This window comes from Rhopilema esculentum, chromosome 21, assembly GCF_057945365.1.
Source record: "Rhopilema esculentum isolate cy_ngs chromosome 21, ASM5794536v1, whole genome shotgun sequence".
NCBI classification, from domain to species: Eukaryota; Metazoa; Cnidaria; class Scyphozoa; order Rhizostomeae; family Rhizostomatidae; genus Rhopilema; species Rhopilema esculentum.
Window position 1 is genome coordinate 1213777 of NC_142835.1, and position 235132 is coordinate 1448908.

Consider the following 235132-nt stretch of genomic DNA (forward strand, 5'->3'; position numbering starts at 1 on the left):
TGCCAGTTGGGGAGGAGGTTTATTTTCTGTCATGGGGGCAACCTGGGCTTTCTAGCAACATGAACACATGTAATGTATAGGACGGGTGAAAAATAACACCAGCTTGCTTGATGTAGTTCGATCTGGGGTAAAATCTGCTCTTTGAAAAAGGAGCAATGGTAAGAGTGAATACTTTAAGACAATAAAACAATATAGATTGAACTAATTTGTGGAAAATTTAGGACAACAAAAGTATCAAGACTATAGGTTTTATTTCATCGGAGGTCTTCCTGGAGGTCGGGCAAACTTATGAAACTGCCGCCGCCTTTAATAACATTTCAACAAGAATTTGTTTATAAAATGTTGCTATTGTGTCAATGGTCCATGACCATTATAAAGAAAGGGGTAAGCAATGAACGGAATGGAACATAAATACAAAGTCCAAATGTGAACGTGAATGGCCAATTAACTGAGAATGTAAACTTTACGATGACGATGAAAACTAGAGGGAATAATTGAGATGCTTCGGCTTAGAAATTCTGAATATGTTTCATAATTGCATGCGTATGTTACAGATACTTACGAAAAAGCTATTAAATATAAGTGACATTTATTAAATAATTAAAGAAAAAAGTTAAACAAATAATTGATCTAGAAGTAAGCAAAATAAAGTTTGAAATGCATAGTGAGGATGGGAGAATGGGAGGTAAGGAAAGAAAAACAAGGTATTGTATGCTAATTAAAAAAGATTCAAATGTGTAATGAGGAATAGATTGTAATGTATAAAAGTGAAATTACTGGACCAGAATATGATGGATATAAACAATACTAGGCTATTTGATATTCTATCACAAGACTGTCGCAGACATAGGGAGGTAGCAAATTATTTTTCACGGCTTTTCAGTTTCATGAAAAAGTACCCTAAGAACATACTAGACTGTGCTCATCAAGGGATATGAAACATCCGAAATATTTTTCAATCCGAAATAATGCTGATGAGTGGGAGGTAAAATATCACTACCATACTGGGGTGCACCGAGTTTAGTAATGTGAATGTAGTCGAGTACCCCACCCCACCCCCCCCCCTCCCCCTTTACGTCAATGTGCAACCTTATCGCTTAAAATCAGCGCCTTGTATCCTGGCAAAGTTTTCTTTTGGAATAAAAAAATATACATTTCCCATATCTTTAGGTCAGTAGTAAGATAAAATTACACAATTAACCTCATTCAAGGTATTTGCATTCATTTTCTTTGACAGCCTTGTAATAAAACGATAATTATTTGGAAATTATCTAAAAAATTTAACAAGATTAACCAGAGACGTCATCACAGGATGGACACCACCCATGTCATTTGTAATGGCTAACTAGCTATTCAATGAGAATCTAGAAAAATAGCTTAAAATGATACTGATGATACTTATTTACTTATTTACTTAATGATACTTATTTACTTCTCCCCTTCTTCGATACTTTAGGCAATTTTCGCAATAACCATGTCCGGGAATTGACAACACAGATTTTGAGACGTACTCAACAGCTTTGTATTCTATCAACGATTCAGAACCACGTATTCTAACTGGAATATCCATTTGAAATTCGTTCTAGTTTTCATTCACTACATTCTAGACTGACGAAGTCTCTGGCTATCATTTTATTACATACAGTTACTAAGTAAAGTAACCGGGATACTAGTTTCAGCCTTTAGTCTCGCTCTTTTCTTCAACTAGTGGCCTCTTTTTGGGCAAGTTTATCGATTTTGGAAGTAACAGAGTTATAATAAGTTCTAATACAATCATTAAAGCAAGTAATAGGAAAGGAAAATGGTGGGTCAGTGGAAACCCAATTTTTCGTCCATACCTCACTGACCATGCAAATAGAGCTCCAAGAAGACTAGGAGAAAAAACCCTGCAAAAGGAAAGATGTGATTTGTTATCAACAAGGATAATGAAATTTGTTTATATTTATTCCCAATGCGGGACTGCTGTTAAGAACAAGACTTTAAATTACGTAAATGACCTGAGAAGTAGAGCATAATAATTAGAGAAAGGGAAGGGTGCTTGTTCCATCAATTAGCTTCCTTGATTCATATTCAAACATGAAGTTTCCTATTTACAGCAGTAGAGCAGAATAGCTGACTTCTAAGAGTGGCAAGGCGCGGGCTAAGAAGCTGTTGCACATTAAATTGCCTTCGTAATTTCAAAACTCAAGGCTTTCCAAGCAGCTTAAGTAAATCAAATGTAAATGGCCATTCGTACAGAGCATACAGCTACTTTTCAAGGGAAAACAAAAGCTTTTTCTTCACGTGGATAGAGACAGAGAAACAGTAATTTACAAAAGTGGGCCGATCTTTAACGTTAAGAGCAGAATCTCAAATGCACGCAAAAACAACCAAGGGCTCCATTTACACACAACTGTTCCTAAGTTGTTATTCTTCTTCTCAGGGCCGTTGTGGCTTACGAATTTACCTGATTGTAAAATAATTACCTGAAATTCTTTAGTTGCAGACACAAACCTATGTAATACATGTTGTCAACCTTACTATGTGGCATAAAAATTGAACTTTCATTTATATGATAATAAGGGACTTTTCGGGACGGGCAAAGGCCATAGCTACTACCCGAGGCGGCATCATGGCTGCCGCCGAAGAGGAATAGAAAATTTTCGAATTCTGATGCTTCCAGTTCCTTGAGAAATGCACTTTTTTAAGCAAATTTCATTAAATCAATCCTCCTAATCCTATTGAAAATTGATTTATTTTGCAAACGGACTGGACAGCAGTTAAATTTGCTTTTATTTTGCAAACGGACTGAACAGCAGTTAAATTTGCTTTTATTTTGCAAACGGACAAGGCACTAGTTCTCCATTTTTTAACCCTCTTTCCATCTTGGCATTCCTTTAGAATGTAAAAAAAGTCTAGAGCTCATTGTGAGTTGCATTTGACGCTTCTACAGAGAAACTTTAGGGAAAATGGACACAAGGCACATTTCTACCTGAGTAGGATTGGGTTTTTTGGATTTAGTGCCAACATAAAATCTTAAGGGCATTTACGCTTAGTTTGTTTACCTTCATTCATATCAAGGAATCATATTTAACCAACGGAGCAACTACCTATGCATGATCCTTTATTGATTATAAGACGTAAAGGTCTCTGAAATACCTAGAGCGTTTCTTCCACTAAGCGGATTTTACCTGATAATTCCTATTAAGATACAATTGGGGGTGTGACAGGTTGCTTATCTTCCTAAATAAAATGATATAGGTTCATACCTCATAATTTCTTGCACCGAAAATGCATAACCATTAATGAGGCCAGCATTTTTAGAATAAACGCAGTTGTTGACAAACATGGCGAGAGCAGAACGAACGGAGATATCACTGATCATTCGAATCAACAGCATTATTATTATCAACGCCCAGAGCAGGTCATTACTGAAAATGAAATGAAAATCGATAAGTACCACGAAAGCAACAAAAGACTGATATTCATAAAGCCAACAATCTTCAGAATTCAAAATTTTAAATTGCGAATACTACAAAAAATACCACATTCAAAAGGAGCGTCATACTGACAGACTGAAGTTGAATTGATAAATAGGAGTGATGCATAGGGTGGTTTTAGTGACGCTTTTGGGTGTAGCATAGGGTGGTATTAAGAAGCAACTCTGTGCTTCATGCTTACTGCAATCACCAGAAAGCTGGCTGGAATAATCAATAAAAGCTGTTTGACAAGCAATTTATTCTCAACATGAATCTGTCAGCCTTGCTACCATTGATCGTTGATGCCAAAGACCATTCTGCACGGCCAAGCTCATTCGCAATAACCTAAGGACTGCCCCAGCTACCATTGGTATATCAGTCTCTTTTTAATTAGAATAAAGTCTCAACCCCCCTCGCTTTGGGCTGCTAGAAGGGCTTTAAGGTAACATATAAACTCAGAAAAGAAATGGAAACAAAACAATAAGAAAATTAAATGATTTGGCATTTTTCGCCCTGGCTTTTGGATATCAGGAGTCTGTCCTAAAGCCCAAAGGCTGTCTTCTAAAACATTCAAACTGTAAAAGTAGGTATTCAAATATAGCAGTGGCCTAATACTGCAACTGAACTCACTTCTTGTATGCCTCATTAACAAATGGAAAGCCAGCAGTCATCAATGCAAGCAAAACCAAAAACAACTGGGCAGTCTGTAAGTATGAAATAATTTATTGTTAGTGTGGATGGACAGGCAAAAATATTCAGCCAAAAGTATTCAAAAGTATGTTTATGTTTAAGTAGATTTTACAATTTCTATATTCTAGACGCATTACAAGTCAATGAAACAATCTAGACGCCAAGGCTTTGCAACTGCTAAAGACTTATCGAATACATTGTATAAATAAACAATTTTTTTACATTACCCGGATTCCTCCAATGTAACGCTCAACCTGAAATAAAGCGATATTTAAGTTGAACAAAGTCGCAGGTAAAAAAAATTAACAACGTATAAACACGAAAACTCTTCAAATGAAAGAAAGTGCTGCCATAACTCGAACCTCAAAGGCACCTGGTTCGAGATAGCGAATATTGGAGTATCGGGGGTTAAAGTTATCGGTGGCTCGAGTATTGGGGGCTCAAGTTATCGGGAGTTTAATGTGGCAGCAGTGTCCGCTAAAGTTATAGCTTGGCAGCAAAAATTCCCTTCCGCGGAGCATTGTAGGGTAACAATATGTATTGCCAGGTAAAAAAGATGTATGAACACAAACATCTTTGCGAGGATTAAGCTTTAAAAACTGTTGCTCAATTGGTCTATTGAATTGATATGCCCATCTTCAAATAGCACCACTTTTTATTAGAGAGATGTTCATCTTTACGAGTCAGCGATCAAAACTAAAACTAAAATACATTGGTCTGTTTGAAATCTGAACAAGAAAATTTTCTAAAGAATAAACTGCGTGTGAATAAAAATGAATATATGTTTAAATTTATATACCCTTCCAAATATGATAGGCTGAAGTACTACACTTCCCAAAGCTGGCCACAGCAAAGCGACGCCAATAAGATTGGTTGTAAAGCCAAGGCCACCTAAAAAGCAAAAAACAATCTTTAAAACACACCTTAATTACTACGCAACGATGATTGCTTGGCATGTAGTGAGCAAAGAGTACTTCTATACTGAGAAAAAAATCAACACTTATGACATTAGATCTAAATGAAACAATATCATATTTACTATATTCAAGAAATAATCTATAATATTTGTTAAAGACTCACCTACCAAGACAACAGCTTTAGAAACGAATTTATGCATTTAGCCTTCAAATTTTCGTTAAAATTATCTTATGTTATTGGCATTAGGTACATACCTAGCTTTACACCTGTGGCCATCCACAGTGATGTCAGCTCCTGGAAACCGATAATTACAAAGCCTGACATTCCAAACAGTCCGACACACAGGGATACAAGGCGGTCACTAAAATTAGATAAAGTCTCGGATAAAATATTTTGGCAGCAAGATTTTGAACAATAACAAATAAAAAAAAAATATCCAAGCAATAAAGTTATTGTTACAATCAAATACACAAAAAGGTCCTGAAACTTATTCTGCTTCATAGGCTTTATGTTATCATCATGTTACATCATTAAACATATTCTACTGCATTCAACTTCCACGTTTCATAGCAATTTTCTCTGCTTTGACTCTCATTTTCTTTCAAAAGTACTTTGAGCGTGGAATGTCTGGACGTAGTCAACTGTTCAAAATGTGAAATATGCTTTACTTCAGCTTTCAGTTAAAAGGAACTACTTTTTTACAAGTTCTTGAAAGCATAGCCTACCTCACCAAACCATATAAAGATGTGCTCTTGACTGTTCTCATTACCACACCACAACAGAGGCAATGGCTGTGGCTACGGGCTCTCTTTTCATTTAATAGAAGCTCGTCCCCACTTTGAAGCTTATTATCCAAGTCTTTTTCTTTCAGCTTTATTTGCTGTTCGTATATCATCTCATCCTCATCCTCGTCGCTATCTTTGGCACTTCCCAACAATTTTGCAGTATCTTTCAGTTCTTCTTCTGAGCCATGAGATTTTTTCGCTGCATCCACTCTGCAAAAACAAGTGTCAAGGTTATAATGATTGTATTCACTCGTCTGACTGCATAAGCACCTGTGTGCAACATTCTTAAAAGGTGAACAAATTTTACAAAAGAATAATAGTAAAAAATTTTGACGACTACGATTCTTGAAATTCTAGTTGTCTCAAAACACGGAAAAAATAAAAGGCGATGTTATAAAACCTGTTCTTAAATAAAAGTGTAATATTTAAGAGCTCATTAGGAGAGAACACGAAATTTTAGTTAAAAATTGATTTTATTTCACATGTCAACTTTCGTCAGCACATGACAAACCGGATATTTATAAACTATTTAAAGTAACAATTTTCATTCATCATTTATTACAAGAAGAAACTGGTATTTCCTCATGGATATCTTTTTTAAAAAAAATCTCTTTGTACCAAGAGAAAGGGACCGGTTGGAAATTCCTCACAAAAGTAGTAGAAAGAAAGTAGTAGAAAGCAATAACTTCTTAAGGATGCTGAAATAATGACTAGGACACGAAATAAAGCATGAATACGAGGCAACGGTTTAATTTACATACCTGGAGACGAGTGTTTCTTCAAAGAATATAAACACCGCAATGATTGACACAAGAAGGAAAGCTGAAACGACGATGCTGGGAAGGATGTATTCGAACTGTCTGAAAAATTTTCCAGTGCGACCTAAAAGAAATTGCAAATTTACGATACAAACAATTTTTATAAGAAATAACTTAATTTTTGCTAAGCCTCAATAATCTTAAAAATCTGTGATTCTGTGCCTAAAATCATACTTGGGTCAGTCTTGAAAAGATAATCCACATTTTTACTTCTGTCATTCTTTCTACGAGACCATTGTAAAAAATAAAACAGACCAGCACAATACATGCTTTAAGGTTTTACCTCAAACTTTTTCTGAGTGAAAGTCACGGTTCTTACGTTCATCAAAATACTCGAATTCGAGCCGGTCTATAATTCTTAATTCAATCTTAAATTTCACCAGCTTTGTGCCACAATATTTTTTACAAAATTTATTCCAATAAAAAGGTGTGCAATACAAGATATAAACTGAGGACGTGAAGTGTTGCCAATGATTGTATCTGTTGTTGCAATAAGATTTATGAGAGAGAGCATGTTGCCACTGTACAATCTGTTTACAGAAGGCCTTGTGAATCATGAATCACTTGAGCAGTTTTGAGAGCATTCAATCTATCAAAGCCTCATATTTACTGATCTAGCTTTGTTTAGATCAGTGCTCATATTGCATAAACAAAACATTCATCCTTGCTAAGAATCTGTGGAATATCATTAAAATGGCAAAGATTAAACTATACTCGACTCGAATATTACAATACGCGTGGTTCTTGCCATAATTTTTTGTTTTGCTTTTTTAGTTTATTCCAAAAAAGTTTCAGCATTTCATAAGATGGTTACTTTTCATTAGAAAGTTCTTCGGACAGCTTCGTGCACTTCTTTTAAAACTGCCTAAAACTGCTAAGTAAATATAGACAGAGGCCCACATACAATGACAATAAGAACAACATTTAGTAAGCAGCTTTAGGAGAACAGACTTGTAGGAGAAGTTTGTAGCTTGTGTAAATAAGAAAAAACGTTAACATGAGATAACCAACAAATTGAACAGCTGCATAGCTGAGATAACAAGTTATTAATGACTTGAAGGCGTTTATAGGAATAAACAAGCGGCAACTTGCATGAAGTTGAGAACATTCTCTTGTGAGAAAGCAAATCAAATAGCACTGATCTTTCATCCATTACAAAGATTTTTGCAAAAAAACAACGGAATTCTGTTTATAGGTTTTCCATTGAAAATGATTACCCAGCTAATATCTTGTTCAATACGGAGCTTGAATAAAATAAGGGTATTTACCAGAGGATGTTAACGTTAACTACAAAAACGTAGGGTTTTAAATTCCATGCAAATGCAAAATAATTGCTCATTTCCTTATTCAGAAGCAGCAGAAAGTGAACATTGTTCAATGTGAAATTTTCACAAACTTACCATGACCAAATACCTTCGGATACTTTTTCGTCGGACTCGCCAGAAAACCTACGACAAAAAGTTGACATTTGATGGAAGTATAACCAACATAAATTTCAACAATACTCTGGAAATTCGTCAGGCTTTTATACCGATCAAAAAAATCACAATAAAACGTTAAGCAAATCAAAAAAGAGTTCCCGATCATCAATATTTTATATCGAGTTGACATCACGAAGCAAGGGTATAAATCTATCAATATTTTAAACAAAAATTAGGGCTAGCGTTGTCAAGGTTATAAAACTCTACAGCCATTGCTTAGTCTTCGTTCTCTGTAAAGATCTCTCAACCTAACTTGTACTGTTTTCAATATTTGTTTCTAGCTATGTCTATATGACTAGTCTGCTTTTGGTATCCGCCCGAAGCCTTAGTAATGCGCTGCAAGAACTTTATGCAAAAGGGGCTTACCTCCTAAAGCAGGCCCAAGAACGATGGCAGAATTCCAAGCAGCGAAAATCAAAGATACTCCAATGGCCTACAAAACAAAAACACCCAACTAATTAAAAATATCAACAAATCAATTTTTAGAAGCAATCCTAGTTGAGTGAATTCAAATAATAATATATAAAAAGGTGACTGACTAAATATATAGCAATATCCTAATGATGGTTAACAGAATGTTCACTGGTACAAATCTAGATTTTATAGCAATAAGATACATATAGGAATGGGCTTATAGTAAAATGCAACTTCTTCTCTGATCAAAAGGTATCGAGGCATGCCATTCTCAAATGAGCTAGCTTACCTGATTGGTGTCATCACAAATTTCAGCAAATGCAGCTCGGCCGCACACAATCACGCCTAATAAATTGGATTAATATAAATATGATTAACAAAGAAGAGACTCTTGCTATGAAACACAAATATTTGAATCATCGTTAAAAAGTTGAAAAAAATCAGAAGTTGAAGCTACCTTCTTCAATGGTCTACTTTTTTGATGCACAACGCTAGACATTTTTCACAACAGGAGCCCATATAATATCGTTTAATACCCAGGAAGACGCAACTTGGCTCAGTTAAAACCAATTTCGTGATAATACCATCATGGTTAGTAGGTTGTAGGCAGTAAAAGATGTAATTGTATGCGAATAATGTGATCTCGTCTAAAGCCAGCAAAAACAATGCTACTTGCTTATAAGCAAAATCTACAATTGCAAAAATCGAAAGCAATAAAATTGCTTGTAAAAGAGATTTGGCCCCCCCCCCCCTCTTTTTCTCTAATGGTTTTTCACTGACTGTTGTGTAATGACCCATGATTCTCTGTGTAGATAATTTTAAGGGATCTCTAGCTGTAGAATGCTGCTATTTAAAACGCTGTTACAACAAGTAGATCGTTGTTGAGAAAAGTGTTGCTTTTGTCCATTAGTACAAGTTTAACAGCTTTATAGATATTCAAGAATTTGGAAATTGATTACAAATCATTTATGGTAAAGCAAGAAGTTAAGCAACTGTCCATGATATACAGTAAATCATAATCACCTTTGACCTTTAACACTGAATAATAGGTCAATATGAAGCCTTTGCAGAGGGTCAACTTACCATTAAAAAGCCCTTGTAGAAACCTGGCGGAAATTGCAAAGTACAAGTTCGTTGAAAAACCGAAGAGTAGCGTTGAACAATAGGTTAGCGAGGCTGACACCAGCAGCACAGGCCGTCGTCCAAATTTGTCAGTACAATATCCCCAGAAATACCTACGACGAGAGTTTCGATGATAGAATGAAACATATAAATTCAATGGAGAGTTAAACTCTTTATGTACAATTAAGAGTCAGCCAATGGTGAAAATTAAAGCCAGGAAAATGATTTGAACGTAAAAGAAAGATGAGAAATTCCTAGAATGTGAAAAAAGGATCTGGTTTACCATAAGAAGTGTCCTGGCAAACTCAAAACTGCAAATGGATCTGCCTAGATTTTTTGACAAAAATTTCCCCTTAGATCAGTTCAGATCAGATCTGTACGTTAAATAAGCTCAAGGTCGAGAGATTTTGCAATTTCTTTTAAAAATCTAGTGAGAACGCAATATTTAAAAACGCAAAATCGTGACATGACGAGAATACCAAAGGCTTTAGCAAGGCAATCAAAAGTTTACATGCAGAGAAATTTGGAAACAGACATTATGTAAGTTGACAAAGGCATGAAACGAAATTTGCTTACGTAGCCAAAAACGGTAAAATAGATTCGTTGCAGTCTGCCAAGGAAGATTTGAAATTTACGGTCTATATTAAAAGGGGCTACAATAGGTCATTTGAAATTTAAATCAACTATTTTAATGACATAAAACGCAACATTAAAAATTTAACTAAAAGTTGGTTCACATACCCCCCGACGAATCTTCCAACAAACAGTGAAGATGCAACCATGCCTGCATAGTAGCCTGTGAAGCGAATGATAATCATAACTTAGATTCTCTCAAAAACATTCTATCTTTCCAATTCTCTACAACAATTAAGATAATGGAGTACAAATAATTCAACTGCATTCTATAAAACCATGTCACGATTTTATTGGTCTTGGTTTCTCCATGGATCGTTAACTTGTGCACTTTACCTTACGCAAGGATAGACAGCAGCCTTGTTGACGCTAGCACTTAGGCAAAGCTTTGGTTACAACTCTTGGCAGTCTAGCTAGTCTGACAGTTGATAGAAAACATTTCAATTTCCGTAGCCATCCAGTAATTCTAACCAATTCAAACAAAACAAACGACAATAAATCAAACATTTATTTTGTAGACGTTGCAAGACCAAAAATAAAAAACTTGTTTCAAGCTTATTTCATTAAAATATTTTTTAAAATATTATATTTTAAAATGTAATCTATATATGGGTAGTTTTTTCAAACCACAACCTACTCATCTATCATAACGGTTGTACGAAGGGGTGGAACCAAATTAATGTTTTTGAAGCCCTAGCAGGGGCAGTCTCCTGACTTTGCTCATCTTATTGAAATTATTTAGCGTGTGTCCACCGAAATTATTTCGTTTATTTCAGAAGAGAACGACGACAACTTGATAGTTCTGAACCTCCAGACGCTTTAGGGTTTTCAAAAGACAGAAGTAGCATAATGCATTTGCTTAAGTACTTGAATAAAAACCCGAAGCTATTGTTTACTGCAGCTCAAAATTGTACATGACAGAGTGAAAAAGACGATATCTCAGTCGATATTTTTGAAGGACTCTTACCAGTATCTTTGTCCGAATAGCCAAAACTCTGCAACGAGAATAGGACAATAAAATAGCATGGGTATATAATATTTCAGCCTTTTAAAGGCATAACAAGCCTCGACTTGAATGAGCAAGATTGGATCAAGGAAGATCCTTTGTAAAAAGAACGTTGAAAGAGCGATACAGGGGCCAATCAGGGGGCGCCCAAAAGACAGCCTAAGTCTTTCGCCTTTAATAGTATTAAACAGCATCCGATATTTCCTATGATTGTTGACGTTGTCTGTGTATATTGTTACAATTATGATATGATAATAATTCAATCTCTATGAGGTCCATTTTGGTGACTAGCTATGACGTTATAGCTGCTTTGTGTAAAAACTATGGGATGCAATGCTAGAATATCATTTACTTCCTCGCTGGTAAACGAAAATAGTCTATTGCCACCATTAATTGCTCAATAAAAAGGATTTCCCTCAAATATTCTTCAGGTGTTTTTTTAAGGACAGACATAAAATTTACCAATTGCACATTTAAAAAAGGAATTCACCATAACTTTACTAATTATGGATCGTTTGATTAAAATATTGGTTTTATTATCAACACGATTACAATTAGAGTAATCAATACGTAGCGTGGTCCAGCGATAGATTGCTAATAATAATACTTTTGGCTGAGCCTCCTATTGACAAGAGCAGCCTCCAACTACATATTATATTACGTGATCAGCTAAACATAAAAAGGCGAGGCTTTGCAAGTAAATGAATTTCATTCTCTGAAACAAAATATGAGAAGCAGTAGCTTTCGCAATATAATAGGCTCCATCAGATTACGTTAAGAGATATTACGTTAAGGGACAGTTTTAGGTTGTCAATTTTTGAAGCAGATGCTAAGCTTTTCAAGCCCAAAAGGCAGGCACTTCAACATCATGTCTCTTTGTGGCTATGTGTTAGAGGTAGAATTTGACGAGTTGTAAATTTAAATTTTTGAAAATTGTAAAACAAGGCAAATTTATCAAAACCAACAATGGCGCCTGCACCAGGGAGACACCGGAGCAGTGGCCCCCTTGCCTTTGTGAAAATGAATACTTTTCTTCGTTCTACTATTGTTTGACCCTTTTTTCTTGGTGATTTGCCCCCGTTGCCCTCTTCGAGTGCAGGCTTCCCTGTAAGCCAACATTTCTAAACCAAAACCTTGAAGCACATCTTTGGATTCATGACGCGTTGAGCACACCTTTGAATTCATAACGCTGGCAGCAATTTGTCATAAAACGTCAAACTAGACACAACGTTATTTCGTATCTAGAGACAAAACAATTCATAAATAAAAAACTTTGAAAATTACTTACTTTCACCATGGATGGAAGGTATGAAAATGGTGTAGTCAAAGTTAATTGTGTTGAGAACTAAAAAGAAAATAAAAATGCCAGGTAGTTAATACCATGATACTAAAGTAATTTAGTTTAGGTTGCAAAATGCCAACAGTGAAAACCAAAATGCTGCAAAATACCCAAGTCACATACCGAATTCATTGTATTAAAGAGCGAAAATACACAAATTTCTTAAACAAATAAATATTACTCAGAGTAAAGGGGTTATCTCGTGGAAATGGCCTTGGAGTAAAAAGTCTCAAAAGACGATTTGTGGAATGCAGATAGATGATACTACGACTGTTTGTTGGGGAGACGAACAACAATTTTATAGTACATAACATGCTAGCTTTCTTGAAAAACTAATAATTCAAACAGGATTTTAAACTAATAGAACGTGTAAAAAGCTATGTGCTCAGCTACTTCGTCTGTGATTTAAGGCGGGATAAAATACACTTACGTGACAAAAGTATCAGGATGATGAATAACAAAATGGCGGCTCCAAAACTAGCATTCTAAAATTGATTGAACAAATCTTGTTGTTTTGGCGGGATTTTGGAAATTGCGTCAGCAAAAACGCGATTCCTAGCAAATTCAATTTATTTCCTACTTTTCTATGATAGAAAAGTAGCAAAATATCGGGAAGAAATGGAAAATATCAATGTTTTAGTTTCAATGCCGAAAACACAAAAACGACCAGAAAGAGAACAAGAAGCAATAAAATATTTGGGTCTAGCGAGTCATTTGTTTAAATATTTGGGTCTAGCTGAAACTGCAAGAAAGTTCGCTTGCAGCAAGTCTACAACACATGTTATTTACAAGAACAATCAGTTAACAATGCCGACTGAAATTAAAAGAATGGTAGGCCAGGGTAGGCCGACTATTGGTTGGGCCTAATGGCGTCGGCAACCTGGCGTTGTGTGTGAAGTCAATCAATGCTGAATATTTTGTCCAGTTATTTGTGGAAAATCCCCAGGCAAGTACAGAAACAAGTAATGATTCTTTGCAAAGACCATTTATTTTTAAGCAAAACAATAAACCTAGCTATGTTGTAATTGTAACAAAAATTTCAAAAATAATAACATCATGGTTTTTCAATAACCCTGTCAAAGTCAAAGCCTTGATGCATTTGAAAACAACTAGTTTTCATTAAAAAATCCAAGAAATGAAATCTTCTAAGACAAAAAATAAACTCTTTTAGAATTTTCTTGAGATTTCCTACTGTATCCAAAGATATTTCGTTGCAAAATTAATTCAGCGAGTTCCAGTGCAAATGGCGGCTGCCAGATTTCTGGAGGTCATCCGACAAAAGATAGGATAAAACAAATTGTACTTGTCTAAAAAGTCTATTTTTTACAATTTATTAAATTTGCAATTGAAAATCTCAACCAGCAATCTCGTTATGTTCCACTGGTTTTTTATGTTGTTTTTGAGCAAAAGGTTAACCACATATTGCTTTGACGCGATCGTCCTAATACTTTTGTCACGCAAGTGTAGTTAGCTGTCACGTAAGTGTTTTGAATTGCTAGCTGTAGCAATTTAAACTGAGCGTAACCATTGACCCTGATAAAAATTTTAATCAACAATTTCGATAAAATTAAATTCGTTTGTTTATAAAATAAAGGCGAAATATTTGAAGCAACGAACTAATCAGTTTTAATATGTTTCCTTGTTTTTTTCCTGCAAATGTGGCAAATCTGAGAATTTTTAAGATATATATGATTAAAAAGCGAGTTTATTCATAACTTTCAACATTTAACACAGGTTATTGCTGTTTTGGTTGCCAAACCGTATTGCTGATACTTTTTATTTCGGCTAGTCTGTTGGGTTCAATCTTTTTTCAAAACTTCTAGCGACATACCTTTGGCTAAATGCCAGAAAAGGCAAGTTTGCCAGAAACCGGTTATGGCCGAAACCAGTTTTTCTGGACATAAATAGGTTTGACGATAACATGATATATATGACCTAGTTCTATCTCAATAAGTATTCTTCTGAATTTTTATAGGACGGATTGAAAACATTTTTGCACATTTCACCAGCGCTAACTGGTTGTAGCCTACTTATGGCTTCACTGTCGTTCCCCAAGCCTCCTAGCCTGGAACATTTCTTATATTTTCTCAAGTAAATCAAGAGTTATCTACTATATACAACACAGTTTTTAAGTTTACATCAAAATGAAACTACACCAACAAAATAGCAACATCGAAAACACTTAAATAATCAGCCTTAATATCTGATATTATGAGAAATGGAATTGACGACCAAAAGAGGTATGGCCAGCGGCGGCGCCAGCTACTGCAGAGTGGGAGGGTAATGGGTGTTGCCCGTGAGGCCATGCCCCATTTGCCTCGTTTCAGTGTTTTTTATCAGGTCAAATTTCCTTAGGAAATATAATCTACCCCTAACTAGTGCTTTTTCATCCGTTTTTAGACGAAATATGTAGGCCATGTTTCGACAAAGTAATTACCCCTCCCCCCCCCATACAACTCCTTGGTGCCGCCACTGGGTAAGGCAGACATAGGCGTAGACTTGAATTTTTTTCAGAGGAGGCTCAAAAAATTAATGAAAATTCCTAATGGCAGCTGCTGATGTCAATTTGTCCATAGCTATTATCACGTAAGCAAAGATCGCACATTGCTTTCCACTCTGATGCTTTCAGCCTGGATCTGACCAATTGTTCACAATAATTTCATACTTTATTTTGCTGTAAACGCAATTATCTAATGCAACAAATGTTATGCGTCAAAACCAATAATATAACAAACTAATCTAAAAATTGGTAAAGCACTTCCTTATTTTTCAGGGGGGGCGCAGCCCCAGCAGTTCTGACGGAACCCCCCCCCCCCCTCTGTTTTCGTCAGGAGGGGCTGAAGCCCCAGAGCCCCCCTGAGTTTACGTCCATGATGGCAGATAGATACAGCATGACGATATATACCGAAAAAAAGTGCCACCACCACCACCAAAAGGCACCCTTACTCCCTTATTAAAAATTCTGCTTCAAAAAAGTGAAGTTTTTGCTATCTATGGGTGCTTAGTCAGCAAAATTTAAAACCTGACGGCAAATAGAGGATGGCTTATCAACTTGTCAGCAAATGGAGCCCGGCCACCACTCTAGGGCACAACAACAAGACGAGCGAAGGCCCTGCCTGCCGTCATGAACTTTCTACTGCCATTAAACGAATAAGAGTAGATTACATTCATTTCTGCATTATGCAACAAATATTAATTTTTTTTTTAGCTTTTGAAATTCTTCCTTTTTTCGAGAGCGGCCATGAAATTCTTCCTGTTTTGTTGGCCACCCCACGACTTTTTGCAAGATTTCGGTCCCTTGTAGATACATCGGGGAAAACACAAAGTTCTGTGCCTTTAAGTAGGCATGAGAAACATGAAAAAAGGTCATATTATCGAATAAGTTGTGTCGATTGAAATTTAAAAAGTGGCGTCGTTAGATTAACTAAACGGCTTGCAAAGACAGAAACCAAGCGTCATAGGCCACATCTAGGGTCAAACTGTTCACTAGGTGAAGTTCACTTGCCTAATTAAATAAATGCAAAATGATGATTTTAAATTGAAGTCCGTGGCATCAAGTTCTATAAAGGTTGATTGAAATAACGATCGGTGATAACACAACTAATAATACTAGATCGAAAACATACCAGGATGAGGACCAACGCACATGAAACTTTCGGCTCAAGTCGAGTTGTGCCAGGTGGATAGAGGATTCCAGCAATCTTGTCCTTGATCTTTCCCATGGCTCCTTGAGGTGAGCTTAAACTTTAAGAGAAAGCGGGTTACGAAGACATCTTGACTTATTGTTTGATAACCAGAAAAATCATATACTTATCGCTGAATTATGCTGCATTATGTATGGCCTTTGCTTCCACACTCAACTGAGCAATTTCGTTTGTCATTGTCGAATGATACAATCAAAAGACAATAGCGCTTTTATTCAATTGCTGTAATCAAATACAGACTGTTTTGTCGTAAATAAACAGTAGGGACAATAGGAAATTGGACGTGGGATGTGAATTGCAATGGTAGTCAAGGAGACATGTTTTTTTAGGCTATAATTATATCTGAGATAAGTCAAACTTGTACTCAACCTGATACACATCTTTTATTTACATAATCTTTTCAAATATGTAATGATGTCCTGTATCTTTTATCCACAGTCGTTAGACTTAACATTTATGACCTTTTCAATAAGATTACCTTTATGCTTATTCCGATTACAAACACCTCTAACTCGGGGGTGCAATCATCAAAAGTTGGAAAGGGGGGCTAAGTTAAAGTTAACATCTATAGAAGCCACATCCAATACCATACCCATTGTCACACTCTTCACTACACTTCTGTACTTCGATTTAACCGAACATAAACTGGCTTGTAAAAGAGGGCTGAGCCCCCCCCCCCCTTAAAAAATTTCTCTCAATTTTGACAAGGGATCCGACCCTTCTATGGAACCACTATTTGTGAACAGGCACCGCGGAAGCAGGGGGGGGGGCTGGGGGCTAATACCTCCCAAAATTTCCAAATTGTACTTAAAACCAAACAAAAAATCGCCATATACATTGTTGTCTCATGGTCTGATGAATCTTTTAGATGAAGATTAGCTAAATATCATCCTTTATCACTATGAATTACCACTCAATCAAATTCTAAAATTCTCGCTGCAACGCTAAAATATATCCAGGCCACTAAGTCTAAACGTTTTGATTAAATTGGTAAAACAAACAACATATTTCCTCTCTCCTCTTTCTTGAAATAGTTTTTTGCAATTCTTTCTCGTTCATTTTTTATCTTTAAATTGTAGTTAATTTAGCTTTATATGTTGATCGTAAATTGCCACAGGGTTGCTTTGTAATCCCATGCTCCCAGTGGTATTGTCTGGTAAACTTGTCTTTACTTGTACAGATTTTGCGAGAATATAAAAAATCACCCTGTTCTTGGTGTTAATCATTTCAACCCCCCCCCCCCCCCCAAAAAGAAATCAAACCCCTACATCCGCTTTATGCTCCGCGGTCTTTGCTAGTGGTGTAACGTGATTTAGCTTCCGTAAAACTACCTTTGTCTGGTGATAACTACTTCCGGAACATGGATACTGAAGAAATATTATTTTGTGACGTTATTGCAGCTCCCTTTCCCATACAACCGTATTTGAAGTGGCGAAAGTGGTGCTTCATAACGTGTTTACAAAGCAGAAAAAGTTTTATATACAGAACACATTTAATGAATAATATTTTTTTAATCATTGGCTTCATCAGATACCATCTTCAATCAGAATGTTTACCATATCTACCCTGACCCTCCAACTATCCCAAATCTGAGTTTTGGTCTGTTGTCATGGTCATAGATAAAACAGTGATGGAATCATTGGCTACATAATGCAAAACAGTGAATGTGTTTATAGTAGTTTCGTGCCTTTGTTTCGAAAATAAGCTCATCGACAATAAACCCTTGAGCAAGCAGTTACTGAAAACACTTCATTATATACAGCTGGGTCATAAAAGACATAAAAGTAAAGAAATCAGTTATGCAAATAATTAACTCACCGATGCATCCTACTGATATCGTGTTGTGTGACGTTGCCGATGAGAAATGATAGAAGAATGAAAGTGAAAGCAGCAGCAGCAACAACTGTATGAAACGGGGAAATAATTTGTTCAAAGCATCTGTGTAAACCACAAATGCTTTTTCGATAAATGTTAAAACGATATGTAAAAGGACCTGCAAATGCATCTTTAAAGTGGACACCTTTTAAACACAGCGTAGCGCACAACGCAAACATTCCATTTTGTGTACCTGCTGTATAACTGCACCTTGTGACAATACAAAACAGTTTTGAATGTATATCAGATATTATCGATACAATCAATATTTGAGTTTTGTAAGATAAAGAGTTTAGGATTAAAATGTTTTTTCAATTAAATAAACTTTTCATTTGGTTGTATAGATGATCTTTGCCTGAGCCACCACAATTTGACAGGCATGTGTTAGGATTCAAAGAGAATCAGTAATAGCAGATCGTTAAAAAGTTCTTTGCCCTGGTTAGCATAGTCTCCATTATTCAGTATCCAAAATACAATTCGAAACTATTTCCAGAAAAATTTCTTGAGCAAGGATTGGAAATGAAGCATCCACTTTCCTTCCCCTCCTCCGCATCCACTCATTTTTTGCCACCGCAGTCATCTATCCCCGAATCCATCAAGAGACTCTGGTACCAAGGGTAAAAAATATTCTTATACTGTAAATTCTCAAACAAGCTAAATTCTCAAATATTCTTATACTGTAAATTCCCACCCTTATGTAAGCCCAGGGATGGCGCTAGCGAAATTTCTTAGGGGATTTCAAGTGCCAGGTTGTCAGGCAGAAGATCTTTAACTCAAATAAAACGAAGGCATGCTCTGACATCGACAATAGAAGGGACCTTTCCCCCGTTTATCAATTTTCGAAAACATGCCTGCAGCTCAATGAACGTCATTTAAGGTTCAATACTTTTGTTTGTTTATTCATGAACAAATTTATTAATGTCATTATAAACAAAAGTTTTGATATTTCAATTATTTTGAAGGTCAGTCTGCTTTTTGAAGCCCCTCGGTTTTTTCCAACTTTTGAGTATCACACTATATAGTGATTTCGAGGTAATAGCAGTTTAAAGCAACATCAGAATGAAAAATTATAATGTTATCATAAATTCATAGAATGACCTAAAGCAGGAATTTTCTGAACTCAGCTTATGTCTAGTGGCTCTATTCAGTTTTCCCACTTGGCCCAAAACCTATGTAATGTAGCCATAGCATTAATTTAAAACCATGAAAACAGAAACTCTGCAAAAAATCTGCAAAAGGACAAAAGTTGCATTAGATTTAGGCATCGATTACAAACACCTCTAGCAGTGGCGGACTGGCTACCCTTTGACCCACCGGGAAATACAAGCAAAGGGCGCCAATAGGTGTTCAAGTTGCTTATCTTTGGGGCTTGTAAAAAGGGCCCGGAAAAATTTTGCCATATTTCACCCTTAAAATCCTTTGCAATTGAAAAATTCCTATTTAGAATGTCGGAACAATTGGCATTGGCATGAAGAAGACTCTCTGTCAAATTGACTGTATTTGAAACGTCTACACGGCTGGTCAAATTTGTAGGTATCAAGTGACGTATTGTCCTCAATTTCATGTATCAAATGATGATATCAAATGATAGATTTTGAAAATTGGACTAAAATTCAAAGCCCGTTTTCAGTTAGCGAGACACTCCCTTCCAAGATTTTATAAAGAAAGCAGCTTCTCTGGCCTAGGAGACGAGATTTTTTTCAATTAAACTCGATCTCAAAATCTTTAGAAAATTTGACGAAATATATCACTTCGTTCTCATCAAACGGTAACATAAAATTTGAAAGTTTTAGAGCATATCATTGAGAAATGTAAAGGGGTGCCACAGCACCTGCTAGCCTAATGACTATGTTGCTCCATGCTCCTGCCTCCATGCTACAGTTACATATCATGGCTATTTGATTCCAGTTCATCAACGTGCGGAATTATGATCAGGTGTTGAAAATCAATCCTCAACAAATTCTGTATAATGTTTTTAAAAAATGGTCAAGATTTTTGACTTCAGTTAGTGATAATTTCTTTTGGTGCAAAACTCCTGGTTTTAACGTACAAAAAACAGGATGCCTATGAGTTGTTAGTTGAATTGCAAAACATAATAGCTTGTCACGGACAGGAAATATTGTCCTCTATCATTCATAGAGCAGTTTTCACTATCAAGGGATAGTTGAATGCCCAAATAAAAAAGGACTATTATTCAAAAGAGACAACACAAGGAATATGCACATATTACGGCAATATTTGAAAAATCCTCTTCTCCCTAAACAACTATTTTAACAAACTTTAACAAATAGCCATAATAAGCGTAATTGGCATAACCTTTGTGTAAATCCCCTCTCCCCATCTCTGATTACATAATATGTGAACGTTCCCATACCCAATAGCCAACACATCCAGTAACAGCCATTCTGATTAGAAAGAACACAGGGTAGTGCTCAGCTAATTTTTTTTCAAAAGTGCGAGCCCTCAGTTAAGTGTCTGGCACTAGGATTAATTTGCATTAGCCATAAGATTAGCCATAATTCAAAAACTAATATGGTTAGTCAGAAGTCATTGGTTTCTCAAAATTATTAGTCATCAGTCAATTGGCAAATAGTCTGCTAGTAAGCTAGTGAAAATCCCTATTACCCCCTCAACAGAAATCGAATTAATTCAAATATTGTGCACTTGCTTGAAAAAATTGCAAGCTAACCAAAATTATAAGACGTTTTATACTCTGAGGAGTTTCAGATAAAAAAGCTTCTAGAATGTTTAAAATATTTTCTTTTTTCAAAGTCACTTCCAAAGCAAAATATGTTCTTTACAAGGTTTTCAGAAAATCTGGCAGAATTTGCAGATTGGGAAACTTTGCAATCAATCTTAATATTGCTCAACTTAAAGGTGAAGCTAAACTTTTTATGCTAACGTACTTTGGACAATTGATGATTGTAATCAATTTTAGTTCTCTGCAAAAATATTAGTAAGGGGGGCTAAGCAAACGTTAACATCTAGAAGCCACCCCAAGACCACACCTACTGCCACACCCTATATGCATATAAAAGTTGCAGGCACCACATATACACTCTTTTTTTTATAAGAACAATTTTATAAGAACACGAGCCTCAAAACTGGTCAAAGGTTAAGAACAAATTAAGAACAAGCTGAGGCTGAACTTCTGCAAAGTGCAATTTTGAACAACGTTTTTTCTCAAAATCGAGGATTTTTAGCGATGTGTGGGTGCTTTTTCGTTGAATGTTCAAATTTGTCAGCAATTCAAGGTCGTCTCACTCACTTTGTTGGCAAATGAGGCCTGAACACCTCCTTAGAGTGAAAAAGCTAGCAATAGCACTGCTTACACCCTCTTAATTTAAGAATAAATTAAGAACAATCCAGCCTCAGATTTTCGAAAAAATTAAGAACAGTCAGCCTGAACTTAAATTTACTGGTTCTTATAAAAAAGAGTGTATTAAATTTCAACCTTGATCTTTTAAGATAAGATTATAATCCCATAATGAAAACCGTCTCAAAGACAATATTTGCAAACCTCTTACAGCGACTTATATTGCAGCTTACTATTTACGTATGTAATAGAAAACCACCTCTCATTGATCATATCTGAGTCAATTCAATTGAAAAATCAGATCAACACCAACCTTTGTCTTTCTAGAGAAAAATTACTACAAATAAGATGCTATTGACCTCCATACGAGGTTGCAAAGTTGCTAAATTCCTGATCGATATTGATAATTTTGACTTAAAGGCATTGAGTCATGATAAAATGGATTGGGTATACCCTAAGTGCCAAAATCCGCTGAGTCATGATTTTCATGACTGCCATGCTATTGGTTGACCTGGAACTGGTCACATGAACTCACCTCGTACTGATTGACAAAACAATTTCCATCAATAGCAAGTTGTCAACAACGGATGCAAGTATCACATGAAACAGCAGCGATCACCCCGATTCCAAATGACCCCCTATAGAGAAGGCCTATTTACCATGACTCAATGCCTTTAAGCTACGACAGAAGCTTGAATAAAAGGATTTATATTTACATGAAAAGGCGCTTCAGAGAAACAGTATCTTCCACTTCCGTTTTTAACACTCGGTGCCCAGGCATGTTCAGAACCTACAAGAAAAATGAGACCGAGCTTTTATGCTTTGGTTTCCAAAAACAGAATGCTTCCGCCGTTTTACTTCTTCATCCTATCTCTAGTGCTTTTGCTGATGGATAATTGAGGTTGGGTTAAACTAAAATTCAGTTGTTTTGACCAGGGTTGAACCTTCCACAGGACCCAAACACGACCCCTTGGTAAAGCAGAAATTCTCATTATTTTATTTTATCTATTTTTATTTTTATTTAATCTTTTTTCTCTTATTATTCTAAACAAATATTGTAAATAGTTATTTTTTGCTGTAAGGTATCTCGTGTAAAATAAATATTGATTAAAATCGATAAATACCCTCATTAATTAAAATAGTTCAGCACATTGAAATTTTTCTGACAGGACCCCCGTGAGGCTTCGGAGGCCTTGAAGCAACACCGAAAGACCAGGCCCCCCCCCCTGCGAGCGGAGAGAGCAGAAATCCCAGTACCTTCCATTACCTCCAGGATCAACATTGAGAGTTTTTCAATAAACTTTAACCCTTCCCTAAACCCCAAACTTTAGGTGGAAATTAGGTGGCCCTAGATATTCGAAGTTAGGTTCTATTGATTTTATGACGACATAAAGATAAAATTTTTATAAGAGATTTGACAGTGATTGGCGACTAGGGGGGTAAAGTTTCACCCGGAATAATTTTTGCGGTCAAATCCCTTGCAAGTTTTCAAACTTCCTTTTTCCATAAAATCTAAATTACAAGCACAAAAAAAATTAAAAATTGTATCCAGCCTAAATCTATTGTGATAAAACCAAATCTGAGCTTAAAAAATCGTATAATTAAATTTGGAGAAATTTCCAAAACGAGGTCTATAGCTATCGTATGAATTAGCGGCAACCAGCAATTAGAAAACAACGACTTGATTCGACGACAACCCACTCCGGGAAATGATCCGCGGATCGTGTTGTTCTGATCAGTTCCGTGCGATCCGCGGATCGTTTCAGATTGGCACGTTGACATTTATCTCCACGGGATCCTTGCCTCATGACGCAAGTGCTAAAAAAGTTGAAATGATGTCAACTTTTTTCATCCGTCTGTGGTTTCGATCCATCGCGGATCAGTCATGTGACTATTTTTGCAAACAAAGCGCGTGCGCAACACAAAATCTGATCCGACTGGACTTGCTACAAGTCTCTTTCTATCCATTTATTGCGAAGGAGAACGGAAGAGGAAAGGGGAGAGTCTCTCCAGGGTAACAACCCTAATGACACAAAAAAAACAAATGTACTCTGTCTCTCTCTGTCGCGGAAAGCAGGAAGTTTGCTGCGCAAACGCCTTTCCCACGGTATACTTGCATAATTAACCAGCGTGTTATTAATCAAGGTCGTGTTTTCAGAATTCTCACTATTTATTTTGTCTCGTAATAGATCTACATAGGTTTAATCGTTAACACATTTATTGTTGGTAATATCTTTTGTATTTCCCGGTTGGTTAATTGACTTGGAACGTTTACACGTATCTTTTGTAATTATATTTTCTAAAGGGACCGATAACTAAAAACTAATTGCTTATGGTTTAATGAAGTCAGAGTGTGTTTGAAATGAGCGTGTAATGTATACCATATATTTTTACTCATAAAATGATAAAATACAAAATGTTGTATTGATTGTTGATTGCCTTACTGCAACACACTTTGTTGATTTGTTCGGACTGTTACGATACTCTCTTTGGTGCCATATCATGAGGCTTTGGCGATCATGCTTTGCCACAACTCTCTGTTCTTAGTCATGTGTATTAGATCCATCTCCTTGATTGTTATACCATTTGTTTGGATCCATCCAGCTAGGCTATTCATCCACAGTATTCTCTGCATTCCCCTGCTTCTCTTCCCCTATATCTGTCCAGTTAACTAATAACAACAAAAATAGAGATGTCACGATGATGCACGACATACAAGACTAGTTGCTTAAAGACTCATTGCTAACACTCGAGCCATTGCGCTACCCAAGCATCCCATAATGCATTTTTAGACAGTCTGAAATCAATTTACTGCCATTGAAGACAATTTACTGCCATTGTTTGGATCGTCGCCACGTTAGCAAAAGCCCATTGTTAGCAATGAGTCTTTAACAACACACCCCCCTGTCCAACTGGCCTCTATCCTGGATCACGCACGCTGCTTTGGGGTTTAGTTGATCATTCGTCGTAGGTGCCTTGAAAAATGGATAACGTTAAGTCATTTGGAATATCCATCACAATAGTGGCCGTGATGGCAAATTTCAGCGTCGCCTCTGCAAGTTTGTTTGTCAATGTCTCCGTCACAGGCCTTGGTATTGTGCAAGGCACAAGGAACAACAATGCTGAGATTTTCAAAGGGATTCCATTTGCCGAGGCACCAACCGGTGATCTACGCTTCAAGCCGCCAAAACCTGCAAGATGGAGTGGTTTTAGAAATGCTACTCGGTTTGGCAATGTGTGTCCACAAAGAGAATATTCGTCAAGCAGACTTGTATTGAACGAAGACTGTCTTTATCTAAATATCTATCGGCCCGCAAAAAGAAACGGAAAACTAGCAGTTATGGTTTGGATTCATGGAGGAAGTTATATTTACGGCAGTGCAAGTGATTACGACGGGGAAACATTAGCTGCGCGTAATGGTGTCATTGTCGTAACGATCCAGTATCGACTTGGTGTTCTCGGCTTCTTTAACATTCCAAATACGGACATGAAAGGAAACTTTGGCATGTTGGATCAAATTGAAGCGTTGAGATGGGTTAAGAAACACATTGCTAACTTTGATGGCAACCCAACAAAAGTTACGATATTTGGAGTAAGCGCTGGGGGGACGAGTGTCTCATTGCTCACACTATCGCCTATGATAAAAGATGAGGGTCTGTTTGCTCGAGCTATCGCCCAGAGTGGAGTTGCAAGTAATTTCTGGGCCGTAAAAAAGGTTACGAACGACAAAATAGCAAGACATTTTGGCAGGTTGCTGCAATGTAACGACGTTGAAAAGTTGGTAACCTGTCTCAAAGGTAAGACAACCAGAGAAATAATACTGAAACAAGAGCTGGTGGCAAACACGACGCTTCTTACATCACCGGTTGTAGATGGCCATTTCCTGACAGAGCTTCCTTTAAAACAGGTTGCAAAAAATACCTTACCCAAGTCCCATGTACCACTTATGGTTGGGTTTACAAAGGACGAAGGGACATATTTTGCTGGGGATCCACGGAGTTGCAGCAAACAGTCTTACGAGCAAACTGTTAAATTCTTATTAAAACGTATCTTTGGTAATGAAAATAGAATCTTGGAGACGACCGTTATCCACGAGTATACGAGATACCTTGCGGGTAACCTGGCCCTAAAATGGTTCGACAGCACCTCTGACATTTATGGTGATTCCGCCTTTTATGTTGATACTATAAACTTTGCAGACTCGTGGTTTAGATCGGGGAACGCTGTTTACATGTATTTATTTTCTCATTTGCCAGAAAACTTGGTATTCCCCCAACAAAAAGTAGCCCATGGATTCGAAAGACCGTATGTCTTTGGCTATGCGACTGTAGGATCTGGATGGTTGTATCAGAAAAACTACACAGCTATCGACCGTAACGTAAGTGTTCAATGCATGGAGATGTGGGTGTCTTTTGCAAAACACGGGTTTCCAGGCAAAGGTTGGCCCAAGTACCGTTCGGACACGAGGAATTACTTAAACATAAAAAACCCTTTGACTATAGAAAGTCAACTATGGCCTGACAGAATGGCTTTCTGGAACAAAGTTGTGCCACAGATTATGGCTGGGACAAAGCCTCAAAAATGTGAGGACAAAGCCAAAGCTTCGTCAAAGGCAGTCGAAGGACTCTTGTCGTTGTTGCTTTTATGCTTTTTGTTCAACCAATTTTTTCTATAATCCTGCTCGAAACATATTTTGCCGTTTAAGAAGATTTTAGATCCACCTCTCTTCCATTGAAAATCTGGTCCACGTTACACCCATGTTCGGAATTCGCAACCGGTACGCTTTGCGATCATAATTCAAAGAACTGGCCTAATGCAAAGAATAAGCCATGAGAGCTAAAGGAAAATTTTAGCCAAAAGTGAGAATAAATGTAGTATATGATTCTGTAACTGTGCCTAGTAATCCCTTACATATGCCTTTAGCTTTAGCTTGGTTGCTATGTCAATTATTGAACTTATGTTTGTAGATATCCGTGGGGATATATCAGGTCACGGCTTGGAGGCAGTGTTGCAATTCTTAGGATCATTCTCGAAAATTTTTGGGAAATCTTTAGTGCGTTGGATTTTTTCTTGAATGTTTTTATCAAAAAAAGACCTTGGCAAAAAATTTCCTGCACACATTATGTTACATTTATCAATCCCATTCTTATTATGGTATGCATGAAAATAGTAAAACGTGTTAAGCGGTTGCAAACAGGCACGAAGCCAAGGGCGGGCACGGGGGAGGGGACTCCAGAAAATCTCGTGCACTTTTTGTGAAAATCCTATTGTTTTTTATGAAAATCCCCAGAAAATCTCGTGCGCTATTTGCAAGAGTGAAGTGCCCCTCGTCTTAATTAACAGGCTATTTTTCTTAAAAAGGTTCTTATATAAGACAAGCCTTGCACACATTAACACTGTTTTCCACAGCAAGAACTCTCACTGACAAAGTTAAACCAGCTTTATTTTTCATGTTAAATTTCAACCAATTTCAATGCAACATACCATAATCTATTTTATTTTTAGATGGTTTGATTTGCCAATGTGAATAGGGTATAAGAATACCTGTCCAAAAATCATTCATGCTTTTGTACCAATGAATGAGTCTGGTCAGATTTTCTGGCATGAAAATGTGCGCATGGCCTGTACATTCCTCTAACTTTACGTTTATGTACCATAACACAACTAGTTTAAAAATGACTAGGAAGGGCAATGAGCTATATCGTTTCCTAAAATAAAAAATGATTATGGAATTTTTGATTCAAACATTGTCATGCTGTAGGCTGTTTAAAAAATGCAATTTTCTAGCCCCTGGGGGTTGATTTGTACATCTTCTGATTTGTCTGCTGTCATAAGACAGCCAGTTTTCCGAAACAGCCTAAAAATAAAATGTTCTCTTGACTTTAACTCTTCCCATGCCTCTCCCACCCATTTGGTCATCAGTTCTCTCCTTTCCCTGGCGCCATTTTCTCCATGCCATTTGTTTATATTATCATCCTCCTCTGGCCATCTCTCCATACTTTCTCCAATCTTTTCCTTTAATGTTTTGCCAAAACCTGTATCCATAGGTTGGACTTTGTCTGTATAATTGGCAGGGAGAAGGTATCGATTGTATTGATTTTTTCTCTGCATTCTTTATGGAAAGTTTCAGCAAGTTGAAAGCTGACATTATCAGCAAACAGCACATTTTCTTTCCTCTTTTCTTTCACTCCAGAAGCAAGAGTATTCCTGAGCCATCTCTTGTTCACCTCTTCATCCAAACAGGCACGCTTTTGAAAGTAGGCATCTACTATGTTGTCATATTCTGATTTTTCGTCATCCTTAATGTTCCTTTTTCCTCTAAAAATGATTGATGGCTTCACAGTCTGTTGCCCTGATGCACTTTTACATAGCTGTAAGGTAGCCTGATGATTTCCTAAGCCACTTGATGGCTGGGACACCCATACTTGTTCAGAACCAGTTGTAGCATAAGTTGTATCTTGCCCAACAACGAATGGTAAAGGAGCCTGATCAACATTGAATCGGTTTTCTGGAAGCCATCTGCCATATTTTTCATCAAAGCTACCACCTCCTTCTTTTGCTCTGGACAGCTGTTCTTAGATTCCTATGACTTCTATCACTTCTACCATCATCAGCAGAATCTTTCTTTTTATTAGTTTTTCGTCTTAGTGAGATTTTATGACGTTGTTTAAATCTTTGGAACCAGTTTCCACTTGCTTTGAAACTCATGGCTTCCTTTTCACCATACTTCTGGCTAATCTTGGACTTACAGAACCAAAGTTTGGAAACCTTAACACCTCTTGCTCTTCTGAGCTTAAATTCTTCGACAACTAATCTTGCTGCCAGCGGAAAATGTTCATTCCTGCTTGACCTCTTGGATGGCAACCCTCTTCGTTTTGATACCTTGATGTTACCACTGTTTTCTCTTTGTTTATTTTTTTATGCCCAAGCAAAGATTTTGCTCCGTTCCTTATTCCACTTTATCACCATTGACTTGTTAGGGATACCTCGCTCCATTGCACATTTATGCTATTTGTTCGTTACCTTCGTTTGAGTGAGTGTGTCCAGTAGCTTTAATGTTTGCATTTTAAATTCAATGGTGTAAGACTTTCTTTGATACTGACCCCTCCTGCCACTCCTACTGTTGAAGTAACTTTCTCAAAGTTTTTTGTTGCAACTTCAAGACCAGGATCACTTTCAACATTGACACAAGCATCATCTTTTACCAAATCAACACCATCCCCAACGCTGTCCTGTTCTTTAACTGTTTCCAAAATTGGCAACATTGTTGGTGTGACATCAATGCTTGAACTGAATGTGTTTGTTTATGTACTGCTCAACAGTTAAAATTGCTGTGCAGAATTCACAAGGAACATTCTTTGTTTTGAGTTTGACATTCTGTACCTGGCTTCGTGTTACATCATATGTTCGCCCAGTTCTTGTTTCTACTTGCTTCTTGAAGCCACAGCTAAACAATGTTTTATTCATTTTCTGACTTTGGCGCAAGTAATCAAGTTGACTTAATTTGAATTGAACTTGTTTAATATGTTAAGAGTTCAATGGTTAATCGTTAAAGAACGCTATGCATTTTGGTTGCCTCTGTTTCAGAAAGAGGTTTTAGGCCAAAAATGAAAAGCCAAAATTGAAAAGCCAAAATTGAAAGCTTAATCTAATTTTGAAAATAATCTTTCAATGGCGTTTCATCAGGTGTATGAGATGTTTGTACAGTCAAGTATTCGTGGATACCATGCTTATAAGGAGACAGAGGTATTTGTTGGTGAAGTAATGATGTGTGAACCTGAAGAAGACAATGGGTATGATGAATGTACAGTGTCGGTTTGGAAAGAAAATGGCAAAATGGTTGGTCATGTATCAATTGAATTTTCAAAGATTTTTTGCAACGTTCTGAAGGATTATGGTGAGATATGTATGGGAAGCAAGTATGATGCAGGAGCTGGAAAGGGCCTGGAGTTACCTGTAGACTACAGACTGGTTGGAACTTACAATTACCTGATCAGAGTTAAAAAGGAAATAAAAGCCGATTTCAGTTTGTCTATCAAGTGCATTGCAGTAGAACCATTAAGTAGTTTTCCTTACATTCTTTAGTTTGAAAAGTAACTTTATATGGCTTTATTTTTAGAAAAAATTGATCAGTAAATCAACCGCCTATGAATGTTTCTTTTCTCATCTGGAATTTTTAGATAAATTGACATAAAAGCTATTATGCATATAAGAACCTTCCCAGTTTCAGCCTCCTGTGGGTTCTTATTTAGGGGGTTTAAAAGATTAAATTTCAGGCTCAAGGTTCTTATAAAAACAGGTTCTTTTATGCGGGTTTCTACTGTAGGCGTCGCGTTTACACTAGACCCACGCTATCCGCACGAATTTGAGAGCGGCTATCCGAACAAAATTAGTTCACCTAGGAAAGTGGATTAAATTATTTCGGATAGCTATGTGGTACAGTGTAAACGCTTTTATCCGGATAAATTTTATCCACATCGTATCTTACTCGAAAGCGATTGGCTATTTCATCCAATTTATTTTTTTATGTTTCCCAATCAAGACCTTTCGCCATCTTGGCTGCCTTGTTGTCGATAAATACTCGTGTTAAAAGTGCAGTATCTTGGCAGTCCACGTAAAATTGGCATCTTTCTCAGCTTTCCCTACTTTCGTTGCTAGTTCAGTGTCATTTTATTTCAAGAACAAACTATTAAAACAAACTAGGCCTAATTTGTATTGAAAATATCTTTGGATTTGGTCTAAAAGAGGAGCAGATGATTCTGAAGAGAGAATGAAGTCTTTTTTCGTTGGCGGGAATTTTGTTCTTATTTTGTTGCCCAGAGAAGACTTCATTTTGGGCGTTCTGTGCATGATTTAGCTCATGTGACTGCAGTTATCCGGCACAGTGTGAACGGGATGGCAAAGTGGATAAAATTTGTGCGGCACAGTGTAAACGCAAATCAATCCGAAAAAGTTTTATGCGGATAAATTCTATCCGGCATAGTGTAAACGGGGTCTTTAACGCATATAGTGGAAGGCTGTCGCTCTCAGCGTCCATTCACAGCTTAACGAACCAATCAATGAAATTAAACATGGCAATCTCAAGAGACGACGATGACAAAATTGTTCAGTCGCCCATTTATCAAATATGAAGCAAATGGTACAATCTCAATACTTACAGTTCTGGCTTTACTGACCAAATTTAAATACCACATCCTATCTTTACAGCAAAAATCGGCTTAATAATCAAACGCAAAGTGATTTATCAAAGATGATTATCAGAATTCCCAATCGCTCAAGCAAGCAAGCAAACACTACAAAAAAGCTGATCAACACGCATCACTTTTTGGATATGAATTACCTTATGGGATGAAAAAAATCAGCCAATCAGCAGAAGGAAGCCAAACAGACCAAGACGTATAGGTTAGCTAAGTATTGACTCATCACGAAGGTCGCTGCGATCCTAGGGCAGCCCTTTCTCTCAGAAAACTGGATCTGAAAGACGTATACAAGTGCCTAGAAAACTTAATAGATATCTGTTATTAATACTACGGTATAAATCTAGTGTGTGGGGATGATCTACGAAACAAAAAGTGACACGTGAATCACATTCCAAGAAAAGAAATAAATTTACTTGATTAGAGGGTCTCTGGAGCTAGGCCCAATAAAGCAAAGCTTCCCTTTTTACTGATATCGAACTAGAACGATTTATCTTTCAGTTTGCGCATTACATACAAATTGTGAACATTTATTGATCAACGAGTGCAAATGCCTAATTTAATAAACGAAGTATGTCTTCAAGTAGAAGGTTCGAAGATGGAACATGCAATTAGATTTACTCAGTTCAGTGAGCTTCACCTGTGTTGTGCTTGGAATTCAGAATTCAGCTAACAAGAGGCTCATCATCTGAGAAGCGATTAATCATTGCAGAATCTTCACCTGGAAGAGTAAATGCCATTATCAGGTATGTGCATTAGGAGCTACTACAGTGGTTTGTTATCAAAAACAATAAATAACCAAATCTTTGTTAATGTTTCTGCGAGCAACCTCTCGTCTCATTGCTAGCTAAAGATATCTCAATAGGCCGCATTATCGCAATACCCAAGTAACTAAACCCAATAGCTAATCTATTGGCAGTTTATCAGATTAAGCGTGAAAATCATTGTAATTACTTAGATCATACAGAGTTGCAATGGCTTTAAAGGTGCAAGTAAAGCCAAAAAACAAACGCTTAAGGTAGCCTTGGCCAAAATTATAGACTTTTTAGAAAATACTTCTGGGTGACCGTCTAGGTTTCAAAATTCACAGAATACTTAATATCAAGGAGAGAATTTTCACTACAAATAGTAGTCTCTGCCATGCCATTAAGGATGTTGTATGTACGGTCAAAAATCTCCCCAGGGCAGTTCCATGGTGTTGGATCCTATGAAAAATTTAAAAGTACGGGTCTGATAAGCGGGTCTGATAAGCAATTCTGAAAGCTGACCTTGGTGAAAAGTGACAGCAACCTCATCGTCGTCATCATCCGCTCTATTGTAGCCTCTGTTGGCAAAAGCCATGAAACTTCTCTGTAAATTTCTGTATTTGACCAGCATGACGACGAATGCAACGAATAGAACCAGAACCATCAGCCCAACAGGTATCGCCCACACAAGGGTTCTTTTAGTACTCGAAGAAGATGTGCTTTTGCCCGCTTTATGTGGCTGAGGCTGGGCTCCGGCCTCTAGAATATTGATACTTATATTATGTCTATTATAACAACAACAAATTGGATATCCAATATTCGAATAGTATTTATAGTTAATTAAGACCTAAGTAAGGTCATTCCCATTCTAGCATAATCTTAAATCCTTCATCAGAACATTAATAGAAGTACCATGCTAAAACTGGGGACTTCTATAAAGCCATGAAAAGCAATCACGAACACCATGTTTCATGTGTTTTTATTGTGTCGCTTGTGGTTGTAGCAAGACTTTTATGTGTATTGAAATAACACTATATCTTGGTACTAAAAATGTGCTGTTTATGAAATTTACACAAATATATATATTGTTTCAAAATGTAAGGCTCCTTTCAGGATATAAAAAAATATGAAACATAAACAGCCATTCGCTTTACAAGAGCAGTCCTTGTTATGATGTCATCACAAAATAAAAGATGACGACTTATACAAATACAGAAAAGACTGATAACAGTGTTAAAATGAAACTTCCATTCGAAAAAATAAAAAATTTTCATCATTTGAATAAAACAAAATACTCTGAAGGGCATATCAGCTTTTCAGCCCTGCCTGTCAACCTTCTACGCACCTGGAATAAAAGTTATAGCTTCTGAATCCAGCAGTTTCCTCTCGTCTTTAAGCAAGATCCACACACGAATCTGTTAAAGGTAAATAAAATAAATGGGAAAACCATCCTATAAAATCTACTCACTTTTAAACAGCGAAGAAAACGGGAAGCAGATTTGGTCAAGAAAGTAGGATGGCTGATATTATATTCTGGTACTTCTCTACTCAGATTCCAACTGAGCCAAAACATCTCTCTAGAAATACTTTCACATTTTGCATGCATAACTTCACTACTTTTTGCATGCATAATTTCACAGCAGTGGTTACTATTGAACTACGATTCCGAACACTAGTAAGAAAAGCAGGGGTATGCATCATTTGGTTGCCCTATAAACATTAACATCGCTTACCCTGCATGTATAATTACCACCAATTGTTAAATTGTTAAGCTGCACTGATGTTCCGGAGGCTACAGGATAGACAATTTGTTCCGTATCTGTGCTCTTAGGCTTGGTATACTCACAGTGAACCTGAAAAAGAAGGCATGAAGATTATCAAAAAAGTTCAATTTCCTAAAGCATTTGCCACAAGGGGTTGTTAAAAGCGTCATCCGCCAGTTTAATGCATCAGCAGCTTATAAGGTTGTGAGTTGAAATGTCAAAATTACTAAGAGAAAGAAATCTGTTGCCTAAACTCAAGTTGCTGGCGAAGGTGAAGAATCCGGTTCGGATAATCCGATGCATCTTGTGTCATACACGTCGAGGAGTTTTTGACTGCATCAACGAGTCACAGGTCGCCTAGGGTCAGGGAACGCTCTCCTAGAAATATGACATCAAGCAAAACATGGTACCTCTCCGGATTATTCATGTCCGCCAAGTTGCTGACATGACCGTTACTTTGTTATATAATAATGCCGTACATTTGAAGTTTCTTTCATCGAATCAGAGTCTCACATTTAATTGCAACCAGATGAAGTCGTACCTCTCGTTCTTCCGGTTTGCAATACTTTCCTTCTGTCCAAGATAAAAAGCCAAGATGCCCGTGTAGTGTTTGCTCAAATTTCAAACTTCTTGGCTTCACCAAAGCTGAAAAGAAGTATTGGTTCAAAATATGAAGAATTAAACAGTCTATAAATACTGTCTAATTTTAACACTGACAAATAAATACTCTTTCTGTTTCTGTTATTCACCTGCTAGCTCATATTAATTCAACTTTATATCCTATCACATCGCAATCGTTCTTTCGAAAAATCCTCAATTTTCTATCAAGGCACTTAGTTAGCAGCGTAAATTAATCTCTTTTCTGTTTCTTTAACCTCTTTACTGTTTTCTCCATAAATCTGTAAGCTGCCTGTGTTACAGCTGTTTCTGAAACAAGGGTTGATAAAAAACCTTTGTCCTGTGTGCAACCTGCTTCCCTTCCAGCCCCCTTATTCGGTCTTAGAGCATGCAGATGAATCAGTACATACCTTCATTTGGCTGAGTAAGCACACGAGTAACACTGTATAGCCAATTTCGCTCAGGCAAACCCTTTATTCTAACGCCAAGTGCAAGCATATACTTGCTGCAGCCGTGTAACATCTTTGCTAGTTTATATTCATACGTTCCAGTGGCAACGTTAACTGCAAGTTTGCCTCGGTGATTCTCGTCATTTCTATGAAAAAAGCATACAATAAGTCATCGGCAGGCGCTTTCAGGTACAGGGGGATTCCACACTTTCAATATTCTCATGCTGCCAAGGGCAAAAACACATTGGCTTTTCTTTTTCCTATTTCTGCGCGTTTCAATATCCCGAAACTGGAAGTTGCTACATAAATTACATATAGACAGAGAGGCCTTTAAAATTATCAAAAACGGCTCTGATTGACAAGTTTATACCTCTTTTTAACGTGAGAATATAAAAGTTTTCTTTATAATGCAACTCGATGGCTTGTAACCTAATGCTGCGATAATGTGACCATGAAATTGAGGAAAAGAATGAATAATCACATAATCACTGTCAAAGCATCGCAATCAACAAAATGCTGAGGAACAAACCTATAAATGAGAGTGTAGCCCTTCACATTTTTTATCTTCTTCAGCTCCTTCCACTGTAGATGCACGTGATCGGCTTCTGCTGTCGCAACTAAACCTTCCGCTCTTACAGCTGCACCTGATGAAGCAAGCGGTATTCTTGGTTACCTATCCTGCATTTAGTATTGCTAAATCATTTTGCATCTACAATTCTTGTCACTAAAATATCGCATAACTTCAGTAACATCTCACTCTCCCCCTTGAAAAAATGTTGAATAACAACAGTTTCAAAGCTTGAAATTCATCTAATGTCATTTTTTCAGCAAGGGTAAGTAATAGGCTTTCAACAAACATAGTTTTAGGGGGAGGGGGATATTTCTGTATCTCAAGGTTGGAAACTTTATTTCATCAAAATCTTTCATTGACCGCAGGGTGTTCCAAGGACTTTTGTCAAGGATTGCATTTATAAATGGTCGTCTAGAAGCGAAATCTCCTGCAGCTGGTTTGATGCACAGCAACAATGATCTACTGTTGTTGCACTACTCTTTTTTCAGAAACATTCAACGATCCAGCGTCTTTGCAAAACAATATTACTAAAGAGACTGTTTTGTATACAGATTGAGAAAACATTGTCTTCATTACCGAACATATTGAGCAAGCATTGAACGCTTTAGGTAAAGAAGATTGCTCTTGATAGGCATGTTGGGTAGTGCTCCATGACCTCCAAGATCTAGTTTATAAACCCCCACAGTCCTTAGTGGCAATTTCAAGTTTCACAGATAATCGCATAAAATACAACAGAGTAACGTACAAGAAGAGAGTTTGCTGCTGCGCAGTTCCACCATTTGGGAATGATAACCAATGCGCTATAAAAATTCTGGATCGAGCCTCCTATTGTCTTGAAACACCAAAGTTTGAAGCCGATCAATTTTAAAAGAAAGAGGGTCCCAAAAGCAATACTTGAAGGAAGCCATTCCTCAAAAGCAATAATTGAATGATATGGAAACACAAGAGCTGCAATGCTATGAGCACTGACAAGCAAAAAGGCCACAGAAGCGTGACGTGTGAGTGAAGGTCCTCCACTCACATGGGCTGCCCTGGGGCCATCTTCTCGGATGGCGACACACTTGTTACAATAGAAGCACGATCCAGTCTTTTTTATAGATCAGAGATAGGCTTTAGAATTTGATAATACGCTTTGGAACTTTGTTGTTGCATTAGCGACTTACCACATATGGTCTTATTCTCATCAGAACGGTCTGAGCAAGCTAGTCTACCATCGCATCTCATATCCGCAGACAAGCACACTTCGCCATTCGTGCAGTTGAAGCCGAATGGGAAATCGTAACATGAGAAGTCAGGCTTTCCGGTGGCTGAAAAGCAACAGAAACGAGATACGATGAACGACCGGGGTGCATAAACAATTAGCCAAAAATACACGTATAAGTGTAGTATACAAAAACTGACCTGCGGAATTGATAGAATAATTGCAATTTAGGTATATCGGTTGTGTCTTGTGGTATGTCTAGGAAAAGCCTGAACGTGTTGCATTGAAAATATCGAAAAGGAACTAATGTAGACACTGTATGATCTCCATATATGTATCTTTAGCCAATTATTCCGTGTAATTTTCATAAATTATTGGTATAAATAAGTTATTTCTTCTTTAAAAACAAATTTTCTCTATTGTTAGCTTGAATTTGCTTTTATCTTTGCTCTGCTCTTTAGCTACTAATGCACATGCCTACTTTAAGTGATAATTTCTATAATAATTAAAACCTAAAAATAGGACCAAATTAGATAGCAAAAATAACGACAATATGTAAGAAGACTAAGTGGTGAAAATGAATCCATCAATAAGCCAGCTTGCGAAGTAAAAAAATTCATTAAAAGGCTGCTTCTCTCAATCTGCTTATGAATTCATTTCTTGCACAGTTGTAAAAAAGATGTAAATGGACGAAGAGTATGACGCTGTATGCAGACAGATGTAACAAGTATATAAGTGAACAAGGCATTGAACAGACTTACGACAATTCATTTCATCGCTGGCATCAGTGCAGTCGTTGAAACCATCGCAGACAGAGCCTAAAGGCACACAAGTCGGGTACGACTTGCATCTGAACTCACCAGGGCAGACAAATGGAGCAGCTTCATTGAGAGGGAAGATAACATATTGATAAAATGGCAAAACAAGATCTAAAAATAAAAAGTTACAGAATTTTCACAAGCCTAGTGTCAATTTATTAAAATCTCGACATTTTACTTCTTACAAACACGTTTATTCAGCGTCCACCTTGCAAGAAGTAGTTATTCAAATCGTAACCTGGTAATTTACAAGACAAACAGCAAAATGAACTAATACTCCATGTAATTATACACGCTCGCACAAATTTCAAACGAACTCTGAGCCTTTTTAGATCTGTCAAACTAAAGAGCTTGTTAAGATCCTCTATCCATTTTGCATTTGTTCACAAAGCGAATTTCACTGCCGTTCCTTTGCAATTGGTTTGTTATCAACTGTCATTTTTCTATTATCTCCTCCCCCCTTAAACAATTTTAGCTTTCGATACCTCAGCATGCAAACCAAATAAATGAATAAACAAACGATCATTTTGTGGAGTTGCTTGTTAATTTGCATATGACCAAAAAACAATTTGTGAAGCAAGTGGTAAGCGCTTTTTCAACAAAAGTATACAACACTATGGGGAGCATAGCATGAAATCCACTCAATTTAGAAAAGCAATGTCTTTAACCTTAATTTTTTAACCTTAATTTTCGCCAGGAAAATGGACTGAAATGGGGTGGTGAAAATCTTTAAAGCAACGATTCTCTTTAGGTAGCTACCATAACAAAGACTGAGGCGGGGCTTGAGAAGCGTAAATATACAATGGAAAAAATGTTTGCTTGACTTCTTGAAAAATAAAGGATCAAAGGTGTTAACCAAAGCATACTTGTTGGGCAGATTTTCTCATCATCTCCGACTGGGCTTTCTCGCGGCGAAAGACAATCCCTTTTGCCATCACAAACGAAACTCCGTGGAATACAGCTGCCATCGGAGCAACGAAATTCGCAGCGTGTTGATATTATCCAAGGGCGTTTAGTTGTCAAACCTGCAAAGCAAAGATGTATGAAGAATGAGAAATGCGCCTCTGCATTCAGTATGTCATGCCTCGGTTCGATGCGTGTTCTCGGCTCGGCTCGGTTCGAATGCAGTGGAGAAACTTCTTTGATGGAAGAGTATAGAGAGCAGGCAATAGCATAGAAAGTGGGGCTGAAAATCACAAAGGAGCTTTATAAAACAAACTGAAGGCACTTTCATAATAACTTACATAATATTTCTATTTTCTCATACCTATCTTCGACAAGAAGATATTTAGATATTTATCAAACACATTATTCTTCAAGCTCTAAATCCATCATTAAAAATAACTTACAATTCATTTCATCTGAGTTATCACCGCAATCATTTTTCCCGTCACATTTCTGCATGGACAGTATACATTTGGCAACTGATCTGCATTTGAATTGGTCTGCCCGACAATGAAGAGCTGAAAATATTGCAACATATATAAGCATTGTACTACCAGCAATCTGGGGTAATAGGTCTTCACAATGACGATGGCAAAAAGATGGGAGAGACTGAATGTTGAGTTGGTGTTTTAATTACACCCCCCCCCTCCCCCTCTTCTAGCTATTCCAGTTCTTTTTCTATCTAAATCTTCTGGGCAATGTCAGCGGATAAAACTTGGGAGAGCTCTACATCCTACAAAAATGTCTCAAACAATGTGCAAAAATAGTTTTGTTCCGATAGAGTTTTTAAAAGTTTATTTTGCTATCTATTTTGCACTCCGAATAATCAAAATTTGTTTACAAATCACAATGTCTCGAGTTGTCTAATTTGTTTACAAGTCAAAATATATCTCGGGATGATTCAGTTGCAAAACAATGTTAGGGCAAATCCTTACTGCAGTGACTAGGCTCATCCGAACCGTCGAAGCAATCGTTTCTACCATCACAATAGTGAGAGCTTGGATAGCATCCACTGTTGTCTTTGCATGGTGAAAGACCCGAAGAGCACCTGAGTGGTGTCGTGGAGAGTGGAGTTCTCTGCGTTGTGTCTGAGGAAAGCAAAACAAAATTTAAGGTAGAAGCGATTGCTATGAGCTGCAAAAAATATAAATTGAAATACTTAATGTTCGACTACATTCAAGAACCTGATTCTAATTATTGCTCACAATTATAAAAGATTTTAAATGATAACTTAAAAATTACTTTTTACATTTTTGTATTTAAAGCCTACTGTTCCATGATTCGTGGACAATTTGCTTCCGTTACTGCGCAGGCGCTAGATGGTCGATAGCATTTATCAAGTAACCTCCTATCTTTAATCTGCTTCATGTAAAGGAAAATGCAAATTTTTTATCGAGAAATGCCAAACCGATGTGTTACTGTAAATTATGGCAACTTTGCAAAAACTAGAGAAGAAATAATCGTCTTATATGAATCCCCTTTTTGGCGATGAGAGGGCAAAAATAAATGAATGAATTTGTCAAGGTCAGGCATTGCTCAAGACATTGACCTCAACGGCTGGGTTTTCAATGCTTTGTTCAGCGAGTTACTGGATGCACGTCACCAAACACAAACGCTAGGCATTCATTACAACAAATAATCTACCATCAAAACCCACAACTCCACAGATAATTAATCGTTCAATTTTCACAATTCTTTGCTATGAGCTCAGTAGGCTGAGAACTTAGTAGCCAGCTTTCAAAAAACCTCATAAAAACGTCATAAAAAGTTTTAACATTTTCAGAATTTTCTACTTCTACCGTTTGGCCTGAAAAAGACACCAAGAATTACCCAGAAAAAGTGTATAATCAGTTAAGTATACTAGAAGTTGATTGAAATATGGTCAATAAAAGATTTGACATTTGCCAATGGTATTTTGTTATTTTGGAGTGGTTTTTCAAGTTTAGAACCGATAACAATTTGCGATGATTTGATGGGGAAACAGCCTTTGTGCATGTAGCTATTACTCAAACAATTGGTAGCAGATTTAACTGATATTGCACATTCAAAGGTATTTCATGACGCTCTTTCAGGTTATTTGGTCTAAATCCAAAAATACCAGAAAGATATCTTTATGTCGATGTTGGCCAGACCTGTTCAAAAGGGAGACAGCAGTAAACTGGTCACAGTAAACTGATCTGAAGAACGTCATACGACATATGGTAGTTTTCGTTAAGAACCTACAGTTAAGGCAATTGACTTCATCCGACCAATCATGACAGTCGTTATCCCCGTCACAACGCCAAATTCTAGCTATGCAGCGACCATTGCGACATCTGAACTCACTTGCACGACAGGTACTGTCTGAAAAAGAAATAACATCAAACACTAATGATCCTCTGAAAGGGAGTAAATTTATACATATAGTCACCTGGTGATCGCATTAACGTGAACTACTGAGTATCAAATTAAAACCGTCCTGTTTTATACGCCAAATAGTGTGTACAGCGCTGCCTACACGGCACCCTGCACTCTATGACAGACCGGTAAACAACAATTTTCATGAAATATATATATAAAGACTTGTCGAGCCTAGCCAGCAAACTCAGTGTTTTTTACTAGCGTGCAAGTGTATTATATACATACCCTCCTGAAGTTCACGTTGGAAAAACCCCTTACACGTTGGGAAACGATTTCTCGCGATTAACAAAGCACTCTCCTGTCGGAAAAAGCCCCCCTGCTATGGAAAAATCCCCCCTGCTATGGAAAAAGCCTCCCGCGATGGAAATGTTCTCCTTCTCAACAAATTTGATAATGGTTGGATGTAAGAAATGACCGGGCAGGTTAATTGAACAAAGAACTGACTTGGTCTTCCGATATTAATTTTAATTGTTTTGCTGCTTCACAAATACTCTACATTCATGCAAAATCATCTCAATATATTTTCTAGGGGATAATATTTCAAAGGGTGTAAGTGTAGATGGCGGATATGCTCTTGCCTCGTTTTGGCTAACGATACATTGGAACGGTAAAGCAAAGACACTCACTGCATTCTCGTTCATCAGAACCGTCGCTACAGTCCTTGTCTCCGTCACAAAGCCACCTTCTAGGAATACAGCGACCATTGTTGCATTTGAACTGCGATGCTGAACATGTGCTGTATTCTACAAAAACGGAACGCAAGATTATTTACACATATGACTTGTCAATATGCAAATTAAGTAAGAAGAATAAGATTGACTGATTGCATGCTAACACTTTCAATTTTCATCCAATAAGTCGGATTTTAGAAGTCAGATAGTCGGATAGCAAAAATAGCATCATCGGACAATTGAAACAAAACAAAGATACTGCTGCATATGTTCATTTCAATGGCCTTTTTGAGAAGAAAAGTCGTCAGCTACTCTACCGGCAATAATGATATGATTTATGTTGTTCATATGATGATATATCTATTCTATCTAAACTTCAACTGAAAGCATTAAACATTTTATTCTCTGGTCCTGGTGTCTGATAGGATTCTTCAATGTCTAATTTCGGTTCTAATCAGCAAAGTTAATCGGACTACTTTGTAAAATAATCAACATTGTACAAGGGGAGGGGTCAGAATTTTAGAAACAACAGTGATATATTGGTAAGAAAGCTTTAGTGCGGTTTTGTCTGTTTTGTATGCGATCAAGGGAAGGCGTTCCAACTAAATTGTTAATGAAATTGACGTTAACGAATCCGTACACGAAATTGTTAACAAATTTCAAAAGATATGGAGTTTTGGACGAAAGCCTGTAAAAAACACATCATTCTTGAAATTTGGGAGATTCTTAGTGTTAACTTCCTAGTTTGTTTGTAAATATCAGATTGTTCATCCTCTTCTTGAATGACTGAGATCTGGGAAGGCAGTCAAAGAGAGCCTACGTTCAAAAAAAACTATTGAGTAAAAGATGTGACAGTTTATGACATATTAAGAATACACTTTCTACAGAGCACGAAAAGTGACATAGAGGCTGAGCAGGTGAAAAAATAAAAACATATAAAAAGAAAAATTTCTGAAATAATAGCACAGTTATAAACAATTATAGACATACCACAATTTCTTTCGTCGGAGAAATCATGGCAATCGTTGTCATAGTCACATCTCCAGCGTTTCGGAATGCAATTATTGTTGTCACATTTGAATTCGCTTGGGCTGCAGGTTCCATCTAGACAAACAACGTAAAGGACAATCTTTCAGGACTGATGTAAAAATGGGAAGAACGAGGGGATCTGACAGTGGCCTTGATAGAATGAAAGTGTTTTCAAAATGCTTGCTAGTCTTGCGAGAGCCCTTTGAAAAGAATTGCTTACAGAGACAGTTGATATATCAACAAAATTATCAAAGAAAAAACGTTTGGAAGGAGAAAGAAAAAGAAGGATCACACTTTTCTGACTCAAGACCTTCGCATACAAGTCTTTAAGATATAAAACGTTGCCATGACGCTCACCTGTTGTCACGCATTCACCTTTATTCATCCTGGTCCCCGCAGGGCAAATACAGTGTCGAGTGCCCCCCGAGACAACCTCAATAAGATTGTCAGGGCATGAGCAATTGACTCCACTTGGAGACTGTAGGCATAGGTACGCGCACTTGGCCGTGGCACATTGGCTTGTTCCTGGAAATAAGACACGTCTGTAATACACACACGGTACTGGAACAACTATTAAAAACAATTTTTAAAAATTTGTTTGAAACAATTCCCTGCAAAAGTGTTGTCTAGTTTCTGGTTTCTGTACGACAGTGCGAATGGGTTGAATACCCTTACATCAAAAAATGCACTTTGTTCCTTCTGCCAGAAACCACGTATGCTGATGTTAAGCCTTGCCTCTTCTGATTTGTTGGAATTCTTTGGGAGATTTTCACCACTGAGATGTTGTAGAGGTGGCTCAATTCTAACATCGTTAGAAATTAATAATCATCATTCACTAAGAAGCCAGCTTGCAACTGACTGGAGGTGCAATTATATTCAGTAGCAAATGGATAGTATCAAATTGATAACAAATTGATATTAATTGATTAATTGATTGGTATGATTGATTGATTGATTGATTGATTGATTGATTGATTGATTGATTGATTGATTGATTGATTGATTGATTGATTCACTCACTCACTCATTCACTCATTCATTCATTCATTCATTCATTCATTCATAATTAATTAATTGATAAATTAAATAATTCATTCATTCACTCATTCATATAACCGTTCGTTCGTTCGTTCGTTCGTTCGTTCGTTCGTTCGTTCGTTCGTTCGTTCGTTCGTTCGTTCGTTCGTTCGTTCGTTCGTTCGTTCGTTCGTTCGTTCGTTCGTTCGTTCGTTCGTTCGTTCGTTCGTTCGTTCGTTCGTTCGTTCGTTCGTTCGTTCGTTCGTTCGTTCGTTCGTTCGTTCGTTCGTTCGTTCGTTCGTTCGTTCGTTCGTTCGTTCATTCATTCATTCATTCATTCATTCATTCATCCACTTATTAATTCATTATCGAGTCAAACAGCGGCAAAGTTGTAGCATGCTTCAGTTAAAACTGTCCCTTACCTTGCTGGGACGACGGCCCAAATGCCTTTAATTCCATAATGCCTCTAGCATTGTACTGGATTGTTCGTCTGTCATTCGACGATATCTTTGATCCTCTTTCGATGGTGCTGAGAGACCAGTCATCCCAATATATGTAATTGCCAAGAACAGAAATTCCATACGGGTGTCTGACGTTGTAGTTAAACAGAGTCTACAAACGAGTATGAGTATTGTGTTATAATTAGTAAAATAAAAATATGAACATAAAGTGAGTAATCGTTGTGCTCAGGAATATAAAAATTTTCCATCTTTGCAAATGATTATTTAGTACCATCTTTACTGCGATAATCATGTCGTAGAGCGTGAACGAGAACAAAAGACATATTGCCTATTAGTGAGTTATTTTACATCACTTTCAAGTAACGTTAATGAGGTAAATTCTATCACTGCTGGCATCAAAATAAGAAAATCTATGCAGTGTGCCTTTCAACTACATAACAGCTTTTAGGGTAATAACAAGTGGGTGTCCTTTATCAATGAATTCGAGAACCTTGCCCTTTAGCATGTTGCCAAAATGTCCTAATCTTGCCTGTTTAGACTCTTCATTTGGTTGACCGGAATTCTACCCTTTGAAGCAATAGCAAAACACACTCTAGTGGAAAATGTTACATTAAATCAGGTTATTTCTATTCCAGATAGTTACACTAATAAATTGCTTTTGTATATTGCTAAATTGCTAAATTTAAAGTTGGGCTCTCAAACGATAGTAGTCACTAGAAGGCGAGGCGAGATCATTAGAAGACAAAAAGTGATCTCTGAAACAAAAGAGGTATAAAGAAAAGCCCCTTGGCAAGTAAAGAAAAACGGAATTAAAAAGCACTCACATCTATGCAGAGAAAAGATCAACACTTTCATTTCAATATATAAAAGTTTTGGGAAAATAGCCTAGAAATGGTGCTGATAGCAGGTTAACGCCTCCGAGCTTCAAGCGAAATGGTAGCATTATAAATGAAAGCAACTTGTTGGCTTTATGTCAGTCCTATTTAACATTTCATGTTATACATAAAAAATTCTCTCATAATTAAACGCAGAAATGGGTGAGCGAGAAACAACTTTTTCTGGTGCATTTTACAATCAACATTTAATATTTAACTTTTTATGTACCTGTTTTAACACTACCATTTGGACTTATATGCCGTCTTGTAGCACTTCAGTAAAGTAACCTAAACCAGTCATAAATAGACAGTTTCTTCCTATAACACCCCACGGCGAGAAATCGAGGTTAATCTTTGGCACAGTTTAGCATGTCATTATTCTATTTGTAATCCATAGATATTCAAATGCCTGCACATTGAAACAAGACCCCCAGTTACAGCGGTAAAATAACAAATCTCCACCAACCTGCCTGTTGCTTCCATCAAAATTAGCTACTTCAATCCTGTCCTTTCCAGCGTCCGTCCAGTATATCCGCGAGCCAGTGATGTCAACTGTCACTCCATTAGGCCATACAAGATCTGACCCAACAACCACTTTGCGGTTGGTACCGTCCATGTTGGCGCTTTCTATTCTTGCAGAGCTGCCCCAGTCCGTCCAAAACAGGATTCTGTAGAGCGGTATTTGGTTAGAATAGTTAAACAATTTGTAACTACGCATCTACATCGTGAAAATGAAAACCACAGAAATTGCAAAAATTTATTTCAACTTCAAAACAGAATTTTCTCATGAATTCCTGTAAAATATCAAACAAAGTCCTCGTCGGTAAAAGAACAAACTTTAGGCCACTGTACGCTAGATTTTGTCAAATGTCTGGAAAACTGTTATTTATTTTTCTGTATACATTAAAATTTTGGGACACGAAAACATTTTCGGCCACGAAAACATTTTCGGACAATACGAATTTCGGACAGTTAAAGTCGGACAGTTAAAGTCGGACAGTTAAAGTCGGACAGTTAAAGTCGGACAGTTAAAGTCGGACAGTTAAAGTCGGACAGTTAAAGTCGGACAGTTAAAGTCGGACAGTTAAAGTCGGACAGTTAAAGTCGGACAGTTAAAGTCTCGGATAAAATTTTGTTGGAAAGTTTGATCGTCCGAAAGTTTGGATTATAACGTAACAAAGATTAAACGATTTTGTAGAAGGCCTGCGACAGAGCACGCAAAAATTCGATTTTAAGGTTTTTTCGTGTTACTCTAGCATTTTTTTCATAAAATTAAAATATCACCAAAAAGCCATCAATACAAGTCATTAAACGAACCCTTTCACTGGATTCAGAGCAATGCCCCGAGGACGGCCAAGGTTTTCTGTAAACAACACTTTAGAGACTTTCATATCCGGCATGCTTAAGATCGGATAAGCTCTCACGACACCGATTTGTTTCATTCCAGTGTCTGTCCAGTAAACATTCTCACCCAACCAGTCGTACGCGATTGACTCTACATGAGACCTTGATTCGTTGAAGCCACTGATCTCCTGAACATAGCTAGCTGCAAGACAAAAACACAAGTAGATGAGGAAATTTCCAAGGAACAAACAACAAAAAGGATAGCAATGGAACTGGGAGGGGCTGGCTTCTGGAAGGAACGAAACTGAGCCTGTAAATGTGGTCTGACGAAGTTAAAGGCTTGAAAAGAAACGTCTGCCGGCCAGACTAAACTTAAACTAACATTTCTGCATTAGCCTTGCCTTCATACTTTTCTACCTGACCCAGGTAATGATGGTCTGCAAGTATCACCACAATTTTGATGTATGTAAAAATGATTGCTTACACCTCCTCTGATGTAGTTATACACACTTTATTTAACAAATTCTCCACAATAATTTCATATGAGTGTTTTCTTCCTCGCTCTGTTGGTGTTCAAAGGACGGTCAAAACTACAGCCAAAACCATGATACCAAGGTAAAATGTGATGTGCTCACAAGTTTAAGCCATTTTTAGCTTTGAAACTGATGCATAAATAAGGGATTCATTTCATCTCGGTTGCAAATAAATGAAAGTTCTTTGCATCGATTTCGGGGTTCTAATAAGTAATATCAAGACCATTTCATGTATCATGTTCATTTTCTGGTCAAACTGCCTGCTGTGAAACATCTAGATTGAAGGTAAATTCTGGATACAAACTCTGGTAAAAAATGCCCTCATTAAGCTTCCTTGTGTGTTCTGATCCATAGATGTGGAAACACAGGCATGCACATAAATTTTGTTGTTAGCTTTTTAGCAAAGTTTTGAAACTTTTCAGTCGAAGGAGAGTTGGCAATCAATAGGCAATCCATGTTTTTTTCTCTTCAGGGCTGATTGTGATATGGACTGACAGTAACTCATCCATCACATTTCTGCACCATCTGCATTTCATTTCATGAAGTTGTGGAAAACTATTTTGATGCTGTATTACTTAGCTTCGACAATGAAAATGTTAAATAATTTGCTTCAATTGTCTTCAAATGCTTCAATTTATTTTGACCATACTCGTGCAAGAACAAATTGAATGCGTTGCAACAAATTATTTGCAATGAAAGTGTAACTTACAGCCATTAAGATGAATACGATTGATTTTGTCTGTTGTAATATCAGCCCAGAACAAAACATTCCTTTTGTAGTCGTAGTCCAATGCAATTGCGTTCTTCAGACCGGGGATATTGAAGCTAATATCTCTGTTTGGCAAACCCAGATCAAGTCTATGCAGAGACGTCCGCTTGGCATACCATATAAAGCTGGTAGGATCTAAATTACAAAAATAAGTTACAAAAATAAGTTACAAAAATAAGTACAAAAATAAGTTACAAAAATAAGTTACAAAGTTACGAAAATAACTCATCGAAAGCAGTGAACGCGCTAGAAAATAACCCAAATCATGAAAGGCTATGTTATACGGGAATCTGCAACAAGGATACGTTTTATGTTTTTATATGATCGACAAGGAGGGCAAACAAATGTTATAAACATATTATAAATGGTAGAGATATGGCGGAAAACTTGTAAAGGAAACAGGATGGCAGAAGCGGGCATTTTGTGAAATTTTGAAAAGCTACATGGCAAGCAATGCTTATGGCATGAAATTTTATGCAATGTTACACATTAGTCAAGAAATAATATGTAGAAAAGTTAGCTAACAGGGATGCAATGAAAGCCCGAAAATAGTTGGAGCAATTTGGCAAATAAAATATCTATATGACAAGGAAGCTACTGTGAGCAGTATTGCAGGAGCATCAGTTGTATGGCGGATACATAAATAGTAGAAAAAATAGGAAGACAGCGAAATGAAGTAGAAGTGCCAAGGAAAGAAAGATTACAAGCGGCAGAAGCCTAGGACAGAACAATTCAAGCAACAGATGGATAGAAATCTTACTGTTGAGAGGGCAAGCCGTTGGGGTTGGTGAATAGTACTTTTCTAATCCTCCGGAACATGTGTCTCCAGAAATCTTCCGGAACCTGAAGTGCAAAAATTTGAAATATCTTTACGTTAAGGCCTGAAAAGACAGCAGAGTAAATACTGATAACGCTCATAGGCTTTCTACAAACGTCTTTTCATCTAGCAGTCTTGGTACACCAAGCTAAAATTTCGCATAACTTCAGTAGCATCCCACTCTCCCCCTTGAAACAATTTTGAATAACAACTGTTTCAAAGCTTGAAATTCAACCAATGTCTAACTCTTTCAGCTCGGGTAAGTAATAGCAGGGGCGTAGTTGGAATTTTTATAGACCAGGAAAATCAAGTTTTCAGGGGCACACCATTTTGATGCTGATTGTTTCTAGTTGTCATCACTTAAAATATAATGGCAAAGAGTGTCGCTGAGGCAACGCGGGGCCTCACTTCGTTTGCTTTTTCTCAAGAATCTGATGTTACAAATGATAAAAGCTTAAAAGGAAGAAAAACCCAAGGGACCCACAAGAAGAGTTTCGAGGGGCCTACGGGGGAATTTCCCGCTTCCCGGTGGGCCACCACGCCACTTATAGGCTTTACAACCAACTTTGTTTTGGGAGGAGAGGGGGATATTTCTGTATCTTACGGCCGGAAACTTTTACTTCATCAAAATCTTTTATTAACCGCGGGGTGTTCCAAGGACTTTTGGCAAGGACCCTACGTGTTTTGCTAAACATGTAGCATAACCTCTGTTACAGGGATACGAGAACCAGGAGCGTCATGGCCTCAGCTTTATAGAGGAAAAGGCAGAGGTAGCTAACAATCTAACAACAGGGAGTATTGAAGCTGGGGTCTTTTCAACCTTTGACAAAAACTCAACAAATCCTTACACAGCATTTTAGCCTACAGCAGATACCTTTTTGTTAGAATGACCTACTGTATGTTAACGATAAGTGAGAGTTAAATAATGCAAGGCTATAAACTATACATAATCTAAATTCCTTTTTGATCCCCGGAATGCAGTAATGCACTGTTTTGAATACCTGCTTTTCGTAATTTTTCATTGCATCAACTTTATGGTTTAAAGTAATGAGATGGTGGAAAAGACATATACTGAGTTGAGACGGGGCTTAATGGATATCTTAAAGATCTTACCCTTTCGTCCTATTATAAAACATGCCAGGCCTGCAGTTGGAGGGCGGCTTGGCTGGGTCATAATAATCACCAGGATCATCAATACATCGGGTTCTAAACCAGTCTGTGGATTCCATGTAACCGTAGTCGCTAAAAATAAAGAGACAAGCTGACATCACAATCCAAAAGCACAAAACAAGATTCAAATAGCCACATTAAATGCTAAACAGCCATACTTCAATTGGTTTTACCAAAAACCATGCTTCAATTGGCTGCATATAACTTCTACTTCTATGTCTTTTTACCTTTAATCTTAGACTGAATGATAAATTCAATTCAACTTTAATGACAAACTGCAATTCAACTCAACTTACCATTCAAAGTCTTCTCTTACACAAGGACAATTATATGTAAACACAGGTCGATCGTAATTTTTCCCATTGAAACAAAGCTCTTTTGGCGCCCTCTTTTCAAACATTTGTCTTTTTCCAAGAAGACAATTGTCAGTATCGTTTGCTGGGTCAACCATGGTCCAGTTTTTATACTGGTTTGATGTACAAGGTTGGCCTGTAGAAAAAATAACGGTTCAGAATAGCTGAAGGCCTTCAAAATCTAAAATAATATTATATGAAATAATAAAACAATAAAATAATATAAAATTTAGGTGTCATTAGAGGTTACAAAGGCTGGGAAATAAAATTTTGTAGGGATAGTATTGTAAATCACATCGGAGACATTCGCAGGGGCAAAAAATCTCAATTAGGTATTCGACAGTTTAGAGTGGTTTGGCCAATAGACTTGGTTGTGGTTGCGAAGCGACACATCCACGGGCATGGTATAAAGTTTCTTGTCACTATAACTGACCAAAAGTTTACAAGACCTCAAAATAAAAGAGCGTGAACTTTATGTTAGAAGATGGTATCGATAAAGGGTTTCATTGAGAGGAAATTAGAATATACGTTTTGTGACGATTTCGTTAATCTTACGGAGAGATATGTTAGAGGATAGGTGCCCTTTTCTAGATAGGGATGCAGTTCATTACAAGTCAGGCTGTATAATGAAATCGTCTTATGCATCAAGGAAATAAATAAACATATTTTGTCATGCAATCGATTCGAGAAAAAAGAAAATGCATTCGGTATAGGCATTTGGCAATGCCGACCTAAATGACGAGCCGGATAAGGTCAAGGGCTTTTCATACCAACCTTGTTTCTTGTTTATTGTCGGCAGGCTAGAACTATCGGCAGAATTGGCTAATTCAAAACTTTAGACTTCTTGATCAATCAGTTAGTCGCCTATTTGACTCTTCACATTCTCGATACCTCACACTCTTCTTGGTCATTATTTTTCGCTGATTTTTTATAAAAGCCCCCTACCCCAACCCCACCTACCCCAACAAAAACGTCTAAAAAGTCTTGGCTTGCGTCCACCCAATCCCTTCGTCATAAATGCATGGCCCCTTTAGGAAAATTAAGTTTGCTAATACTGCTCATTATATTTCAGTTTATAAAAAAGCTAATTTATTTTGCCAACCAGTAGACTCACTAACACAGGGATTGCCAAACTTAATAGTCTCCGTTGTCGACAAAATTTTCCTGACCAACGGCCTCTTAAGGTTGGTACTCTTGTGTCGACCTTGCCTGCGCTGGAATAAAAGGATGGTAAACAGAAATGCTACAAACCTAGGACATCCTTCATGTCCACTTGAATCAGAAACCAGGAATGCCTTTGCGAGTAGGACCCAAAGATGGTGAAAATAGTTGTTGTCTCTCCTGGTTCGGTGAGAAGTCCATAAACTCTAGTTTTCACATTTGAAAATTTGAAGGAGTTCCATGTCTCTCCATCGTCCCATGAGTACCTATATTTCAAAGAATGAAAATTACTGTTTTCCAGTCACTCATTAGGTGCTCGATGCCGTATAGACATAGCCGCACACGCTGAACAGGACGGTTCTAAGTTGCTACTCGGAGTTTCACGCTTAATACAATTATCAGGCAACTGAAATACATGAACTGCTACCAGCAGAATGACTTTTACTTCAGAATTTTAAAGTTTAGGAACACAGCAATGCGTTTAGATTGAATAGAAAAATGAAAAAAACTATCTTGAATGCCATTAATAGGTTATTTCGACCCGACTTTCATGACTTTTTCAGAGCTATAAAAAATCAACATACAATCACTGCCAAAATTACTTGGAACCCCAGCACTTTGCGCTGTGCTTTTCTATTTTTCATTTGTTTTCTGAATAAAGGTTGAAAGTATAGGAAGATATCAAACAAGGCACACGAAAAAGCGTACTCCATAACCCCTCTCTTTTTTCTAAAGTAAATCAACGTTGTTCTTCGGGGGAGAGGGGGATGGCTGAATTTGCCTTTTAAAACTGACATTAGCGTTCCAAGACTTTTGGCAGTGATTGTACGTACAATTTATCTAAATGACAAATGCCATTCAACATTTGCGAAAAGGAGTAAAGAATTGAAATTTTGTATTAATGACACTGAATAATGTAAAAGATGAGGGAAGGTTAAGATATGAAAGAAAATCTCACAATAATGAGTCAGCAAGCCCATATCGTTTGATGGCGACTATCATACCACCATGGTCAGCAAAACGATAAAACCAGTGACCTTTGAGGACCTTGAAAGTACAAAGAAACCGATTATACAATGGTACAGAATTTGAATAATTGATAAATAAAGTAAGGGGATTACAGTCACGTCCCTTTGCCATCGATTCTAACCGTACTAAGTGACTGCTAGTCAGTTGCAATTAGTTTATTTACTAACGTAACGTATTCACTTTGTAATTTAAAGAGTATGAAAACGTTATGCCCTTTAAATTAACTGAACATTCACGTATATTCTCTCTATTCGACTATTTTTACCTTCAAAACAAACAGTATATTTTGCTGCAACTTGCATGCGAAGTTAATTTTGCCTCGAAACGTTGCATATACTGACCTCTCTCCACCTTGCACCACCATCCGCTGACAAATATACATTTGGATACGTTTGCAGGCTTTGTCCAAGAGACCCTAATGAAAACGAGGCAATGACAACATGTAATAAGAAGCTGTCTTTGAAAATTAGAAACTTTAGAGACTTCCCATAGAGTAAATATCCAATTATGAGTTTTTCGAGTTAACGACGCAATTATCAACCTTCGTTGCTGAAAGATGGTGTTAAATGAAACATTTTGTTGTTGGATGGAATGCTTATGAAAAGTAGCAAGTTGTAGATAAATATGCAATATGTATATGTTTTAAAAGTTTACAAAACTCTTTGAAGTATTGATTCTATACTAGATGATTAAGCTGAAGGTCTTAAATACAGTTTGAGCAATAACCCGATCATATGCAGAAGAAAAAGAAATTAAAGAAGAACAATATTGGATAGTATACTAGGACCTTACCTTGTGCTATGATTAATCCGGGTGATGACTTCTTCGAAAGCATTGGTTGGAATGTTGAATATATACTGTATGTACCATAACTTTGAGAGAGGTGTAGTGAACAGCCACGCTGTGATGTGAAAAAGGGCTATTAGTAGTGCTTCGGTGTATCAGAGCAGAATTTCATGACAGCAGCCTTATGCCAACGCCAATGAAAGTTTCAGATTAGAGTGATGATTCTGCGTGGTATTCTAGCTTTTAACATGTGATCATCTGTGTCTGACGTACGCAACGGGTCGTTCTGCTAGGTAATTTTTCCTTTTGAAAAGTGGGCTGACAATGATGGCTTAATTAGGTATGCAGAATTATGCAGAAGAATGAAAAAAATTTTTAACAAAAAAACTCACAGATAATTCGCAATTCGTTGGCCTTCCGTATGAATCGACCTTAGGGGCAGACACATTCATCCACTCGCCGCCTTTATCGAAAGTAATCAGCGTCTTCAGCTTGCGATGACCCGGTCGAGCATTGGTCAGCTGGGTCGCAATGTACACTCCATATATACCCTCGACGCGGTACAGGTCGATAAACGATTGGTTCAGACTTGACCTTTGAAAAGAACCACAAATCTTGCCTTTACTCAAAATTAGACAGGTCAAAGCTATCTCAGAGCGCTCATAAACAGGGAAGAATTCTACAGATTGAATCTTCATATAGCTGATAACTAAAGACAAAAGTGAAATTTATCCTGTCTGTCTGGACAGCTTCAACCTTTAAATGCATTAAACTTTCATGATTAAAATATAACTTTTTTCAAGCTACTGTAAGAACTTTTGCTATAAATAATAAGGAAACGATGATTCTTACTTAATTCAGAATGGCTTTTAGTGACTTAATTTGTTTATGTATATATAAATTAAAGTCAGAAAATGCAGCGATCGTTGGAATCAAGGAAATCAAAAATCAAGGGAATCAAGAAGTGAAGGAATCAGAAACTTGGGAAATAAAAAAATTAAGGGAATCAGGAACTTGGGGAATCAGGAATCAAGGGAATCAGGAATCAAGGGAATCAAGAAGTGAAGGAATCAGAAACTTAGGAAATAAAAAAATTAAGGGAATCAGGAGCTTGGGGAATCAGGAATCAAGGGAATCAGAGTTATACAGCATATGTTTTTCAATAACAAAATAAGCTGAAACAGGAAGTGCTTTTTACCTGACAGGCAAAGTTGGGTTGTAATCCTTGTTGTGATACAGAATTCTCTCCAAAGACTCGCTGAAAACAAGGCCTGTTCGATCAGAAATATAGAGCGAGGCACTAGAATTGTGGTCGACTGCCACAAACAATTGATCTTCAGATGCATCTCCGAATACGTAGCTCTGTAAAAGAAATGTTTGTTTTGTGAATTACTTCAACAACTTCTGCAAAGATTCATTAATAAGGCAACTGCCTTTATGAATGCCATTGCTGACTGCTAGTACTTACGACTGGATATTTTAGCATTACTGGCAATTTTCTTGCATACTCTTGCATCCGAATTAACATGTAAGAAATCGCTAATTTCATAAAACTATCGGTAGAGCTTCTTTGACATAATAAGCCATTTAGTTACATGCGTTCAACTACAATCTTACATATTATTGATGACTACTTTAGGATACATCTTCAAAACAAGAAATCAAGAAATGTGTGAAAATCGTGGCACCTTCAAATCGAAGAAAAACGGTGCGAAACTGAAAGATCTCTTCGAGTTCAAGATACAACAGAAACATATCGCAATCTTACCAAGGCAGGGTCTTTTCTTTCTTGCGGAATTTGGGCCATTCTAAAACTGTTTCGTTTGTACGAGATTTGTATATGAACACCACCCATTGTAGTCTGAAAACGATGAGTTTCCGATTGTTCAAATGCAGGAATTATATAGAAAATAGCATATGATTTATTTAAAATACAAAAAGGTATGTAATACAAAAAAACATAATTCAAAGTGTGCAAAATTTGATATGTAGGTTTAAAATCAATAGAATGTTTCATTTTAAATCCAAATTATGCAGAGATATCTTAAGTCTATGTTACAACCTTGTATGTCCTTGGGACTAAGTCACTTTATAAACAAAAAGAAGTTATACAGATTAAGACTGACATGATGCCCACTTTTGCATGACGCCCACGATCTAGTATATATATTTTTGGATTGTGTATTCTAAATCAAGTTAGAAAAGGTCTAGACAAGCTTATCATATCATATCATGACATCCATATCAACAGCCTGAACTCCTTAATTTTATACAAATTTCTGGCCTCAAGAAAGCTGACGTGTTAGTTACTAAGCATATGCCAAGTAAGACTTACATTGCGTTGAGATACGAACATGTATTTGTCTTGCAAGTCAAAATCTTCGACGTTGGTGATCAGTGTCCTTGGATACCAATACCAGTAGTTGTATCGCATAATTGTCGAACGTTGGCCTAAAGACAGGGTGATAATTACAAACGACTTAACTGCTTATCAAACTGCATAATGATGACGTAAAAGCAGCTAAAATACCTGAAAAAGCAGTGTCAAGCAATACCTAAAAAACATGCTTTTGCACAAGTAATCAGGAAAAAATTTACAATTCTCATGTGAAATTCGAGACAGTTAGGTTTGGATTTAATATGACAGCATATGTACTTGGTGGTCCAGCTTAGGATGGGGAGTTGAGCAATGCCGGTCAGTACCAGAAGATAACATGATGTAGAAGCCAGAGTTTAGAGTACCCAAATTTTCAAAAGCCATATTAAGCATTTGTCGTGATAAAGTTTCAGACCTATGAGAATAAACCGGGATTAAAAGCATCTGAAAGTTTTTTGCCCCTGCTCTAACGAAAGCCTTTTTCTCAAAAAGAAGGAACAAGCAGTAGCGTAGTGAGGGGGAACCAAGAGGGGGCGGACGCCCCCCCCCTCCCCCACATCTCTTTGAAAAAGGGCGTTTTTGGCTTCCCAAAGAGTGTTGGATCCAATTTTTTTTCGCTCAACTCGCCTTTTCCCCCTCCCAATCTTATCACCCTGCACACATGGGCCACGTCACTGGGAACAAATAATGTATTGCTCTATAAAAATGCCTATTAGAAATAGTTCAAGAAAGTTGATTCAAGACAGGTGACTAAAAGTGCTGTTAAGTGAGACAGTTTACATAAAAAGAATCGATGTGTTCCATCGAGGAACTTTAGCTCTTTATCAATTTTGAACATTAATCAGTAAAATGTTACGGCAGTTTGTTTAGGGCTAGTATTTACTGAATCGTGTCAAAATCGTCGATTGTAGATCATGTCCGTCGCGATTTGAAGCAAACCGCAAAATAATAGCAAACCACATCGTCTAAATGCGAATCATTGGTTTGAGGCCATTATATTCACTTGTCTTAATGTTTTCGGCAGATGGAATAGTCTAAGATAATCTGACTCAGTTCAGAATACTCCTATAAAGAGGTTTGGTTATTAAGGAGGTTCGAATATTGGTACTTCTGAGCAATCTTACTTAAGAAGTTTCTTGATATTACTTAATTATTTAATAAACAAGTAAGAACGATCTGATTAAATCATGTTGTATAAAAATTGAAGCTAAGCCGCAACTGGTACCTGTCTGCCATATCCAATGCCTTTGAGGACAACAAATATCATTCATTAAGACCTGCAGTTGCTTAGCAATAATTTGAAAAATAAAATTTTATGGCAACTGGGTGGAATTCAAAACAAAGGAAAAGGCACCAGCAACAGAAATTGTAAACTTTAGAAAAAGTAGTTTCCAACTGGTTCAATTAACTGGTTTATTTAGATAGGGCTTCAAGGGGTTCCATCCTAAAAAGTTAGATGGGGGTATTCTGTAGGCAACTTCTAAAAGTCATAGCCAGTGACACACCTATTACTTTAACCAATAAACTTGCATTTGTGTTAAAAACAATCTGTAGTGCATTTTGAAATCAATCAAACTATTCACTGACTCTAAAAGGCTGATAGAAATTGTACATTGTAAAAGTAAAGGGGAAGCTTACATCGCCAAGTAAGACATTTACCCAAGCAAACATGTACTGGCTTGTTAATGGGGTCTGAAATTTATAAAGAAAGCCTGCCTTCCCCAAACGCCTTCAAAACCACCCCTCGCTATTAGCCTAACTTATTAGCCTGGTAATAAGCCTAATCTGCTCAGTATTTGCCTAATTTAGGGTGCAAAAAAGTCAAGGTCTGCACAAATACTAACCTACTTATATATTCTGCCATCCTTACCTATCAACACATTATTAACTGTAGATCTTCAAACTGGTCTCCCTCACATAAGCCCCTCTTGAATAACCCCTCACCCAGGAAGAAAAATTTTTACATGCCAATTTTTGCATTTCAATAAGCCCCCATTGAAGCTTAATCCACATCAGACTGAAATATATTCCATTTTAGTCCAAGGTTGATAACACATTAAATCAGCTAATGAAAAAACCTAAAATAATGTGACATTGATGAAGAGACCACCTAAGAAAATCAAAGCATCAAATTTTAGACTGAAACATCTTTTTGTGCTTTATTTTATACATTGGTTTGATACTTTAGATATAAATATTAAGGAAAAATGCAAATGAAATGAACTAGAAAATTTATGAAAAGATACGGAATGAGCTAATTAGTATGGCAACTTGGAGACCAAATGATAAGTCAAATGATAAGCTTTGATTGTAGCACGGAAAACAGAAACATCATATTAAAGTACTTTACATACAACGTTCTTCAGCGATACATACAACAAACAATGTTGGATTATGACCAGTGGTAACAGAAATTATATCCAGATGTGCAATCGATGATAATGCAAGAGAAAGAATGTCTGATTGGTTTCTTGTTTTCTACCAATCAGAGGCTGCTAGTTTCTCACCTAGTTGAAAAGACCAAGAGAGAAGAGGAACTCTTTCTTTTGACATAAGTTGATATGAATATGGTAAAAATTAATGCAGATACTACTTTTAAGCTTACCAGGTAAACGTCTTTCAACATAGAACTGGCTTGAATAGTCATATGGTTGTATCCCCCTGAAAAAGCAAGACAATGTGGTTCATTTCCAATCCACATGTTTGAGGTAAAAAAGCCTAATGTTGAAAACTTAACTGCATGTTAATAATAACTAAAAGCAAATATTTATATCTTAAGCAAATTTACTGACCTAAATCAACAATTTTGCTTGACCAAGAGAAAGAAAGTCAACCAGTCTCTTGTAGAAAGTCAAGAGAAAGAAAGTCAAACATCACTTAAAATATTCAAGGCTTAGGGCAAAGAACAGCTAATTCTCTCTATCTCTGAATTGTTAGCCTGCAACTTTCAAATCAAGATCTTTACCACTGTTCTTAGCTTTCAATAACAACAGAGGTAAGCTTCCATTACAAGTTACTGCTTGATCAAGCTCTCTGAATTTTTTGAAACAAAAGATAAAAGCAATGGTTTTGAGAAAAGTAGAAGTCAAATTCCTTACCAGTAAAATGATCTGACATAATTAGATTTGAACAACCAGGATGCCCCGAAATTTTTGGAGACATACAACTAAAAAAGTAAGAGATAAGGAATCTGAATGAATTAACCAACAATCCTGTGTATTTGACTACCTTTAATTTGATGCAAACACTTAATTATAGTATCAATGAAATCTTTAGCAAATGGCTTTATGAAGACAAGGTGGATTCCCAGTGTGGGGAATCATATTTGTGAAATTTTCAGTTTAATACCCTGCTTAGATTTGTGTTGGCTATGGAAAACTTCACACAAAATAAAATTTCTGGCTAAAAACTTTGGTGGTAGTTCAAGTAAATAAATCAAGCAAAAATATAGCTATCAGCTATAAACAGTAGCATAGCCAGGGTGGTATAAGAATTAGAGGACAACGGCAAATTGAGCAAGGGGAAATGGGGGTCCACACCCTTTAAAATGTTTTTGCCATTGGGGGTGGGCATATACCCTCTTTTGCCTCCTTCTCGCTAGGCTACTGGCTATAAACATGATATCATATCATCATAATTTATTTCTTAATACTGGTTAAAAGCCATAAACAAATTCAAGGTTATAATGCAATGGATTCTTGCAATAAAGTTGGCTTCACCATATCAGTAAACTCAGAAAGAGTTCAGTACCTTGTTCATTGGATGATCTTCATCATAGGCCAAGAGATATCTGTAGTATGTTGGGTGAAATTTAATTTTGGTTGGTGTGAACGGGACTCTAACAGTCCTGAAAGTATTGCAGCCATCAGAGGAAATAAATATGTACTTGTGGAACTTGGCAGTGATTATGTAGTGTTGATTATTAATGGGACTTGGATAGTAGTCATTCAAAACAGGCAATGTCCCATTGACAATAAACTTGTGTGTTATGTTCAAAAAATTTTTTCCATAATCTGTGGAGACATAAAAATAGTTTGGTCGCTTTGGTGATGGGGTTGGATCCCGCATCAATACAAGCATCACAGAACTATTGGAACCAGCCCAATGAACTTCTGCAACATAATGGCTGTCATTGAAATGGAACTGCAAAAAGAAAAGGATGCTTAAATTTAATGATAAATAAGTTTAGGCTTGTTATTTATATGTCTATTTAAAAGTAATATTGGCCTAAAAAGTTAACTGATATAAAGCGATTTTACAAAAGAAATGGAAATAGGGTTTTTTCAACATAGCATCTATAGTGAAATGTTCTCACTGCAGCAGCAAATTCTAGTGCAATGTACAGAAAAGCTTAACTTTGAAAATTGCATAGTTCCCAGCCTGACAGTACACAAATACAGGCAACTTTCATCATATGATTAAATTCAACATGAAGATTCCAATTCTATGATTACTTTTGACAAAGGTCTGTTGATAGTGAGATGCAACATCAATGATGTCAACTCTGAGCTGGAGCTATATAAAATTGTAGATTTCAACATATTTGTTGCCAAAATACCGTTCACTATTCTTCAAACCCATTTAGGCACATTTTCTTCATTTTCATTAAAAGGCACATTGTACTGGTTACAACTGAGCGATAAATCTAACAAGTTAATTATCAACATCAGTTGATTCTTTAGGTACAAAAGGGTATGACAATGACTTTATTGATGATAATGTTTATCCAGATCAATCTTTGAAAAAAATAGTACACTGAAGTTCTATTAGAAAGGATCTGTTGATAGAAATGAGGCATAGATTAAACCAAAAAACTTAATCAAGCCATATTTTCTAAATTTGTCAGGCTTTTTTGCTGGCATTGTCAGGTTGAATGACTTATGTATACAACAAATGCTTGAAAATTAAAATTTTGTAAATATTAATGCATTTTATGGGAGGATAAAGATCACATTTCCGTGGCTGAACAGCAGCAAACAATAAACAAGTATGACAGCCCATTAAATTACACGAAATGAAACGTTAGAAACTACTAATGTTTGTTACGTAACAAAACGTAAACATCATTGTCGCAAACGACAGCGCCTAGCGGAACTATACGTTTCGAATTCTGCTGATGCATTACATGGAAGCATTGAGTCATTATTTTGGATGACGATATTAATTGCAAATCAATTCCTTCGTTGTAGTACCAAAAGAAAACGAGTCATTCTGTATAACTACTATCAGTCTAAGTTGATGCTTGTCTTGTACTATAATTCATTTATCAATATGATAGGTATTGACATGCAAACATAGGAATGACAGACAGGTCGCAGTTCATAGTCGTGAGGTAAAATAATACGCATAAAGCTGTTTTTGTTTTCATTCGATATTATTTAACGCAACTGCGCTTGAGTTGTAAACTTAACAAAAGACCGTCTAACATCTAAAAGACAGCATACCTTGTTTTTACTCGGTGTTCCTGGAGTTGATCTTTTTGCTCTTTTTCTTGCTTCGGTGAAAATGTTTTGAAATGAACCGACATCGGGTTCATGCTTAGGCCAGTTCGAGAGCTCCTCTCTGCTATCGATAGTAATAACATCCCTCCTCTCGCCTGGTTCTGGTCCATTTCTTGCAAATCGCAGCGTCTTTTTTAATTCTTTCCATTTTACACCTTCACATATAGTTGTGGCGAGGACGACAAGAAATATTGATTTCAAAATGTACATGTCTCCAAATAAACTTCCTCTTCGATTAGAATGTTCCCTCGATGGCCGCTGCGTTGCAACTATATAATACTGCGCAATAGACAAGTCATGTGCAATGGGATGATTCCCCCCCCCCCCCCCCTATTTATATGGCCCCCATGTCAGGGCCGCCGGACGCAGGTTTGAACAGGAGGGCCAAAACGAATCAAAAGGGCACGAATATTTTTTATCCGAAACATTAGTAAGTGTCAAAATGGTACAGATTTCACGGTAATTTAGACTTTTATAAAAATAATGACACACGTTGGACATAGTGAAATTTATCTTCGCTGAAAGCAGACATGGCTATTTACTCCATTTAGGGACCACTCACTCTTGATCATAATTAATTGTATAGCTTCCCATCTCATGTCAACCAAAGTTTTTGAGAGTGTAAATCTTTCTTCCATGTATCATTTAGGCCTCTATTACAATACGCTGTACCTGTTTTCCTTATAATTTGCATTGTAAGTGGATTTGGCCCCGGGTAAGAAGCAGGCACACACTCTTCTTTCTACGTGTGGCAGGCGTAATATGCTCAACAAAAGTTCAGATTTATTGCAACATACCAACGAATCCAACCCAAAATATGAACTGAAAGGAATTTTCAAATTCTTAGTCTCTAAATACTTTCAAAGCCCATTCGAATAATGATTTTGATTTTCTCACTTTTCTTATGTTTAAATAATTAAGTCCCCCTTGGCATTCGCGCCTTTCCATCACCACTTGACATGGGCTCCGAAAAAGGTTGAAAAGTGGGGGGGCCAAGGGAAAATTTAACACCCATAACAAAAGATTTTGAAAAAAACTCTATTGTTTTGCAAAAAAGTGGGGGGGGGGCCAAGGCCCCCCCGGCCCCCCCCCCCTTCGTCGGAGGCCCTGCTTGAACACATAAACTTGTTCGCCTCCGTTGAATATTTTTTGAAAGCTACCAAATTTTATGTTTAAGTCATCTTAACGCAATCGGCTGAAGGTGCGAGCACATTCTTCACTGCCGTAGCAAAATTAATTTGCAACATTGATTAGGTTTGTCTCATCAGTCTTATGAACGAAACAAGTTTTAGCTCTCCTTAGACTTGATCCCGGCGGGCTCAGTCAGTTGGTCAAACGTATTACATGTGAGTTTCGAAAACTTTGAGAAAGGGTAGTCTGGAAGCTAGAATTCTAGGACATAGAATCTTGAAAATAGGGTTGCTTTTTTAATCAGTCAGAGGAAACACAAAAGGGATTTACAGATATGATGTACAGATAATTGTTTAAGTAAACCAACGGCATATTGAAGTACAACTAATTTTGCAGTAGCAGCTAGTCTTGTATATTGTTCTAATCCTAGATAAGAAATTTAAGTCTTTGTTTAAGTCTTTGCTAGCATGCACTCATTGCAGGGACACAACTTGTTCATTTCTTCATAAAAAGTGAGCAATATAATGCAGTTATAGTTTTGCACCATAAGGGATTGTTGTTAAAATCAAATTTAGTGAACTCTGCTTTTTGATAGACCTAGATATAAGTTTAGGAAAAAGAATGATTCAAACATGAATTGGTATCAAAAATTCCTGCTCAAGCTTGAATATTCACAGTGAGTTACACAATTTTGGCAAAGTCAAAGAATAGGGTACATTTAACGCAACCCAGAATCAGAGATAGTGTTCCAGTTTCTACTTTCAGGAACACACACAATATACATTGGACCATTTGCCTGTGCCCACCGAGGACTTGACGCGGACCTTTTAGTGATTCATTTGTTGATGAAAATATTGTTTTACGACTAGTTTTGTCTGTCGTGCATCGTGTTTGTGGTTCGTTATCGTTAACAAGGATGTCTTTCGATGTTTGCTTCAGTCCATTTTGTTTGTCATCGTGCCATTGCTATTTTAGTTTTTTTTAGTCATTTGCTGTTAATTTATATCCTTAGGGTTTTGTGTGCGTCACTCATGTTGTTAAAAACGTATTTTTTTCAGTGCAAGTCCAGTCTAGTCGAAATTTTCGTTGAATGAAGTCGTTATTTTGTAATTGTTGGTTGCTGCTAATTATACGATCGCTTTTGTTTGTTTGTTTGTAACCTTATTTTGATTCGATATTTTTTCTAGCTATACATATATATATGGATATATACACATACAACTAATCTAAATCGAATCTACTGTATAACAAATGAAGAGGAAATAACTAAGGAAATAAATACGTACATACATAAGCTAAATATTTGAAGCAACTTGGAAATGAATGGACAAATATTACAGGATATCGATATCATTATATTTGCAAACGTTGCATTTACAGCTAGGACCATCCCATCTTGTTATCATACGTTCATATCGCTATTGAAGAATCTCGGTTTTTTTAGAAACGTTATTGCGAGCTGGAGTCTGATTTATGAGCTTTACCTGTCCTGTAAAATATGCTATTTTACAATATACTAAAGAAACTTTTTTCGTGAAACTGGCAGTCTCCTTCGCAATTAATATTGTTCATCGCAGGAGCTTGCACTTTTTGCATCAAGACCAAGTGAAAGTTTAAGGAAATTTCAGTGAATGGTCCTCCAACAACGCCCAGATTCAAGTTATTTTACTTAGCTTCTAAAGGCAGAATACATGGCAATGAAAAAATACACGCAATATATTTTTCAAAAAGGGGCACTTGTTTTTACTTTTTGCAAACAGGGGGGCCTGTGCTTCCGTGGTCCCCCTTGCTCCGGCGACCCTGATATGTGTTTGTCTCACGATGCAAATGAGAATAATCTCCAACAAGCCCAGCTTAACGACCAGAGTTTCAGCAAAGTAGTCAAATTAAAGAGGTTAGGATTTCCTAACCCCCCCCCCCCCCCTCTATTTTGTGTGGACTCCAGACAAGCAGCTGTCTGCCTACTGGACTTGTTGGGAAGATTTGTTTATTTTTTTTTATTTTTGACTTGATTTATTGTTATTCAAAGTTTATTGTTGACAGAGTTTTGGTGAAATCAATTGTTATCTTTTTTAAAAGGGCACATTTGCCTCCTCTGCCCCTCCTGGTCAAAGGCAAGGGGGGCGCTGCCACTCCGGCGTCCCTGCCCATGGTGCAAAGACCGAATGTTCGAACAACCAGAGCCCATACGGCATAGCGTTCGATGGCGATCAGCTAAGTGGCAGTTTCTCTATCAACGTTATTTCGCTTTGTTTTTTTACGTCGTTTATCACTATCATACTCACTCAGGGATGTGCCGATTGGGGGGACGTGGGCGGGAGGACGCCCCCCGATGTCTGCAAACTTCAAGTAAGTTGGTCATGCAGCTGAAACCTTAGCATTAGTTATGAAGTTTGACCAAATTTCAACCTGTAATTCATTCATTTTATTGGTCATGGTTGGTCATTGGTCAAAAGTCAAAGACAAATTAAGAACAAGCTGAGGCTGAGCTATTGAAAAATTGTAATTTTGAACAACGTTTTAGCTAATAAACGTGGACTTTTAGCCATTTTTGGATGCTTTTTTGGCAAATATTCAAACTTTTCGGAAAATGAAGGTTTTCCACTTTGTTGGCAAATAAGGCCTGAAAACCTCCCTTAAGCGAAAAAGCTAGCAATCGCAATGCTTACAGCCTATTAATTTAAAACCAAATTAAGAACGATCCGGAAAAAACAGTCAACCTGACCTGATCTCGAATTCACTGGTTCGTCAAAAAAGAGTGTATTGCAAATAACTTGCTATCTTATAATCAATCTTACCTTTTGCAAAATTGACGTGTCCCCCCAGTCAGCCCCATCCCCCCCCCCCCATGGCTGTAGCAGGATCTTTATCGAAGAAGTGTGAAGAAGAGAAAAGAACTTCGTTTATGTTTTCTGTCTCATCATCAAAATCAAAAGTCCACAAATTGACTACGTGCAACAATATATATCCTAAAGTTGAGTGCGTGATAAACACGATAAAGAGGCTAATACTGAAAAGGAGAATATTCCTATTACATGGCGTCGCTACTGAGTGGGTAAGATTTTAAAAGGGGATCCAGAAAATCACGAGATGAGGCACCACATCAGCTAAATTCAGGGACGGATTTAATCAGTAATTTATCAGTATTTATCTTCTTATCAGTAGCGTAGCGGGGGTGGGGGGGGGGAGATATTCCCAAATGTATTTCAAGCTAATCTCAAGGGCGTCGTCGCAAAGATTTTCTGCTCGCTTACCCCGCAGGAAAGCCTCTGTGTTTAGTAATATCCCCTCGTTTTGGGGTTTGTATGGAAAAGTCTTTAACGCTCTTTAGACATTCCTGATAAAATAAAAAATAAAATGCTAAAGCAGTCCAATCCTTAAAAAAACTGGATTCTAAAATGCTTTGCGCCAAGGAAAACGGACTTGGTTAAAAACTTTTGAATACTGTTAATTTATTTAGATATTTGATTACAACTTTGGAGAATCTCTTTTTACACGTAGAGATTCCTCGCCTTACACAATTCAGGATATAAACGTTAGTGGAATTGTGAAGGAAATAGACAGGTGTAGAATATGGTCAGCCACCTATGACGTTGAATAGAGGGAAATTGCAACTTAAAAATGCCATGGTTTTGTCGAACACATTTACACAATGGGTGTTTTTCCAAACTCTTAGTGGAGTGATCAGCAAAAATATCTTCCTCTTTGGCCTACCAATCACAGTTAAAAATCAAATTTTAAATATGGGCATTTCCATCATTTACCAGTGACCAAAATTAGTGTCTAACACATTGTTGCTTAAATCAGCCCCTGCATAGATATCACCCCATATCAAACTAAATCGTTACTGTCGTCAGCATTAATTTATGTTGTGTTCTGTTCAACGTTTTGCACCAAAGCTACGTTTATTGTTTGGATGTGACCTTCGAACGTACAGAAATCTATACACTTGCTCCTGATTGGTTAATATCGGCACACCAGAATGAGGAGAGGGGCGTACTGAAACAGACTCTCTCTTATTTGATAAAAAGTGAGTCTGGTACTCAAGGTAATTTTCAAGATACCTGCAGAAGATCAAAATAAAATGGCAGTTAGGAGAAGGAATTACTAGAAGCTGGGAGTTATCTCTCAAATGTCCTTTTACTCAAGCCTGTCCCCCTTGCCCCTTGGTCGTTTTGGCGTCCCTGCCCCTTAGCCTGTAGTCTTGAGCACAGGATCGTTCTCCCTTCAATCTTACCTTCCAAAAATACAATTAATATTGTGAAAATGTACACAACATTCCTTAGACAATTTGGGTGTGTGCGTACTCCCTTACGACTCTGACGTCATTCAATCTAGGAGCCTTTATAGCCATTTTATTTTATTCCGAGTTTTATTGTTCAGTTTTTTCTATTACAGCCAATCATTAATAACAATCCAAGCCAATCCAACATGGTGGAGCGGAGTGGCTGGTTTAGTTCCTTCCAAAGATATGGCTCCCCATGCTTCCCTGCAAAGAGTGTCCTTTGAAGTCCTTCACCCTATGCAGGAGAGAATTTGCATCTCTAGATTTCGAATGAAATAAACATACTGAAATTTCAGCGAAAATTACACAGCCTCTACCTCGGTAGAAAAAAATTGCTAACAGCCTTGTACTATGCATTAAGTGAGTACAGTGATGTGCCTAGACAATTTTGTTTGGGAGGGGGGGCGTTCAGAAAAAAAGTGACCAACTTTTCTTGTTTGGCCGACTATTTCTCCATAGAAAATTTATTAACAATGAAATAGATGATCATATACACACTTAATGATCACTAGTAAAAGCAAATGATGGCATAGAAGCATGAGGAAATTAAGTTTGCGGAAACTGATATTCCTGGAGTTCGCGTTTTTGGGTGAATCCGTGAGCATCTTTTTGCGAAAAGCAAATTTTAGGGCGCAACAATGAACTACAGCTTCTTTTGAACTCCTCATAACAATAGTTTCAGCTTATAAAATTTCCTCTAATCTATAGAATTTTATAAGAATTGAAGGGGCAAATATGGCTGGAAAGCCGCCGAGATTTCAGAGTCTCTGGGGCAAAATGGAAAGACGATGCCCTTGGGGTAAAATTTTTGGTGAAGATCAAGGCGGTTTGATGAAGGCGGCCCACTATGGTGAGCGGCAGAAAAAGTTTTGCAACTATGATTTTCTAGTGATGGCTGGAAAATGGGTCTGAAACGGTCGATTTACAATATCGACTGAAAACAAAGGATCCTAGGCACAACAGACAAATATTCTATCTTAATTATACTCCATAGTTCTTTTGGGTTTGATTATGACATTAAGATTGGGTATCTTTATCCTGGGTGCCAGAGCCACAAAATTTCGAGCACGGAAATGAAAAACCTTGCGGAGAAGCGTAGGGTAACTTTGAAGGGCAAGAAATTGAACATTGTTTCTTTGAATGAAAGTAGAAATAAAGGAATGCAACTTTATGGATAGACTTTGTTGCAGACATGTCAACCCAAAATTTTCAAAACCTGGAGATTTTAGATTTTTTTCGTAATAAAGCAGGGAGATTTGGCCAAAAACAGGGAGTTCCCAAGAATTTGTTGATCAAGATGAAGTGATAAAAATATTATTATGTTAAATTTATAAACAACATACCTGTAAAAGTCATGGTGGGAAAACAGTTAATGACAAAAAAGTTTCTTCTTCATAATTGTTTTTAGAGTTTTTTTATTAATTCGTAAACACTTACAAAAATGTTGTCATGAAGAACGCCACTGCAACCATTTTTGTTATAAGAATGTAAAAAAATCGGTAGGCCAGGAGAAAGCAACCAAAACCTTGGATCATCCGGCGTAATCGGGATAGTTGACTGGTCTGTTTATTGTCTTTCAAAACGTGAAATTTCTAGCGAAACATGATTCATTTTCGGAATAAACAAGTTAACTTTGAAGTAATCCTTGAAGTAAATGAACTTATAGGCCTCAGGAACTATTTCACCTGATTCTCATACTTCAAAAAGGGCGCACAATTTTCAAAAAAGGGGCGCCAGACTTGCTTCAACTTCGCGAGGGAGGAGCAACTGTCCCTAGTTGCCCCCTAGAGCCGCCACTACCTATCTTTGCCCCAAAATTCAAAATCTGCAACCGATCATTTACTTACAATGAAAACAAAAACTTAACACGGCACTTACGATCCTTTTGCGAACCTTTTATAAATTTTGTGGTACCATGCGCAATAATTCCCAGGGAAGTCAATACCAACCCACTCATGTTTCTTCTCGCCAGATGACTTTTCCAGCATTATTTGCCCCAGTTTCCATAGATTTGTTCATAGTTTTATCCAGCGTACGATAAGATTCGTTGAGCTTTTCATGCTGTTGTCAGTTCTATAAATTCTACGTAACCAGTGCTTCAACGGCAGGTCACGTTGCACTTTGTTTACAACATTGAAAGTCCCGCCATATTCCGAACGCTTTGTCTATTGTTGGATCAACATGCAAATTCTCCTGTCGGAGCTCAAGTTTGATTGACAGATCTATGGTAACAACGCGCGCGTCATCGGCATTCTGGCGCGCAACTTTTTTATATTTTTGAAATTTGTTATTCGAGGAAAAAGATTTTGAAGGGATTTTTCTGACTTTATTTTGATCTGATAGTTGACAAATTACTGGAGGCCAAAAGGTAGCGTTACCGATGACAATCTAGCTGGAATTCACTCAAAGTTCAAAGGATCTTTTGCTTAAAGAAATAAAGAGGATCTGGAGCGAATAGGAACTACATTTGTTGTCGCAATTTGTCCATGGAGAAGGAAAGAACTTGTGAATATTAAAGTCTGAGTCAACAGTGAGGAAACCTCCACCTTTTGTGCCTTGCAGATGGATAACAGAGCTGGGGGAAGTGGTTGATTTGGTAAGTTACTAGTCAAGGTCGTCTAGAAAGGCGCTATTAAACGCGATCTGGCATTAGGCCAAAAGGAGCCATGCTTCATGTACACTCGGATTTACGATCAGAAAATTAGTATAGCTTCCTCTCCCAATATTTTGCGGTGATGCTTGATCAAATTGGGCTTCCTCGCCATCTGTTATCGTGGATGTAGATCAAGTGGATCCTGAGTTCATTCAGGAAAGTAAACACAAAAATGTGATGTCTAAATTTTCACACGTCGCAGGCCGCGAAGTACTTCCCACCTGAACAGTTTTTGCCGCGCTTTGGTTCTGCTTGAAGGGCAGTAACGAAATCCAAAATGAATATTTATGGCGGCCAGTTGTATAAAATCTTCAAATCAGTTTAAGTAACTTTTTGTTTTGAATCGTTTAAAATGGCTGTGCTCATAAGTATCTCATAAGATGTATCTTAACACTTATTGTGAGAAATCTTGACAGATTTTTTCTTTTGTACTACGAGACGAAGGTCGTATATAGGCGCCATTTTGAAAATATCCGATGGGAGATGAAGTCTGCTAATAAACAAAATGGCACAATTTAACCCATTTGAAAAATACGGAAATAGCTAGCCATGCGCCAAGTGAGAAAGTCATGTATGGGGTCAAATTTCAGATCGAAGAAGTGACTGTAAAAATGTCTTTTGTGCACTCTTGTATGCCGGTATTTTTAATATTTGCGATCAACAAATTTCTTCCCGTTTCACTCAAAAAGTATACCATCGACTTCCACTCCGTGATCTAAATTCAAATATATTGATTTAGAAAGTCGATGTCAAAAAATACTAAAAGATTCTATCGTATTGTTTTAGTTTGTTAGGCTACGATGAAGAAACCTAATCTTACAATTTTTGACAGAAAGAGGGCAGCTGTTTTTTTAACAAAATCCCTTGAAACCCTTTTATATTTTTTTCAAGTACGTTTGGCCGTGGATTAAGAATATCAGTATGCTTTTGTTAGCTAGTTATGATAGCAGAGAATATTTTCACAGCGATTGTTTATATTATTTATCATTAGAGCTTTTCAATTATACCCACTGGCTTGAATTGTTCAAGGTTTTTAGGGAATCTTTGAATCTTGAGTACAAATCTTGTTGCCCAGAATATTTCCTGTAGTGGTGATGTGGCTGGCTACTTCAGCTTTGATGTTATGGATCCAAACACATGATCAGATTTGCTGATCGCAAACCAACAGCAAGCTCAATATTATTTATCTTCAAAGTCATTGAATTGATCATCTAAAATGAAAAATTTTTGTTCAGACAGAATAATATTTGTTTCATGTATGCCACAAAATGTTGCTTATTGCCACACAAAATCTTCAGATTTGATATACCATTTGAATGTTATCAGCCATTTTCCTTCTTTCAGTGCAGCAACTTATTAAGTGTACATAATTCTAGGCATTAGTTTTAAAGCAGACTTAACTGTTAATTACAATTTTTCCTGTCTGGAATTTTGGCAATCACAAGTCTAGATTCAACCACAGGAGATGCCAGAATTCACAGCATGGCTTAAAAAGTTAAATCTGTGCTTTAGCTTAGGCTCACCTTTTCTCACTGTGCTATAAAATAATTGTAGAAATAAACACAGTCAATGTCCTTTTTCAAGAGTTAGACTTTGATTCTTGTCAGAAAATTTAACCTCTAGTGCCCCAACCATCTCTGATACAAAACAGATTTATATAACTTTTCGAAAGATTACAGCTATGTTTTCAATTTCACACTGATCATGTTCTTCGAAAATATTTTGATAAAGGTACCATGGTGCTATGCCAGTATTGAAAAGAGTCTCTTCTGAATCCAATGTATTTTTTGTCATGCTTTTACTAGCCAACCTAGATTGGTCTCTTTTTCTCTCACTGAAATTTTGGCTAGTGAAATCTATTTTAGGATCTTGCTGCTCTTGATTCTCAACGGCTTGTCTAATCAAAGAAGTGCACTTAAAAGAAAATAATGCGGTAGCTGTAGCTATATGGTAGGAAGGATAAATTTAGTGGCAGAACAACTTTATTTAAGATAAATAGAAATACAAGTGATTGTTCGATGGAACTAAGGGTTTTTTCATTTTAATAAAGGGCATGAGCCCATAAGAACAATGAAAGTTACAGCCCTGCTCTGTCCAGCTTTCATTTTCTACACACAAGCCTCAGTTCTCCTACCTTAGGCCTTGATGAGAAATAATGCACTTTCCTGTTTTGGTGCTTAGGTTGCTGCATTTATTTCACCAACTGTCATTTGCAAGTTTTTTTCAATAGTTAAAATGTATTATTAAATGACATTCTCAATACTATGCTGTTTTGATTTATTAGAAACTTTAAAAAAACAATTTCATTTTTACTCTCATACTTCACTTTACATCAAAGAATCATATCTGTACATCTTCTTTTGTTCTTTTAACCAAAAGATTGTTATCAGTTAGAACCATTGATCTTTATATCTGTATCGATAAAAGCACATTTAAAAGCTGAAATGATTGGAGGAATTGAATTGATCTTTTGTCCCAATTCACATATATATTTTCTATTTCAGTGAAATAGGATGTCAGTTTAATTTCAATGCAATAAGAGCGAACTAAAGATCACTTATTTTGTTGCCATTCCAAATATATAATTCCAAGAAATTACAAGTAACTTGAATTATCTTTTTCAGGGGTATTATCAGAAGAAGGATTGCTAGAATTATGATGTGGATTGTAAACAATCAAAGATAATAAAAGTTATTGGTATTGTTTGCAATGGCAACCAATGAGCAAACAATGCCAGACTCAAATCCAGAATCAGCTTATGATTATTATGTTAGAAAAATCCCTACATCTTTTCGTGAGCCCGGAACAGCACCGCTCAGAAAACTTAGTGTTGATCTTATCAAGACTTACAAGCATATCAATGAGGTAAATGAATCTAGTTGTTTATTGTTCAACTCACTCTATGTTTATTATTGTATATAAGAAATTTTTTTAAATTTTTTTTAACAATTATTTTCATATAAGTTTGGTTATTCATGGGAAGATTTTTCTCTATATCAAACTCCAAAGGAAAACAGTTTCCTCAAGGCTTCAAATAAATGTCGGTGAAAATAGGCATCTTGTGAAAATAAACATCAAGACTAAATCCTCTTTATTTCCATGTATCTTGTCAATTTTCTTGATTTTTTAATTTTGACATTATCTTGTTGTAGTTTTATCTCTTGGCCCTGGATTTCTCAGCTAACACAATTTCAATGAAATGGGCCTGTATTTTAAATATCTTCTAGTGCCTGTAATTTATTAGCCCAAGATATGCCATAGAATTCAGTTATCAATGATTGAAAAGTAATTCTTTAATGGCCGGTCTTTGTGAGAAGGATAACCCCCTTTGCTAATTAGACAACAGAAATGATGTGTATTGTCCTTTTAAGGTTAAATTTCTATTACCCCCTTTTAAAAGAAAACATTTGTGCTGTGATCTGAAATAAATGTCAAGTCAGTCATGACAAGAAGTGTTTTAAACTTACATCAAGGCTGTCTGGCACATTTTCTCTCATTCTGGTAAATACCAACAGCTTCCAATTTTTGGTGTGTTGTCACAAGTCATCTGCAATAAATGGTTTCTGATGAAATTGAGAGAACTCAGCTCGTGCAATCAATAGAATTAAACTGATCAGCTTAAATATGGTTAAAAAACAGATGTCATTTTTTGCTGATAGGCTATGTTAAATCAAACCATGTACAAGCAATTTGGAACAAGGAATTTGGATTAACATTCATAAACAAGGAATGGAAATGGTCATTAAATTTGACATTTTTAGGGGGGATGCTTATTCGAGCAGGGCACTAATTTGAGGGGGTTCTCATTTAGAGATTTATGGTAAGTATAAATTTTATTTGCCATTAACAAAATATGTTGTGAGGCATCCATTCTGTTACTTACTAAAACATTATTGCCCAACCAACTTGATACTTGTGTTGGACACTAAGAAAACTCCCTAGTGTTCTTGCCTGGCCATCACTGTCTCTTTGGTTTGCAGGAAGTATGGCTCCATATCTTGAAACATGCACCATTTCATGGAGGATTGGTTTGTTTGTATTACAAGAGAAAACTTTTATTTGAGTTTTTGTTCTCCTTAGGTCTACTACTCACAAAAGAAACGAAGAGCAGAAAAGGAAAGAACAGAAGAGGGCCGGACTAAAAAGGAACGCAGACTGTATAACGATGGATATGACGATGAGAACTTTGATTATGTTATACGGCATGGAGAAAAATTCCTCGATAGATATGAAATTGATACACTAATAGGAAAAGGGTCGTTTGGACAGGTACAAATTTTTTTCTTTGCCCTTTAGAATTTTTATATATCTTGCAACGTCTTGTTTATAACAGTTGTTGCATTGGATTTGTCCTTTCTTGGAGTTCCTAAAAGAGGATATAAAATGTGTAGACTATTTAGACAATGAAACTTTTAATTTGTTTATGTTTACTAAGAAAACCTTTTTTCTAAAGAGGAAATTGGTCATAAGTCTAACTTATGTTGCTTGCTCTTGTTAAATCCTCCTGAATGTTGAGACTTTGTTTTCACCAGACTGAAATAAATAGGCGGTGCCCTGCATTAATTAAAAGATGTGTGAAAAGGACCATAGATTTGCCATGTCTAATTTCTTTGTTTTTTAGTTAGAACCTAGATTTGGGAAAAATTAATTGATTGGATAAATTGTGGAATTCAAGGTTGCAGCCTAGAACTTCCTTGCTCTAAACATCTGCTTGAAGCATCAAAGCACTTGTATACTTTTTATGATATATATGTATCACTGTTAAATGGTTTTTGTGCTTGATGCCTTATAAACCATGTTGTATGGAACTTGGAGTAGCAACCATTCTATTTTCTGTACATAAACCATTCTAGATTCTGTACATAAATTTTCTGTTTTATCATAGGTTGTCAAAGCGTATGATTATCAAGAGAAAGAAGATGTAGCAATTAAAATTATAAAAAACAAGAAACCATTTTTGAATCAAGCTCAGATAGAAGTACAACTATTAGAACTTATGAACAGCCATGATCCTGATTCAAAATTTTATATTGGTAAGTTTTCCACCATCATTCTATTCTAGTTTCAAATCCACTATCTTAGTTTAATTAAACAAAAGACAAAACTTACCAGGGTTCTCAGGCTGCCTTACATTTTGCAATGACCAATAACCTATATAAGTAATTAGTATTTTATATTCTGGTTTATTAACATTTAGACAACCTTTTTTTGCATTACCAAGATAATCAGCTTCATTGGTTGAACAACAGCAAAATGGTGCTTCATTGCTTTCTGTTTTGTGCATGTGTTCTAATGGGAAGCTTATTTGTTACAGTCATCTGACACAGTAGCGGCACCATGAAGGGACTGAGGGGGACACACCCCCCCCACTTCTCTGAAGGAACGATTTTGTATTTTGTCTGAACACAATGAGAAAATGTTGGGGGAGGGGTGAAATTTTGGCATATAGTTTTTTGACATGGCTCTTTGATTTTTAATTTGCTTTCATGAAACCAAATATTTATCATGGGCGCTTGTAATTGGGAGAATTAGCGTTCTCTGCTGAAAAATGGCATTTTCTGACAATGGCATTGCCTAGATTTTTCAACGTAGAACCCTGAATTGCTTAGGAAGAAAACACCCAGTTTTAAGCACATTCAAGACCAATTGATATGCAATTTTTATCACTTGTTTTTTTTCTTTACAGTGCGACTGAAGAACCAGTTTATGTGGCGGAATCATCTATGCTTAGTTTTTGAATTACTCTCCTATAACCTGTACGATCTTTTGCGGAATACGAACTTTCGTGGAGTATCACTTAACCTTACTAGAAAATTCGCTCAGCAGCTCTGCACGGCCCTCTGTTTCCTTTCGGCGCCAGAACTGCAAATTATCCACTGTGATTTAAAACCGGAAAATGTACTTTTATGCAACCCAAAAAGAAGCGCTATCAAGATAGTAGATTTTGGGAGTTCCTGTCAGCTTGGTCATACGGTAAGTTATTTTGTTTTTTTGATCTCAAGTATTCTTCTGAGTAAAAGATTTAGTTGACAAAGGCACCGAGAAGAATTCTTCAGAACTTTGGAGTAGAAAATCCACTTAGAGTGGCAAGGTCTCTGCTCCTGTATGAAAAGTTCTAATATGGACTCAAGAAATCGCACAATGAAGCTCGGGACAGTTTTCAAAATGAGGCTGGTAATTGAATTTGTGTATCAAACTCAGGTATTAGATTACAGTTTTGACGAAAGTGACTTGTGATATCAACTGCTCAAGAAAAGGAAGAGTTTATGTGTTCTGACAAAGTCCTGGGAAGCGACTACCCAAAGCAGCATGGAATTTAAAAAAGGGTAAAATTGGGTCTCACGTAGTTTCACCTTATGACTAAAAACCACCTTTTCTTCGCTTCTGTGACGACTTGATGCAATGTTCTGGCTCATGATCGTTTGTGCCATCCCAAAAGGTGCAAACGATTCAAACAGTTTCATCATACTGAAAGATCATCCATCTTGTTTGGTATTTCATGCTGTATTGTATTCATGGTGCCATACACGAAAATACGGTTATGATTTATACTTTTGGTGGAAGGTTTTATAAAACCACTTATTTTATTGCTGTAGGATTGCCTCTACCACTTTGCTTCATTTTTTTCTCTGAAAATGTCGTATCTGGGTTCGAAGAGAAGAAATAGGCAAATTCAAGTATTATTGTTTTCTTTCTTTAAATATATAATTACGATTATATAGCCCCGATTAATATAAAGTGCCTAAACGTAGTCTCAATTTCAAAATAAAAAGTTCCTCGTTTGGCCGTTTTTTTATTTTGACTGGGTTTTGAATAAGAATAATGCATGAAAGTGCTCAAATGCTGTCAACGCATTCACGAAAGTCATAGTTTTCTGTTTTTGAGGTTTATAAAAAAGTAAAGCTTTTCTACAGTAAACAAACTCACCTTGGGTGACATTGATAGTTGACAGCTGTAGTTTAGTTTAATATATATTTTTGGAAATACCTTGCATTTTGTTTGCAGATTTCAAAACAACGTACAGTTAACATATCTGTATTAAACTGCCTAAGTATATAAAAAGATGAGAGCTGCCCATTTCACAACATGATTGGACCAGTGCCGGATAAGCCCCTATAGCTCTCAACGATTTTCGCGATACAACAACTCAATAAGCGTTGTTTTGTGTTTGAACGTCTTAACTGTTGCCAATCACCCTTTTACTGTTTAATGTGATACAATTAATAAGACCGATGTCATTTCATGTCGTTTAAAAGTCGACACTACGGACTATCTCGATTTTAGCAACTCTGTTAAAACGAAACTTGGCTTCAAAATCAATTGATTATCCGCTAAGAATTCTTATAGAATCATCTAATAATCCTCTGCAAGACTGTCATCATTATTAAACAAAATTAAACATCTTAATAAAAGTACATTCTCTTGAATCCAGATTTTTAGCTTTGCTTAATTTCAACCCTGCTTGCGCTTAAATAGATACTAACATGTGTTTTGAGGCTGTAAAGCCAAGCAAAATTTGCCTTTGACCCATCAACCTAGGCCCAAGCGTTACAACTGCATGCAACTACCATTGCTGTTATCACAAAACTAGCAGAATCTGTTGTTTGTTGGCAAAAAAGTAAAAATTGGAGAGAATTCTTTTATGTGTGATTTTTCCCAACTCTTCATTATCCTTTAATTGCGAGGTGTCATTTGTTTTTCGTAGTGAATATTTTCGACAATCGAGGCAATTTAAAGGCTCTTATCCTTAAGTTCTTATACAAATTTTGCTAAGTGTTTACTTATGTTAGTTGAAGTATTTACTCACCGGAACCTTTTTCGTTATCTGTTTCCTGGTGTCTCTTTTTTATTGATATTCTGGAAAAAGTATTTCCAAATTTTCACTATCAGTTTGCGAACAGACTCCCTCGATCCTAAATATAAAACCGCATCGTCATGTTCCTGTTGTGAATTTAATTGTCTACTATACGTGCTAGAGGCAGGCCAAGACACATCTGGTAGAAAGTTACGGGAAAATCCTTTCGTTTTCGGATGGGACGTTTTGTCTAGAAATTTATTCGTCTCTGGTCTCGTTTTGACAATTACTGTAAACTTCTCTATTTTTAGATTTTTCAATTCATATCCTGACTGAGGGCTAGAATCTAAGTCTTTATCCAATTTTTCAAGAGTCTAGCTTTTTCAAACTTTAGGTCGTCGTGAATCTCCAACAGATGCCCAAACGATATAAAAGATTGTTTCTAGACTAAAATTATGACGTGAAATCCTTTATTTTGGCTCAAGAGAGTCGTATCGTACAGTGAAGTTTGCAAGTTTGGCATAGTTTCCAAAACGAGGCCGTAAGGTCGTAATCTAAATTCAGATACTAGATTGTGATTATGCTGATGTTGACCTGTTATAGCAACGTATTTCAAAGCTAGGGTAAAAAACCCTTTTCCCTTTCCACCAAAATATTGAAATGGTCCATCTGTCTTAATCACAGCTTCAAATTTATGTGAATGTCTTGCTCTTCTTAGAATGTCTCAAGCAAAAAATATCTGAAGCAAAACAATGGCTTCAACGCAGGAACTAAACTGTTTAACGCAGTTGTACCAAAAGTACGCCATGGCTGCCATGGCTGGAAAAGGGGCTTTTTCCTCGTAAGACATTGGAAAAATTGACAAGTATTGAGCAGCACCTCTCGCTTCCCCTCCCAATCTGTTCCAAAAAAGTTATCTTTATCCGCAAACAGTTTTCCTGTATTTAGGTCTAGCCCCGAAAAAGGTTTGCATTTAGCGGAACGAGGTCGACTAAACGCGCCGCGCGAAGCTTCCGTACGCGTTTTTGTTGCTATTGAACTCAACAATCAACAAAAAGTAGCAATTATATATTTGTCCAGTCATGTTGTACGAATGATTGATGTTGACATGAATGCGGAACGAGGAAGAAATCTGCCATTTCCGATTGTCAAAGAGGGTAAGGGGGATGTGATTAACTTTATTTTTTCTTTTCTGATATGTTACTTTATTTGCCCCCTTTTCAACGGCTTCCGTAAAAGAAACTCAATTCGCCCCCTAGACATTCTCCTCCGCATAATTCCGCATAAGCATATCGATTCTTTTGGTTGTGTTCTTATAATAGAAAGAATCGTGACATGTTTGCAATTCTTTGCGAGTACCTGTTAGGTGAACCATCGCTTTGCCAATGTTGTTAGCAATTGTTCATCTAAGGCTTGGTTTGGAACAAAACATTCTGCTCTAGATGCATTGAAGAATAGAATCAGAGTGTAGAACTACGGACTTGTTGGAGGGAACTTGCTTTACATTTTACATTACTGCGCGCTCGATATCTCATGGATTTTCGCATGCAGATTTCTTTGATCGTCGATGACGCCGCCGTCCATGGCCTAGAAAGTTTTATCCAAAAGCCTCTAGTCTTTATCCACTTTATGTTTTGCTTTTAAGTTGTCTTTGTTTCATACATTTCTCAATTGTCTAAGATGTTTTGGTGCAGTTATTCTGTAGAAATATTTGTGCAAAATTTGGTTTGTTAGTTGGCCTTAAAGCGGCCAAAACAGCGTGCTTTTTGAAATATCAACATGCATTTTCTCCTAACTCGACCACGTGCTGGTTGAACGGGTGTTTAGTCTGGATGAGTTGCGCGTGGGCGACCTTGCCCGCTTGATGATTTTTAAGTTCTCTCATCCTCTCGGTGTCAAATATTTTAAAAACATACAAATTATCACCGCTTTTAATTTTTTTTACTGAAATGTGCACCTCCAAATCTCTTTTTAGATAATTGTTGCTTATAAAACTGCCCTTATTTCCAAGTTCGCTACGCCTCATTAATTATGCAAAGCCCCGTCTGAATATTATGTTAATTGTGTTTGAATGTATGACTCATCTTTCTCTGAGCCTGAACACGTGGGGCCGACGAGAACAAAGAGATTTCCTTACCTGCAATTTTGCACTCTACAATGTATGAAACACAACATCCTGATAAAGTCAGTGCACTGCAAGCTTTTGGGTAGTCCAGCGAATGTCAGTTTTTAGTTTACAGCTACAGTAGAATCCCACTATAACGAATTCTGTAAAGACCAAGAAAGAAGTTCCTAAAAACGAGCTATCAAAAAGAATAATTTTTTCTTAAATATTCTTGACAAAAAAAGCTCAGTATAAGTCAGTATGGGCCAAATTGCCTCGCTGCATTTTTTCATTCAATTTTCAATAGGGTGATACTCCTTTTTGCTCTTATAATTGGCCAACCGAAAATACACTCTTTTTTATAAGAACCAGTAAATTAAAGTTCAGGCTGACTGTTCTTAATTAATTCAAAAACCTAAGGTTATATTGTTCTTAATTTGTTTTTAAATTAATATGGTGTAAGCAGTGCGATTGCTAGCTTTTTCGCTCTAGGGAGGTGTTCAGGCCTCATTTGTCAACAGAGTGGGCGAGACAACCTTAATTTGCCGCCAAGTTTGAATATTCACCGAAAAAGCACCCGAACACGGCTAAAATCCTCGTTCATGAGATAAAACGTTGTTCAAAATTGCATTTCACAGTTGCTCAGCCTCAGCTTGCTCTTAATTTTTTCTTCACTTTTGACCAATTTTGAGGCTCGTGTTCTAATAAAAATGCTCTTATAAAAAAGAGTGTGAACGTTGTAAATGTTTTCTCTCAAATCCTTTGATCATTAAAAGCACGTTTTTTTAAAAGAACAACCCTTATAAGAAACATCAAACTGAGATTTGCCCGAAAAATAATAACAACATAAGACAAAATACAGGCTGAAATTCAACAAAAGTCTAGAAATAGAATGCCAGCAAAAATTGCAAAATGAGAGAATGGCAACAGGAAAGAAGCGATAAGCAAATTAGCATTAATTACTAAAAAATTCGACAGGCTATGTCCAGAAACTACTATGCATAGGAATTTCCATTGCAGTGATTTAATATTGTGAAATAGGCCATATTCCTGCTTCTTTATCGATAATCAATCACCATGACATCCACTTACGTCATTCACGGCATCACCTAGCACAGGACATTCCCTTCACCATTGTACACATGTCACACATCTATGTCATGCTGATTTCTTTCCAAGTCTAGACCTTTCCTTCTCCATTACATCATCATTACATCATCCTAACTCATCCTTAGTCAGCAATTTGATTTCTGTATCTTAATTTGTATAAAGTTCAGTTCAGATCAGATCCGAGTTCTCTGCACGTTAAATAAGATTCGTCGAAGTAGCATAAACGGTGGAAAGTCAGAGGATAAAGATAGGAACCACGGCAACACTTGCAACATATTAGCGTTCCTATATGCAGGCACCGCGGAGCGTTGAGAAAAGTGGGTGGTCTAAAAAAAGTGGAAAGTCTAAAAAAAGTGGGGGGGGGGGGGGGTTAAAACCTAATAAAAAGAGGCTTTACTGGTAGTTTAGTACTAAATATTGGGCATTTTTTGCAAAAAGTGGGGGGGGGCTAAAGCCTCCCTAGCCCCCCCCCCTGCTCCGTGGTGCCTGATATGCTAATATAAATTAGCCAATTAGATGCATTCTATTGTCATTTTCATGAATTTGTGTAAATCCTTTGGCTCTTGCGAAACTGCCTGCCTGTGTTATTCAGAGCAAATTATTCATAATCATCCAAGAAAATTATTTCCTCAGGAAGGTAAAGGAGGGTAAAGACACTGGGTAAATATTGAGCAAAGTGCACCACACGAGTCGACATTTGGTCACCTCCTGTTTAATAAGATCCTAAATGATATTTTATGCGACCTTAGAAATGGGTCTCTGTGTGTCTTTGCAGCCGATAACGTAGTATCTGTCGGTGCTAAAAATACTGATTATTTTGAGCATTTAAATAAAAGCAAACGAGTACAATGTCTGGTTCAAGTCTGATGAAGTCCCTCATGTTTCAATTCATAAAATCATTCAAAACAGATATAAACGTCTAGATAAATTTGAAACTAACTCAGGCCACAATGTAATATTAGAAATTGAAGTAACAAACTTGCTTTTAAATCTGACATTATATTTACTGTAGATGAAATTTTTGAAAAAGACGCGAAAAAATTTAACGCCTTGAAATGATGAACAAAATTAATTGATGATCATTGAAGAAGTTGGTTGAGGAGTTTTATTCTTGGTCATTTTATAACTACATGTCGTATGAAAAAATAGCTCATTCAATGCACAAAAGCTACCGTGTACCGTCCCACCTCGATCTATAAGGTTCTTAAAGCCTTGAAGTCCATATAACTTGAATAACTTAAATTTTGACGAAGAGTATTGTGGACCTAGAATTCGTTACCTAAAAACAACTTATACCTAAGAATATCTTACTCTGTCCGGATTCCAGTGGCTAGAGCTTTATCCCAAGTATTGGATCAAATCGCTTAGCCTCAAAGGATCCGAAATTTGGAATTCGCTTTTCCATGAAACAAAATAGATCCAACACATGAAACATTTTAAAATTGCACTGAAGACATTTCTTGACGTTTCTTGCAAAAATGCGTTTGTTCATGCACCAATTTGCACAATCTCCGATGTTTTCATTAAGCTGAACTAATATCACTGCTGTCCAAATTATTAAATGAATGATACTATACTACTTAAAAGAAAACCTGTGTTATAGAGGACATGATAGGCCTTTGAGCTGTCATCCTGCCATTTGTGTCTGAAAGAACACTGTATCGAAAGCAGGAGCCAAGACAATGTTTTACAGTTGTGGGATTTAATTTACGTATTATAATTTACTACGTTACCTAACTGCATAAAACTATCATTGGAAACCTTTTTTGTTTGTAAGTGGACGGGTATGCGGGTTTGGGTTTGAAGAGTAAAGAAACAGTCAATTCTGATGAAAATTTAGTTTAAGTTGTCTCTTTATAGAATGACATGCAGAATTCTTCTTTTTGCAGTTATATCAATACATACAGAGTCGATTTTATCGCTCCCCTGAAGTTCTCCTTGGTCTTCCCTACGACATGGCAATAGACATGTGGTCTCTGGGCTGCATCCTCGTTGAAATGCATACAGGCGAGGCTTTATTCAATGGCTCGAATGAGGTTTGTTTTCTTTTTTTCTTGTCCTTAATTTTATTTGCAAAGATACCTGGTTTGGTAAGACCTTTATTAAGGAGATGGTAAAATGTTCATTGCTTGGGTTTTCCTCTTCTACCTAGGCCCTGTCGACTAGGGTGTAGCACAGAGTCACTGACAAAGGCTTACACTGTATTTTACATCAATTGATTCAGCAGCCTTGATGTCTTTCTCAAAACCAGAGATGAATCGGTCTTTAGAACTGACTTGGGCCAGCTCGTTTCCGTGGATGCAGAATTATTATCAGCCAAAATCAAACTGTTTTTATAGTTTTAGTTAAACGCGATAAAAACTTAATGCGTAGCTTTAAGGCCTCCACCGTAACCCCCCGTCCTTGTAGAAAAATGTAATATTCAAATATGTAAAAATGTAAAATTCGTTTTTGTATGCAGGTAGATCAAGTGAATAAAATAGTCGAAGTACTGGGCCTGCCACCGGCCTACCTTTTGGACAAGGCACCAAAAGCTCGGCGATATTTTGAAAAGATATCAGATGGCTCTTATATCGTCCGCAAGTACAAAGATAATCGAAAGGTATGCAACAAATATTGATTGTTTTTCATTCGGGGTCATTGATTGTTTTCATTTGAACCTGCTTGACACTTTGTTTCAGGCGTAACCAAATGACGGATAGAGAGAAACTGATTTGTTGAATAGATTTTGCGAGTGGTTCAAAAGCATTAAGTAATAACGATAATAATACCCCATCGTCGTTGGTAGCAGTTACTCTCCTTAACATGGGTTTGTAACATAGGTTGTGCCTTTGTAACATGGGTTTTTTGAGTGAATTAACGAATATAGTCTGCCTGTTGTTTTATTCATTCTAGTTGTCTAGATGGACGTGTATTTCATCATACTTGCAATCTCCTTTTTGGACATTTCCATTAATGCTCTAGCTATTCATCATATAGACAAGCAGATTTGTTACCCCTTTGTTAAAGGTCAAAACATTGTTGAAATGGCGGAATGATTACCGTCCACAGTTACAAAACTGTTAGCCAAGTCTGTTTCTGCTTTGCTCGGTTTGTGGATGGGTATTTTTCTGCGTAGGTTAGCTAATGCATTCATATCCAATTTCCAGCAATATGTCCCACCTGGTACCAGGCAGTTACACGATATACTGGGCTGTGAAAAAGGCGGACCACAGGGACGGAGGAAAAATGAAAGTGGACATACCTTGCAGGATTACTTGAAATTCAAAGACCTTGTCCTCAGAATGTTAGACTATGATCCAAAAACTCGTATTACGCCATTCCAGGCTTTACAGCATTCATTTTTCAAAAGGACTACAGATGAAAGTACCAATACTACTTCATCAACGTCGCCTGGGGTTACCCAGTTGGGGGGATCCAGTCGTGTTCCTGCAACGTCATCTGGGGCTCACAGTTCAACGACTGTTTCCCGCCCATCATCGGATCCGACGACGGGTGCAGTTAGAAACAGTATCAGTATGGACTGCGATAGCCCGCGGCAAAAAAAGACGACGGATAATCCGCGGCTTCTTAAGCAGGACAGTAAGTTAAAACAAGTTAATGTTGCTAGTTCGAATGAATACTTGAGTAGGACTAATAAGTCGCAGCAAGATCTTGAAAGGACATCAAAGAACTCAACGAGAAAAGAATTCGGATACCACTCGAGTACCAACACGTTTCCAGGCGTTGAAGGAGGCTACTCGACTTACAGTGGACTACATAATCCAATAGGATATTCAAGTGAGCCCTACGGTAACTATCCAATGTCGTGCGGAAACGCGGTTAATTCATACAGCGGATTTATCGATGGTCCTTCAATTTCATCGTACATTGGCGCCCAGCAAATAGACCCAAATATTGCTAAGCTTGCTAGTATGACGCAGCACGGCATGATGAACGCCGAACGGACGGACGAATCTAGGGTTATAAGCGTATGCGTTCCTGATGAGCAACGTATCGGCCACTAGGTAAACGTGTTCGCGTAATTGATTCGGTTCAAAGTTGAAGAATTGGTTTGGATGGAAATGCGCTAAAACTGCGATCCGCCAGGGCAAATGATTGTTGTTGTCTATAGGTTGCTGCAGGATCCTATAAATGGTGTGTCGAGGAAAAGTCAAGAAGACATTAGCTTCAGGCGCTATTTGAGATCTTTGTAACGCTTCAAGTCGGAACCGTTGCTCGGAACAAGTGAGGGACACCCGCGTGTGGCCGATTTGTGTACTCACGACCCGTCATGTACACTGGCAAGTGCAAAAGGCCCGCAGATCCCGCAGCGCCACGTAAATTTTTTGGTAGTGAGACAAACTTTAATTGGTCTAGGTGCTAAAGGCAAGGCCAATTTCTTTGATTTGATGGCAGTTGGGAGAATATAAAGATGAAAAAGAATTATTGTCGACTTAGTTTCGTACGTAACAACTACCTACTAATGTCTTTCTTAGTTAATCATAACACCGGTGACATGAGTAAACAGAATACTTTTGTTTAAGCCCTGATTTCTCTCTTTTTCAAGCATTTTGTTTGGGGTGTGTGTTCTTCTAACTTTCTAACGATTTGTGAAGGGCAATTTTGTTGTTTTTGTGCAATACCGTTAAAAAGACATCTTCGACGATGTATGGCCGGGGGCCTTAACGAAAGCTGATTGCAATCTTAAAAGTTGTCACATCCCTTGCATTCTGTTTGTCATTAAAAAAGAAGCTGCTGAACAACCCCCTCCCCCATCTCCCCTCCCCCTCCTCTGATGTGATTGCTTACTTTCCCAGGAATAGAAAATTTATTTCCACAAAGAACATTTATTCATGAAGATCCATGAAGAACTTTTAAGCCGCGAAACTCTTTGCCACTCGATATTCTTTTGTTTCTAATACGCAGCTTCTCTCAAATTAATAATTATCTGTGCTCTTATTTTTACAAGTATCTTTTTCTTACAAGATTCTTTTAAAGTATGATCATCTTCCGTTTTCTTGTCTTGGTTATTTAATAGCAGTTATCTCCGCGTTTTAGTATGTTTTTATACGGAGCCAATAATTCAGAATATTTGTTTCCAAACCCTCAGTGGCTATCTTAGGATTTAAATTGTTGAAAATAAGTTGTAAATGAAAAACCTAGATGCATTGTTCGAGACTGCTAAGAAAAACTGATAGTGATTTTTCTTTCTACGCAACAAATTATGAGAATTTTTCTTCGTCTACACAGTAGGAACCTTCACATGCGATGTGGCTTTTTCAAATATGCCTTGGTCTCAACGTCTTCCGCAATGTTACCTCCAACCCCGACCTTCCTCACACCCCCCCCCCCCTCTCCGCGCCAATGCCCATCCTACCCAACAGGTTTAACCCTAGCTAACTCCCATACTCTACCATTGTTTTTTCTGTTTATATATATTTCCTTTCTCAAACTTACTCTCGCCTCTGCGTCTATATTATACCAAGATAGAATAAGAGAACTTATTTTATCTTGATCATACTAATACCCTCCCCACTGAATTCCGACATTTTTCGCTCCACTGATTCGTAAGGCAATACCAATTTAACATGATTCGATAGTTTTAAGTCTCTCCTTACCTTGATAAAAGCACAATTTTGTGGTCAAAAATTGAGCTTAACCGTCAACTTTGTTGCCAATCTGTGTATTGACTTGAAATAAAATGTTTCCTTATTGTACCTTTACAACCCACCATCCTGGCAAAATTTAGGTTAACTTAACCAAACCAAACCTTATGTGAAATCAAAACCTTTTCCCTATTTGCTCAATTTATCAGCTATTTTGTTCCCGCGGAAGCTCAGCTGACTCGCATTGTTTTGTGGGATACATTCAGAATAATGACGTCACCTCTAACAGGCTTAAGAAATAGCCCCTGCTAAGAATACATCGTTTTTATAGATTTTCTGTATGTAGATCGTGCTTTTAAGGATATAAATTTTAATTGACTTTCTTTTATAGGAATGTTTGATGTTGTTACAAAAATTGAACTTATTGGAACGATACTGTTGTATTTTTTATTTTGAAAACTTCGGCGGCATAAATCTGTCAGCTCACATGCTATCATTTGAGATGTTCTTAAGTTTGATTGGTATCGCCGTTAATATTCTTTAATATTCAGTAACACATTCTCTAGAGAAACATAAACAGTATACAAAAGGGGAGCTCTTTGAGCTCTTAACAATAACTGGTAATTCAGACACACTTTTCAAGCAACCCCTTTGCTTGACTCATTGACTGATGACTGTTATTTCTTTCAAAGAAAGACCTTACAGAAAAAAATTATCCTGCTATTTTTATTTGCAATTTACGCATATCTTTGATAAACAATTTGGTGGACTCTAGATCTATTTTCAATAAAGGTATTACAGGGACATATTGAAGGTTCCATTGGAACTTGCCCAGAGGTAATAACGAATGCTCGCAAATCTGAGAGCGAACCAAAGAGGTTTGAGCGAAGGGTTCGGTAATGAGGGCAGTGCAGTGTTATTATTATCGCTGAACCACGGGAACAGACTGGAGATTAATGTCTGAAACGGTTTTTCATTTGGGTCACTAAAGTGAGGAAGCTCCAGTTTTAAGTCAATGAAAAGGTTTTTTTTCGATAAAATAATAACTTTATTCAGACAGCATTTTTAACATATTCCATTGCCACGGAGAAATACTTTTATTTTTAAGTTCCCGGTAATGGTCTTTGCAAGTGCCGTGTTAGCTTTTACTACAGAAAAAGGAGACATGTCATCTGCAAATAGACTACCTAACATGATACATTGAGTGAGATTATTATTTTTATGAGAAAGAATAAAGGACCAATGATTGAGCCTGAGGTACACCTGCTAATACACTGGATAGATTACCCGTTTAACACAGCACGTCACATGGCTCAGTGATTAGGATCGCTGACTACAGACCCAAGGGTCGGTGATCTTCTCTGAACCAGACTATTCATAAAATTTCAGTAGAAATGAGCAAGTATTGTCGAAAAGGGGCGTTTTCCGGCGTTCTAAAGGGCGTGGCCTAAAAAAGTTAGGTCACGCCCTTTTCAGCCCTCTTGCATTTAGACTGGTGTGCTGTCACTGGATATGACCAAATTTTCTCTCATAGACAGAAGAGTCGCCAGCTCTCTGTAATTCCAGGCGCAGGAATCATGAGGTGTGGTCACACCGAGAGGAAGGACCAAGACACTGCTTGATAAGGATAGCTTTTCAGTGTTCAGACAACTACCTTCGGAAGCTAGGTAGTTAATAATGCCATAAAAACAATACAGTATTTAAGAAGTGGCGGAGAAGTCTTTGAAGATAACCAACTATGCCTTGACATCGAAGTATTTCTACTAGACTGACATGTCATACTCTGTCCAATGCCCTAGGTAGGACTAGTTTCGCCAATAGAAACGTCTTTAAACTGAAGAATCCATAAATATACTAGATTGCGTGCAGTACAATATAATGCTATAATAACGATCAATGTGAGTAAATTGTACCAGGAACAATTTTTTAAAATAGATAACGAAGTTTCGAGCATAGCCCGTTATCAAGTAAAATTTTATCAATTTTACTTGATAACGGGCTATGCTCGAAACGTCGTTATCTATTTTAAAAAAATTGTCCTGATACAATTTCCTTACATTGATCGTTATTATGTTGTCTTTAAACTGACTTTAGAAAGTCTGCTTTATTGATAACAATTTGCGCACAGTTCCGTGTCAAAACTAGACTGATTCTGAGATGTAAGACTTTATTCACATATGTGACAATGGAATAAATCAACTAAAACTTTTTCCAAGGTCTTCCCAATGATCGCACGCTCGTTTGTGATGTGTACTATCCTTTTATTAACAGGAAGAGTGTTCTCGTACTCTTCCATGAAATAGAGTAGGTACAAGTTTCTTAGTAACTTTTTTGTTCCTGCAACATTTTTTGTAACTTTAAGTTCCTGCAACATCGCACATCTCAATCATTTCGGCTAATAGCGTCACAACGATACGCTTTTTTAAAATCAAGTGAGCGAAATGTCATGAGTACCTTTTCTCTAATTACAATCACACTCTGTAATAATGTGGAAACTGACTCAAAATATGAAGGTTACTGCCTGTCGTTCCCTAAACAACTCTATCCTTATTTCTTCTTTAACAACTTATGGTTGGTGAATGGCGTTAAGTCTTATGTGATCTAATTACCTAATAAACCCAGCCTGTGCGACCAGATAATTGTTATTACCAAACGTAATGGAGACCATGACAAGTATTTGCTCATAGGATATAAAAGCACAACATCAGAAGACAAGATTGAAAATTCACTATCCAAATCCATAGAAACAGTCATATCCATCTGGGCGCGCTGAAATAGTTTACGAGGTCTGGAGGCCAACTGGGAGACACGCCCCCCCCCCCCCCCCAGTTCTCGGCAGGATCAACTTTGTATTAAGTCTAAATTCGACGGAAAGGGTTAGGAGAGGGGCATTATTTTGGCAATGTAATTTTTGTGATGTAATATTTGATTTTGAAACTGCCTTTTCATAACCAAAAGTTGGCCATGCGCTTTCCTAATTGGCAAAATTTTCCTTCCTTGTTGATAAACGGGCTTCTTCTGACAGTAAAAAAGGTGTGGCTTAAAATGTTTCCAACTTTTCTGGCTTCTTTTGAGCTCGGGAAGGGGAAAATCCGTCACAATAGGCATGCTTGCATGCGTCTAAACTTTACTGAAAGTGCTTGCTTTTTATAGAAGTAAATATGCATAGGCAACTTACAAAACACCGCCCTTGACGGAAACTGTTGACCCTTGCTCCCAGTCAATTGACACAGAATAGAGAGAGGCTATTGAGGACACTTAATAATGTGCAAATGATTATGTCGATAGAGAAGTTTAATAGATGAACTGACTCACCATTTTGTGGCAAGTTTGCTCTGCACGTGTGACCTAAGACGATGCTTCTACTTTGATATCTTCCAATTCAAGGGCTTCATGCGATTGGTCAACGCTGATACGAAGCTACTATGTCTCTTACACCTCTTACATAGATGTCTCCCAAACCTTTATCTTAGTTTGTCGAACTGAGCCAAAAGTTTGGCCCTACACTTGATAACTGGCATCACAAGCCTTGATATAACTGTGCCTCTAACAGTGCCATGAAAACAACACGGCTGTCAATCATCAAAACGGGCACAAAACCCTATTTACTGTGACTTGGTCCCTATGGAAAATTTCTATTGTTTCAAAGTAGACGAGAAAGGCACGAATTCCGGTTTTTCCCAATGTGATATTGAATCATCGAAAGATGCCAATTTCTTGTAGTTCAAATGAAAGGTAGTGAGTGCTGCAGAACGTCGTGGGACGGTTATGCATTTTTCGGGCTTATTGTTCTTGCACAGAGTTTGCAAAGCTCCTATAAAAGTAGTCTGTAATTAACCCAGCTTACTTGAATTCTCGTCGAGAAACATGTTAATTTAAATTTCTTGGACGTATGGAAATCCTATCTTTTTCCTAAAAATTCCCCAAAAGTCCAGGCCTTGGTGCAAACATCGTATACTATATGCAACATTAAAATTGTCCTCGGATTAAAAAATTGATGCAAAGCTACCGCAACTACATTGATATAGAAACTTTTTGACGATCAAACTTTTTTTGTTAGAAAATTTAAAAACATAAAGTGCAAGCTTTTTACAGACAGTCAAGATCTGAACCAGTGGAGGATGTTGTCTTGAAATTCTAAGAACTTTATCAGTCTCTTAAGCATTTTCGATGCTTTGTAAAGTTAGTTCCCTTGAAATCTCGTTGCTTTCGATGGATGGTACTACGACTTCGCTTCTTACACGTGCTCCATTATGACGGAGCTTCTAAGATCCCCACCAATACTGCACTTGCCACGTCTCAATTTTTTCAAAAATACCGCAAAATCTGAACTTTGTGATGTGCTGAATATCCTCCAATCCAACCCAATTTTTCTCCAGTCTTTTAGTTTTCTCCTTTTCTACTGTTTTACAAGTATTTTTAAAGAACAAGAAATAATTGCAAAATTGTCACATTTCTTGATCGAAGTTGCTTTTCAGAAACTTTCATGTCAGAAGGTTTTTCATTTTTAAGGTTAGCAGCCAGTTGGACTATGAGCTGGTCAGATTAACTGAGGCGTTTAAGGCAGGCAGAGCTTGTAATTTGGTTGTCAGCAAATCAGCAACAAAGAGAAGTGCATAGAAAGACAAACTGTTTAAAGAGATAGAAAATATCATTAATGGAATATCTAAAAATATCAATTGAGCTTCTTATTCTCTCAACTCTCCAAGAAAATCTTCTAGTGGACATGGAAGTCGCCATTAAGGCACTGGTAGAGTTCATCACAGCCTAGTCAATTTAGCAGCACAATTTCTTGGAGCAGTGACTACTTTAATATTGCTCTGGGAGTAAGGATGGTGATGATGTTGTCATTTCTTTTCTTTTGAACCCCTGAGGGTTTTTTGCAACACATAGGCATCTGCTGGCTCAATACGTTTGTAATAATTCTGTTTGGTCTCAATGATTTCAAAACCAAAGTTTCTATAAAATTCAATGGCACCATCATTGCTCACTTGAACATGCCTATAAATTAATCATGTTAACTTCATTTAAACACATTAAATACTTGAAATTTGCTAGAGTAACAATTTCATGTCAAGGAAATTTAAAAGTTTAAAATCAACAAAGGGAGGATTTGTAAAGTATGTAGGCTCATATACACTACAGAGAGGTGGGATAAGACGTTTCACAAAAATACAATACCGTACAGGGGAGGTACAAAGAAGAACATTTCATATATTTTCAAAATACTTTTTGACATTGAGTTTCTGTAGAATTAACAAATAAGGGCCTTTCCTATACTTTTGCCACACAAAAAATGGTAAAGAATTTGATCAAATAATAATAATAATAATAATAATACCCAAGAAAATAGAAGGAAATTTAAAAAAGCAGCATAACAAATGTGTTTTTCTAAGAAAAAAAGCCATGAAAAACCACTTTAAGGAGGCAACAAAAAATGGTACACTTTCCGAAAAAGAATTTTGGGATCTCGTAAAACCTTTTCTTTCAAATGAAGGTGGACTAATAAGTAGCGATATTTCTCATGAGAAAAACGACACTGTTATAGAAAATGATCAGAAACCGACAGAGATCTTTAATGATTACTGTGTAAACATAGTTGAGAATCCAGCAGTAAGAAGCCTGTTAACCTCGCTAATGATACTGGAATATCTGATGACCGCCAAATTGTTCGATTAATGCTGGGCAAAAGTATAAAAACCACTATAGCAGTCGGACTGCAGGTTATGCTTATGACTTTTGCACCTGAATTAAGTATAAAAACCACTATAGCATCCTAGCTATCATTCAAAATCAAAGTATCAAACACATTTTTGTTTCATGAAGTTAACAATCAAGAAGTTATGGAACTATTAAAATCCCTGGATGGAAAGAAATCTACTGGAGAGGATCAGATACCGCCGAAGCTCGTATCTCTAGCTTCTAATGAACTCTCAGCCGCATTAACTATTGCAATAAACTGCAGCATTCAAAATATTAGATTCCCAAACGATGCAAAAAAGGCAGTGGTCTGCCCTGTAGATAAGGGGGAGCCAAATCGTACAGTGGAAAGGAATTTCCGTTCAGTTAGTATTCTTAACACCTTTTCTAAGCTACATGAAAAAGTCCTTGAGCAACAACTGACTCAACACTTAGATAACACACTTTTTGTTTTTATTGCGGCCTACAGACAAGCATATAGCAACCCGCATGTCTTAATATGGCTGACAGAAGACTGGAGGTCTAGCCTTGATAATGACTACCTTGTAGGAGCAGTCCTGATGGATTTTTCCAAAGCATTGATTGCATTCCACATGACTTGATATTGTATTGGTATGCACATGGTTTCGAGAAAGATGCACTTGTCCTAACCTATTCGTTTCTTAAGTGACGAAAACAAAGCGTTCAGATAAATAATATATACAGTTCTTTTCTAGAGGTCATATCTGGTGTACCCCAAGAATCTGTTCTAGGCCCAATCCTGTTTACTTTTTATATAAATGATTTATTCCTTTTCATAAAAGAGGTGACTCTCTATAATTATGCTGATGATAGTACTCTCGCTTATTTATCCGAAAGCATGTGCAGTTTTGTTCTAGCCAGATTAACGCAGATGCTTTAATCTGGCTAGAACAAAATGAAATGATTGCCAAACCTTAAAAAATCCATGCTATATTGCTCAGAGAAAAAATATATCATCAGGAGCAGAAAACAACACACAGCATGGAGTAGGAGTGATGATAAAAATAGAACTATTACTTGAATTCAAAAAAGGAGAGTGACATTACCAGATAGAAAACTTGATCAAATAGGGACATTTAGTACAGATTCATTGACCAAAAGTAGCATGAAAACTCTCTGGCACACTTACAGGTAAATGCTGTCAAAATTGGTGTCCTTTTCACAAATTTTTAGCACATGCTCAACCATTTTTGTACCTTATTGAGAAAAAGTTAAAAAGAAACAGTGTAAAAAAATAGATGATAGCTTTAGCTTAAAATTGATAAAAATTTTATTATGAAAATGAATGAGCAATAATTAACTGGTGGGAAATATCACTCTCATCAATTTACATACCATTACAAGTAACTCAATTAATTTACTAGTCACTGAAGAAAAATATATAATAAATCTTTGAAAGACAAATTAATGGTAAATTTCCAGATTTATTCAAATTATTGACTTTCTAACATAGAGAGGAAAACTTACCAATACCAAGTCTTCTGTACGGAGCAAGACAACCAAGGGTCATTATATAAAGCCTCCTTGCATTATCAGACTTGTCAACACGACAACAGACTGCTCCAACAACAATGTCATTGTAGTAAGCTTTATGAGAAGCCAAAATAATATAATTATTAGCAGTTCAAAGAAACATTACTACATGTTAGTAATCACAACCAAGCTCTTAAGATTAAAAAGACTTCTTGAAAAAGGATGGCATTACCGAAGGCACATATCAAATGTAGGTTCCCTTTAAGAGGAGAAAATACGTAAGAAAGAGGTTTTCTTACTTTGTGCTTCATTGATTTTCTTAAATCCTAGAGAAATTGCTTATCTTCAGTAAGGGAATGGCCTTAAAATTGGAATTTTTCCTTTAATGAGCAGTAATACATTAAAAGAAGATTTTACCTACCTAATTTTGCTAACTCGCCCACTTCAAGAACATCTTTGTAAAACTAAAATAAAAAGAGATTGATGCATTTGCATATAAAAAATATCTCAAAGCAAACAAACATAATTTAACATTACTTTGGGTAAAAATGGGAAAAAATTCAACATTGTAGATCAATAGGAATGAACATTTTTTTTAAAATCTTGTTTTCACTTTGAAATAGCTTACTCTCCTTAATGCATACAAAAAGGCAGGCAACAATACCTAAAATTAATACTTATGTAATTTAAAAAATTTATGCTTACAATAGTTTTTTGCCTTTGAAGTATGAATTAGAAATTTCCTTAACAACATTTAAATTATAATCCCAACAGGAACAGAATCATATTGCCTTCTTAAATTATCAAATAAAAAAACATTATCCAATAAGTAATTTAAAAACCTTTTAATATGGATCTACAAATTGTCAATCAACAAAAACAAAATATGCTATTAACAAACCTTGTCATTATATGACACTGGAAATACAACTGAATTGAGCTTTTTTAACTGCTTGATATTGTGTGGAGTTATGTCACCAAGGTCTATTCGTCCCATCCTAGAAGACAAAAAAACCATCCTAGAAGACGAGAAGATGGTTCATCTGGGTGATATGTGAAGTGTGGCTGGAAAATCAACTGTCATAAACCATTGCAAAAAACTCAGATCAGCAGTGTTGTGACAATGACAATTGATAAGTGTATCTGGGTCAGAGTAAAGCCAACAATAGAAAGGCAGCTGCTTTCTTCTGTTACAGGATTGACTGACCTGACTAGGCTTTGAGGAATTTTAAAGGCACAGTACACAACAAAAGTCTAACATGTGCATTACAAACTCTCTTTAGCAAACTGGTATTTATGGAAACTATGAAGCAATTACTATGAAGCAAAAGCTAAGATAAATAACATAAATAATTATTTCTTCTCTTTTAATTTTCATCCTGTCGCAACAAGAAACAGTGATTCTTTCAGGACATCTGCCGAAAACGCATGTCAAAGTTCTATTTTATTGAATTTCTGAATTGTGACCACAAAACCTAAAAGAACACCACACAAAACACTTCTAAATCAGTTGAATATTTCTAAAATAAAGTGAGGTATGGCGAATGAAAGATGTGAAATTTGACAACAGATTACTGTTGTTTTGACTCTGTTCATAAAGTTATGAACAGAGACTATGAACAGAAACCAAATTACAGAGGTTTTATGGGGAACAAGCCTATATTCAATTGGCCATATCTCAGCCAATTGGTAACAAAGTTAACTGATTTTGAACATTTACAAGTAATTTATGGTGTTTTTGGGGTATTGGATCCAAATTCAAAAATTATAAAAATAGATTTTTGTTAAGTCATCACTCAAGAACTTTATGGTACAAAACATTTAGATGGTAATCTTTGATTGATATTTTATGATGTTGAAGGGACATGAAACCAGGGCATGGGTTGCAAAAGAGGGTTGAGTCAGAACTATTTGGCTGCAAAATTGTAAAAAATACCATGCACTTTGACCATTGGCATAAAATTCCTGAATAAATAGAAGCTTGTTTCTGATCCTATGTTTAATTTTTTGAACGATATTTTTTTAATTTCAACTACTTCAAAAATTACACATAACTAAATATCTTATGGAATTGGCATTGAAATCAGTTCATTATAAATTTCAACTCTTTATTTAGTGAGTTCCTAATGTGGTTGGGTGTATCTGTAGTGACCATTGTCTAAACGTAATCATGTCCTCCATTGTGTCACTGTCATTAACACTTTCCGTTGTCTTCGTATCCACATAACATAATAAACAACACATTTGCAGCGTCTCCTCATTTTATGTGCATACGTAGTTAGTCAGTAAATTCATAAAGACGCAACGGTCACGCAACATCATCTCTTCTGCACGTTAAACTAGATCATAAAACGACAGCATGCCCATAAAAGAACTTACAAAGGAATTAATATAGGAACCATTCATCACCCACAATCATTACTATATATCTAAGTTGAATTTTGACCCCTTGCTGAACCCTATCTGGACCATGGAGAGGTGCTAAACTATCCCCCTTTCATGTTTCTATCCACAGGTAAAATTGAAGCAGAGAGACACTGTTACGCATCAACGCATCAATGACTTTTTGAAAAATTATCCTCTGATATCATGATGCAATTTTCAACATTAAATCTAGTTGACAGTTGCCAAAGCAACTTGCTTTTGAAAAGTACTTTTTAGACAATATGAAATGCTCTTTAGCTTCATTCTCTAAAATAATAATTTCATGAAACTTCTTCCATGGATAAAATGAATCATGAGACATGTTTTGCTGTTGTTAGAAATAATTACAAAACTATTTTTAGAAATTTTTGAAAGTCAGCAAAATTTTGTTTTATTTACTAAATAATATGCTTGTTTAGACTGATCAAAGTAGGATTTTAGAAGGAATGATATTTGTAGCTAGAATTTGATCATATTTGACAATTCTCATCATAAAGATGCATACTTTTTACTGTGTATGCACAAACTTTATTGTTTGTTGTGAATTACATCATAGTTTTTAATAGGTTCTTTTTGTTTGGCTTTCGCAAAACCTACATTGTTGTTTAAAGTGAAATTATGCTCAATTATGCCAAATTTATGATGTCATCCTGATATAATTATTGATTTGATTGACATGAAAATTTTTGAATCATCACTTTAGAAAAAGAGATAGCCATGTCCAAATCTAAAGTTCCTATTGCTAACCAGTCAGGAAATATGAAGGGGGCTAAATTAGGTTGGTCCAGATAAAGTTAAGAATAAAAAGAAGAAGGCTTGGTGTTTCTGCAAAATACTGAGCATCATTCATTGATGTTTACTGGCAAAATAGTTTTTTTCAATCTACATAAGAAGAGGAAAATCAATTTGTTTATCTTTCATTTCTGATTGTCTAAAATACAACAAGTATTGGCAACCAGGTTTGAAGCAATTCCAGTGCCACCTCATTAATGGTGCATAGCTTTTGTCAGAAATATGAATATTTTAAGCCTTTGCCCGTGCTTAAACCTTTACCCTAAGGTATGCCATGGTGATCTACTATAGCTAGTTTATGGTGAGAACCAGGAGAGGGTTTAACACCCATTTTTAAGATTCAGTTTTAACTTAGAAATAAAGATAAAAAAACATTTTTTTGCATAAAGGCCTTACAGTTTAAAAATCTCAATTTTATATCAGTATAAAGCATTACTATAAGATAATGATTGACTTCTTCAACTTTTCAGTTATCAGACTGCGGTTAGGCAATGGGTTTCCTTCAACCTTTGTGGTGTAACATGGTTTTACATGGGTTTCAATGCTTGACTACCATGGTTGAAAACATGGTCTGGCTATGGTTCAGCTATTGTCAAACATGGTTCTGTCATGGCCATTTCAAGGGGCCTTCCAGTTAAAACATGAATGTACTCTAGCTCTAGGAAATGAAATTCCAGGCGTACGACAAGGAACTGATGATAAAAATACTGGGTTACATAAAAGACAAGCCTACACTCATTTTTTATAAGAAACTGGCTATAAGAAATAAGTACTGGACAGTCAGAAAAAATTAAGAAACTCCAGTACTTGAAGCAAAAAAATTCAGAAACTATTAAATCATGATAACACTGAGAACAATGAAATTTTGTAAAATCCAATAACATAGTTGCCCTGTTGGCCTATAATTCAAGACACAAGGGATAAAAATATACTTCCCACATCTAAATACAGCATCAGAACGGAAGTGAATATCTTAATGTGATAAAAAGGTCACAGACATTTTATAACATCGTTCATGACATCATAATTAAGAAACTCTTAAAGGAGAACTGACACACAAAAATAAGTGTGGCTAAAACGGTAGTTTGCTTAAATGCCTATGATGCCCTTAACGGAACTGCAAGATATTCATTATTAATGTAACATTCTATGATTTTTTTCAATGTTTCCAACGCATAAACTGTATCGTCATATTATAGAAAGGCGGGTTAAAAGGTGCACTTGTGCGGATTATATGCCATTTTCACCAGGTGTGAAAGGTTCTGGGAACTGATAAGTTACCTGGCAGTCGAAAAATCTGGAGTTACGAAATAGGCTCTTAGCTCTTAGTCAAAGAAAATGCTGTTTAGTTGTCATAGGAATATCAACTGGCGCATTACCTTTCTTTTGCAAACAGTTTTGATTTGGGTGGGGGATGGTCTTTTTGCAAGACTTGGTTATTCCCTAGTATCTCAACCCCTGTTAAAATGCAATAATCAAGTTCAGTAAAATTGTTTTTAGGCACACTCGCAGCTCCCATCAACCAAGGTTTTTTCTTGCATCCATAATCCTGCACCCAAAGCAGGTTGCAGGACCGCTTTTATCGCCGTCTCCATTAGATTTTGTTTGTCTTTTGGCTATTACTTCAACCCCACCTCCCCCATGTTGTGATCTTATTTGTAATTATAAAAATAAAAACTTTGAAGAAACGGTATAAGTTTTCAAACAAAGTCAACTCCTTTTTTCATAAGCTTAGAGGTTCTTTCAATGTTTCAAAGCATGCTGGTTTATTTCAAAAACATCATGGCATAAAAATATATTTTATGTGGATATTAGCCTCCTAGCAGACAGGTAGCTAGGATTTTCTAGCTTCTTTATACTTATAAATGAAATGCCTAACAATTTTTTGTCTTTTCTCCGTGGACTATTTTAAAAAAAAACACGAAACTTCATTTGTACTTTCACCGTTTCGGTGAAAGCATTTACAACAGCAGTGTTAACATGTCACTTGTGACGTCAACAGAGAATTTCAACAACTCCTGGCGATAATCTTGTTTCCGCTTTGGGAAATTCCCAAGTCCTGGCTGTGACGTATTGACGGATAAAAGTGCAAGTATCAGAAAAACGGCGAATCTAAGAAGAAAACTTTTTCCAGATTTGAAGTCAGCGACAAATTTTGCATAGAATAAGCCAAAGTTTTTTTTGTGTGTCAGTTCTCCTTTAAGAAACAATGAGTATCAAAATTTCCAGAACATTAAGAAACTGGAGTGACTCAACATAGACCTTTGTTTCTTATAAAAAAATGAGTGTACTGCTTCAACTGAAGGAAAGTGTAACTACTTTAATTTTCTTCAATCAAATGTATACCAAAGATAAATAATTATACATAAATGGATTTATTTCCTCTTAATTTCATATTATTTTATATATCTATTCAATTTTTTATATTTCTGATATTTGCTGATTACTATTGATTTTGCTAAATTTTTACTAAATTCTTCCATATTAAATTAAACAATATAATGATATTATTTGTACACAATTTATGGAGAAGCTGGTTAGATAGCTCTTTAAGAGATTTTTCTGTTTTTCCCTCAACACTTTATAAGTTCTTTTATAAAATTCCAATTAATAATTATAGTATTAGCCACTATAATAAGCTGCTATATATTGTTGAAGATGGAGGTTTGAGATTGAGTTGAAATGCTAGAGAAACCTGTCATTTATTCAATCATCCTTGATTTATCACTAACTCATTTGCTTGCCAACAGACAACTCTCCTTGTCACTGACAAATATGCTGATCAAACTATCATATTATTTCATAGGAAATATTTTTTACTATCATTTACAATTTATATTAGCGACAATGCCTGCTAATTTCTAATAACATGTACGCATCAAGAAATAAAGGAAATGGTAAAAATGTATAGTACCTGTCCCACAAATATTGATTTCCATTAAGTCAGCTTGTATTTATTAACCTTGATGCACATTTTAAGCATCACATCCTTACCTGGTCATAATGCACTTTCTTCAAAATGGCCAAGAGGAAACGCACTTGCTGGCCAGAAACCACTAACGACGGTAGACCCTTCTCTCACTGTGATCGCCTGGAAACCAACCAATACAGCCCTTGTACTTGAAAAATCAATAAAAACGTTCTTTCTACCGATATACTATCTGCAGCAAAGAACAGAAGTTTTCTGAAATCCCTGCAAACTTGAGTTCCCCACGATAGCTAGGCCAGTTTCGTGATCGTTATTTGAAGTACATGCATTGCGAGTTGCACGCGAGATTCCCGCCATAACTTGAGTTTCAGGGGGTATACCATAATAAGGGCGGGCACGAATTAAAGGGGATTTTATATGATGCCGTTTGGTGGCATTTGTGAATCTAATAAATTTGTGGTGTTGTGATTTCAATTTCGTGGTGCTATATTAAATCGACCATTGTGGATAATTTTTCAGAGCATGTCGTAACCGTTGGGAAAAACAAAAAGAAATCAGAACAGTCAACTCTCCCGGTTCCGCCGGGAGACCCAAGGTTTTGCTTGCTGTCTCCCTCTCGGCCTCATGACTGCATAGGCGTTCTTCATGAGAACAGTTTTGGAGATCCAGATAAGAATATGAAATAAAGCCAGGATAATGCGAGAGTTGAATTTCAGAGTGGGAAATGGAAACTCGTGCACCTTTGACATTTCGAGCCAGTTTTTACTGCATTTCTATTGTTTGTATCCTTATTAGGTAAAATCACAACACCCTCTATAACCCGTAAAAATTTTCTGTCTATGCCGATGCCAACAATTAAGTTTTTACAGTAAAATTATAACACTCTACAAAAAATTACCAGTATTTAAATTTGGGGGTGTTGTCTTTTTTTTCAAAAATAAATACTGAGGGGTTTGAAAGGCTTTAAATAGAGGGGGTAAGTTTATTTCGTAGAAAATGAAAGCTGTAAATTACTTTTGCAATTTGGAGTTTCATGTGAATATAAAATAATGAGTGAAGAAGAGGAGCAACAAATTTTGAATTTGCATGCTGTTTTACCCTTTCATATAGTGATGAACACCGAATGTTGCAACTAAACCCACTATAGAAAATTGATTTGAGCCTCGCTTTTATCCTATGTGTCCCCCTAGTTTCTTGTTATTTTGCTTCCTATTTAGCTCTGGTGGGCCCTGTCCTTTAAGGACCCATAATGCTAAAGAATAATAATTCTTAAATCCTTAATACCATAATAAAAATTAATTTCACTTAATTTTCACTTTAATTTCGGAAGATACCAAATGCAAGCAAGCAGAAATTGTTCGTTTTATTGACGAAAATTGAAAAAGAATGGAACTAAAGACGGAAACTAACGAGTAGTTTCATTTAATGCATTTAAGAATTTCTGCAATAGTAGCAATTCGAAATAAGCATTTATTATAGCGTGCTTCTTAATACATTCTAGGGTAGATAACACAAGATCCTGTTTGAGGGCTTTTTCATCAAATTTTGGCAGTTTTGAATTCTTATTCAATCGAACTCGTTGGTCGCAGACTGAGAATAGAAATAAGCGTATTTGAAAATAGAACTATTAATTTATATGTAACCATAGTTATATATTCAGCTATGCTTCAAAAGCGACAAATACACTCAAAATATGAAAATACAAAAACACGAATATTGCTCATATACTCCAAATTTTCAGGCAACTTTAACAGTATTAAAATTTATTCAGATGGCTAAATAGGATTTCTTTATTCTTAAGTAATACATAATCGGCAAAAGAACTGAGTGGGGCTCTTTTGCCGAGAGAGGCTGAGTGGGGATGAAAGAGCAAGTGCAAAAAGTTTAAAGGGTATCACTTAATAACCCCACTTTTTGGCCTTGGTTTACATTCTCGGAATCAGATATAATTTCTTAAGGGCACTTGCATTGGACCGTATCGACAGTGGTCTTCTTCGAAATGAATGTCAAAGAATACGGACACCCGGCTGTCAATCGACTCACCAGGTCCAGCGAAGACACGCAGATCTGTAATAGTACCTACAAGAACAAGCGTCTCGGTAGGTAGATATAACCAGTAAGCAAGCATACTTCCATTTCGCTCAAAGCAGGGATTTCTGCCTACTGGTTGTTTTATTTAAATTGTCACAAAATCATTCATTTATCGATGCAGGACTGACGTTTGCCATAAGTCCAAAAAGGACCTATCAAAGCGTTCTTACTTCGTTAGTGCGCTTGAGTTCAGAATCGCATATCAGGTGATTTTTTCTATCGATGTTCAGAATCTTAAGACTAGCCGAGTGAGTATTGTCGCGCAATTTTATCTCACTCTTGTAGGCCGACATAACAAAAACGGGTAAAGAATGTCTACTTTCATAGTCACCAAGAGTGGTTATCATTTATTTCTGAAAATTCTCAAATATTTTTTGACAAAGGCAATGGATGCCTCATTTTAAATATTTTGGCCTTTCAACATATTTGCTTATAAGTAACCACGACTAAAAAGTTGCACCTGGAAATAGCTCAACATAAAATCGGGTGCATTAACTTCTCAAATATATATATTCACAGCGAGTATTACTAAAACTGCATTGGTCCTCATCTGGCTCTCTTTCGGGTCTAACAGCAAGCGCGTGACGTGGCTCTTTATGGCTTTATAAAAGTCACGATAGGGCAGAAACTTCGGTAAAGGCAACATTAAATGGAGAAGCATTATTTCACATCAAGTTAATCACCTTCAGTCAGCCCTTGATTTGTAAAAAAATAACAATTTGCCAAATATGTCGTTTTATATGTCTCTCCTTATCAGTGTTAAAATATTAGCCTATGCTTTTTGAACTATAACCTAAACGAAATATGAGGCTAATTATAGACTTTTAAAAAGTCTCTCGTTCAGGTTAAAATATGTCTTTGGTAAAGTGATAGCAAAATACATATGTTTCAAAAATGCAACACGATTCAAATCTCCAGCTCGTCTTTCAAAGACCTGACGAGCTCTTTTGGCGAAATGTCTTCTCCCAACATATCATTGACCAACTGCTGTGATGGTATTCCTCCTCCATGGGCGAGCATCACTCTCCTGTATCGCTCACCTGAAGATCTGGAAAAGGGATCTTCTTTGAAGAATCGTCCCCATATAAGTGCAGCTACAGCTTTTGACCATAGGTAGGAGTAGTACCTTGCTCCGTAGCTGTGGAAATGGCTGAAACGAAGTTGCCAGGCTGTTCCTAAGCCAAAAGGTCAAACGTCTCAGTAATGTCGAAGGCGATAATAGCAAAGATCAAAGTAGCACGAGGCAACAACAATTAAATATAAAGTCTACATGATTTCCTTCGACATAAAAAAAGGATTCTCAAGATGGCGCAAAGTGATTCATAACTGCATTTTAAAGCCAAGCAGCTGCAAATGGGCAGAGAAGCGATTTAACAAGACATATATAAATTTTGTTGGTCATACTATTTTCTTATAGGTGTATAAAAGAATGGACCTAAAGGATATAAAACAATTGCACAATTCTTGAACAAAACAAACCTCCTTTTACCAACTTTACTGCAACATTCAAAAGTATAATTATAACAAAACACAGTAGACTTTCGAAATCACAAATAAAAAATGTTTAGAATGCAGCATTCGCGAGCAAATTCCTCTTGCTAAGATAAATCTTTCATTTAGACTTCTCTCCGAACAAGTAGTATGAGTGAGAAAGGAGAAAAAGGTTTTAGAAACTGAAGAGCAGAAACATATCCTTAGAAACATGGCCAATAACATCTACCTTTAATGTGGCTTTTTTGCTAGTTTGAGTTGGCTTGATGTATTGTTAGCGTAGGCAGTGGCGTAGCGTGAGCGCAGAACTTAGGCATGCGGTAACATATAATACACGGCTATGTTGAATGAATGTAATCGTAATTTCAACTTCTTAAGAATACAAGCGGTAATTAATGATAATCGTGATAATAAATTTTTATTTTGAAAATAGCAAATTATTTTTACTCTAATTCTAATTAATCAAGGTGTCTGTTCTCTGCATCAGAGGCTCTGTCACAGGTTGGAAAGTGAAGGGACCCAAGGAAAAATTGTCACCCATGCGAAAAGTTTTTGAAAAAAGGTCAATTGTTTTGCAAAATTTTTTAGAATAACTTCTAGTGCTAAAACCGTTTCGCAAAAGATCTTATTCATATTCATATTTGTCAAGAAAAGGCAGCACCTAAAGCCCACCTAATGTAAAATTTTTTTATGCTATAATGCCTCTGGGGATTCCTGCAAGGAGGAACTCTCCACATTGCGAAATTGTGAAACACACTACAGAGCCTAAGCGAACAGGAGCAAAAGTTTCTGCTCATTTTCTATCCTCATAGTTAACAAAGATGACAAAAATTAGCTGTGAGAGTTGCTAGAATTGAAGATGCTTTCATGTGTCATGGTTTCAGAAAGTTGTTCCCTGCAAATCATCAACTATTTGGCAAGGCTTGCGCTCAGGTCTACCGCATGCCCTGGCCCGTAAATTCTGATTATACTGGCAAGCCTTTTGACTTGAATTACGGAATGCGGATCATGACAAATAGACTTTACACAAAGTAAAGAAAGGAAAATAATTAGATTTGAAATGAGGTATCACGCAAAGAATATTCGCAAAAAGCAGCTTATAGGCAGAAAAATGTTGTGGATTATCAAATATTTGGGAATGTTTGCGTTCAGGCCGACCGCAAGCACCAGTCTGGAAAATTCTAACTTCTCTCAGAAGCTTTTCTCGAGCTGCACTGAAGCTGCGCTGGAGCATCGCATGTTTCTCTTATTTTAGACAGACAAAAAGATAGCTTGATGTGGAAGGGCTTCAATTTTTCAGATTTTTCGAATTTCACAATTTTAAGCGGTCTGTTTACATGGAAAAATAGCCAATTGGCATGTTTGCGCTGCATGCTGCTCATGACCAGAAAGAGAAGCAGTTTATTGCGGAAAATGTTATGCATTGACTTTAACACTACAACGTATCTATTACCGGTAGAAGTGTTGCAATAATTTTTGAATTTGCCAAGGCTTTTTACGCTTGCGCCCCAAGCGTAGCATACATAGACGCTACGCCACTGAGCGTGGGCTGTCAAATTCCGCTTAACATTGATAGGTTTCTTGCCACGTAAAATAAAGTACAAATAGTCTGTAAGGACTCTTCGGAAGAATAGCAAAGATTCCTTTCATGGTAAAAGCAAAATTAAAAAATGGCTAAGATACCTTGGACATATGGAATAGGGAAATAATCTTTTTGGAGCTGTGCCAGTACTTCAGTGGTTGAACTACCCAGTGGATGCTTGCCATGGTACACTTGGTCAATAAGAGCGTAAAAAGCTTGCGTGGTTGTCTCCAATGACGTAAACATCGATTTTGACAGATGTAGCTTATGAATGAAGTCATCTGACAATGACTGGCCTGTCTCATAATGCTTGGCAAACCGTTTAAGTACTCTTGGGTCAAGCGCAAATGATTCCATCAAAACAGACGGCACCTCCGCGAAGTCGGTCGAGCATCGTGTTCCAGTCACATGTTGATATTTTGTACGGGCTAACATGGAATGCATTGCATGGCCCATCTCGTGAAACAGGTTCTCGACCATACCGATCGTGAGCAATGGTGGCAGAGAGTTCGTGGGTGAAGGAAAGTTGCACACAAGGCAAACCACTGGCAACTGATAGGAACCGTCCTTCAGTTCTTTCCCACCTAGAAAATTATTTTTTTTATAGTGAGAGAGACCAGTAGATAAAAAAGCTGTGAATGCTTGCAAGCCGGCAAAAGTCTGAATTTTCATTATCAATGTTTGCCTGTTTGCTGACGCCATTACAGAAAATAACACTGTTGGTTAATTGGTTGATAAGTTGGTTGGGCTTGTTAGTTTGGGGTGGTCGGTTGTAGAGGTTGGTCGGTCAGTCACATTGGGTTTGCTGGTCTGCTTATTGGTTAGCTAGCTGGTTGACAGGGGGGCTCAGTCCAGTTAAGACTGCGCCTATGGTGTCTATTCCTGGGTTTGTTCGATCGGTGTAGCCAATGAAAGGGCCTCTCATGCCGAAACTTGCCTTCCCATTTGTATTTGGTAATCTTATAAAAATCAACCTGCTGATTACGTGTATCTTATTTGTTTTGAGACGTTGTGTGACAGTATTTGAGCTACAAGGGCTTGAAATTCGACAAGTAAATTTATTTACGAGAAAAGAAATTTTCGGTTTGGTGACAGTGCTATGTAATCTGACATCACAGTGTATTTCTAAAATGTCTCAATTTGTACGGCTCAGCAAGTCACACATTCCGACTTTAAGGGTGGTATTCACGAAAAAAAAATTTAAGAATCATTCTATTGTAACCCAGTCATTGTTCAGTTTTTTTCTCAGAAAGGAGGATATTTTAGAATTTACAACTTAATGAAAAATTAGAATTATGCAACAAAAACAGATTAATAATACAACCTTTGAGATGCTAAGAGATTTTGTTCTAGCCCTGTTCCAGGCTTTCATTTCAAGCAAAAAATGTCTGTGTCAATTCTGTTTTCTTTTTCAAAAATTAATCGCAACGCTATTGTTCGAGTCAGACAACATCAAGAAAGATTTGAAAGATCTTAATCTAAACATTGAATTCATTGCTGACACAGCTGTTTAGTGCCATGAAATTAAGCCCACATATCTTATATGAAGCAGACGAGCAGCAGAAAATGGAAAAAATGACGTTAAAGCGATTTTGACGCTGATGAGCCTATGTGTGGCACTGTACCTAAATTGTTCATATTTTTTTACAAAAAATATGAAATTGTTGCAATCTAGTCTAAATAAGACACATTTGGTCTTTTTGACAACAATAAGAAATACTTGATTACATGGTTAAGTATCACGCTTAGGCCTCTTAAAGGGATACTCCACACCATTGAAGTGAGATTGATATCAAAGAAGAATCTGTTTAAACACTGAAAGATCCCTTTATTTTGGTAATTAGATTGTAGTGGGATTTTTTTGGCAAGTTACTTCTCTGCAAAAAAGTTACAAATAAGTACAATAGATTTGTGAAAAATGCATATAAGACAAGTGAAATACCTCTAATTGTGAAGTGACAGTCTTGGCCAATTTTCCCAGGACGACTGAAAAAGTCACAATAAATGTAACCAAGTGTTCCCTCATCTTCATGCCTGACCTCCAGCTTCTGAATTTCATCAGCCCACACCTCACCTGGTTCTGCATCCACATTATTGAGCCTCACTCCATAAAGTTCATTGAACAACATGTCAAGGCCTTCCATGCAAGCACCAAGAGACAGATACTCAGAGAGCTTCCTAGCTGAAAGTGTGAAGCTTTGGGAGACAATATGACTGGTGTAATACCTTACATCCCACATGTTCACTGTGTTGCTACTACTAACATCATGCAGCTTCCATTTGGCTATTGTGTCAAGCTCAGTTTGAGTAGAGCTTCTTAAGAGACTTAATGATTCATGCAAAAATGACATAACAGTGTCTGGGCTTTGTGCCATCATTCCTTTCAGAGATCTTTCTGCATAACTTTGAAAGCCAAGAAGGTTAGCTAGCTGGTTCCTACATGATAACAAGTTTTCTAGAACGGCTAAATGGTCATCAGTATGCATGTAAAATGCCTTATATGCTTCTTTTCTTAAAAGACTGTTTGAAGAGTCAGAACAAGGACTGTTAACAATTATTTTATCACCGGATATTCTAAATGGAATTCTTACATCTTGGGGCCAATTCTTCATTGGGTATTTACTTGGCAAAGCTGTGTTATGTGAAAATTCTGCACCAAAGGAAAGAATCTTTTCATGCAGATTGACTGCTTCTTCCCTTTTCCTTTTCTCTAAATGTATTCCACTTTGCTCAAAATCAAACAGAAAAAGATTTCCAACATGCTTTGTTGTGTCATCCATTGCACCAGATACATTTTTATCTTTGAGTGCATGATTAAGTGCTTTGTACAATTCAGTATTGGTATTAAGCTTTTCAACAAAAGCACCTAGTCCCAAACTAGTTTGCTCTGCTGCCTTGGCATACATTTTTGAAGGATGAGTCAAACGAACAAACTCAGCAAGGTCTGCTACTTTGCACAGCTCATCTGAGATTTCATCAAAAATGGCAACAATTCGAGGAGAGTTTTGGTTTTGAATTGCCTCCTGAATCAAATTGCTGCATTTGTTCATAACTGAATCCTTTAGAATTTGAAATCCATCAGGACTTTTAAGCTCCCTAATCCCAAATAAACCAACACCATTGTCATCAAGTTTTCTTGAATTCTCTGAAAAGCATTTGTTGAAAACACCAGCTAAAGTTGTGAGAGTCCTTGGTGTCTGCTGAACCAGACATTTTGGACCCAGAGCTAGCTTCTTGGCCTTTGAAAGCATCATAGTACCCATTGTTTTGCTTCAGCTCAATCACTGTTCAAAAGATAAACATGGTACCCATGCCTCTGAACTCCAAATAAAGATCTGAGAATAAAAACAATATGAGTTGGAAATTAATGAAACTTGAAGTTTTACAATGTCTTATGAGTTAAAGACTTGGATTTTTTGTGTTCAAAATTGTCTGTATATCTTATTTTGGTGGTTTAAAATACACCTTTGGACTTCATTGAGGTTAAAGGCAGTAGAAATTTTGACTTCCATTTTCACTTCAGGCACAGATTTCATGGCTGCTTTCAACAATATCTTGAGTGCACTTGCAATAAGTGCGCATATTTCAGCGTGCACCTAATTTCCCAGTGATTATTGAACTTGTCCATATTTTTTTTCATTTGCCATTATATCCAGTTTATATTAATTTTCTCTTACAGGGATTAGCATCTCTATTATTCAATTTCCTAAAGGTTCAGCAAGCAAAGAAAAAAAATTGGAAAGAATTTTTTAAAGGCCAAAAACATGATAATTCTTTTTTGCTGATCTCAAGCAGGAGGCAACAAGAGCGGGACCAGGGACCTCAAAAAGGGCCTAAAAATGGTAAATCTTTCTGAAGGTTTGCAAGAAGATGACTTTAAAGGCACATCTTTCAGTTTTGCCCTAGGGCTAAGAAACGTCTTGGCAGCCCTGACCTCAAGAGCATGACTCAGTTTGGAATGACATGCTTTTTTCAATCTCTGTTGCAAACAAAATTCAGTTTGGAATGGAATGACAAAGTAATTTTGTGATCTTTAAAAAACTTAAAAATCCATTCAACACCAAAACCACACCCAATCTATGCTCATCACTCGTGTGCGCAATAGTACATTCGTGATTTTACAAAAAATTATCGGGAGTGCAACTGTCATGAAATGAAATCCATACTGGACGAAATAATCGTGTAATAAGTTTTAAGCGAAAAAAGTTTTAAGAATTACCTTCTACATAAGAAAAATTAAGCCTTCACAGTCACTTTTACAGGGAATCCAATTTTTTCAAAAATAAAAATTCAAACTAGCCTAGGTTCAGGTCAGATATGTACGTACATCATTATTAAGGCATGTTACTAATGCACTATTTAGGCCCACCTTACATATCGGTGCAGGAGTTAACAAACAAAAATATTTTCCAAAACATTGAATGCAAGAGATAAACAGGCGATAAACTGGAGGAAAGGTCAAGTAAATCAATGAAATTTTACGTTTATGATGCCAATTTCCTACGACGAATGCCTCAGTGACTTCCACTCAACATACATCACTCTGGTACACAGGAGCAGCAACAACAACAGATTCTTAATCAAACTCGGACTGGTAACATTCTCATAAATATTGCAAAAGTCAATCATTCAGTCTGGCTCAAACACTTTTTAGGCATGAAACAAGAGGTTATTGGTTGGAATTAAAAATTACACTGATATGAAAACAGGGTTGGAGATTTGTCTTGCAGGTAGAGAGGGGTTGGGGGTTGGGAGGAGAGACAAAACCTTCAAAAACCACCCACCACAACTTCCGCCACTATAGAAAACTTGTTTGCACGACATATATTTGATAAAGGCTTGGACACAGAAAACGAGGCTGAAATGACCGTAAACGTGCAAGACCGCTGAAAAGAACTGGCATACTCCAGGTATTCAGGAAAAAATTGCCAGTCACCAGTGATCAGTGTCTGCAACAAGCAAATGCAGAGCCTAGAAAGCGTAGCAGTCACAAATTCAACGAGCGCGAGCAAGGGAAAAACTAAAGTGCCGCACCCTAACTCCGCCCTGGTTTTGTTGTTTTCTCGAAGAAGGTGTTGTGAGTTTATCGGTATTTTATGGAGGAAAGATGGACAGTTTTTAAATTTCGGTTGGAAAAATCAGTATGCATTTATGCTTATGGTACCAAGAAAAGCGCGACAATGCAGTCAAAAGAGAAGGAAAAAACAAAGACAGTACGCGGTGTGTAACACAATACAGTATACAGTTTTTCAAAAGCACGAAATACAACTGATTACAAATTGGCCTAAAGGCAATAACTCTGAAAACAATTTCCAAAATGATTTATGGAACAACTAGGGTTTCCAAACCTAAAGTAAAAATATATATGAAAGATCGAGTAGAAAAATGGGAAATTGTAAGCAAAACGGAATAAAAATTTCTTTAATGCTACATAGATGACGTCAAAATACAATTCTCATAACGAATTGATGCCTAATATCTCGCCTTGCAGCGAAACAGAGATTAAACATTTGTAGCAATATCTAATAATGTCACTTCTGATAGTTACAAAACCAGGCAACGTCAGATAAATCTATAAAGAGCTGCCCTAAACAACTCAATTCCACAGATGCTAATAAATTCATAAAAAAACATGCTCCGTAACATGTTGCTGATTATTCCAAAGCTTAGTAAAGCTTAGTAAATTTGGTTGTAGTGCAACTAGGACCCATCTGATGGCATTAGGATTGCTGTCTGTTTGGGACGATTGTCAAAGGACGTTATAAAGAACAACCCTGAGTTGGGTCAGTGAAGTGGCACAGAATAGGAATATATTCATGTAACCACCGCGAGGCGCACAAAGCGAAATTCCGTAGTCGTTGTTAAGAAAATGGATAACCTATCACGTGTGGATCGCGAAGAATATAACGTTCACGGAAAAACCGACTTAGCAATATCTGATAAATAAGACATGAATTACAATTTGCAATCATTAATAACTGACTGATAAAGAATGAAAATGAGCAAACAATAATTAGCTTTTAATGCACTTAGTCTCTAGTTTTGTTACATAACGATCAGAAAGCCCGGAATTTCCTCACACCATACCAACTTTTCATAGCAATCAAGAAAAACCTATGGCCTTACATGGAATTTGAATTAAATATTCGTTAATAGTTAACGTCGATTAAGTATATTGCCAGAGCCATTAGTTTTTGGTCCTTCTAATGTGTTGGTGTTAAATCCCTTGGTGCATACACGACACCTACTGACTCGAGACGTGAGGTCATGTCCCTTGTTGCCGTGTAGTGTCTCAACTTCTGCTGGTTGGAACATAGCCTGCTTGTTTACGGTTCTAAGCCAGAAGCTAAATTTGTCACTGAAAAAGTCACAGGTTCCACGCTTTCCGTTACACTCTATGAATGGATTTGAACGGAATTTCTCTAAACAAGAGCCAGATGACGTCAGAGACTCACCAGTACCAGTTCCCCCGCTGCCAGTCATCTGCAAAAAACAATTAACAGTTAGACAACCGAGAAGCTTATACGGAAGAGTTTTAGAGCTTCGAATTTCTAAACAAGATACCAAATTCATAGGAGCATATAAATTATAAAACAATTCATATAAACAGATTAAATGTTTTCTTAAAAGAATGTAGAATCACTATAATTTCGCTTAGCTGCAGTTGCAATCAATATTCTTTATTCTTAACTTCGTTCAATCAACTGCGGGATTACCAGAATAATTTTTAGGAGACATTATTTAAGCATTCATAAGTGACCCAGTTGGAGAGGATGTATATTTATACCGTACCATAAGGAAACTGTAGCCAGTCCAAAGACTGCTCCAACCCAATGGACAGTCTGGGTACGTCGTGTCTTGGCTGTGCACAGCCATATGAACAGAGGGAGTTTCGCAGACCACGCAGCGGCTTATAAACGGTGTCACTGCAGAGGAAGACACAGCTGACATCAGCTGAGTGTTCTGTGCAGACAACCAGTACATGAAGTCATTTCTTGAGGCATATCTGCAGTTTTTGTAAATATCGCAGACCACAAATGGCATTGTGTTGAATGACCTGTAAAAGGAAGCTGCTTGTTTAAGCATTTCGACTGATGACATTCAATATAACAATGAATGGCCCGAGGACCAATAATTGTGGCCTGAGAGTAATGCCTTCTCAACAAAATGTTTTAAATCACTTGTCAATTGTAAGTTGTTACACATAACAGGCATTCGTACAAAGAATGGAGCTTTTGGCTTCGTCTTCGAGAGAGAGAGAGAGAGAGAGAGAGAGAGAGAGAGAGAGAGAGAGAGAGAGAGAGAGAGAGAGAGAGAGCGAGACTCGGGAGGGTACCTTAACATGTTTGAAGGTACGGGGACGTGCCATTATTTAAGGGGGTACCTTTTTTCTGAAAAGTGCGGAATTATCGGTATCAGTTTTTGAAATATGTGAAATATGGGTACCATTTGAAAAAACATGCAGAATTATGGGTACCATTTTGGGAAACTATTGCAAAATTATTAGGAGGGATATTTAGCATTAACAAAATGAATGACCAGTTAGAAATAAAACTATGAAATATATGTAATACTGAGATTTTCTGGCAAAGGACATGCAAAATTTGTTTGATGATTTTTTATGTGCTTTAAAATTTTCTATTTGTTTTGCGGAATTATGGGTATAGTTTTCATCATGTTTGCGGAATTTTGGGTCCAAATTTATAACCAAATTGGCACGTTCCCGTCCAAAACTAAGCTTAGTTTACCCCCCGAGAGCAGAGATATAGGTTGAATAGGTAGCAGAAGAGGTTGTAAAGTTAACTAAGGGAATATCGAAGAAGAAAAGAAACTGAATTATCGCTTTCATTTGTTTAAAATGCTTCGTTACACATTCTTCAATCTTGATACAAGCAAAAAAGGTTTTTGGCAAAAGAGCAAAAAAATCGACAGAGCACCTTCTGCAGTCAGGCATTCAAGGCAAATGAAAACTATCTTGGTTAAATGTAACGCATATCCTTTTATTCTGATGAATGCGATACGGCTTAACCACACAACAATTAGATGAAGAAGGGCCTATTGAAGAAGGGCAAGTCTCACCTGACGCAAGAACCAGCATTTGCAAGGTCTTGTCCATGTGCCATTCCATTTCCAACGGAATACAACCACGAGTATCCATGCCACAGCTTTTTTAATCCGTTTGGACATTGAGGAATTATATCAGACTGGCTGTGACGGACAATGTAGAATCCTTCAGCCACCGTGATAGGCCCAGGAAGACCCTGATCTCCCTCTGGACCATCTTGTCCCAAAGGCCCGCCAAGTCCCGGTAGACCTTTTTCTCCATCAAGACCGCGGTCACCTGGCAGACCAGGCATACCATCCTTTCCTCGTTCTCCTTTGACACCATTTGGTCCTTCTTGTCCAATTGGTCCTGTAGAAAACAATAAATAAACATGAAAACGGCAACAGTTACAAATTAATGCTTATTTCAGGTAGATGGTCATTGTACATGCCGAAATTAACACAGTCTTCAATTCCCATTTAAATTTCTAATTAAAAACTTTTAAGCTCTACGGACAGCTCTTATCAAGAAAATGTCATACCTTCTGGTCCTCGGGGACCTTGCGGACCTGTTTTTCCCGTATCTCCTGGGGGACCAAAATCTCCTTGCTCTCCTTTGCTGCTGCTCGAATCAAAGATAACTTCACCCATATCACCTTTGGGACCATTTGGTCCGTCTATTCCTGGATCACCGTCTTCTCCGTCAATTCCTCTGGGGCCTGGAAGGAGCAGAGTATTACTTCTTTGTTTTCTATCGCAGATTTTTTAAAGTTTTGCATATTAGCTTTAGCTAGCTAGTTATTTAACTAAAAAATTATATCATAAAAATTAACAATAGTCTAGGAACTGTACAAAAATTCATACTCAGTGACATTTAAACAGTTGTGATTTATTTCGAGTAAATGTAATGAAAGGTCAAATTTATGGAAAAAAATAAAAATTTAACATATGCTTTGAAAGTTTGCTTACATCTCACGCGAAAAGGTGTTATGAAAGGCAAAAGGTCTGCCAAAGTTGCTCTTACCTTGTGTTCCGGCAAACCCTCTGGCTCCTTTTGGTCCCCTAGGTCCCTGGATTCCACGATCTCCTTTAATACCAATTGGACCAACCTCACCTGGCGCACCTGGCTCACCGTCTAATTGTTCGCCTTCTTCTCCCTTTGGACCGATTTTCCCGACTTCTCCAGGATCTCCTGGGAAACCTTTGAAACCTTTCACTCCATTGGGTGGTTCAGCTGGGAAACCTGTGCAAATGCAAAGAGTTTTGATGTAAGGGACAGCCAAATCATTTTAATGTGTTTTTGTACCAACCTAACACGGACTAACTCCATACTTGTAATGGTTAAAGAAGTCACATTGTCACATTATACAGGAGTAGATTTTTCACTCTTCATCTTTATCGATCCCCTTTTACAAACTTTTAGTTAGCTCACTAAACTTAATTGTTGTTCAGTAGACATATTAGTTCGCAGAACTCAACAAAAAGAACAAAACGAAAAGTCAATTCCATTTCGAAGAAAAGGAATTGGCATAACTTCTCAAAGCTTACCTTTTGGCCCTCTTTCTCCTATTTCACCTTTTGGTCCATTAAGTCCCATAAATCCTTGTAAACCTTGTTCTCCTTTTGGGCCAATACGTCCTGGGAATCCAATGTAGCCTGGTTCACCATCTGGACCGGGGACGCGAGCTCCATCTCGACCCTTTCTTCCTAATTTTCCTTTCGGACCACCCTCACCTTTTTCGCCCTTCAGTCCATCCAGACCCGGGAAACCTTTTGTTCCAGCAGGACCTTGAAAATCAATTTAACGGAAAATTATAACATTTGGCCACAAAGGACGAGGTTGACATCTGATGTGCAAGACACACGCTCAATACAGGACTGGCCGTAAGCTGAAATCATGTAAGCAAAATGCTAACTGCTTTTCAAAAAAAACCCAGCAAGATATGAAAAGTGAAGCAAATGAAAAGTAAGGCTTTGTTGTTAGCCAGATCAACCTTCCAACTAGGGTACTGTCTTTATGAAAGCCTTTATGAAAACAACAACTAAAATCGAGCAAATTAGAAAGACTACAAACCTTGGGGTCCAATATCTCCTGGAAGCCCTTGTAGTCCCTTTTCTCCTTTCTGTCCGGCTGGACCTTCTGAACCATTTCGTCCCAAAATGTTCCCAGGAGGAGACAACAGCTGTCCCTCCCGACCCTTTTCTCCTATGTCACCTTGGTCTCCACGGGAACCTGAAAAATTGAATAAAATTTGCTTTGTTAGCTCCAAAAACAAGGATCCGAGGGTCCATACATGGAAAAGGGGCAAAAAAATTCGACCGATATCCCTGACAATGTTGAATAGTATGAGTACCTAAAGATATTGATAAACATTAAAAAATCGACTTTATCCTTAAATAGGCAGCCTTTTTTAATCAAAAATTGAAATAAGTTGAATGATTTTTAAGGCTCACAATTCGAAATATATACAATGACCACAACAAATTACCTGAAGATCCTTTGAACAAACGGTTCAGTGCACTGAGTGGCATGTTGCTGTCATCTCCATCAAAGCCAGGAAACCCAGCCTGTCCAGTCTCTCCCTTTGATCCTTTAACTCCCTTTGGACCAGGCCCTCTACGGGCATTTTCAGGCACCTCGCCTTGTGCTCCCTTAAAACCCTTGAAACCTAGAGGTATTAACACAGTAATAAAACAGAATTTCAAACAAAACAAGTATTTTTCATACTGAAACCTTTAAACGACAAATAATGCAAAATTTTCACTTTAGCCGTATTGCCATAAGGCTTCCAGGCAGAACAAAAAGATAAATATGCTATAAGTCCTACAAATCGAATGCAAAAAGCTACATGTAACAACGACATACCTTTGGGTCCTCTAGAACCAAGAGGGCCAGCATCTCCTTGAATACCTTGCACACCTGTGTCTCCCTTTCCACCTTGAGGGCCAACGTCTCCTTTTGGGCCATTTTCACCAACATCACCTTGAAAAATACAAAATGAAACTTACAAGAACAACACAAATATATTTTCACAATTGCCTTATCCTTGTAAACAGTATGAGTGCAAAAAAGCGAGATGAAAAAATAAAATGAAAAAGTAATACATATATATATATATATATATAGGAATTTGTCTTTTGATACTTCCGTAGCACAGTGCTCAATACGTTAGCACGTAGAGCGTGATATATCATAGATTGAAGAAAGTAAAACTACATGGTTTATCTCTACAAGCCTGTTTCGTGAGTAACTCACTCTTCAGGAGAGTGACTCACGAAATACTCACTCCTGAAGAGTGAGTTACTCACGAAACAGGCTTGTAGAGATAAACCATGTAGTTTTACTTTCTTCAATCTATGATATATATATATATATATATATATATATATATATATATATATATATATATATATATATATATATATATAATCATTAGGCAAATGCTTATAGGAGGAAAATTCTTTCCACAAGAGTGCTGCCCAATTGTATCAAACCACTCTTGGTCGGAACTCCAGTTTGCTGCTTCAAAACCCCCCTGCTCATTCGACATACTATTACCTGAGCATGTGCAACTTTTATCACCTGAAAACGTATCGGTTCATCGCACTTTTAGGCGACAAATAATGATTCAAGAGATTAAAAAAACAACATATGCACACCTGTATCTCCCTTGATACCCTGTGTTCCCCTGTCTCCATCTGGTCCCTGCAAACCGTCCTCTCCTTGGAATCCACCGCGACCTTGGTTGCCAACTTCTCCTTTGGTGCCCTTGTCTCCAGGCAAACCTTTTGGGCCTACAGGTCCAGCCTTTCCTATTGGACCGCTATCACCCTGGGGACCGTACGGCCCGCCTATGTAAAAAAGCCATTATTTAATCAAGGTACCATAACGACGGTGAATTTTGCTATGGATATTTTTTCTAAAATGCAACCTGGCTCTGCTTTATGGGTTGAACAAAGAGGCCAAATAGACGGAATGATTGTTGCTTGCTAGTACAAAGGCGGCCTAATCGTAACAAAAACAACACAACACAACACAACACAACACAAGAACGTAAACAACAACAAGCTATATCCTTCAACTTGAATCTCGTTAAGGTAAAGGAATGATCCGCCTATGCGCCTGGTCTGCCTATCCTAGGTACGACTTTTGCAAAGGCTTGAATAAAATATCGAATAGGAATTGAAAATCGGTCAGACTTAGTGAAAGTCTGAGTTATCCGTGGTATGAAGAGATTCAACTGTATATATATGTCTATGTTGTATATGGTCCAATGTGTTTTTACCTGTACAAACGAGGGCAGAAGCAACCTCTGAAGAAATCTCTCTGATAAGACGATCAAAATCAGCTGCAAAAAAGACGTATGAAGATTTCGATACGATTTCATTCAACTGTATAAGATCGATTTCTGGGCCGATACCAACAGACAATATCTCGACATCATCGCCACGAAGCGCCCTCGCAGCCACGGTAACATCGACTGAGCCAGGCTCGACAGATTGTTGGCCATCGGTTAGCAGAACGACTACCTATAGAAGAAGGGGCAAGAAAAAATGGCGTTACTTTTTTATTACAACAATAAAGGGCTTATATCTTAGAACAAAATTTATTGTTAAATTTATTGCATATATCATAAACTGAAATGTGGATTCAAAACCGATTCAAATAAAAATCAAAATAGCAATATGAAATGATAGAAAAACATAACAAATTAAAATGTTATTCAACGTGTTTGAATAAAAAATAAATTATAAACTATGTTTTATAATAAAATAAACTTTGCGATATAAAATAACAATAAGTATAATCTAGTAACATAATAGCACAATATTTATATTACATTAATAAAATTCAAATTTACAATCAAGATTTACATATTTACTATCAAATTTACATAACATCATCAATAAAAAAAATTAAGGTTAAGCTCATCGGCTTGTTAAACTATCCAAAACTTATCCAACCTTTTCATCGATTCTATTTTGTAACATCAGTCAACCAAATTAAATTCTAATTACAACAAATGGGAACCCGGAAGCACATACCTTCCTGGAATAGGGTCTGGCTCCATTTGCAGCTGTGAACATCTGTTCTTTAGCTAATATCAATGCTCGATCGATCCTTGTGTTTGATGACTCGTAAGGGATTTCATCAACTGCAGACTTCAAACTCTCTTTGTCAAAATATTGATCAAATTTGACAAAAATAGTTGCACTTTTGCTGTATGCCATGACGCTAACACGTGTCTGTCTTCTGCCAATCAATTGCTTTTCGATGACGTTCTTGACAAATGTTTTCTCTTTGTCATAATTGTCAAGGTACAAGGAACCAGAAGCATCCATCAAGAATGCGAGATCCAAAGGAACTTCATTTATCCTAGCATCCGGAGGACATCCTGAAAATAAAGACTTGAAATACTAACATACAAAATAGCAAAGATAAAAAAATGAACTCGGCATGAAATAGCCCTTCATTGAAATGTGAGTCTCGTAATCTAGAAGGATATGACAGTAATATGACATGAAAAAGATCTAAGCGTAATTCATTTTCGAAGCATCTCCTCGGAAAGGCGATTAACGGTCTAATCGTATTGACAAAAGCAAGTTGTACGAATTATAATCTTAATCGTTTAAAGAGTTGCTGTGACTTTCGACTATGAAACTTGTGAATTCTAGGAAACTTCTCTTGCAACTCAGCTTTATGAGATCAAGGGGAGGAATAGTCATGTTTAGATTCGTCTCTCATTGAAATTTCAAAAACTGGGAGTACCAAATAACGCGACTGACCTGGCAATCCTGGCAATCCCTTCACACCAATGAAACCCTTCTCTCCTTTGTTTCCAATCGAATTGAAGAACGCTGGTTTGCCGGGCTCACCGATACTTCCTTTCAAGCCTGGGTCTCCAAGGGGTCCCTTTTCTCCCTTGGGTCCAACTGGTCCTACTAATCCCTTTTCTCCTTTGCTGCCGAAAGAGCCTTTCTCTCCTTTTTGACCTTTACAAACAAAATAGAAAAATAATTAAATGTCTTATATGCGATAGTATTCAAGAAGACTTAATCAGCGATCAAACTGACTGAAAACTAACATCAAATGATAAAGTGAAGAAAGATAATTTCACCAACGATCTGCTCTATTATGAAAAAAAAGCAAAAAAAACAAATTGACGAGGCCTGGCCAAAACGAACTCACCAGCACATCCGAGATCGTTCAGCTCAACCAGTTCTTCTTCAATCCTGGCGTTTAACGATTCAAAGTCTTCTTTCAGGAAGAGGTGATGATCGACGTCAACCATCATTCTCAGCTGTAACCGGTCGACCTCAGCACCGACACCCATTACATAAACACGTATACCTCTATCGCGAAGCTTCTTGGCTAATGCAGCTAAATTGTAGGTCTTTTCACCTCGCGGTTTGGTCGACTGCTGTCCATCCGTCAGTAAAAGAACGGCCTAAATGGAAATTCACAATCAGTAGCTTTGTGTCTCAAAAAAGCTATAGACAAAGTCCAGGGATACTTTGCTTGATGCCAGAAAAGGGAGAATACAGAGCACCGTTGTAAAAGAGTGGGATTTGTAGGCCCCCTTGTGACCAAAGCTGATCACGTACTTGATTTTCATTTCTGGAAGCGGAATCATACTTTTAACCTGAACATAAGCTGGCAACCGTTTTGCTTACAGAATCAAATGATCACACCCAGAACTAGATAATGAAAAAGTTGAATGACATAGTATAAGAAATGAAGATGGACGAACCCGGAATGCGTCGGTTCTGGCGTTGTTTGCTGCAGTAAAAACATTTCGATCTGCAGCTAGAAGAGCCTCGTCAATGTATGTGAAACGTTCACTTCGATATGGAATTGCATCGATTGCATCGAACAGATCCTTTTTGTTGGTGTATCGAGTGAAGTCGAATTCAGTTTGCAAGCTCTGCCCATAAGTCGCCACAGATACGTGTGTGTTTGCAGGGCTAACATCAAATGCATTGGCAACTAGTTTGACGAAATCTTTGGTCTTTTTGAAATTATCTGTGCCTAAACTTGACGAGGAGTCCAAGAAGAATGCTAGATCCGTTCTTAGAACCTCACGGCAAACTACAATAGAACATAATTGTCTTAAGAGTAAAAACTAACCAACTAGTTATTGGGAAAGAAAACGGTAATGAAGGATTCTTGTGGTTGCTTCTTGGACAAGTTTAAGGGCTAACAACAATGCTAAAAATTGCACTTTACTCAAATGGTTGTGCAGACAAAATGCCTTGAGAATAGATAACGTGAGCACACATTACCTCATGCTTCTAAATTAACAATGAGACCAATTGCCCATTTCAAACCGGCAAATGTAAACACACACAAACATAACACAGGTAAGAAGGCTACAATGTGTAGATTGCAAGTGTTTAGGTAGTGTATTCGGGAAAAATTGTTGAATTTCAGAAATATCTGGCTGCTAAAAACTGATGAGTATTTTGAAAGAAAGCAACCCATAACGGCTTACGCTTTTTGCCAGATTTTCCTTTTGGTCCAGCAAGTCCTGGGAATCCCTTTGGCCCTTCTGGCGCCGAGGTGGCGGGATCACCAGCGCTTCCTGCTTGGCCTCTTGGTCCAGGTCTTCCTGCCTCTCCAGCGTCACCTTTTGCTCCTGGAAAGTCGACAGGCTCGAGAATTAGATTAGTAGTGGCACTGCTTGGTTAACAAATGACAACAGAAAACAATAGATCGATGGTCATTTTCAAATTAATTGTTAAGATCAACTGGTTATAAAGACAATTCATCTCGAGAAAATGGCAGTGACAACGAACAAAAACAGAAAAATTCTATTGTACATTTTGCAGTGTCGTAATTCGAGTTCATTTAAGATAACTATAAAACTTGGTCAAATCGTAAATACCTGTAGCTCCTGGGAATCCCATCAAGCCTTGCTGCCCTGGTAAGCCAGGGATACCGTCTCCAGAGGCACCTTTTTGTCCCTTTTGTCCACGAGAACCACTACCACCCATGAATGAAAGTCCTTTTGCGCCCTTTCTGCCGATGGGCCCGATTGGTCCAGGGGGTCCCACGTCTCCTGGTTCTCCAGGATCACCTCGTTCTCCTGTTTGGAAAATTTCGCAATATTACATTTTAATGCTTATTCGTAACATGTATCTCACAATACCACTTTGAAGTCATAGTATTTGATAATGAATGCATCACTCCTAACTACGCAGGACTTCTCTTGCAGCATGCCGAAGCTTAACCTACAATTTCAGGTTCAAAATGAAAAAGCAGGGGTCAAATCTACAAAAAGGTATGATTTTTTCATATAAGAAATTTGGCTAGCCTCGTGAAAGTGGAATACCAAATTTGTAATCAAACAAAAACAAAACAAAAACTTGTAAACAAAAATGTTGCTTCTTGCAAACAACTTAAGATAAAATGGCTGACCTTTTGCAGTAGAACATCCAATTTGCAATGCATCTTGGACAACAGAGAAGCGATTGAAAAGGTCGTTGAAATTTCTCGCTTCCACCACGTCCCTTTGACTGGAAGCAACTTGCGACAAAAGATTCCAGTCGATCTCTGGTCCACCAGCAAGAACGTAGATTCGCATTCCTTGGCTTTTAAGCTCTGCAGCAATCTTAATTGGGGATTCCATATCTAGGGCTGTGCTTTGATAGCCATCCGACAGGAGAATTATAATCTGGGAAATACCAAAGATATGGTTATTAGTTAGGGCGTACCATAAATTAACATGGGAACAACTGTGCATCATTTTTATCAAAACTTTTAGGCATACAACCAGAAGTGGAAATACTTAAACAATTAGCAATTTTTCTACAGAATTCACATCAAGGAAAGTGTTTCTGTAGAGAATTCACGAAATATTACAACTAGTTTAATCAGCCACTAGTTTGAACTCTTATCAGCTTTCTATGACTCCTAATAAGAAGACTTCTTGACATTTAAACAATTATATTAATATTAATTAATTAATGGAGCCCATTTTCAATTTCTTGGAACGCTCTTTAACAACATTGCATGACACTCATCTTTGAATCATCGCATATGTAGATCTTAGTTTCGTGAGAAGTCAATAGATGCGATGTTTTAAAACCAAGAGTATTTAATGGCATTTAAGCAATGGTTACCTTTTTGGCATCTGCTCGAGCACCATTAGCCACTGTAAATAAGCTATCCCTCGCCATTTGCAGGGCAAGGTCGATTCTTGAGCCTCCTTTTGAAAACGGTATGCCTTCAATTGATGTATACAGATCTTTATTGGTGAAATAATCGTTGAGGTTTGCTTCAATCTTTGCAGTGTCACTATAGCGAATGATCCCAATTCTGTTGCCTTCGATCGATGCGGGGTAAATTACTTTGATAATTTCCTTGATGACATTTTTCTGTGCCAAGAAATTCTCTTCTCTCAAAGAAGCCGAGCAATCAACCAGGAAGGCGATATCTCGTTTCTCATCTTTAAGGTTGCCGCTTCCACCGTTTTCACAATCTGCAATTGAAAAAACAAGACATGATGGCTACACCAAGAAAAGGTTGAAAGATTACCATTGATTAGTAAGATTTTTGAGCCTCTAATAAATTGTGACAATGCACACTGGAGTTAAAAAAGACGTCTTACTTATATATAGAAGGGTATTAAACACTCAGCGATAAGGATAAATTAAATCTTTAAAAATAGTACTTCAAAATAAACAATATTTCACACACCCCACTCGAAAAAAAGCCCCCAAACGAAGAGAGCGGTCGTCAGGTAACCTTATGGAATTTTTCTACCAGACCTCCAGAATGTATCAACGTTGCACGGAAAACGAAAAAGTAAGATGCGAAATGGTAAAGTTTTGAATGTCTAGTGACAAATTCTAGCAATGTGATCCAAGCCTTTACCCTTGGTGCATTAATAGATAATTAGACATAATTGATATTCAAACCTTACTTATTGATACCCTAGGTGGAAGGGCAAGTGGGTGCTCAATTCCAGTTGCTGAAAGAACGAACACCATAAACAACCTATAATACCCTTATCTTAGAGCTAGCAAACCTGGAGTATAGCTCATCTGAAAGTGAACATTAACTTACGGCTTTTTCCTTTTGCTCCAATCGGTCCTTTAGCGCCAACTTTCCCAGCCAAACCACGATCACCTCTCGTACCCTTAGGCCCATCATCACCGCTGACTCCCTTTGCACCTTGCACGCCCTTCTCACCTTTAGACGGTGTCGCACCTGGATCATCTGGAAGGGCAAAAATGTCGAAGTACTGATGTGTTTGCAACTTGCTCAGTTTATACATGACAGCTTCGTAATGTTAAGAACAAGGTTCTTGGAGTGAAAATGAAAACTATAGTTGAATCCCGCTAGGTGAAAACTTTAGAGGGGGGAGGGGGGTGGGCGTAAGAAAATGATCCGACTTAGCGAATTTCCGTTCGAAAAGAGAAAGAGGGTTGGGTCTTGAATGGATATGGACTTTTGTGCGAATTTCAGTAAAGAAAAATTTGCATAAAAGAAAGCAAATATCTTTTTTGAAGACAAAAATAATCAATTGCTTTCGGGCCTCTTCGTGCATAATGTAGGCATGACTTAACTCCTGCTGCAGATGCATGAAAGTTACTTATTAAAAGTCATAGGTATAAGAAAAATTATTTTACATCCTAAATATTTCAGCAAGTGGGTAATTTTTTTTGCAATAACAGGGATTGGCCAGCCCCAAACAGTCATTTGAAGGGGAGGTCATGCCAAACCCAGTTGGTGCCTGCGGTTTGGTACAGTTAACATACAATAAACTGGCTCTCTTTTATGTACACAATGATAAGTGTGTGTACACAATGGTCATTTATATCACAGCATTAACGACACAACTAGGATGATAGTTCAAACCAAGTGGCACAATGTAAATAGCTTCCCTTACCTCTAAGAAGTGCCAATACATCAGGTGCAACTTCACCCTTGTCTCCCTTTTCGCCTCTGACACCGGTATCACCACGTTGACCAGCTGTGCCTTGTTCTCCTGGGTCTCCATCTTCCCCAACATCTCCAACGCCACCTTTTGCACCTTTTGAGATGTTGTCTTAAAAGAAATTTCTCAGTTCAATATTTCTGTCAAGTGGTTATGAATACAGTCTCTTGGCAAGCGATTTTCGATGCCTTGGCTCTTAATCTTCCAGGATCACAACAATCGTTTATTAATCGAACATTTGTAAATATTTGTCAACTTTCCAGTGTTACCATTTTGTAGAAAGGAACAATATACAGTCTAACTTCAAAAAAGGTTCACTAGGGTGCGCAGAACGGATGCCTGAACGAGGCCGCAAGGTACAAAGTTGCAAACAGGTCCTAAATGAAATTTGCTTCCATGTCATTTAAAGATCGGCTTTCGTAGATTTCGCTTCTTGCTTGGAAAATGATGAACATTAGAGCATTTTGCTATGTCTCTCTTTAATTGTAAATTAAACTGAAAAAACATTACAATGGACTTACAAATTTGGAAGTCAGCTGAAATGGGACCTTCCCCTTGAATTCCACGACTGCCAGTCCGACCAGCTAAACCTCTTTCTCCTGGCTCTCCTGGGTCTCCCACGTCACCTCTGGTGCCCTTTCGCCCATTTAAGGCGTCACCAGTTTCACCGCGCGGTCCGCTTGATCCTTTGCGCGCGTTGCGTCCTCGGTCTCCAGTGATGCCCCTCTCACCCTTTAAGTAACGAAAAGTTTTATATTCAAATCACATAAAAGCTAATGGGACGTCACTATAGAGTGAATAATTTCTAATATTTTTATATATTCAACAGCTTATTGATTAGTATATTATTTACAATATTTTAAGACTGAATAGTTTTACAATATTTTATCCCTAAAAATATTTATCAGTAATTTATAAAAAGCAAGCCTCGTGAAACTTTATGCGTTATCATGCAAAGAATAATCGTTTTCTTAGGTGAGAATATTTGTAAAGTTTCTGAGATGCTCGAGTCCAAATCAAGACATAGTGATAGTTTTCTTTAATAAAAAACAAATTTTAACACGGCATACTAACCCTTCCTGGGCTTACTCCATCAATACCCCGTTGTCCTTTCTCTCCTCTAGGACCTTCGGGGCCAATAACTCCTTGCTGGCCCCTCCTTCCATCTTGACCCTTATCGCCTACTTCCCCTCTGTCACCATTGATTATACTTGGTTGATCAGCTGTCTCTCCCTTTTGTCCGGGGTCACCTCTATTACCAGGTTGTCCAGCATCACCCTATACGATTTAAGAGTCAGATTAGCAAATACGCAATAAAATTCCCTTACCTTATTGATAGCAGACTGTATAATAGTTTAATATAAACTCTAATATCAAGACAAAATAACTTTGTTGCGTTACTTTCTAGTTTGGAACTTTTCATGCAGTGTTTTCAAGGGAAAGAACGGCGATACAGAAATGGAGGAATACGTATGTCTTTAATGATTGATACCGGCATGTGCTTTTGTTACAATGTTTCTTTAATCAAGTGTACATCTGAATTTTTAACATGTAGAATAAAGTGAAATCTACCTGTTCTCCAAAGGGACCAGCATCACCAGCGTTACCAAGTTTTCCTTCCACTCCCTTCTGTCCCGGCTCTCCTGTTGAACCTTTTCGACCAGCCGGACCAACTTTTCCAGGAAATCCAATATCACCTGGGCTACCTGGTTCACCAGGAGGGCATGTTGGACACTTATCTTTAAAACCTTGGGAAATAATAAAATATCAATTTATTTCGCGCTTTTATTTTCCCTGTTGAATTTGAATTTAGGGGTTATTAAGTTGAGTTCTATAGCTTTTAGCGTCGCATCTAAGAGAAAATTGAAATAAGTATTTGTGACTGAAGTTCGTTTTTCTACGACACCTATTTATTTCGATGGGAAAAAATTTCCTTTGACCCTAATCACCGTTTGCCACAAACAAATTGTTGAACTATGATTGAAAGGCATGGTGGAAGACAAACAGCAGTTTCGTTGCTAGAAGATAAAAAAGTTTCCAGTTGTCTTTTTGCGAGGAATCATAATACAATTGGCTTTAATTTGAACTTAACATAAACCACTTATTTGCAAAACAAGTTAAGCAAAATCCTTGCAAAATAACAGTTGCACGATGCAAACCTTTAGGGCCTCGTGGTCCGTCTGGGCCTACAGCTCCTGCTTCACCAGTTGATCCAGGAGGGCCAGCTACTCCACGATCGCCTTTGGGGCAAACACCACCAGAACAAAGGGTTTTCACTGTTATGTTCACTCCTAGGAAAATGAATGTCGTGTCAAATTAAGTGTTGTTTTCTGCCTTTTTACAATGTTACGGCAAGCCTTCCTTGCACATAGGTCAGGCGAATTCACAGGGTGTTATGCTCTGGTATTTCTTAAAAGTGAAAGTCGTATGTGAGGAAGGTCGATAAAGGAGTCTTTAGAATCATTCTAGATATTAAAAAGCAGGCTTAATGGCCACAGACAACCTTTTCTGCCACTTTTTTATATTTCCGTCCACACAGCAACATAAGCTTTATACACTGGAATAATTCAGTGAATACCTACTGTAACTTATGATTCAGATTCAAACTAAAAATAACCATAAATACCTCTATCTCCTGGGGGTCCTGGATCTCCAATTGCCCCTCTTCCTCCCTTTGGACCTGGAGGGCCCATCATACCATCTTTTCCATCAACTCTTGCGGGAGTTCTTCCGGGCTCTCCGACTGGACCTGGGTTTCCTTCAGGTCCGGGTGGTCCCATTGGTCCTATCATACCGGGAAGACCTGAAAAGGACCAATGTAAATCAAGATTCTTTGATGAGGGACAAAGTATCTGCTAATCCATAAAATACAGTTATCTTGCTTTTCATTGCACTTGAGATGCATTCGCAAACATGCACCAACATTTGGTTTTTAAAAATACCTGATTCGGTTGCATCACTGCATGTGAACATTATAGCGCCGTTAAATTAGGATACCGTTACGCTTATTTATCACTTATTGCAAAAGATGCATAATTGGGAAACAAACAAATCATAAAATAGCAATAAGTTCGTTTACACTATTAATCGCAAGTATTCGCTGCATCTGAAACAAACCTTCGCTTCCTGGATCACCCCTTGGCCCGGGTGGGCCTGGATCTCCAGCATCTCCTGTTTCACCAGGGGTTATCATACCATCTTTGCCTCGTAGACCCTTGGGTCCTTTGTCTCCAATTTCTCCCCTTGATCCAATGTCGCCCTTTTCTCCTTGTATTCCATTTGGGCCTTTGTCACCCTTTCGTGCCTCCTACATGAAAATTGCAAATGGATATGAACAACAATAAAAATGAAAGAAAACTGGATTGCACTAAAGAAAATGATTTAAAGACAAAATTTATAGCAACTTACTCAAGATCTGTTATAAAGAGACTTCTCTACTGCGGTTAAGATTATCTACATAAACTCCCTTTATGTTGAGTCTCTTGAAACAAAGGTGTTCAATGCCAGTGAAACTAGCTAATTGGTCTCAGCCGAAATGATAAAGGAAGCAAGAGGGGAATACAGTTTGGTTAGGAGAGATGTGAGAAATATCTACCCATGTTGTTATAAAGAATTGACTTACTCACCAGAGCTACATCACCGGTTGCACCACGTGGTCCTGCGGGGCCCTCGTCTCCACGGCGTCCCTAAAGTGGGCAAAATCGATCCTTGAAATATGATTATGATTGAACAATCTATATGACTTTTGCCTTAACAAGACTTAAGCTTAACTTACCCATGAAAGACTAGTGAAGAATCTTACCAGTATTCAAATATTTGTTCCAAAGTTAACTTATAATTTATCTTACCTTCTCACCATCTTGTCCAGCTTTTCCTTTTAGACCTTTGTATCCAACAGATCCCTTTAAAAAAGGGAAAAAAATTCAATTCCCATTCAACGGAAGTAGGGAAATAAAATCTTTGCATTACTCAAGCACTAAATCTTTGCAAAGTCTGCTTTATTACGTGAATAATGCTGCTTAGGCGCCTGTTACTATATGCGAAATTTAACGGTAGGTTAATGATATAGCCTGGCAATTTTAGATCATTTGTTTCAGAGAACAAGCCAAAAGAAAGTTGTTAAGAGTATGGCACGAGTCGACTGCGAGCAGACAGGTTGAAATGGGCCTATAATGAGAACAGAGATAAGTCGAACAAAAAATTAAAAGTGAAAAGAGAAAACTTCGGAGATGGCTAATTTAATGCTGGCAAAGATATTTAGATGATGAAGGGCAAACTAATTTAGATTGTAACAATAAATCAAAAGCGGTTATACCGTATCTCCAATTGTTCCAGGGAAACCAGGTACTCCTTTCTTTCCCTGAATTAGAAACATAACTTAATTGTGAATGAAATAAAAAAATTGAAATTTTTGCTTTTTCTCATGTTTTGCACCAGTTAGAAGAAAAAAATTGATGAAGAAATTGCCATCTGGAGACCTAATCTCTGAAAATTTGCAGAAAAGATTTATCTTTGTACTCATCTGACAAATATATAATGTATTATTTATGCTGAAGAAGGATTTGGGTTAAAAAGTTTCAAAGCATACCATGATAACAATAAAAAACTTCTTAAAACCTTTGATGGCAGACAGTTACAGGAGGTTGTCCAATCACGTAAACAGTTACGAGACACATTTTGATTATCAGTTTTAGTCAATATTCATCAACTATGCAAATAAATGTTGTTGTCTAAAAATTAATCACATCAAAGAATACCAGTATTCCGTAAAACTGCGTAAGTGATCCTCCACAGTTAAAACTGGGCGGTTTAAGGGGGACACCTGTCAGGTGCCAGCCTTCGAATGGCAGAGGGAAAACTACATACCTTCGGTCCACTGTCACCACGGAACCCCTTGTCACCGGTTGCTCCTGGTGCACCACTAACTCCCTAAGGAAGTAATTTCAAATATTGTCACATCAAAATTGAAATTTTATCAAGCAGAAAATCTTGGATGATATAAGACGCAGTGCTGGGCCGTTTAGATGATACGAATTGAGTTACGTATGTGTTCGTATTTGCTACTCAGGGGTAGCCTAATCTATTTGTCAGAATTTGAGAATATGATTGTTCTAGAAGGCAAACAGAGCCATACTTATTATCAGGCAAGACGGTCTCATTTTTTAACTTTTGAATAATATCCCTTTAAAGAAGCAATTCGACAGAACAGCCACGAGGACAGGTTAGCAGTATGTTCTAAATCACCGCAAAGAAAGACCTACTTTTTTCAGATGTCCGATCCTTAGTAGTTCTTATTGCAAAAGCGGAATATGGTTATTACAGGGCCAAAGGTGCTCAATGAAGGAGTATGTTCGAAAGAAAAGAATAACCAGAATATCATATACAAAAATAATATTTCTTAAATTCTTATGTTCTTGCTTTCGGGATTTACTGTACAGTGCAGATGCAAGCTATTTCGATTTCTCGATCGCCAGAAAAATACTTTTGGCTTCGGTTTCACACACTCTAACCTAAGCGGTATTCTCACTATTGTTTTCAAATTTAATTATTTGGCAATACAATACCTTTAAAAATGACTTTGACTAGATAACAATAATTCATTGACAGAATTTTCTTACCTTCTCGCCAGGTAGAGTCAAGGGTTCACCCTTTGGTCCAACGACGCCAGGTTCACCCTAGAATTAACAACCGTTACTGTTAATACCATCTTAATTCCGAGTCGTTTAAATATCATCTATGAACTATCTTTATCTCTATTCCGGGGATTTACACACTAAAGATTGTCGGATGCAATGCAAAAGTTAGTTACAAAATGTTTCCTTTTTTCAAAGCCAGTATCGTAGAAAAGTTAAAACAAATGAAATTGCACTGTAAAGAAGCTAGACGCAGAGCATGGTGACACAGGGCGAAGGTGGACTGGATATTTGAGGTGATAAAAAGATCCATGCTATCACTGATGCTTGCTGGCACAGTGTTCTGGGGCTCCATGGGTTACGCAACCTGAATTTACGTCTTCCTTTATTCTAGGCTTAATAGAAGGTAAATTAAACAAAAATAAATTATATTTGAGAGCAAATAAGCCAATTTCACAAAACGACCGACTACAGTGAAGATATCTGTGCCTCAGTTTAACAAATTTCCAATCGAACATACTTAAATACAAAAGACTATAGAAGATACCGCTTAAGTATCAAACGATAAAAAATGAACTTTTTAGTTATTTCTTGCGAGGAAAAAGAACGAAGAAAAGAAGATAGATATTCAGAAAAACGATGGGAAGAATCTGGAGGGTTTGGTATTAGCAGTTTAACAATAAAGAGAGAAGTAAAGCTTACTTTTAGTCCTTTCAAGCCAACAGGTCCCTAAAATGAATGAATCAAATAATGAATTTGTGAATCGATAAATCATGAAGCAAAACGAATCAATCATGGCTTTGCAATTTTTAGACATTGAGATAAAATAACATTATATTTCAAAATTGTTTTTTAACGAAATTAAGCATTAAGATTTTTGGTTGTAACAAACCTTGCTTTAGCCAAAATGAATAGGTAAAATGGAATATTGCGATGTGAATGAGGACATGATTAGAATGAAATATCATTATTCAAGTTGTGCATCTAGAAAACCCTTCAATGGGTTGGGATTCAACGAGTATAGTGAGGGAGAAAGAAAGGCTACACGATCAGCAAAGGTCGCAGATTCGAATTTTTCATTGTTCCCTTTGCAAGCATCGCAAGCAGCGAGTTATTCCTAAGTACTAGGAAACTGGGTCAACGTTAATCAAATGTTTAACAATCAATTAGGTAGCTTCAGAATGCATCCTTACCATAAAAGAGGAATCTACCAATTCTTTTTTCAGTCCTCCTTTTCGACCAGGTTCACCACGTGGTCCCTAAAGAAAACAATTCATGATAAAATTCCCAAAACAATTTTTATCAAAAGCATTGGCACTAGCAAGAGATATGACATATCAAAAGAAAGGATAAGATAGTTTAAGAAGGCAACAACTTGTTTTTAAATGTTTACGAATTACTTTGTAAGCAGCATGCGCTATTTAAAGGCCTACCAGTGAAGAAAAGGGAAGAAGAATCGACTTTACGAACTCACTTGTTCTCCTTTCTCTCCTTTAATTTCTTGGAGAACTCTTCCCTGTAACCCAAAGCAATTGAAAATTAAGATTTTACGTTCCTGAACTAACAAGAAAAATCAATGGAAAACTTTCTAATTTCTTCTAATATTGTGTTGGCATCTCTCGAATGTAATGATCCAGGAAATATTGTCCCTATCTTGAAGATTATATCTTAGTTTTCAGTATACATATATATATATATTCAATAGCTCCTAACTTTAAAGTTCTTTAAAAATATAAATAGATACTCAATAAAAAAACAACTTAGTTGACGTTTCGCTATAAGCTTCTTCAGAATAACTAACACATACATCTGGAGCGTAGAATAAGGAATACGAAACAAAAGAACAAAAGGTAACACATTTTACAAGCAAGAACAATAATAGCTAATTTAACAACATAATGATACATATCGTTACGCCAGAGGTGAATTTTCCTTTATTTAAACATTATCCTTACCGGCGTTCCAGGTTCACCCTTAACACCATCATCGCCCTAAAAGGAACGATAAAACAAAGGTTAGTTCAGCAAAAGAAGATCAATGAATGTCGTGAAGGGGGGAGGGGAGGGGGGCTTGTTATTCTTGTTATTAAAGGTACCTTGTTATCACCTGAAAAACGCCGACATTACGCAATGTGTTTTGAAAATTAAATTACTTGGAGAACTCCTAACCGCTATCTTTATCATTTGACAAATAATCTCTTTTAACAAGCTTACCAATTTCTGCAAGTTTTGTGTATTTCTCTAGAAATGTCCCGTGACAAAAAAGTCTCACGTGGCACATAGATGATGCAATATAGTAGATACTAAATTAATTTATGCAACAACAACAAAATTGTGTTTGAATTTTGGTAAGCTTGTATCTCTTGTAATATTTGGTGCTAATAGTACAGTTTTGTTAAGTTGAAGGATAGAGAAAAAAATGCTACAGCTTTGGCACTGTATAGAGTTCAAACTAATAAAGATTGCTTACACCACAGACTATATATCTGCTATTCTTCAAAACAAAGCTTAATGAAAAGGGTAAGTGAAAATTATTATACCTCATCACCTGTATCACCAGCTTCTCCCTACAAAAAGATAGGATTTGCGAACAAAAATTGCGAGCATAACATCTTATGAGCTTTCAACTTGATTTTAGGACGACCACTTCCATGAAATGATAGACTTAGCTCAATGGTAGTTTGGCAGTTGACTTGCTTTAAAAGCCTTACGAGAACCAAGAACATCAACAAAACACAAATGGGAGACGAGAAAATGGACAAATATTGTTTTCTGTCCTGACTTGATCCTGATTTTATCCTGACTTGATCCTGGTCTCTTTGGTCAAGAATTATATTAAAACTTGAGCAGAAAATTTTGTTCAATACCAAATACAAAAGTTGCAAATGTATTTGCCGATGTTATGGGCCTCCTTCCAATGCAAAACGTTGACAACTGTCCAATATTTAGGCCACAAGGAGCATTACCACTTAGACGAATAATTTCAGACTTTTAGAGAACTGAAGGATAGTTATGAATTTTTCAGGATAAAAGTGCAAAATAAATTATTATTTTTCAATAAACCCTTTGCTTCAAGTATCCTTGAATGTTGAAATTACTGAAGACATTTAAAATACAGAAAAAGCTTTTTATGGACATGTAAAATGTCACAAAGATGATTAATAATATGTTTACTTGGTTTCCTTTTAATCCATTTGAACCGTTGTCTCCCTATTTGCAGAAAGAAAAACATTATATATTAATAAAAAAGATGAATGTTTGATGGTCCATGGAATAAACTCTATCAACTCATACTTATAGAAAAGAAAGAATGAAGAAGAATCAACTACGCTATGGATGACTTAAGCACGGAATATATGTATTAAAAGCGGACCATTGGTTTCAACTATTAAGGAAACCAAACATGTTCATATTGGATTGTTTCAAACCAAGGCCCAATGTGACTAAAAATATTTTAAAACTGCCTTCGTTTTGCTAAATCTTTAATAAGATAGCAATGTCAAGTACCGTAAATCCTCGAATTAGCCCCCTGGCGGCTTATTTATTTTTGATATTTTTGGACGGGGGTTTATTCGAGGGGGGGGGGGGTTATACGAGGGGGGCTTATAAAATTATTGTAGACATTAAGAAGACATTATAAAAAGACCTCGTTTATTCTAGTAGAAATTTATTTTTGAGCATTTAACTAATTACCACCAAATGTATGAATTTGTTGTGGTAAGTCAATAAAACGCGATAGGCAATCTCAGATCGCGAAAATCATCAAATGGAGGGGTCCAATTCGAGAATATAGGGTAGCAGTGGGGGCTTATTCGAGGGGGGGGGGCTTATTGACAATTTGTAGTTCAAGGGTGGGGGCTTATTCGAAGGGGGGGGGGGGGCAATTCGAGGATTTACAGTATAACAATTTTCATTTTCACTCAAAATATATATATGCTGGTATACAAGCCGATAGCTTATCAAAACCTTCGCTTAATTCTCAAAGAATTGCAAGTATTTTTGTTTTTTACAAGCTTGAAGACTCTCATTTGAGCCAAACAATAGGAAAAGTCAAGATGGTTACTCACCACCAGCCCGCTATAACCTTCATCACCAGGGTCTCCCTGAAGAAGGAACGTAAGTGATGTAGTGCTAAAAGCTTTTTTCAAGTATATAGGCAAAAAATATTGAAAAGGATTTCGGCAAAGCGGTTACTTCCTTACTTCAACACTCGTATATCTTCAAAAAATTCTTCTCGTATAAATTATTGATAAATTTAAATTCAATGAACAGGTTCAAGATGACAAGAACAAGATGGCCATGAAAAGGAATCTAACATACCACTGTTCCCTTCTTCAAGGGGATGTTGTTAAAAATATTACTTGCAGGCTCTCCCTACGGAAAGAAAATAAAACAATGTATATGGATGATAAAGCACCTGACATTAAAATTAAGAGTGAAAAGATAAACGGCGCATCAGCAATCCTAGATGCAATTGGTAGCATTAGCAGTAAGGTAATCGCTGCCACACGAGCTGTTTCAAAAATGCACGGTTGAATTCTTCAGGCAAACTAAACGATTATCGATGAGGTTCTTGGTGATGGTCGTTGTTTCCTGGGTCATGAACAATGTTTTTTGGCCAAGGGCTGGCACAATGACTAATTTACAGCCAGTCTTCTGTTTCTTTTTGTTTTAGTAATTGTTCTTATAGTTGTGTTTTATTCTTTATTTTTTGTAGAACATTATATGGGTTTTAGATTAACAGTAAAATTGTTATGTTGAGTGCGGAGGAAACTCGCCACCATCATGGTTTATGTCTCCAGCTCAGTAGTCAAATCTGGGTTCTGTTTTCTGCAGTGCTAATGATGATTAAAAATCTGGGATTAGTGAATTCGATTGGATTCTGCTGCAGTCTTAAGCCCTGTCCACACTACACAAACTAACCCAGGTTCGCCCCAGGTTAAATTTAACCTGGGGCGAGCCCTGTTTTGTCCACACTTGATTTTCATGTTTTGTAATGTGGACACAAAGTCGGGGCGAACCCAGGTTAGCTGACGCTACGCATGCGTAGTTAAATTACAACAACAACAAAACAACGACACAAAACAAATTTCCATAAACACGATCAAGATGGAAGTTGCCGAAGTTGCAGTTTATTCAAATGTTTTCCTCCCTCTTCCTGACAAGTTGCTGTTGTCTTTAACTTTCTTATAAGACTGTTTTAGTTGCTTTTTTTTCACTTATATGGATGTAGTTTCGCTCGTAGCCACTTTCTTTTTCTAGGCGCTGTGCCATCTTTTCGTAAACATGTTTTTTCCTTGTACAGTTATCCAACTGTTCTTGAATCTTTTCGTCTCTCCAGATACTTATGAAGCTGAGAACTTCTTCGCGGCTCCATAGTGATCCACGATCTTTTTTGCAAGTTTCTATATCTTGCCTGGTGTTTGCATGTAACGTATTTTTATTTTTCGGCGCGCAAAATGAAAACATATTCAAATATGCGCATGCGTTAAAAAAAACTAACCCAGGTTCGCCCCAGGTTTTGTGTCCACACTAGAAATTTAGAACACTAACCTGGGTTTGACCTTGGTCGAGCCCACCTCTGGAGATGGGTTAAACTAACCCAGGGCGAACCCAGGTTAGTTGTGTCCACACTGCAAAATCTAACCCGGGTTAGCTAAAACCTGGGGCGAACCTGGGTTAGTTTGTGTAGTGTGGACAGGGCTTTAGGTTTGACACTTGACTCGCTAATCAACACAACAAATCAACCTAATGCGATCTAGCTAGATAACACCACAAAAATGGTTCTCACCTTAGGTCCTCTTGGTCCAGCTTCACCAAGTGGTCCAGCAACTCCTGGGAGACCATCAACACCATCAGGTCCTACATCCCCCTGGTACAAAAGGTTAAGATTCTTTACAGGAGCTGATCAATAAATACAAAGAAACTTTTACGAGAAAGTACAAAAAACCTCTAATTTCAGGGATTCTCTAAATCTTTAACGTAAAAAGCGTTTAAAAAGAAAATTGATCAAATGACTCACCGGTTTGCCTTTGATTCCGCAATCTCCGGGGCGCCCGGGCCTACCTTCGACACCAGGAACTCCCTTTGGAAAATACACAAAATTTTAGAGTAAATATTTACTAGGATAATAGCAATAGGATAAAAGAAAAAGGACAAAGAACAAATGTTTCTTATTTATAGTTTGGCGAGCACTTTTCAGTGTATGAAGTTTATACAGGAAATATTAATTTTCACATACCGGTATTCCATTTAGACCCGGATGGCCGGGCATTCCTTGAAGTCCCTACAGTAAAAAAGAACACACGTGGTCAATTCTGTTCGAGGAGTTCGAATCAAATATTTTATAACTTCTCCACGTAGAAATATTCAGCGACATCAAAGTCAAAAGGAGAAGACAACCTTGAAAACCTTAAAGCTAGCTTGGTGTCTTTTGGTAATAAAGTATAGGTATATCATCTTGCCAACAACACTTATTTGCAATGATTTTAGATTAAACCAGGCTTAATCTAACATTCACATTCAAGTCATTCCGAGCATTGCTAGGCAGAATAAAAAACGCTATACTAACCAAGTCTCCTCTTCCTCCTCGAGAACCTTGCAATCCTGGGTCACCACGGCTCCCTTTTGGTCCTTGTGGTCCGGGTGCACCAGGAGGGCCCTTTTGGACAAATATTTCATTCTAAGTTCCAGAAACAGCAATATTGGAGTGCCTTAGGCGTATAAACCTCACAACAAAACTACTAATGACAATTATAAATAGTGTGTATAAGGCGGGCATAAAAACAAAAATTATTGTAAAAGATTACAGGTTGACTTATTCTATCATAGACCTAAAAGTTCTTTAGAAAATAAGAATCGAAACAAATATTTGGTCAATAATTTAGAACTGTTACATAACAAAAAAAACTTGTTTACAAAGATTTTGTCAAGATTTATAAACTACTTATAGCAAAACAATGTAATTAAAATTGCTTACGTTTTCTCCTGCTAGTCCTTGCGGTCCAGGTGGCCCGTGTCGTCCCTGCGGAGGTAAGTTACGGATACAATCTTAGAAGACAATGTGACTGGTACTTTATATATAAGCACACGAATATTGACAAGGAGATAAAAGGAAACTGAATCCAGACACAAATGACGTAGGAGGGCATTTCTGAGGACTCGAGAAAATGAAAGAAAAATGAAAAACAGATAGAAAAAGATGAAGAGTTGTAAATAGTTAACAGATTGGCTTCAAATTCTGAAATATAGTAGATAGGAACTTAGCAAAAAAATCAAATTTCTCAAAGTTATCAAAAGAATTTAAAAAGACCTTACCATGGAACCTTTTGGTCCTTTTATACATTTTGGAGCGCCACATTTCTATAATTAAATACAAAATTAAATGAAACAGCAAAAAGTTAGCTACCATTAAAACAGGAAACAATCTAACACAGGATTAGAAGAATGCATTCTTTGAAATACGTTCTGATCATGACATTACATTGTTAAACCTGGAGATTGCGATAAAACTGACTTTCATTGTGAAAATCATACCGTGTTTTCTGTTTTAGTTTCCTCCGTAATTTTTCCCGGGGGAACAACTGCTGCTGCTGAATCAAAAAATGAAATGAAGAATTAAAAAATGAAGAAATAAAAAGCAGAAATCAAATCGATGAATTCAGAATAAGATCTTGAAAGGATTCCTTTAAAAGCACAAAAATGCAATTGCATTTCAAAAGAAAATACAATATCAAGGATATTAAACTGAATAAGTCCGAGTAACGAAAAACCTACGTGCGAAGCATGCGGTGTCGGCGACATCTTGGGAATACTGCTTCATATTAGAGAAGGTCTTTACCAAGAAGACACGACTGTTGCCATTTCCGTAGTTTGTTATTGTCTCTAAGGTTTTAATTTCCTTTAATGGTCCGACGCCAAGTGCTACGAAATTGACACCTTTTGATTTCAATGCCTTGATGCTGCCCCGCATACCGCTGATTGCTCCGATGCCGCCATCGGTAATAATAACCATAAGCTGCGAAAAAGCAAAAATGACGTCATACAAAGACATGGTGGATACACTGGCCTCGATTCGAGTTAAGGTTAAATTGGTTTATTTAGCCATTTCTAGAACGTGTTCACTATGATTTTGTAGATCAAATTGTCCGTTTGTTACACCAAAAATGCCAGACTAGGGAAAAATTGTCCCTTCTTCAAAGGACAGAAAACGACATGTTAATGTCTATAAAGTCCAAAATAATGTAGCACCCAAAAATTGTCTTTTGTTGTAATTGATTTGGCGTTAAATACCATTTTGTCCTTTGTGTGTGCCACAAGGCGAGCTCCGGGGCAGTTTGGGCAGGAATGGGTCGTTACAACTATCTAGTGATTAGCTAGGCGCTCAATTAAGTCAATTAAGTAGAGAATAGAAATCTAAAACACCTCCAAGGTGAATTACCTTAAACGCATACTTGCGCAGTCCATTATTCTCATTATATATACCCTCGTTTACGAGATCAAGAGCCAGGTCGAGGCGAGACAGCCCTCCGGTGTAACGTATCTTTCCTAGTGAATCTATTGCCGGGCGCATGTTTTGTCCGGGATAGTCTTTAAAGGTCCATTCTACATTAGCTTGGGTGCCGAAACATACAACTGAGACATGGGTCTGGTCTGGTCCAACATTGAAATTTTCCATGGTCCGAGCGACAAACTGCTTCACTTTTTCAAAGTTTTCAGCACCAACGCTATCAGAGTGATCCAACACAAATGTCAAATCGACTTTACGACGGCAGACTATGGAGAGACAGAAATAAACAGATTACTACTACAATTGATTTGACATTGATTTGATAACGGAATTCCATGACGCTGTTTTCTTTTTAGCTTTGGTACTTCTTTCATCTGCCCTTTAGCTGCCTTTTATCTGCGCAGATTACAGTAAAGAAAAGGGAAGATTGTATCAAGACAGACCGAAACTTTAAAAACTGTAAAAACCTCATTTAAAAAAAATACAGAAAAAACGCGGCACGTACCACCTGGTCTTTGAGTACAGGTCCTTCTGCATCCATCAAAACAGCATTTAGATTCTCCATAGCACTCAAAATCCGTTTTACACTCATTGTTGCTCAAAAGACAGTCATTTCTTTGCTTGGTAACAGGGCATGTTCCAGGTTTCTCTGAAAAAAAAACATGAAATCATCAAATACTTTAAATGCCATTAAATAGTTGCATCGCTAGAGATTCAGTTAGTTTCATTGTTGATTCGCTCATTATTTTGGTTTCAAAAATATCAATATAGACTTTAGCTTGAATATCCAGGTAATTATCAAATGTGAAGTTCATTTACAAATATTTGAGTACACCTGAAAAACTGCAGCGATATTTTTTTAATGAAATCACAAATCACACGAATTAACATGATAGAACTTAAAAATCTGTTTGCAATTATATCTTTATTCTCCTGACTGTGTATATGCCAAAATTTACATACCTCTGCAAATTTTCTCGGTTATACCAAACAAACTTGGAACCAGTTCGTCAAAGTTCTTTCCGGTGAAAATATAATCTTCTGGTGGTGTTGAAGCGAACTTTTTCAATTCGTAATGGTTGACCTCAGGTCCTACCCCGACTGCAATGACATTTACTCCGAAATCCTTCAATGGTTTCACGGCAACACTGAGGTCCTCTGAGCCACGATTGGTGCTTCCATCTGTGACAACAACCAATACCATGGGTCGTCTTTGCCTCACATATCCATCTAGACTGAAAATACTCTTTTTAGCTTGTCGCAAAGCCTTGTCAATCCTCGTGCCAGTCTTCATGTGTGGCAGGTTGTCGATCGCTCTTTTGATGCTTTCAGCATCATCGTAACGCACTAAATTAAACTCAACTTTAGCATCTGTGCTATACAACAACACCGAAAAACGTGCATTGCTCTGCGACACAGCGAAGGAATCCACGATTTTCTTCACAACCTCCTTCATGCGGATGTAAGCAAAGTCCCTTATACTACTAGAAGAGTCCAGGGCAAATCCGATTTCAACAGGGACTAAGCAATCTAGAAAAGCAAAAGAATCGGTATGTTAGTCTACTACATATGGGTAGAAACAGTATCAGAAACAAATAGCTTTTGACATCAAAGCAATTCATTTAGTGCCAACCTATAAAATGCTAGTCCTAGGCCAGTTTAGAACCTGTGTCCATTGGCTCGTGATTGCCTATATTCCCTGGTTATCTGAGGCGCCTGTTTCTGGGAGGACTGCATAAATGAGAGATTGAATGTATTAACTTTTTCACAGCATTGTTAATACAGTTAAAAAGCTAGGTGCGACAAACACAGGGAAAAATATGTGGAACAAAACATTTCTTCAATGATGCTAGCCTAGCATTTTTATTAGAGGCATGGCTCTCACAAGAAATATATTTTGGCCCAGGCACGAAATATTTAGTAGCATTTCAGAGGCATGACTCTAAAAAAAATGTATGTTTTGTCCAAGACACGGATATTTCCATAAATTTGTAAACTTATTAATCACGAAAAATGCTCTTAAAACCAGAAACAGCAACCAGAACAGAAGAGAAGCCCGCATAAATAAATATCACCCCCGGAAGGTTATTCATTCACACGGGAATTCTACATAACTGCGGTCAAATATTGGAATATCGAAATTAAGCAGACTTTACTTGATGCAAAAGACGCCGGGAAGTTCATATTGGAGCCTTGCTTTTAAATAGATTTGCGAGTGCGGAAACATTGCGAGATAGAGGGGCGAGGTATGATTACAATAAGGATAACATATTTAAATTTAAATCATTTCCTTCTTCCGTAAAGATATATGGTTACAAAGTTCAAGTGCAAGCAACAATGATATAGCTCATTCAGCCAATTGCTGAAAGATATAGTGTGTTAGATTCCAGGTGAACAATATGCTGCCTGTACAACTGCTAACAATTGTTACTTATGTCGCTCCTAGTCACCAGGACAATTTATGACCTGATGTTGGATTTTTAGGTCAGATATCCCATTCACCGTACCAACAAAGTATTGGATTTCAAACTGATAAGTATTTTGCGAATAACCCTAATCAAATGTATAATAAAAAATCGTTAAAATGTGTCTATCCCACCATTTAAAAGCCATTAGAGTTTTATCATGTTAGTCATATTTCACGAAATGTGGTGCGAAATAAGGCGGTCTACTTTCTTAGGCAATGGGCGCGGAAAGTGTTGCTCTGTGTTTTTCTGCAGGATCCCTCGAGTCGGAGCTTGTTAACGCTTTCTTCCGAATAAGTGTTTCTTAACCAGAGCAAAATCATCCACTGGACATGAAAGAATGGCGATAGCAATGGGGATGACGTCAACGATGATGACCAGACAACAAAAAGAGTTTTCAAATGGAAAATTATTTCAAGACATTGCATTCAAATCCTTAATAACTTCTCTGCTGGATCAACATATCAAATCGCAAAAAATCGGTTGAAGTAGGTCGATGGGCAATTAATGACTGCACCATGTGGAAATGTGACATGTGCCAGTGTGAAAATGTGACATGTGCCAAAATGACAGCGAATAATATACTTTTCTGAAATGTCCCGCCTTTACAAATATTAAAAATAGAGATACCTCAGTATTCTTAAGTGCACTTCTCAGTTCAAATTTGATCCTTTGATGGCAAAAGCCCAAAAATACTCTTACTGCCAATATTGCAAAAATTGCACGGGAAATTCGTAAATATCGTGAAAGGATGCCTACACCTCCAGTTAGTAAACCCTTCCATTGTTACAATTTTGTTAATTTACATCAAACCTTTCTCTATTTTTGGCTGTCTTGCGTTGAGTCGCAATTTCTACAACGTTTATGCATTGCATACCTCGAATAAGAGGAATGCTGTCAATTAACTGTGTTGGTGACGACGATGACTAAAATCATACTGATGATTTAAAATTATAATTAATTTAATTTAATTTATTATAGTATCTTGTATTTAAGTTTCTGTTGGCTTAAATTAGCACGTGAGCTAGCAATAAGAGCCAACCTTAAATAAAGAAATTATTATTATTACTATTATTATTATCATCATTATGATTACAAGCCTGGCTGCTAAAAGTGGATTTAACAGGGTTTACGAAAAGGGTAAGGTATTGCGATAAGAAAGCGAAAAATACTCACTCAGAAGTGGAAAGACGCATTTACGGCTGCAACCATTAAAACAACATTTTTGGGTTCCGGGGCACATTCTGTCGGCCCCACATTCATTCACTTCATTGTCAGAACATGTGGCAGTTGCAGGAAGCAAGGGGCACTTTCCGCGTTTGGCTGCAACAAAAAAATATTAATTCTTTAGGGTATCTCTGGTATTAACAAGTAATACAAATTCCACAAAATAACACGAAAGAGCACTTCGCAATAACCAAAGCGGCCCAAAACTAGCATTCCTATACTAAACAGTGCTGTTCAATACTAAATATATCAATTCACCGGTAATATTCGGGTATAGTATTTAAACTTATTAGTGAGCCATGTTCTAAGTGTTATTTTCCCGTTTTTGAGGGGTATTGGTAATTATCAGAGATTGAGAGGGATAAAAATCTAAAACGGCGGAGGAGGATCGTACCGAGGCTTCAAGTTCTAAATAACCATAAGATTGTGGCCTAAATCGTCACATTTAATGAACAGCTCTTCAGCCTTGCCAGGAATCTCTTCTACCGCAATCAAATTAACCCTGTTTATCACGGAGATTAAAAAATGCACGGTTTTTTGGAGGATTTTGACTATATAGCTTTCTTTGGGTGCTCAATAATTACAAAGTAACTACTCGATACAAAATATATTAAACAAGGGATGCAGACACGATAACAGTCGAAATAGGTTTCCTTCCCATTTTTGCAGAGAGGAAGTGGCACGAGATGCTTTGATAAATACGAATCTGTTCTAAGAAAACCGATACCAATGAAAAGAGGCTGCCATTTCCTGCTCTTTTCGAATGGTTTTGAAATGAATCAGGAAACTCATTAAACAGATGTGCAGGTCAAGGAGAAAGCGACTTAAAAATACTGAAAGATCCTACGAGGTATTACCGGCCAAATGCTAAAATCAGGGCAGTCGATCTCTGACAACAGTTGGGAAACAAAAAAACAATATTCTTTACTCCTTGCAACAAACCTTACTGTGCATGCGATTAAAATAGGATAAACGACGAATCCGTGAAGATTTTATGAAAAAATAGAGGAGTGGATCGAAATGTTTCCTAGGGGAACTTTGACTTTATCATTGGTGTCAAATCAATGACTTTGAAAAATTAAACGCTTCACGAATTCAGAAGTTGATCTAAGAGTAAAGGTGGTTAAAGAATTAAGGTGGTTAAAGACTTAAGGATCTTCGTACCACATTAAAGGCAAATCGCGTTGCAATGGAGTCTTCTAGGGTCGAACTAAGGCAACCTCTATATAAAATATTGAGAATCGAACATTCTGTAGAGCTGGAGAATAAACGCTAGCATACTGATGGAGTACTTTGTGACAAGGGACGAAATTTTATTTTAATTTCTGAGGACGATCTTTTGCTATTAAAAGGTCTCGAAATCTTAAACTTACCTTGACAACCTTTGTACGAAAGTTGTTTTATAACAGTTTTCAGTTTGTCTAGGCCATCAACCTGCAGAAGGTGTTCTGATGGAGGGGATGAAACAAACGAGTGGATTTCCTTAATGTCAACTTTATTGCCAACAGCAATGGCGAAAATGTTGACTCCTTTAGCTTTCAAAGCGTTTGCAGGAATTGAAACATCCTCTTTGCATGCTGTACAATTGCCATCCGTTAGCACAACTAGAACAAGAGGTACGTTTTGTCGAATACCCCCTTTAAGAGAGAACATCTCTGTGTTTGAGAGTCTTAGAGCGTCGTCAGTTGCCGTAGTGTAGCCAAGGTAAGAGATGTTGTCGATTTTATCTAAAAGAGTGGCCTTGTCAAATGTCTCGTCTAAGCGAATAGCAACTTTAGCAACATGGCTGAAAACAATCACTCCAACGTGTGTTTCTTGAACACCGATTTTAAATGAGCTGACGAGAGTTTTGGTAAAATCTTTGATCTTCTGGAAACCTCCAGTTTTCACGCTACCAGATGAATCATGTGCGAAGACCAAATCAATAGGCTGGAAGCATTCGCCTATAAAGATTTTTAGAGATATATTGCACACATCATGAAAAATGGTATTTATTAAAATATTATTATAATTAGAATGGGAAAATAGTATTTATCAAAATAATTATTACAATTAGAATGGGAATATTGCATTGATACACGCCGCAACAAATGAAACCTGAAAACCATTAAAGTTGAGCCGATTTTTACAGAGACTATATAACTGACAAAGCTTGAGAACATGAAAATCCCAAATACCTGAGACCTTGAGTTCAAGTAAAAACCTTAGTGATTTAGACAACTTCTGAAAAGACTGGACAGAACAAAGATTCTTGGCTAGTAGTTAGGGTTCCCGGGGTGGAGTTCATACGGGGTGAAGTTCATGCGGGGTGGAGTTCATGCGGGGTGGAGTTCATGCAGGGTGGAGTTCATGCGGGGTGGAGTTCATGCGGGGTGGAGTTCATGCGGGGTGGAGTTCATGCGGGGTGGAGTTCATGCGGGGCGGAGTTCCTGCGGGGTGGAGTTCATGCGGGGTGGAGTTCATGCGGGGTGGAGTTTCCAGGGTGGGGTTCCTGGGAATGAGGTTGAAATTTTTTTCATATGTTTTGAGCAAGAAATTGAAGTGTGTTTCTCCCAAAAGTCTAGATCTTGTGATTGTTGCACCTAAATATTATTTTCTTGCAGACGAGTAGACGCGTTGAAATTTAGAAGGAATCAATACACTAACCGTTACACATATTTCTTATAAGTCTAAGTAAAAAACTTCGATATATATCATACGGGACACTGATACTCATTACATTTCAATTTTCAAGGGATTAATAGCTGGGAAAGGGAATCAGTGGGCCTTTCTGATGAAATGAGGGGAATCAATATATAAGAGAAATATTGACAGACTTCTTTGGACCTCACAACAAAACCACAAAGTAATTAACTTAAAAAGGATCGTCACTTACTTGGGCATTCGCCCTCTTGGGCAACTGTAATTTCCTTCTTCTGCAAACAAGCTTCAGCTCTCATTACACATATGTTCGCATATGTCTTGCCATTGGATCCACAGATTGGCTTATAATCTGCCGTGCATTTGATGTTGCAAGCATCTGTTAAATTTCAAAGAATCGATATGAATATAACACAAAGATAATACGGTATTGATTCGATTTAACACTCCCTGTCGAAGAAGCCCTCTCTCGAATAAGCCCCCTCTTGAAGAATCCCCCTCTCGAAAAACACCCAGGAACTTTTATATCGCATATTTTACGATACACCATTGCCCGACTTATCAAGCATCGCGGAAACTCAAAATTTTGTTTGAGAACACATGAGACATTGTAAAAATTATAATAGACATTCTAACTCTGTCAAAACGTAACCCTCGTCCTATCTTCAAGGGTAGCAAAAAACGATCTAAACTCCTGCAGGTTTATACGCTCTCGCCCCAGACCCCAAACTTCTCAAAATGTTGATTATAGGAAACTTCATATCTACTGGACGATGAAATCGAAATTTGAAGCACTTATTTCTTATTTCAAACATAATATAGCAAAACTTGGCGAAAATGTCGTTAAATTAGATGAAAATACCTGATTGTAAATTCTTAGAAAACTAAATCACAGTGTATAAATTGAGCAATCGAAATTCTAAGATATCTTTTTCAATTAAAAATTCAACCTTAAAGTAATACCGTTTTCTAGGCTTCTGAGATTGGATTCAAACCTACCATTGTCGCAAGATCCTTTGCTTGCTACTGTTATGACCTTCCTGCTGATGCATGACTCCGACCTGAGGACACATTCATTGGCATATGTGTTGCCGTCAGATCCGCATACGGGCGAGAAATCTGTCGCACACTTAAGGTCACATCCTAGAACGAGAAGAGACCGAATTTTATTCAGGACAAGAAAAACAATGAAAGGAACCTATGCGCTACATAAGTACTTTACTTTGTATTTTTATAAAAAGTTGGTTGGGTCTTAGCTGGTTAAAACAGTGCTTCTTGCCATGTAGTACAACCTGCTATATCAAATACTTAGATATCTTTCAAGTATGCTGTAATGAAACTATATCGTTGTAGGAGTTCTGAACAATTTCCGAGAGACTAGATTAAGATCGAGTTTTCTCAAATAATTTCTAGGACACTTTTCTGTTTCCCTCAAAACAATTAACAAAACGGCATCTCCTCGCATAGTGCAAGTTTAAGCCCATAGTTTATGCCATATAGGGCCAGGGGCGGATTTAAGTAACAAAGATTGGGGAGGGGGGGGGGTGTTGGACACTAATTTTGGTGCCACACCCTTCAGGTCACTGGTAAATGATGGAAACGCCCATTCTTAAAATTTGGTTTTCAACTTTAAGGTAGAGACGATACAAAGCAGTGGCGTGGCTAAACTTGGAACATTATCCACGAGAAGCATTTCAGAATCCAGTTTTTTAAGGATTGGATTGCTTTAGCATTTTAGTTTCTTTTTTTATTGGGAATGTCTCAAGAACGTGAAGGACTTTTCTATACAAACGAGGGGAAAGTGTTGAACACTCTGTACATATATAGAGGGGGGTCTTCTGCGAGCGAAGCGAGCAGAAATTTTTTGCGACAACGCCGAATATTCCTCCCCCCCACCCCCCCTCCGCTACGCTACTGATAAGAAGATAAATGCTGCTAAGAGAAAAATAAAGTAAAATCTTGGCGTTATTTTGTTAATACTGACTACCAACAAATGATTTTTACCGAATGAAACAATGTTTACCGAAAGACACAGAAATATTGAGGGGGGGGGGGGGGGGTGTCGCACCCCGTACACCCCCCCCCCTGCTAAATCCGTCCCTGTATAGAGCATTTCAAACAACGGTTTTTTCAGATATCATTCGCTGGGACTTTTCAGCGTCGGTAGGCATCGATGATGTTCGGTGATGTTCATATCAGGATCAGTGTGACCAGATCTAGCATGATATTATGCTTTTGGCATAATTTTGGCCAAAACTCGTCCTTTAGCATAAAATCTAGCAGAGTTTGAAATCTAGCATAATTCTGGCATAATTTTAATATTTGATAAGAAAATCATTTTTCCATTGATAAGTGATCGGCTGTCTATCGTAACTGCATGCAAGTACATTACACCCGCATGTGTGGCTATTATTATGTGAGTAAATTGAGACGCCATCTTATCGTAGAATTTCAGTGTAAGGTACTGTCTAAGTTGGCACTGATGATTTCTTAGAAATAGCTCTGTCAGTAACAAATATCATTTTACATATACACAACTACATATGGATAACTAATTTGCGCATGCGCTAGCCTCTTTCTGAAATAGGATAGCCTTGATTTGAAAGTTAGCATAATTTTTGTAAATCTAGCATAATTTTATGACAATCTTGGCATAATTCTGAAATTGTGATCTGGTCACACTGAAGGATCAGTTTTTGTGCTGATACGAACATCTTTATAAGGAACCGCAAATATGAAAGGGATGAAAATTTAAAAAAGCATTGTAACGGTCATAAAAATGGATGAATATAATTCTAATAGGGTACCTAATTTGTGGCTCAAATGATGCAGATACCGTAAAAGCTCTATTAAACCCCCTCTCTTTAAGTCCCCCTCTCTTTTAAGCCCCCTTTCTATTAAGCTCCCCTTATCAAGGAGAAATTTAAATAAGCCCCCCTCTCGATAAAGCCCCCTCTCGATTAAGAAACCTCTCTATTAAACCCCCTCTTTAGCCCCGAAGTCAAACAAATAAAATATATGCATTGAGTGGGTCTCTTGACGGGTGTGTTGATGATAAGATCGTGTGCATTAAAATCGGCCCATATGAAGATTTACTTGTGAACCTTAGAAGTCAGTCGAAATTTGTTTAGATGTCCTTCGCGTTATCAGTTGATCCTGGTGACTCTGAGGAAGATCAGGACATTCTGGTTGATCTTAAGAAACTTTTGAAGTTACCAGCAAAGTTTTTTCAAACATTTGTATGTAATTTTCATGAAAAGTGCATAATGCCACATTGAATTTTCAAAAAGGCCCCCTCTCTAATAAACCACCTCTCAATTAAGTCCTCTTTAGGACTGAAAAAATAAATAAGACCCTTGGGCTTAACAGAGATTTTACGGTACAGGGTCCTTTCGAGAGAAAACAGAACTATATACTTGAGGCAAATATCGAGACAAAAGCTAAACATAACAGCGCAAAATCAGGAAAACAACATCTTTATAATTTGGTTACAGTAGGCCGGACTCGTTTCTTGATTTTGTTGGTATTTGCGTGAAATCAAACTTCGTTGGGCAAACGGCTCCTAAGCAGTACCCAGCAATTAAACTCAATCGTTTCTTAATTTGTCTACACTTCAGAAAAACAAACAAGACCCCCTTTTATGACCCGAAGGTGGCATCGCTTTAAATTGTTAGTCTATTTCCCAGGGCCTGAGAAACAGGCGACCAATTATAAATACGATTCAATACTGAGTAAGCAAATGTACTTTCTCTTCTCTGCTCTTTGTTTGATATATAAAAATCAAATCTTCCATGCTTGGTCTCCGAACAATAAACAAAGACCTCTTTTCAACTGCATGGATTTGCAAAAAGCGGCCATCGACAAACGCCCTTCCTTCAATATTACCGCAGTTGACACGAACAAACGTCTTTCTTTCACTTTACTTCAAATTACATCAACCTTTGACATATGAAAGAGATTTACGAACCGGAAAACTAGCGCAGAACCAACTTAATAAACATAGCAAAAAGTTAGGCTTTTTGATAGGGGTTGGTTTAGCCTCCCCCCTCCCCCACAGCACTATGCTCTTCACCCTTGTGGGTACGACCATCAAGAGCCTATGACGCTGTCCTAGCAACAAATGTTGCCTAAACCATAAAATCCTTCAGATTGCGACCATAACAATATTTTCGTTACCAGTCCCTTCAAGTTAGGTTGCCATATCAAAAACAGGCCACAGGGACAAGCCTTTATTAATGTTTAGAAAAACGATCCATCTGGAACCGAAAGCACAAGCAACCAATTGATGGACCGACATTTTGAGGTCACTTTCTATGTCGCAGCTGTCGCTGAAAAAGGGGTGACATTGACAGTGTAGTTCAAAATGCGTTTTTACAAAGGCTCTCCCCATCCCGTTAATCGAAATGTAACGATATGAAATGTTGTGTCGTGAGGGGTTAAATAATTTCCACGTTAATATCCACTTCGGTTAACAGTTTACTAAGGCAAATCACACCATGGCTGGGTTAGAATTCCTTTTCATAAAATCTCCATCCGGCTGAGCCTCAGTTTTTTGGGTAGGTGTTTAGCTAGTGTCCATCACGGAAGATGCCGCAGACGACGTTGCTTTTTATGTTTTCCTGCGAAATTTGTAAATGAAAAGTGCACCATGATCCGGATTACAAGTTTTTTAGAGGAGATAAAAGAAAGGAAAACCTTTGTTGTTCTCTCTTTAAACATCGAATTGCATTGATGTCTTTTATTTAGATATAGACCAGACAGTTGAATGTCAAGCCACACGGAGCGATTCACAAACAGGCTTTTCTCAAGCACTCCTATCTTGTACATCCTAAGTTGACAGTTAATGGCTTAACGCAACGAAAAGAGACGAACAGCTCGTTACGTGCATGAGATTGCGGTGAAACTCTTATTCCTTTAGCTCTCGAAGTACGAATAAGCCACGCTAATTCTACATTTTCAATGTAGTGAGCAACGCGATAATTATCAAACAAACGTAATTTTTCCTACTTAGAAAATCCTCGAAAAAAGTGAAAAAAAAAGAAAACAAAAATGTTCCAATCAAAAGGCGGAGATTTAAAGGAATTGTTACTGACTCTTACATAAGGTTACTTCCTTGGTCTACGCGCATAGGTATTTAGGGCCTATGACGAATGTAGGATAATTTTTACCCAGTCAGAAAAGCGACAGGCAATGGTTCCAGCAGCAAATGGCTGCAGAACAAAACCATTTCATTCAGAAAATTTTATGATTCTAAACAGTACAGCCTTTATACATGGATTTCCACAATAATTTAAAAAGAATAGCAAATTTGTGGAAATCTAGAGTAGTCAAGTTGGCTAGAGTCAAACTGATATCAAATAATTAACTTTTTTTATCTTTCAAAAGAACGTTCACAAACGCTCATGTGTGGGCAGATAAAGAAATACCTAAATGTTGACATTTTTCATCTCCGCAAACCCAATATTTTGGCACGAACATTGAACAATTCAATAATCCACTGTTTGGTGCCCAAATGTTGATCGGTTGAATGCAGTTGAACATTGGAACATTAGTAAGCATCATCTCACTGAGCTGGGTGTTGGCAAAACATAGACTCGTATTTAGATGTGCAAATGAGTTCTTTGCTAGCTTAATAATGGGTACTTAGGTCCAGAGATTTCAGTATTAGTCCATACCATTTCAGTTGGAAAACGTAAAAAGTAATTGAAAAGCATATCTTATCACATAACCCTGAAATTACATTCATATAAAAACGAAAGTAAAAATTAAATTCATTACAATAATAAACAAATAAGTCCAAATAAAATTGAAATGAGTTTAGAAACCGTGCAAATAAAACTTTTCAATTGTTGAGGAGAAGAACTAAATTTTGCACCATATGCGCATGCGCCATTAAATCGATTACGCTAGTGTCACATTCTGGTTTATATGATGCAACCATGATATATGTTATTGATTAAATGCCATGAGATGTAAATTTTGTTCACAAGCCTTCGGCCAAATGCGCATGTGCAAATGATGCACGTTGCCATTGGTTTAAATAGCCCTAAACAATAGCCCTAGACTCGTCTTCCAAACAATCCAAGGACGGCATTTGAGGCTCTGGTTATATTATATCGGATTCAATTCGAATTCGATCACTTTTGAGACTAGATAGGCATTTTTAGCGGACACAGCAACACTTAAATCCGTTACGATCCGTATAGTTCTAGCGGAGTCAAACCACCTCGATTTGTATTTGGTATGGCACCCTATCGGTTTACTGAAGGTCTTTGGGTTACTCTTCGACACGTGCGCACGCATGAATCTGATACTCTTTAGCTATGGGGTAGAAATAACTAGCGTCTTCGGGAATAAACAAAGAAACTAAGGCATGGTTGTTCCTTAGCTCCTGCATGTACAAATTCCTTTAAGACCTGGAGGGGCTCTTGAGGCTTGGAGGGGCACAGGTGGTAAGCGCCAATTTCTCTAAAAAGGGGCACTATTCCAAAAGTCTTGACAAGGCTGCTTCTTATTGAAGGGGCTTCTGTCTGAAAGATGGGGCACGCGTCTCTGGTGCTCACAGTGGGTTTTAAGACATCGTTTAGCGCGTTATCTACGCAGCGCCACACCTTACGCCATTTTCTTCATAGGCGGGCGTCGTTGCCACTGCAAGACGAAACAGCTTCTGTCTCTCGCGCAGTTATTGTTTCCTTTAGCAGACAAGATCTGCAGATTTTCCACATTCTAGATGTTTTGTTTCCCACGGTCAATTCTTGCTTGCTTTCCGGATTTTGCTCGTTTGCAACATGGGTGCATATTTGACAGCAAAATCTAAAAATTCTCGTTAACGAAGGACCTTTTATCTGAAGTTCGAAAAAAATTTGGAAGGCAACTCGAAACAAAAGAAAATCCTCATTTCAGCCCCATTTCCAAAGCCTGGTTCTTACAATTTAACTGTATGAAAAAGCATCAGTAAAATTTGAAAGATTTTTTGTGACTTAAAATAACTAATACTTATTGCATTTTTAGGACAGAGTTTTATAACTTCGACACTAGCGTATTTCAAACTTGTTTGTGTAGGAGTAGAGTTCGTTGTATTCAAACTTCTCGTAATTCCAGTTTCAATTGGCCTGAACCAATTTTTGACATAAACTTGATCAAAAATCTCATAAAGAATGCTAAAGAATTTCCCCTATCCTGTGTGGTGGCATATAATACTTACAATTAAATTGTTTTGAACCATTTGAAGTTTCACAAGATAAATTGCACGAGAAGACCATTAGAAAACTAACTAGTGAATGAACTCGATGAAAATTTTCTGAAAGCATAGATAATTGAAAAGATGCTCAATTTGTATAAATTAATACCTCTTACACAAATAAACAATATTAAGTGTTGGTACTTTATTATTCTGATGCTACTATTTAAATCTCTCGAATATTGCACTCATTCTGTCAGGATAAAGCTGTATGACAGATAAGGTCTCCCTTTGAAGTGCTACTGTATTGAGTTTGCAGTGCTACAAAATCTTTAGGCTGAGGATTTTCCTGCCTTCAATCTTCGGAACAGGCAAGACAAGACCCGTACACTCCTTTCTTTGTACTCTCTTTGCCGGATGCTGACCCACATTTTGTTTGGCAGGGATTTATAATTAATTGTCGGGGCAAATTCTTTTGACATACACGAAAACACTTGCGGTGTGATTCCTTGTATTGCAAAACACGATGAAAAAGGAAGACGAAATAATCACTGGGTGGAGGAGGATGGGCGGGGAACAGAAGCGGACATGCGTGTCGAATGAAACTGAGTCAGTCAAAACCAAAGATTCCTTCGGCTATTGATGTTGCCAGTTAGGTGTCGACAAAACAATGAAAGTGCTGAATTCTCCTTAGATAAACAAAGCAGAAGTCATTATGACAACTCTCTCACTGTTCGTATCCACCTAATTCTCGACGTCGCTATTCAAATTCGCTTGCGGTTCTAATTTCCTCGGAGAAGCGGAGAATGCGTCAATGGCTTCTCGAGGAACAAAACGACGTACGATTTACGAAGTTTGTTTGTTATTAGTGTCTCATTTGGGTGTAATTTGCAGTGGATTGTAAAAAACTTTTTCGGTCTCATATCACATTAAACGTCATAAGATGAGATAAATAGAAGATTAAAAAAGTCTTAATCCACATTAAAGACTTCGTTTGTTTTGAAATCACGTAATTCTTCAGTTTCAATGAAATTAAGTTTACCGTTTTCGTCCTTGCACGCAAGAAGTTAATTTCAATAAAAACTGTGAGTTTTAGGACTGAGAATAACTTTCTGTCAGGCGAAATTCGAAAAGCGCGGAACGCTTTAGGCGAAATCACATCCGCATTGTAAAGAGACAAGTAAAGAGTTGTCCTCGCCGAAATTTATTTTAAAACATTTGAAAAGAATATCAAAGTCATTAAAACCCAAGAAACTGTAAACGATACTATACATTGAAAGTTTAAAATAACTAAGATATTTTTGATATTGTTTCTTGTGTTATAAGCCGATTGGACACGGCGGCTTAAGGCCCGTAGCCGCGGCAGTTCCGAGAATCCGGGGGTAGCATTGATCACCATGCAGTTACTTTTCTATAAAATTGTGTGTGATAATGCCATAATATATGGAAAATAAAACGAAAATCCGACTACTTGCAGGTCAAAAACTATTTAGGATGCGTTTTGAAGCACTTTTTGTAAGTGAGGTTAGTGCTCATTTCGAGAAAGCAAACTACACACGGGAAAAATGTTTGAATGAGCAATATCCGCGTGGAAGAGACATGCTCGCTAAGTTCGCTCGAATAACCATAAATGTGAGAAATATGCATGAACCGAAATCAAACTGTTTTTACTTATTAGAATTTACTAAAAATGGAACTTACCTTGCGAGGTAATCTTTTGAAACAAAACCAGAGCCAGCCAAGCCGCGATTGTCACAAAGTTAGTGGTTCGCCTGCCCATCTCTAGCGCGCGAACTTGAAAACGTTGACTAAACGTGAAACTTTACTTCATAGTTCTTCGCTGAACCACGAAACTTTCAGTGAGGCGTTAGAAAAGACCTCTCTCTTGGCTGTAAGGCTGTCCCTCGCTTCATACACAAAACAGGCTATCGGTATTGTTTAGCTTTTGGCGAATGGCGATGTTCAGCCCAGAATTTTCAGAAAGGAGGATTCAGCACAGCGGAAACGCTCTGCTCGTTTCCGGCTCTTTGTAACCGGCAGATATGTCAGACCACTTGTAACTGAAAACCGGACTCGGTTGCTGAATAAATTCTAATCGGATTTTAAGGGGAATTACAAGATTCTAACTGCTTTGGAAATCATACAAATGTCTATGTTTTTTCATCAATGATCTCTTTAGCAAGCAAAATGGTACTGCTTTATTTTTGATGAGAACAACTGTGATATCAGCCAATTTAAATACCTCTTTAGAATAGTAGATATCTTTATTGTCAGCAGTAGAAAGTGTCCCTGCATGGAGGGGGTTTTATAGTCAAAAAAATCTCGATTCCCCTCAAGGCTCTTTGCGCTTCGCAGGGGTTTGGCATTCTTTAAATAATAGTATGGATTAATGGCGAAATCAAAAAACTCTTATGAATGGGTAAATTGTGAAACTCTCTCGAACATGAAATAATTGGACTATCAAACATAAAATGTTTGCAGTTTCCTTACGTTCTGATAAAGTCTTTCGAAATTCAGGAATAAGATATCCAAGCTGCAAGTGGCCAAAATATTATTATAAGTAAGCTATTGATAGAACTGAAATTCAAAAATTCTGAAACTCAATAGGTGTGAAGGATTGTTGGCAAATACATTTATATATAATCCCTCTTCAACCTTATCTCACACGCTGGGCTATGCCAGTCCCTTCTGTTGGATTTAGATTCTTAAAATGGAAGCTTCAGGTCAAGATTCATGCTATTCAATGATAAGCTCAACGTTTTCTTTCCTCTTAAACATTTGAAAATTAGGATTCACGAAGCAGGGGTCGAACCTAGCCATGCAGTTCCATTTAAGGTGTGCCCAGAATCAAATATATATCTGTTAATGAATAAAATTATTACAGAACTTTAAAAAATCCGGCTTCCAGGTCGGTGCCTCTGAACGACGTTAAAACTGTAAAGCAACCGGTTACTGTCGCTTAAAGAACAATTTAAGAATAAACTTAGGCTCAAAAAAGAAAAGATTTGAGAATATTGAGGCTCAGCAAAATATTAGGTATTCTTATAAAATATGTGTATATTGTTTCAAGGCCAGCACGTTTTGTACAGTACTTTAATCATGGGCTCCGATATATGTTAAAAAGTGGGGGGGGGGGCAAGGAAAAGTTTAGCACTCGCAACAAAAGATTTTAGAGAAAGTTCTATTGTTTTGCAAAAAAGTAGATGGGGGCCATGGCCAGGCCCCCGGCTCCCTCTTCGTCGGAGGCCCTGTTAACCAGCACGTTTGGCTTGGTGATAAGATCTTTTCTGTTAATATTTGAATAAATTTATCTTCATTCACAAATCGAGCATTTAACAATTCAATAAGGCAGAAGGAGAGGGTTATCGAAGGGTTCCAGGACTCGACTTTAGCAGAAATTAGGAATTTTGCAGTACCATGATTGTGATTTCTCAGTTAGCTTTGCATAATTGGCCTGATCATGTACACATATTTGCTAGATGTACGTCGAGACTTTTGCCTTAAGGGTGAACCTCTAATATTTTAAACGACTGAAAAATGAAGGTTACTCCCTTTTAAAATATGTGCTTTGATAAGTTCGTTGTCTACACAAAACCAGTTATATCGAATTGGCACCTAATGCGGTCAAAATGAACACTAGGCGGGACATAACTTGAAATCAACCAGGGCAGCACCCTTCCTACGCCTAGAGTGTTACCGGAAAATGTGCACCACAGCCCAATAACAAGTTTTCAAGCAGGATCCGTTCCTAAAATGGAAAAAGGTTAATATTCGCGAGGAAATGATTTTATAGAGGGTCTTTAATTAGGGCACCACATTTGAGCTAGCCATGCGAAGTCGATGGTAATTCTCTTCGCCTCGACATTATAATTTTACAAACACCAAGGGAATCGCATCCCCAGAGGAGGTCCTTGGAAAAGTTTCCGGTAACCAGGGCATCCTCTCTAGATACTCGCCATCAATTGGTCAAAATAACAAATACTGTTACCGGCCTATTGTTTCAAACAATTGGGAAGCGGACACTGGGTGTTTTCGTTTTGTATTGGTCGGCGTGTCACTGGTGAATCTGGCCGTCGCCTATCTTCAATCCGAGAGCTTCCACAGCGAAACAGAACAACACACTTCTGAGGCTCCTGGTCACTCATATTTAGCGCGTTCTCTTCTCTTATTCATGCATGACACAGTAAAGAGAAGATTTTGAAAGCAAGCGTTAACTGAGGGCCACTTAATACTTTCTCCGAGAAAGTATTATACGGGTATTCTATTGGCCACACTTGCTGTATTCCAATGAGGTCAGTATAAAAAGTTTGGTTTTAAGATGTTTAATCCCTAATTTCATATTTACAAGAGTTAATTTACTTATAAGTGGTCGTTCATAGCCTTCGAAACTTATTTTGTTAATTTCTTCCAGGGAAGGCACGATGAAAGTGTTTTTGGCGCTATTATTCTCACTTCTTAAAATTTCGAACGTGCTGTCTCAGGTAAGAGAAATTCTTTTACTCTTTGAATCGATCAACTTGACCCCCGGTTTTCGCATGGTAAAGGTTACCGTGGCCGTAAGATGAGTGCACCCAAGCTAAACAATCATCAGTTCTTCTCTTATTCCTACGAAAAGCTCGTTTTATAACAATTATTGTTTGACTAAAATATATTTAGGGTAAAGTATCAATAATAAACAGTAAAAAGTATTTTTCTGACATGTCTGAAACTTCGTTCTGCCTCCAATTGCAAGTCAGAGACGGTGCTAACAAAACTTTGCTGTGCATTTTGCTAAAATTTTGATGTCTGCCCTGCAGTGAGAATGTCGCATTCAGACATGAAAATTGTGAAAATTGGATTTGGTAAAACCATGAAAACATGATCATTGGATTTGGTAAAACCATGGACTGGTCGGTCCTTGACGGTTTCACGAGCGTAGGTCCGCTCCGCGTTACTTGCCATCGCAGACGGCCTTATTCCAAGTTCCCCAAATTTAGCCACTAATCAAACAAATTATTCAGTTTAGCTCCTGAGCGGTAAAAAGGTTGATTCTATAAAGTTCCAATCACATTGAGAATGTTTTTAACGACAGTCCTCTTGTCCTGGTGCCTCTCAAGCAGCCCTATCTTTGGTCTGGCGGCTACAGCCCCGATGCAACCGCCGCGGGTATTGCGCTTTTTCTCAATTAACTCTGATTTTGCTTTTAAATACTTCAGTAGACCTGTCTGATCTTTCGTGGTTTCTGGTTTTCTTAAAGTATCCCGAGTTGATGCTTTTGTCTGATGTTACGTAGGTCAAATAATTACATTTCGCTTGGCTGGGTGTTGATATTTCTCCCTACCTTAAAACTTAATACAATACATACCATAAAATTTTTTTAGCAACTTCCAGTACTACAATAGTCTGGGTGGTAATATATTAATTCTCGAGTAAAAATTGAATTTCAATTAATATTTGGGCCTAAAATTCCTCTGAAATCTTCATTCGGAGACCGAGACAAAAATTACGGGCGTGGAAAGGTGTGTATGTATTTATTTACACAAACGTAGGTTGCCACTGTGTTGAAACTTAAATTCGACTGTGTCAATAGAAAACATGTTGTTTAAAAAATATGAATCCCAGTAATCCGGGTTCGTTGAAAGTCCGTGAAACTCGTTCTAGAGCAGGGCCGGAAATTTTCAGGTCGTTTTTTCATCTTGAAAAGACAGGCATCTCTTGATGAGCGGAAAGGCCGAAACCTGTCTTGTGAATGCAGCCGCTTTCTTAAAAGCGACCATCCCCTTAAAGACAAGGTAATTAAAGTAAAGAAAATCTGTCTCATGAGTGCTCCGACACAAGCCAAGGGTGAAGTTGGGGGTCAAGGGCAAATTAAGGGACCCACAATAAAAAGCTTTCTCTTAAAGGGACCGCCGCCCCCCCCCCCTCCGTCGTCGGATGCCCTGTATCAACGTCTTCACTTGGGTGGGCTTGAAAGGCTCACACTTGTTTCATAAAATAACATTGTTATGAAGTGTGGCTAGAAGAGGTGTTCGATTTCACCAAATTCTCCATTTTATTTTGAAATGATCTATGACATGAAAATAGGAAATATTTACTTTTCTACCGCAACAGTCGGACGCGGTAGTGATAAATTTGGGCAGCCAAAAATTGTCTATATTGAACAATGAAGGCTTGCCCCTTGAAAAGTATTTCCCAACACTACACTAGCCCTCCCACCAGAGTTTGGTTTATTATCTCGGACACAGATCCCTTCACGTGATGTTTTTGTTCTGTGTAAAAAAGTTTCATATAATTTATTCGCTAACCAGCTAAAAGTGGTTGTCACTCAAGATTTTTTGAACTGATTCTGAAACTATCTGAATTGATTGTTATCGAGACTCCGCAGGTTTTGGCAAATTCCTTAGTGGGTTGCCCTACGGCCAGTGCTATTCGATTATTTTAAATAATTGAAATTCCGAGATTGAGACCATTTTCTCTGGTTTGCCTCTCTCCTATGTAATTTATAACCGCAACCCAAAGTCTATTTCGGTAGACATAACACTTCCAATTGAAATATCTGTAGCTTTCCCTTCTGACCACTGGTTGACGTGACATCATATGCATAGAGACCGTACGGCTTTTTTACTCTAACTTTCGTTTATTGTCGGTTAAACTTCAATTGTCATGAATATCGAGAAAAAAATCATAATTGTTGAAATTGGACAAGGATGACTAGTATGTTCATTGCTAAATTAAAGGCAATCGACGGATACAAAACCATCTATCAATTATTAGTCAGTCTTTGAACATGTGAGTGGAATCGCACTCACTGATTGGTAAAATAATCGTTCTTTGAATTGTGGAGTTAAGGACCTTCCGAGACGTCAGAATAACCAGTCTTGAGCTAAAAGCAAAATTTTATTGTATTTTGCGATCTAATAATCCTGCTTCGATACATTTGGGACCCCCCTAGTATTTTCCTTCTCAGGTTGTCCCATTGTAAAAGGGGAGGAAGACGCCGCCGTGCGATCGTGCAATCGCACTCTTACGATAACATTTGTTCGTTTAGATATGTATAGAAACTGTTATTGTCCGGAAGATTTAGAACCAGAAGATGAAATTGACTCATCTGCGATACCCAACGATTTATTGCTTTTCAACCCATTTCCTGGAATCAGGCGAAGTCATCGACTGGAATTTTCCTGCAGGACATGATTCCATTCTTGAATCAAACAAATCCGATACAACTCTTCCGTTTCCAAAGCCGCAAATGGTTTGGGTAGGGCTGATGTTTATGAATAGTTCTTTTGCTCCTCGGTCATTAGGCCTCAGTATCACAATTGTTTGTTGTCCTGCGAGGATGAATTGTTTATGAATAATAGTAGAATAACTCTCTTGTTGAGCAGCAAAAGGCTGTCCGATTTCCTCCCCACCCTGCTACCTCATATTTAAAGATCCTTCCCCCGTTTGTCAGCAATTAGTGGGCAATGCTAATTCAATTCACATAAATTCTATTCATGAGATTTCAATTTCCACATCAAGAGATCGTAATTGTATCAAGACCATGCTCAAAGGAACTTCCCCATTAAAGGGCAGGGTTCGTGCTATGTTTGTGGGAGACAAACGTTTGTGGTCTTTAATTTACGTTAACTATGTACATGGCTTCATGTTTAGCATGGAAACTAACGAAAATTTTAAGTACGCCAAAAAAAGTTTTATTGGTTTGCACGCCGCACGCCGAAAAAAACCTGGGTGTACGCCGAAGATCTTTGGGCCTAAGTGCATGGAATGCACCCTGGGATGCATTCCAATCTCAGCATATGAACTCAATGCCTGACTTCTTCATGTATGAACAGTCACATGTTGGTTATTTCTTGCAGTATGACAAAGATTTGCTTAAGATGTGAACTGCTTTTTCTTTTAAGTACAAAAAGGACTTTTCCCCTGTCAACGTCTTGTCATTACAACGGAAACAGCTTAGCAAACTTTGTATTTTTTCATTGCTTTGGTCGTCAAATACATACAATTCCACAAAACTTGAATTCGATTCTGTTTTCTTCTTTGTCAGTTTTACAAATATAAAGATATGAGTTGACGATGTCATTGAATTCTATTTTTGGAATTTTTTAAATTTGAACAAGCAAGCAAGCAAGCATAGGTTAGTACTTAATGCGGAAAATAATTGAACATGAAAATTTCGCTGAGATAAAGGCAAATAAACTTCATTTAACCCAAATTGCTGTAATTTGGTTTTGGTTCCAATTTTTATGAAGCAAGTCAAAATGTTGGTTCCCTTTGTGCCTGCCTTCCAGTGACAGTTTTCAACAACTTTGCACATAATGAGTTTTCTATGGTGTTTATCCAGGTTTTATTGTGAAAACCCAAAACTTTATTACAAATCTTTTAATGATGACTTAACCACTTTGTTACACATTAATGTGGCGCCTCCATTACAGACACTTCAATTCACGGGGTACCTCTCAACAACGGACAGTTATTTTATCCCATAAGGTCAACCTAAATACCTAAAAAGAAATAAATCGCTGGATACCGCAGATGAGTCGATTTCATCTTCTGGTTTCATCAGAATCTTCCAATAATATTCTCTATGCACACAAGCATGAAAAATATTAACACGAGAGTGCAGTTGCACGACTGTGTAAATGTTCGGTTCCTCCCCTTTTACAATGGGACAACCTGGAAAGGAAAATGATAAACGAGCGTTTTGGGGGTCCCAAAAGTGTCGAAGCACACAAGGGACAACTCTATACAAGGGACAACCCTATACAAGGGACAACTCTGTACAAGGGACAACTCTGTACAAGGGACAACTCTGTACAAGGGACAACTCTGTACAAGGGAAAACCCTATACAATGGAAATTTCTATACAAGGGACAACCCTATACAATGGAAATTTCTATACAAGGGACAACCCTATACAAGGGACAACCCTATACAATGGAAATTTCTATACGAGGGACAACTCTATACAAGGGAAAACCCTATACAATGGAAATTTCTATACGAGGGACAACTCTATACAAGGGACAACCCTATACAATGGAAATTTCTATACAAGGGACAACCCTATACAATGAAAATTTACAGTGGTCCAATCGGTTAACTAGAGCCTCTACTGTTTAATTAGCAATGTATTTTGAAGGGTTGCTGTTGCTGTTGCTGTTTGTAAACTGTTGGTGACAGTAGACCAATTCGACTCACAGCCTCATTTTGAAAAATTCTTCAAATAATTTTGTACAAAATTTTTGACCCCAGATTCGGATTGCGAGCAATGATTTTAGTATACTTGAAAGTTTTCATTATTGTATTGCTCACGATATTGATTTTATGACGATAGAAAGATAAAAAATTATAAGGGATTTGACCGTGATTGGCGGCTAGGGGGGTAAAGTTCCCCCCCCCCCCTGAATGATTTTTGCGGTCGAATCTCTTACAAGTTTTCAAACGTCATTTCTCCGTAAAATTTAAAATACAAGCACAAACAATATGAAAAATTGTATCCGGCCTAAGATTTTGGTGATAAAACCAAATTTGAGCTTTAAAAAGTCGTATAATTAGTTCAGGAGAAATTTTCAAAACGAGGCCGTAAGTCGAATTGGTGTATAGTTGGTGTTCACCTCACCTGCAGGGCATATTTTAAAGTCCAGACAAATCTGACATTGTGGTTTATAAAATCCCTTGAACTGACCTTGGTAGTGCTGTTATTGCACTTTGAAAGATACAGGGCCTGTCTGGGTGTTGGTAATCAGATCCCTCCAGTCAAATTAAATTTAACGCATACGAGAGGACTACCCAACAATTCTTGACAGGAGACAAATAGAGGCTGCTGAAGGCTGTCTGTTAAGATGACTAAAACTTGAATATTCGAAATTTGGGATAGTTGAAAAATAGAGCCAGTCGTAGTAGACAGGGAAATTTCGTGATTGATGATAGTTTCCTTATCTTTTTATTTCTTAATCAGAACAGTATACGTCCGTTCGTTGATTTCTGTCCTGGAAGATCTCGGAGATAGCATGGAGTCGGTAAAGATTGAGCTGCACTTTTGGCTTCCTGTTTCTGTACGCTTTTTGTAGATATTTTTATTGTTTTCGTTAAAGTTTCTCCTAACTTGGCGTGAATGTGAGTGGTCTCTACTCATCGGTGAACTGTTGCTGTAGCCTAGTGAATGCGTCTACTTCACATCCTAGCTTCGTTAATTATTACCGAGTTTTCCAAAAGAAACGAAACATGAGTGTGACCATATTTTGCACCAAGCAAAAAACATTTTCTACAATTGAAATAGTTGCTGCATAAAAAGCAGCAACAAATATGATTTTTTCTTATCGAATATAGTTAGGTTGTCTCCCAAAGTAATCCCGGGCCTTTTTGAGATTCAGCACTTGTCAAAACAATGAGAAATAAGTGAGAAAAGGTATGGTAAAGATTTTGTACTCGTTTGATGACGTCATCCTCGCAATGATTTAAGAGGTCATATCTTTTGACAGGTTTATTTTGCAACATAAGTTTTTTATGATTTTCTGTTAATTTTCGAATGTTCTTTGGAACGATACCATTGGTTTTAAGATTAGATGAAAAAATTTTATGACAGGGAACAATGAAGTGATTGATCACGTGACTACCAGCCCCCTATTTTTAGGCCCACCAGGGTTACATATCAAAAGAAAAAGTCCTGGTTACTGTGTTTGCTAGACTGCTCACGAAATTTCCCTGTCTACAGACAACGGCTTTGAATGTTTGCAACACTTGTTTTTTGTTTAACAGTAATAATTTAGGGTTAGGATTAATTTCGCTGCCGCAAATATGGTCTGACGGCACAATTTAATCATAAGATGGGTGCAAGTAATAATATACTGAAGTTTATTTTAGTCTTTGACTTTGTTTGTCTTTTCGAAACTACTAGTAAGGGTTACGGGTTGATCATATTAAATACAATCAAGGTGTGTGCTTTCTTTGATAGTTTCGTGGGAGTATCATGTTTTTCAAGACGTTTTTATTAAAAGTTATTTTGCATGCCACGCTATTGGAATCTCTGTTTCAAGGGCATGGTTTTGGATTCTATTATTTCATTTTCACCTCTGTCAGTGAGTATCACATTTTAACAGGCGATAAATTCGTACATGCAGGTGCATTTGAACGGAGGGCCTCGTTCAGCGGCTTCCGCAACTTCTGAAAAAGGTACCGAAGAGACGTGCCTCCCCCCTAAATCCCTAGAACCATTTTTCTGTTTGAGGAAAAGCCTCGAGGGGCATGTTTTTGAAAAGATAGGCTCCCCATTTCCCTGCCTCATTTTATTTGACTCGTACTCGTTTATAAGAGCACAGGAAGTTTTTGAACACTTTATCTCTCCTAACCCCCTGAAGTATGGCCATATCTTCTGGCTAGCTCATCCAAAGCCCAATCACCCAGTTCCACTGATGAGATAAAATGACCTTTAGCCTAGTGGTTGAGAAAAGTTACTGAAAAACTATCATTTCTGTGTGGCTTTTCCATTTTGTAGCGTTTTCATTATGTAAGGCCATTCGGTATTTAAACGTATCGGTGATGTTCATTGAATCGTTCCCTGTCAATGCTGTTTCATACGTGCAGCCTTGACCTCTGCTGACACGAAAGTTGATTTTTGAGTGTAGAGAGACTCGATTAATAACTTATGTTACAAACCGTATCTTGATTTTGATTTTGTGTCCAGTGGCGGTTTCAAGGACTGCGGGGCCACTTGTCCTTTACAATTTTTATTTTTATTCTTAGTTGCGGGGCCCCTTTCTGACTACTATAATTGCGGGGCCTGGGACCGTTGGACCCCCTAAAACCGCTACTACTCGTGTTTTACGTTTTGCATCTGTTTTCTTGATTTGTAAATTTTGAATTCCTTTGTTTTTAGTGCTCGTCATCCTGTAGCACGTGTAACACAGTTTGTCTAGGAAAGAAGGGAGACAAGGTGAGTGGGTGATATATTTTTTGCTTATATTTTCTTTTATATTCAGAATACGTTTGATTAACTGTTTCAGAATGCTTGCTTCCGCTTTAATCTCCGCTTTAATGCCCGGGAACTGATATAATATTGATAATGTTAGAATTGTCACGTAACAATCTGAAAACAGATGCAGCATGGCAGTCAAGAGAATAGTTGTGAAATTAAACTGGATTTAATCCTGAATTTGCAATTATGGCATGAAATGAAATGTTCTTAATAGGTTATGAAATTTTGGCTGCAGTTTTGCTTGGCAATTGTAATCTATACGAATTGTTCATCACTCACGGTTTTTTATTCATTAGGGTGCTTCTGGATTCCAAGGTCTTCGTGGTCCTGCAGGTCTCCCCGTAAGTACAGTATACCGTCACTTATTGAACAATCATCTAATTGCCTCTTTCAATCACCCAAAATTCGATTTTTAAAATCTTGATTCAGGTCGCCCGGAAAATTCCTAGTCATTTAGGGCTTGTTCAAACATATACATGCAGTGGTAGTTATGTTGATCAGCTTGATATTACAAGAAGTATTACGTCGTCAGTTTAGATGTCAAAGTCAAGCAACGAAAGTTTCGGTCTTCTGGCCACTCAATGCTACACAAGAGCTCTTTGTATTGTTTCAAAGTTTTAAATAACAGTTTAAAAGATCGAGAGAATAGGTTTTCAAGAAAATTGTGGTCTGTCTGTCAGCGTGCCACTCCAGGGCAATTCCGAATTGTTTGCAAAAAAAGAGTCATAGTCCATCATAATTTTAAACCATTCCTACATTGAGTTTTTATTCTTGCTTAAATTGTGAAAATCTTATATATACAATTCTTTGGAGATGCTGCACCGTATTGATAAGCAGTTCATTCATACTGGAAAATTGTTCATGAACTCCGTTTATTTAGTTTTTCAAAGTCCCCCTTTGTAGACCCCCATTGTAGAAATACATGTTTTTTCAAAGCCTTCCCCCATGTTTCTTATTTTAGGCTGTCAGTTGATCCGCTTTAATCCACTACCAACGCGAAAGAACTTTGCAATTTCCTTCATTCATTCCCTAGATTATCTTGTTTATCGTTTGAAGTCGAAAAACGCGCGCAAGGCCTAACAGGATTCCCTTCAATCAAGTGCTTCTTTTCAAGGATTCTGTCCAATCTTTTTAATTGTTCTAGATTTCCACTGCCATTATGTCTTTTCTACTTTATTTGTGCTTGTAGCTGTGTTAGAGACGAGTAAGTTCTTTTTTCGGTGCTTTAAAGGGGCTTTTCTTTCAAAAGAACTGTTTTGTCTAAACGCCTTCGTGTACTTACTTTCGTCAAAAATAATTTCGTAGTTACATTGGATCTGTCAGTACAATAATATGGTTTATATATATGTATATAAGGTAATTGATAAATAAGAAAAAGAAAATCGATTGTTACCTGGGGTTTTAATTGGTAGTAGGATTAAAGAAATTTCTGTGAAATGGGACTTTTGATTAAAAACCATAAAATCGTTCCTTAGTGAAAATATGATTTGAACTACCTGAGTCAACGAAGAGAGAAAGAAAATTGAATTTTGCATATCTAATTAGCCAGAACTGTTTAGGACGGTGTACTCGCGGTAATTTGATTTTGAAGAAAAGTTGTCATCCTTTTGCGGCCGGAAAGTGAAAACAAAAAAGTTTTTCTTGATAGCAATGGCAGTGTTATCTTCGGTAGCGTCAACGCTTTGGAATTATATTTCCTTATGAAATTATTAGAAAAATTTATTATTATCCAGTTACCAACGTTTCCATCTCTAGCCTTGTTTTTTCCACGATACTTTTTTATCCTTTCCGCTTTAATTCTCTGATTTGATTTCAGGGCTACCCTGGTCCAGAAGGCCCAGTTGGACCTGGTGGAGAGAAGGTATGTCTAATACATTGAGCACATGACCAGGCCGTGTGACGGGGGCTCCATAATAATAAAGGATTTAAATTCAGGGCCGTCGAGAAACAGCTCGGGGTGATTCACAAAGCTGGATCCCTTAAGTAAAGGTCATATGGCCACGCCCTTTCGTTTCCATGAGAACTAAGGAAACGCCCTTTTTGTTACAATTATTAAAAAAATTTTTACGGATTTTTACAAAAATGTGCAAAAATATTTTACACGAATCAAGGACATGTTTTCCCTGCGATAAACTTACAGGCGTTGATTCCAAGTAAGTAGCTTTTTTGAATTAAAAATAGATCTTATTACATTAATACGAGCCTCATCGGAGCATGGGCCCCATACCTTTTGCCCCTCTTAACCCCCTCTCTCTCTTGACGCCCCTGTTTATAGTGTGTGAGAAATTACGTTATAGAGAGCTTAGCAATTGATATATGCTGCATGCCATATTTCTACTCTGTATATGACATTGAAGCAATAAAGCACCATCCGGACACGTTTTTTTGGGGTTGATTTTCATACCGTACATGTTCAGTTCTTTTCAGTTGGCATTTTGAATGAGATGTTTAAAGTATGCCAAATTTCAAGCAAACACACTTCTATTTATTACAAGAATAAGTTAATAATATTTCAGCTGAACGCTAGCTAGATCATTATCATTGATTACTCTATTATTGTACGTTCGGAAAAAAGCCAAAAGGCCTTTAGAATGTCAAGCCTAATTTTCAAGTGACTTTTTAAATAATTATTCTCGTTTAGGGTGACAGAGGATATCGTGGACAAAATGGCGCTAAAGGAATAAGGGTGTGTTGATATACAGTTTCTTTCCCATTAATAATAAAAGGTGTATTAATAAAGATTTTGTAATGAAACGATCAAACTGATGCAGGGACCGCCCACCAGTCTAAAAGTGGAGAGGTTAAACTGGGTGTGCCCGAAAAGTTTTTGAGGCCATGCCCCCTAGAACGCTGGAAACGCCCTTTTAGAAAATACTTGCTCATTTCTACTCAATTTTTATAAACAGTCTGGTTCAGAGAAGATATCAATAACTATAAAGATAGATAAAATTAGCTTGAGGGTAACAAAACACCAAGCTAACCAAGTTAGAAAATATATCATATCGTTAAACAAGATGAAACATCTAAAGTCCACGATAGGAGCCTGTTGTTACTCCGGGTATCAACCTGAATTTTGAACAAAGACCGCTCATTTTTGCGACATGGCCTCAAAACGGGGGTAAGCGTTGCAGCACTTCGAACAAATGCTGGTTCGTCTCCGTTTTAATTTGCTACGAGAAGGGCGATTTAACTTTTGATAATCGGAAATAAGGCTCGATTCTGCATGCCTTAGAAGCCCTTTGTTCTGATTCCCAACTTTGGTAATCACTGAAACTAAGGTATTTGTAAGCAAATTTCAGCATCGAGGGTTTTTGTCATCAAAATAATAGATTTAGGTGAAATTGAGGCATTTGTGCACCGCGAACCATCATTCTCATATCTTAAAGTTTAACAACAATAAACATCCCGATCTTTCTTACCCGATTTCATTTCGTAAGCAACATAAGTCTCTTGAGTCTTCAATTGTGGCAAAGCCTAAAGTTATTATCTTTCTAAAGTTTTATGCTCTTATCACTCATTGTATTTCGAAATGGCATTTCTATTTACCACTAATAGTATTGAGGTATATAATGTTTTGTTTCTAGTTTAACCTCAATAACACTGTCTTCCTATATCTTGCTTCCCTGGATTGTGATTTAATTGTTGTGAAACAATTTTCTCTCGTTCTTATCGCTCTAAGAGCAAACCACAATTCAGCGGCCACCTTCTTCAGATGCAATGAATGCCTGTTCATTTAATCTTAAATTTTTCTCACAAGCGTTTAACTTTGCAAATTAATTTCGTGGTTTTCATGTAAATCCTATAATTGCTACATGTGATCAATTGGGAATAGTATTCTGTTTCTCTCTTTTGTTGGGAAGTTTTGAAATTGTCAACTAGCCAATGTGAAATTTGGAAATAACCCCTTATTTTCGTGCTCGATACACTTTGTATTTCCTTGATTCATTTTCAAGGCAGGCTGTCCCCTCAGTGTTATTTTCACTTAAGTCGTATTCATGCTTTAAGTGACGTCCCATGGCTCAAGCGTCTTTGTTGCAATCAGCCAATCATATAGGGGATAGTTTTTCTTCAAGGAACTACAGTTTCTCGCCTGCACAGTGCAGTTCTCTTTCAGCTCCCGCTCTCATTACTTTATCAAACGATGCCTTTGCAACTTTTTATCCTCTTTGCCGACAGGATTTGAAATTACAATATCAGCACAGTCTGTCTTTCAATTCAGAAGAAAATGCACATGAATGCAGTTTTCCAGTTTCCAACTTTTACGGCTTTCATCCGCCTGTCTAAGCCCTTGAAGAGCGTGAGAACATAGCTAAACTGTTTAACGTACCTACTCGAATAAATCAGACAAGACCCCAAACAAGCCGAAGTGCAAGCGAGGCACAAAAAGAACTTGATATTGTAGTTTTAAGGACAGTCAGTAATAGTGCAGAGACATTGTCACAAGCCACTCGGTATATTTTCGAAAAGCTAGGTGTCTTGAAATGTTTCCCAAACCATGATACGTTTCTTATTATTTCTAGGGACCAATTGGATCTCCTGGACTTCCAGGTACATCAGGAATTCCGGTAAGCACCTAGTTTATTTTGTCCTTTTTTGATTATGGCATTTCACGCTTAGACCCAATTTGTTGTGTGACTTCTCTATCATTGCGTGATTCGCATATCAGTAGAGTCTCACGTATGCCGCAATTTGTCATACCCTTGACCTTACTTTCAAAGTTTTTCTTTGCTGGAAATAATTTCACGCAATGACTGTTCATTCACCACCACACGTGAGCCGTTGTGGACATTTTCATAATTCGCTGATAAGTTTAGCGTGTAACCGTCCTGTTGATTTTGCTGTACCTCAAAAGCTAGTGTCTTTTGTTTACGATACACCAAAAGCTGTGCGATATAGCGACTCACTTTTAAACTCTCATTTACTGTACGAAGAAGAAGGCCAAAAGATAGCAATTTAAGGAATTCTATCAATGACCACCCTAATCGCACCTCTTTTAGTCAGCGTCACACAAAAAATAGAGTAAAAGTTATCATTTATTGCGGTCTTGAGAGTCTGTAGTTGTCCTAAAAACTTAGATAAAACAGAGAAGATCTGAAAGCAGCTAATGTATAAAAGAAATGTTTAGAGAAAAGAATAATGATGTCTTTCTTGCTTGGGAGTTTATGATATGGAAACGGAAATGAAATATGGAAATGAAGTATGGACATGGAAATGAAATATGGAAATGAAGTATGGACATGGAAATGAAATATGGAACTAAGATGAATATTCGCCGGTTTCTCTCAATATGGCGTTGCTCTAGTTTACTAATTCGCATGTTTTGCCCTCAATGCAGGGTTGGTAGATTCTTTTGGGGCTTCAAGCCAAATCAATGTTGGAAAAAAGCCAAATTAAGCCAAAATGTAAACCAGGCAGCAAAACAATAGAACATTTCAAGTTGTAAACGAGGCTAGAAGTAAATTTTTTGTTCAATCCATAGGGTGCTTGACCCCCTTTAACCCTTACGTATTTCTCTACCCACGGCTTAAACTTTCCACTCTTGTGAAAATGCTGAGGAATTCTTTGACTGACTGGTGGAACACTTTCATTGTATTAATAGAACTCTAACACATGATGTACATGTAAAGGAAGCATTTTTTAGTAAAATTAAAATAAAGCAACAGGAGAGCAAAAAGAAAATTTTAGGCTTAGCCGTTTTTGCTATCAGAATATTTACCCTTCCCTCAACATTTTATCATCGGATTTAGATAAAGTACAAAGTTAGTCCATATGACACAACCCCCTCCCCCTCCCCCTTCCCCTCCAAGTCCCCATCCCCTCTTTTCGCATCGCGGTCACCAAACCCTGCTTCAACAGACAGAAACATAGATATGACAGAAAGAATAAAGAACAAAGCAAAAACCGCGTAACAATCGGACAAGGTGGATAAAATCGCAGATGTTCAACAAAGTGTCAAAATCACAGTAAAATATATGCATTAACTGCTTGAATTATCAATTTCTGTTAGAATGATGAACAAAGAAGAAAGGTAGGAAATAAGTACTTATGTCTGTACTTGTGGGAAAAAGCCAAAAATTAAGCCAAAAAGTGACTTTAAGCCAAAAGGAATTTCTGAAGCCAAACAGGTTCGAAAAAAGCCAAATTTCTGGAATTTGGCTTAAAAAAAGTCAATATTCCAAACCTTGCTCAATGGTAGGATCTTTCGGTTTTTAGTCACGGATGCTTTATTGTACTTCGACTCTCAAGCAAACGTGTTTATGAATTGTGACACAGACGAAACAATTAACAAAAACTCTCTTCAACTTTGTTTTTGTTTTCCCAATTGAATTATCTTTAGCCAAGAAAACTTGATCCCAGGCTCTGGGAGTGGCAAAAGGATTAGGGATTTACTTTAAATGGTTCGGCATAATTAGCAACAGGCGTCTGTAAAGCCAAGGGTATAAATTGGGCGATCGGGTCCTTCTGCTGGCTTATGTTCAGAATAAATCTTTATGACCCGTTCTCTCATTTCCATTGGATTTTTCTCTATCTTATTACCGAACAGGACAAATAGACTTACCGACATTTCCACTAATCAATTTTTGTCTTTCAAATATGACACTAATGTTTTCTTGGATTTTTATCCCCAACGCTTACAGAGCTAAAATCATAACACACAAATATGTGAAGTAGTTATAGTTGAGTAAACCAATTAAGCAAGAAAATGTTATCAATCCAAGTTATATGAAGCCAAGCCATTACAATCTGTTTACCAGAGACAGAAATTCTAGTTTTACTGGAATTTGTAACAAAATTTTATCAGTATCACAGAATAAACGAACATGCTTTTGAAAGTATGAAATGAACCAATACCCTTCTAGCTTAGGTAGTATTGTGAAAATTTCAGTTTGTGCAAATGAGGAACTCTGAAAGATTTTTCGTTTAAGGGTCAATTGCACTCTTTTTTTAAAAAAAGAACCAGTAAACTGAAGTTCAGACGGGCTGTTCTGAATTTTTTTCTGAAAATCTGAAGTGAGATTATTCCCAATTTGCTCCTAAATTATTGGGGTGTAAACAGTACAATTGCTAGCTATTGCGCTCTAGGGTCTCATTTGCCAACAAAGTCACTGAGACAACTACAATTTGCCTTCAAAATTACGTTTTGCTGTAGCTCATCCTCAGCTTGTTATTGACCAATTTTCAGGCTTGTATTCTTACAAAGTTTCTCTAATTTTAGAAGAGCGCAGTAACGAAAAGTAGATATTTTATAGAGCGTAGTAATGACAATTTTTGAATGGCTGTCTATCCCTACTGGAATGTTGCTGTAGTTGCCAAGTCGCATTGCTATAATTTGTCTCAGGCTTACTGACCTTCCTTTGACTTTGACTACTTTTTGTTGAAAACCGCATGGTACCACCCTATCCCCGGGGCCTAGTGTCATGAATAAAACGAGAGTATTTTATAGCCACTGTTCTTTCATAGCCTACTGTGGTTTCTTGTCGTAAGTCCCGCTTTTGTGACTGGAAAGGAAAACACTGCCTTTTCCTGTTAAATGAATATTATTCCTTATTCAACTTGAAATTCATAACCTAGTAGGATTGTCTTAAGGAAGCCTATGAGGATGCCACTTCCTTTATTACAAAAACCTGCTTTAATCAGGATCCTAAAAGCGCGAAACCGGTTTGTAAAAACCAGTCGACGCCAGACAGGCAAAGCGGAGGAGGAGTACAGCAATCCGGTTTTCTGTTTTTGTCAGCAAAATTAATTTTAAGTTATAAATGGCGTAACCAATTACTGAATATGCCGAAGAAACAAATACAATTGATAAAATTTTCCCAAAGCTGTAAATATAAAAAATTGCAAATAATATTTCTGACGACAAAGGGTTAATCAGTTAGAAACAGATAATTTCTTCCTTTTCAGACTCGATCGTTGCAACAAACCACTTCCCTCCCTCCCCCCCCCAATATTTATAGTAAGCATGAATAGAACTGAATCAGTTGATAGAAAATTTCATGATTCTATAAAAGCAAATTCTCAATTAACAAAGCTGAAGCTGCCACATAAGCATATTTTTTACGTTTGTGTGGAAATTTTGATAGTCATAGCTGCTATTTTGGAATATGTATTTATTAAAGACGATTTTTTGTGGCAGAGGAGCTTCTTCATTCATAAATCCGAGACAATCTAGTCTAAATCTAAAGCACACGGTCATACCCTCTGCCCCATGCAAACGAAGCGTAGTGATTGTATTTTTATCTAATAATTGAGGCAACATTGTTTATTATTTTGCCTTTTCGGTTTTAGGGTTTACCTGGCCGAGAAGGTCGCATTGGAGAGCCTGGTATCCCAGGATGCAACGGAACCAAGGTATTTGAAGTCACTACTCAAAGTTTCCAGCTCATTTTCTTTTATTATTCGACGTTTATGTTCTGAATAGTGTACTTTGTTCTTTGTTCTTTTGATGGAAAGTACTTTGTTATGCTATGCTTTCGGTGTTACATAATGAAATCTCCTTATAGCATACATCGAGTTCACCTTTTCCCTCTCAAATGACATGTTATGCTTAATTCTTAATAAGATAAAGATGGTTTTTCAATAACTGAATATTCTATTATCATTAACCAGGTCTGTTGGTTTGCTTAAACTTTTTTTGTCAAGAGTAAGCTATTTTTTATAACGAGGAATAGTATGATATCATCTGTTTAATCGACAAACCAATGTCTTTACCAGCCATGAATAGTATGATCGATAAACCAAACGAAATCTGGTGTTGTGATTGTGTAACGCCCTGATGCTCAATCTTATCATTTGTTTGATAATGGTCAATAGGAATTATGATAACATTTATTTGGTAGGGTGACCTCGGTCTCAGAGGAAAAGACGGACGTCCAGGCAGCGCAGGACCAAGGGTAAGCGCGTTTAAGGGGGTGATTTTGTTTGTTTACGTATCGTGACAATGTAGCATTAATAATTCTTAAAAGTTTCCTTGCAAAATATATCATATTGTTGATAGTAAGAAATTTTGTTGTTTTTCTAAGACTTCTGTATAATTATGTTGTATTTTGTCTACTTATTTGCAAAGGGTAAAAGGTTAGATTTAAGAAACCCTGGTCAGCGTTGGTTACAAAATAAACCAGCTTCTTATTTCAAAAGCAAGGGTGATAATTTATAATATATATGTAATAGTCAATAATTGTTAAGCAAGTCAACATGCTAATTTTCTGGCGCCTTCAAATATTTTCTCATCGTCACTACCAAATCGCTCATTGGCTTTAATTTATTAAAATGTATTAGAAAGAACATTTTGCCTATTTAGTTTCGCGTAATATTTTTCAATCTTTCTTTTCAAACATCGCATGTTGAAAGATTTTCCAAGCTTTTTGTAACCAAGAGACAGTTCTTTATTCCCTAATCAATGTGATTATTGTGTTATGATAACTGTTTTGTTCGCTGAATTGCAGGGTCTTCAAGGGCCAGGTGGTCTCAAGGTAAGTCTTGAGTTTTTTGTAGCCAGATTACACTGAGCTTTAAGGGACATACTTTAGGCACTACCATCTTGAAGTAGAGGCAGAACCTCTGGCTGACAGGCGAAGATAAATTTTACAGTAGCTAATATTTGTATATCTTATGAAATTTCAAGCAATAGCCAACATGTGTTTTTCTAGTAGTATCAAAAAGCTGTTACTAAAAGCTGGTAACAGTGTGATATTATTAAAAGTGGTTCTTGGAGGTTTTCAACTGCCCCCCTCAGTCGTCTGGCACCAATTAATTCTCTTTCTAATAATCTTTAAATGGAATGCCCCCAAAGAAACTGTGTTTCTCAAGTTTTTTCTTCCTGTGCTGATATTGTCCGGATCTAATACCATCCGGGTCTGATACTGTCTGGATTTAGTAGCATCCGGATTCATAATCGTCTGGAATTGAATTTTAGGGAGAACCTGGAGAAAGTGGGGCAACACAAGAAGGAGCAAAGGTCAGTCTTTTGCGTAATACTTTTCAAAACGTAGCTTTCAATGCAAACGGATGGTCAGGGCGATCGCCATGATCTCGTGTAATTCTGTCAATTGAGAGTTGCAGTAGTTTCTCGATAATTTGACTTTCATCTGACCTCTACCTTCCTAGCCAAGGCTATGTGCTAATTCTAGTTCCCTACCGAGTAGTTAGAGCATTTTTAAATCATGTGCCATCAAGACAATAAATTCTTCACAGAATACTGCATCTTTCTTGTCATGTTCGGTGACAGACAAGCAGTTGGGAAAACGTAATAATGATAACTAGTAGTACAAGCAGTAATAACTAAAACTAACAGTATAAACTAGAGCAACAAGAAGTCTTTTGAAGTGGAACCCGCTTTGTGCTGATGTTCCACTGTATGTTAAACACCTTAAAGTGGTCGATTGATCTTATATTCCATTATGTAATCTTATTCTTACTGATTATCTACTTGAAAACCTTAAATCACGCTTCAAATTGTCTGTATCGCCACCTTTACCCTAATTGACTTTGTATTATCTATATATTCTTCCCACACCCAATCAAGATTAATTTCTCTTTAGGGAGACAAAGGAGAAAGGGGGCCTCAAGGATCAAAGGTGAGAAAAGAGTTATAAACTTTGACAAAAAACGAGATTTTTTTATTTCGATTGCATATAGGCCATTTAGTCTACTTGTTTTGTTCATGAAATATTTTTTGGCGAAAATTCAATTGATAAGTGCAAGTGAACTTTACATTGGTGAGACTATAATTTGTCGGGTTGGAGTAACTTTCAAATGTTTCAAATGTCCTGGAACTCTTATATATAAAAATATCAAAAAAGTGACGAACGTTTGGTCAACAATTTGTAGCCGGCAACCCTTTCATTAACAATGTGGTTACAGTGCCAACACGTATAGCAACAAATATCTTGCTTTTATTAAGGGTTTATCTGGTCATCCTGGATTCTACGGAGCCAAAGGAACAAAAGGCGTCAAAGGTGACAAGGTCAGAAAACGGTTTTTTTGTCTCAATGCTTATTTGTAGCTTTGATAATGAAACTCTGGGTTTTCGGTTTTGAAAATGTGATTTTTGATCCTTATTAGCAATCTTTACCATGTTGTTTCAAACTTTACTCCACAATCTTTGCACCCTTACATTTGTGAAATACGGTCCATGTCAAGGAGATATTTTTGCATTTCAGGGTAATCAAGGAAGAACTGGCCCAAAAGGAGAAAAGGTATGTCTGTTTTGTTTCTTGCCTTCATTGTTTGACAAAGATTATGCATCATTGATTCCGCGATCAATGATAGCATTAAGTAATTTTTATCATCAACTCCACAGAATAAATCGTATTTGATGATCATAAATGTCAAATTTACTTATAGTTTAAACTCTGTTGTTTTTCTGACTTTTAGTTTTATTTTCTCATTTTTCCAATTTCAGGGTCTTGACAAAATAAAGCTTACGGGACCCCCAGGAGACAGGGTAAGTTTTTTGCCAAGGGGCAATAGTTTTAAAAAAAGCAGTGTTCTGGTTAATACCTAGTACTCTTTGTTACGACAATCTTCCTTTGAACTTTTTCTTTAAACGTCACATTACTTTGTAGCCAAAATAGACTTCTTTGCTCAATTGTCTCTGCAATTCTTGTTTGTTCATTCTCAAGGGAGTTAAAGGAGAGCAAGGTCCCCCAGGACGTGATTGCGACTTTGTAACAAGACCAAGCACAAGTAATGGCACAACTGTCAATGTTTTGCAGGTAAATTGATTTTTCTGTCTTAGCCTTATTAATTTAAACGTGCAGGGTTTTTTCATTTGTGTTCTTTACTGTAGATTTAAAATAGCGTGCACTTTTTATCAACATGTTGATAAGACAAAGTGGTCGAAAGACTTTCAAGAAACTGTTCAGTGTTCACCCTTCCTTTGGTCTAGTAGCAAAAACTTTCCAAACCTAAAACAAAAACAACGAAACCAAGGTGTGGACCTTTACTTAGCAAAAATTGTTTTTTCTAATGAATCTACTCTTTGTTTATTTAGGATTCTGTTATATTTTTGGTGTTTAATTTCTCCTGTTTTTTCTTCAATTATTCAGGGCCCTAAAGGAAAAACAGGACCACAAGTAAGTATAATAAGCTTCTTGCTGTTGACGCTCCAGGTGGAAGTTCTACTCATTTTAAGAAAAGTGGGTTATTTGAATGTAGTTTCACGATTGATCATTAATTGAACCCACTCAAGGTTCTTTCATGCTTTCATGTCAAGATAATTTTCCAAAATATTACGTGTCAAGATAATGCTTTCATGTCAAGATAATTATCTGGTTTAGAATTTGGTAAAAATTTTAACCGATCTCTCTGACTGATAAGAATATCTAAAACTTTTTTTGATTAGAAGCATGTATTTTTTGAAACGTTCAAATTTAGCAGCTTGTAAGGACATTATAGATCTTGGAACTTAACTTCTTTATTTTAATTTTATCTCTTTACTACAGTTTTAAGTTAAAATAACCAAAAAACTTGAGTTATTTGGTCGTTTTATAATTCCAAAGATAAATCTGTAAATAATTTCTTATCAGTAATGTTACGTTCCTTTTTTACAGATATGGGCCTGACCTGTTTAGTCAGCGGCCTGTCTGGTCAGTTTTTCCCATAATTTAGAAAATATTTCGAAGATTTAAACTATTTTATCTTTTGTTAAAGATTGCTATAATTTTGCTAGGGCGATCAAGGCGAACCTGGACCAAAAGGAGAACCTGGAACTGGAGGAAGGACTGTAAGTATTTACCCTCTAAGGAGGTACAAACCTAAGTCCATTTTCTTAGTAAGGGTTGCAGTTTTGAGGCCATTTTCGAAGAAGGCGTTCAGATTTGAGACCACACTTTTAGAAGGAGGCACAGTTTTCAGTCCACCCTTTAAGGAGGCGTTAAAAATTTGTGTCCGTGCTTTTAGAAGACAGTACTCTTAGAAGACAGTACAGTTTTGAGGCCACCCTGTCAAAATTAGGCATTCTTAAAGTTATCATTTCAATTCCCTTATATATCTATTCCGATATACTTTCAAATCAAATTGTTCCACATATTTTGTTCTGACTGTTATTTTGAGATAAAGGTATTTGGTTTTCATATGTTATGTAATTAATTGCTTTTATGCAGAACTATAGTGTGTACAGCTGAAGAAGCCGGTCCTTGAAGATAGTTAATAAATTTAATCAAAGCACTTGATATGAAATAGTAGATCCGTGGCTGATTCAAGTTTACTAAGATAAGGAAATCATGAGACCGAGTAATTGGAACTTGGCTACAGCAAAAGAATGGCTTCAACGTATCATTGCTATAAGATCACTCGTAAAAGTTTATCTGCAAGAGTCCGAATATCTGCGACCGCTCCAGTATTTCAAAGCTTCAAGAGGATTTTTTTAAAATTCGCACTCAGCCTTCACCGCTCAATTTCGGTATCTCTGCTACTTATTACTATATATAGGCTCAAGCTTTAGGCCGGGGTGGGGTTTGAGTTAGATGTAGTTGTAACAACATCTGTGTTTAAGATTGCAGTTTCAGAATTTGTCGGGTTTCTTATATTTGGTGATATTTGTTAACAGTTTTTATTTCTTTCTTCTGTACTCTCATCTGAACTTTCGAATGAATATAATTCGAATGAATTTAATCACATCATGATTGAATTATCAGCTTCATTTTAGTTTGATACAAGTCAACCACAGTTATTCGAATAGTATTTATTAGTTTCAGATCAAATTGCAGTATTTGACACCATTGTTGGCTATGTTTTATTTTTGTCTCTAGGGACCCCCAGGTGATCGTGGTCTAAAAGGTGATCGTGGAATTAAAGGCGATGAAGGTCCCGAGGTAGGATCCCAAGCACGATTAATCACTCGCAAACATCGAATCAGCTGTCTTTTCTTTAAGGCTTCTGTTGGGTAGCCCATCTTTATTAATAACACCACTCTATGCAATAAGCTCTGTAATGTAAATTTTCGTTTGATGCTGCTTTGTGATTATTCTAGCAGTATTTTGCAAGCTATAAGAGCAGTCTAGTGTCACTCATTTTGTCTTTGCCAGTACACCCAAATGCCATCAGGGTATATCATGTTGGTATATCAGGGTATATAATTGTAATATGTTTTGTTATGATTTAATCGTATGTGACTTGCACTCTTTTTTCATTCCCCAACGACTGCCTATTTTGAAATACTACATTCAGAAACGATGCTTGTTTTGAACTTACAGGGTCCGATTGGCGAACCAGGCGACAGAGGTTTGAAAGGAGACAAGGTTCGTATAAACTTCCTCGTTTCCTAAGTCATTCTGCCAATTCTAAATTTAGATAGAACTGGCTCCTGGAAGTGTGCAAGTTTCACGAATTTAGCAATCATTGCGTTAACATCATTAAGTTTAGAACTTCATTGCATTTTTAGATCTAAAATATATTATAAACCTTGAGAAATTTTGAATTTTTGCCTTCTTAGTTAACATCTTCTGATAATTTTGGTTGTTGTGAAAGATATAATAAAACGATTCTAATAAGAGTGAAATTTTGATGCTTAAATTGAACTTGCAATTTCAATGAGTATTATTTTAGTTGTTGAATCCTTAGAAGGTATATATTAGATGGAATATAAAGTCGTGCCCTTAAGTTAAAGTGATAATAACTATAGCACTTGATCGACAGGGTGATCGAGGATCCCAAGGTGCAATTGGTCAACAAGGAAGACCCGGAAGTGACGTGAGCTTTTAACTTTTTGCGTGTTTTCCACATCTTTTACAGCACATTATTTTGAAAGTTTCCAAGCAAATTTTCATATCTCAATATGTTTTCATTATTTAAATTTATTCAATATGTTTAAACATAACAATTTTATTTGTACTGTCATGCAATTGGTGAAATTTAATTCTGACGTGTTCATAATGTGTGTTTTTCTTGTAGGGACAAGACGGTGATACGGGCCTAAGAGGTCCCGCCGGAGCGAAGGGAGATCGAGTACGTATTACTTTTGTGTGCCCTTTCGATACCGTAAAGGAGAGGGAAATTCTAGGACTCCCGTTTTTCTGACGTTCAAATCTAGGCTACGCCCTTCCCCTTTGTACATCAAATAGGTTATTAGTGTATGTTATTATACATTAAGGAACTAAGAAACTGTTTTCCTTCTTAGCTTAAGACGTTTCTTATCTCATGTGCTTTTCTTTGGCTAAAAGCTTCTTAAAAGTTTCTTAAATTTCCCATGGTCGGGTGCCATGTTTTTTAAAAAGAGGTACTCGAGTGTATGATTTACCATACAAGTTTCTTGAAAGTAGGTAGGGCCTTGCTGCTTGCTGTTTTGTTTAAAGGCAGAATATAAATGGTTTTTAATGTACCGAAAAGAGAGCTGTTTATATTCAATGCCTTTACAGTGAGAGAAAAGATCGTGCTTTCTCTATAAATCCCATTCGAATTGTTGTCATATGAAGCCTTATTTACGGCAATTACACATAAGAAACTTTATTTCAACTTCTGAAGCAAATTTGAAAATCACCAAAGGGACCTTTGAAGAACCAAATGGCCCTACCCAGATTGCACGAGTTAAAAAGAGACAACATAAAGCGTCAGGTTTTCTTTTAAGTTTTTGTTAGTTATGTTTTGAAGAAGCTTAAAAGAATATATCGCACAGCATCAGTAAAGGGCTTAGTGGACCAGACAGAAGTTTATCAGACGTCGGTCAATGACAACTCTGATTCGGTTAGGTAATAGCTATCGTTTGCTTGACAGGGACTATCAATAAAGGGAGACCAAGGACCTGCCGGTGATCGTGGTGAGAAAGGCGACAAAGGTGATCTTGGTCTCAAAGGAGAGACTGGTCCAAGAGGTGATACTGGATCTGCGGGACGTGACGGAGCTGCTGGACCTAAAGGTGAAAAAGGTGAAGTAGGCCCACTGGGACCACAAGGACTGCGGGGAATGAATGGTAAGTTTTGAACGATTTCTAGCAGATCTCACCTTCCTTTTGTGTAAACAATATGATAGCAAGGTTTTATATCTCGGATGGGGGTTTGACTCGAACTTTTTATTTAGGGTTGTCCATCCGCAATTATCAAAATTCATCAAAAGTATCAAAAACAGATTCAACAGACCCATAATTATCAGCTAAAAAGTTTTGATGAAACCCAAAATATCAAAATACATTTTGCTGACCACATACCAAACTACTAGTCATGAAAACTCGCTCTGTTTCTTTAATTACTATCAGTTTAAAAAACATCTGTTTGGTGACGTCAGACGTTAGAAGAGAGCTACACAATAGTATACATTCTGATCAACTGATGCATAAGGTTTAGCATCTTATGAAAGATATTTAGTCTTTTAGTAATGTTTTACGTTTAGTGTTATATGTATTCAAAATTATCGTGTCACAAGGAAAATTCTTACCAATAATTATCAGAAGATCCCCCCGGTTTAGTTAGTCCAATTGACCCCCTTTTCATTTGAGTATATAATTGGGTTGATTTTTCCCAATACCCATGCATAATTTTTAGTTTTTCTTTCAAAGTAATGTTAAATTCAATGCGAATTCTATGTTTTAGCTTGAGAACATTTGGACATAAAACATTTTTCAAGCTCTCTTTTTCAGAATTAAGTATAAAATTGCTTTAAACTCTGTTTCAATGATGCAAGTTCTCTAAAACGTTATATGCCAACGGGTTTCCAAATCGTATGTATTTCTGTTATCCTTCTCAGCTTCATGGCAAAAACAGTTATAAACCGTTTGTCCTCTCCCCAGGTGAACCTGGAATGGAGGGAAGCAAAGGACTCCTTGGAAGAGATGGAAGACAGGGCCCAAAAGGATCCAAAGGAAGGACTGGTCTTTCAATTTTTGGAAAAGATGGAATGGATGGAGAGCCGGGTCCTCCAGGTCCTTCAGGAGATAAGGGTGTCCGTGGATACCCCGGGCTGCAAGGTATTTAAGCATTTGGCTAGTTTTCAAAATTTTTCTACCTTCCCCAAATCCTTTGAGTGTCAAACGAATATCGATTTTCATGGCTCATTTAATCTGTTAAAACTCCGTGTTATACTGTTAAAAGTTCGAATCATCCAAGTGTTAAAAATGAAATCTATCTATCAACTTCTAAGTAAGAATTGTCCTTGTTTTATAAATTTTCAATGTCGATATAAAGGGAACAGGTTTTAGGGAGGAATACGTCCTTATGCTAAGATTACCAAATAATTGCTTAGGGTGACAAATGCAGATGTAGTGTGAATAGTATTACAAAGAAAATTAATTTTTTTAGCAGCTAAAGAAACCTTTCTATTCGCAATTGCTAGTCTTTTTTCTGGTTTCATCATCACAGTCATAATCAATCATACTTAATCATAATCAATCATAATCAGTCGTATCAATCATGATCGTTGTAGTCACCAATCAAACAATCATTATCACTAATCATAAATGATCATCCCAAAACATTATCCATAACATCCGTCATCGCTATGATCATTGTAAACATCACCAGCACAATCACCTTTATAACAACCGGCATCATAGGCTAACATAAAACCTCTAGCTGAAAATGCTACGTCATCAAGGCTTTTCAAAATGTTTATCCTTTACAAGGACCCCCTGGAGTTGTTGTCTCAGAAAACGGTGAGACCGGTCCTCAAGGTGACTCAGGACCGCCGGGGCCAAAAGGAATCAAAGGTATCCAAGGGCCATCAGGATTGAGAGGACCGAGAGGACTCAAGGGTGACAAGTGTACCGCCTGCCCACCTGCGCCAAAGGGAGAGAAAGGGACTACAGGTTTCCGTGGATTGGATGGAGGGGCAGGTGAGCCAGGTCTGTCAGGAGCAAAGGGGGATAAGGGAGAGCAGGGAAATGACGGTGCTAAAGGTGCTACAGGTCTGCGTGGTATCAAGGTTAGTGACAAATTACTATACTTGCGATCATTTTTCGTAGTTCGTAACGTTGCCAATTATGCTCGTAATTCTCCTCTAGTATTTATTTAGCTTATATAATTCTTCAAACTTACTCTCGTATGCACTTGACAGCATTGAAAAAATCTGAATTTAAGTCAATATTAGGGAACTACGCTTCATAGCAATTACGGAACATAGCATAAATGGCACCTCACTACTATTTTTAACAAAGCTTGATTTTGGTAAAGGTTAACACAATATCTGTTTTTCTACAAATTGTATTTCACATGACATATAGAAATTGTTAAGTGCTACTTTCATAAACGCCTGCCTTCTTGATTTTTTACAAGATTTTGTCGAGCTAGGATCTTCTCTTAAATCTGAGTAAGCAAAGCGATTAGTTCTCCATACTCATAAAAAACACGTTTGCAGTAATGGATGTGTTGCTCGGATTTAAGGCTTTTTCCAAACTACAATATTTGGTCTTGCAAATTCAACAATGATGCTACATATCGGAACATATGATCTCTGAAAAACAGGCACAAGTGTCGTTAAATTTAAACAGAAATTACATTAAAAACCTTTTCTAACCAGTTAAAACCAGAAATAAAAAGTGCATAAGTGCATGTCTGCAGATGAAAAATTAAGGTTTTTCTTTTTTTTCACAGGGAGAAAGCGGACCCCGTGGACCCTCGGGAGTGAAAGGTAGCAAAGGTGAAAAGGGAGAAAGCCTAAGCATTAAAGGTGATAGGGGTCAGAAAGGTTTACCCGGACCTAATGGATCACCAGGTGCGCTTGGATTTCAAGGACCAGCAGGACCTCGTGGACAACCAGGTGCTCGAGGTGACCCTGGTGCCAACGGACTACCAGTAAGTCGTTTTAGCGTCTACTTGAAAAAAGAACAGCCCAATTGTTCAATCCGTTTTTCTCGTAAATTTTAAAAGCAACACATTTGCAATAATAGTTTTCCACTTCTAAGGATTTTTATTTATTTATGTTAGGGTGGACGCGGACCTAAAGGAGACCAGGGACCCTCAGGTGAAGATGGTTTGACTGGAGACAAGGGGGAGAAAGGAAGTCCCGGGAGGGGAATTGATGGAAGAAAGGGTGATAAAGGAACTAAGGGTGAAGTTGGGGCAGCTGGACAAACGGGCCCAGAGGGACCAACAGGACCAAAAGGCAAGTATTCTTCATTATCTATAACCGGTTTGTTTTCTACAAAAAGCTTCTGATGTGGACAACATTGTACTTTTGAATTACCCTAACTCAGGGAATGGATGTCAGTTCGTCCTTTAAGACGAGACTGAAAATAAATTCATTTTTATACCGCTAGCCGTGGAACTTCCGAAACTACTAGAGTTTTCTAATAAAATTAATTTATTTTTTATTCAGACCTGGCTGACATTTGTATGCTTTACGGTTCATTCGTATACTTCAGATTTTCTCTAATACATTGTTCATCTCCGAAGTCTTTCAATACCGTACTAAAAACTGTTCTGTTAACTCCTAAAAATCTTTCACGTTTTAGGTGAATCTTGGGCGGCACGGCTAAGTGATATCGGTTATCTGGAGGAAGGTTTACGTGGAGACAAAGGAGACAGAGGAGCAGCTGGGCAAAGGGGAGAGCCTGGCTCTGAAGGCCCAAAGGGAGAACGGGGCTTCAAGGGAGACAAAGGAGGAAAGGGTGCTCCTGGAACCACAATGAAAGACTTCGTTTCTAGAGGGGACCCAGGTAATAATGTTCTCATTATGTGGGGGCTACCTCACAAAATATGCTTGCCAATGCAGAAATGATAAACTGCTCTTTATTCTGGAAACTTCTCGGTAAAGGTTGTCGGAAAGCGTAGCATCCAATTTATCATGTTCTTCAAAGTATTTGAGTCTGTCATGTCTTGAAAACGATTCCTGGCAAAATTTTAAATCGTAAGTATAAAAACATTGAAATTTGCATTTACATAAGATCAAGAACAATTGCTTAATACTTTGCTGTGATATTCCAGGTGCGACAGGAGAGAAGGGTGATGCTGGAAAATCTGGTCAGAAAGGAGACCTGGGACCTGCTGGTATAATAGGAGCTGTCGGACCAAAGGGTGACCAAGGTCCATCTGGTGAAAGTGCTGGAAAAGGTGACAAGGGTGAGAAAGGAGCCCTCGGTCAACTTGGCCCTATAGGTGCTAATGGACCCCTTGGACAAAAAGGAGACAGAGGTAATTGATTTTGTATCTTTAATGTCACCCAGATGTAGGTTATTTGAAACATACCTTAATAATTGTATGGAAATACAGGGATATATAAATGCAGGATTTTCAACCTTCTGTATAACCTTCTGTAAAACAAGCTCGTAAAAGTTCAGTCTACTCACAACCTTTAAAGTTGATTTCTTACTTTCTGTTCTCATGACATTGTGTTTTTATTAAAGCCGAGAAAGGAGAACCAGGACCTCCCGGTGCTATTGGACAAAAAGGTGACCGTGGTGAGCCAGGGGTTGGATTACCTGGAAAACTTGGACAAACCGGACTGAAAGGTATTTTGCTACTCATTAAGCATCCGTTCGCTTACTCGTTATCCATTTATGTTTTACGCTGCCTTACATTACCGTATTTCCTCTGATAAACGCCACCCTCTGATAAACGCCGCCCTCTTTTGAACGCTGCACGTTCAGCCAACCATTTAGAAAAAACGTCGCCCTCTAATAAACGCCGCTCTCTGAAAGCGGCGTTCATTAGTAAACACACGAAACAAGAAGTAAGGAATCCTTTACACGCTTAGTATTCGAAAGCTATGAAAGTTTTTCGATAATGGGTTGTTTAAAGGTGATTTTTTCAAGGCAATTGGTTTTCTAGACAACTTTAAATCAAGTGTCTAAGTAATGATTGGTCAGAAGCTGACAGTAGAATTAATTTCTAGGTAAGGACGGACCAAAAGGAGAAAAAGGTGAAGCCGGACCTGCTGGCTTAATTGGCTCCAAGGGTAGCAAAGGTGCTGAAGGACAGGCTCTTCGAGGAGAAAGAGGGCCAGAAGGACCCCCTGGTCCTGCAGGTCCTGCAGGGTTAGCCGGATTCAAAGGCAGCAAGGGAGTGCCTGGCGCAGTTGGTCTTCAGGGACCTTCTGGTGATGATGGAGATCAAGGTCCTCTTGGACCAAGGGGTGACAAAGGAGACCGAGGTATTTAAGAGCTCCTGGTTTGTTGTTGCTGTCTCTCATTATTTTTTACCCAAGTAGGTCAAGATAAGGCTAAGTCAAGGCTGGTTATATTTAAAGTGTGAAAAGCATATCGCCGTGTGCTCGGTTCCATTAAGTTTGTACAAAGCAAAATATATTTCCCGTGTTCAGATATTTTGCATTCAATTAAGGTTGCATTCCATATTAATTCTAGCTCTAAATAGTGTGATTCGGACACAAGACTATTAAGTCTTTTTCTTCTGATGATGTCACCGTCATATCTCGGCACAGTCAGCTTCACAAGATAAGATTTATATGTATGTTACAGTATGAATTTTCGACCTGTAAATCATATCTTTATATTTACCTTTCATTGTATAATACAAATTATTTTTGGATCTGCATTGGTAAAGCTCGTGGCCTTCCCGGGTCAGCACTAATAGTAGTTCTGTCGCGTGACGTGATGGCTCTAAGCAAGTTCTGCCCGTAAACGTCAGTGCACTCAATTGATGCCTTCCAAATAAGAACCCACCATACCCTTCACCCCCATCCCCAACTTAGTACCTCAGTTTACATGAGTACCAACGGGGCCATCTGACGACTGGATTTGCAATAGATACCAATAGACTTCATTTTTTTCTAAGGTGCACTTGGTCTGAAGGGAGAACAGGGTCCAGCTGGCATTGGAGGCAAAGGTGACAAAGGACAGAAGGGAGACCCGGGAATCCGTGGACAGCAGGGAGCAACAAGTGACGTTGTAGGTCCAAAGGGAACTCGTGGTTTGCCTGGTGCAGATGGTCCGCAGGGAGTCAGAGGTAAGCCTATTTACGGCACCGAGCATTATCTGACAGACCTGTGAAACAGTAGTTTTTATCATAGCTGCTTCAAATGCTCTAGTTCCATTAGACCATTGAAGTTTTAGCATCATTACAAATCTCATCGCAACATTCATTGTACCTAAGGTGTAAAAGGTGAACGTGGACCAACATGTGAGAAAGGTGAATCTGGCAAAGATGGACAAAAGGGAGAAACTGGATTAACAGGGCCAGTGGGTAGACCTGGTCCAAGCGGTATAAAGGGTGACAAGGGATTCATTGGTCCACGTGGTGTACAAGGTCTTCAGGGAGATAACGGTCCTAAAGGAGAGAAAGGTGCGGAAGGAACAAAAGGTGATATTGGACCCGCGGGACTTCCAGGCATCAGAGGTGAGAGAAATGCTTTGGTATTGAAGGACTTTAAGCAGCTATTTATCAAAGTTTATTTAGTTCTTTTCTGGGTATTTGAAAATAAGCTTTTTCGCAGGCTTGATTTATCAAATATTATTATTTCGTAGACAGGCTTTTTCAAAGATTATACAGGCTTTTTCGTGTGTTTCAATACATTAGATTTTAATGATGTTGTCATCATTCTAAATACTTGCATTCACTTTGTGTTGAAATGTACTTCAGTTGGATGAGTAAAGCCGAAGGCTAATCTTACTTTTTTACTATTCAGAGGCAAGCCTTTCGGATTAGTTTTTTAATGAACCCGAACAGCAACCAGAGTTTCAGAAATATTTGGAGGATTTTTGGAATGAATTGTGTTCATTTATTACATATCTTGATAATGCAGCCTGTTTAAAGCAGCAAGACTGAAATTGTGAAATTTTCAAACAGGTTTACCAGGAAGCGAAGGACAAAAAGGTGACCCAGGATTTGCTGGAGCACCCGGAGAGAAAGGAGACAAGGGAGACCAGGGTAATCCTGGTCCGAACGGAGCTAAAGGGAACCAAGGGAAGGAGCAAAAGGGAGAAAGAGGGGAGAAAGGTGTGTATTCATTTAAGTTGTATTTATAGCTTGGTAAGTATTGTGTATGGATTTGTATTTTTAAAGGTTTCTTCGCCTAGGGTTATGTCATCTAGACCTTTCCCTCTCTTTAACACATTGCCACTTTGCTTGAGTAGCCCACCTATCGTTAGAAAACTTTAAATGGGCTGTTTTTTGACAAAAATCATGCCTTCCGTTAATTGCTCTCTCCCTAGGTGAAAAAGGTATTCCAGGATTGAAAGGAACCCCAGGAAAGGACTATGCGCTGACAGAAGCAGAGTTGATAAAACTTGGTTTATTGGAAATGAAAGGAGAAAAAGGAAGAATAGGCCCCATGGGTGCTAAGGGTGACAGAGGAGACACAGGCGAGAAGGGCAGCAAGGGTGATGTTGGTAAGATTCGACCAAAAGTTCCTTATTTTGCTAAATGTTTTCTTAGAATTGAGATCAGCGGGATTATTTCTGTTTTTGATTCATTTTTAACATAATTTTGTCGATATTAATTGACGTTTTGAAATTATGTTGAAATAGCCAGTTGCGTTTTAATCAATAATTCGCTTAACCTTTTTTAGAATTTCAGACAACATTCCTCTCTTTTTGAGCCAAATAAATCGAGATTTGTTAGATGTTAAATTTCAAGTTATTCAATATCATTCTCATGTATTTTATCTTGTTAAGGTATCCAAGGTCCCGTTGGTCCTGCGGGTGACGCAGGGCGCGTAGGTGTACGAGGAGAAAAAGGTGACATTGGTCCTGAAGGAGGCGAGGGTCCAGTTGGCTCACCGGGACTGCCAGGACCTCCTGGAAAGGATGGTGAACCGGGTCCAAATGGAAGAGCAGGTGTTGCAGGAAACAAAGGAGAAGTTGGGCCACCTGGTAAAGATGGCTCAAAGGGTACCAAAGGAGAAACTGGACCAAGAGGTTGGTGCCCTTTATTCAAAAGAATGATTACATAACCTGGGTTTTCCAATAGGCTGGAAAATGCCTACTAAACGTGACTGTTGAAAAACGTTCGATTACGAATGAAAAGTCTAATCAAAACAACTCTGCTGCAAAATCAATGTCTGAGTGAGCTAATAATTTGTTTATCTCATACGTAGAAGAGACCCGTAAGAGCTAAACTACTAAATTTGGTTCAAAATCTACGGATGTTGTTTCATGTAGCCAATGTCAGTTAACCCGCACCTCAAGAATACCGCTAACATATATTCGAGTTTTATTGTTTTTGATTTGCGCATTACAGACCTTCAGCAAATCCCACATATCGTTATTATGCTTTAATGCTTTCATAGGTGAAGTTGGACCTCCATGCACTGGCACTAGCGGATCTCGTGGGCTTAGAGGCGAAAAGGGTAATTCAGGGCCATCAGGACTCCAAGGTTTACAAGGAAAGAAAGGAGAACCGGCTGCAGGTCTTAGAGGTGATCCAGGTCCACAAGGACCTAAAGGTGAACGGGGAGATAGTGGACCCAGAGGGCCGGCTGGTATCTCTGGTGACATGGGATTGCTAGGACCAGCTGGAGATAAAGGAAACCAGGGACAGAGAGGAGAGCCTGGACGTGAAGGTCAAAAAGGGCAGAAAGGAGCACCAGCTTCAATTACAGGTAATTTGGTTGTCGTTAAAGATGTGTCCCGAAGTGCCACAATAAAAATTCAGACTTAACAGCGCCAAGGTTGTCGGATTCAATCAATAGCTGTTACAAAATCAACAATTTTACCTATGCGAGAGATTTCATTCTGACTGTGGCTCAGCAAATGAACTGAAATGCTCACGCTTTAATTTGCCTTTTATGTTCTATATCTCCGCTCCACTAATCTAAATATGTTAATGCAAATCTTCCAATAACTTTTCATACCAGTACTTAAAGAAATATTTTTTGACAATCTTCCAAATCTTGTTTGTTTACAGGACCTACAGGACCTAAGGGAGAGAAGGGTCTGCCTGGTCTAAGAGGATTTGAAGGGAACATAGGACCAGCTGGAGAAAGAGGATTCCAAGGACCACCCGGACCACAAGGGCCAAAAGGTGAACGTGGCAATGTAGGCATCAATGGAATTAAAGGTAATGAAAACTCAGTACTGCATATCATTTTTTACATTTAAAAGCAGTAGTTCATTGCAAACAACGATTATGGTAAGCTAATAAACAGTCGCTTTTGTGTCAAGAACCACTGGCGAGATTGTTAGCAACTTCTCTTTCAAATAGTGACATCTTGTTGTGTAGCACGCGCCTGTTCTCTATTTTCCAATGCTATCTCCGGGCATTGACCACCCTGCAGGCTACATCTTGCCAGACTTTCTATCTAGACCGGCCCTCCCTCAATCGATAGTAGATAAGGGAGATAAATAAGGTGGCTTAAAAAGGCTGCTTAAGACTACCTTATTGCTTTTACTTCATTTTTCATCGTTTTTCAAAAGGACAGCGGAAATAACTTTCGCAGTAATTGGAATTTTGCAAGAGCCACTGATAGGGAACTTGTTGAGGCCCTATCTTTGTGACATTGAAATATTGGATACCCCTCTAAAAGACAAAAAAAGAAATTTCAATTCGTGATAATATGTAATATGTACTCTTTTCCGTTATTTAAAGTATTTAGAATATGTCGTGTTACACCGATATTTCCAGGCAGTTTTTATGGTAAAGCAATTTAAATTCGAAAGCATTGCGACGTGATGAAGCAATGAACTCTTGTTTATTTCAGGTGTTACTGGTCCAAAAGGAAACATAGGCCCACGTGGTGATGCAGGCCCAAGTGGATTGCCAGGTCCGAAAGGACAACTCGGAAGACCGGGCCCAAGTGGATCCGCAGCTTTCGGATTTTACCTCACAAGACACAGTCAGACTACAGAGGTAACCTTTAATCTAGGTTTCCATTTCCCCTCGTTTACTGAGGAATGTCGCCTGGTCATATTTTAATGGCCTATGGACAGTTATACTTTTATCTTAGCTAAAAGGAAGTCTCTTGCTAGGTTTTAAACTAGTAAAATGAAAACTAGCTTGTTTCCCAACCCCCACTACTGAAACATCGTACTTTTTTACCCATAATGCATCACAAAATTTGGCATGATTTTCCTAATAGCTACTTTTTAAAACGTCGATATTTTCAATGAAGCAAAAAATGTAATTGTGTATCAAACAACCTTTTATATGTTATCATTGTAGCTATATCGCAAAAGATCCTTTTCCATTCTTAGGTTCCATCCTGTCCATTTGGAATGGAAAAAATTTGGGACGGATACAGTTTACTTTATGTCCAAGGAAACGGACGTGCAGAGGGACAAGATTTGGGAAAACCAGGCTCTTGCCTAAGGAAGTTTAACACAATGCCTTTCTTGTACTGCAACATCAAGAACCAATGCAAAGTAGCTTCAAGAAATGACTATAGTTTCTGGCTTAGTACCAATGAACCAGTGCCAATGATGACAGCATCAGGACCAGCCGTCGAGAAGTACATCAGCCGGTACGTGAATTAAGATAGTTTAGTTGCGCCATAAATAGCGTAGCTCGGAGGGAATGTTCATAGGTGGAGGGAAACGTGGGTACGATCTGAAAACTCTTTTATCAAGATCTAAATATTCAACTAGAATCATCAAGATGTACAGAATATCGTTTGACTTAGGAAAAATGAAAAATTCCAGTACATTCTTATCGTGGGAGGTAGGGTAATGTGTACAAGACTATGCGCATTTATGGGTGCCAATTTTGAAATTAATCTTGTTGATACGTTGCTGAGAATGAATTGTGAGCAAGGAATCGCCAATTAGCAGGAGATTCAGAGGAAAAGTTAATTTGTTTAATTTTTGGTGTATATATTCCTTGATCTATGCGAATATTGATTACAACGCATTTTCTATATTCAACAGTTGTGCAGTTTGTGAGGCCCCAGCCCATGTTATCGCAGTTCACAGTCAAAGCCTACAGCCCCCAGCATGCCCACGTGGCTGGGTCAGCCTGTGGTATGGATACAGTTTCTTAATGGTGAGTAGGCGCTCTTAGTTTTGGCTATGATTATGATTGTTCCTTTTTATTATTCTATGTTTATTTGCCAGTTTCAATATCTTCAACATTGGTTTCATTTTTTCTTTGGTTGACTTTTTCTTAAAATGTCTGCTAAGGTAAAACGGTGGTTATTGACAGATTAAATTGCTTTGACGGTTGAGCGTCTTTGAAAAGAAATATGAACACACTTATTATCGCTAAAAATGCTTTGCTCATCAATAGGAGTCATAAACCAATAGTTGCTGCGGCATTGCTGTATAGAGTATTCAAAACCCTTATGACCTCTTCTGTTCTTTTTCTCACAGTACAACAGCGCAGGAGCTGAAGGTGACGGCCAGCATCTCGGCTCCGCAGGGTCTTGTCTTGAAGACTTCAGGGCCCACCCTTACGTCGAGTGTCATGGTGATGGTAAATGCTATTTTTACGGCTCAACTTACAGTTTCTGGCTCGCTACAATCGAAGATCAAAATCAATTCAGAAGACCCCAGGAAGACACAATAAAAGCAGACAATCTTAGGCGCAGAGTGAGCCGTTGTCAAGTTTGCATGAAGCAACCATCAAACGGTGGACCATAAGTGACAGCTCAGTCATGTTGCGTTATTCGGACACGACAGGTTAGGCACATCAAAAATATGGGCCTTCAAATTTAATTCGGATAATGACGGTTGTTAGCGAATTTAATGAAAATGAAAACCTATTTCTATATATTTTCTAATGTAAACCAGAACTATGACATATTTTTAAAGGTTGTTCGAGCGTATTGCTGTTCAGTAAAGTTTTGTATCAATTTCGACGTCTATTAAGATTGGACAAATTTACTTTCCTATTCTATTTCATTTATGCAAGACAACGAAAAAGCAGGTTTTTAGGAAGTGAAAGGGTATTTATTGTGTAAACATTGCTGTACTGTTGATGAAGAATTGTAACACGCTTCAAGCTTCAGCTTGCTGTCTGCTCCATCGTGATTGAGAATGTTTGTGTTAACACATGGAGATAAGAGCTCTGTATAGAAAGAGCATTCAAATACGACAACATTCCCTTTGGTCCAGATGCAACGCTTTGAAAAGACACGTTGTACCATTGACCTGTAAACAGACGGCAGTGTATTTAATGCCAGGTAGTGGCATGCAGAGATTTAATCGTGCTAGTTGCAGCTCGTTACAGCAACCTTTATCCGTCGTCCAAAAACGTCGTAGCTATGACCAGCGATCACCAAACCTCAGATTGATTTTGCTTCCCTTCTCTGGTATAATCACAATAACCTGTTTCTGGTGTCTTGAATCTGCCAGTATCAAGGTCACGAGTTCCAGTAACTATTATAAAGAAAGCCTTGTCTTGTTAACTACCATTCCCGCCCCCTCTCACCCCATTCTGATGTGCGCAAATTAGCGATTCAACAGCTCGGGTCCATTTAAATGTCCGTTGAACCGATCACGCAAGCTTGCTCCAATATCTTATCATAAGTTGATCATTTTTTGACTTCATATAAATTGTAACTAGGCCTAAGCTTTCGAGAATTTTTAATATAGATAGTGGAATGTACGGTTTTGCTGTCTATTATATAATCACGTTCGTAGACTTCAGTTCGCATTGTTGTATCTAAACTAGAAATGTTGAATTATTATGTTTTCAATTGATCTGTTTTGTATCAATGGTACCTTGTCGCTAATGTTATAACAATGGATATCTCTTTTAGTCCCTTATTTGGATTTATAGTGGGTTGTGTTTTCTTCAGGCAAAGCAGCTCGGATTTGTTGTATATCGGTATAAATAAAATGGCTTACTATTGTTTGAAAATTCTTACGAGGTTGAGTGAAATTGCTTAGAAATTTCATTTTCCTTAAGCATTAGACTTTCCTATTTGAAGGAAAAGCCACCAAAGATTCATTTATTGCCACGAAAATTGAATTTCAAACAACATGACTGAAAATGTGACTTCAAACAACAAACTGACCCTGCTTTATGACATTTTATCTTTACAAACTAATTATCGCTGGAGAAATTTTCAAGAAATTTACACCGAAAGATCTACCTTGATGCGGTTATGTTAAATATTTTCTTTATAAGGCTGGATTTTCAGTTTTCGAACCTTTAGTGTCCATTCACCTTTTTTCAGATGCTAATATTTCAACCTAGAGAACATTTAAAAATATCAAGTTTTTTAAGCTGTTTACAAGCGATGTTGATGGTCATCTATTCAAAAACTATGACAACGTTTTTGAAAAGCAAGATATTTTGTAAAAATTTTGATTGTACATTAGTAAAAACATAGCTCGTTCGAAAAAATGACGGAAAAATTGTAGTGCAAAGACAAACAGTTTCTCGGGAGTGTAAAGGACAAAAAACGTGAAATTCAAGGGAAAATAAGTTTTTGTTTCTGACTCAAAGTGAAGCAAAGGCTTTCAACGAACAAAAAAGAATGCTGTCGAGAAAAACGTTACAATTGAGAAATGAATCTTTTCCTAAGAAGAACGTAAAGTTTTGTCTATTCTATTGACACTGATAAAATTTTCATTCATTTACCAACTAATAATCCACACAATTATTTTACAAATCGTTGAACAAAAAGATAATTCATCTCTATCTAGAACTTGTTGCTTTTTGCTCCTTACTTTCTTCACTTTTCTTATTTTTTTCTTATTCACGATTTTTGCCTTGTACTTTCTACGGTTTCGTCACGTACTTACTGCGCAATCATGTTTTTATCCGATCGAGTTTAATACATATATATATACCGTAAATCCTTGCATAGCCCCCCTGGATTCTTATGAATTCGGCCGTTTTTGGATGGGAGATTTTTCGAAGGGTGTTTAAACGAGTTAGGACTTAAACAATTATCTGAAAGGCGCCAAACAAATAGTTCGTTTTCAAAGAATTTTTCATTTTTTTCAAATTCACCTTAGAAACGAAGCACACTGCAAATCGATGTTGTCAAAAAAGCTATTGAAAACATTCCGTATTTTAGTTTTTCATTTTCCCGCACACATGTCATGTATCATGGACTAAAAGCATAAATCATAAAAATTTTGGGGCTAATTGAAAATTCTTAGTTCCACTGTAGAAGCTAGCAAGAAAGGGCCTGAGAGAGATCAGAGAGAGACTAAATAGAAAAGAAAAATTAGTACTGCGAAATTCAAGGGGAACTTCATAATTACATATAAATTATTCACATACATAGAAAAACGTCAAAGAAATATACATATAATATCTTACTACAATTTTATTTTGCTGCCACTTTATTTTTCTGAAAAGAGCAGAAGGATTTTCGATTGACTTCCAATTGGTAACATCTTTTGATAACTCGTGAGTTTAGTATGGACTATACGTAATTTGGATTCGCAGAAACCTTTTAAAAACTCTCTTTTTTATAAGAACACACTTTTTAAACGAAAATTGAGGGTCGATTTGTCATAATAATAACAAACATGGCCAGCCACAGATAGAAAAGTAGCAGGGAAAATCAACATGAAAAATGTCAACAAACGGGTTCAATTTTATTAGCCCAGTAACAGTGATACTGGAAACGTCATGCAAAACAATTCATAGGTTGTAGTTTTACAAAATTAATTTTGATCTAAGAACGAAATTGAGAACATTCAAGCCGCAAATGATCCAAAAAAGAGGAACATCTAGCCTCGGAAAAATTATCTAGTTCTTATAAAAAAGAGTGTAACAGAGCCAATTTCAAATCACACAGACAAGATATTTAAGATACTACTGGTATAAGTTTGAAGGGGCGATATAGAAATATTGACGAATTTTGAGGAGAAAAAAAGTTGGTACGAGAAATCTGTTCAAGTCCTTGAAAAATCTCAGTACCAAAGGAACTTTATTTGAAAGAGTGCCTGAAAGATCCTTGCAACCAATAAAAATATGTTTATTGACAATACATGCTGAAAAATTGTTCTTTAAAGACAGTTACTAACGAACTCAGTTGACGACTTCCTGACTGTCCTGTTGTGTATCGTAAGTATTACTTGGTGTAAAAATTATGTTTGCTCTTTTGTAGACCAACTGCACGGTCACGAATGACAGGATTAGAACAAGCACTCCACACCCAAACACTGTGTACTGCAAAGATAGTTTATAGCGGTAAACAAAAAGATTTAAAAAACAACAATTTTACATATATATAAACAAAGACACTAAATGATATAAGTGAGTTTTAATCATATCAGCAAGGAAAGAGATCGCAATAAGATCGGGGGAAATATGGCAATTTGTCTTATTCTATCGCAATTCTTTTTTGTATAAACAAAATCAGAGACCTAGGCATAAATAAAAATGGATTATAATTGTCAATTTTAACATGATAGCTGACAGTTTTTGACACTGTCAAAGCAAAGACGCTACTTGCGAACGAAATAAAGGAAACATATTTCTCAACAATGTTATTATTTTCGTAACTCGCCAAGATTTAGCTTATAATAGCTAAGTATTGAAAACCCAAATTTGTATCTGAAAACCCAGCAACCCCCACCCATCTCCTAAATCAACCCGCTAAGGCCATTCACCTTGTATTTTCAATCTTGGTGAAGGTACAACTAACACAAAAAGTAGTTGGGATGCTGGGTGGTGTATAATTTCCCTTCATTTTCCTATTTCAAGTAGATCGTCTCTCTTCTCCCCTTAAGCAATGTTTGAAAGGCATATCTCGCTAATCGTCTGAATGACACACTTTATCGGTTCCCACTTTCATATTTCATCAATAACAAGACGAAATCCGACATTGTAAAGGAAGGGAGAAGAAAGAATCTGGGTAGGAAAGATGCCGAGAGGATCCAACACTTTTAGAGGATATGGTAATCATTTGTTTGTTGTCATCCACTAAATACAGTTCCATAATAAATCCAAAATGATAAATTTTAGCAAAATACCAACCAAATCTGCAAGTTTTACAAGAATAGAAGAAAAATGGAGATGAATAAACATAAATTCTTACTTCCATTGCAGGTCCAGAAACTAAGAACATCCTCACCCCGAAGTCAGCGTTCCACCTGGGTGATTACGGTAAGTTAATAAAATATTTGCATCGATAATGAAAGTTGAAAACATCAAAGTTTTTTTAAAAATCAATATACGTTTAAGGATACTACAAGATTTAACTTTCGATCAATTACATGCTTAAGTTTACTTTGGATGGGATAGATAATCAATGGAATAGATCTATAGCCAGCCTAATTTAGTGCCTATCCACAGGCGGGCAGAAATTTTCTTTCCATTGCAATCCATTGCAATGTTTCCATACGGTACAACCCTTGTCCCCACGGGCACAACCTTCAGAATAAAGTTTACTTACATGCTCTCTGCCCACGTAGAGAATTCGGTCGATTTATAGTCTTTGATTTCAAAGGCTGGTGAAACAGCTGGAGTCTTGTGCACTGCAAATTCAACGCAAATTGCCTGCGAATTCAGTGGGCCTTTCATACCGTATTTTGACACAGCAGTTGGAAGCTACAGGGGAAGCGATACAGATATCGTTGAACAATCATTATTGACAAAGTAAAAATAACATGAAAAGAAAAAAATTAAAGACATTCAGGTAGTTTTTACCTGACTACAATATTTCAATTTTTCAGGATTGGATGTTGCAGTGCGAAGCATAGGAATAGGTCAGAAGGCAGAATTAATTGTGAATGACATTCAAATCTTTAAAAAGCAAAAAGGTTTGACTATAAATTTGAGGTATGAAGTATGAATTGAGGAATAAGAGCCTAGCAAGCATTGCAGATGTTTTGAAATGCATAACTTACATTGTTCCTAGTGTCCGAGCAATTTCCGTCGTATTTTGTCCAGTTACCAGTATAATAGCCGAGCAGAAGGTAGATTATGTCCGTTATAGGGTTTGTAAATTGTGCAACACTGATGTAGCGAGAGAAGGGCTTTTTGGCTGGAAAGAAAAAGACAAGCAAGCCAGTTAATAAAGAATTTGCAAGTCAGTAGTCTTACAGTATGCCTTTTTCCATGATTTTAGCAATTTTTCCACAGTGTTCTTTACTTTAACAAAATACACCAACTGCGCATGCATTTTACCAACAACGGCCCTTTTAAAAAGGTTCAAATCATAGATTGGCAAAAGTACACGGTTTGGAAACTAAACATACCAAAATCTTTATAAGCAAGCGAGCAGCTTGTTCTGTTATGTATACTGAGATCAAAATCTTCTCAAAACAGAATAGAATCTTTAGCCATAGAATAGGATTCTCCTAGTGAACTTAAATCAAACACTCAAGGCTATTGATGAAACTTACGCAGAGTACTTTTAGAATTCACTGGAAGGATTTCTCGGAAAACGGGACAGCTAGCCGATATTAAGAAACACGATATCAGGTCTGCAATCTAGAGGCAAAAGGGAACAATTCATATAACAAGTAACGACAATGAAATCTGAAAAACCCTGCCTTTTGTTACGAGTTATTTCGCAAGTCTATAGAAAAACATTTGTTAGGGAAATATAATATAAACAGCAAGATCGCAAAAGTCTAAAGAAGAAATTTTGGAGACATGTTATCATGATCAAAATAATATTTTTTACTAACTAAAAGAAGGAGGAATTCCTGGAATATATTCATATAAAACAACAGTTTGAAGTGACATAATGAATTTCTGTGTCACATCATCGAGTTAGAAAAGTCTTCGAGTTAATCCTCACCAACCCATCTTGAATTGAACAAAAACAAACAATTAGGAAGCAAAGTCGGGTTTTCAACACGAAATGGCACAAAGGAATTTGTTTGTGTGATTTCATTTTTCCAGTATATCAATACATCATGGTACATAAATCTCACTAAACGGTGAAGGGGGTTTGTCGAAAAAACAAAGCCATTTAGTTCTAGCAGCAACCCAGTAACCTACTACAATCACTTTGACATCAACGTTGTTTCGTGTTATAAGGCCTAAATTTACCTGTTGCGCAGAAACGTTCATTGGTGCAGGAGGCTCCTTCCCATCGGTAGCAAGCTTGTACACAGCAGTGGCGACAGCTTTTGCTAAATTAGCGAGCTCCTGTCAAGGAATGTGCAAAGAATGAGAGCGAGGATCAAACTAAATTTACTGACGTACCATGGTACTGTGGAACATGACCGCGTTGCAAACAAATTTTAGTTTCTAAAATCAATTATACATGCCCATGACAAAGCACGGATAAAATGCAAGAAGTAATTCAAGACTAACAAAATATGCATTTGTAAGCAAAAATAAGTTAATGCCAGCGAAACTGTCCCAAAAAACAATGATCTCCGTTTAACAACTAAGCAAATCATGATGGACATTTAAAAAAACACCAAATTTTTGTTGGCTAATATCAAAGGAAATAAACAGTTTTTAAGTCAAAGCAATCTCGACCTTTTGAGATTCAGAGAAGAAGAAGTAAAAAGCAACAAAATTGGGGAATTCTTGCCCGTATAAATTTCAGCAAAGAAATTAAATTAGATCCTCAGACACTATCAAACTTTCTGGCCATTCATAACTGAGACAGCTATACGCATAATCTTTACCAATTTTCTTTTCTTAAAAATTATTTGACTTCCCTACCTCACTTTCATTCTTTCGAGTTGAGAGGTATGTTTTTCCATCGCGATTAATGACATCAAATTTGACTCCGATATTTTCTGCATCATCGTATCGACTATTGTAATACCTTAAACAAGCGAGAAACATCATGCGTTAAGTATGCTCTTTTCAAATGATAATATACAGAAAATACGTAACCAGCTGAATGTTGCCATAACAGCGCTAGAGAATAAAAAACCGCTTGAAAAAAAGGGGAAACAGTTGGAAGAAAAGACCTGCCTCATTTATCGAAAGCCAATATAAAGTTCTAACCAGCTTAACAGTTGAGGGGATATATCACTTCCTTCTTTTGGACATTATAAGCTGGAAATAAATCATCTGTTTTCAGGATCGGAAAACCAATGGCAACTTGCAGAAGACAACAATTTGTGAATGAAAAAAAGGGTTATACGAAAGACAGATCAACAAATTTGATCGTCAACACTCACATGTTATGGAATTCTTTTTTGTGATCTGCCAATACAATTCCAGGAATCTTCTTCTTCAGTTTCTTTGAGCGAAGAAACCTTTGAAATGATGCGGGGGGTAGGGGGTCTGATGGGTCAGCTTTGTTGATTTCAATACTTCCAGACTTGCCCGCCCCCATCAGGTAGGATTCCATTTTTTCAACCTAGAATTTCACAGTTTGAAAATTATTCATTATTTCAATAAATATTCACTCTTCAAAATTACATTTTATTTTCTAATAACATGATATTTCAAAGACGAGATTATTGGAGCCAAATAGCATACCTATCCGATGGCCATTACAGAAAACAAAAACAGCAATAGGGCAACATGAGTAATAAGACATGCAAGAGACACTTGAGCAAGATATTACTACAAGTTGAACCAGGCGTTCTGTCTTTAAATTAACTTAACAGTTTAAGTTCAATATTACTGAGTTCACCGCCAAACGAAATTTTTCATCTCGATATAAAAAAGCTTGAAAATGTTTTTGTCTTGAGGTAAAGATCATTCATAAGTTTGGAGCACATCATTAACACCAGCAAGAAAACTGTTCTCTGCAAAAATTGCAATGTAGCAAGAAGTGTTCCGTATCTTCTATGTGTCTTTGAAATTGTATTGAAATTTGTGAAAATTGAGTTTGCTCAGCACAACCCTCGAGTTTGATATGCAATCCCTTTTGAATTTTGTATACCATATACGAATTTTCCAAGGGGGAAGGGCGACTTGTAAGTGAGTGATTTTTTTAAAAAGTCCAGGTAAAAGTTTATGCCCTGACTAAAAGATCAAGTTTATTCCACTGAGATAATAAGTTAGGATTTCTCTATTTCTACTCCTATTTGTTCTACTACTACCTGGTATCTAAATATTCAACTTGTTGAAAACTATAGCAAAAAACTGATTGCGTAATCTTCAAAATCAAAAAAATAGTTGTCATGAAACATAAAAAACAATCACTGATTATACCTCCTTTTTAACATCAGGATCTCCGGAGACAGAAACGGGATCACTATGCATCCAAACTGTGTTATTTGCCATCTCTCCAACTTGACTGATTTCCAAAAAGTATCCAATATTCGACAAATTCATCTTTGAAACAGTGTTATTGCTGTCCTTCTGCGAGGAAACGATTCACGAAATGAAGAGCACATGGTGCATAAAAACTATTGGATAATATTCTATGTAGATAAAAAAATAGTAAATGACGGCAAGGAGAGTGTATCATAAGGGTCCTGAAGGCGATCGTGCGAAATATGTATTGGTCATCTTAGAAACTGTCAATATCAACACATTCCATTGCCTTTAAATCGGAGAGTCACGTGTTGAATATCGCAACAATGTTTCACTTTGCTAAATACAAGGTCGTATATTAATAAGAATTATCTGTCTTTACTTTACCTCAATATACAACACGCTGAACTACAATATTAAGCTACAAGAAGTATAGCAACGTTCTCAGCCCTCTGGTATCTAATGAACAAATAAAATGTGGTAATAAATGCGTTACAAAGCGATATTAATTCACTTGCATCAAAAGAATCTTACCGGCTTTTCATTTGAGTAAGGAAAATCGCCATTTTCCATATCCCATACCATCCGAGAGGAGCCAATATAATCCCAAATTTCCTACGATGAAAAGAAGACATTAGGCGAGCCACAACTTAAAACGGCAACTTGCTCCTTCCGGGTTGTTTCTCATAGCTTTGGTGCTTACTCAAACTGACAGATAAGTGTATGCATATACGATTACAAAAATACATTGAGTAAATGACTCTTTCAACAAAACTCTTCAAAGTCTTAAGCTTTGCTAGAATAGATCAATCGTCATGAAAACCCTAATATTTGTTTTCCACTTTTTGTGCTTTCCCATCAAACCAATTCAATGTTGACACATAAAAGAGTAGCGTTAACAACACCTCTTTACCTCATAAGTCAGTATATGGTGCAAAATGTAATTAAAGTAAAAGCTCTGACTTGCATAGGCAAAACGAGCTTAGAAAAAAAGAATGCTAAAGAAGTTGCATAACGTTGCGAAATGAAAATGAAAATCAAGAACGACAAAGGAGCCCTGAAAACAAGACAAACATTATGCTTTACCTACCCCGTTGAACAAAATAAACATGACTGGTTTCATTTTGTGGCCTGTCAATGTTCCAGCTTTCTGTAAAAAAAGTTACTTTTCAGTTGAAATTTGCTTCAAGTTGACTTCTTGATAATATCACGTGTGATTTACAGCGTGGTGTGCCCGATATCCATAGTGGAGTTGGGAGATATGGTCTGGCAATATTACAGTCACAAGTATTGCAATGTTATTGCTTAGAAAGGTAATTAATGTTAAAATTCCAGAGCATTTCGTCAAGCTACCATTATTGAAAATGTGAATCTGATGTTTTTATCCTTCAGGCAAGGTCTTTCGAATGTTTTCAAAGTCATGAAGATTTATATCAATTTTTTCCCTGGCAATTTTTACCAAAAAAGTACGATTGAAAAATTATACATAGACCTCTTACAGATATCTTGATGCGATAAAGATTCATAGTGCGCAAAGGTAGGTGTAGACAGGGATCTGCGGCATTTCAAATTCTACTGCTAGGCATTGTACGAAAATTTGATAGAAACTGGCTCCTTCAGGTCGAATGCATAATGGAGAATATTTGATCTTCTTCTGATCAATTAATACATTGGTTAGCTTGGTAAAAAATATCTGAAGTGCAATGATCCTTTTTGAAGCTGCACAATAACTAGCCTGCGCGCAGACTGCACAGGCTACACCAATTACAGCTGTGGGCATTCAAAACTATGAATAGGCCAATAGAGTTATGATAGGCAGTATATAGATTGGTACAAAGGTACTTTTATAACCTTATCAATTAAACTGATAAAGCATTATGTAAATGCGTAAGAACAAAAGTGAAAGAATAGATAGGTTGCTTAAAGATTTTTGAGCTTATCCTTGAGTAGAACTTGGCTCTTCCAACAAGACCTGTTTATTTCAACTGAAAGCTGCTTACGATTTTTCTTTTGAGTTCTCCAAGAGCATATGCCGCTCCAAGGAGGGTCACAATACCAGATACGTCATTGTTTGCACCAGGTGCCAGATCGTGGAAGAACCCAGAGCTGTCCATCTTTAAAAAGTTAGTTCAAAATGCAAAATTTAAAATGAGAATTACAAAACTAGACAGACATTGATTACATTGATGTGTGTCAATCAATACCAGATCCGTAACTACACAAGATAAAAACTGAGGGCTTCATGCAATTTAGGGCACCTGAGCGCGAAAAATAAGGGTCCCTGGTCAAAAAAGGGCCCCTAACATAACTTAATGTCTATGTTTTAAGACTTCGCTCAAGTCCACCTTGCTCTCAACAACTTTTAAAGTTCTTTAACTGAAGCAAATGACTTGGCTCCCCCAATTTACAGGGAAAGGTATCATTTTTACTCATTGCTATTATGTTTAACATGCTAAACAGCTTTTGATGATACCTTCTAGCTGTTTCAGCTTTATTCCAAGAGCCTCAGCTGCCTCTGTTACACAACTAGAAGAATGGTTCTTAATAATGGATGGTTTATGATTAACGAAGCACCAATCAAATCGAACCTTCCATGCAAGTGATACACATTCTAACGATACCAACTTTTTTCTATGAATGAAATATCTGCTCACGTGTCATGATAATTTATAATAATTGACCACACCTCTTCTATGTAATGCCACTCACCCTTGATGAGACGATGATAACTTCTTTTTCCGCCAGAGGTTTGGTGAGGGGGTACAGAGTGCCCCAAACATTCCAGTCTCCAAGAGGATCACAAAATGAATCTAAAATTAAAGTTGTTGTTCAAATTGATAAGCAAATCAAATAGCCAAGTGGGTAGCCGCAAAATATCAGTAGAGGTATTTCTTGAAATATTGTCATATGGGGATTTTTCCATGCGCATCTACTTTGACGGGAACCTAAAGATTATGAATTATCAATGAACATTTGAAGTTGCTCGTACTGCGTTCAATATTGCAGCAAAACAACAATATGGCAGCATATCCTTGTTTCAGTCAACAGGTAACAAAGATGTCAGGAAATCAAAATGTTTCTACATCAATCGCGATTACGGATTTTGTAGAGGCATCTGACTTTTCCATTACGCTCAAATTTTGTTGATTCGCACATACATCCAAACCTCCATATTAAAGACCTGTGAGTCTAGAGTTACTGTCAATTGTAGGAGGATGTCACAATTGTTTTAGGGGCTACATTTTCCGAGGCCTTCATTCGTTAACTCATTCATTCATTCATTCATTCATTCATTCATTCATTCATTCATTCATTCATTCATTCATTCATTCATTCATTCATTCATTCATTCATTTATTCATTCATTCATTCATTCATTCATTCATTCATTATTTAAGCATGTAAGACCACTCAGCAATGCTGGTTTACAAGGGGCCATGCATTTTCTTGCTTTTATCTGTCCGTTGTTTGGGATGTCCGGAATCGAGAGTTGTTGCTTGATAGATGTATACTTTGCCACTATCTCAACCATATGAAAACTGGAGCCGAATAAATCTCATCAAATGATAGAATCTGCTTATAATTTTCTTTGAGGGGAATGAAATCTATTTTAAGCAAAATATTAGAACGACCCTGGCGAATCGCAGGCCTAACAGTACAACAAACCAACAGAGTTTTCCGCACCATTCTAAACAGCTTTTCAGCTTGAAACAAATACATATATAAAAACAAATCTTATTTCACTTTAATCATGTGGAATGGAAGCTTGTTAGAAAAAATGAGATTTTTCTTTTTCATGTTTTTAAGAGCATTAGACTGATAGGTTTCTAAAAAGATTACGGTATGGGTAATACTTTTTTTACATTAACCCTAATTCTATGAGTTCAAAACGGATGCAAGGATGACATTTGCGGTACCTTTGTGTGTATTCTGACGGCAATCCTATTTGAATATATGAAAAATACCATTGGAAACATTGTCTATCGGAGTTGAAAAGAGTCCTTAAGAAAATTAAAAATCAAAAAACACTGGCTCTTCTCTGAATCTGTGCCAAACTCTTTTTACCAAACTCTTTAACGCTGATGTTTTCGCTGTAGGTCGCTTCATACTTTAAGAAAGGACGCATGTTCTGTTAGCGGAGGTCGGAAAGGTAAAAACACGCTTCGTGGTGAAGAGATATTTCGCATCTTAAACTCATAAAACGAACACAGTCCTTTAATCCATAGTGAGACAAACAATTCCAGGGCCTCAATTAACAAACTTACTGGATGGAACATGTCTTTTAGTCCCTAAGCTGCCCCCATGTTTTCTGTTTGGAATGGCATGCTTTTTTAATCATTTATCACAATAAAGAATCATTTTCGCAAAGATTTTAGAAACGTGCCCCTTCCCATTGAGGTCTTTGAAATAGCACACAGATGCCTTTTTATTATTTCAAAATGCAAAGACCCCTAAGCTCCCCACCCCACAGACCGTAAGACGTTTTCATATCGACTGACTGAAATCCGTAATTACTATAAGTATCTGTAAAAAGGGGCCCTTTAGCGTATAAAACAGGTCTCACTTTTTCTATGCAAGAAAGAAACAAACTTTCTTTGCAGCAAGGTGACGTTCTTATATCAGTGAACCGCAAAGACACTACAACCCCCCAGATATACAATTCGTTCCCCGGAATCCTCTCCTAAGCGAACAAGTAAGAACTGCTATCAATTTCATACTTATCGTGCTTTGCAGGAATACGGGGGCATCTGACTTTCTTTTACAAGTAGGAGTGTCTTTTGCAGCAAACATGAAATCTTTTAGTTCAACTGCACACAATGGATATTCAGAATTTGAGTTGTGCTTCTCTATACACTGGGGAGAACAAAATCCGTGAATAGCGATGAAAAAGTATCGAACATTCTCAATGAAACAGATAATTTTTATTTAATAAATGGGAATTCTAAAAAGTGAGTGCATAGGAAGAAAAATTACCCTATAGATGTCTATGTTTGCAGGTTGACAACGAAGAATTCAAGTATAATGTTAGAAAGCCATTCAAGTATAATGTTATATTTGGAAATGATTTGAAAAGAGAGGGCAATGTAACTAAATAGCGAGAAACTCTTAAAAAAAAATTTAACTGATCCGAAAATTGTTGACATTCACTTGCCTGATATCAAGATAAAATAAGAGAACTAAGATGGTCTAACTAAAACCCCCCGATTTACTTCCCTTTTCGCATCCTAATTCTAGGTGGAACAGGTTCTGTCGTCTACACGACAACCACCACCTTTGGTTGTAAAACACGACCACCTTTGACAAGAGCAAGCCTTGAAGAGGCGAATGAGCCGTTAAACCCCTTCCACCGAGAATCGGGATGCGAAAAGGGAAGTAAATCGAGGGGTTTTAATTAGACTATCTCAGTTCTCTTATTTTATCTTGCTGATATAAATATATAAAGCAAACAGGTAAGAAATACTGCATGCATGGAGAAACAAATAGATAACTACCCGCATTGTTTCATTGATTTCTTCTTCAGAACCCAAGGCAAATATTGGAAGATCATAATAAACCATTGACATTGAATTTCCCTGGAAAGCAAGCATTAGAGAAATAATAATTAGTTTCAAATTTTGGAATAATTTTGCTCTTGAGAGACTAAACTGACTTCAAAATGGTTTAAATTGATTACTGTCAACAAATTTTTTTGTCACTTTTGGCAAACAAACACAAAAGGAGGTAGAAGTTTTTCATTTCCTATGGTTTTCAACCCAATGGCGTAGCAATGGTGGTAAGATTTTGGAGTAGCAAAAGCTAATAAATTGTGGGAAGAATTGGTTCCCCACCCTTTGGAAGGCTGGGAAACGCCCTTTCTCAAAAATATTTATGGCCATTATGAGTGCAGCCACCCCTTGCCCCCATACTAGGCTACTGTTCAGCATTGTAACAGGGTAAAATTCACATCACTTAGATAATATATACATCAATTATAAGTTAAACCAGTGACAGGGAGTTCTCCAAAATTGCTTCGGATTTCGGAAATATATACCTGTCAATGTCTATGCAGCAAAAGTAAACAAACCTTTTTATTCCATTGAACTTTTTTGCAGCTTGAATATTCCTTGTTATCTGAATACATGCCTAAAATGATAAAATGCCTAATAATAACAGGAATTATGGTTTAAAATCATACCAGGTACCAGATAAGTCATTAACAACAAAAAGACTTGCCAACTCTGCATGGAATCAGTACTTAAATATCAAAACAGTATCAAATAGTTGTACAACCCTTCTCAATGTGCTAATGAAATGCACAAGAGCAAATACCAGAATGGCAAAAGACCTTGGAGATAAATTTATTGGTACAAGAATGCCAGGCTTCAAAATTGATAGATCCAACAAATGAGTTGGATGTAATGAATAATTTTATGCTTTTTTCTTGTAATCTTAAATTTGTGTTTGCGTAGATTTTGTAACAACATCAAAGTCAAAATGCAGAATAATTTGATAACATTTTTGAAATGACATACCGTATTTATCAAGAGGACAAGCAGGATCAGGTGAAAATCCTTAAAGAAAAAGTTCTTAATTCTAAATGCATGTTAATTTATAATTATTTGTTGATACAAAAAAACTTTTATTCAACCTGTGTCAAAGATTTTACAACTAGAAACGGTACAACAATAAATAATTTGGCAGCAACACGATGGAGCATAAAGAAAAAAGAATTTTATGAATCAATGAACAGTTATTTTAAGGATCTGAGTATCACCTAAATGATATTTCAGTTCAACTATTAAAGGCAGTCTGTCCTCTCATTAATTGGCTAATATGAACAATAGGTTCTCATGCCTTAACAGATTTGGCTGGCCTAGCTACGGTAGTAGAGGGCATTTTAAACTGTGAGCAAAAAGCTATTGGGAATGGCAATATGATAATGGAAGCATTTCCTTTCGCTGTTGACATATCTGTTGCAAAAACCAAACAGGGAACAAATTTTTCTAGCCACTGCTTCACTTCAACAAGAACACAGCCATTTGATTCAAAAGCTCTGGAATCCATGTTGTCTCTGATTGGTTTAAATCATTTAATTATTGATCAAGTTCAACAGTGCGTGAATTTCACTCCTGTGAAAATAAAGTTAAGCACAATAGGGGACAGACTGCCATTAAAGCTTCTTATTAGCAGTTTACTCTTCCCTGTCATTAGGAAATTCCTTGCCAGCCATACTTTTTCTTGGAAGGGCACAACATTTAAAACTGACATGTAATATATCGCAATCATTCATCCTTCCAACTAAAAGCTGGTTTTTAATAAATCGACAAACAATGGATCATCAGATTAAAATGAGGGACATATTTGCAAGAGTTATAAGAATGTAAATATCTGAAACACGAACAGGATAACACATTCTTGGTAATACTTTTTATATAATTTCAACTTCAAAGCAAATCTTTAAATATAAAGTTGAAAAATTTTTAAGCTTTAAAATGAAACTGAACAAAGTAAAGTTCTGCAAACAATCTTTTGGTGGTACAAAACTTGAAAATGGCTGTGAAAAAAGCAAACATTCGAGTACATTAAAGCTTTTTGGCTGGCACTCTTCAGAGTTTAAAATGTCAGAACATAGATCAAAAACTCTGCGCTAGGAAATTTATATACCCAGTTGTGGATCAAAATAGGCCAATCAGAACAAGAGCACACGACTGTTGAGGTTGACCAATCAGTGCTGCTTGCCTATTGAGAATATTACCAATGGAGTCCTAAGATGAAAACAAACTCCCTTTTGCCCACACAATAGCGCTTTTTTGTGCTTATGTAGATTGATTCCAAAACTGCTAGATGGAAGGACAATCGGGCTTTACCATCAAAGTAAAGTTCTCAAATACCGGCAAGTGGTGTTTTTCCAAGGTGTCCAGTGCTTATAACTAATGCTCCATTGATTTTCTTTGATGCTACAAGGCGATCCATCGTATCTCTAAAAAAACATAAACCAGACTATTAAGATCTCTCTTTTTATAAAAGTTGCCTGATGAAGGTATTAAGGGTGAAACTTGGAGTAGCAACTTAGAACTGTCCAGTTCTGTACACTAAAAGCATGTACAGCATCAGGAACTTTTTGACAGCCTGGTAAACAGAAATTAATATTATGTCTTTTGATGAAAAAAATAAATAAATTGATTGATAAATTGAATGATAAATGATAATGAGGAATAATAAATTAAGGAAATAGGGATAGGATGAGAATACCAACAAAATTATTCTCAACAAAATTAAATAAAAATAAAAATATAGAATAAAATAGTACAGAACGCAAACCTATATACAGGTTCACAACCATAACAAATAGACTCGTATCTTTACATATAACTCATCTGATTTCCTAAAATTTGTCACACAAAAAATATCAAGGTGAAGCACTCTATACATACAAAGGTTTATTTCCTTATTAAGCAGAATAATATTAAAAATTAAACAAAACATAAAATACTTTATAATACATATTTTTGTTTCAGTACTTAAAACAGGTTTCCTTAGATATCACTTTATTCAAAAACCTTTAAATAGACAAAAACATCATATTTGACTGCAAAAACTTTTACTTAGGAATTCAAAACATGAGAAAACAGAATATCAATAGAACATTTTGGCAAAAGATCATACAATGCTGAAACCAATGCTGAAATAATTTTAGTTTGGGTTAAGATGTTACTCAAAATGCTTCATTTATGTACTCTCAATGTCCCAAAAGCCTCATGGGTTGGCCAACTCCTTTGGTGGTGCATCATAAATGCATTGATACCAGTCTTAATAAGGATTTATATAGGACTAAAATCATAGAAAAAATATTTGACTTACTTTGTAAACATACTGGATGATATGAGTGGTATGTATGGCTTATGAGAACCAACATTTAGAAGCCATTCTAGATGTTCTGATTTTGCTATCAGGTGTAGCACACCAACATTTCCATTCATAGAAGCTAAAATGGATGCAAAAACATAACCAATTCAAAATCAAGGCTATCACTTGCTGAAAATATGTCAACAAGATAATAAGGAATTCTTTGCTAAAATAGTTTAAAATGCTATTAGTATTTAAATCAATAATTTAATTGAAATTTGAAATGTTTCAAAAAATTTTCATCAGAAATATATTTCTTCCTTTATTTTGACAAAAAAGTTTCACAATTATTTTTTCTTCCATTGAGAACTGTCCAAATTGGATTTTTTATGTGCAGATAGGCAGCTTCTATTTTTAATATTGATGCAATGCATCAGCAATTAATAAAGAGCCTTAGACATGATAAGAAGCTAATTTGTATTATAAAAATATATCAAATCAACATGTTATAATTTTTTCAGAACTGACTACAAGTATTTTATGCTTTACGAGAACATTTCTTGTGCAAAGAAGTTTTTGTCATATCTTTTGGCATATTGTGGTTCAAAATAAGAAATTTTTTTCCAAAAAATAATTGTGCTACAGATCATAAATTCTATTTGGCAACCTTAGCAATGTTTGGTACATCAACAATGTACATAAATAATTATGAGATGGGCATAACTTTGCCAGAGTAAAAGGACTGCTGTTTATTCTTTGTCAAAACAGGCAATATAAGCCAACATAAAAAGTTAAAACCAAATTGAATATTTGTCTACAAAAAAAGTTTTACTTACATGTACATCCTATTGAATGTGTTGCATTTGTTAGTAACACACAAGGGAAAAAGCTCTTGAAAGTTTTATATATTTTTGATTGTAATTTGTCCCCTGCAAAAACGAAGGCAAGTTTCATTGCAACACACTACATTCAAAGAACTTAGTATGCCTTTGGAATGTGGATCAAGACTTTAAGTAGCTACTAAAGTAATATAACAGGAATAACATGTTTCTAGCAGACTTGCCAACAGGATAGGTGTCACCCACCTCTTGACAATATAAATGATTATACAAGGGGCAAAATTTATGCCAAAATGTACAAAGGTACATGTAACTCTGAGAAGCCTCTACCTCTGACCTAGAGATGCATCCCTCTCGCATTTCTCCCACAACTGAGGTGGAGTTTTTGGGTAGAGAGTTTTTCAACAGCTGAATAACGTAATGTCACGTGTGGATTTGATTTTCAGAAGGCTGTTTAATTACAGAGATTGATTTGTAACCTTGAATTCATAGAGAAATCTTTCTTCTAACTTTCTTGTTCATAAAATTCCCCAGTAAATTCTCATCATAAACAAGGCAACATTTTAGTTTACAAATGTTTGGATGGGAATGTCCTTCGTGTACGGGTTCTAGAACATGGTCCTTACTGAAAATGTATCTCTATTGGCAAAGAAGCAGCCATGTATTGAAATAACTTCTATCTATCATTGCAATAAGAAATTGAAACAGCTTTGGTGGTACTTTAGAACTTAATTTTGATTGACAATTCCTATTCCGGGGCTTGACCGTATACTAGGGTCCCCTATACTGGGGGAAATGTTACCAATATGGTGGTGCAAGATTGGCATTGAAAAGTGATGTTATCTTTTAACATTTTCTTTAATCAGATAATTCTTGACAGAATTAGGGTCAAGGAAAACATATAATTTAATATATTTGTTATTTTTATGCCTGAAAACATCTTTTGAAATTGTCAAAAATGCTTAGAGAGAGGCTAGCATAAAAACAAAACACTGGTCGTTGATTTAACCTTCAATAAATATTATATAGGTAGCTTAGATGATAAGGCCACAGCAAAATTCTGATAATACCTTTTATCAAACAAGCTATTCCTGAATTTGACACGACAAAAAAACAGTTATTAAATCTTGATGATTATATAGTGCTAATATTAAAATACGATACATCAAGCTTCATTCAGTTCATTCATTCATTTATCAATTAATCCTAAATCCAATCTACAAGTGATTACATAAGAAACATCATTTAATACAAACTACATGCAATTTTACATTGATTATAAGATACACAAAAAAGGCAAGAACATATTACAAGATTGTATTTAGGATTAACTGACTAAGAGGAACTCTCTAAATAGATATACTAATCGAGAGATATACTAATCAAAATAGATATACAAGCATGTTGTTGGCTTAGACATTCATATGAAACCATGCACAAACAATGGTCAGTGTCTGTCTGAAAGGTACAGCATTTTATTAGAAACCAATTAATCTTTACTTCCCTCGAAAAACAGTCGGCCTTTCGAAAAAGGCCGCATCCATCTTCCGCCGATCAGATCAAGTTCAGGTTGCCAATCAAAACTTTCCCTTTTGTTTTTTATTGGCAGAAAAATATAGACGTAAAAAGCTACATCATCATCTCAAAGCAAATAAATAAAATCTCGAATTTAAGCTTTTCATACAAACCTTTTACTGAAGAATACAGAATCGATACCAGTAAAATTTGGAATATAAACTTCCTGCCCGCCATATTGATGTTTCGTCTGAAAAATATTTAGCCTCTTTTTCGCTCTGTAGCCTCACAAAATGTGAGCGGGAAAATGGCGGAAAATACAGAAACAGCTCTACAGGTATCTTACTTGAGTTAAATCAACAAAATCGTCAGAATATCGGTTCTAGAAAATTAGTTTAGGAAAAAAACTAAAATCTAAATCATCTTTCTTTGTTGAAAAGAGCTGAGAATTCTTTTTCAAAAAAGCATTTGTACACGAACTATGTCAATTTTCCTGGCCACTCTTGGAAAATGCACACCCTGTTATATGAATTCTACGCGACATATTGAAATCACATTTCCCTATTAGAGAGAAAATTTTGTTTTCATGCTATATATTTGGTGAAAGGAGTTTTTACTACTAAAAATATGGATGAAATATGAGCAACCCAGAGTGGAATCTGTGTTTCTTGCCAGCAGACAAAATGCATAGCACAAAGACTTTGCAATTTTTGATAGAAACGAATTTTGCCATATGCAACACTTGTTATCTGAGTTAGCTGAGATGAAAGTAGGGGAAACCATAGGTCATGCAAAAACATCAAACTTTTAATCTTGCCCCAGTTTGCCAACACAGAGGATTTCAAGCCCATTCCTAAGGAATTCCTTAGACTGTTTATCTTTCTATCTTTAAAAATTGGCTATCCAAAGTAAAAAAATGTTGAACAGCTTCATTGATCCTGGCTTGATCCAAAGTCCATCCAATGTTTTCTCTAATGTAGACAAAAAATGTCATGTTATCAATATTTAAACAATGTAAACTATCAGATTAAATCCTTCCTAATACTATCCTACCTACCTACCTAATCAACACATACCATCTAAAAGTGTTTCAGAATGAACATAGAGTTGTGTGAATCTGCATAAAACACACATTTTCTTCTCTGCTGTATATTTTACCAATTTTCCCCATTTTTTAAATTTCATGGCTTAAGCCAATGCAAAACATTTTCATTTCAGTTATTTTCAAGATTGGATGCAAAACAATCTTTGGATGGACTTGATAAAAATTTTTTCAAAGGTTTAAAAAAGGAGCTTCAACCAGGAGACTCAGTTGAATTCTATGGTGAAGAAGGTTGTGGAAAAACGGAAGTACTCATTCACTTTTGTATCAACTGCATCTTGCCAAAAAAATGGAATTCTCTAGATTTATTTGGCAAAGAAGCAAAGGTTGTGTTTATTGATACTGCCTACAAATTTCCATTGTGGCGGCTCATCGGTGTGCTGGAAAAACGGGTTAGATATGAAGCTTTCAATAAATCTATATTTATCAGCACAGCAGATATGAATGAAATAATGAGAACTTGTCTGCAAAGACTGTTTTTAGTCCGCTGCTCCTCAAGTTTGAACCTCATCAAAACTTTATCACACCTTGAAAAATTATTTCATGAAAATGCAGACATATGTTTATTGGTGGTGGATACAATTTCAGAGTTTTATTGGATGGACAGGACAATCAATGGTACTACCAGGTACCAACAAGAAGGACTTCAGCGAAGTATAATAAACAAAATTAAGAAGCTTCAAGAAGAATTTCACTTGCTTGTTTTTGTAGCCAAATCTGCTATAATGAGCCAAACAGTGTCCAGCAATAAAACACATAAAGATTCTTGGGACCCTTCTGACTACCTCAGTCCTGAATGGAACAAATTTCTCACTTATAAATTCGTTTTAGAGAAAGGACTCACAGATTTGTGTGATAAAAACTCAAGCTTTTTTATTGCATCTTTAACTAATAAACCCAATCCATACAGTTGCAAGTTTATTGTTACAGATTCTGGTATTCAATTTGTTTAAGAGCAATCTTGTGATTTTTTTTGGAACTATCTTTTTCCATGGAATGAAAAAACATTTGTTTGATTTTAAACTCTGTCCTCAAACTCTTTTCCCATGATTTCAGAATTTTTGGAATGAGTTTTTTCTGTATTTGATGCAAATATAAGTTATTTACAAATAATAATCAAAAACAAAGCAACAAAACAGCATTAAGCTGAGTGACTCTAATGAAGCCCCATATGCCAGGACAAAATTAGTATTTATTAAATTCATTTTGTTTTAAAATTCTATTTCACTACATTAGATTCTCATCATTTTGTTACTTTGTTCCTGGCTATTATCTGTATTTTTACTAATCGCAAGATTTACAGAATCTGGTGGACAGCATATCCTGCGTTTCTTTCTTATTACACACAAGTTTTTTTGCTTTTATAGATCCATCCATAATATTCTCAACACACTCCCAGTTTTTGAAACTTCTTTTATTTTGAAACAAACTGCTGTGAATCAACTTTTGCAGTTAGCTAACCAATCAAAAAGTGATATATAGTTGAAACCAAAAGCAACCAGCTCCCCTTATTTCTCTGAAGAAAATTATAAGAAAAATGTATTATATAGGAGAGGTGTAAAAAGAGACTTTCTGTGAACAATTTTTTTCAATCAAAATTGATCTTCTAAAGAATTCCAACAAGATACTGATATTAATTGTTCAATCAAATATAATTATATCTACTGTCTTTGTAATATATAGTCCAATGTTTGATCATTTTATCAAATAATTTATCAATTTCCTGTTACTAGTTTATCATATATGTATAAACAAAGCAATTTACAACTTTTAAAATGGGTATAAGGAATTGGTAAGACCACAGTACAGCAAGTGTCGAAGTGTGTATAAAGTGAAGATATTGTCTTTAGTAAGAAGTTATTTTCAGAAAGCTTTGGGATTGTAAAACATATGGTAACTGGGCCAGGGGTACTACCAGCAGGTTAGCTTAAAATTTTAAGCATGCATTAGCTTGATAAATCCAGTTCTTGTCCTTAGATATGTTTAAATTAGAAAACTGTGGTGTTCCATTTTTTCCTGAATGCTGCTATCTCAGAGAAATTTTAACAGGCAATAGTTGATGGTGGATTATTAGAATTCGTCAATAATTAGAGTAATTTCTTCTTTTGTTTAAAGGTAATATATTATATTCTATGTTTGCCCCATTATTAATAAGCATGACATACTTTATTAGCGTCCTTTTTAGTTATAAATAGGAATAAACAGCTTAAAATGTTACATTGCAAAATCACAGCACACTGCCTGTAATCACAAGTTAAGGTGAAGTCTCTTCATTAGGTGGACTAAAAGCAGGTTATTTGACAACTGTACTTATCTTTTAGCCAGCAACTTGCAAAATCAGTTTTAAAAATAAAAAGACTTCCCGAAGGGTTAATTTGAGTGTAAAGATGTTAGTGCTATTTTACGAGGGTCTTATAGTTTACTGCCTCCAAGATTTTGGCAGAAATTAGTTGTCATAGATTATTAGAATTTTTGATTTGTAGTATAAGATAGAAAAGGAAAGTTTGATTAGTTGTTAAGATGGCAAAAATTAATTTAGTAATAAAGCAAACGATTTTGATGAAAAGTAATCAGTTAGTTATCTCACGAAGCTATTAATTTGAAATGTTACGGATAATCAAACTTTAGTTATAAGACATGCATAATTACAAAATTTTGACACAAACAGTTAATGGTTCAACAAGAGTCACTGGTTGCTGGTTTCTTACTGATCTGGCTAACTATTCTCACTATTCTGTTTGGGAGTAGGTTGAACAGAGAAAACATACTCCTGAATATGCGTCTTAAATCTGAATGCAAGTATGTGCCAAGATCAATCAAACGAAGAATAATTTTTGATCAGGTGCCAAAAAAATCAACATAAAAGTTAGCAGAAAATCGTTACGACTCATTTTGTTAGTATAGATTGTTCGATATCTCTTTGAAGATATTTTAGAAAGAAACAAAACTTTTGTTAGTTTTGCAGAGGTCGTTTTAAATTCAGATTTCAATGAAATAATTCTTAAAAGTATATATTTTTTTACATTTTTAGACTTGATTAGTCATGGGACATCTGTCTCAGAATTAGGTGTTACCAGTGTGAATGGAGTCACCTAGCATAGGCAGTATCATCATCAATAGAAAAGGACGTTTTCTTGATATGTAACCATACTCTCTGCATATACTGAGATCTATGCCCCAACTCTCCCTTGGCTCGACCCAAGTAAGATAAAGAGCTGTTTCTCTGCTCCACCATAGAAAAGGTTATGACTTTAGTGCAATGACTAAGGGCTCATCTTAAACATACAGAAATACTAGAAATGACATAGCCAAGATCATGACTAGCATAAGGAGACTAGGAGGCGCTGACGAAGACATACCACCACAGGTGTATGGTTTGGAATTATTACATACACAATTCGAGGGTAACTTTGGCTTTTTTACAAATGTGATACGCTCATCTACGCCAGTTCTTATTGGGTCAATGTAGTCTATATATTCTGCAACAAGCCTCACGGCGTCTTCACCTGGATGCAATTTGATTCGATGCTTGACAAACATTTGAAAGTTGTCTCCACCTCTTCGCATCCATGTAGACATGATAATCTAAAGAGATATGGCAATTTATGTATGTTGCATTTGCTGATTAAAGCTCCCAATAAATTTAAAAGTACTTTTAAACAATATGCATTCTGTTATTGCATGAAAAATAGCTCGTCCTCAGGACGTTTTATCTACACGCAAGAATGCTTTTCACACTTAATCATGGTGATCAAGTGAAATTTTATCAGAGTTAATTTGACGAGGGATGTTGTAGAATTTGATTTTGCTAGGGGTTCTTATTTCAGCAACTTTTCTTGTCCATTTCCTGCCAAGAACTTTAAGCTGCTTGTACTTGAGTCTAGCAAGCTATATCAAAGGTTAGGTTTTTTGTATGGGTTAGGTAAAGCAACTTGTGCCGATGCACCAACAGCCCAACGTTGCTTCCTGTGATGAGGGAATCAAGACCTGTTACGATGTTAAGATTTTGTGTCTCTACAAAAGTAGCTCTTTAGCACTGGTGTTTAAGATTTCTGTAAGAAATTTTTAGCACTGAAATTAGGAATGGCTTAGTATAATGTCAAGACTTATCCAGCCCTGCTCCATATCTAGACCTGTTTTAACTTTGATATTAACTTTTTTCTTGAGTCACTTTATATTTGAAACTGTCCTTTCCAAGTTTTTCACAATTGTAAAAGAAAACGGTTAACGCTCACAAGGATAGGAATAAAGTAGCTGACGAAGAGGAACTGAGACATTACCTTGTATACCGTGTTGTTTTCTATTGGAACGTAGGCTGGTACCCTGCATTTAGAACACCTAACTGTTGCCTTGACGACACGCTTGCCAACTGGTTGATCAAGGTCATATTGCACGCGAATACCTACGAAACGAAAATGGAATTGAGAAATAAATCATAAATAGAAAATAAAAATGAGTTTATTGAACGTGCTTTTATCAATGTAGTCTATTTGATATGCTTTTTTTATCTCAATTGTCTTTGCTAGCTGCATAAACACAGTACTATTGCATCATACAGCAATTTTAATGCTATCTTGCCCCATCTCCTGGTAAAAGCAGGGAATCTTTGTCTGGTCATTATAGAATTTAACTCAAGATAAAAGTGACATACAATATTCCAAAACCTGACAAAAAATATTAGCTGCCCTCATTTACAAGTTGTCCTTGAATCACAAAAGTTGACAAGAGAGTGTAGCCCTTGGCTTATATTCAGCGATCTTCCTCCCACTTTCAAGAAAAAAGACAAAGTCCCTAGTGTTTGTCAAAGTATTTTAGAAATTAGCGTACTGCGTATTCATATGATTCATGTTCCCCTTTTTTTAGCCTTGCCGTAGTAAAAAAATGTTCGCCCTTATCTTATACTGAAGATGACTCTAGGTAGAGTCAAAACGTTTATTATAATGGACTTTTCTATTTAACGGATTAGTAACAAAGGATTGCCGAATGTAATGGATTTGTCTATTTATCGGATTAAGAAGTTGTCGAATTGATTCACATTATGTCTTTTTTGTCGTGGTACTCTTTATAAATTTTATTACCAAGCTGCGGTTCCCAAAGTCTCGATGTATTTTAGAAAGTTCAGGATTCTGCCTTATCTTTGGTAAACATTCCATTAAGTTATCTTTTCTCCTCTTTCACATATAATATCTTCCCTTCTGTTTCTTTTGTAGTTGATATATACCGACTCAGAATTAAAATATTAATATAATGAAAATATCCAGACTTCTTATAATATAAACCCTAAAATGAGCCTTTCAGAAGAATATATTTCTACTATAATTTCTACGACAGAGATAATTTTCACTTAATTTTAATTCACTTAGTTTCAATAACTGCAATTCGTAAAATTAAACGGTGAAGGAATTTCCAAACAACATCCTTTCACATTCGTCGTGGTCTACAATGAAATATAACATACTTGGGACCTTAAGCTTCTCTTAGTCTTTCAATATATTCTATACCTATATTCCGACAGGCCTGGTTTTTTCAATTCACTGAAAACAACACTGGTCCATCTTGCTGGATACCGAATAGCGTTTAGATATTCCTTGAAATCCCCAGAGAAATAGAATAGAACGTACCGGAAACTTGTAAAAACTGTCCTGTTGGTGCGGTTGGGTTGTACCCAGCAACACTGTGTTCCAAGGCTTCCATTAAATGTATTCCTTTCAGCTCGATGATGTCAGCTTGGTTGCCAAATGGAAGAACAGTGATAATATCTTTGTATGTCAGTGAATCTAGGAAGGAAGCAAAGTAAAATCTTTGAAAATCCTTTAAGATTCATCAATCTTAAGTATATTATAAGCATCAGTAAAATATATTTTTATAAGCACTTGTAAATCTTACCCAATAACAGACGTATTCTACTAAACGGACATCGCCCCCAACAAATATCTCCATGTAACAGACATATTCCTCCAACAAACATCTCTATCTAGCAGACATATTCCAACAGCAGACATATTCCAGTAAAGGACTTCTTTAGTGACTGTAGTCATGTCCTCCTTTGTATCTTCGTACCCACAATAACATAATCAGCATCACTTTTGTAGTGACCCCTCGTTTTATATGTATATTTCTTATATGGATTTATATTTACATGTATTGTAATTAATCTGTAAATTCAACAAACGCAAAGATCACGTAACATCGTCTCTTGCTGGCCCCTTTTGTCTGCACGTTGAATCAATTACAAGTCAATATAGAAACCAATTTATAGCAACAAGCGCTCCTATATTTCTTCCAATCTCCTACTTGCGGGCGCCTCCATATCACGGAGACATCCCAATCACGGACACCTCCAAACAACAAGCAATAACTCTGGCTCAAGATGTGCCTACGACATGGATGTTTCATTGTGCTATCACATTGCTGAATCAAAGTACTTCAAGCATTATGCCGTTCTTTACCATCGTTCTACACCAAATAACTTTTTAGACTAATATCTTCTCACTTAAGCTATTGCTGTTACCGTTAAGAATGAAGAATTTTTTCGCAACAGTTGTAGAATTTTATAGTAACCAAAATTTATGAACATCGTTGTGATCGCAACGAAGTCAATCAAGTCGATTCAAACAATAGGTGACTCCTTTCTGGATGACGTTTGCATCCATAACGTAAATTGCAGCGTTAATGCAAGAATATTCACGGTATTTGTAATTGTAAAGCAAAAACAAGAACCATTCACATACATAGTTTGTCTTGTAAAGTCAGTGTCAACAACATATCAGCAATTATAAACAAGCCTCGATTTTAGAAATTGTTCGACATACCATTTATCTTCTTGTCTATAGAACTTCGAATGCCTCCAGATACCCACATTGCAATTGACACATCCGCCCAAGACTTTTCGTCTGGGTGTTTTTGGTACATGTGGACAAATGCATCAGTTATGAGGTTGCCAATGTTACATTCCTGCAGTCGACATGTTTCGCGCTGCCCATCAAGGAACACGTGGGTTCTACCAAGAGGAATCTGAAAGCAATACAGATACGCTTCGCTGATGATGTTATGCCAAAGGTGATACATGTGATGATTTTTTGGTAAAACATTGTAAACAGAGCAATAAGGCTTAAGGTAACAGTAAAAAGAAAGAAGAAAAACATGTTTTTAAACAAAACATAAAATCTTTGATTCTAGCTGTAGATTGTGTGGAACAATTATTGCACATTTAGGCTTTTATAACTAACTACATTTCATATTCATTGTATATGAGCGGCTTTTTAGTTTGTATGTAGATCGATTCCAAAACTGCTAGATGGGAAGACGACCGGGCTCTGCCAACTATCTGAAACATGTCGTCATTATCTAAAAGATGTTGACCGCCAATGTGTAGACAGAAGAAGTTCGTTTTCTCTCTTAGACTCCATGGGTAGTTTTTCTTTACGTGCGCAGCACTGATTGCACAGCACTGATTGCACAACTATACCGGTCCTGTGCTTGCGTTTTTCTGATTGGCTTATTTCGATCCATGTACTTTTCATCGGGTTCTTTCGGACCCTTATTCTGACGTCTTATGCTCTGAGGAGTGTCCGACGAAAAGTCTTTTAGCAAATATGACATAAAGTGTTTGCTCTTTTCAAAGCCATTTTCAAGTTCTGTACAGCCATAAAACTGTTTTATTACTTTTCATTTCCACACCAGTAAGGGTAATCTTTCTACGAAGACTAACTGTGTGTATTTTTTTTCCATTCTTTGTCCCTCTATTCCTGCCGCATGACACTTAAGAGCCACCATCCTTACTTTAAAGAGAAAACAATTTTTCTTACCTTTGAGTAATTTGAAACAGGACCACGTCGTTTTTTTACTTCGTTCAGAACCTCTTCATCTTCTTTGATAGAACCGTTTAAGAGAACAGGGTTGCCACCATAGCTGGTAATTTCTCCACTACTATCAAAACTTACATTGAGGTACCCCAAATACTTTCCAAATGTGTATCCCTGAACAACCAAAACTTGCTTGGAGGGTCTCTCTGTCGGGTTTACCACTAAAGGGTATTGTCCATATGGTTGCTCATTGGACGGTGCTTTGCCTGCATCATGTGAAAATAAACAAAACAGACTTAAGTCAGTTGTCAAAAAAAGACTGATTTCAAGCCTAAGGTGGTATTGGTGCAAGGCCCAAGTCCAGGGAGAGCTGGTTTCTGTAACACGATCAACATAAGATATCAATATCATTAGGACACGGTCGACTACTGCTTGCAAGGCTCGCCAAACTAAGCATGGTGACAAACGGATTGTTATCATGTCTCATAACATTCTTGTTATCATGCAGTATACCGAACAATTTTTGCAGTGGAAACATATTCAGATCATTGGCTTCATTAATAATAATGCTTATTGGAAGAGAGGTTTTATTCAAGGATTGGGATAAGAATGTTGTACTGATCCAAGTATAATTTTTCTGACAAGATTTTCGCATATAAAAATGAATATAAATTTCATTCTAGAATATAAAAATGTGTTTCCTTTTGAGTTGATATTTTCGATTCCCCCGAAGAGTAATTAATTTCCGCCTACTTTGGAAAATAGCCAAATATTGATACACAATGAAAGTTATCTTAAAATACAAACCTGTATACAGAAATGTGTTTGTATGACCACCGATAACTATGTCTATGTCGGGCACACTTTTAGCGATTTCAATATCCATCTCGATCCCTGAATGGCCAAGTGCAATGAACTTATTCACTCCCTGCGTTTTCAGGAAACTCACTTGGGCCCTCACAGCATTAACCTCGTCTTGAAATTTAACTTTGTCACCTGGATACGAGAGCCTGCCAATAAAAACACATTGGTTAGTTTGTTGTACTTTATATGTTTGTGTGATCGTTTAAATTATATCGTGAAAAATGAAGGTCCTGCGGGTTTGCAAAGCACGAAGAGGCTGAAGAAGATTTTATCTTTAAGACCAGATGTTCAGTCAATGTACGATGATACTGGGCTTTAGAGGGAAAGGAAATTTTGTTAGATTTTCTTGAAAGCTTGCATCATCAATATCTGGCAATAAGTGTCATAAGAGAATAAAGGGAAAATGTCTTCCTAAGACATCAAGTTAGGTGGCATCACAGCATTCCTAGTTAACTGTGTAGGACCTCCTCCAGGCCTACGAGTCACTGCATGATATAAAAAAGAAGCTGACAAACAGAAATTAATCTGCTTTCAAAAAACTTCCTTTAAACGTTACAAAATGAACAAGTGTCAGATATGAATGTCAAGATATCCTAAGCTTTCCAATTCTAGTGATGCGTTAATAGCAAAAAATATTTTAATGGTGAAATTGAAAATGAAGAAGATCAATTTGCCTTAGACAGGGTCATGATTCATACGTCATACCCCAACGCCTCAATTTTAGTGGTTTCGGCCACAGGAAAATAAAACTGTGTCATTAGCGCTGCATCACACTTCACAATGACAAAAAACAAAAAAACTATTATGAGTCTTATTTTAAAATTAGGTAAATACGAGAAAAAAATTACAAACCAAGTAGTTTCTTTTGTTATATATCCAACAAAACCAATCTTTTCTCCAGCAACGTTTACAATCATGCTTCTGTTGAAAAGTTTCTCTGCCCTTGGCCATTTTGGTTCTCGTGAAACATCCAGATTCGAAGAAACCACGGAGAATTTTAACCCGCGGAGAAATTCAACCAGCTTTGTCGGACCCATGTCGAATTCATGGTTACCTATTGTCTGTTAACAAAAAAGAGAAGAAAACACACTTAAAAGAGGGACACAGTCAGAATTGTTCAATGAAGCAAAAAACACGATAAGGGAGATGTAGGCGAAAGCAACAGATTGAGCTTAATGAAAGGAGCCTGCAAGGCCTCTTCAGTAACTTTATTGAGAGGAATTAGAAGTTAATATACCATTATAGTCATTTTAACTCTGGTTTTGTTATTGCCAGTATACAAGTTTGTATAAATCGCATGATATGGACCTTTATTATAGGAGACGTAGAAAAAGGCTCAATGAGAACTTGAATAGAAACCAAATTTTCATAATATAGTGACTAGGATATCAAATGTTTGCGTAGAAGCTGTAGCGAAAACGTTCCCAGCAATGTCAGCCCATTTTCCTCAGGAAACTAAGAAATATACGACAAGTTTTAGGAATACCAACGTCTATCGCATTTATTCAAGTTTACCAACATTATTTCGAAGCTTAAAATGTAAACTGGTGACAGGGTTGGGATTCCGTTTAATGGTGCTTACAGTTTGAAATGTCTGCTACTCGAAATTTTGCGGTAGGTGTTCCTCAAAACAAACTGAAGATAGCTGCAACCAAAACGCGAATGAATATTTTCAACTACAAGGAAAACAAGCTTTGATAAAAGCCCTGTCAATGCAATTACATTCGCACATCTTTAAGAGGTATGCATTCAAAAAACAGACAGTCATCAAAGTTACAAAATTAGTCTTATTTTTTCCTCAATGACGAAAATCCAGAGTATAAATAACATGTGAATTTTTTAGTGGAAATCGTCTGCTTGAAGTGATAGCTCTTAATCTAATTGAAGTAAATAATGAACAAGACATTTAGATTAAGAAAACTGCCGACAATTATACTCTCGTTTAGTTAGTTATACTGAAAGTGAATAATTAATATCCTGTTTCTAATAGAAGTCAGTCTCAACAAAAAGCATTGATAATAAATTTTTCTCCAGTCGCGTCTGGCACTTATAAGATGGAAAATTAAACAAAAAAGGAATTAGCAGTGAGAATCGTAGCCAAATAAACGTCATATTGGACAATTGTTTACTCTACGGAAAAGCCAAGCCAACTGGAAATAAAAGTGGTTTTGAACCTGTCAACAATTACAGCTGCTTTAAGAAACATCAAAAAATCTTACAGAAAAAAAGCCTAGAAAACTTCAAACAAATGCATGAAACAGTAAAAAAGGAGTCAAAACCTTGCCACATACGAATCAAATTTGCAGTGTCTTGCTTAGTGCATGTCCTTTATGCAAACAACTAAACTTAACCGAAAATGATTTGCCTTTTACCCCTGAATGTAGGCCTCTTCAGGCCATTAGTGACGCGTTGCTTGGGGCTCTTTTTCTTAAAATGACAAGAAACGATTTAAATTTGGAATTCGCCATTTTAGAACAGAAGACTGTGATACAACAATTCGATTTACGACCTCGTTTTGGAAATTTTTCCAAACTTAATTATACGACTTTTTTAAGCTCAGATTTGGTTTTATCGTCATAATTTTAGGCGGGATGCCATTTTTCATATTGTTTGAGCTTGTATTTTGGATTTTACCGAGAAATGCAGTTTGAAAACTTGTAAGGAATTTGACCGCAAAAATCGTTCCGGGGGAAATTTTACCCTCCTAGTTGCCAATCATGGTCAAATCCCTCATAAAGTTTTTATCTTTATGTCGTCATAAAATCAATATCGTGAGCAATATCATAATAAAAACTTACAAGTAGACTAAAATCATTGCTGTCAATCCAAATCTGAGGTCAAAACTTTTGTACAAAAGAATTTGAAGAATTTTTTCAAAATGAGGCCGTGAGACGAATTGGTGTATTGCTGGGGCTTGGGATGGGGGTGCAGTGGAGGGGCGGCCGCCCAAGTGGGCTGAGCCCCCTTGATAATGCCAAAACATAACCAATTTCTACTTTTGCTATTTCTTTAACAACATTATGTGCAAGAGCCTTTCTTATAGCATTGCACCACTGCTTGTGGATGGGGGTCGATACAATCTTCGCTGTCCGGAAAGAAGCAGAGTATGACGGCAAATAACTGCAAATGCAAGTCAAAAAACCAAGAGTTTATGACCGATAGATTTGCACCCGCTGTGATGTTACAAATTTTGAATTCGATGGTAAGGAAAATTTCATTTGGTCTAATTTTTGGTTAGCAAAACATGTTTTAGAAAACCGAAGGGTTGAACAAAATTTTTCAACTGGCATAAATTAGGGTAACCTGTTGGTGAATTCGTAAGTGTCAAAGTTGGGTTTACGAAATACAGCTGCTTATGTAAGAGAGTCCGATACGAGAATTATTCAAACACGAGAATTTTGTTGTTTAAAATACGACACGGATCGCTTAGCAACAGCAAACACACGTACTCAAAGTTTACAAGGCTATTTAAGCCTGCAACAGCTAATGTTAATATTTGTTTGCGAACGGCCGTTGAAATTGCAATCACAACTAAACTGAAATTTACTCAGTGATGGCTGAGGTATTTAGAAGTTGAGACCCAAAGACCGATGAATCTTGATTCTATTCTTTTAAACTTGACTATGTCTATCATGGAATTAACCGAAAGGATTAAGTTAGTAAATAAAAATTGAGAGTACTATAATAATAATTAAATCTTTGCATAAATGAGAATATCACGCGACATGCTCTTTCCATTCAGGGATCTGTTGCAAAGCTTTGCTAAACGACCATTTAGAAACACTCTGCGTGCTAACTTGCGCATGTAAAGTCACTGTCAAAGCTTTCATGGCCTAAACTCTATGGCCTACATCTTGCCAAATGGTTTTTTTACAGGCCAGAGAATTGCGAACAGTTTCAGATACAGTAGACTCCGGTTATAGTCACACCAAATGTTACTTGCTTGTGACTGTAAACGGAGTGTAACTGTTAAGGGCGTCAAATTGAAGAGTTTGCATATTTGGGTCTAAGTCTTAGGTGACTGTAACCAGCAGTGGGACTTTATGCGGAGTGACTATAAGCGGAGTCAACTGTACGATTTTCCGAGCACTGGGGATACCCCTTCGCTACAATTTCAGTAAAGGTTCCGTCGGCCCTTCATTTTACTAGATGCCTATTTGTTTTTGGAGCATTTAAGGCCCGGATAAAACATCCGTAAAACATTGTCAAACATTTTTGTACCAACATTGTTGAAAGATGCTTTATGACCTGGCCAAACTAATGAAACAAATGTTAAAACATCTGTGATGGTCAAGCGCTGCCGCACAGCTTCTTACAGTTACTGCGTTATATTTGCTAGATTTAGACCTACTGCGCTTGCGTTAGTAAAACAAATGTTTTAAGGGGTGGCCACAAACGAACGCAACATTGCTTATTTAACATGAGAACAAAAGAGATGTTTTACGAAATGTTTGATGGAAATCAAATTTTGCAAAACATCGTAAAACATCGTAAAACATCATAAAATGTGGTGGCCAAACGAATAAAACATGTTTTATGCAACAATGTTGTTTTATGCCGATGTTTTATTCGTTTGGCCAAGGCTTGAGTAAGTTCATCGGTTGTTGTTGGGGAGACAGCGGCGTTTCTTCGGTAGGGATGGAATGAAGAGAGCCAAGCCAAGAAAAACCAAGAAAAGCAAGGCAAGAATCTTTGTTTGAAGCATTCACTCGCTTCTAGGATCTGCAAGTGCTATACAATTCAGGATAACTGGTTTTTAAAGATATGATGCGAGATATAATGCGGCGTTAGAAATTAAATTCTAAAATGAGAATTCTGTGTACCTTAGAGAAATTGTCTGTGTTTGTTTTCAATACTTACTCGGTCAATATTTAGGTTCTGTTTTAGGCTTGCTGCAAATAAAATAAACACCAGTTATTAAATGTGATTGATCTGTTGGTTTTTCACGGGAAATTTTTGCTCTTTGTCTACATCTATGCGCAAGGATAACCTACCAATTAAAGCGAAAGATACCATACGCCAGTTATGGGACAGCTTAGGAACATAGGATAAGCTTTCACTTGGATATCCAGCGTGTTTCGAGATCGTAAGGACTCCATTCTCTCTAAAAGTGGAAGGGGTGAAAACAAAGCTAGTATATGAAATGCAGGCAGTATTTCTTTTTTGCATAATATCGACCTTTGCAGCATTTTAAAAGGATTTCAAGCAAAAAGGGTAATGTAAGGTTAAGTAAAACAGATAATTTGAAGAAATATGAAGGTTACTTACTGTAAAAATATAAGTGGGAGAAGGTAGAGGAGAGAGCTAAGGGAGGGTAAGAGGTAGGAAGGGAGAGTTTATAGCGTGGTTGTATAAGGAAAATGTTCATTGTGCAAACTGCAGCTGCCCAAGCCCCTTGTTTTTGAGTTCACTGGGATCTTTTATGCTTGAACATCAATCCGAGGGTGACAATTTTAGCTAATTATAACTATGAAAAATATCACCGTTTAATCACATGTTTCTATTTGAAGCACGAACAACATCTTGAGCTGGTATAACGATATAGCTTGAAAAGTGTAGTTTTTTACATCCTTGAACCAAATTGCAAAACTGTAGTAAATGTTTCTGACAATTTCTCCTCTCTCGATTTTCAAATGGCATGTGTTGCATGCTACAAATGTTTCTGGTGTCAAAGTTCTTCAAAGGCCTTATCATTTTTGCTCGCTTCTTCTAGTTGGTAAATTAAACAGTTGTTTCCATGAACGGTCTGGAAAATGAAGATAAGTCGTGTTGTAAAAAACAGAAACTTGCGTGCAAGCTTTTCCATTTCCTTTTCAAGAGTATTGTGGTGCATTTCAATATTTGTATGAAGATACTGTTTTTTTGCTGCTCGCCAGATAAATCTTCTCTGGATTTTGAATGAGCCCCTTTTTAAAAACTTTAAGGGGGTTTAAGCAGCCAAGACCCCCTCCGCATCTTTTGGACATTTTCAGATGAGGTATAAATTTTCTATAGTTAATACGAAAAGCTTCGCTCTGTGATGGGCTAGAGCCGCCTCGTGATTTCAGCACTGAGATAATGGAGTCAAAAACAGAGAAGTCGTAGTACCATAAAAAGCACATTTTCATTTGTGAATGACCTTCAGAGGTTTTTTTGCTTACAAGGGAATTTTAAACCAAATAGGTTATGGATAAAACAGGTAAAGAGAAACACAGTGCGCCATTGCACGTATTTTGTAGGTGGCCTGACGTCTTATATTTTCCTTCACAGAAGAGCCGAAGTCTGTATTTCTACTTCAAAATAGTAAATACTAAATCTAGTTTTCGAATTCCTGGTATTCCTGCTATTTGAAAAAAGATTTGTTTGGATGTCAAAGACCACACTTGAGTGCCAATTTCCCGAAGGCCTCGATTTCAAACCAAAAAGTGTTTTGATCGAGCGGTCCTTCGTTAAAATAAAGCAAGGACAAAACTGTTACAATAACAACTGAGGTATGATGCTCAAGATAAGATGGAGGTATGATGTTGTTACGTATGATGCTCAAGCAGAAAGGGTTTTTGAACTGATAAGAATTGTTCATGAGCACCTTTAAAAGCTTCCAGCTTTGTACCCTGTCAGCATTCGAGAAAAAAATTGCATCTTAACTTCATCTTTCTAGCGTTAACAATTCTGTAAGAACTGTTTACTGCAATGCTTTGCAATGCAATGTTTACTGCAACTCGAGCATTAATAGCGAGGTGTGCATCATTCTTTCCAAACAGCGTACGAGGTATTTCTAAACAATAAGACTTTTTGGCGATTTACAGGGATTTTCTCGAAAACAAAAGTATTTTTCCAAAACCATACGAGATTTTCCTGGAGTGATAACGCCCCCGTTTAAAACCCTACCGAAGTTTGAGATTAACCTTTCTTACGGTAGTTGTGATTATGGGTGTAGCAACTGGAGTTTGCAAAGACTCTGTGCATATATTGGAGGGAGCCAGTAACTGTATGCCTCATACAGGATACTAAATACAACCATACTTAACACGGTCGACGCAGTTGTAACTCAAGCGAATAGCCACTCATCCGACAGCTTGAACCGTCGGTAAATTAAATGAATGCAAAATCATTAGTGTTTAAACGATATTCACTCTACATTGAACGATGATGCCCATCAGAGATCGAGAGGGCATCATCTTGAGCATAAATAAAGCAATTCGCAGACATTTTCTACAACCATCAAGATTTAGCAATAGCGTATTGCGGTTTTTTTGAATAGGATTTCAAGCTGTTTTTATGGAAAATATGGTTGCTTTGTTAGCGCACTTCAGGGGCGCAGGCAGCCCTTGTTACATCAAGATTAAATACTTGTTCAATTCAATTGATGTGTTTGCTTCTGCTTTGCTGCACGAAACAAGATTAATTTAGGGAAGGATAAACGACAACTCCGAAATCTGCTTTAAAACTTTCTTATTTGTTTAGAAATTATCTCGAGTTTGATTAATAGTTAAAGGCTACCCAAATTATGAAAGTAACATCGATCTAATAGTTTTCGCGGACAAAAGGGATGTTAAAAATTATGGAAGTCTTCCTGGATGATACATGAGATTTCAAAATTCATTAGGGAAATAAGCGTTGGGATTCCTTCTCTAAGAAATTAAAATCTTTCCAAAAAGTTAAAACGTAGATTGCTGATGGCTGTAGTAATTTGTTTGTTCGAGAACAATCGTTGTCAGTTTTAGAAGGGTTGTAAAAAATAAATTTTCCAGCAAGAAAAGTATCGAATAATTGTAAAGTTGGTAACAGAAATAGAATGGATAATAAATGGAGTGAATCTCCCCTACTATTTTCTAGATTTACCATAATCTAACCCCAAAATAGATACCCTGTTGCAACCCTTGGGGGTTGCTGCGTCCCTTTAGGGACATGATATATCGACCTCAATGTTCTAATACGATTGTAGCTTTTTTGTTAAAACATGACTGCAAAACGTGAATAAACTTTGAGCAGAGCTTTGCATGCGCACTGATATGTGCTGCAGTGAGGTCTGCCGTTTTAGCTGACGAATGACTTTTAGTTGAGAACCTACAAACCAGCTGACTGCAGCTCTGCAAAAGCTCGGATTTTAGTCAAAACACGAATTTCAGAATCCACTGTCATAAAGGTTCACAAATATTTGGTCAAGCGAAGTATCTTGCTTTCTCCGTATTCTGAGACTAATATCTAAGAATCGCGTTGGAATGACCGTTTACAGCTCTTTGCGTGACACCACAATTATGCAACAATGCAACCATGAATTGTTATATTTCATTTATCACAGTGCCATGGTCTACAAAACCAATTGTTATTATTTTCGCTCTCCTTTCGCTGAAAAGGCTGTAACGAAGGCCTTTACAACGAAGTAACGTGTAAACTGTTTGCACAAACCCTGAAAGGTTTACTTCCACAAACAACAAGGCATGGCAGAAATACACGTAGTTCGATTTCAGTTTGCTTAAAGAAAATATTCTAGGTTTCTGCAAATCGGAACTCGATCATATTTTAAAAGATTGAAAAGAATTTAAAGAATCCTTACCATAACATCATAGCCAAGCTTGTTCATAAAAAATGCCGACGCCTGCCCTTCGTAAACGTTAAACCATATCGTTCCCTGGAACTGGTCACCGGCATCAAGAAGCAAAACATTGCGGTGGGTGTTTCGAACTTTTTTAATTAGCGTCTGCCTTCTCGCAACACCACCAAAACATTGATTTCTCGATGCATCGTTAGCTGTGCAATCTCCACCATATTTATTTGTCTGTTCGATTCTAGCGTGCACATCATTCGTGTGTAGTATCGTCAGTTCAAAACAATCCCCAAGAATCCACAGAGCAAAGTGAATCACAAACGAGAGGGCAAACTGTTTCGTGTTAAGAGTCATTTTTGCAAGATTGACTAGTGAGCGATTTTCGCGAGTCTTCAGCTGGGTTCCGCGGTTGAAATCGAATATGCATACATTGGTGTTACAAGGTTGCCTCCACAACTCATACGCAGAGGTTCTCAATGATTGTCGGTATGTACGAGCTGCCGCGTTAGATCAGGAGGGTTGAACAATGCATTCAAAGATCCTTATACATTCTTTCGATCCAGCCTGCATTTTTTCTGCATTGTGTTCAAAGCCCTGCCACCAACAAGCTTTGGAGAGTATCTGTGAATCTTTAATTGCAAAAAAATTTACTTGTCCAATTTCAGCAGACCATTGGTTGGTTTCTTTCTCGCTTGCAGGTCTTAAAATTGCTCTATCAAACCTTGCTATGAAGTGGTTTCCGCATGTATGAAACTGTGCAGTTAAATTGTCTCGTGATAAAGTTGCCATGGTGATTAAACATCTCGAATTATCCGATGGGCGACAAGCAAACTAACGCAACAAGTTTCTACTTAATGAAAATCAAAAGTTCCAATATTTTCACGGTGATGGGACTTTTTTCCTGAAAATGCTGTACCTTCTTTAATTCTGTGTTTTCTTAAAATCCTAAAAAATTTCAGCACTCGTCAATTTTTAGCATAGGCTACATAAAATGACAAACGTTGCCCGTCATAATCCAAAACTTTAGCAATTTACATGTCGTTCTAACAGCATAGAACCGATACTTTCTTCCCCCTTAATATTGTCACAGCGGCAGTGGTAGACAAAGTCACAATTTAGACAAGCAGTCTACTATGGCATCCCAGCTTAAAATCTTTTACTGGCGAGAAATGTCCAGCATTTGACTATGTGTTACGGCGTCAACCACAAGAGGTTAAATTAACAAGAAGATTAGCCAAACTTCCAATCACACCCATGGCCTAGTTGAAGATGAGAGCATTATTTCTAGAATCAACGTTATAAATAATTAAGCTGGAAATTCGCATGGAGTGAGAAGCTTGTAATTCTTTTCGATACGAAAGAGCAACCGTGATTACCGACTTAGCAATGCTCAACTGTCTAATAGGCGAGCTTATCAATACGGCACAAAGCGGTGTTTTTAAGAAATGGAATTTTAAATCATACTTATAATTGACACTTGCTGAAATAAAGCCATTTCCAGTTCATACCCTTTGATTTCATTTTGCAAGATTGTTCAAGCAACAGCATATTTTTGTTCTTGATAATATAGAATCCATTTTTGGATTCAAACGGTTGCACACACATAACCTAGTGTTCCCTAACGTCAAAGTGCAGACAAGAGGAACAAGGCCTGAAATGGGAATAAACCTTGGAAAAGACTTAGCGAAGGATAGTTGAAACTATTGCAACCAGCTCTGAAATACACCCGCAACTTTTTTAAACCTTGATTTTCTCCAACCAAAGTGGTCGAGCTTGCAAAGGATAGATTTATGATGATGATAAAGTTATTATCATGATGATGACGAATCTATGTAGTTTTCAACGCGATAATGACTCAGAATTTTAGCATAAAGGTGCTCCCCCGTTACGCTGAAGTTTACTTCCTCGAGATGATGAACTATAAAATTTTAATGAAGAAATCAATTTATATTAGCATTGTTGACTGGGTAAAAATCGTAAATAGCCGCCAGATGGCAAGCCATTGAGACAAAATGTTGTTTTGTCAAATCTGAACAAATAGAGCCGAAAATTGTGTCTACCATTTCTCAAATAAGACGGGAGAAATGCTTGGCTCAGCTGTTTTCTATTTATTCTGGAAAAATATTAAAAATAGCACTATAATTGAATACATGTGCTAGGTAATGAATTTAATGTACGTCCTCCAGTTCTGCTTCAAAAGCCAATGCTTTAGAAACTTTCCTAGGCCTTAAACCTTTCAGTAGTTTCTGTTAAGTTTCTTCAATACTTTTTATTTATAGGTTTTAAAGCAAATATAAATGTATAACACTCCTAACATCTCATGCTAAAGGGTTAATTCTGGTAAACATTGCACTATGTAAGGGATACGTAATAACATCATTCCTTTCTTTAGAGTAGCTTGAAACATTGCAAGATCATTTGCCATTATAATTGAATCTAATTCGCTCAAGACATTCAACCATTATGTCTTTTAGGAGCTGTTTCAATGAAATTCTGTTTATGGGGGCAAAATAGCCTTGGAGCAGGTTTCGAAGGCAAGACGTCTATTGTTCGTTTTTCCACAATTTGTAACATTTTTCATTGCATTCCGACATAAGTGACGTCAGGGATAAAAAAGTAATTTCTACATAGATGTTTCGAATCATATTTTCAAAATTTGAATCTTTGTTTCTGGAAGGTTTCTAACATTGACTTCAATTAGAAACACTCAGGAGCACTTAGGGTCTCAAAGAAGGGTGCAGGGCCAAGAGGCAGTAGATGCCCAGCCCTGTCTGTTAAAGCATCCCAGTTGTTCATAGCACTACATACTAATTTTAAGTTTGTAGCTATAAAGTAGTTTGTCGGTATAGAATTACCTGGGCAAAACGATATGGTATAGGTATACTGAAGCTCATTATTGAAAATCAAAGACATATTATTTCATAAGATTTTTAATGTTGAATATGATATCAGCATTTCTGAATATTGTTTTATAGAGATACCAACTATAGAGAAAAGTGGCATTTTTGTTACTGGTTTGACTCGAAATTTGCTTGGTTGCTGAAAATTAACACATAACTGTAACACTGTAACACAAAAATTTACCAAATTTATCATGGTTATGAATTAGGAGTCGATGGTGATACTCTATGTGCTTCATTTTAGAATAACAACAGTGCTTCATGAAATGCAAGTTTTAAGGGTATTTTAAAGGTTTCATTATCATGTTTTGGCCATTCATATAACGCCAGTTTCTTGCTTTCCGAGTTCCAGTAAATGAATAGCAAACCTGTTTTGCTGATTATCTGTGAAACAATTAAGAAATTATTTGTGTTTATCAGTTGTCAGTTTAGGCCACCAAATTTTTGGGGTATGTTTTCCACGATCCTCTGCTCTGCCTATCGAATGAATCCATTCTTTGCTAACTAGTTAAATTTCTAAAGCATCATGAGTCTGTATGACGTCACAAAAGTCAATTCCTACGTCATAACGTTATCTTTAACTCTTATATTCTTTAACATTATAGAGGGCAAGACTACTCGTTCATTATAGACAGGCATGCTCCTGACTCAGTCTTTTTAAAGTCAGTTTCTCACATTTGATTTCATCTTTTTGAAAGGTATATGATTTAAATGCTTTGGTATATGACATAGAATTTAACATTTTTCGTGAAGAAAATTCAAAATGTTAACATAAATTTATATAGGTTTCAACAATGCAATTTTCCTTGACGTGTAAGTGTATTTTATATAATTGTTTCTGGGTAGTTTATTCTTATCATATGCTATTCAGCATAACAGGAGCAGCATGACGTGCTCAAAATTGGGGCTTGTAATCTGATTTTGTTTACGTTAAATACTAATCCCTTCAACTATCCAAGTTAATACTTTGGGAAACAGCAGATTCTTTGAAACAGTAACTCAAGACTGGAGGTCAAGTTCAAAGAATTGAAGATGAGACAGTTTAACTTAGATCGGAGGTTTTAAGACGAGATTTTGTGATGAACTGATGTACTGATGTAAGGCCTGTATTCTGACGAGAGTGTTGTTAGGCCTTAAGAAATTGTCATGCTTTAATAGAGGATCTGTTTATAATCTTAATAGTTTCTTTCAAATTCCGTCTTGAAAGCTTTTCCCTCCTCCCGACATACAAAAGTTCTTACCCACACCAGCACTTGTAAGAATTATGCGAATCGTATTTTGTCATTGTTTGGGAGTAATAGCCCCTATCCCCAATTAGTGCTGCCACTGGGTTTGTCCAGCTGTATGCTAGCTGATAGCAGCTGATAAGTGCTTCAATGGCTCGAAAGGACTATCTTTAATTTTGGTTGTTCTTCAGCTTTAAAAAGCATTATATATGGATTTAATCTGGCTGTTATAAATTACTATATCTACTGATTATTTACAAAATGTTATTGTCCTAAGATTCTTTTATCATCATTTTTTATTCTTAGAGTTTATTTGTATGTAGCCGAGAACGTGATTGTTCAAACTCAACTGTACTGCAGCTGCAAACACCTCAATCATCTAATTTAGTTTAACAGATTATAGATCTTGAAGCTCAAATTACACCTTTGCAGGCCCCACGCCACGAATCTGAGAGTGGGGGGGGGCAAGGCTAGCAAAAGTGTGGGGGGCTAAGGCTTCTTTCCTCATTTACTTCAGCTTTAAAACTACTCGCTTCGCAAACAAGTGGGAGGGGGTATGGTCACCCCGGCCCCCCCGGTGGCGTGGGCCCTGCTTTACTTTATGAAGTCATTTTCTTATTCTTACCCCAAAGAAAGCCTTTCTTACTGGAGGTGGATATGCAGGAACAAAGCGTCAGGAGAATATCTTTTTGCAAAATTCGCATTATATGTTCATAGTTCAAACCGACTGACCATTGTACTTAAAAGCCAAGGAGGGAATGTAAAATGCCTTAAATTGTGATGTTGTTAAAAAAGAATACATTCGATGGAGAATATGTTGACTGCTTATAGCAGATTTCAGATGGCAATGCCGAGATACTTTCGATTTATGTTGTTTTACGAGAGTTTTAGACTCGAGTTTTAGACAGTTTTCATCTATAATAGGGGCATGCATCGAATTTGGGAGAAAAGATATGACAATATTTCTCTTGTGTAACAATTTTTTTGTATTTTGTTTCGGATGATATGACTGATAGTACAATTCTTTAAAAACATTACCACTTCTTACCTGAGCCCCTCGTGATTTGAGTAGTGGGTTGTAAATATCTCAAGTGATCAATGGGGACATCATCAGGGGCTGGGTGTTTCCAAAAAGGAATCAATAAGAGAGGACACTATTGTGGAGGCGTTACATCGTAAAGAGCGAGAGGCAAAGACAACGCACTCAATACATTGTGTGCTCTTTAATTGCACTAAAACTAAATCTCAATTAATTACAAACAGTTGCTTATACGTTAACACTTGAACATTACATTGCTTTATAGGTTACAAGTGAAACGACATTTGATTACATTCAGGTGTCCTATTACATCTATCAGGGGGAAGGGCCCCCAGTACCGAACTTGATGTTCCAAACTTGTTCCAAACCAGTACCAAACTTGATGTGGTGTTTTCCCAAAGACCACGGTTCTTAGGCACAAATCTGGCCACCGACATTGTCCGGTTCTCGCTATTCTAGAGAAGACACAAATCTTTATGAAAAAACGGTTCCCATCCATTATATTTTCTCCAACGAATTAATCTTATATATATCACATATATAAACCAATTAGTTCTTAATAGTCTTCTGAAAAGGCTCAAGAGCATGGACCGATTTCCGAGGTCACTGTGACTTCTGCATCAACAAAGACCCTGGGGAGAAGCATCGTGGCAACGGAGGTAAAAAGCAACACGAGTGAGAAGAAAGTTGATCAGGCTTTAAACATTAATTAGGCAAAAACAAATGACTCAAAAATACTGAGATGGGAAAGAGCTGAGGGCCAATAACTTCCAGGATGTACTTTGAACCATACAAAAATTGCTTCGATCTGGCCTTGGTTTTTAGCATGTTTAGCCAAGCTCCGCGGTCCTTGGGCTATCTTAATATTGTAACCTTGTAATCTGAAATCTTACTTTTGACAGAACCCCATCTACCTATATCTTTATTAAATCTGTCTTCTTTTCGTCATGTTTTTGTGCCCCCTTTTGCAATAAACGCTTTCTCCCTTCAACAGATGTTTTGTACGTTTCTGTTTAGTGCCATTGTTTGCAAAATCAAGTTTGTTCATTATTGCAAAGCGTTCAACTCAATAAATACACATTTTCAACTGTATCCTTTTATCAAAGGAATTTCTGTTGACCAACATCCGTATGTCTTCTCTTGTCGTAATCACTAATTGCATCAACCAAGATGTATCGCTTGCTTAAACAAACGTCCAAAAAATCACCATAAAACACTTTATCTGAATAAATATTGAAGGTATGCGAGTGAATCTACCTTTACATGTAAATGTTGTTTAGCAAAAATCTATGCAAATTCGACTTAGTTTGCTAATATCAAAAGTCAACATAAAAAATCTCAATAGAATATGCTGAAACCTCTTAAGTTTGTTTGCAATCGAAATTAGCCATGGCTTGTGCTTGTGTAATTTGACCACATCTGCTAGTCGTCTGTGCAAAAATTCTTGTTTTTCATGTACAACAATGATCTGCAATGCTTGCCAAAAATACTTGGAACATCCAGCAATTTGCGTGGTATTTTATACCTTTCATTTCTTTTCAGAAAAAAATTACCACATTCATCCTCTTCCCCTTAGAGCAATGTTGATAGTTGAGGCAAATATCACACAAGGAACACAAAAGCAGTTTCCAGATCTTTGGGAAATGGTGGAATTGTGATTTGATGCCAGTGTTGTGATTTTTGGCAAGCATTGTGATGAAGAGGGAAGGTATCATTCTTTGCAATGAGAAAATAGAACGAATTCATCATTACAAATTAATATTAACAGAAGGTTTTTGAGTAGCAAAGGTAATACTTCAGAATAGCCAACAGCTCTGCCAACTTGTAATGCCGTATTGTTTGTAATGTCTGCAGATATTTACGTAAATTGCTCTAAAAATGTGCATCTAGGATTTTCTTTCAGGTTGAAGACTTTCAGGTTGAAGCAAAGCATTAACAAGTGCAAAATCATAAATGGAAAGTGGTGATTTACAAAGGTTAGAGAAAATCAATCTGAATATTCCAACTTCGTATTTTTCCAGCGTGTGAGTAATTTGCGAAGAGGGGGCTTTTCTGTTTCAAATAAATGTTCCTAATAACCAAATTAACATAAGTTATGTTTTTTATGCTGAAGGTTTTCCTGAAGATGGAGATGATTATCATGACACATCTTTGTAAAGAATAGATGTGAAAGCTTAAAACTGTTGTCAGTAATTGGAAATGATACAGTACAAGACATAAAAACGGAAATGGGAAGCACATAAAGGAACAGGAGGAAGAAATCTGTACCTATTTGTACCTATTTATATACGTATAATATTTATATTTATATTCTATGTGTACCTATCTAAGCTATGTGTACCTCTTTATTAACAAAATATACTCTTTATTAAAAGAAACAGGAAAAAGGTAGTAAATTCTAAAATGTAGGAATACGAAAACAAGTCAAGGTTAAGATAAGAAACTTGATAAACAAAAACGGAGCAAGTAATTGTAATCCTTGCCTGAAATGATGTCCATTCTAGTGCTTATCCATGAAATTTATAGACTTGTAGAAATATCGACCAAAGAGTGAGGAATTAAAAGGGAGTGGCATTCACTGAGTAGAGGATAAGCCTTCTCCAAGGAAGTGTTTAAGGTCGAGGGTGGATAGCTTTAGTTCACATAAAAGATGAAATAGTATTTTAAAGGGTCATTTCTACCCATGAGCCTTTGCGCAACATGAGCCTTTAATGAGAA

General features: G+C 37.0%; 11 protein-coding genes across 12 annotated transcripts; 4 read left to right on the plus strand and 7 right to left on the minus strand.

Annotated features, from left to right (window-relative positions):
* Nucleotides 1-1052: 1052 nt before the first annotated feature.
* LOC135684197 (uncharacterized) lies at nt 1053-17530 on the minus strand. The gene is made up of 16 exons (XM_065199645.2): nt 16291-17530; nt 12614-12670; nt 11287-11314; nt 10428-10482; nt 9648-9799; nt 8854-8909; nt 8517-8583; nt 8070-8117; nt 6613-6733; nt 5792-6061; nt 5321-5427; nt 4948-5039; nt 4376-4402; nt 4089-4162; nt 3249-3410; nt 1053-1886 (listed from the first exon to the last, which is right to left on the minus strand). Exons 1-16 carry the CDS (start codon nt 16384-16386, stop codon nt 1676-1678), a joined length of 1623 nt encoding a protein of 540 aa, XP_065055717.2. The 5' UTR covers nt 16387-17530; the 3' UTR covers nt 1053-1675.
* A 5889-nt stretch (nt 17531-23419) lies between these two features.
* Nucleotides 23420-30901, plus strand: LOC135684588 (carboxylesterase 1C). Its single transcript, XM_065200219.2, has one exon. It carries the CDS (start codon nt 24543-24545, stop codon nt 26232-26234), a length of 1692 nt encoding a protein of 563 aa, XP_065056291.2. The 5' UTR covers nt 23420-24542; the 3' UTR covers nt 26235-30901.
* On the minus strand, nt 30673-60436 carry LOC135684591 (sortilin-related receptor). Its single transcript, XM_065200222.2, has 35 exons — nt 60104-60436; nt 58410-58802; nt 57758-57825; nt 57265-57320; nt 54618-54733; nt 54051-54143; nt 53481-53644; nt 52675-52876; nt 52289-52397; nt 51838-51911; nt 51426-51514; nt 50558-50733; nt 49250-49442; nt 48897-49025; nt 47727-47809; nt 46907-47101; nt 45638-45866; nt 44787-44988; nt 43407-43596; nt 42325-42492; nt 41929-42042; nt 40894-41010; nt 40091-40210; nt 38803-38955; nt 38272-38385; nt 37789-37947; nt 36866-36985; nt 36067-36210; nt 34862-34976; nt 34294-34478; nt 33807-33910; nt 33236-33355; nt 32848-32917; nt 32025-32261; nt 30673-31477 (listed from the first exon to the last, which is right to left on the minus strand). Exons 1-35 carry the CDS (start codon nt 60368-60370, stop codon nt 31422-31424), a joined length of 5124 nt encoding a protein of 1707 aa, XP_065056294.2. The 5' UTR covers nt 60371-60436; the 3' UTR covers nt 30673-31421.
* A 7595-nt stretch (nt 60437-68031) lies between these two features.
* On the plus strand, nt 68032-85259 carry LOC135684596 (dual specificity tyrosine-phosphorylation-regulated kinase 1A). The gene is made up of 8 exons (XM_065200229.2): nt 68032-68172; nt 70854-71094; nt 72310-72498; nt 73115-73262; nt 73916-74202; nt 81128-81274; nt 81700-81840; nt 82388-85259. Exons 2-8 carry the CDS (start codon nt 70939-70941, stop codon nt 83243-83245), a joined length of 1926 nt encoding a protein of 641 aa, XP_065056301.1. The 5' UTR covers nt 68032-68172; nt 70854-70938; the 3' UTR covers nt 83246-85259.
* Nucleotides 85260-89458: 4199 nt separating this feature from the next.
* On the minus strand, nt 89459-98487 carry LOC135684604 (N-alpha-acetyltransferase 50). The gene is made up of 6 exons (XM_065200238.2): nt 98231-98487; nt 92922-93018; nt 92442-92484; nt 92015-92134; nt 91677-91743; nt 89459-89827 (listed from the first exon to the last, which is right to left on the minus strand). The coding sequence occupies exons 1-6, from the start codon at nt 98236-98238 to the stop codon at nt 89674-89676; spliced, it is 489 nt and encodes a 162-aa protein (XP_065056310.1). The 5' UTR covers nt 98239-98487; the 3' UTR covers nt 89459-89673.
* A 1289-nt stretch (nt 98488-99776) lies between these two features.
* LOC135684595 (mitochondrial intermediate peptidase) lies at nt 99777-108413 on the minus strand. Its single transcript, XM_065200228.2, has 4 exons — nt 107812-108413; nt 105272-106664; nt 103431-103913; nt 99777-101431 (listed from the first exon to the last, which is right to left on the minus strand). The coding sequence occupies exons 2-4, from the start codon at nt 106590-106592 to the stop codon at nt 101163-101165; spliced, it is 2073 nt and encodes a 690-aa protein (XP_065056300.1). The 5' UTR covers nt 106593-106664; nt 107812-108413; the 3' UTR covers nt 99777-101162.
* A 141-nt stretch (nt 108414-108554) lies between these two features.
* On the minus strand, nt 108555-151931 carry LOC135684589 (uncharacterized). Of its 2 annotated transcripts, none has more exons than XM_065200221.2 (56): nt 151670-151931; nt 143788-143931; nt 143024-143167; nt 141522-142091; nt 140098-140244; nt 137420-137986; nt 136962-137105; nt 136388-136722; nt 135724-135964; nt 135484-135536; nt 135265-135309; nt 134927-134971; nt 134519-134608; nt 134189-134233; nt 133970-134032; nt 133739-133819; nt 132268-132321; nt 132015-132050; nt 131122-131157; nt 130488-130514; nt 129904-129939; nt 129423-129464; nt 129142-129207; nt 128651-128677; nt 127934-127990; nt 127182-127244; nt 126631-126675; nt 126164-126217; nt 125942-126001; nt 125433-125622; nt 124942-125118; nt 124475-124606; nt 123888-124063; nt 123390-123593; nt 122837-123047; nt 122268-122426; nt 121442-121594; nt 120496-120854; nt 119792-120047; nt 119259-119459; nt 118866-119009; nt 118125-118462; nt 117563-117821; nt 117160-117366; nt 116419-116768; nt 115659-115902; nt 115033-115224; nt 114239-114355; nt 113862-114041; nt 113447-113605; nt 112921-113160; nt 112397-112615; nt 111915-112091; nt 111409-111742; nt 110122-110386; nt 108555-109812 (listed from the first exon to the last, which is right to left on the minus strand). In XM_065200221.2, the coding sequence occupies exons 1-56, from the start codon at nt 151746-151748 to the stop codon at nt 109486-109488; spliced, it is 9366 nt and encodes a 3121-aa protein (XP_065056293.2). In that variant the 5' UTR covers nt 151749-151931; the 3' UTR covers nt 108555-109485. The 2 variants fall into 2 exon arrangements, with proteins under 2 accessions (XP_065056293.2, XP_065056292.2); XM_065200220.2 differs by having other exon boundaries at nt 135484-135539.
* Nucleotides 151932-154009: 2078 nt separating this feature from the next.
* On the plus strand, nt 154010-190378 carry LOC135684638 (uncharacterized). The gene is made up of 42 exons (XM_089115071.1): nt 154010-154260; nt 154380-154449; nt 161827-161883; nt 162222-162266; nt 163742-163786; nt 164567-164611; nt 166446-166490; nt 170212-170274; nt 170763-170816; nt 171369-171395; nt 171839-171880; nt 172464-172499; nt 172826-172888; nt 173085-173120; nt 173327-173368; nt 173547-173639; nt 173973-173999; nt 174596-174649; nt 175677-175739; nt 176121-176165; nt 176563-176616; nt 176818-176871; nt 177637-177832; nt 178646-178822; nt 179477-179775; nt 180444-180644; nt 180777-180954; nt 181304-181507; nt 181776-181982; nt 182195-182299; nt 182683-182940; nt 183582-183752; nt 183900-184142; nt 184593-184742; nt 184958-185134; nt 185420-185662; nt 186034-186345; nt 186651-186803; nt 187444-187592; nt 187937-188202; nt 188606-188720; nt 189047-190378. Exons 1-42 carry the CDS (start codon nt 154256-154258, stop codon nt 189314-189316), a joined length of 5139 nt encoding a protein of 1712 aa, XP_088971197.1. The 5' UTR covers nt 154010-154255; the 3' UTR covers nt 189317-190378.
* Nucleotides 189046-209245, minus strand: LOC135684594 (nicastrin). Its single transcript, XM_065200227.2, has 21 exons — nt 209125-209245; nt 207434-207526; nt 206613-206736; nt 205643-205731; nt 204284-204322; nt 203836-203894; nt 203264-203344; nt 202490-202625; nt 200481-200581; nt 199772-199885; nt 198862-198921; nt 198306-198386; nt 197727-197876; nt 196742-196923; nt 196275-196380; nt 195648-195746; nt 194993-195080; nt 194495-194631; nt 194041-194195; nt 193684-193738; nt 189046-192812 (listed from the first exon to the last, which is right to left on the minus strand). Exons 1-21 carry the CDS (start codon nt 209186-209188, stop codon nt 192672-192674), a joined length of 2154 nt encoding a protein of 717 aa, XP_065056299.2. The 5' UTR covers nt 209189-209245; the 3' UTR covers nt 189046-192671.
* Nucleotides 209216-211988, plus strand: LOC135684603 (DNA repair protein XRCC2). Its single transcript, XM_065200237.2, has 2 exons — nt 209216-209288; nt 210170-211988. The coding sequence occupies exons 1-2, from the start codon at nt 209259-209261 to the stop codon at nt 211004-211006; spliced, it is 867 nt and encodes a 288-aa protein (XP_065056309.2). The 5' UTR covers nt 209216-209258; the 3' UTR covers nt 211007-211988.
* A 1341-nt stretch (nt 211989-213329) lies between these two features.
* On the minus strand, nt 213330-228336 carry LOC135684597 (snake venom 5'-nucleotidase). Its single transcript, XM_065200230.2, has 8 exons — nt 227259-228336; nt 219575-219783; nt 218666-218868; nt 217862-218124; nt 216866-217067; nt 215675-215830; nt 214334-214455; nt 213330-213638 (listed from the first exon to the last, which is right to left on the minus strand). The coding sequence occupies exons 1-8, from the start codon at nt 227601-227603 to the stop codon at nt 213330-213332; spliced, it is 1809 nt and encodes a 602-aa protein (XP_065056302.1). The 5' UTR covers nt 227604-228336.
* Between the last annotated feature and the right edge of the window lie 6796 nt (nt 228337-235132).

Bases quoted from the DNA above. Each gene is read 5' to 3' on its own strand.
- LOC135684197 (XM_065199645.2), bottom strand. From the start codon at position 16,386: ATGGGAAAGATCAAGGACAAGATTGCTGGAATCCTCTATCCACCTGGC. The intron at 11,315-12,613 runs GTAAGTAATTTT...TTCTCGTTGCAG, and splicing joins ACCTTCCATCCATGGTGAAA to AGTTTTGGCTATTCGGACAA. The intron at 5,428-5,791 runs GTAGGCTATGCT...ATCTAATTTTAG, and splicing joins TCTTTATATGGTTTGGTGAG to TGACCGCCTTGTATCCCTGT.
- LOC135684588 (XM_065200219.2), top strand. From the start codon at position 24,543: ATGGATAACGTTAAGTCATTTGGAATATCCATCACAATAGTGGCCGTG.
- LOC135684591 (XM_065200222.2), bottom strand. From the start codon at position 60,370: ATGTACATTTTGAAATCAATATTTCTTGTCGTCCTCGCCACAACTATA. The intron at 52,398-52,674 runs GTGAGTTTTTTT...TTCACATCACAG, and splicing joins CAACGAATTGCGAATTATCT to CGTGGCTGTTCACTACACCT. The intron at 45,867-46,906 runs GTAAGTTACACT...TTTGTCTTGCAG, and splicing joins TCGTATTCATCTTAATGGCT to CTAGCTATGTTCAGGAGATC.
- LOC135684596 (XM_065200229.2), top strand. From the start codon at position 70,939: ATGGCAACCAATGAGCAAACAATGCCAGACTCAAATCCAGAATCAGCT. The intron at 73,263-73,915 runs GTAAGTTTTCCA...TTTTCTTTACAG, and splicing joins TGATTCAAAATTTTATATTG to TGCGACTGAAGAACCAGTTT. The intron at 81,841-82,387 runs GTATGCAACAAA...TCCAATTTCCAG, and splicing joins AGTACAAAGATAATCGAAAG to CAATATGTCCCACCTGGTAC.
- LOC135684604 (XM_065200238.2), bottom strand. The intron at 92,485-92,921 runs GTTTGTTAATAG...TTTTTATTTTAG, and splicing joins CAGTGTCATATAATGACAAG to TTTTACAAAGATGTTCTTGA. The intron at 91,744-92,014 runs GTAAGTTTTCCT...TTTCTCAATAAG, and splicing joins GTACAGAAGACTTGGTATTG to GTACAAAAATGGTTGAGCAT.
- LOC135684595 (XM_065200228.2), bottom strand. From the start codon at position 106,592: ATGGGTACTATGATGCTTTCAAAGGCCAAGAAGCTAGCTCTGGGTCCA. The intron at 103,914-105,271 runs GTATTTCACTTG...ATAATTTTCTAG, and splicing joins CTGTCACTTCACAATTAGAG to GTGGGAAAGAACTGAAGGAC. The intron at 101,432-103,430 runs GTATCTTAGCCA...CTTTTGGCTTAG, and splicing joins CCCTATTCCATATGTCCAAG to GAACAGCCTGGCAACTTCGT.
- LOC135684589 (XM_065200220.2), bottom strand. From the start codon at position 151,748: ATGGGCAGGCGAACCACTAACTTTGTGACAATCGCGGCTTGGCTGGCT. The intron at 125,119-125,432 runs GTTTGTTTCAGA...GGTCCTTTTCAG, and splicing joins GGGTGATCCAGGAAGCGAAG to GTCTTCCCGGTATGATAGGA. The intron at 121,595-122,267 runs GTAAGGGAAGCT...TTGCCCTTCCAG, and splicing joins TGTATTGGCACTTCTTAGAG to ATGATCCAGGTGCGACACCG.
- LOC135684638 (XM_089115071.1), top strand. The intron at 183,753-183,899 runs GTAAGCCTATTT...ATTGTACCTAAG, and splicing joins TGGTCCGCAGGGAGTCAGAG to GTGTAAAAGGTGAACGTGGA. The intron at 184,743-184,957 runs GTGTGTATTCAT...CTCTCTCCCTAG, and splicing joins GGGAGAAAGAGGGGAGAAAG to GTGAAAAAGGTATTCCAGGA.
- LOC135684594 (XM_065200227.2), bottom strand. From the start codon at position 209,188: ATGGCGGGCAGGAAGTTTATATTCCAAATTTTACTGGTATCGATTCTG. The intron at 195,081-195,647 runs GTAAATTTAGGC...TTTTGCCTCTAG, and splicing joins TGAACGTTTCTGCGCAACAG to ATTGCAGACCTGATATCGTG. The intron at 192,813-193,683 runs GTAAGAATTTAT...CTATCTTTGCAG, and splicing joins TTTCTGGACCTGCAATGGAA to TACACAGTGTTTGGGTGTGG.
- LOC135684603 (XM_065200237.2), top strand. From the start codon at position 209,259: ATGGCGGAAAATACAGAAACAGCTCTACAG. The intron at 209,289-210,169 runs GTATCTTACTTG...TTTTCATTTCAG, and splicing joins ATACAGAAACAGCTCTACAG to TTATTTTCAAGATTGGATGC.
- LOC135684597 (XM_065200230.2), bottom strand. From the start codon at position 227,603: ATGACTCTTAACACGAAACAGTTTGCCCTCTCGTTTGTGATTCACTTT. The intron at 218,125-218,665 runs GTTTGTATTTTA...CACATGATGCAG, and splicing joins AAACACATTTCTGTATACAG to GCAAAGCACCGTCCAATGAG. The intron at 215,831-216,865 runs GTATGTCGAACA...CTTCCTTCCTAG, and splicing joins TATAGACAAGAAGATAAATG to ATTCACTGACATACAAAGAT.